This window comes from Grampus griseus, assembly GCF_964374135.1.
Source record: "Grampus griseus genome assembly, chromosome: 9".
NCBI lineage: Eukaryota > Metazoa > Chordata > Mammalia > Artiodactyla > Delphinidae > Grampus > Grampus griseus.
The window spans coordinates 21,754,706-21,996,818 of NC_139003.1; the positions used below are offsets into that span (position 1 = coordinate 21,754,706).

Here is a 242,113-nt window from a genome sequence, read left to right on the forward strand (position 1 = left end):
GAGTACAGGGAACTATTTGAGACATTTTTCTGTAAATGGGAGCAAAGAAGTGGAGTGGAAATTGGTAGGGGAAAATGGGGTCAAGAGAACTGATTGCTTTTTTTTTAGATGGAAAAACAAACAACCAACCCAGCCTGTTTATATGCTAATGAAAATGTTCCAAGAGGGAGTAAAAAGTTGCTAATACAAGACAGAGATGAGGGAGAACTTCAGGAGTGATATCCTTGAGGAGGCGAAGGCAATGGGATCTAGTGCACAAACGGAGGGATTGATTTTAGCTAGGAACATGAATATGTAATCTGTGAAGCAGTTGGATATTCAGATCTCTTCCCTAGTAAGGCCTGCTCCACATTATAGTGACCGTTTAATTACTTAATTACCAGCACAAAATCTATGATGGGACATTTGCTTCCCCGATGAATTTTCAGGTTGGACAGTAAAAAGGAAAGTGTCCACCTAGAGTTTTGAGGTGTTAAATTCTTAGTTTCAAATCATACATACCTTTTTCCTTAGATTGCTAATATCACATAATTTCTCATCTCAGAAAACAGTTTTTAAGGCTGAGTGGGACATTTTGATCTCCTTTATAACTGGAATGACTGAGACAGATGGGGTCTTCTAGTCCTTTTTGGTGACATGTGGGCCATTAGCTATATTAACATCTTTGCAACAGGCAATCTTGCCTTACTACCCTGAACACGTATTCCGTCGTACTCAGAGGACGACTATGATTGTGCTCAGAGTCTGGACTATCCTGATGTAGTTCCTAGGAACTATGGTATAGAGGTTGTTCTTGTACAATATGTACATCCAGAGGTTCAGAGACTGTTGTTTTTTTTTTTAAAAGACTCCACATTCTGCTAGAGTTCTTGGAGGCCCATCATCTAACAAGGAAGCCTCAAGGGAAAGTAACAGAGTCACTCCAGTCAGAGTAATGGAAACCTCAAGGCCAGAATGACAGTCCTCTCCTGTGTACTGACTTGGGTCCCTCCTGCTTCTTTGGCTTCCCACTCAAGGGAGCTCCGAGGTAGAAGACTGATGGGTGACTGACTGTGTATATAAACTGGAATAAGATGCAGGTCACTAGACAAGTTGACAAGGCACTGAATCTTCTTCTTGGAAAAAGACACCTTCAGGGGAAAATCTATTTGACAACAGACATTTGTTTTGTTTTGTTTTGTTTTTGCCGTACGCGGGCCTCTCACTGTTGTGGCCTCTCCCGTTGTGGAGCACAGGCTCCGGACGCTCAGGCTCAGCGGCCATGGCTCACGAGCCTAGCTGCTCCACGGCATGTGGGATCTTCCCGGACTGGGGCACGAACCCGTGTCCCCTGCATCGGCAGGCGGACTCTCAACCACTGCACCACCAGGGAAACCCGACAACAGACATTTAATGCTCAGAAGTCAGGTACTGACATTCTGGAGCTTGAATATGTACAAATACCTCTGAATGGGCTCTAGATAAGGACATCATTGATACAGTCCTGCAAGAAAATTCTTCGGGAGACGGGAACACCAAGGAAAAGGTCTTGCCACACCACAGAGTAGTACAAGTCAGGAGAATTAATGCAACCATAGTTAAGTATGCTGAGAGTGTGTCACTGAGCATCACAAGTGAAAGGAGGGCTGCTGGTTGGAGTGGACAGAGATCTAGAGGAAAGCATGGGCCATATCAATGGCAGCAAACAATTGTGGTAGATGTTATATCTGAGCCAAGCTAAAGACCCACACAACAATCTCTATGAGTCATCTGTAGCCAATCTTTTAAAGAGGCCATATGAGAGAATCAAAGAGATGTGTGGTAGGAAAATAACCTCTACTGAAGGCTATCAGGCACAGTTGATGAATTTTCCTTTAAAGCCACAAGGCACCAGATATTGCCATGTCATTTGGGGTCCCAGCAACAAACATCTGGCACATTCAGTTGGGTCAATAGAGGGAAGTTTAATAAAGGCACTGTCTTCAAAGGTGTGAGTAGAAGTGAAGCAAGTATCCTGCAACTAGTAACTTGAGGTACGACTCCTAGACTTGAAGGAGCAAGGGCAGGGGCTTAGCAGCAGGTTACCACACCTGAAGAAAGAGAAAGAGAGAGCTGTGTAGAGAGGGTTACCTGGCAGGTGCAATGTTCTTCAGTTAAGGGGTGAAGCCAGCTTGTACAAGCCTGCCAGGAGGGAACCAAGAAAAAATTACCGAGCTCTCACTCTTCTCCTTCCCATGGATCTGTTCTTACTTGCTCACCGTTGGCCAAACCCAGCTGGAAGCCAGACAACAAGACAGTATTTTGACTGGCTCAGATTTCTGAGGATAAAGAAGAGCAGAGAGAGGTAGAGAGTGGATATGGAGGGATATCAAAAGATATTCAGCAAAATATCAATAACTTTAAAGGGCTAGAGGAATGCCAGTAGTCCTTTTTTCTTTTTAACTTGTTTAGATGACAGAACAAAATATCTGTTCACTCAAAACAGGAGATCTAGACTACATATTATGGAACTCTATGTCTACGCTACATTCCTCAAGAAGAGCAGTAACTATCATGTGGTTAGCATAGCCAATAAGATCAACTTTGAAAAACATTACCTTTTACCAGTTTATGATTTTAATGCTCTTTTACCCTTATTACAGAGCAAGAGCAATACATTTCCATTGTAGAACATTTAGAAACACAGATAAACTGAAAAGAGAAAACAAAATTTACTGTAATCTCACATTTTAGCAGTACTAATATTATGGGATATGTTTCTTAAGTTTCTTAATCAGACCTTACATATGTATTTGTATACTTTTTAACTTTTTATTTTGACATAATTCTAGACAGAGAAGTTTTGTGTAGCAGTACGCAAAGTTGCCATATACCCTTCACAATGATCGTCCAAATGTTAACCTTTTACCACATTTGCTTTATTCATCTCTCTCTCGGTGTATGTGCACGTGTGCACATATATACATACACAACTATAATTTATACACACATAAACATATTTTTTCTGAATCATTTGATAGTAATCAAATTTAAAATCTAACAGAAGCAAGTTATGCCAATAACCTCTAAACCATCGATATCCCCAAGTGTACTGGGAAATCCTCAAAATTAAGAGAACAATAATGATAACAGAATGCTTATCAAGGAATTGATCAGATCAGATCAGAACAGAGTTATCCAGTAATTGAACACCCTCAGACATTTGTAGATACCCTGCCATCATATTGCAATCCTGAGACAGGCTGTGAAGGGTCCTGTGTGACAGATACCCAGCCATGTTCCTATTTATGGGGATGAGACTCTTTAAACTGGGTTAACCCAAGAGAAATATTAGAGGGCTCAGAGAGGGACCTCAGGAATTCACCTTTGAGCCAGATCATGGACAACCAGGTAACTGATACTCCATTCCAAAGATTTTGTTGCTGGCATCCCATCTCATTTAGAGTATATCATTGTGGAGAAGTCAGTTCCGGGTGTCCAACTGTAAATGCTTGCTATAGAAGATAGAGAAATTAGTCATTTCTGCCAGGACATAAGCTACTCCCCGACTGTGGAACCACTAGGGAAAGAAGAGGAATTACTTTCTGTTTCCTGTCAGGTCCTGATTTAAGGATAATATGTTGGAACTTTGTTAAATAATTTTTTTTCCAGCATAGCACATCACCTTGAGAATTGGCATAAAACAGAGCCAGATGCTAAAATGCCTTCCTGGATAGTTTTCTAGAGTTGGGCCTGTTCCCCTGAGGTGTACAGTTGAAGATATTAGATGGTCCAGCCTTCTAAAAGCCAAACAGCAAGAGGCTTAGCCACAGGGTCAAAGCACAGAACAGCAGAACAGCATTGAGTTGGATGTCAGTTGACAGGAGCCAAGAGAGTCCAACTCAGGCTTATCAAGGAGCAGCACTTGCCTATCTGATCCCAGACTTGGCCCTATTTTAGAAGAAAAATTGCATTATTTTCCTTATAAACTGACACAGGTTTCAGTTAATTTAGGAGACTGTCTCTTGACCAAAAAGAAAAAGACTATTTTAACATAGTAATTCCTTGCGGAGTGATTTTCCTGAGGATGCCTACCAGTGTCCTATGAAGGAGGTTGGCAATTGGTAGTACAGGTGAATGTCTTCTTAGCCAAAGGACCGCCAAGGGACCTGCCCTGTTCTTTGAGATCAGGAGGGAAAAATGGAGGAAAGATGGTATAGGAGGGCTAACAAGGAAAAGAGAAATCCAGGGCCACTCTCTCACCAAGTTCTCAGTTCCTGGAAGGAACTGCACGTGAATCCCTCAAATGCCTGTGGGCCCAAGAGTTAGCTGCAGAGGGTGGGTGAGATTGGGGGCTACAGTCTTCAGTGGGATTAAGATGCACACATATATAAAAAAAAAATGCACACATATAAAAAGAATGTGATGGGAGGACCCCAGTTGGAAGGTAGCCAAGGGGAGAGCTTGAGAACAAATCTTCTCTCAGTGGAGCCTGTTGAAACTACAACCTTGTCCACACTATGCCCATAGACAGTGAGCCAAAGAGAGACATAAACAATCTCTCTGTGGACAACCCAAAAGGTTCTACCCTTGCTATCCTTCCTCCCCACTCCATAGTCAGAGGGACATGCGCCAGGGAGAGAGGGGTGAGAGCCAGACTGCTCTGAATAAGGGGTTTAGGGGAGACCTTAAAATCACATAGAAGATTTAAGTTGTGAAATGAAGAACAAGGAGTCATAAGAACTGGAAATGACTGTTCTAATAGATGAATCGCCAGGAATTGATAGGAAAGGAAGTTTCAGAAGAGTAATTATGGCAGCCGCTAGGGGGAAAATTAATTTTATACCCAACAGTTGAGATTCTTCTCCAAGACATCAAATTTAACATCCAGACACTTATACCCTCCCTCTCCTAAGACGCCTAGATTCCACCATACTCCTCCTCCATTACTGCCCTCTTATTATAGCAGCAACATTATCAAGGATCAAATGTACACTAACCAACATCATAACCTCTCTTTTAATCTGTTTTCCCAGTGGCATGAGGAGCCCCAAATGGTCAAGAGGTAGCCTCAGCTTCTAATTCAATGGGACCATTGTGGGACTTTTAGTATTAGGAAATTTAAACAAGCGAAGCCCAAAGCAGTGGAGAAGGGAAATAAGAACTTTGTAAGTGATGTGAGAATCCCACTCCTCCAACATTTAGCCTGATCCATGTATTCTGGCTTTGGGAGAAACAGCCCCATATATAGTCCTGGTTCAGAACATATGCCCTGACAAGCATCCCTATCTTATAAGTGCTCTCAATCATATAAGGTCTCCCTGCTGACACCGAAAATGAATCTTCAAAAACCTTTCTACCCAGTGACTTCTGATGATGGTAAAACCAGGAGATCCCATGGTCATAATCAACCTTTTGCTCTATTACTTTTATGAAGTGTGAATTTCTTGGTCCAAAATAAAATTATACGAAATATTGTGTTAGTGAATCAACGCTAAGTCCAAAAATGATGCTAATGGGAGAGAAAGGGCAGGCATGGAAAACAAATTCATATCCAGAATAAGTGTTTATTTCAGTATGGGGAAAGAGAAGTCCCTTCCATGACTGAAGAGATTCAGTGTAACTCATTTACCACCACTCACCTGAGTGTGAAGGTTCAGAGGTCATTACTGCTCACAGGTTGATAACCTGAAAAGAAAGAAAAAAATCATGTTATTGAGCCTATGTATAAACTTGAAATCTGCCACTACTTCACTTTGCTTATGAGCCCATTAAACAAGCTCTCAGTGCTGGGAAAGAAACCAACTGATATCTACAGGAGAGGTCATTTTATCTACCTGATAATTCAGCCATCTCTGCAGCAGGAGCATTTTGTTGAGCAGCCACAGGGGACATGGATATTCTTACACTCTGGGTTCATGCTGAGCTGTTCATTCATTCATTCTCTATCACTCAGGGTCCCAGCAGAAACAAATGGTACATGCAAATTAAGGTATTTCAAAGAGGTAACAAGGGTTATTTACAAAGGCATACGCAGCATGTAGCACAAAGGACAGTAGAGTACCCTAGCACTGTTTCCACACCTAGACCCAAAAGCAGAGGGAAAAAAAAAAAAACCTAGAAAGATAAAGTCATATAGAAAGGGCTACCTGGAGGAAAGCTGTGACATTCATTTGTGACAACCCAGTGGGGAGAGAGTCAAGGGACTATATCATTTGACTTAAATGTCCTTCTTCCCTCACCACTCTTCCTAGGATTCCTATTTACCAAACCCAACCAGCAGCCAGAGGACAAAGGATGCAGACCAAACAGGTCAGCCTCCCAGGGCAGAGAATAAGAAATGGGCAGAGAGGTGGAAAAAAGTCAAGAGTGGATCTAGAAAGTCACACAGGAGATATCCAGCACACATTAATTCAAAAATTATTATGTGCCAAACACTACTCCAGATGTTGGGAACAGAACAGCCAAAAAACAGACAAAAACTCTTAACCTCAGGGAGCTCATAAAATATATAGTATATAAAATATGCACAAGTATCAATAATAATGAGAAAATAAAGCAGGAATGGGATATAGGAAATATTGGCTGGGGAGGATTATCACAATCTTAAATAAGATGACAGATAGGGTTTCAGTTGAAACCTGAAGGAGGTCAGGAATTCATATCTGTAGATATCTTGAAAAGCAGACTATACATAGGGAATAGCAAGTGGAAAGGCTCTTGTGAGTACACGTGGCATATCTGAGAAACAAAGAGAAGGCTAGTAGGTGAGTTGGATTGAGCAAGAGGGATATAGTATTAAGAGATAATAGCAGAGAGGTGAAGGAGTAGTGGAGGCAGGGTGGAGACCATACCATGTATGTAAGGCTTTGTAGGACATTGACAGAATCTTGGCTTTACTCTGAGTGAGATGGGAAACCATTGGAGGGTTTTAAACAGAGGAGCAGCATGGTCTGACATGTGCTTACATCATTATTCTGGCTGCTATGTTGAGATAGACTGATGTGGAGAGGGGGATCCAGGTTAAATAAAGGAGGCCAGTTAGGATAGGAGGATATTACAACAATTCAGTCACGGGACAATGATGGTTTAGGCCATGATGGTAGTAGGGACAGTGGATGGTAAAGGTGACAGGATTTGCTGAAGTACTGGATATGGATGTGAGAGAGAGCGAGGAAGCTGACTCCAGGGTTTTTTGGTTACTGGAAAAAAAGTAATTGCTATTTACTGAGATAGAGATTGCAAGAAGTTTGAGTTTGGTGTATTTTTCCCTGGGTGGATTTTAGGAGCTCAGTTTTGGACGTGTTGTTTGACATCCCAGTGGAAATGTGAAGATGGATATATGAGTATGGATTTTAGGAGAGAAGGGGAGATTTAAACATGCATGGATATTTGTGTGCCGTGTGTGTGGTGCCCTGGAAACCAAGGAGAGGTAATCAGCTATGACAAATGCAGCTGATAGTTTAAATAAGATTTGAACCTAAAATTACCATTGGAAGAAGCAATGCAGGTGACATTCATAAGAGCAGTTTTAGTAAAGTATGGGATGTAAGGTGGTTTGAAGTGGGATCAAGAAAAATGGGAAGACAGGGAGCTATACTCAATATCCTATGATAGGGCTTCCCTGGTGGCGCAGTGGTTAAGAATCCGCCTGCCAATGCAGAGGACATGGGTTCGAGCCCTGGTCTGGGAAGATCCCACATGCTGCGGAGCAACTAAACCCGTGTGCCACAACTACTGAGCCTGTGCTCTAGAGCCCACGTGCCACAACTACTGAAGCCCGCATGCCTAGAGCCCTTGCTCCACAGCAAGAGAAGCCACCTCAATGAGAAGCCCGTGTACCACAATGAAGAGTAGCCCCCGCTCACCGCAACTAGAGAAAGCCCGCGCACAGCAAAGAAGACCCAACACAGCCAAAAATAAAAATAAAATAAATTTATATTTTAAAAATCCTGTGATAAACCATAATGGAAAAGAATATAAAAAAAGAATGTCTGCATGTGTATAACAGAGTCACTTTGCTGTACAGCAGAGATTGGCACAGCATTGTAAATCAACTATACTTCAACAAAAAAAGTAAAAAAAAAAAAAAAAAGAAAAATGGGAGGAGAAATATTGGAGATAGTAAATATAGACAAACCTTTCAAGGAATTTTGCTGAAAGGGAAGGAGAGGAAAGTGGGGTCAATATAAAGTCTTCTGTCTCAGTAAAGACAGAAGAAATTAAAAGTCTCTTTTTCAAACCTCATTGTCACCAATTCTCCAATCTTGGTCAATTAAAATTTGTCTCAGGGACTTCCCTGGTGGTCCAGTGGTTAAGACTCCACACTCCCAGTGCAGGGGCATGAGTTTGATGCCTTATCAGGGAACTAAGATCCCGCATGCTGCACGGTGCGGCCAAAAAAAAAAAAAAAATCTCAGAAATTAAGGTATGAGTCTATATAAGAAAAGCTACCAACAAAATTTACAACATCAACCTTATACCACTAGTCACCAAAAACATTTGATTTTTGATAAACATCTATTTATGATGAAAAAACCCTTAAGAAAACTAGGAATAGAAATAGAAGGAAATACTTCACCTTGATAAAGTTTATACGTCAAAAACCAACAGCAAACATAATTAATGGAGAAACTTTAGATCCGGAGCAAGATTAAGATGCCCCCATCTCTGCTATTATTTATACTCAAGGTCCTGGCCAACTTTATAAGGAAAGAAAAAGATGTAACTAGCTGAAAAACTGTCATTATCTGCAGATGATAGAATCATTGATCTAGAAGAACCAACAGAATCAACAAACTGTTAGAACTAATTTCTCTAAATCAATAATAACCAACTAGAAAATGTAATAAAAATAAAACACTATTCACAGTAGCAACAAAAACTGTGAAGTAACTAGGACTAAATGTAATCCAGTATGCTTAAGACTTCTATGAGGTAAACTTTAAAACTCTAGTAAAGGATATAAAGAAAATCTAAGTAAACAGTTTTACCTTCTTAAACGGTACAACTCCGTAGAATAATAACTTATTTTGGAAAAAACTAATAAACAATATAAAGAAGATCTAAATAGATTAAATGTCATGCTTTTGGATGGTACAACTTTATATTATAACAATGTTTCTCTATATTCATCTATAATTTTAAGTAATCCAACTCAAAATTGCAGTTGGACATTCTGAAGACGATGATAAGTTGACTCTTAAATATGAATAAAAATCAACTTAAAAAATACGAGTATTGGGAATTCCCTGGCGGTCCAGTGGCTAGGACTCCGCGCTTCCACTGCAGGGGGCAAGGGTTAGATCCCTGGTTGGGGAAGTAAGATCCTGCATGCCGTGAGGTGCTGCCAGAACAAAAAAAACAAACAAGCAAAAAATATGAGTATAGAGGTAGAATTTTCCATACCTGATATTAACAGAATTTTGGCGCTTAATACCTGATGAATAAATTTTTGGCTCAAGAACAAAGAGACCAGTGGAATAGAATAAAGAATTTAGAAACAAAAATTTATCAGAATCAAATGTATACTAAAGAAGGCTCCAAAAATTCATTGAGAAATGAAGATTGCTTTCTTGCTTGATTGATCAATTGATTTGTAGATGATGTTGAGGAAACTGGCTCACTCTGTGGAGCAATATAAACTGAATTATTACCTAACATCATCACTATATTGAGAAATACAAACTGGATCCTTACCTAACATCAAATACAAAGGGGTATTCTAGATGGGTTAAAGACTTAAAGGTAGGGGTAGGGGGAAAGTCACAGAAGAAAAATTCAGAGAATATATTTATGTCCTAGGAGCAGGGACAGACTTTTTTTTTTTTTTTTTGCGGTACGCAGGTCTCTCACTGTTGTGGCCTCTCCTGTTGCAGAGCACAGGCTCTGGATGCGCAGGCTCAGCAGCCATGGCTCACGGGCCCAGCTGCTCTGCCGCATGTGGGATCTTCCCGGACAGGGACACGAACCCGTGTCCCCTGCATCGGCAGGTGGACTCTCAACCACTGCGCCACCAGGGAAGCCCTGGGACAGACTTTTAAACAAAATTTAGAAAACACAAACCATGAGGCAAAATGCTGATGAATTTGATTACATCAAAATTAAAGCTTTCCAAAACTCCAATGAGGTACCACTTCACACTCACTAGAATGGCTACAATGTAAAAAAAAGTGGAAAATAATGAGCAAAGAGGTGGAGAAATTGAAACCATTGTGCATTGCTAGTGGGATTGTAAAATGCTTCAGCCATTGTGGAAAATAGTTTAGCGGTTCTTCAAAAAGTTAAACATAGAATTACCATATGACCCTACAATTTCACTCTTAGCTATATATTCCAAAGAATTAAAAACAAGTGCTCAAACAAGTACATTGACATGCATATTCATAGCAGCCCTCTTCATAATAGCCAAAAGGTGGAAATAGCACTAATGTCCATCAATGGAAGAATGAATAAACAAAGTGTGGTCTACCCATAAAATGGAGTATTACTCAGCCGTTAAAAAAATGAAGTAGTAATATATGCTATAACATGGATGAACCTCCAAAACATACTAAACGAAAGAAGTCAGACACAAAACGACGTATTGCATTATATGACCTATCCAGAATAGAAACATTCATAGAGGTCAAACAGATTGGTGGTTGCCAGGGCTGTAGGGGACGCAGCATGGGGAGAAACTGCTTAATGCAGAAGGGTTTTACTTTGGGCTGATGTTTGGAACTAAATAGAAGTAGTAGTTGCATGACATTGTGAATGAACATGTCAGTGAATCGCTCACTTTAAAATGGTTAATAGGGACTTCCCTGTTGGTCCTGTGCGTAAGACTGCGTGCTCGCAATGCAGGGGATCTGGGTTTGATCCCTGGTCGGGGAACTAGATCCCGCGTGCATGCCACAACTGAGTCCACATGCCGCAACTAAAAGAGAAAAGATCCCACATGCTGCAACGAAGACCCCGCATAGCCAAAATAAATAAATAAATATTTTTTAAAGATAATTAAAAAACCAAAATGGTTAATAAAAGTCTTGGTGGAAGTATTAAAAAAAAAAGCTTTCTATCCAGAGAAAAAATTAATAGACAAATAATAGAATTAAAGAAGATTACTTGTACTCATAAAAACTGACAATGGATTGATATCTAGAATATACCAAAAAATTTTGCAAATGAACAAGAAAAAGAGCAATCACAATAAAACAATGGGCAGAAGAAACCAAAAGTTGATTAAGATATGAAGAAATGTTAACACTCATTAATAATCAGCGAAATGCAAATTAAAACAGCAATGAGATATTAATTTACACCTATTAGATAGGAAGAAAATTAGCAAGTTGAATGTGTACTAAGTATGTGTATAGGGGGATACATCTTAGATCATGTTCCACAGAAGCAGACGTTGAGATATGGACTTATTTGCCAGTGATGTAAACACTAAGGAAGTCTTCCCAGGATGAACTGGTAAGGGAGTGGGGAATACAGGACAGAAAAAAGAAACCAATGCAGCCAAAAATGAATAAATAAATAAATATTTTAAAAAAGAAAGAAAGAAATGGGACCTAATTAAAAGCTTTTGCACAGCAAAGGAAACCACCAACAAAATGAAGAGACAACTTATTAAATGGGAGAAAATATTTTAAAATGATATGACCACTAAGGAGTTAATATCCAAAATATATAAATAGTTCATATAATTCAATATCAACAAACAAACAAACATCCCAATCAAAAAATGGGCAGAAGATCTGAATAGACATTTTTCCAAAGAAGACATACAGATGGCTAACAGGCACAAGAAAAGATACTCAAAATCTTTAGGTTGTTTCCATGTCCTGGCTATTGTAAATAGTGCTGCAATGAACATTGGGGTACATGTGTTCTTTTGAATTGTGGTTTTCTCAGGGTATATGCCCAGTAGTGGGATTGCTGGGTCATATGGTAGTTCTATTTTCAGTTTTTTAAGGAACCTCCATACTGTTCACTCCACAATTGATATTGGCTCTATCAGTTTACATTCCCACCAACAGTACAAGAGGGTTCCCTTTTCTCCACACCCTCTCCAGCATTTAGGGTCTGTCATACAGAGTGAAGTAAGCCAGAAAGAGAGAAATATCGTATATTAACGCATATATGTGGAATCTAGAAAAATGGTACAGATAAATCTATTTGCAGGGCAGGAATAGAGACGTAGATGTAGAGAAGGGACATGTAGACACGGGGTGGGGGAAGGGGAGGGTGGGACGAATTGGGAGATTAGGATTGACATATATACACTACCGTGCATAAAATAGATAGCTAGTGAGAACATGCTATAAAGGACAGGAAGCTCAGCTCAGTGCTCTGTGATGACCTAGATGGGTGGGATGGGGGTGGGGTAGGAGGGAAGTCCAAGAGGGAGGATATAGGGGTATACATATAGCTGATTCACTTTGTTGTACAGCAGAAACTAACACAACATTGTAAAGCAATTATACTCCAATAAAAAAAAGAAAGGCTAGCATCAAAAATTCTACAAATAACAAATGTTGGAGAGGATGTGGAGAAAAGATAACCCTTGTACAACTGTTGGTGGGAATGTAAATTGGTGCAGCCACTATGGAGAACAGTATGGAGGTTCATCAAAAAACTAAAAATAGATTTGCCATATGATCCAGCAATTCCACTCCTGGGTATATATCCAGAAAAAAGGAAAACACTAATTCAAAAAGATACATGCACCCCAGTGTTCATAGCAGCACTATTTACAATAGCCAAGATATGGAAACAACCCAAGTGTCCATCAACAGACGAATGTATAAAGAAGTTGTGGCTTATATATACAATGAAATACTACTCAGCTATAAAAAAGAATGAAATTCTGCCATTTGCAGCAATGTAGATGGACCTAGAGGATATTATGCTTAGTGAAATAAGTTAGAGAGAGAAAGATAAATATTATATGATATCACTTATAAGTGGAATCTAAAAAATAATACAAATGAATGTATATGCAAAACAGAAACAGACTCATGGATATAGAAAACAAACTAGTGGTTACCAAATAGGAGAGGGGAGAGGGGAGGGGCAAATTAGGAGTATGGGATTAAGAAATACAAACTACTACATATAAAATTGATAAGCTACAATTATATATTGTATAGCACAGGGAATTATAGCCACTATCTTGTAACAACTTTTTTTTTTGGCCACGCCATGTGCAGTTTGCGGGATCTTAGTTCCCCAACCAGGGATTGAACATGGGCCCTCGGCAGTGAAAGCACCAAGTCCTAACTGCTGGACCACCAGAGAATTCCCAACTTTTAATGGAATATAATCTGTAAAAATACTGAATCACTAAGTAGTATGCCTGCAACTAATATAATATTGTAAATGAACTATACTTCAATTAAACAAATAAAATAAGCCATTATTAATAAATTATAGCACCTTAAAAATAATAAAACACATTTTTAAGTAGTATTGAATTTTGTGGAATGAATATAAATTTTTCTTAGATAAATAAGGATGGAAAATATTTTTATTGAATGATATAATTCTATAAAATTGGTATTTAAAAGCAAGGAAACATTCATAATATTAACAAGCAAGATATTCTGTGGGATATATCTGCATATTCTTCTAGTAATTACCCTTAAAATTTCAATGTGCAGTTTTTACAAATTTAAGAAATATACTCCTGAACAGATGGAGTTAAAAAGGAAGACTGTTTACTTCTGAACTCTTCCCTGCCACTTTCCCTGCTATCAAGCAGTATTTTGGTTACATCTTGTCTTTTTGGTAACTATTCATTTTGATAGAATTTAAAATTTAGAGAAAAGTTGTAAGAATGGTATCTACCCTTAACCCAGACTAAACAGTTGTGTACATTTTCCCCCCTTTGCTTTATCACAGGTTTTCAGAAATTTGAGTATAATGTTTCTCAGTCCCATTTTCTTTTTGTTTATTCTGCTTTGGGTTTGTTGAGCTTCCTGAATCGGTTGATTGATATTTTTCTTCAAATTTGGAAACTTTTCAGCCATTATTTCTTAAAATATCTTCCCTTCCCCACTTACCAGGGCCTCCAATTACACATAGGTTAGACCATTTGATATTGTCCTACAGGTCATGAGGCCTTGTTTATTTTTCTTATGTATTTCATGTGTTCTCTATATGCTTCAGTTTGGATAGTTTCTTTTGTTATGTTGTCAGATTTACTGAGATTTTCTTCCTTTGTATCTAGTATGCTATTAAGCCCTTTAATTAGATGTTGTATTTTTTTCCTATGGAACCTGTTAGACTCACGACATTCAGTGATAAAAAGCCATACAAGCATTTTTACTATGCCAAATATTCAAAAATTAGTGTTATTGAATGTTTTAATTGTGTGAATTGAAGTATCTGACCAAACAGTTTTTGAACAGGGTAATGTGTTTCTCTTCCATGTGTGAATATTTTCCCCTATATTAATTGAGGTTTTGATTGGGTTAGATTTTAATCTCATATAGTGTATGCCTATATGTTTTTTCTTTTTTTAAATTGAGTTATGAAACTTCCCAGGAGAACTTCCAGAAGTGCTCATGGACCAACATAGAATCTCCTACATCCCCTAAAGGTTATCTGTGGGCCAACTCTAGCACCCCGTCAACTGGTGCCTCTCCCCTAAAGTCAAAGTCTCAGGTAAAAGTTAAAGTCTGTACGTGTTGAGGAGCTGCCTAAGACTATGCAGTAAGAAAGAAGAAGGAAGACTGTTCTCTACTCTGATCTCCAGCATATTGGTAACCACTCAAAGATGTCTGGACATGTAAGGGGTAGAGGCCAGGCACTGGGGAAATTGATTGGATTCCTTGCAGATCCAATCACGTAAAGTGCAAATGTTGTTTTAGTCACTACTTAGAGGCTATTTTCACATCCCAAATTATGAATTTGAGCACCCGAAATGCATGTAATAATGTAATAACTATTAATTTGATCACCTTTCCAATAACTGTTTAGCTATATTGGCTTCCTCAAATCCAAATCAATATCTTTTCCCCTTAGCTTATATTTACACTGGCCCTAAAACTCAAAGTTTCTCTGTTATCTGCTTATGGATTCCTGAAGCATCCCTTCCCCAAAGTTTTTATTCCCAGGAATCATCAAAGTCCCCCAGCTGTTCTCATTAAGGACTTCCAATTTGTTACCATCGGAGGGCGACTTTCAATAATTTCCTGGGGGCTTCCCTGGTGGCGCAGTGGTTGGGAGTCCGCCTGCCGATGCAGGGGACGCGGGTTCGTGCCCCCGTCCGGGAGGATCCCACGTGCCACGGAGCGGCTGGGCCCGTGAGCCATGGCCGCTGGACCTGCGTGTCCGGAGCCTGTGCTCCACAGCGGGAGAGGCCACAACAGTGAGAAGCCCGTGTAACACACACACACACACACACACACACACACACACACACACACACACACACACACACACACACACAAATTCCTGGATCCAGGCTCCCTCTTGGGGTATAATTCTAAATTGTTCCCTAATATCATTCCTTTCCTCTTCCATTAAATCTCTGTAGGACACAGTCATTTTCCCAGACCTACTATCATCAAAAACATCTCCCCAACCTTCTCCTATCCTAGTCCCAAGTGTAAAAGCAGTTAGGTCCATATAAAATCAGAGAGATATTCTTCTTTTCTTTTTGTGTAAGACTAGTTTTGACATTTCAGATCTCGTGTCTTCCCCTGAGTGTCAATCTCTCTTCATTCATCTACTGATATGCCACTAGTTTGCCTTCTATCATTTCTAAAACTAACATTTTCAAGCCATAGTTCTCTCTTCATTTGAAACACCCAGTTGGTTGGCCCTGCCTGCTGATCAGGGCATTCCCACTGTTTCTGGACCAGCCTAACTCCATAAGTAAAGGCATACCAGATACAGGCTCCCTATAGTGAATTTTCAGCCTTTCCAATGGTATTGTTTCATTCTTCTTGTAAGAATAGACCTCTTCCTCTTCATCTAGTCATGGCTATACTGCTATGGTATTCACAAATGTGATTGGCTCAAAACTAATAGACATATCAGAGCCAAACTGAGAGCACAGAGCAGAGGTGGGTAGGGAGGGAAATGCCTCAAGGAGGCTGTTGATAAGCCACATAAAACCCTCGATTCTGGTTCCACGCTGATTTTTGCTCACACCTACTTCTTCTTTAAGAACAAGATAAAAAGGGAGAAGGTTTGGGATGGCTATTTAGTACCACCAACGATGCGTAGCAATAATAAATCAAGCCCCCAAACTCACATAGTCTACTTGGAATTTTTCAGCAGAGTTTTCAGTTACTCATTCAATCAACAAATATTTGCCGAGTGTCCACTGTGTATCAAATAGTACTCTTCCAAGCACTGGGGAGATAGTAGTGAAGACAGCATGCAAAATCCTTGCCACATTACAGTGTACATTCTTCTAAAGGAGATGGATAATAAATTTAAAAGTATATAAATTCAGGTAAATCGAAGGGCTTTGAAGAATAATAAAGCATAATACAGAGATACAATTTCATTGGGAGAGAGTACCTATTTGGAGTGGCTAAGGAAATCCTGTCTTATAAGGTGACACTTGCCCAGAAAAATGAATGGAGTGAGGGTGTAAGTCATTGGAAGTTCTTGGTGAAGAGTGTTCCAGAGACTAGAATTAACAAAAGCCCTGAAAGGGAATGACCTTAGTGTGTTCAAGGAATAGCAAGAAGTCCAAGATGGCAAGAGTTGCTGCCATGATGGAGAGCCTAGAAGGAGATGAAGTTAGGGAGAAGGATGATCTTGTATAATATAGTAAAGAGTTTGGGTTTTATTTTAAATGTGATAGGAAGTATTGAGAGGGTTTGAGCAGGAAAATTCTGTAATTTTTTAATTTTTACATTTGAAAAAGATCTATCTACAGAAATACATTTGCTTCTTTCCTTCCCCTTCTCCTGTGTGTTTAACACTGTCTCTGGGTTTAACCAAGTGTTCATGAGGACATAAGGGAAGCAGGCCCACCATGCAAACTCAGGGAAATGGAATACTTGGACCATAATTCATAGACTCTTTCTAAAAGCCTGAGAAAGATCACTTAGAATTCTTTCTCATCAAATGTCTTTGATTTCTTAAGGGAAATAGAGCTGATAAGACCTGCCAACAGGCATCTAATCTGTGCCTGACATATTGTTCACTTCCTAACATTACTTCCCCTTTTCCTCATCTCCTGCAAAGGAGATTCATCACAAAGAAAGCTGCAATTGTTTTTAGGCAGCCCATAGTGAAAGGAAGCTTTGGCTTGGACCAGGGTGGTTGAAAGGCAGTCAGATTTGGAACACATTTGGATAATGGAATCAATAGGTCTTGACGATGAATAGATTGGATGTGTAGTTGAGGGAATAAGAGGAATCAAGGATAACTCCAAAGCTTTCTGCCTGAACAATAGAATAAATGGCAGTGCCACCTCTTGAGATGGGAAAAACTGAGGGAGGAATGATGGGGAGGGAGAATCAAGAATTATTTTGAACTTGTCAAGTCTGAGATATCTGTTAGCATCCAAGAGCAGATGTAAACTGCAATTGCATCTCGTCCCCAACCAGAATGTAAGCTCCAAGAGGATAGGGATTTTTGTCTGTTTTGTTTACTACTGTATTCTTGGAGCCTAGATGAGGCGCTGGCACATAGCAGGGTTTTTTGTTTTGTTTTTTTAAATAAATTTATTTATTTATTTATTTTTGGCCGCGTTGGGTCTTCGTTGCTGCATGCGGGCTTTCTCTAGTTGCAGTGAGTGGGGGCTTCTCATTGCGGTGGCTTCTCTTTGTGAAGCACGGGCTCTAGGCGTGCAGGCTTCAGTAGTTGTGGCACGCGGACTCAGTAGTTGTGGCTCACGGGCTCTAGAGCGTAGGCTCAGTAGTTGTGGTGCACAGGCTTAGTTGCTCCACGGCATGTGGGATCTTCCTGGACCAGGGCTCGAACCCTTGTCCCCTGCATTGGCAGGTGGATTCTTAACAACTGCGCCACCAGGGAAGTCCCACAGCAGGTGTTTGATAAATATTTGGTATTTGCTGCATGAATGAACAAATAAATGAGTAAATGTGAGTCTGAAGCTTTCATAGTTTGAAGTCCTGGCCTGTAGCCATTGCTGAGCAGAATGATAAAAAGCAAATGGTGGCAACAAATACCATATATTAATACCTAAAATAGTGAGAGAAAGCCGTGTCTGAGGGGCCTCTTCCCTCTATCAGAAATCAAATTCAAATTTCTGGATTGGCCTGCCACATGGAGAAAAGGGAGACATGGAGAATAGAGGGCCAGAGCCTGAACAGAGGAATGAGTGAAACCATTTATGTGAACTTTTAATGTATAAGATCTCTCCAAATACAAAGGAAGCCCCAACAGTGATATGAATTTGCTTCTTGAGGGAAAACAAAGTGGAAAAGTGAGAAAGAAGAGGCTTCCTAAAGAGATCCTTCCACATTCCCAACCCCCCTCACCCTAAGTCTACAATATAAAATATTGAAGTTTTTAAAGTTTTTGTCAGTACTGAAATTCAATATATGGTTTGGTGTGAAAATGTAATGTACAGGAAGACATATAGTTTGGTATGATTATGTATTATCCTACATCACTGTTGCTGGCTATCACGCTACGAAAAGTCTGATGTTATTTGAAAGAACTGGAAGGATCAAGAAAATAAAAAAGAGGGTGGGGAGAAAGCTTGTTTGTTTCAGCCTACTGAGATGCCAATAAATCAGTGCTAATTGCCCAGAGTCTACCTTTTGTGGGTGAACTCAATCTTGACAATGAATTGTGACACTGTGTCTCCCATATCAGGGTAGCATTCTGTAATACTGACAAATATTCTTCTCTCTTGGAGAGAGGCATCTTTATTGATCACATCTATTTCCTGAACCATTCTGTCTTACAGTCGAGTCTTTGATGCTTGGACTTACAAGTTAAGAATCTGCAGCCTTGTTCTGTGGTGCCATTGAGCTAGATCAGGAGAAAGGCTCTAAAGACACAAGAGAATGAAATGTGTCAGTGGGACTGGGAAGGTGCCGTACATGGGAAAACACATCTTCTGCTCCTCCAAATAGCATCCCAATCACAACACTTAGAAACTTGCCATGGTGAGCGGCTTCAGTCCCAAGGTTTTTCCTGAGACCACCTTCTATCCCTTACTGTCCATCCTGTATATTTTTAAAAACCCATTTTCTTCCCTTTTGTTTCTCCTTTGGCCCCCACATCCCTTACACTCCTGTGATAAATTGAATGAAAGCTCTGTGTAGAGAGATAGCTTCCACTCTCTCTTGTGAGTAGATATCCCCATATTTTAAATAGACAGGTCTACAAACAAATCTCATGGCCTTGAATTTCCCAGGTTCCCAATCTCCTGATCTTCTTCATATGTCTCTATTTCTGATAGTCTTTCTTAGCTCCATATTTATTCCACAGTGGCTATTGCTGTGGCTACATTCTCCTCCTCATAAAATTCATTAACTCTGAAAGTCATTTTCCATTTATTCATTGCTGAATAATGCTAGTTCTGTTCAGATTTGGTATTGATCAACAGATGAGATGAATGAATGTTTAAACCCTGGTCCCACTCTGTCCACAGATGGAAGGCAGGTTGCTAGGCAAAGCTTTCTGCCCAGGCTCCAGTTTCTAGCAGGCTTTCATTTTTGCTTTGCCATGGAGATAATTTCCTGAAACCCCTATTTCCTTGTTCGCTGGTATCTGAAACAATGTAGAACATTCACACTACAGCCGCAGCATTCACTGCAGCCAGGATGTTGAGGTGTTTGACGTACCAAATATACCTCCTCCCCCTACAGGTTCCGAAGCAATTTTTTAAAAAATGCAAAAATCAGGGCTCCCCTGGTGGCGCAGTGGTTGAGAGTCCACCTGCCGATGAGGGGGACGCAGGTTCGTGCCCCGGTCCGGGAGGATCCCACATGCCGCGGAGTGGCTGGGCCCGTGGGCCATGGCCGCTGAGCCTGTGCATCCGGAGCCTGTGCTCTGCAGCGGGAGAGGCCGCAGCGGTGAGAGGCCCGCGTACCACAAAAAAAAAAAAAAAAAAAAAAAAAAGCAAAAAGCAAATAATTTCGAAGTATCTGTTTTTGCTAGAGGCTAGTTTGGAGTCTATGGCTGGGACCCGAATATAAATTTGGCTTCTTACTACATCCCCCTAGCCCCCAGGTAACTTACCACGTGTTGCTGGCAGGTTGTTTGGGAAAGCAAGAGCCAAAATTGGGATTACCTACCCTTGCTCAGTACTATATGCCATAGTTTTTCTTTTCAGAGAAGAAGGGAGGGTGCTACCATACCAATACTTTTAAATGGATAGAAGTTTCTGTTTTATAAGCAGTGAGAAATAGGAGGAGAGGAAGAAAATGGTTCCACAAAGAGTTCTTCCTGCCTCCTGCCCTCACCTAATACTCCCAAAATGCACTATGCCACCCCAAGCACCCCATCCTTACTACCCAGTGTTTACCTGGGCTGTGAGGTCTCCATCTAGACATAGAAAGTTGTGGAGATGAAGGGTTGAGGAGGAACAATTCTTAGGTCCCATCATAGATCAACACCTAAGGGGTAGTAGAAAGGGGTGACCAACCTGAGTTTTGGTGGATGCAGCTCCTGTGTTTGGAAAGAAGACAGTCAGGGGATAATGTATGATACATTCACATTATCTTCTCTCAGATGGTCTCTGTTCAAGCAAATCCTGGCTTTGCCATGAACTCAAGCCTAACAGGTTTTTTGGATCTGATTTATCTGCCTTATAACTGGTAGCATGGGCTTGCTTATTAAGCTTTGATACTTTTTGTGAGTTTTTAATCATTTTCTGTACCTTCAAAAGTTGCAGTTTAGATGCTTTAAGGTAGAGGCTCTCCTCTCTTTTCTCATCTCTTCCCGTGATTTCTGGGGCTCCTTTCTCCTGGTTCTCCAACCTCTGGCCACTCCTTTTTGGCATTCTTTACACCATCCACTTGTGATGTTCTTCTTTTAGCGTTTGCTTTATCTGAGCCTCTGTCCCGTGCCTTAGTGTCTTTTCAGCCCACCGTTTCTCCTGCTTAAGCTCATTGGCTCCAATACTTTCAGCTAGCATATATACTTGATGCTGATTCCCAAATGTGTAATTCTTTCCCAAAAGCATATTTTAAGCCATTTACTCAACACTGTCCCCACCTGCATCTCATACTCAGTGGACCAAAACCAAAATTCATCAACTGACTCCATCTTCTTTATGCTACATTTTAGTAAATTGCACCCACATTCACTCAGGTAACTGAGCTAGAAATGTGACTATAATATTCATGAGCCCATGGATCCAACCGGTTACCAAGTCTTATTAATCCCACCTTTCTAACATCTTTCAGATCTCCTTCTTTTATCCTTCTTCATTGCCACTACCTTATTTTAGACCTTATATCAGTTCAGGCTTTTTAGGTTGCAATCAACAGAAACAAACTGACTAAGCAAAAAAGGGGTATTTATTTGAAAAGACATTGGGAAAGCTCACAGAATTGGAGGGAAAACTGAATAACCATGCTTCAAGGAAGACTAGATCTGAGGCGTTTCTGGGGACCTTAGCAGGTGGAGCTCAAACTTGTCTGGGACACTGGGTAAGGTAACTCAGCTACAGTCATCTTTCATCTCTCTGTCTTTATCAAACTTTCAAATTCCTAGTAGAAAGAATCTGGTTGGCCATCTTTGAATAAGTCATCCAGGGCTAGGAAACAGGGGTGAGTGGCAAAAATTGCCATACACCCTTCTCAAACCTTCCTCAATACTAACTAGCTTTCTCAAATGCCTCTGCATCTTTCCAATCTATAGTTCACATGGCCACCATTTTTGTATTTTAAAAATATATACTGTTCAAAGTATCCCTACTTAACATCCCTCCATAGTGCTTTATTATTCATAGAATAACCTACAAGCTTCTTCTAGGGACTTCACTCTAGGATTTAGACCCTGGCTTCCTCTCTAGTCTCATCCCTTGCTACCATTTCATTAAATCTTTTTTTAAAAGTTAATTAATTTTGGCTGCGTTGAGTCTTCGTTGCTGCGCGGACTTTCTCTAGTTGCGGCGAGTGGGGGCTACTCTTGGTTGCGGTGCACGTGCTACTCATTGCGGTGGCTTCTCTTGTTGCGGAGCACAGGCTCTAGGCACGCGGGCTTCAGTAGCTGTGGCGCACGGGCTCAGTTTGTGGCTCACAGGCTCTAGGGCGCAGGCTCAGTAGTTGTGGCGCTCGGGCTTTGTTGCTCTACGACATGTGGGATCTTCCTGGGCTCGAAACCATGTCCCCTGCATTGGCAGGCGGATTCTTAACCACTGCGCCACTAGGGAAGTCCCTTCATTAAATCTTATGTTCCAGGCATACTGTGGTTACTGGCAATGCTCCTAAACAAGACATGCTTTATTCTATGTTCATGTTTTAGCTTGTGTTGCTCCCTCTTTCTCAAATGCCCATTTCCTCTTCTTTTCACCTGGTTGACTCATACTCACCTTTCCAGGCTCACTTTAGGGACTAGTTCCAAACCTCTCCCTGTCTCTCCTCATCCAGGTTAAGTGCTCTTCCTCTCTACTCCGCTAGCATCCTGAACTTCTCTCTAACATGCCCATTGCAACGTGTTGCATTCCACTCTTTCCTGATCTGTCTTCTAGGCTAAACTGTGAGCTCCTTGAGGTCGAAGAGTACATTTAATTTTTATTTAGTTCCCATTACCTACGACAGTGCCTAACATGTCATAGATGTTTGACAAATATATTGAAATAAACAAATATTGATTTTGAATGCCTAATGTATAAAGCACTGTGGGTGGAACAAACATAATATATATATAATTCATATTTCACTTTCAAGGAGCTTACTGCCTAGGGAGCAAACAACCTGCATATAAGAAAAGTATACGTAGAATAACAATTTACTATATAATTGCATGCACAAAAAAACAGTACCTGCATGCTAGAATTTGGGATTAGATTGATGTGGAAAGTCTTCTCTGAAGAAGAAAAGCCTAAGTAGTAACATAAGTAAAGAAGAAGACTCAAATGGTTTGAAGAGGTTGGGGAGAGAGTTTTAAGTTTGGAGAATAAGAGAAATAAATGTTCACTATGTCTGAGGAAAAGGATAAAAACATTGGCTAAGGCAGAAGTTGATTAAGATATGGTGAAAATATATCCTTACTGTATAGCACAGGGAACTGTATTCAATATCCTGTGATAAACCATAATGGAAAAGAATATGAAAAAAAATGTATATATATATATGTAAACTGAATCACTTTGCTGTACTGCAGAAATTAACACAGCATTGTGAATCAACTATACTTCAATAAATTTTTTTCAAAAAGATACAGTGAAAGGGTCAGTGTGTGTGTGTGTTGGGGAGTCATAGGTTAGAAAAACAAACTGGAGCAGATTATAGCAGATTTTGTTTAAAATCTTTGGACTTTTCATTCTCTGACTCCAACATAGAACACCTCAGCATTCTAGATTGCCTTTTCATCACAAATTCCCTGTGTCTCCACTAGAATATTTTCAAAATGGACAGTTTCCATGTCAAGGAATTTCCCCTTCTTCCCTGAACTAAGCTTTCCTAATGTCCTTCAAGGTATTGTACACTCCATCTTTCTATTCTTATTTTAGATGTAGTTTTTGTGTTTGTGTGATGTTTTTCCCCATACTGGTTTGCAGACAAAGAGCACAAGCCTTATATCCCCCCAATTTGTTGGCTCCTACTTATTTTAGTTTCAATATACATGTGAGCTGGATTCACAATTCCAGAAAAACTAAAGGTGAGAAAAGGGTGAAAAGCTTATTAGTCTATTTCCCTTGAAGGGAAGTTTCAGAGGTTAACTCAGTCTAGTGATAAACTCTAGATAGTCATATTTAGGGTTTGTGTCTAGACACTCAAACTAGACATAAAGCCTGAGCAATCACCTATCAAAACTATTAACATTAATATAGATCTTTCCTCCAAACCCATAGGCTTTTTAGGAGCTTGGGCTAATAGGCCTTAACAAAGCTCTCCTTAATTGTCAGGGCCCCCATTATTTGATCTCATCCTACCTCCCCACTTTTATGTCTTATCACTTCAAACAACAACAGCAAAAAAATAAAAACAAAATAACCTTCCAGTCAGGACTAATATCTGGAAAAGTATGATTATATTGAGAGGGGAGGTATACATTAAAGGATGGCTACTCTTCCAAATTTCTCCCACAACTGACACGTGAATTAATTTTATTTCAGCTCTTTATGTAGGTAAATCTCACCACTGTCATTGAATTAGAACGTTACCTTTAAATCATTTGGTTAACTCTATTTTTACAGATGAGGAAATTGAGGCCCCAAGAAATGAATTGACTTACCTAATATGTTAGCATGTATTTGTCATTATTGTTTCACATTTAACAATCACTTTCTCTTCCCTCCCCACATTTACCAACTAAACTTAAGTTCTTGAGGGCAAGGATCATCATGTCTTGTGCATTTTCTGCCTTCACAATGGCATCAATAAGTCTCCTCTTGTTTCTCACACAGGATCAAGAATGGGGCTGAGCACAAAGAATATGCTAAGAAAAGAATGTTTGGATTGAACTGAACCCCTGCAGAACGTGGACTATTTAGAGGCACTGAGTTTGGCCTCTGGGTGAATATTTGCCTTGGGTTGGCCCACTTAGCAGTGAACAGTAATGGGCCAAAAGAGACAGGCCAAGTGTGTAGTCTTTTTTGCCCAACCAAGTTATGAATACCTTCTTATACAGACTCATTTTGTAGTCCATATCACTTTGAAAAGTACTAGTCACAGAGTAGACACTCATTAAAAACGTTTTAATTGACTTACTGTCCTTGGATCAAAAATCAGATCTTGATCTGTGCTTCATACAGCAACTAGAGTAGCTTTACCAAAAGAAAAACGCCAGGCTGTCAAATATGGACACTGCTGGGCTGAAGAAGCATTTTTCATGCAGTTCTATGCCTTAACTTGGCCTTGAACAAGAGTATCTGGGATCCTGTGCTGCCTCTTAGATACCAAAGAATCATTTTGAAAAGTGCTACAATAAAGCCTATAATATAGTGTTAATTATTAGATAACTTAAGGTAATAGTACACATCAAAAGGGCACCAACTCTACGATGTTAAGTGGGGGTGAATTTATTTTGGTCTACCCACAATGTGTCACCCTCTCTCCTGGGGACTATTTTTAAGACCTCTGGCCTGAGTTAATGATGCAGCTGGTGGCCAGCAATAGATGGAAGTGAGCCATCCTTGGATGGGATTTGATCCTGGATTTGGGATTATTTATACCATGCTATAGCCCGTTGACCTATCAACTACATAGCTTGGCCATTTCTACTTTTCTTGTTTTGGTCTTTACTCTGCCACCCTCATTTTTAAAGGAGAGAGGTTTAGTTGAGGTAGTTCCAGGGTCCTACTTAATTTAAGCTAGTTTAACCTCCAAAGAGAAAGCAGGCTATTTATTTTAAGTAACCCAATCTTACTGATGAGCATCCTTCACTATGTTAGGGCAGTAAATGGGTTTAGTAAGAATTGGTCAAGGAATCCAAAATACTTTGTTACTAAATATTGCAACTTTTGCCCTTTTTCTCCAAAGGGAACTGGTATCTGGGGAAGAGGGAGATGGGAAAGTAAATGAAAGTTTAGATTATGAGAATATTTGCCACTGATGATTGTTTTTATTACCTTAATTCTAGGTAGGGAAACTTAGATGTGGTTGGGTACATGAGGGAACCAGTAATCCAAGCATGGTCATTAAGAATTGGAAATTTAGTTGGGAAGTTCCACTAACTGTATCCCTTCTCATGGAATCATTGGCTAATTATTGGCAAGGGCAGAGCTGTTTCCATGTGGAGAAGAGTATGCAGGTAGACATTCAAAACAGTAGGTGGTCTTTAAGGGTATTATGATTGTCCAGTTGCCCAAAAGAATTTGCCTAAGCAGTCTACTAGGCCAGTTCCTTGAGTGGTCTAAAATCCCTATTTTTTTTTTAAATTGAGGTATAGTTGATGTACAATATTATATAAGTTTCAGGTATACAACATGGTGATTCACAATTTTTAAATGTTATATTCCATTTAAAGTTATTATAGAATATTAGCTATATTCCCTGTGTTGTACAATATATCCTTGTAGCTTATTTATCTTATACATAGTACTTTGTACCTCTTAATCCCCTACTCCTATCTTGCCCCTCCCCCTTCCCACTCCCCACTGGTGACCACTATTTTTTGTTCACTATATCTGTGAGTCTGTTTCTTTTTTGTTATATTTCCTAGTTTGTTTTATTTTTTAGATTCCACATATAAGTGATATCATATAATATTTGTCTTTCTCTGCCTGACTTACTTCACTTAGCATAATACTCTCCAAGACCATACATGTGTCGCAAATGGCAAAATTTCATTCTTTTTATGGCTGAGTAGTATTCCATTGTACATATATACCACATATCTTCTTTATCCATTTGTCTGTTGATGGACCCTCAGGTTGCTTCCATATCTTGGCAATTGTAAATAATGCTGCTATGAATATTAGGGTACATGTATCTTTTTGAATTAGTATCTTCAGGGTTTTTTTTGGATATATACCTAGGAGTAGAATTGCTGGGTCTCATGGTAGTTCCATTTTTAGTTTTTTTTTTAGGAACCTCCATACTGTTTTCCATAGTGGCTGCACCAATTTACATCCCCACAGTGTATGAGGGCTCCCTTTTTTCCACATCCTCTGCAACAATTGTTATTTGTGTTCTTTTTGATAATAGCCATTCTGACAAGTGTGAGGTGATAGCTTATTGTGGTTTTAATTTGCATTTCTTAAAACCCCTATTTTAGAAGAAATCAACTTATTAGTTGTCACCATGTCTTCAAGAGGTCCCACTTGATTAACTCTTCACACTGAAGAGCCCAGCATGCAGGCTGAATAATGAGTCCTGTTCTTTACTACCCATACATACGCAATCAGTGATCACCCAAACTGGGCTCTTCTAAGTCATGTCCCCAAACTTCATTGAGAGAGGTTGAGAACATGTAGAAGACCAAGACTCTGAGTAAGAAAAAAATAATTTGATATTCTGCCTCTTTTTCAGGTTTCAGTATGGCAAATCAAAGACTTCAAGAACTAGCCCAGTTAAATTTGAGAAAGAAACAATTGTTGATAGTGATGAGGTAAGAAAGAGCATTAGCAATGTTCACTTATAATCTTTCTTTGGAATTGCTTAGACTACTTTATAAGCTGGGTCTCACAAACTTCCTGTTGAAAAGCAAAAAGGGGTCAAGATTTATATAGAAAGCAACGTTAATTTACCTAATTTTATGAAAGAGAAACAGAGACATAGAAAAGGGAAGAGACAGGGACATATCAGCAAAGAATCAAAACCCAGGGACCAGAAATCTATTTTAGGGGATGAGCGAGTGTTAAGCCCTGACTTAAACTTGATTTTGTGGTCACTTCTTGCAACAAAACTCCTTTGGATAGCTTGGTTGCTTCTCAAGGTTTATCATATTCAAGTGAATTTTCCAGGTCAACTTTTATTTCATCAGCCAGAGATAGTACAATTCAACATAAAACTAAAAACATACTCCAATTTGGACATTCTTATGGATTTAGTCAACTACTGGAGACTAACTTGGAAACAAGATGCAATACCTTAGAAAAATTTGGGAGTAAAAACATTTTTCCCAGAGACTTTCCCCAAAAAATTAATTAAAAAAAACAACTATAAAGGAAAAGTCTTCACATCTTCTCCCAAATAAATTTTCCCGAGACGTCTGTGATTCTAAATATATATGTCATATCTGTGAAGCCAGTTTTTCAAATGTATTTTTGTTTTGAACAAAGGGACTTCAGTTTTACAGAAGGTAACACAAATGAAATCATTGCAACTTTGGATTTGTCCCCTATTTCATCCCAGCATTCCTAAAAGAATGTATGGCATATCTCTGCTAATCCTCCCCACAGTCCTCCTCCAAGCCCTGGAAATTGCCAACTCCTGGCATTTTCCTCCCCTCATCACACAGTTCTGTCCCACTCTTACTATCTCCCTCTTCATTCACCTTCTTGCCGCATTCACCTGTTCAGTGTGAGTTCCCTTTCTTCTGAATCCCGGCTTACTATATCACCTCCTTGGGGGCATGGCAATCTTTAGAAATGCTCATCCACAGACAGGATTGTGCTCTTTATCTGATTCCTGATTAGGCCAAGCCCGAAGGAGATAACTCAGAGCTTTTATCTCCTTGTGTTCTTGTCCCTTTGATTTATCCTTAGATAACCTGGGGCTAAGCTAGAGGCCAGGCAACAGCCCCGGGGGTCAGCAGAAGGAGATGGAGGAGGTCCAGCAACTCTACCACCAGACATGGCACTCAAGCAATCCACCAATCACCAGCACCACCACCAGCAGAAAAACACAAAGTGGTAGACAGAAGGGTTACCAAAATTCAATTACTTTTTGCCACATTTCTGGAAGAATCGTATGTCACAGAAATATTCAAAAATGCAGACTGCACCATTGTTTCTCCCTTTTGTGTGCCGCCCCCAGCCCCGAAAGCAGTTATCCCCCAGGCTTCCTTTCACTGACAACCCTTAAGTTATTGCCCTTCTGTAACTTGTTTTTCTCCTTAAAGGTTGTTTTGTTTTTCACCTGATTTTGCATGTTTTGTTTTGTTTTTTACCTGATTTCCCTTCTATAGAGATGGAAAAGGCAGAAGAAAGAGGTGTGAGCTCTAGGGATGATTTGTCCCGGTCTAAACTTTGATGCTGCCCTTGTCTATTTCACCCCTTCACTTCCTAACAGCTCCTAACATTTCACAAAGCTGGTCCACATTTCCATGTACAAGCTACCCTGTCAGGGTGCCTTAGAACCTAGCTCTCCATGCTATGACTCTCATTCCAGAAACCCAGGGTGCAGAGCATGGAGTTCTTCTCACTTAATTTAAGTTAGAGACCAGATTTTAGCCAGACTAAGGTGAGGTAAGGAATGGAATATTGTTTAGAATAGGTACAACTTGAAATACTAATTTTGATTATTGTCTCTAGATTTTTGATGCAGTCGGGCAATCAAAATTTGTTCCAGAGAACCTTCACCATTACACAGTCCATCCAAATTTGGTAGGTGATAAAAGCATTCCCCCAAGATCTCCAACAGCAAGTTTCAGCTGAGGCCCACTGCAGAGTATCCCAAGTGCCTCCAAGTGTCACCAGCTTCTGTGACTGTGCATCCTCCTAGGACAGGGAAGCAGAGCTGTCTCAGGACACTGTTGGGAATGGTGGTGAGGGAGGAGGGCGGGACTGGGAAGAAGGTGGTTCCTGCAGCTGATTTTTTTTTTTTTAATTGAGAAAACATATTTCGAATCAGGAAGTGTTCTGTTCTCTCCCTCTCCCTTCCTCTCTCTCTAATCCTCCACCTTCCTCCTGCTGATGGAAAAGCAAGTTTAGTGGGCATGCCCCTTCCCCCACTACATCTTAAGTGACATGCTGTCTTTTGTGACTGCTTTTCCTTTTTTTAACTTTGTGCTTATTCTGCATATTAATGTGGTTGTGCCTGTGGAGAAACGTTGGTGGGTAGGAAGATGCAGATAAGGGCTGTGTTGGCCCCCTCAGGGCTCTCTGAACTAGGAGATTTGGTTCCTGGCAGTTTCCCTCCTCTGCCTCAGAGTGAGTTGTAGAGAAGGCTGTTTAGGTTGAACATAGAAACTTCTGCTTGTCCTGTTTTCTTGGGCACAATGTTGGGCACAACTTTTCCACAGGAATGAAGTCATCTCGCTCCTTTTAATGTGGAAACTTTTCCATCTCATTTCCCCAGCCCCTTGGTCTGTTTGCAGGGAAAAGCTCTGAGAGAAGAAAGGGACAGAGAGCTTCAGACATTTTCTATTAAACCCAGCCCCTGTCCGGCTTCTACCCCTACCCCACAGAGGCAAAAGATTAGCCAACTGATTTGTTAATCTGCTCTTGAACTAATCCCTTTGTCTCTCTGGAAATCTTTCTGTCTGCTCAGGCCCAGTACTATGAGCCTTTGAAGCCCACTGCACTGCATAAATTCCTGGCTCGAAACAGGAAAATTCAAAGCTTCGCATTGAAAGTAACAGAGTATGATCAGGATAAGACCTTACTGATTATGACCAACAACCCACTTCCCTGCTCAATCGACCATCAAGGAAAGGACACGACATCAAAATACTTTTCCAGTGAGTTACTGCTCAAGGTAATGGCACCTGGGGAAGTTTCCTGGCACCCTGAGTAAGGATCCTGAAGAATTAGGAGTTAGCTTGAAGAAGGGAGCTAACCTAACGTGGAAGATGGTACTCAGGACCCAACCTCTTCCTTCTTATTCTTTGCCATATGCTTCACCAAATAGAATCTGAGAGCCTGGGAAATACTCAGAATCAGAATTGTACAAACTTCGGTCATGAAACTTCATTACACAGAGAAAAGAGGGTCTTAATTCAAAATTGTTCCTCCTTGGTCAAAGATATTTAGTTTGTAATTAACAAAGGGTAAACTAGCCACTGGCTTTCTAGTTGAGTATAAAGTAGCAACAGATAAAACAGGAAATGACAAACAAGGAACAGAAACGAATATCAAATTGGGAAAGGGGTAAAGGGTTATGCTCTATACCCACTGCTCTTGGGTGTCAGAAGGGGAGAACAGAAAATTTACTATCACAACAGCCAGATGTTTGGGACTTTGTTATACACTAGAGAAGTTCAAATTCAATTCAATAAACAATTACTGGACATACACTAAGCTAAGAACTAAAATATGAAGATGATTACAAGACAGTTTCTATCTTGAAGGAGCTTGGAGTCTAACAGGAGAGACAGATCAATAAATGAGATATAAAAAGTAATTATTATATACCAGGATATATGAATAATAAAAGAATATACAAGATACACTAATATACAGTAGAGAACAGTATCTTTATTGGAGGAAAGGAAGTAATCAAGGAGGTTTTACAAAAGAGGTGACCCCTGTCCGAAAAAAAAAAAAAAAAAAAGGAGAATATTCCAATCAGTGGGAAGGGCAAAGGCTTAGAGACATGAGAAATTGAGGAGCATTTAGGGGGATGTAAGAGAGTAAATGGCAGGAGATAAAAGGTAAAATCAAATTTGCATTTTAGAAGACCTTTTTAGGAAGTTGAGAGAAAGGTGTATTAGTTGTGGAAGAGAAAAAAATCAGTAAGATTAGTTATATTGTTACTACAATTGTCAAAGTGAGAGATGCTGAAGAATTGAATAAATCAATAACAGAGGAAATGAAGAAAATCAATTAAGAGATATTTAAGCATATGATCTAAAAAAGATCTTGACAGCCTTAAGAGTGGGCCTAATATAACAAGAAGAAATTAAATAAATGAAAGTGTAAATTAAAAAAATCTAATTATTACAGAAATTTGATGCTGGGAGTGGAATGATCCAAGACAGACTGTTATAATAAAATGTGGTCAATATGGAATTAGTATTTCTTATCAGCTAGATGGATGGCAGTGAGAGATTCCTTTCCAAACGGATGATAAAATGCTAATATCCAGTGGTATATGCTGACAAAGGAGTTAATTAATTCATTGCCTATGGTTCCTTGGGTCTCAGAATTTGTGCCATTTGGACATAACCTCAGAGGTTGTCTCTCATGGTAGTGGATAACATACACTGAGAGGAACAAATGTCAAGCCAGGGCTGCCTTGCTCAAGGTAGAGAAGGAAATACAAGACTATCACGTAACCCTGGTGCAAGAAGAGCTTTCTTCCAACAGCTGGCACTTTGTGAGCCTTCCAGGTCACATGTGGGACCTGATCATACTCATGAGTAAATTGTGGTACCAGCCAAATTGTATTAATAGACAGTATTAAGGCTCTGATTGTCAAAGACTGGCAGCATGGTAATTTTATGGGGCTATCTGGAAGAAGTCCAAGAAGATGGAAATGCCCAATATCTAGAATGCCTCTTTAATATTCATGCTGCATCCCTTTCTCTTACTATACAAATGTGATAATCTTTTGTGAGCCTGAGATTATGCACAAAAGAAGCATTCTTTTGCTACACCCAGACATGTGTATAAGAAGAGTGTGGGTACCAGCAATCAAGTTGAAGAATGAACCAGACATGTTTATCACAGAGATTGTTATACTCACTGCCCCTTCTAAGTGACATGGCCCTACCACAGTTTGTGAAGAATAGGATGCCCCAAAAGGTCCTATTCTGAATAACTAGACTCAATTCTCTATGCCTACCTAGGACCAGAGAAGGCCACCTGATCCAGTGAAGCAAAATTCATAGGCTGATTAGTGACCTGTGGTGTCGATCGGTACCTCCAAATCTAACCAAACAAACAAAACCCAAAAACCAAACCAAAACCTAAACCAACTAACTGATGCCAAAATGTTGGCCTCTGTACCACCAGCACTGAATTAAATCTCGGAGACAGTTTTGGGTGAAGTGGAAAAGAATAGCTTTATTGCTTTGCCAGGCAAAGGGAGACACAGTGGGCTCCTGCCCTGAAAAACTATGTTCCAAACCTGGGAGGATTTGATGAGCAGTTTTACAGTAATGGTTCAAAGGTTACTGATAAGATTAGGGTGTGTGCAGGGCCTGCACTCCTTTAATCTCAGGTGGTCTTGAGGAGCTTCTCTGGTCCCTTTAATCTCGCCTCAGGTGGTTTCTTACCTGCTCCTCCCTTGATTAGCGACTGTTCGAACCTTTCCCTTTTGAACTCAAGGAAGGTCATGGAGGCTGGAGGCTGGAGTCTGTTCCCTATGAACAAGAAATGGGGGACAGAAAGGCTTCTGTGCCCAGGAGCCCCACAGGGTCCTGCTCGGTTTTGTAACTTATCAACAACCAAAATCCCTGAGCTAATCATATTCTTGCTCCCAGGCATCTGAATTGGGAAAGGAAAAGACTGAGGCTGTGGGAATAAAACGTGAAAGGGCATGTAGAGGAAGGCCATAAAAACGTCAAACCATGAGGAAGAAGGTAGGGGCAGCTTGAAGTAGAAATGAATAAGCAGAAGCTGTGGGTAGGTAAAAAGATATACAGGGTAAAGGTAAGGAATGAACACTAGAGACAGAAGGAAGCAGACAGGAAGAAAGTAGGAAACGTGTTAATGACATAATGCTAAATGATATGAGACAAGATAGACAAGCTCATGCAGTAGTGGTCCTAGATAGTGCTGCCTTGGATTCCAGATAAGTTTTTTATTTTTGTTTTTCTGCTCTAAGGTCTAGCTCTGCTAAGGTTTCTGCTCTTTTGTGGCCAGATTATTAGCTGTGTCTTAGGTCCTAGGCACACATGCTGCTACCGTAAAACCCCTATTAATTGAGGTAACTTAAATGAATTCCTGTTCCTCAAAACTGGAAGACTTTAAAGAGAATGAGTACAGAATTGAAAAGACTTGGTTCAGCAGCAAGCATTTCTAAAAAAGAGGTTTGAAAATTCTGAGCAAAAATGTTCAGTATGGGTCAATTAATTAGTTTGGTTATTCCTTCATTAATTGTCATTCTTTTATTCATTCGACAAATATTTATTGAGCACTTACTATGTACCAGGCAACGTTATGGGGTAGTAAGGATCTATCAGTGACTAAGTCAAAGTTTAATTCCAGTGAGGTAGAAGACCATAAGCAAGCCAACAATCGCACGGATAATGTATAATGTGTTAAGTGCCCCAAAAGCAGGATAAGGGAATGGAGGGTGATGGGTGTGAGTGGTGATTTTAGATAGTGTAGTTAGGGAAGGCTCTCAGAAGCAGCAATGACATTTGAATAGAGACTTTAATAGGATATGTCCTGCAGTTGCTACAGCTAGCATATTGTTTTCATTTCAGATTGCCACACATTATATAGATATAATTATAAACATAATGTGTAAATATAAGTTGTAACTTTCTCAAATGAGTGAAAATGAGAGAAATCAGGAGAACAGTGAACCCAAAGCCATGTCATATGAAAAAAAAAAGTTCAAAATATTGGCAATGTTGAGCCTGGAAGAGAGAGGGCGCTCAGGGGGAACGTGATAGATTTCTTCAAATTCTTTAAGGATTCTGTGGAAGAGACACTAGATTTATTCCGTTTGGACTGTAGGGTAGAAGTTACAGGGGATAGCAATCAGCTGATCAAAGATTAAGCAGGCTGGGTTTTTAGATATAGGAAGATGGACCACTTGACAGTGTTACTATGGAGGGAATAAGAGTGTCAGATGAATGGTTAGAATTGATGGTCTTTAAGATCCTTTCTGAAAGTCTTTGATTCTATGACTTTAATAATGATGAAATTATTACCTCACAAAACATCCCATTCTGTGGCCTTTTCACTGCAGACAGAGAATGGGATGTGAATGAGACAGCCATCTCCAAGAAAGGTGGGTAGAATCCCATGGATCTATTCCCCAATTTATTACCAAATGTTTGGTTTCCTAAGCAATTCACTAGTTGAATCCTTCACAAAACCTGGGAAATTTTTCTTCCATTTACTACAAACGGCTAGTGGGCAAGCTTAATTGATTACTTAGGAAACTGACCTAACTTTGGACAAATCGTCTGGCTGTGAAACCAACAGGTATTAGCCCACCCAGGGAACTGTTTTTTCTTTGGGTTTCTGCATCCCTACTTCCCTCTTCGGCAGGTTTTGCTGCATGATTTTAGGGGAATGGGAGCTTAGCCCAGGAGCTTAGGTCAGTAAGTCCAGGAGACTCAGCTAACTCCCTCACTTACTCTTCTTCCCTTTGCTGCAGGAAAGTCATCAGCACAAGCCCACTGAGAACTTCTTCCTACCTCTGATGTATCAGAAAAAAAAGTTAAGATCTGGGCTGAAACCAGTCTTCCCTGTGACACTGTTGGAGGACCCTAAATCCAAGAGAGAACAATGGTTTAGGTGAAGTCCTGGATCTTTCTTACCTTTTCCTTATTCGTGTCACTATCTCTTTTCAATATGATTTAACAAACACTTTTCGGTTGTACGGAATGTGGACAACTGTGTAATAATAGGACAACTTCCCTACATGATCCCCAACCACACTTCTACCTTAGCAACAGAGAAACAGTAATGCAAAACTAAAGTTTTTCACAAGAATGATTTTCAAGAGTGAAGACAAGTATTCAAAGGTCCATGCTTTGAGGAAGCAACAACAAAAAATTTCTCTCGGTGCCTGTTAAGGGTTGTGATATAGGAACAATTTGCTATGTATGAGATTTGATTTGAAACTGGTTATAGGAGCAGCTTATATCTTGTTTAGAGAGGAGAGAGGAGATTCTGGAGTTCCCTCATAGGTTTACAATGCTAGGTTCTAGAAGCATCCCTTCCACTGAACAATACTCCCGCTCTGTACCAATGAACACCCTCAAATCCTACTGTCCTTTCTTCTCCTCCAGAATCTGAGAATGCAGTGAGTGGTTCCATTAATCCCTCACCCTAGGATCTACTAAATGAACTTTCTTTGTTAAGGTTTTCCACGGACGAGGATTTCAAGAGTGAAGGGAAATATTCAAAGGTCTGTGCTTTGAGAAAACAGAAAAAAATGTACCCTCAGCTCAACTTTGCTCCAGTCTGTAAAAGAGATCTGAGGAGTGACGGTAAGGTCCTCTCTATCAAAACAATGGTTTATGGGATGGAGCTGTGGGCAGGAGGGACAAACTATGGGGACGAGAGATAAGGGCAAATCTCTCCTGGAGGTTCTGGAGACTAGTTTTCCTTTTAGCATGGAAGCCAAGAACTGATAGAGGCCCAAGTGATGCTAGGCTTTCCACCCTGCTTCAATCCTCACATTTCAAGAAAGCTCTAGCATAGTGTTTTCCAAACTACATCACCTACCACTTTACTAGTTTTGGTCAATGAGTTATTTGCCCTGTTATTTACTGAATGTTTTTCTTTCAAATTATTTTTTTGTCCTAATTAATACTATATCATTGCCATCATGGGTTTGATATACTAATCACATGGGTTTTTTTTCTCTTATACAATTCTCCCAAACATTTAATCAAATTCATAATAATTACATTTTAAAAATTAATTTATTTTGGCTGTGTAGGGTCTTCGTTGCTGAGTGTGGGCTTTCACTAGTTGCGGCGAGCGGGGGCTACTCTTCGTTGTGGTGTGAGGGCTCCTCCTTGCGGTGGCTTCTCTTGTCACGGAGCACGGGCTCTAGGCGCGCAGGCTTCAGTAGTTGTGGCACGAGGGCTCAGTAGTTGTGGCTTGCGGGCTCTAGAGCACAGGCTCAGTAGTTGTGGCGAACGGGCTTAGTTGCTCCGCGGCATGTGGGATCTTCCCAGACCAGGGATCGAACCCATGTCCCCTGCATTGGCAGGCGGATTCTCAACCATTGCGCCACCAGGGAAGTCCCATAATAATTAAAATTTTAAATGTTTATCTAAGTATCACCTAAAACTACCCAGTGGTACGCATATCACACTTCGAGGAAAACTGTTCTAGAAGGGCCAAAGGATAAGCTATGCGTCTCAGAGGTCCATGAGTCTCTTTGGGGTTGAGGCAGGACATGGCGTGGAAGAGGTTTGGGATAAGGTTGTAAGGAAGGGGTACAACAAAAACGCTCCTCACAAATTGTCATTCATTTAGCAACATTTATGGGGCACTTACTCGTGTTGGATATTTATCAAGCACCAATAATAATAGCACTTTCCATATGTAAGACATATGGATGGGCCAGGTCATGAAGGGCTTTGTATATTTGTATAAATAAGGGCTTAGGTTTTATCCAGCAGGCGGTTGGGACCCACTGAAAAATTTCAGAGCACTGAACACACATTTGTGTATTAGAAGTATAATCGATGGCTCCCCAGACTTCACCAGCCTATGGCTCCAAGATAAGGTTCATTTCTCCTACAGGACTGCTCTCCTCGAGCAGTTTCTGGAACTCCCTAAGGTATGCTTCCCTGTTCTACAAGGCCATCCTAGCGATTGCCAGCCATCCTCAGCTCAAACAGTCACAGTTCCAGAGGTATGAGGTCATATCGTACCATCCCTTACCTGGCTTCTTCAAGTGTCTCTGCTCCTTCTGTACCTATCTGCCACACCACCTGACATCCCTCCTGCCTCTCTTAACTCCCCATATACAGCTAAAACCAAGCTGTGATATTAAATAACACTTCATAGATGTGAAGAAAAATTAAAGGCTGGCAGAGAGTCATTTATCTTGCTTTAAAAGGGGACACTGTTAGGCTCAGCCTCAACCCCCCCTCAGTCCCTTCATACTTCCCAACAGGCCCCCAGCACATTATCCATTCTTGGGAGTCTCTTGGCTTACCAGCACTGTCTCTGCCTAGGCTCCTAATACCCTTGGCCCAAGGAAGGGGAAAAGGTAGCTCCTTCCCCTAAGCCTGTTTATTTTCAGCCCCCAGAATAAATCAGTAGGAACATCTATTTCCTTCAAGGGAAACTCCACATGGAAAGCAAGCTTTGAGCTTTATAAGCCAGATAAGGCAAACATAAAATAGTACATTTAGTCAGAGCTAAATCTTAAATGATACCATACGCAGGATATCAGCAGTTCAGCTTAAATCTATATTGGAAGGAAGAATTTCTCCAGTCTAGAATCTAATCTGGATTAGAATTTCTCTGATTTTTCAAGGGCATGATTCTGTTAAGGTATCCCAGTTTACATTTCTAAACAGAACACTTAACATCTCAGTCTGCAGCATTTATTAGAATTATGGTGACTTTACAGTTTCCCTCAAGAAAAATGAGTGGATATATACTTATGTATCTAAAGGGCCCATTATTGTGCTTTTCCTAAACAAAGACAATCCACTGTGAAGTTGAAACAGTGTCTCTACTTCAAGTAAAAGAGAACCTAGCAACTCCTCCTTCCATCAATAATTTTCCATGTTTACCAGGCATCCAAATAAAGAAAGATTACACAGAGAATTGCTTGCTTGGTAAAAGATTACCAGGCCATGAAGACTGGTTAGGAGACTGTCCAAGAAACAAACAGATAGGACCTGAATTAAGGTGACAGCAGTAGGAATAAGAAAACAAACTTTTTTTTTTTTTTTTGCGGTACGCGGGCCTCTCACTGTTGTGGCCTCTCCCGTTGCGGAGCACAGGCTCCGGACGCGCAGGCTCAGCGGCCATGGCTCACGGGTCCAGCCGCTTCGCGGCACGTGGGATCTTCCCGGACCGGGGCACGAACCCGTGTCCCCTGCATCGTTAGGCGGACTCTCAACCACTGCGCCACCAGGGAAGCCCAAGAAAACAAATTTAAGTGATATTTACAAGGCATAATACTTCAAAATGGGGGGGGGGGGAGGGATGGGAGCAAGAAGAGCCCACAACGGAGGCGTCCAAGAAGGGCATAAGTTGAAAGAGATTCTGGAAAAAGTGATGACAGTGAAGCCAAAGGTAGAAACAGTTTCTTAGTCACACTCTCGGACAGGAGAACTGAAAAGGCTAAGAGGAACATGAATATACAAGTGAAAGTTCCTTCACTTAGTTAAGCGTTATGTAAGCGTCAAAATGGCCACAGATGGAATCGTTCGAAAGGGGTGGGATTAAATAGGGAAGACCCTAAACTGGTGGGTGTTGATGAAGGGAAGAATTATAAAGAAGGTTGGAATGGTAGTCCGTGGTCCAAAACCTATCCTCTTGCTCAGAGTAAAGAGCAGCTTTCTCGGCCCTCCGAGCGGATCTCTTTTTACGTCTCACATTAAGTGTCCTAAACCCTCTGGAAATCCACATTCACGAAGGTGCCCTGTGCTTTGTTGCAGTCTCCAAGAAGTCAGGGAGCTCCCTGCCAACTTCCCAGATGATTTGGGAACCATTAACCCTTTCATCACTCCTGGAGGAGAAGCCCACCAGAACTGCGCCAGGAGAGAGCGCGTTCCGCAACGGAAGGGCCCAGCAGTGGATTATAAAAAACGCCAGTGTCATTAAATGAAAACAAGCCCTACATGCCCCTCGCCTCTCTCCAGAGACTTAGCGGCCTGGAGAAGTCGCCATTTAGGGCGTGCCAACCAAATAAAATCTCATTCTGCCCTCTCCGGGCGTGGGCTGCCGGGTCGCTTGCAGGGTGGGCCGTGGTGAGCCCCCTGCTGCGACCTGTCACCGTAGGGGCGGGGACGCGGCCCCGGGGAGCCCGCCCTTGGCCCCGCCTCCTCCCGGCTTGGGGAGGAAGAGAGGGCGTGGCCACGTCCCCTGGGGCTGAGAGCGGTCGGCGACGGCCGGGGAGGGCGGGCCTTCTCTCCGAGTGACGGGACCGCGGCCCAACCGGCGCCAGAGCACGGGGCCGACCTTCCTGCAGCTTCTTCCGCTTGCTGGCTGCGGCGCCTGGGACGGTGGCGGTGGGCTTGGGCGCTGGGAAGTCGTCCAAGATGATTAAAAAATTCGACAAGAAGGACGAGGAGTCTGGTACGCGCGGGGCGTCTGACGCCCACCCTCAGCCGCGGGGCCCCCTTCCCCTGCCCGCCGCCACCTGCTCTCGGGGACTGCGGACCTGGGGGCGTGGGCGCCGGTGTGCCGGCGGGCCGGAGTTGGAGCCCAGCCCCTCCTCCGACCCACTCCTCTCCAGCCGGGGGCCTGCCCCTAGCCCCTCCCCCGGGCGCCGGAGCCTCCCCTCAAGTCGCGCGCGAGCGCCCGGGCGCTCGCGCGCAGCCTCGGGCTGCTCGGCGGCCCCGCCCCCAGCCCCCTCCTCCGGCTCAGCTCCTCGGAGCCACCTGCTCCAGTTCGCCAGGGCTGGGCTGCCCACCAGAGTCCGGCCCATGGCAGGTGGCGGAGGTAGTGAGTGTGCGCTTGCGAGAGGCGGGGTGGGGTGGGGTGCTGGTAGTGCAAGGCCCACGGTGGGTCTGGGATTGACGGGACTGAGTGTGTTTGTGAACTTTGTGGTGTCTGTACCTTGCAGTCTCCCCGGGGACCTCTGCTTTGTCCACTTCCGTGCGGGCAAGCCTGCTCCGTGGTACCTAGCTCGTTTAATACTCAAGCATCCAAAAGTGAGTTGCATCTTGATAGCCGTCTTTGGTCCAGAGTAAATGAGGAAGATGCCAAGTCACCTCAAAAAACAAAAAGAAACAACCCCCCCCCCAAAACCCTCAGTGATTGATAGCTGCTCTAAGTGTGGTCGAGGGTTGGGTTAGTTAACCTCTGTGGCCCCTTCCAGCTTGACATGTATCTAATTCTCTGATAAACTCCTCACAGTAAGTGTTAGAAACACATAAAATAGTGCTTTCCTTTAGGGAAATCCAAAGGACCCTACCACAGTCTCATTAATTTTAGTTGTATGGACATGACAGATATTTCTAACATTCATGTAAAAAGAAGGCAGGGAAAGAATACACTCATTTCAGGCAGGGTTTCTGCAAAAGAGAAGTACAGGATCTTACAGGATAGCAGACAGAGCTAGTGTCAGAAGGATTTTAATCAGTTTGTATGCATATTAGTAATGATTATCACTGTGAAATCCAAGTGGTCACTTCACTTGGGTGAAATTTCCCAAGCATTCAGTACCCTTCTGTAGAAAGTAAGTTTGTGTAGGACAACTATTAAAGACATTTTTTTCCCCCCGTAACATAGGTAGTGGCTCCAATCCTTTTCGGCATCTGGAGAAGAGTGCTGTCTTACAGGAGGTATGGCTTGGAAGTATAGTGTGTTTTTTTCTTTTCTATTCCATTTTAGAATGGGGGACAAAGAGCTCCAGAATGCTCTGATACAAAATAAGAATTAAGGAATGCAACTGAGTTCAAAGAATATATACTTGAGGGAAAAAGAAGAGGGGTTACTTGTCATAGGAGAGTCTAGAGCTTATAGAAATGCAAAAATATGTAGACTCTGTCACATGTTGAGAATTTTAAATAAAACACCAAGGAGGTGTTTAGTGCAAGGTTATTGAAGGAAGTTATAGATATTAAGCCTATTGTATTCAAATGATGTAGATAAATATTGTGATTCTTACTTAATAGATAAAGCCCACAAGTTGAAGTAGCAGACCTAAGGGAGTGAATAGTATAGAATGGAAAACCTAGGCCACATCTAATAATTTATTATATAACATAATAAGTTGAAAACTGTAAGCAACATTATTTGGATACTGTGATTAAAATGTATAATAGTCTTTATTTAAGTTGATTTTCTGTAGTCTGTGATAGCAAAGATAGAAAATATATATAGCAATGTTTTTTGTTTCCACAGGCTCGTATATTCAATGAAACGCCCATCAATCCAAGAAGATGTTTGCATATTCTTACAAAGATTCTTTACTTATTGAACCAGGTAAATTATTTTGATTTTCCTCAGATTTGTGTCCTGGGATAGAAATACATAACATGCAGTGAAGTACTTTCTGGCAAGTGTAATTATTTATTTTTTAAAAATTCACTTAATTTTAAAATTTACGGTGTTTGATTAACATAATAATATGTAAAATTTCTTGAGGACGAGGAGTATGACAGACACTTCTTTTTTATTCATGAGGTACCAAATCAGCTAAGCACGTGGTAGGATCTCAACGTTGATTTGAATTTAACAAGTATTAGTTAATATTAAAACATGTTTTTTAGATATGTTCAGAAAATAAAAATATATTGCAAAATCTTACACAAATTCCAGATAGATATTTTATCCTTTTGGGGGGAGTATATTATATTACTATTTTAAAACTTTGATTTTAATATTCAAATTTTATACAGGCATACCTCATTTTATTATACTTTATTGCATTTTTTTTACAAATTGAAGGTTTGTGGCAACCCTGCATTGTTAGATGATGGTTAGCATTTTTTTTAGCAGTAAAGTATTTTTAAATTAAGGTATGTACATTGTTTTTTTTTCAACGTAATGCTGTTGCACAGTATAAACTACAGTATAGTGTAAACATAACTTTTATACGCACTGGGAAACCAAAATATTCCTGTGACGTGCTTTATTGCAGTATTCACTTTATTGCTGTGGTCTGGAACTGAACCCACAGTATCTGCAAGGTATGCCTGTATTTATTTTCCCTACTCCACCACTAGCAGTATGATTCTGCGCTTAATTGTTTTGTACCTTAATGTCTTTTTCTGTAAATGGGGATTATGCTAATACCTGTTTTATAAAGTTATAATGATTAAATGATACAATAAATGTGAAGTACTGAGAATAGTCCTGGACACATAGTAAACATTCAGGAATAGTTTTCATTCGGTCATATAGCATATATATTTATTACATACCTGCTGCGTTCTATGCACTGTTTTAGGCACTGGGGATGTAGCAGACAAAACCAACAAAAATATTTGCACTCATGAAACATAGATCCACTTGCACTTTTTTTTCTTTTTAAATTAATTAATTTATTTTTGTCTGCGTTGGGTCTTCGTTGCTGTGCACAGGCTTTCTCTAGTTGCAGCGAGCGAGGGCTGCTCTTCATTGTGGTGTGCGGGCTTCTCATTGTCGTGGCTTCTCTTGTTGAGGAACACAGGCTCCAGGCGCGCAGGCTTCAGTAGTTGTGGCGTGCTGACTCAGTAGTTGTGACGCGCGGGCTCTAGAGCGCAGGCTCAGAAGTTGTGGCGCACGGGCTTAGTTGCTCCGCGGCATGTAGGATCTTCCCAGACCAGGGATCGAACCTGTGTCCCCTCTATTGGCAGGCGGATTCTTAACAACTGCACCATCAGGGAAGTCTCCCACTTGCTCTTATCGTTATTTATTTAACTTTTTTGTCTTGTGTGTGGTTTTATTTTTTTGTTTGTTTCTTGTGTGTTTTTTTGGTTTTTTGGTTTTTTTTGCTTCAGACTAAAAAAATCTCATGATTTTTAGTCTAGGGCCTTAGAAAATGTGAGTCTGTTTCTTAGATACACACACACACACACACACACACACACACACACACACACACACACACACACACACACACACACACACACACACACACACACACACACACACACACACACACACACACACACACCCTACCTCAGGTGGTTTACATATGGTGCTTAGAAGACTGTGGCTTCCAATCTGAATTCCATGAGAATATTTTTACTTTACTAGACTTCATGACTGAAGACCTCATCCAGAGACATGAAGTTTTGTAGCTTGCAAATGGAGGCAGAGCAACAAGAACATGCTTTTAAATAAAATATATCTATTCACAAACATATATTCTCATGTGGTATTATATTAGAAACATTTAATGCAAAGTCAGTTTGATTTAACTTTTCATAGCATATATTGTGTCCAAGTTGGGGAACTCCAGTCTATAAGCAGAATTTTGAGTAGTTAAAGTTGGTTCAGAGTAGCATGTATTTTTACATTGACCAATACTGCTTTGATGGGCAACTCATGTTGAAACATATAATTATCTTGATAAGGAAGTTACCCACACAGTCTGATAAACACAGTCAACTAGGTGAACAGATTTGGGAACTTTAGCTTTATCTTTTGCCTAGTTCTTGGTAGTGCTTTATGGAAAAATACTTCTAAGTTTCTACTAGAGTTGACATATCCGTATATTCTCTGAGTTTCAAGTCAAAAAGTAGGGACTTAGGATTTACTGTACTAGTATGACTGACAAGTAGATGGGCGTCTGTATGTTCTCTAAATATGAAAGAAAGTAAGGGAAATGTCTTGATGATGAGCAAGCTGGGTACTCTGACTTAAGTAATTGTAAACTCTTATACTTTGTCTTTCATCCTAAACTTTCAGGGTTTTTCATCAAAATTTGTTTATTCTTACACCTATGACAAATAGATTGACTAGTTATATTTTTTATGAGAGCTGAAGCCCTGAAAAGTGATTGAGCCCAACATATTATATAGGATTGTTTTTACTGAAGAAGTTAACTATTGAAATGGTAATGTTTCAGGTGGTCTGTGGTCTGCAGTGTTTTGACTATTAATAAAATATTGGGTTGGCCAAAAAGTTTGTTTGGGTTTTTCTGTTACATCTTATAGAAAAACCCAAACGAACTTTTTGGCCAACCCAATAGGTTATCTAACACCTCGCTACTCAGAAATATGTGGTTCCCAGATCAGCAGCATTCGCATCACTGGGAGCCAATTAGAAATGGAAAATTTTAGGGTTCACACCAGAGCCACTGAATCAGAATCTGCATTTTGGGAAGATCCTCTGATGATTTATTAAGCACGTTGAAGTTCTGACCCAAAGCATGTTTTTAGGGGCTTGAGCCAGTGTCTTGAGATGTATTAGCAGCCCTATAAGCCTTACTTTTATATAACTAATCTGCTGCCCTTTTGGTTGGTCCCTTTTTACCATGTTTTCTGGGATTCCTAATAGATAGTTCTTTACAGTTTAATATTTATTATGCTTCTATGATATTGTCAGGCATTGGATTATAGAAATGTAGAAGGTATGATCTCTGCTCTTAGGCAGTGTAACAATAACATCCTGTTCTGATAAGGAAGTCAATTTACTATCATTTTCTATCTCCTTGTAAATCACAGTTCTTCAGGGAATTTAAAATAGTTCCTGCTAAAAAGTTAGATACCACTGTTCTAGAACTTTCATAAAAGCATGGTGTATGATAATGGATTGTTTTAAATAAGGAATGGATAAATGGCTATGTAGGTTTATAAATTAAAAGCCAGAAAAATAGCAAAGAGGCACAATGTTTACACAGAGAGTTTTTCCTGAGTTCTAAAAGATCTTTGCAGAAATAAATGGAAAGTCCTTAATTTTTGTTGAGTTTAAGAAATTGTTTTAATTTAAACTTAATTTAAATTACTTAGGGTGAACACTTTGGAACTACGGAAGCCACAGAAGCCTTCTTTGCAATGACTCGATTGTTTCAATCTAATGATGTAAGTCTTTTTTTTTTTAATTCTTTTAGGCTAAAAAAAGCTCCTTTTATCTGTTTTCCTTGGGGGAACTTAGAGTGCTCCAAATTAGGGAAAGTTGCTTGAAATGTTTAAAATTACTTAAAAATTTTCTCTTCATAAAATTTATAAATGTTCATTAAAGGACATATGAAAATGAACGAATGAAAGTATATAGTTCAAAGCTGTTCACTCACAGATCTACCGTGCAGTCATGAAGACCGCTAATATCCAGCTTCTGGCGTGACACTGCGGAGGTGGACTGGTATAGAAGTCAGAGGACATAGCTATCACATCTCTAAGTTCTTAGTCAAGTTTCTTGTGGGCCTGGGGTTGCTGTTGGCAGATGAGAAGACGAGCTGGATGCAGAGTGGGGAAGGGACATGGAGTAGGGAAGAAGAGTGAGGACAGACTAAAGCTGCCAGCACCTCTGCATCTGTCTCTCATTACCTTCGACCACCCTGACTTTCAAGCATAATGTGTGCTTCACTTCTGTCTTCCAAATGTGGCACATATTTCCTTTTTGCCCAGCTCTGACTCAGAACCATCAGAGAAGGGGATTGTGGGATCTGTATTTCCCAGCTTTCTGTTAACATAAATTGGCCAAATTGTGCAGTTCTTTTGGTATGTATTGCATATCATCACAGGCCACATTTTGTGCCTGACCCCGAGGATTTTATAGGATTTGAGTCTGGTTATGTGTCTAGATAGTGAGCAGTTTGGGGATTAGGTCCTCAGGAACATCGGTGTCCCATGTAAGGCAACTATCTCAGGGAAAGTCAGTGCACATTCTTCAGGCAAATGGAGCCTAATTTCCTCAGACAGGGTATGAAGGACTGCTTCTGCTTGCCCAGGAGGCTTGGAGGAATTTAGAGGTTCAAGGTACTTCACTTCATCAGAATCTGCCCATATGTCCCCATTCTGATTTTCAGGGCCCCTCTCCTTGCCAGTCATGGTCCTAACTTTAACATAAAATGGCTCACAGGGGGTAAATTGAATTTGCATTGTAATTCAGTCACCTGCAGGATATACTTTTCAGAAATCTCAGCCCTGTGTCCACATGGCATGAGGCTTTTTATTAAGGCATTATGGACGTTTTCTAGTCCCTGACATAGACCTTAAGCTGTGAATTCAAAACTCCGAGCTTAGCATTTTCTTTTACCTAGTTTGCCAGTGTACTTAGAAGGAACTAGCCCATTATACAACTCATTTTTACAAAAATGTTCTATGGCAGCAACTAGTTGATTACCCAAACCTTTGTCTTCTATAGTCCTTGATTATATTTGTCTGCAGGTGATGATTTAAGTATTTTGCCACAGCATGCCATGGATGACTAGTGTCCCCTTTACCACTGGAGACAGGGTCATTAATTCCTTTTATCAAGTCAGAAAAGCAATTTCAGATTCCTATCCTTAAGGCCCTATTTCCCTTTAATCACTTCCTGTACCAAAATTTGGGGTTCAATCAGGGAAGCAGAATTGCTGTGTTCATTATTGAATTATTTATTAGAGGAATTAAACTAGAAAACGAGGCATTTCAAGCTGCTGGAGAGTGGGGTCACGGAGAGGGACTATCATAAAAGTTGTGGAAGGCTGCTTCACGTGTCTTGTGGTAGGCCAGAGGCTGTCGCTGCTCACAGGGCTGGCAGTTGGGAAGAAGAGCTGGACATGGAGCAGGGAAGAGGATGCAGAGCAGGGAAGAAATAGCGTGAGGACAAACTCGAAGCTTCTAGCACAGAGGTTGTATTAAGAGAAGAAGACATGAAGTAGTTTTCTAGGAAATGGATTGGGGAAATGTAGGATTGTTGGACAGGACGCATGGCCCCTTCAAGTTAGTGGTCATGAATTAAAGTATTCCCAGGTAGCATGGTGAATGTTTTTCTCCAGCTACAGGCTTCAGGTTAAGGCATGGAACAGTTAAAGATGGGGTTTAATCAAGATTGGGATTTTGCCATGTTAGTAAGCAGAGGGAGGAAAAAGGAAATTGAGTGATTGAAATATTGACTGTGGAGTCTGTGCTTGGTTAGGAGGCAAGTAAGAACGGGGGCTGATTGGGACAGTAAAGAGTTGATGGAATCAATGGCTTGTAGGTCATGATGGAGCGAAAGAGTTGAGTCAGGAGTGGTGGTTGGAGAGTGAATGCTTGGAAATGAAATACAAAAGGGGTACTGTTACTGAGTAATGACCAGGATATTTTATTTTTTTTTGTAGTGACTGAGGTTTAGTAACCATGTACAGCATGATGTGATTTGTTTTGATGGTCCCTTAGGCAGAGTATGGAATTAAGGATATGATTTTTTGTGGGGAAGATGAGGGGGTTTTGCCAGTGGCATGTGGAACTCCTTCCTTTCCCAGCCTTCCTTTGCCAGAGGGTAATAATTATTTTGAGATTGGTATCCTCCTATGTTTATATATTATATCTGTTTGTATCCATAATATATACTTAGTATTTTTGTGTTTTAAAATATAATCTGAATGATGTCATCTTGATATTATTTTGCAATTTAAAAAATTAATGTTTTTGAGATCTGCCCACTTGCTACAAGTACTTTTACTTTATTCTGTTTTACTGCTGTATGGAATCCCAGTGTGTGAATATACAGTATTCTTATTTATTTATCCATTCTCCCATTGGTAGATCTATAAGTTGCTTCTACTTTTTTGCTATTATAAATGACATCACACATAATGTTTATGTACATGTCTTCTTGTGCACATAGAGAATTTTTCTGGGGTAGATACCTCTAAGTGGAATTTCTAGGTAATGCTATTTATACGATCTTGCCAAATTGATCTTAAAGGGTTGTACTAATTTACACTGATTTGCTTCCAAATCCTTACCTGCTCCAAATAATAATTTCTATTATCTGATCTAAATATTTGCCATTCACAAGAAGGTGATATGGCATCTCTTTGTGGTTTTAATTTGCATTGCCATATCACTGCCGAAATTGAAACTCTTTTCATATAGTTAATGGCCATTTTACTTTCCTCCTCTGTGAATTGTCTGTTTATATTCTTTGCTTATTTATATTCCATCTATTGATTTATAGGTTTAAAACTTTATTTTAGCCTTTAAAGAATCTGCTTTGTTTTTTTAATTTTAAAAATCAGCTTAAATATACAATAAAATTCACCAATTAAGTGTACAGTTGTGTTTTGACCAGTGTATAGAGTCATGGAACAATCACCACAGTCATGATATAGAAACTTTTCGTCACCCCAGAATGTTCCCCCATATTTCTTAGTTGTCTATCTCCTCCCTCAACCCCTAGCACCTCGCAATCACTGATTTACTTCCTGACAACATAGTTTTGCATTTTCTAGAATTTCATTTAGATTTAATCATATAGTATATAGTCATTTATGACTTTTATGTCTTGTTTCTTTCCCTTAGCTTTTGAGATTGATCCAAGTTTTTGTATGTATCAGTAGTTTGTTCATTTTTATTGCTGAGTAGTATTCCACTGTATGGAGGTAGTCTTTATTTATCCATTCACAAGTTAATGGATATTTGGGTTGTTTCCAGTTTACAGATATTATAAACAAAGCTGCTAAAAATATTCAAGTACAAGTCTTTGTGTGGACCTATGTTTTCATTTTCTTTGGTTAGTATCTAGAAGTGGCATTCTTGGGTTTGCATTTCCTGAATGATGAATGTATTAAGCATGTGTTAAGCAAACATAGGCTTATTTGCCATCCGTTTATCTTCTTTGGTGAAGTGTCTGTTGAAATCTTTTACCTTTTTTTTTAAAAAAAAATCAGGTTGTTTATCTTCTGCTTATTGAGTTGTAGGTGTTCTTTTTATTTTCTGAATACAAGACCATCATCAGATAGGTGTTTTGTAAATATTTTCTCCTTCCCAGATCCCAGTCTGTGGCTTGCCTTTTCATTCACTCACCACTGCATTCTTTTTCTTTCTTTTTTTTTTTAAGTATAATATACAAATAGTAAAATTCACGCTTTTTAGGGTATAGTTTTATGAGTTTTGACAAATGCATACAGTAGTATTATCATCACTGCAGTCAAGATTTAGAACATTTCCATCACTCCAAAAAGTTCCCTACTATATGATCTATTCCTCGCATCCTCAGGCCCAGGAAACCAGTAATCTCTTTTCTTTCCTTATAGTTTTGCCTTTCCAGAAGTCATAAGAATGATATCATACTATATGAAGCCTTTTGAGTCTTCTTTTCAGGCACTTAGCATAATTCATCTGATATTTGTCCATGTTATTTTTTGTGTCAGTTTACTCCTTTTTATTTCATTGTAGTAATTTGTTGTATGGATGTACCTCAGTTTATTTGTTCATTAGCTGAAGAGCATTTGGTTTGTTACCATTTTTTGGTGGTTATGAATAATGTTGCTATAAACATTCATGTATAAGTTTTTAAATGTAAGTTTTTATTTCTCTTGGGTAAATACCTAGGAGTGGAATTGCTGGGTCATATGATAGGTGTATATATGTTTAACTTTGTAAGAAACTGCCAACCCATTTTCCAAAGTGACAGTACCATTCCCCCCATTACTGTATGAAGCTTCTAGTAGCTCTGCATTCTAGCCAGCACTTGGTATTATATGTTTTTTGTTTGTTTATTTATTTTTTAATTTTAGTCATTCTAATACGTATGTAGTAGTATCTCTTTGTAGTTTTAATTTGCATTTTCCTAATGACTAATTATCTCAAAATCTTTTTATGTGCTTTTGTTGCCTTCTATATATCTTCCAAGATGAAGGATCTGTTCATATCTTTTGCCCAATTTTAATAATTTGTTGTATATTTCCTTATTATTGAGTTTTGAAGATCTTAATGTATTCTGGATAGAAGTTGTTTATCAGATGTTTCCCAAATATTTTCTCCTAGTCTGTGTCTTGTTTTTTCACTTTCTTAGTCTTTAACAGAGCAGAAGTTTTAAGTTTTGATGAAGTCCAGTTTATCATGGTTTTTTTTCCTGTTATGGATTGTGTTTTTGATGTGTATTATAGAAATCTTTGCCTAACCCAAGGTCATAGAGATTTTCTCCTATGCTTTTTCCCTAGGCATTTTGTAGTTTTTGTGTCTTAAATTGCTTTATGATCATTTTGAGTTAATTTTTGTACATGATATAAAGTGAGGGTTGAATTTCTTTTCATCTCCTTCCTCTTCCTCCACCACCCCCTCCTTTTCCTCCTCCTTTCTTTTCTCATCAAATTCTACTGGAATAATTGCATACCAATATGGAGGGAGGAGGAGGAGGAAGAAATAATGATGATTGCGTTACAATGGCACATTGGAACATTCTATTATTTTCATTGATATATATATCTATTCTTATTCCAGTATCACACTGTCTTGATTACTGTAGCTTTATAGTAAGTTTTAAATCAGGTCGTGCATGTTTTCCTATTTTATTATTATTTTTTTCCTTTTCAAAGTTGTTTTGGCTCTTCTAAGTTCTTTGCATTCCTCTATGCATTTTAGAATCAACCTGTTCATTTCTATTAAAAAGGCCTGCTGGAATGTTGATGGTGATTGCATTGACTCTAAAGATCAATATGTTCAACTACAAGAAAATTTAAAACAAAGAGATCAATTTGAGGAGAATTGACATTATAACATTATTGAGTTTTCTACTCCATAGACATGGTATATATTTCCCCTTATTCAGGTCTCTAATTTCTGTCAGCAGTATTGTAGCTTTCAGCATAAAAGTCTTATACATATTTTGTGAACTTTATCCCTGAAGCAGTTAACATTTTTTATACTATTGCATTTGTATTGTTTGTAGGTAGTCTATAGAGATTAAATTGATTTTTGTATATTGACCTGTTTCCTGTGATCTTGTTAAATTTATTTATTACTTCTAGGAGTATTTTGGGAGATTCCTTAGGATTTACTTTTTTCAGTCTGTATGCTTTTTTTTTTTTCCGGTACACGGGCCTCTCACTGTTGTGGCCTCTCCCGTTGCGGAGCACAGGCTCCGGACACGCAGGCTCAGCGACCATGGCTCACGGGCCCAGCCGCTCCGTGGCATGTGGGATCCTCCTGGACCAGGGCACCAACCCGTGTCCCCTGCAGCGGCAGGCGGACTCTCAACCACTGTGCCACCAGGGAAGCCCTGTATGCTTTTTATTTGTTTATCTTACCTTTTTGTCTTCTTGCACTATTGTATAGTGTGAATAGAAGTGATGGTAGAGGACATCCTTGCTTTGTTCCTGATCTTAGAGGAAAGGTATTTAATCTTTCACCATTAAATGTGATGCTGGCTCCAAGTTTTTCATAAGTGACCTTTATCAGGTTGAGGAATTTCCTTTCTGTTCCTAGTTTGCTGGGAGATTTTTTTTTTCCATAAATGGGTATTGAATTTGGTCAAATGTCTTTTCTATATCCATTGAATTATTGTGGTTTTCCTTTTTTAGTGTATTAATATGGTGAGATGCATTTATTTTCCTGGAAAATATAAAATCTTTGTTTTCTGTTTGTTAAAATTTGTTATGAATTTTGAGTCTGTGGTCATGAAATATATTTATGTATAGTTTTTTCTCGGGTTTTGTATTTGGGTAATGTTGGCTTCATAAAATGAATTGAGAAGTGGTTCTTCCTCTGCTCTCTGGAAGAGTTTTTCTAGAATCATTATTAATTTTTCCTAAAATGTTTGATGGAGTTCACTATTGAAACCATCTTCATTGTAGGAAGGTTTTTGATAATTAACTACTTTAAAAGGAAATAGATATGCTGCTATTCAGATTATTTGTCTTCTTTTTTTTTTTTTGCGGTACGCGGGCCTCTCACTGTTGTGGCCTCTCCCGTTGCGGAGCACAGGCTCCGGACGCAAGGCTCAGCGGCCATGGCTCACGGGCCTCGCCGCTCCACGGCATGTGGGATCTTCCCGGACCGGGGCACGAACCCGTGTCCCCTGCATCGGCAGGCGGACTCTCAACCACTGTGTCACCAGGGAAGCCCTATCTTGCTGTTTTAATTTGCCTTCCCCTGATGACATATAATGAGGAGCATCTTCTCATATACTTATTTGCCTTCTGTTTTTCTTCTTAAGTGAGGTATCTGTTAAGGTCTTTGGCCCATTTTAAAATTAGGTTGTTTTTCTTATTTTTGACTTTTAAGAGGTTTTTCTGTTTTTTGGGGGGTTTGGGGTGTATTTTGGATAACAGTCCTTTCTCAGTTATGTGTTCTGTAAATATTTTTCCCAGTCTGTGTTATCTTCTCATCCTCTTGACATTGTCTTTTGCAGAGCAGAAGTTTTTAATTGTAATAAAGGCTGACTTATCAATTATTTGTTTCATGGATGATGCCTTTGGCGTTGTATCTAAAAAGTCATCACCATACTCAACATCATCTAGGTTTTCTTCTAAGAGTTTTATAGTTTTGCATTTTACAGTTAGGTCTGTGGTCGATTTTGAGTTAATTTTTGTGAAGAGTGTAAGGTCTGCGTCTAGATTCATCTTTTTGGCATGCGGATATCCAGTTGTTCTGGCACCATTTGTTGAGGAGACTATCTTTACTCCTTTGTATTGCCTTTGCTCCTTTGTCAAAGATCAGTTTACTGTATGTATGTGGGTATATTTCTGGGTTGTCTTTTCTGTCCATTGATAAATTTGTCCATTCTTACGCCAATACCATTCTGTCTTGTTAGTGTTTACCGCTTTCTTTTTTTTTTTACTCTTCATTCCTTACTGTATTTCTGAGTTATTATCTAGAATAATTTCCCTGTGCCTGAAGAATATACCTTCTAGAATCCCATCTTTTGTAGACTTTAGATATTTTATCCTATGCAAGACCCTGGGCTTACACTTCTGTGGCTATGAGTTGTGTGTTTTTCCATTTTGGGCACCTGTGAATTTCCCTTCATTTTCCCTTGGCTGTGTATTAAAATTTTTTTGTTCCTGTTTTATTCAGCATTTCTGTGTATTTGTTTAGGCAGTATAGTTGTTAAAAACACATCTTTGTCAACACTACATTGTCACTCTTTAATTTTAGCCAATTTGGTGGGTGTGAGGTGGTATATGAAATGTGGTTTTAATTTGTATTTCCCCAGTGACTAACAGTGTTGAGCCTCCATTTTTTGTGCTTTAGCTAAATTTTTTTGGATCTCCAGTTTTATTCTGCTTCATGGTAGATTTTTGCTTGGGGGGGGAGTGTAAATTTTCTTCTGCTCTGAAGTTTTGATTGTCATTTTTTTTGCTTTCTTCTCATAGTAGCTTCATATGGATGTGATATGCCTCATTATCTGCCCCCATGCTGCCTTTCTCATTCTGGGGTGATTTTTTTCTGTGTTTAATCACCATGAGAATCCTCACTCTGTTCTGCCTGTTCCTTAATGGGCTCAGTAGTCTCCAACAGATCCTTTGTACAGCTTGGACTCTGGAGCTGGGTCTGATGTATTTGACCTTCACTACTTATAAGAAATATGAAGTTACTTGGTAGAGAATGAGGCTAGACAGGCTAGAGGAACCAAGGCTTTGAGCATTGAGTATGAGTGTTTATGAATAAAATCAGAGATCCAGGTGAGGAGAAAGGGTGGGCGAAAATTTGTTTAACACTTCTTTTGGATCCAGGTATCCATCTAGAAATCTTGATAATTGAAAATAGTAGTTGTACAACCACAAATACCTTAAGAAAAAATATGCTGAACTGAGGAAAACACAGAGTCTGCATGTCTCTCTGTATATATTTTTAAAGAATTTAAAAAATACATTTTCTAGGACAAGCCTTTAGCACTTTGAAAAACCTGTCTTTGGACTCACATTGTCACAGTCACAGTTTGGGTCCTTCTGTATAAAGATCCATGTAATTAACTGAATTTTTGAATTTTCATCTAGGTGTCTTCTACTGTTAGTGCATCAATTACTTGTGTTTAGGAAATACTAGAATTTTGAATATTTTCTCATCCAGGCCTTTTTTTTTTTTTTGCGGTACACGGGCCTCTCACTGTTGTGACCTCTCCTGTTGCGGAGCACAGGCTCCGGACGCGCAGGCTCGGCGGCCGTGGCTCACGGGCCTAGCAGCTCCGTGGCATGTGGGATCTTCCTGGACTGGAGCACGAACCCGTGTCCCCTGCATCGGCAGGCAGACTCTCAACCTCTGCGCCACCAGGGAAGCCCGAGAATCTTTTTAAGAATAGCTTTCTAAATATATTGACTTGGGGCCCTCACTTCAAACAGTTTAAAAAACCATTTCCTTATGAATAACCTTTTGCCTTTTATAAATAATTTTTCAGCAAACATTGAGAAGAATGTGCTACCTTACTATCAAAGAAATGGCTACCATCTCTGAGGATGTCATAATTGTGACAAGCAGGTATGTGAATAGTTAAAACCTACGATGTGATACTTACATATTTAGTGGAGTATTTGTTGTTCTCTTTCTGTTAATTTTACTTTTTGACTGTAAGAAAGCCAGTAGGAATTGAAAAGAACATAATGTCTTAAAGCATTCTTTTCTAAAATGTGGTTGTCATGTGAAAACCATCTCTGTTTAATAAAGCTGAGAAAGAAGTCACAAAGGATAGTACTAATAGATTTGATTACATTTTAAAATGTCATAAAAATATATAAACAAAACTAAAAAGTAAATGATACATTGAAATAAAATATTTATTAAAAAAATTTATTTTATATTAGAGTATAGTTGATTTATGAAAAAATATAACAAGTACATCAAAAGGCTAACATCTATAATATATAAAGAACTCTTATACTTCAAAAAACTCCAAGTGATACTTCATAAAATAATCAATATAAAGGATCTAAATATCTTTAAATAGTCATTCTCACTAGTAACCAAAAAATGTAATTAAAAATTCAACAATGAGTTACAATATTTTTTTGTTTTGTTTTTTGTGCTTTTTAAATTCAATTTATTTAAACTTAAAAAAAAACAAACCCCAAAACAGCTCCCCCATTTCTCCCACTCCCCCAGTCCCTGCCTCTGGGAAACCACTAGTCTGATCTCTGTATCTCTGTATCTATGAGCCTGGTTTTATGTACTTATTTATTTATTTAGATTCCACATATAAAAGAGATCATATGGTATTTGTCTCTCTCTGTCCGACTTATTTCACTTAGCATAATGCTCTCAAGGTCCGTACATGTTGTCACAAATGTCAAGATTTCATTCTTTTTTAATGGCCGAATAATATTCCAATGCATATATGTACCCCAATTTCTTTATCCATTCATCTGTTGATGGACACTTAGGTTGTTTCCATATCTTGGCTAATGTAAATAATGCTGCAGTGAACATGGGAGTGCATATATCTTTTTGAATTAATGTTTTCTTCAGATAAATACCCAGAAATGGAATTGCTGGATCACATGGTAGTTCTATTTTAATATTTTAAGGAACCTCCATACTGTTTTCCATAGTGGCTGTACCAATTTACATTCCCACCAACAGTGCAGAGGGTTCCCTTTTCTTCATGTCCTAAACAACACTTGCTGCTTCTATCTTTTTGATAGTAGCCATTCTAACAGGTGTGAGGTGATAGCTCATTGTGATTTTGATTTACATTTTCCTGATGATTAATGATGTAGAGCATCTTCTCATGTACTTGTTGGCCATCTGTATGTCTTCTTTGGAAAAATGTCTGTTCACATCTGCCCATTTTCAATCAGATTGTTTGTTTTTTTTGCTATTGAGTTTATGAGTTCTTTATAAATTTTGAAAAATTATAATATTTTGCCAGTCAAATTGGCAAAAAAGAAAAAAGGCAGTCAGTACTTGTAAGGGATATTGATATTCTTGTATACAGGAGGTAGAATAATAAATTGATTCAGTCTTTTTAGAAAGCAGCGTGGCAGCATTTGTTGAATGTTTGAAAGGGTTTATCCCTTTGATCCAGTAATTCCACATCTATGGAATTATCCACAGAAAACAATCAGAGATAGCACAGAAATATTTATATACAATGATGCTTATTGCAACACTGTTTACACTAGCAAAAAGGAAAAAACAACTTGAATGTCTGACATTGTTAAAAATGATCTAATTAATCATGTTTTAGTCATATTATGAAATATTTTAATTTTTTGAATATATTTTTGAGACATCTTTAATGATATGGAAAAGTCTTCAATAAAGTGCTAAATGAAAGTTGGATTCAAGTCTGTGTATTCCCTGTAGTCTCTTTTAAAAATATTCTAAGTATGCATATAAAAATATATGATTGGATATACACTGATATATTACCAGTAAGTTATCTCTGGGTGTTTGGAATTGTGGCTATTTATTTTCTTTAAACTTTTGATAATTTCCAAATGTCCTAGAATGAGTATGTATAATTCAGAGTCCTAAGATATATAACAAATGTTATTTAGAAAATAGTTACTAACAGTTATTAATATATAGTTGTAGTTAATAGTTACTAATTATAACTCATTCAAGTGAATCTGGTATTTGTACAAGAAAATAAGTTTTGGAGGAGGGTACTTACGTTTAACCAGCAGTTGTGTTGAATGTAGTTTCATAATATTAGTAAAGCTTTCAGCTGAAAATAACACAAAGCCAGAATTAAATAGTAACAAACAAAATAAGCACAGAGTAGCTGGTGTTGGTTCAGTAGTTCAATAGTGTCAGGGCTGGTGTCTCTTAAATTCTTTGGGACGTCCTCACATTATTGCAAAATAAGATGCCTGAATTACTGGCAGTGCACCATTCAAGGTGGGAGGGGTACTGAGAAGGGGGCCAGAGAGAGCCAGTGCTGTCTGCCCCTTTTATCAGGTATGCAAAAGCTTTTCCCAAGGCAATTTTTAGATTTTATTTGGCACAACTGTGTTATGACTAACCTTAGGAGGCCAGGAAAGTGAGTATATAGCTTTTATAGCCCAAGGGGCAGGCTTGGGAGAAGGGAGGGGATTAAAAATGGGTATCGGATTAGTCAGCTAACAGTGTGTGGCACAAATACAAAACAAAAAAATCTTCACTTAGATTGCTAGATTCACTAAATATTGGAAAAATTAAAAATAGATTAATCAACTGTTGATTGAGGGTGTTTCGTTCCTTTGTTTAGCTGTTAATACTTCCATCTGAGTCCTGTTAGGCCGCTTTGAATCATGGTTTGCTTCTCGTTCCTTTTAAGTAATTAGTAGATGTAGTAGGCAGAATAATGCCCCCTCCATCCCCAAGATATCCCTGTCCTAATTCCTAGAACCTGTGAATATGTTACATTACATGGCAAAGGGGAATTAAAGTTGCTAATCAGCAGATAAGGAGAGTATCCTGGATTATCCAGGTGGGCCCAATATAAGGATAAGGGTCCTTAAAAGTAGAAGAGGGAGGCAGAAGAAAAGCGTCAGTAAAGAGATGTGATGATGGAAGCCGGTTCAGAGGGATGCACTGTTGTTGCTGGATTTGGAGATGGTGGAAGGGAGCCATAAGCCAAGGAATATGGGTGATGTCTGGAAGCTGGAAAAGGCAAGGAAATGGATTTACTCCTACAGCCTCCAGAAAGGAATGCCATGCTGCTGACACCTTGATTTTAGCCCAGTGAGACCTGTGTTGGACCTCACCTTACAGAACTGTAAGGTAAATAAATGAATGTTGTCTTAAGCCTCTAAGTCTGTGGTAATTTGTTACAGCAGCAATAGAAAACTAACAGATTTTTGCAGTATTTAAGTGTATCAAATCAATACATTGTATACCGTACAGTTACACAATGTTATATGTCACTTATATCTCAAAACTAGAACAAAAACCTAATAGAGACTTTGGTACCTGGAAGTGGGGTGCTGCTGTAACAAATACCTAAATATGTGGAAGTGGCTTTGTAATTGGGCAGTGAGCAGGTGCTGGAGGAGTTTTGGGGAACATGATAGAAAAAGCCTACACTGCCTTGAACAAACTGGTAGAAATATGGGCGTTAATGACTCTGCTAGACTTGGAAGTGAGGAGCAGGATAGAGAAAACATTTATCATACAGCATTGTGAACAGACTGTTGATAGAAATATGGACATTAAAGGTGTTGCTGGTGAGGGCTGAGAAGAAAATGAGGAAGGTATTAGAAACTGGAGGGAAGGGGATCCTTGTTATATTGTGGCAGAAAGCTTAGTGGCATTGTATCCTGCAGTTAGGTGGAAAGCAGGGCTTGTAAGCAATGAATTTGGATATTTAACTGAGATTTGCAAGCAGAATGTTGAGGTGTGGCTTGGTTTCTTTTTGCCACTTGTAGTAAAATTTGAGAGTAGGGTAATAAATTGAGGAGAGACCTGTTAAACATGAACCAGGAGATCTTGATAAATACCAAATCGTTATGTTGTACACCTGAAACTAATATAATGTTGTATGTCAATTACATCTCAAAAACAAAACAAAAATAAACCAGGAGTTGTTGATTTTGGAAATTGTCAGCCTACCAAAATGGCAAAGGATGCTAAAATCAAGAGATGTGTGTTGGGAAAGCCTTCTCTAGAGAAAAAATCAGAGTTACTCTACAGCCTTTTCCTGAAACCTCAGAAAGATTTAAAGGTCAGCGTATTCACTCACACAAAACACTGAGAGATGAAGGGTGTGACTCATAGATTCCCTCAGCATCTAAGCAGAAGCCAAAAATAGAGATGGGATTATCTAGGCAAGATCTGTGGAGGAGCCTCTTGTGTAGTGGAGTCTCTGTACGTATATGGTAGTCCCACAAGGCTCGTGAGAATCTTATACCAGCAGAAACACTGCCAGCTTGGACTGAAAGGAACAGAGAGGTGAAGTGAAAGAAGGCTATCAGAGCCCCAAAATTCTACAGGCAGGAGACAGGCTGATAAGACTCCTCAGCTTTAAACACAAGCTGCCCTTTATAAAAAGGAAGGATGGCTCAGAGGGCGGAGGCCCATAATGTAGAGCTGAGAACCATAGTGAATTCTGCCACGACTTGAAACCGCTTCCAGTTTGCCTGGCTGGATTTCAGAATTGCTTGGGAACAGTAACTTTTTTATCCTTCCATTTTCTCTTTTTGAACAGGAACGTCTGTATGTGTTATCCTATGGCAGTCCCATCTTTGTTTTTCAGAGCAGGGAACTTGTTTTTTAGTTTCACATGTCCATGCATGGACAGGAATTTTGCCTCAGGATAAATTATACCCAATCTCACCCATCCCTGATTTAGATGATTTTTGATGATAAGATTGGGACTTTTGAGTTGGGTGAGATTTTGGAGTTTTTTTTTTTTTTTTTTGACTGTACCGCATGGCACGTGGGATCTTAGCTCCCCAACCAGGGATTGAACCTGTGCCCCCTGCATTGGAAGATGGAGTCTTAACCACTGGACTGCCAGGGAAGTCCTGAGATTTTGGACTTTGAGTTGATGCTATAATGTGTTGATTTGGGGGGGATCTTGGGATAGGGTGAATATTATCTTGCGTATGAGATGGATGCAGCCCTGCTGACACAATGATTTTAGCCCAGTGAGACCTAAGTTGGAATTCTAGCCCATAGAACTAACTGTAAGATAATAAATACATTTTTGTTGTTTTAAGCCACTAATTGTGGTCATTTGTTATAGCAGGAATAGAAAACTAATATATTAGATGACCATTCTACATACATAGACAATTGTGTTAGCTTGGTAAGAAATCATGGATATTGAGAAAACCTAAAGGCAGACACTTCACAAAAGAGTATATACAGATAGCCAATAAGCACATGGAAGTGTTCTCAATATTATTAGTCATCAAGGAAATGAAGATTGAAACCTCAGTGAGATACCTTTTCATACTCACCAAAATGGTTAAGATAGAAAAGCCTGACAGTACCCAAATCAACAAGCCTGCTCCAATACCAAGTATGGAACTTGGTGTATGGAACATTTGAAGCTTTCCTACATTGTAGGTGGGAATGTAGAATGAATGATACAACCACCACAGAAAAAGTTTGTCAGTTTCTTATAAAGTTAAATATATACCTACCCTGTGGCCAGTAATTCCACTGCTAAGTATTTACCCAAGAAAATGAAAATCTTTGGCCGCAAAAAAGACTGTATAAGAATTTCATAGCAGCTTTGTGGTAGCCCTAAACCAGAAACAACCCAAAAGTTCATCAACAGGAGAATGGTTAAACCAACTGTGTTATATTAATACAGTGGATCAATACTCAGCAATAAAAAGGAACAAATTGCTGTTTCAAGCAACAACACAGATACATTCCTAAAATAATATGCTGGAGCAAAAGAAAACACATGCTGGATGATTCTATTTATATAAATTCTAAGACCAGTCAAAACTCACTTGTGGTGACAGAAACCAGAAGTCTGGTAGGTTGGAGGAGACTGACTGGAAGTGGTCATGAGGGAACTTTCTGAGGTGATGGAAGTGTCCAGTATTTTATTTTGGGTAAAGTTATATGAGTGATCACAATTGCCATCTAACTGAACACTTAAGCTGGCATTTTTATTGTATATAAATTACAACTCAGTTAACAAAAAGAAAAACATGAAGAGATTTAGTTAGTGGCTTAAGGATGGTCAAGTATATTGACAATCTGGTTATACTGTTCTACCCCTGTCTGATGAGACTCACCAGTGAAAAGCTGCATCTGAAGATTGCTTAGAATTCTGGAAATGAGTCCTGAGGAATGACCCATCACTCACATGGGGAGTAGCATGGGGGAATGGGTTTCAGTATGTGATTAGTTACATCCCTAGTCTCAGAAAATCAAAAGAACGTTCATAGGCCATGGTTTAGGAAGAAATAAAGGGGCTGTAGAAACGGCTGTCTGGCAGGCAGTTTTGATATCAATTGTGGGAATAATGTGAGGATTTGGGCAGGGGGAGGATAATACTTAGCTTCCTGAGGGAACTAAGAAGCTAAGACCGTCCACAGACTTGGTAAGAAACATTCAAGCCTGAAACAACTTTTCTATTTGAATGGTGCTGCTGTCCCTGACGTTATGTCTGCCAGGACTTGGTGTAGGGCAAGAAAGGGAATGAGATACTATTCTAATCTGACTTAGCCACCACTGTAGTGAAACTTCTCTCTCAAAGATTTCCAGTAATCTCTTAATTGCAAAATCCCAAAGCTGATTTTTCAGTCTGTATTTTAATTGACCTCTCTCTTAGTTTTAATATGGTTAAAAACTCCCTGAAGTTCTACCGTCTTTGGCTTTCAGAACCATAGTCCTGAATTTCCTCCCATCTCTGATTATTCCATTTTATTCTTCCACAGAAGTGGCTGTTTTATTCTGCCTGTCACCCTAAATATCAGCATTCCCTGGGGTTCACATCAATGCTTTTGCCATTTCCCAAACTCATCATGCTATTTGATACTCTGTATCACTGTACATGTTTCTCCCTGTGCCTGCATTTACCCTATTTCCTTTTCCACAATGCTCAAACATCATTTTACGTATTGACTTTCCTGTTCTTGACAGGTTAGTCATTGTCTCTTCTGCTGTTCTTATAACACTTTGTTTTAACCTCTATTCTAGTGTTTAGTACATTGTGCTGTAATGATTTGTTTACATGTTTTTCTACCCTCTGTACTGTTAGTTCCTTGAGAGCAAAAATTATATCATATATGACTTTGTAACATTAATTCTTAGAAAAGTGCCTTGCATGTATTAGACACACATTAAAAGTTTGTTTCATGAATTAAGCACAGGATAATCCATTTTCTCACTTCAGTTAAGGGGGCTGAAATCATAAGGATTATTTGTCTTTCTCAAGACAGCACTCACACATATGAAGAAGTGGAGAAATATGGGTGTATTAGTTGGGTTTCTCCAGACAACAGAACTAATAGGATATATATAGGTATATAGAAAGAGATTTATTATGAAGGATTGGCTCACGCAGTTATGGAGGCTAAGCCTCATAATCTGCTCTGTGTAAACTGGAGACCCAGCAAAGCCGGTGGTATAGTTCCAGACCAGACCTGAAGGCCTGGGAACCAGGAGTCCTAATTTCCCAGGGCAGGAGAAGATGGATGTCCCAGACCAAGCAGAGAGCAAATACTCCCTTCCTCTGCCTTTTTATTCTATTCAGGCTCCTAACTGATTGCGTGATGCCCATTCCTATTGGTGAGGGTGATCTTCTTTATTCAGCTTACTGATTCAAATGCCAGTCTTCTGGAAGCGCACTCATAGACACATCCAGAAATAGTGTTTGACCAGTTATCTGGGCATCCCTTAACTCGGTGAAGTTGACACAGAAAATTAACCATCACTGTGGGTTTAATGGGAGTTGAGAAACCTTTCTGTGTCCTGCCTCTTTCCTGCCCAGTCGACAAGCAGACTGCCCTGATTTATTTGGATTCATACTTAATTCTCTTTTAAAATGAAATTGTGGAAAAATTTTGAGAGAAAATCATGAAAACGATGCCAAGTCATAAAACTCCTTTCTCCAAAGCCTAATGAAATGAACACCAGTGAGTAAAAGAGAAAATCAGGGGACTTTTGATTCTAGCCAAGATGGAGAAAGAGGCAGGCCGTGTCTCCCAATGGTCACAACAAAAACCTGTAGACAAAAGTACAGAAAGTGACTACCCGAGGCCTTTGAAAACTGAATAATAACAGTGAATTTGAGGAGAGAAAACAGTAATTAATGAATAACCAGTGTGGTAACAGTGAGTTTCATGTTTATTTTTCCTCTTTATACCCCACATTTGACCCAAGAGCAGGCTAATGGGAGAACTGTACAGTGGGAGGAGTCAACAAAGGCAGAAGCCCATCTCTCTAGCCTGAGCACAAGTTAAAGAAAAGACCCCTGCAAGCTGGAGAGCATGGGGGAGAATCCTTGTTTGTTTGTTATTGTTTTTTTGTTTACTTTCTGGTCCTGCCTTGAGGCCAGCCCTAGTTGTGGAACACTACTATGACGTGACAGCAGTATTTCAGACACCTGAAACCCTGAGATAAGACCTGTCTCTGAGAAAATGGGCCCCTGGCATGTGAAGAGTGGGGGGAAATCCACATTACAGTTGACCCTTGCAACAGGAGTTTTGAGCTGTGCAGGTCCACTTACACACGGATCCTGAGGAACCACGTATAGGGAGAGCTGAATATAAGTTATATTCAGATTTTCGACTGCGTGGAGGGTTGGCACCCCTAACCCCTGCATTGTTCATGGGTCAACTGTATTCTTTTTTTCCTTCCTTCTTTTATCTCTTTTTCTTGAGGGCTCGCTTCCAAAGAATTGTGCAGTAGCATAGGGAGCTAAAACTCTGAGAGAATCTCATATTTCTGGTGAGAAGAACTGGGAAAAGGAGTCCTCGAGAGCCAGAGAGTGTGGGAGAAATGACATGCACAGAAGGCCACACAGAACTTGCGATCTGAAACTGCCTGAGTGCTTGGTAAAACGAAAGTCAGCATTCCTCAGAGGCTTTTAACAGGACTCAGAGTCTCATGACATAGTATTCAGAATCTCCAGATACAATCCAAAATGAGTCAACCAGGAAAGTCTGACCAATTCTCAAGGGAAAAGATAATCAATAGATGCCAACCCGGTTATTATCTATATGTTGGGATTATTAAAGACTTGAAAGCAGCTAGTACGACCATGCTCCATAAAGGTGAACACTCTTGAAATGAATAGAAGAGTAGAAATTCTCAGCAGAGAACTATATATATAGAAAAGAACCAACTGAAAATTTTAGAAATTACAAAGTACAACATGCAAAATAAAAAATTCATTGGCTGGGCTCAATAGTAGGATAGAGATGTCAGAGGAAAGCGTCAGTGAACTTGAAAGTAATTCAGTAGAAATAATTCCAATTAAGAATAAAGAGAAAAAAGATGGAAAACAAAAATAAACAGCCCCACTGACCTATGGGACTGTATCAAAGGGTCTTACATTCATGTCATTGGAGTCCCTGAAGAAGAGGAGAGAGGGATTGGTGCAGAAAATTTTTGAAGAAATTATAGCTGAAAACTTCCAAATTTGGGGAAAGACATAACTTTACAGATTCAAGAAGCTCAGTGAAGCATATGCAAGATAAACTCAAAGGAATCCACACCCAGATCATAAGGAAACTGCTGAAAACCAAAGATAAAGTATAACCCTTGAAAGCAGTTTGAGAAAAATGACTCATTACATATAAGGAAACTTCAGTTTAAAATACTGTGGGAGGACTTCCCTGGTGGCACAGTGGATAAGACTCCACGCTCCCAATGCAGGGGGCCTGGGTTTGATCCCTGGTCGGGGAACTAGATCCCACACGCGTGCTGCAGCTTAGAGTTTGCATGCCACAAATAAGGAGCCTGTGTGCTGCAACTAAAGAGCTGGCTAGCTGCAACTAAGGAGCCCACCTGCTGCAACTAAGGAGCCCACGTACTGCAACTAAGGAGCCGGCGAGCCTCAACTGAAGGAGCCCTGGAGCCGCAACGAAGGAGCCCACATGCTGCAACTAAGGAGTCCACCTGCCACAACTAAGACCTGGTGCAACCAAATAAATAAATAAATATTTTGAAAAAATACTGTGGATTTCTCATCAGAAAACACATTTCGGAAGATGGTGGAACACTGTTGTTTTAAGTGCTGAAGCAAAAGGAAATGACAACCCAGTATTCTGTATCCACAAAAAATATCTTTCAGGAGTGAAAGTGAAGTTAAGACTCCTCAGATGAAGGTAAATCAAGAGTATTTGTCACCAACAGACCTACTCTGAAGGAAATATTAAATGAAGTGTTTTAGGCTGAAGGGAAATGATACTACATCTTTGTAGTACTGAAAGAAAACAAAAAGCACAATTGTTAGCCCAGAATTCTGTGTCCAGCAAAAATAGCTGTCAGAAACAGTTGGCATAAAAGCAATTTCAGACATGAAAAAGCTTAAAGATTTAATCTGTAGCCTTTTTTTTTTCTTCTAAGGTCTATGGACCTAAATATAAAACCTAAAGCTACAAAACCTCTAAAAGAAAACATATGGAAAAATCCTTGTGACCTTGAATTAAGCAAAGATTTTTGAGATACAACGTCAAAAGCTTGATCCATAAAGAAAACAAAAAGACAAAACACAGGGTGGAAGAAAATACTTAAAAATTATATATAATAAAGGACTAGTATCTAGGGCATATAAAGAGCTTTCAAAATTCAATAATGAGAAAACAATACAATAAAAAAACGTGTAAAATCTGTGAATAGACACCACTAAAGAAGACATATACATGGCAAATAAAGCAAATGAAAAGATGTTCAACCTTCTTAGTCATTAGGGAAATTCAGTTTAAAACCACAATGAGATACCACTATACATCTTTCAATTGACTAAAAATTAAATAGACTGACTTTAGCAAATATTACTAAGGATGAGGAGGAATTGGATCTCTGGTAGGAATGTAAAGTGGTGAAATCATGTTAGAAAACATTTTTGCAGTTTCTTAAAAAGTTAAACATGAACCTACCATAGGATCCAGTTCGTTCACTTCTAGATATTAACCCAGGTGAAATGAAGCAAAAGTTAAATGGATGCTTTTGGGGTATAGAGATTTGGAAAGAGCATTATGTCCAATGTTTCCATGAAAAGGGGGCTGAACAAATAGCAAGTTCAGCAATTTATCTGAATCCTTTAGAGTGCTGACACTGATATCTCAGAGTAACCAACTGGCTCAAAACCTAAAGAGAGACCAGAGCTTACAGCTTACCAGAGCTTGGACTGGGTTTGGTTTCTTGTTGCTCTTGTAACACGCAGTGCTCCCCAAGCTTGGCTTCAAATTCCTCTAGTGATACCCTATGTTTAGGTTGAGGGCTGGTGTGACAGAGTTGTTTTTTTTTTTTCAATGATTGCCCTCAGCTTTTGGTATTTTCTTCCCCCAGCCCCTCAGAGAGGGTTGTTCTCTTGCAGGTTACTTACTTATCCCTCAGTGCAGTGGGCTGGTAGGGATGGGAGGCTGTTCTTTGTTGTTCTAATTAAGGCTGTCTTAGGCAGGCACCCTGTTCCTGGATCTTAGGGTTGTGGCCTTCACTTCTGCGCACCCCCCCCCAAAAAAAAAAAAAAAAAAGAATAGCCAGGAAATAACTGAAAAAGGGAAAACCGTGAGGAAGGACTAGCTCTACCAGTCAGTGAAATACTAAGGCCTGTACAGTTACAACAGTGTGGTACTGACACGTGAATAGACAAAGAGACCAGTGGAGTAAAATTGTGTGATGACTGTGTAAAGTGTCAGCTCGGCCGTGCTGATGTACATTTTTCAGAATTCTCTGATACAAATGGAAAGTACAGAATTAGACCCAAGGACACATGCAAACTTAGTATATGACAAAGGTGGCATCTCTAATCACTGGGGTAAGCATGTACTTTTTTTTTTTTTTTGCGGTATGCGGGCCTCTCACCACTGCGGGCCCCTCCCGCCGTGGAGCACAGGCTCCGGACACACAGGCCCAGCAGCCACGGCCCACGGGCCCAGCTGCTCCGCGGCATGTGGGACCCTCCCGGACCAGGGCACGAACCCGCGTCCCCCGCATCAGCAGGCGGACTCCCAACCACTGTGCCGCCAGGGAAGCCCCAGCATGTACTTTTTAATACATGTTTCTGGGACAACTGAGTAGCCACTTAGAAAAAGATAAAATTAGATCTGTATTTCACATCATATACATGAGTAAACTCTAAAAAGATAAGGAGTATAAATTTTAAAAAATGAAACCATACAAGTACTAGAAGAAAACATGAGTATATTCTTCTTTAACCTTGGTGTAGGGAAAAGTTTCGTAATTATGACTAAAATCCAAAGGTAATAGAAAGGATTGATAAATTTGACTACATAATTTTTTTAAATTGCATGACCCAAACACCATAAAATATAGATAGAATAAACCAGGGGTTTGCAGTAGGGCCAAGTTGTGGTATAAACAATTATTCTTAATTTATTGTCATGGTATCCTATGTGACATTGCCATTCATTTTATGGCAAAAGCGGAGTGATAGTGGGCTCGTGACTGGGAGGGAGATGAGTAGTTTTATTATATTGTGCTTCACCTAGGAGCAGACAGCCTGATGCTATGATAAGATGGCCTATTGAATGCTCAGCTGAGGTAGTAGGTTGGAGGAAGGACTCTGTGAGGTTGGGGAATTCTCCTCCAAGATGCCATATATCCATTGAATCGATTGCCAGTGTATGGTACTGTCACCAAGAAATAAAATAGGCAGGTCCAGAAATCAAGAGGTGGAAGTAGGACTGGCTCCTCTAACCCTCACTCCCAGTGACTCACTTGTAGAATTTATGCTTCCCATTCTCACCCCGAATGTGGATTAGAGGTCCCGGTTCCCAGGGGACAATGTTTTCAAGGGGTGAAAAGGGGGAAGCATTTAACCCATTGACTCCTGGTTCCCGTGGGTTGTGGATTGTCTCCAGCGCAGAAACATCCCACACTTCTGGATTCTACATGTCTGAGTAACAGGTTGGCAACCTAAGGCATCCCACACTGCAGAGTCAGAGCAACCGTGCGGCAGGAAGTGAGCCAGTTTGCACACTTGAAATGATGACTCCTATTGGGTCACTTTGTGTTCTTCATGCTAGTAGACCAGCAGGTAATGAAAGGAGCTGCTTTACTTGTAGAGGTAACTGACCTTGATCCCTATCAGGATCTAGGGTTGTTTCTATATAAAGGTGACAGGACTGTATCTAGAATTCAAGGTATTCACTTGAGTGTATTTTTGTGCATTCACGCATGGGAAAATGTTGACTCGGGACTAGGGAACAACCAATGGTCCAACCAGGGTAAATCCAACAAAGGCTCAGATCCCTTGGGATCAAGGTTTGAGTCACCTACCAGACATATAACCAAGATGAGATGAAGTGCTGGCCAAGAGTGAGGGAAATAAAGAATGGGTGGTTATAGGAAGGAGATGATGAATATCAATTATGGCTTTGAAATGTGTTGTAGCAGTATGGGTTGTACCATGTTCTACTCATCTTCCAGTCTCTTGTAGAAATAGTGGATGGTTACCATCTTGAAGACTCAGTGATAGATTAGATTCAATGGAAGACATATTCAAATGTGAGGGGTGCAAATGATGGGCTGTATTGGGTGCCACTTTTGAGCAACCTCCCGTTTCCTCAGCCTCATCTTTGGTTCCAGCTGTGGCTGTGGTCAACATTGCCATGTAGGGTCCAGCTCACTAGCATCGATAGTGCCTCACTTCAAGCATGTCCTGTGCGTTTTGCTTCCTGCCCTGCAATTTCTTGCACACTCACTGAACTCACATGTGTGAGTTAACATGTGAATGTTAAGAGAATGGGGAGTTAACACTCCGGGGTGAAATCTCTACCAGGGGCTAAGAGCTAGTGGATAAATTCTTTCCTTTTCATCCCTTGAATGTGTGGTTTCTGAGATGTATTTCATTAAGGTCCTCAGAAGATTGGTCATTAAATAACCAGTTGTTTGTGGCAGTGACACACTAGAGAAAACTTCTTTGGGTTGACTTTCCCTCCTCCTTTGTTTACTTCCTTATCTTTTACTTCTCCCTCAGAACACACTCCCAAATAAACTATCTGTATGTAAGCCTTTGCTGTCAGGGCAGCCCAAGCTAAACAGAAGTACAGAGCAGGGGTTGGCAAACTATGGCCCATGGCCAAAACTGTTGCCTCATTTTGTAAATAAAGTTTTATTGGAACGTAGCCATGCCTTTTTGTTTATGCATTACTATGGCTACTTCCGTGCCATCAGCAAGCCAAGGAGAGAGGACTCAGGAACCAAACCTGCCAAGCCTCAGTTTTTCAGTCTAATTGGAAAAATGCAAATATTTGTGAAAAAGACTGGTTGATAAATTATTTATCCCCAAACAATGGAAATCTGTGCTACCATTAAAAATATATTTTAGATATACTATTTAGACATTTTAATATATATAAGTATCTAAAATTTTAAAACATCTGCCTATAAGGAAAGATTTTCAAGTTATATTACTAAGTAAGATTGAAGGTACCGGAAGAGTGGCGATCCATTGGCATGCATTTTAAAAAGTCTCTGTGGTTGCATATATTTTAAGAACTTTCTTAAGAAAACTTTAAGCAACTGTTCACAATGACTGTCTCCAGTTGAGTGGCACTACAGGCTAGGGTGGGTGAGGAGAGACTTAGACTTTATATTTTATACCTTTCTGAATACTTTGAAAATGGATTGTTATATGAGTGAAATACTCTACCTAATAATTGAAAAATGAACAAAATTGAAGGACTGTCAGTTATTCACAACTTTCTCCTCTTGGTGCCCTAATGGAGTGAGTTGGAGTTGGAGGCTGTTTTCGATTATGTGAGGGAAGTTGAGTGAGGGAGGAGGTGGATAGTCAGTTTGAGGGTAGTATAAATGCACAGAGGACAAGAGAAGGAAGGGTAAAAGAGTGAATAATCTAAAGGTTAAAAACCTTTTAAAATTATGGCCATGAAATTTTGTAGCTCAGCCCACACTCCTCTGCCTGTTTTTGCAGCTCCACAGAAAGGTCTGAAACCATTGACAATTATTTTAGAAAGCCATTCCTGTGAGAGCGAGACCTCATGAAGTAATCGTTTTAGTCAGTTTCTTTTAAAGAGTTATTTTTAAGTCTGATGAGTTTTTGGGATTTCGGGGGATTTCAGCCTGAGGCTCTCTATATAATCGTCTGCTTTTTATGCCAGTAATCAGTATCTAAAATTATTTTTATATTTAGTTTATGTGATTAATATCTCTTTCCCACTGGAATGTAAGCTCCATGAAGGCAAAGACTTTGTTTTGCTCACTGCCGTATTCTTTTTTTTTTTACATCTTTATTGGAGTATAATTGCTTTACAATGTTGTGTTAGTTTCTGCTGTGTAACAAAGTGAATCAGCTATATGTATACATGTATCCCCATATCTGCCTCCCTCCCACCCTCCCTATCCCACCCCTCTAGGTGGTCACAAAGCACCTAGCTGATTTCCCTGTGCTATGTGGCTCCTTCCCACTAGCTCTCTATTTTACGTTTGGTAGTGTATATATGTCCGTGCTACTCTCTCACTTCGTCGCAGCTTACCCTTCCCCCACCCCATGTCCTCAAGTCCATTCTCTATGTCTGCATCTTTATTCCTGTCCTGCCACTAAGTTCATCAGTACCAATTTTTAAATTTTTTTTTTAGATTCCATATATATGTGATACCATACCGTATTTGTTTTTCTGACTTGCTTCATTCTGTATGACAGACTCTAGGTCCATCCACCTCACTACAAGTAACTCAATTTTGTTTCTTTTCATGGCTGAGTAATATTCCATTGTATATATGTGCCACACCTTCTTTGTCCATTCATCTGTCTGTGGACCCTTAGGTTGCTTCCATGTCCTGGCTATTGTAAATAGTGCTGCAGTGAACATTGTGGTACATGTCTCTTTTTGAATTGTTGTTTTCTCAGGGCACATGCCCAGTAGTGGGATTGCTGGGTCATATGGTAGTTCTATTTTTAGTTTTTTAAGGAACCTTCATACTGTTCTCCATAGTGACTGTATCAGTTTACATTCCCACCAACTGCTGTATTCTTAAGATTTAAAATAGTCTTCTACCCAGTAGTTTTTATATTTATCCAAGGAAGACACTCAATAAATACTTGTTTAATCAGTAGTTGTATTAAGATAATTATGGGGACAAGTGGAATTAGCGAGGGGTGGACTCCACAAAAGAGAAAACTTTAATCTTATGGTAACCAATTTGATTTTTCTCAGTCTGACTAAGGACATGACTGGAAAGGAAGATGTGTACCGAGGCCCAGCCATCAGGGCTCTCTGCAGAATCACTGATGTAAGTTCTTTGTTTTACTGAGGTGTCAAAGGGGACCTATGTTTATCTGCAGGTGGCCATGTAAATTTAGTAGGATTCCCTGTCTGACTTTGTGAATCATCAGCAGAAGAGAAACATGACCACCAGAAAGGCTTTTGTGGCTCTAGGTTTTTTTTTCTTTTAGATTGTTTTTTCCTTTTGTTTATTTAGATTATTCTATTTCTCTCTATATTTACCCTCATGGACTTTTGTCATAGTCAGGGCACATTGCTTGCAGGAGACAAAAACCCATTCGAATTTAGCTTTAAAAAAAAAAAATCTTTCTTACAAAATACAAATCTCTCAGAATTTGAGGTAAAGCTTACAACCAGAACAAGAAATAGGGCAGCTCTAAGGAACTCAGCAGCAAGATTCTCAGATATTTACTATTATCATCCATCATTTACCAGGCTCAAGCCCTCTCATTTAAGTATTTAAGAGAAAAGATCTGATTAGCCATCAGCCAGCCAGTGGCTTGTTATCTACCTGGGTCCAAATCAGGTGTTTAACCTTGACTTAGTCTGTTGTATTGGGAGGGATGAGGTTATAGAGTATGTTAGGCTGTCCCTTTCTTGGAACTCTGAGAAGGAAAGGTTAAAATGAAGGACATGCTGGGCATTGCCAAGCAAATTGAATAATATTTCAGCTATATTCATGATCGGGTGTATTTTATGTATATGCTTGCAATCTTCTCAAATTTCAAAGGTTGAGCAGGGTTAAGTGGTAAATCTGGATCCTAGGAGGAATAATAGAAATGGTTTAGTATTTTTCAATGCTCAGTTACTTTATTGTGGTTGCTTTTGCTTTTAGCATTAAATTGATACCATAAGACTTGACCATTCCAGGGCTAGCTAAGACTCTTCATCTAAGTATCGATCTTGGTGTATTTATGCATCCTTACTTACCTGCCACCACCTTCCCAGTGCTAAGCTTTCTTCCAGATAAATTAAAAAGAACTTTATTTTCAGAGGATTTCCTATTGAGGACTCAGTATAGTAGCATATTGCACATTTAATTTCTTATGAATCTAAAATAATCAGAGATTACAGTTGATTTATAGGACTCTCTGGGATCCATATAAAATACGTGCCCTACACGTAGAGGTATCTTCAGGACTTTAAAAGCATCCCCATTTAGGAATTTCTTTTATAATATCCCTGATAGGTTCAGCCTCTACTTGTGTATTTCTTCCGAACTGGGATTCTTCACTTTGAGATAGTTTATTTCATTGTGGAACAGTTATTCCTCTTCCTTACAAATGTTCCTTCTTTTTTTCTTTTTTCTTTTTTTTTTTTTGCGGTACACGGGCCTCTCACTGTTGTGGCCTCTCCCGTTGTGGAGCACAGGCTCAGTGGCCATGGGTCATGGGCCCAGCCACTCCACAGCATGTGGGATCTTCCCGGAGGGCACGAACCCATGTCCCGTGCATCGGCAGATGGACTCTCCACCACTGCACCACCAGGGAAGCCCCCAAATGTTCCTTCTTGAAGCTGCCACTTGGTTGTCTGGGTTTTGCCCTCTGGGATCTGATTATTATATGATAAGCCTTTTAATGCATTCTAAATATTTGCACAGAGACAAATATGTGACTTGTTTTTGTAAATTATTTTGAAGTGGTAGTTTTGGATGAAAATGTTCTGCTTCAACTGCTTTTTCTTTATGAATGTTCTCAGGGAACAATGTTGCAGGCCATTGAAAGATACATGAAACAGGCCATTGTGGATAAAGTCTCCAGTGTATCCAGTTCAGCATTGGTATCTTCCTTAGTAAGTGAACAAGTAACTGGTTCTCATGCATGGTACAGTTTCTAGTTGCAAAAACAAAGTATCAGTATGATTCTCTCGCAAATGAAATATTTAAAAATATGTATACATTTCTGTTACTTTATACAATAATGCTTTACCTGAAAGAGGAACATTGAGCATTAAAATGGGCAGTTATAAAAACATGAAATTTTTATATGTTTGAAAGGTTTTGGTAATCAGAAAGCTATGTTGTATATATAATACAGATAGTGTGTTAGGGTGGGATGGGGATCAGGAAAGAAACTGAGCTAATCTCTTTCTTTAAATCTTCCTTTATGACCTGCCCTTCTACCTCTTGTCTCTTTGTCCTCTGCTTTTGTTGGTGCCCTGTGTCTGCAGTGTCCTTCAGTCCAAAGTCTACTGTCCCATTACTAAATTTCCTCCCAGGAAGTGCTGTTTGTTTTAGTAATATCTTTTCTTTCTCTTTTTTATCAAAACAAAATTTATTCATGACAGCCTATCACATTGTATTTGATTAAAATTGGTTACTAATGTGTGAATGGATTAGATCATCTGAATCACGAGAGTTGCTGGTTCTGGAATATAATTGGTCAAGTTTTACAGCAGGTACTTTACTTTTTTATGGTACTCTGTTTTTTCTTCCAGGTGAGTTTCCTGGAAGTAAAACCTATAATGTTAACATTATTTAAGTACCATCCTATTAATTATCCATTCCCTCCCCGTCCTTCCCCTCTCATTACTTCCCTTTATACACCTTTCCCAGCCCACAAACATATGCTCACCTTTGCAAAGGGGTCTTGGAGAAAGTGTTTCAGGTTTATTAGTTGTCTCAGAGACTTGAAATAGACTTATAAAAGCTATAACATTGTTTCTCTTTTTCTGGAAATGTCTGTTAGTAATTTTCCAAGAAAACTAACTCATGTTTCTAAACTTTTAGTGACTATGCATGATCTGTTCTCAATTTTTTCTGTATTTAGCACATGATGAAGATAAGCTATGATGTGGTTAAGCGCTGGGTCAATGAAGCCCAAGAAGCTGCTTCAAGTGATAATATTATGGTCCAGGTACTGTCATTGAATCACCTTAGCTTATGTCTCCAGATCATCTTTCTTTAGCCCTACATTTTAGGGGCAGTTTATTGATTCCCCAGATGAGTATTAGCTAAAGGCTAATATTAAGCAGCATAATATTAAGTATATATTAGTGCATATTCCCAAGTGAGTATCCCACTAATTATGATTACCACTGTAGGCCCTGCTATAGTGTTTAGTAGAAACTGTAGGAATGTTTGAGAAGATTCTTATATTCAGTGGTAGTTTGAGATGCTCATTCCAGAGGTCATAATTCATTTCAGTCCTTTGTTTGAAAAATAATTTGTGAAGATGGATGTTCAATTCTAAGCTTTTCAGGCCTTGATTATACTAGACATTAGAAAAACAGTAAAGAGTAATTATCACTTTGTGAAGCTTTAAAACTGTTTTGTTGGAAAGATCTCCTTTTGATATTCATTATGCTATTCTTAATTAAAAGGAACAAGATTAAATTCTTAACTGGCAATTTTATGTAAAGTACTCCATTTATATTTGAGAGGGTACTTATTTATCCTCTTTTAATGTTTACTTCTCATGTTAGCATATTCACTTATGAGGAAGTAGAGTAGTAATTTTTCCCTTGGGAAACATTCTCACCTTCCTAACTCTGATCATTGTGTTTTTACACAAAGTGCCATGATAATTACATGCCATAAGCCTACTTCAGGAGATTAATCCTTTAACCACTAACATAACCACAGATGATTTAAATCCACTAAGCAAGACCTGTAACACTGGTTAAAGCCTTGGACCTGAGAGCCTTTGTACTAACGATGGATGGGGCAACGCTGAACCTGCTAGAGCCATCTTCAGATTGTATGTCACCCCCTTAATACTTACCTAATCTGTATTAACAACTTCTGAGGGTAAATTAGAAACTCTTATCCTTTCAATCACGCCTGTGTTTGATTCAGTATGAAAAAGATATTCTATTTGTATACATTAAACTTGGGTATCTTTTAATTAAAAATGTATTTCCGTATGATTCTATATTTATGTAAGTTTTATCCTCTTCCTACTCAGCCTTCTCTCTATATCATATTCTTTTTCTTGTTCTTTAGTACCATGCGTTGGGAGTTTTGTATCACCTTAAAAAGAGTGATCGCCTTGCTGTTTCTAAGATGTTGAATAAATTTACTAAATCTGGTCTCAAATCACAGTTTGCCTACTGCATGTTGATCCGAATTGCCAGTCGCTTACTAAAAGAAAATGAAGAGGGGTAAGTGTTTTCAGCTAATCCTAAGTAATTTTCCATTTGCTGGTTAACATACCTCAGAGTTTATTTCCTTTATGAATATTTTTTCGGCAATGTCAACTTTACAGATGGATTTGTTGTTTTCCAAATTAAGAAAAAAAATATGGGATTCCAAGAATCACAACTTTTTTTTGTGGCCTCTCCCGTTGCGGAGCACAGGCTCCGGACGCACAGGCTCAGCGGCCATGGCTCACGGGCTCAGCCGCTCCGCAGCATGTGGGATCTTCCTGGACTGGGGCACGAACCCATGTCCCCTGCATCAGCAGGTGGACTCTCAACCACTGCGCCACCAGGGAAACCCAAGAATCACAAATTTTATTTTTACTTTAATGTATGCTGCAGCATATATACTTAACAGATTATGATTGCTAATAATACAATAAATAACAAACTGATATTGAACAAAAAATATTTATCATAGGTTATATAGTAACTAAATGTGAAAGCTGGAAGTGACATTAAGAATCATCTTGTTTATCCTTTTTATTTTTATAAAAGAGAATGTTGAAGTACTGCATTTAATAGTTTATTTAAAGCACGTGAGGGAAGCTAGTAGAAATACACATTCATAAAGTTCTTATACTGTTCATGAAGTAGTGTTATAGTATCTGATGGTAGACGGTGATAATATAAGGATGAATACTGTAACCTCTTGAGTAATCACTAAAAAAACTAGGAGATATAAATGTCAACAGAGAAGAAAAAATGGAATATTAAAAAAAATATTCAGGGCTTCCCTGGTGGCGCAGTGGTTAAGAATCCACCTGCCAATGCAGGGGACATGGGTTCGAGCCCTGGTCTGGGAAGATCCCACATGCTGCGGAGCAACTAAGTCCGTGCACCACAACTACTGAGCCTGCGCTCTAGATAGAGCCCGTGAGCCACAACTACTGAGCCCATATGCTGCAGCTACCGAAGCCCATATGCTTAGAGCCTGTGCTCTGCAACAAGAGAAGACACTGCAATGAGAAGCCCACGCACCGCAATGAAGAGTAGCCCCTGCTCGCTGCAACTAGAGAAAGCTCGCGTGCGGCAAAAAGACCCAACACAGCCAAAAAAAAAAAAAAAAATTTCAGCTGAGCTTCCTGCTTTCAGTAATGGTAGAGTAGCTTGGTTATATTAGCCCTCCTGCAAATAATGATTATATCATTAGTCCAAAATTGTGCGTCTGTGAAACAAAAGAACCCACACTATTTGAAAGTACTGGTGAGTGGTGAAAAGCAGGCAAAAACTGGAGGGAAATTACTGCGTGGAAGACAGAAACTATACTGGGTGAGATTTGTGTATATCTGGCTGGTCTCTGAGGGCACTCCACAATTTTGGGGTGTGGGATCGTAGAAAGCCATAGTATTTATGGACAGTGGGGAGAGAACACAGTTTGAAATTAGAAGAATGATGAAAATTTAGGGTGGAAATCCTGGGAAAGAGGGAGCCACAGATACAGTGAGCCTCAGAATCAATTTTAAACTCCGCAAAAAATCTTTGGCTGACTACTCAAGTGTGCTTATCCAGGGGAAGACTCCAGTAAACCTGTCAAAAAGCAGTAACTGTCAGCTGAAAGAACTGAATGGAGAGTTCACTTGCAACTCACCATGGAGAAGATAACGTTTGGAATTTGATCCCAGCTCAGTTAACTGCCTGCTACAGGAACATCTTAGATTCTAGAGTCTTTGCATTGTATCGTTCACAATGTCTATATACAGTAATAACTAAAAAAATAAAAATAAAATTGCTAGAAGTGCAAAGAATTTGGGAAATATAACCAGTAGTCACATTTTACTATAAGCAGCAAGAGGAAACCAGGTCATACCTTCACCACTTTCCTTGGAAATTCCCTCAAGTAAATATCCAAAAATTACAAATTCTGCTTTCCACATAACTGTAGGACACAGTTTCACTGAGCTCTGTGCCAGTACATAACAAGGATCCACCTTACTCCATTTTACAATAACAAGTTTCTGACTTCCTTCTGATCCTCCAAGACCAGCTTTCTACAAGCAGTCTGTGAGCCCTCACTGCCTCTCCTTCAAGACCAAATTTATAATAACAGTCCGTCAAGGCATTTTAGATTTTCTTCATTATGCTCACTAGAATTCTTCCAGCCTCTGCCTATTGTCTGGTTCCAAAAGCAGTTCCACAATTTTAGGTATTATAGTAGCACCTCACTTCCAGGTACCAAAATCTGTATTAGTGTTTTATTGCTGCCATGACAAATTACCACAAATGTAATCACAACATCCATGATCTCACAGTTCTTTAGGTTAGACATTGGTCTCATGGGGTAAAGTTAAGATGTTGGCAGTGTGCTTTTGCTTACTGGAAGCTTTGGGAAAAAATCCACTTGCAATCTCGTTAAGGTTGTTGGCCAAATTCATTTCTTTGTGGTTATAGATTGTAAGTCCCTATTTCCTTGCTGGCTGTCAGCCAGGGGTTGGTCTGTGCCATTTAAGGTAACATATTCACAGGTTCCACGGAGGAAAGCATGGACATCTTTGGGAAGCCATTTTGCCTGCTACAAGTACAATAACTGAAATGGATGATTTGCTGGATGAGCCTAACACCAAACTAGAGATGGCTGAGGAGAGTGAAAGTGTTAGTGCATTTGAAGATAGTGCTATAGAAAGTAACTAATTTGAAGAACAGAGAACAGATTAAGGAAAAATAAACAGAGCTTCAGAGAACTGTGGCATAATATCAGGTGGCCTACCGCTTGATATATGATTGGAATCCAGAGGGAGATGTGAGAGAATGGAGCAAAAAAGGTATATGAAGAAATAATGAACAAGTATTTCCCAGTATGCATTTATTCTAGAACTGTAAGGTTGACCTAACAGTCAAAAATCAACATAATATTTCTCATCTAAAGAATAAAGGAGGGCTTCCCTGGTGGTGCAGTGGTTGAGAGTCCGCCTGCCGATGCAGGGGACACGGGTTCGTGCCCCAGTCTGGGAAGATCCCACATGCCGCGGAGCGGCTGGGTCCGTGAGCCATGGCCGCTGAGCCTGCGCGTCCGGAGCCTGTGCTCCGCAACGGGAGAGGCCACAACAGTGAGAGGCCCGTGTACCGCAAAAAAAAAAAAAAAAGAATAAAGGAGATAAATCCTAACATCTTGATGCTAAAAAGCAATTGATAAAATTCAGTGGCAATTTGTAATTAAAAATATCTTTTCAAAGCAAATAATAGAAGGGAACATAATTATTCTGATAGGAGTACCAAAAAATCTACAATAAACTTTATACTTATTGGTGAACAGTTAAAGGCTTTCCCTTTAAGATTGTGAATGAGACAAGGATGCTTGCTAATCCTGTTTTTTAAGTAACATTTTAATGGAAGGCCCTACTTGGTGCAATAAGTTAAGAAAAAAATTAAAAATCTAAAGATTTGAAAGATGACATGAAAGTGTCTTTGCAGACAACATGACTGTGTATATAGAAAGTGCAAAATAATCTATATATTACCTATTAGAATTGATACATGAATTTACCAAAGTTACTGGATAGGCTAATATCCAGAATCAATTTTATTTCTACATACCAGCAACTGATCAATAAGATACAATTTTGAAAAGATGGTACCATTTTAATTAAAATCAAATCATTAGGAATAAATCTACCGAAAATTGTATACATCTCTACACAGAAAATTATCAAATGTTATTTAAAGTAAGACTTGAATAAATAGAGGGATATGTCATGTTTTTAGATTAGAATATTCAATACTGTAAAGATAGCACATCATCTTATTTTGATTCATGAATTCATTGAACCCTCAATCAGAATTTCAATTGGCTTCTTTTAAATACCAAACAGAAATGCATACGTTTGTGTGTCAAAAGACATACCAAGGACACCTTTAGTACTGTTTTTCATAATAGCCCTGAAATGGAAGCAGGCCAAAGGTCCATCACTGGTAGAATCAAAAAATAAATTGTGGTATATTCATATAGTAAACAGTATGCAACAGTGGAAATGAACATATTACCATTGTCAAATGTAACCACATGGATAAATCTCAAAGAAGTCACATACAAACAAATACATTCTGTATAGTTTTGTATAAATTAATTTCAGACTTAACTGGCACAACTAATCTGTAGTATTTTTTTGTTTGTTTTTGTTTTTGCGGTACGCGGGCCTCTCACTATTGTGGCCTCTCCCGTTGCGGAGCACAGGCTCCGGACGTGCAGGCTCAGCGGGCGTGGCTCACGGGCCCAGCCACTCCGCGGCATGTGGGATCTTCCCAGACCGGGGCACGAACCCGTGTCCCCTGCATCGACAGGCGGACTCTCAGCCACTGCGCCACCAGGGAAGCCTACCGTGATGAATATTGATGTTAGATGGAAGTAAAAGCATGTTAAGTTTTTGTGGTTTGTTTTTGTTTGGGAGGAAGATATTGTTAGTGATATTAAACTTTGTCAGAAATATATATGGGTTAGTAACTAAGAATATAAATGGAATATAAAGCTTTAATAATGTTGAAATAAAAATGGAGCAAAGAAAAGTTGATTGAAGATTGGTAAGGAAAAAATAATAAAGGCAAAGTATATAAATAGAAAAAAGAAAATAAATTGGATAGAATTAAGTGTAAACGTGTTAGTTATCTCTTACTGTGTGACAGATTAGCCCAAAACATAGCCGCTTATAGCAGACATTTATTATCTCACAGTTTCTGTGGTTAGGAATTTGGAAGTTCTTAGCCGTCTGGTTTTGGTTCAGGGTTCTTCATGAAGTTGCAATCAAGTTGTCAGAGCTGTAGTCATCTGAATCTGGAAGATTCCAATTTCATTCATGCAGTAGTTGATAGGCCTCAGTTTCTTCCTGGCTATTGACCAGGTGCTTCGTTTCTCACTTTGAGAGCCTTTCTCTAGGCTGCCTGGATGTCCTCACAGCCTGGCAGCTGGCTTCTCCAGAGTGAACTGAGGGAGAGAGCCTAAGGTGGAAGCTGCAGTGTTTTATAACCTCATCTTGAAAGTGACATGCCATCACCTCTGATGCTTTCTCTTGGTCACACAGACCAACCCTCGTATAATGTGGGAGGGGGCTACACAAGGATGTAGATATTCAAAAGTGGAGATTTGGGAGGACCATCTTGGAGGCTGGCTAGCAAACAGGATATTTCAATTATAATAATAAATGTAAATGGGTTTACTTACATTATTAAAGGATTACTTATTAAAAGAGTCTCAGATTGGGTAAACAAAATAACAGACCTACTATATAGCCTTTTACATAAGACACTTCCAAACAGAATGACGAGGAAACATTTCAAGTAAATATGTCAAGAATATATGCTAGATATATACTAACACAAAAAAATAGTTTAGCATTATTAGTCTAAGCCCCAATAGGAATCAAGGTTTAAAGCATTAAAAATGACAGTGGGATTTTGTATTTTGACAAAAGTAATGGTCTTAAAAATGGTATAACAGGAGTGATCTTACGTATACTTAATAGTGTTGTTTCAAAATATGTAAAGCAGAATGTTAAATACAAGAAATTAAGGTCTTGGGAGACTTTATTTATTTATTTTTGGATTTTGAATTTTATTTTTTTATACAGCAGGTTCTTATTAGTTATCCGTTTTATACATATTAGTGTATATATGTCAATCCCAATCTCAAGGTCTTGGGAGACTTTAAACACTTCTCTTAGATGGCCAATCAAGCATAAAAACTTCAGACTGTAGTTGACCTGTATATCACTGATAACAAAATTGACCTTGGATTTATAACCCTGTGTCCAAGAGAGAATACATAATATTAATTCTTTAAAATTTTTAAATTGAGAAACATAATGTACATATAGAAAAATGCATAAAAGTTGTAGTTGTATACATTATGTCCACTTTCTGTGAGACACTCTTATAATGATCATATACATTAGGTGGTAGTACATTTCTGGTATTTCAGAAATGTTTTATGTATCCTTCTTGGTCATAACTACCCCCAGTAGAAACCACTTTCTGACTTTTATGGTAGTTTTTTCTTTGCTTTTATTTAGATTTTTACCCCCCTGTGCATGTATCCCTAAACAGTAAAGTTTAGTTTTGCCTTGTTTTGAACATTCTGTCTATAGAATCATGCAGTATTTTGGGTCTTTTTTTTTTTTTTTCCCACTCAGTATTCTGGTGTAAGATTCACCCTTGCTTTTGGTGTAGCTCTAGTTCATTTTAATTATATTTTATATTTCCTTGATTGAATACTTCCTAGTTTATCTATATTCATTCTTCTATTAATGGGCATTTGGATTATTTTCTGTTTGGAGCACTTATTAATAATGAAATGGCTATAAACAGTATCCCTGTACCTCATACCACACTGCCTCATTACCATAGCTTTGTGTCTTTGTATGTAAGCATGCATTCCTATAGGGTACATATCTAGGAATAGAATTGCTAGATCATTGGGTATACATCTCTTTACTAGGTAACGTTAGACTTTTTTTCAAAGTGATTGTACCAATTTACACTCCAGCCAGCAGTGTGGGATTTCTTGAGGCTTGATATTGTCAAACTTTAAAAATTTTACTAATCTAAGGGGTATATTATATATTTTTTATTGAGCTATAACTCGCATATCATAAAATTCACCTTTGTAAAGTGTAAAATTCAGTGGTCCTTAGTATATTCACAAAGTTGTATAACCACTACTACTAACTCCAGAACATTTTTACCACCCTAAAAAGAAAACCCCAACCCATTAACGGTCCTACTCCCTATTCTACCCTCCCCTCAACCCCTGGAAAACATTAATCTGCTTCGTGTCTCTATGTATTTGCCTGTTCTGGACATTTCATATAAGTGGAATCATACAATATGTGGTCTTTAGTTTTTGGTTTCACTTACAATAATCTTTTCAGGGTTCATCTATATTGTAGAAGTATCAGTACCTCATTCTTTTTATGGGTGAATAATATTCCACTGGGTGGCTATACCATATTTTATTTATTCATTTGTCTGTTGATGGACATTTGGGTTGTTCCCACTCTTTGGCTATTATGAATAATAATTCATAGACTGCAATAGACTGCTGCTATTGGCAGTCATGCATAATTTTTTACGTGGACATGTTTTCAGTTCTCGTGGACATTTACCTGTGAGTAGAATCCCCAGGTCATAATGTAACTATGTTTAACTTTTCGAGGAGTGCCAAACTGTTTGACAAAGTGGTTGTAACCATTTTACATTCTTGCCAGCAGTGTGTGAAGTTCTGATTTCTCCACATCCTCACCAACACTCACTATTGTCTGTCTTTCTTTATTATACACACCATAGTAGGTGTGAAGAGGTATATCAATGGGGGATTTTTTCCCCCCACTGGAAAAGTTTTATTGAAAAAAAAATTATACAGGTAAGTTCTTGGTCTGACAGCAAGAAAAGTTTTAGTTCCCTAACAAGTTTCAGCATCTTTTCATATGCTTATTGGGCATTTGTATATCTTTTTAAAATCCTTTGCTCGTTTAAAAAAAATGGGATTATTTGTCTTTTATTGTTGTTTGAAATAGTTGTTAAATATATTTTGGATACTAGACCTTTATTAGGTATATAATTTTCAAGTATTTCCTCCCATTCTGTGGCCTTCCTTTTCACTTTCTTGATAGTGTCCTTTGAAGTACAGAAGTTTTAAATTTTGATGAAGTCTAATTTGTCTTTCTTTCTTTGATTGCTTGTGCCTTTGTTAGTATACCTAGGAAACCATTATCTAACCCAAGGTCACAAAGATTTACACCTATGCTTTCTTCTTCTAAGAGTTTTATTTTTTACATTTTGGTCTTTGGTCCATTTTGAGATATTTTTGTATATGGTGTGAAGCAGGGGTCCATTTTCATTCTTTTGCATGTGGATATGCAGTAGCAATATGAGTTTGCAGTTGTCTCAGCACCGTTTGTTGAGAGACTGGTCCTTTTCCCTTGAATTATCTTGGCATCATTGTCAAATCATTGTGGTTTTAATTTGTAATTTTCTAATTACTAATGAGTTTGAGAACCTTTTTCTATATTTATGAGCCATTTGGATGTTCTTTTATATTTAAATACCTATTGGAGTTTTGCCCTTTTTTTTGTTTGGGTTATCTGTTTTATCCTTATTGATTTCTAGTTCTTCTGTATTCTAGATGTGAGTCCTTTGTTGGTTGTATAAGTTGCAAATAGCTTTTCCCACTCAAGTTTGTCTGTTCCCTTTCTTGATATCTTAATGAACAGAACGTTCTTAAAGGTAATGTCATTCTTTTACTTTCAGAATAATATTTTTGGTGTCTTGATCAAGAAATGTTTTCTACCCCAAGTTTTCAAATGTATTTTCTGTACTATTTTCTACAAGTGTTATAGTTTTAACTTTCATGTTTTAGGTCTATAATCTACCTGGAATTGTTTTCTGGATATGGTATAAGGTAGCAGTCTTTTTTTCCCATATGGATATGCAGTAGTCCCAGTGCCATTTGTTGAAATACCTGTCTATACCCATTGCTATGCAATATCAGCTTTGCCATGAAACAGGCATCCTTATATGCATTGGTCTGTTTCTGGGCTCCTGTTCTCCACTACTCTATATTTCTCTCCCTGTACCAGCAAAACATTGTCTTATCATCACAGCTTTATAATAGTGTAGATATATGGTAGAACAAATCCTCCTCTCTTATTCATTTGCAGTAGTGTTTCTCAGTTCTTGTTTTGTATCCTTATTTCTCTTCTCTCTGTGTGTGTATATAATTTTATCATGGATTGTTTAGCTTTCCCCTCAGTTGAGTTTGCCTCTTCCTGGGACACTCCCACCAAGAACATTAATAAAAACCAAGAAATTCTAACCTGGGCAATCTTATCCCCCAGATTTTTCATTCATTGGGACTTTAGGGATATTTTTCCACAGGCAGCTAGTGAGACCAACCATCGCAATGACTGGCCATGCTGCCAAAATGAGTTTCCTTTGGTCATGCTGCCAAATGACCTCTCATTCTTTGATCCACTTCCAGAAAGCTACAGTAGAAACCTGGCTTGACGCCCACCTTGCTATAACAATTTTTATGCAAATAAGTACAAATATCCAAGCAAAACTCATACCTAACCTACTGGAGTAACATTCATTGGGCGAAACACATAGACTGGTGCAGTACTAGTTGCACTGGGCTCCACATTGCCTTTTCATCCTAGGACAGTGTACAGAGGTCTATCAGGACCATTTTTCTCACCCCGAGAAAGGGATTATGACCCTTGGGTTTTGAGATTTTTAAACTACTGTGTATAATTATATGCCAACAAATTGGATAACCTAGAACCTATTTTGATGGCTTAACATAAATTTTGAGGGAAGCAGCCCTTCCCTGGCATAATCAAGGGCTGGGATCCAAACCTTGCCAGATGTATGACATGGCATGCTAGTAGTAGAAATCTCCATGTCCACCTTTACTGTTGGGGAAGCACCAGCCCCTCCTTTGGCATGATAGGAAGGAGCTTGAGTCCCAAGCTTTGTGGGTGACCAGAATCGATTACACATTTAGCTGAGTCCAGTTGTTATGGAAGTTCATAGGAATCCAGCTTCTTTTCTGAGTGGCCAGAAGATCAGTTTTGGACAAAATGACCATACTCCGCACTTGTTAAACTCATTTATTAATTTTCAGAATTTCTCTGGCAATTATTTTTGATTTTGTATGTCCAGTATTATAGTTGGCCTTTAAAAAAATTACAGTTTTTGCTATGAACTTCCCTCTTAGTACTGCTTTTACTGCATCCCATAAGTTTTGGTATGCTGTGTTTTTGTTTGTACGAAGGTATTTTCTAATTTCTCTTTTGATTTCTTCTTTGACCCATTGGTTGTTCAAGAGTGTGTTGTTTAATTTTCGTATGTTTGTGAATTTTCCAGTTTTCCTTTTGTTAATTCTAATTTCATCCCATTGTGGTTGAAAAAGATACTTGGTATGATTTTAATCTTCTTGAATTTGTTAAGACTTGTTACCTAACGTGATCTATTCTGGAGAACATTCCCTGTGCACTTGAGAAGAATGTGTATTTTGCTGCTGTTGGGCAAAAAGTTCTGTATATGTCTGTTAGGTCAATGTAGTTCCAGCCCACTGCTTCCTTATTGATTTTCTGTTTGGATGTTTTATCCATTATTGAAAGTGGAGTATTGAAGTCTTCTACTATTATTGAATTGCTCTCTTTTCCCTTCAGATCTGTCAATGTTTGCTATATTTAGTTTTTTGAAAATTGTTTTGACTATTCTGGGTCCTTTATGTTTCCATATAATTTTAGGATCAGCTTTGAATTTCTACAACAAAAAGCCTGCTGGCATTTTGATAGGGATCACATTGAATAGAATAGATCTATTTTGGATAAATCAATTTGGGAGAATTTCCATCTTGACAATATCTAGTCTTCCAGTCCATGAACAGAAATTGTTTCTCCATTTATTTAGATTTCTCAGCAGGGTTTTGTAGTTTTCAGTGTAAAAGTCTTGCATTGCTTTTATTAAATTTATTTCTAAGTATTTTACTCTTTCTGATACTGCTGTGAATGGAATTGTTCTGTTAATTTTGTTTTGGATTAATTGTTGCCAATATATAGAAATCAGCAGTTGATTGTTGATTTTCACGTGTTGATCTTGTATCCTGTAACCTTGATATGGTCATTTATTTGTTCCATTTGTGTGTGTGTGTGTGTGTGTGTGTGTTATATTCCTTGGGATTTTCATGTATAGGATCATGTCATCTGAGAACAAATACAGTTTTACTTCTTCCTTTCCAAACTAGATGTCTTTAATTTCTTTTTTTCCTAATTGTACCATCTTGAACCTTCAGTACAATGTTGAATAGAAGTGGTGAAAGCAGATATCCTTGCCTTGTCCCTGATCTTAAGGGGAAAGCATTAAGCATGACGTTAACCATGGATTTTATGAAGATGCCCTTTATCAGTTTGAGGGGATTCCCTTCATTCTCTAGCCTTTTTGAGAGTATTTATCATAAATCGGTGTTAGATTTTGTTGACTGCTTTTTCTGTACCTGTTAAGATGATCATGTGGTTTCTGTCCTTTTTATTATTAATTTGGTATGTAACACAAAGTGATTTTCTTTTTTCTTTTTCCTTTTTTAAAATTGAGGTAGAATTGATTTACAATATTATATAAGTTTCAGGTGTACAACATAGTGATTCACAATTTTTAAAGATTATACTCCATTTCTAGTCATTATCAAATCTTGTGTGTATTACCTGTGCTGTACAATATATCCTTGTAGCTTATTTATTTTATGAATAATAGTTTGTGTCTCTTACTCTCCTACCCCTATATTGCCGCTCCTCCTTCTCTCTCCCTACTGGTAACCACTAGTTTGTTCTCTATATCTGTGAGTCTTTTTCTTTTTTGTTATATTCACTAGTTTTATTTTTTAGATTGCACATATAAATGATATCATACAGTATTTGTCTTTCTCTGTCTGACTTATTTCACTTAGCATAATATCCTCCAAGTTCATCCATGTTGTTGCAAACAGTAAAATTTCATTTATTTTTATGGCCGAGTGGTATTCCATTGTGTATATATATGACATATTCTTTACCCATTCATCTGTTGATGGACACTTAGGTTGCTTCTATATTTTGGCTGTTGTAAATAATGCTGCTGTGAACACTGGGGTGCATATATCTTTTTGAATTAACGTTTTCCTTTTCTTTGAATATATCCCCAGGAGTGGAATTGCTGGATCATATGGTAGTTCTGTTTTTAGTTTTCTGCGGAGTCTCCATATTGTTTTCCATAGTGGCTGCACCAATTTATATTCCCACCAACAGTGTAGGAGGGTTCCCTTTTCTCCACACCATTCTCCACAGCATTTGTTATTTGTGGACTGTTTAATGTCTGTTATGGCAAGTATGAGCTGATATCTCATTGTGGTTTTGATTTGCATTTCTCTGATAACTAGTGGTGTTGAGCATCTTTACATGTGCCTGTTGGCTATCTGTATGTCTTCTTTGGAATAATGACCATTCTGTACTTCTGCCCATTTTTAAATCAGGTTGTTTGTTTTTTTGTTTTTCTTAACATCTTTATTGGAGTATAATTGCTTTACAATGGTATGTTAGTTTCTGTTGTATAACAAAGTGAATCAGCTATACATATACATGTATCCCCATATCTCCTCCCTCTTGCGTCTCCCTCCCACCCTCCCTATCCCACCCCTCTAGGTGGACACAAAGCATGGAGCTGATCTCCCTGTGCTATGTGGCTGCTTCCCACTAGCTATGCCACTGTCTCACTTCTTCCCAGCTTACCCTTCGCACTCCCCGTGTCCTCAAGTTCATTCTCTACATCTGCATCTTTATTCCTGTCCTGCCCCTAGGTTCTTCAGAACCATTTTTTTTTTTTTTTTAGAATCCACATATATGTGTTAGCATACGGTATTTGTTTTTCTCTCTCTGACTTACTTCACTCTGTATGACAGACATTAGGTCCATCCACCTCACTACAAATAACTCAATTTCGTTTCTTTTTATGGCTGAGTAATATTCCATTGTATATATGTGCCACATCTTCTTTATCCATTCATCTGTCGATGGACACTTAAGTTGCTTCCATGTCCTGGCTATTGTAAATAGAGCTGCAATGAACATTGTGGTACATGACTCTTCTTGAATTACGGTTTTCTCAGGGTATATGCCCAGTAGTGGGATTGCTGGGTCATATGGTAGTTCTATTTTTAGTTTTTTAAGGAACCTCCATACTGTTCTCCATAGTGGCTGTATCAATTTACGTTCCCCTCAACAGTGCAAGAGGGTTCCCTTTTCTCCACACTCTATCCAGCATTTATTGTTTGTAGATTTTCTGATGATGGTCATTCTGATTGGTGTGAGGTGATAGCTCATTGTGGTTTTGATTTGCATTTCTCTAATGAGTAGTGATGTTGCGCATCCTTTCATGTGTTTGTTGTCAATCTGTATATCTTCTTTGTAGAAATGTCTATTTAGGTCTTCTGCCCATTTTTGGATTGGGTTGTTTTTTGATATTGAGCTGCATGAGCTGCTTGTATATTTTGGAGATTAATCCTTTGTCAGTTGCTTCGTTTGCAAATATTTTCTCCCATTCTGAGGGTTGTCTTGTTTATGTTTTCCTTTGCTGTGCAAAAGCTTTTAAGTTTCATTAGGTCCCATTTGTTTATTTTTGTTTTTATTTATCTTTTTCTAGGAGGTGGGTCAAACAGGATCTTGCTGTGATTTATGTCACAGAGTGTTCTGCCTGTGTTTTCCTCTAAGAGATTTATAGTGTCTGGCCTTATATTTAGGTCTTTAATCCATTTTGAGGTTTTTTTGTGTGTATGGTGTTAGGGAGTGTTCTAATTTCATTCTTTTACATTTAGCTGTCCTGTTTTCCTAGCACCACTTATTGAAGAGGTTGCCTTTTCTCCATTGTATATTCTTGCCTCCTTTATCAAAGATAAGGTGACCATATGTGCATGATTTATCTCTGGGCTTTCTCTCCTGTTCCATTGATCTATATTTCTGTGTTTGTGCCAGTACCATACTGTCTTGATTACTGTAGCTTTGTAGTATAGTCTGAAGTCCGGGAGCCTGATTCCTCCAGCTTCATTTTTCTTTCTCACGGTTGCTTCGGGTATTCGGGGTCTTTTGTGTTTCTATACAGATTGTGAAATTTTTGTTCTAGTTCTGTGAAAAATGCCGTCGGTAGTTTGCTAGGGATTGCGTTGAATCTGTAGATTGCTTTGGGTAGTATAGTCATTTTCACAATGTTGACTCTTCCAATCCAAGAATATGGTATATCTCTCCATCTGTTTGTATCATCTGTAATTTCTTTCATCAGTGTCTTATAGTTTTCTGCATACAGGTCTTTTGTCTCCAGGTAGATTTATTCCTAGGTATTTTATTCTTTTTGTTGCAATGGTAAATGGGAGTGTTTCCTTAATTTCTCTTTCAGATTTTTCATCATTAGCGTATAGGAATGCAAGAGATTTCTGTGCATTAATTTTGTATCTTGCAACTTTACCAAATTCATTGATTAGCTCTAGTAGTTTTCTGGTGGCATTTTTAGGATTCTCTATGTATAGTATCATGTCATCTTCAAACAGTGACAGTTCTACTTCTTTTCCAATTTGGATTCCTTTTATTTCCTTTTCTTCTCTGATTGCTGTGGCTAAAACTTCCAAAACTATGTTGAATAATAGTGATGACAGTGGTCAACCTTGTCTTGTTCCTGATCTTAGTAGAAATGCTTTCAGTTTTTCACCATATGGCCTTTATTATTTTGAGGTAAGTTCCCTCTCTGCCCAGTTTCTGGAGGGTTTTTATTATAAACCGGTGTTGAATTTTGTCAAAAGCTTTTTCTGTGTCTGTTGAGATGATCATGTGGTTTTTCTCCTTTAATTTGTTAATATGGTGTATCACATTGATTGATTTGCATATATTGAAGAATCCTTGCATTCCTGGCATAAACCCCACTTGATCATGGTACATGAGCCTTTTAATGTGCTGTTGGATTCTGTTTGCTAGTATTTTGTTGAGGATTTTTGCGTCTGTGTTCATTAGTGATACTGGCCTGTAGTTTTCTTTTTTGTGACATCTTTGTCTGGTTTTGGTATCAGGGTGATGGTGGCCTCGTAGAATGAGTTGGGGAGTGTTCCTCCTTCTGCTATATTTTGGAAGAGTTTGAGAAGGATAGGTGTTAGCTCTTCTCTAAATGTTTGATAGAATTCACCTGTGAAGCCATCTGGTCCTGGGCTTTTGTTTGTTGGAATAGATTTTTAATCACAGTTTCAATTTCAGTGCTTGTGACTGGTCTGTTTATATTTGCTGTTTCTTCCTGGTTCAGTCTCAGAAGGTTGTGATTTTCTAAGAATTTGTCCATTTTTTCTAGGTTGTCCATTTTATTGGCATATAGTTGCTTGTAGTAATCTCTCATGATCCTTTGTACTTCTGCAGTGTCAGTTGTTACTTCTCCTTTTTCATTTCTAATTCTGTTGATTTGAGTCTTCTCCCTTTTTTTCTTTGTGAGTCTGGCTAATGGTTTATCAATTTTGTTTAACTTCTCAAAGAACCAGCTTTTAGTTTTATTGATCTTTGCTATCGTTTCTTTCATTTCTTTTTCATTTATTTCTGATCTTATCTTTATGATTTCTTTCCTTCTGCTGACTTTGGGGTTTTTTTGTTCTCTTTTCTCTAATTGCTCTAGGTGTAAGGTTAGGTTCTTTATTTGAGGTGTTTCTTGAGGTAGGATTGTATTGCTATAAACTTGCCTCTTAGAACTGCTTTTTCTGAATCCCATAGGTTTTGGGTCATCGTGTTTTCATTGTCATTTGTTTCTAGGTATTTTTTGATTTCCTCTTTGATTTATTCAGTTATCTCTTGGTTATTTAGTAGTGTATTGTTTAGCCACCATGTGTTTGTATTATTTTACAGATTTTTTTTCCTGTAATTGATATCTAGTCTCATAGCGTTGTGGTCGGAAAAGATACTTGATACGGTTTCAGTTTTCATAAATTTACCAAGGCTTGATTTGTGACCCAAGATATGATCTATCCTGGAGAATGTTCCATGAGCACTTGAGAAGAACGTGTATTCTGTTGTTTCTGGATGGAATGTCCTATAAATATGAATTAAGTCTATCTTGTTTAATGTATCATTTTTTTTATTGTTTTTTGTTTTTTTGTGGTATGCAGGCCTCTCACTGTTGTGGCCTCTCCCGCTGCGGAGCACAGGCTCCGGGTGCGCAGGCCCAGCGGCCATGGCTCACAGGCCCAGCCACTCCGCGGCACGCGGGATCCTCCCGGACTGGGGCATGAACCTGCGTCCCCTGCATCGGCAGGCGGACTCCCAACCATTGCATCACCAGGGATGCCCTAATGTATCATTTAAAGCTTGTGTTTCCTTATTTATTTTCATTTTGGATGATCTGTCCCTTGGTGAATGTGGGGTGTTAAAGTCCCCTATTATTATCGTGTTACTGATTGATTTCCCCTTTTATGGCTGTTAGCATTTGCCTTATGTATTGAGGTGCTCTTATGTTGGGTTCATAAATATTTACAACTGTTATATCTCCTTCTTGGATTGATCCCTTGATCATTATGTAGTGTCCTTCTTTGTCTCTTGTAATACTCTTTATTTTAAAGTCTATTTTGTCTGATACAAGAATTGCTACTCCAGCTTTCTTTTGATTTCCATTTACATGGAATTTCTTTTTCCATTCCCGCACTTTCATTCTGTATGTGTCCTTAGGTCTGAAATGGGTTTCTTTTAGACAGCAAATATACGGGTCTTGTTTTTGGATCCATTCAGCCAGTCTATGTCTTTTGGTTGGAGCATTTAATCCATTTACCTTTAAGGTAATTATCGATATGTATGTTGCTATTACCATTTTCTTAATTGTTTTGGGTTTGTTATTGTAGGTCTTTTCCTTGTTTTGTGTTTCCTGCCTAGAGAAGTTCCTTTAGCATTTGTTGTAAAGCTTGTTTGGTGATGCTGAATTATCTTAGCTTTTGCTTGGCTGTAAAGGTTTTAATTTCTCCATTGAATCTGAATGAGATCCTTGCTGGATAGAGTAATCTTGGTTGTAGGTTTTTCCTTTTCATCACTTTAAGTATGTCCTACCACACCCTTCTGGCTTGCAGAGTTTCTGCTGAGAAATCAGCTGTTAACCTTATGGGGATTCCCTTGTATGTTATTTGTTGATTTTCTCTTTTAATATTTTTTCTTCGTATTTAATTTTTGATAGTTTGATTAATATGAGTCTTGGCGTGTTTCTCCTTGGATTTATTCTGTATAGGACTCTTTGTGCTTCTTGGACTTGATTGACTATTTCCTTTCCCATATTAGGGAAGTTTTCAACTATAATCTCTTCAAATATCTTCCCACTCTGTTTCTTTTTCTCTTCTTCTTCTGGGACCCCTATAATTTGAATGTTGGTGCGTTTAATGTTGTCCCAGAGGTCTCTGAGACTGTCCCCAATTCTTTTCGTTCTTGTTTCTTTATTTCTGCTCTGTGGTAGTAATTACCACTATTTTATATTCCAGGTCACTTATCCATTCTTCTGCCTCAGTTTTTCTGCTATTGATTCCTTCTAGAGAATCTTAAATTTCATTTATTGTGTTGTTCATCATTGTTTGTTTGCTCTTTAGTTCTTCCAGGTCCTTGTTAAACTTTTCTTGTATTTTCTCCATTCTATTTCCGAGAATTTGGATCATTTTGCTATCATTACTCTGAATTATTTTTCAGGTAGACTGCCTATTTCCTCTTCATTTGTTTGGTCTGGTGGGTTTTTACCTTTCTCCTTCATATGCTGTGTATTTGTCTGTCTTCTCATTTTGCTTAACTTACTGCGCTTGGAATCTCCTTTTCCCAGGCTGCAGATTCGTTGTTCCCATTGTTTTTGGTGCCTGCCCCCAGTGGGTAAGGTTGGTCCAGTGGGTTGTGTAGGCTTCCTGGTGGAGGAGACTGGTGCCTGTGTTCTGGTGGATGAGGCTGGATCTTGTCTTTCTGGTGGGCAGGTCCACGTCTGGTGGTGTGTTTTGGGGTGTCTGTGACCTTATTATGATTTTAGGCAGCCTCTCTGCTAATGGGTGGGGTTGTGTTCCTGTCTTGCTAGTTGTTTGGTATGGGGTGTCCAGACCTGTAGCTTGCTGGTCGTTGAGTGGAGCTGGGTCTTAGCGTTGAGATGGAGATCTCTGGGAGAGCTTTCGCTGTTTGATATTACATTGGGCTGGGAGGTCTCTGGTGGTCCAATGTCCTGAACTTGGCGCTCCCACATAAGAGGCTCAGGCCTGACACCCGGCCAGAGCACCAAGACCCTGTCAGCCACACAGCTCAGAAGAAAAGGGAGAAAGAAAAAGAAAGAAAGAAAAAATAAAATAAAGTTATTAAAATAAAAAATTATTAAAAATAAAAAAGTAATTAAAAAAAAGGAGAGCAACCAAACCAATAAACAAATCCACCAATGATAACAAGCAGTAAAAACTATGCTAAAAAAAAAAAGTGGACAGACAGAACCCTAGGACAAATGGTAAAAGCAAAGGTATACAGACAAAATCACAGAAAGAAGCATACACACATACACACTCACAAAGAGAGAAAAAGGAAAAAAATATATATATATATAAAAGGAAGAGAGTAACCAAATCAGTAAACAAATCTACGAATGATAATAAGCTCTAAATACTAAACTAAGATAAACATAAAATCAGAAACAAATTAGATGCCGAAAGCAAACCCCATTCTACAGTTGCTCCCAAAGTCCACCACCTCAATTTTGGGATAATTCGTTGTCTATTCAGGTTTTCCACAGATGCAGGGTACCGCAAGTTTATTGCTCCTGAGGCTTCTAGGAGAAATTTCCCCTTCTCTTCTTTGTTCACACAGCTCCTGGGGTTCAGCTTTGGATTTGGCCCTCCCTCTGCGTTTAGGTCGCCTGAGGGCTTCTGTTCCCTTTTGGGAAGTCTGAGGTCTTCTGCCAGTGTTCAGTAGGAGTTGTTACACATGTAGATGTATTTTTGATGTATTTGTGGGGAGGAGGGTGATCTCCACGTCTTACTCCTCTGCCATTTTGAAGGTCCTCATTTTCTGATGTTAAATCAATTTTGTTTGCATTCTTGGGAAAATGCTACTTGATTATGATATATAATTCTTTTTATGTATTGGTGGATTCAGGTTGCTGATAATTTGTTAAGGAGTTCATATGTCTATGTCAGGAGGGATATTGGTCTGCTGTTTTCTGAGAATTTGTCAGGCTTTGTTATCCAGGTAATAATGGCATCACATCATTAGCTGGGAGGTAGTGTACCCTCATTTATGTTATAAAAGAGTTTGTGAAGGATTGGTATGATTTCTTAAATATTTGGTAGAATTAACCAATGAAGCTGTTGTGACCTTTGCTTTTTTTGAGGGAAGTTTTTGGGTTTTTTTGCGGTACGCAGGCCTCTCACTGCTGTGGCCTCTCCAGTTGTGGAGCACAGGCTCCGGACGTGCAGGCTCAGTGGCCATGGCTCACGGGCCCAGCTGCTCCATGGCATGTGGGATCTTCCCGGACCGGGGCACGAACCCGTGTTCCCTGCATTGGCAGGCAGACTCTCAACCACTGCGCCACCAGGGAAGCCCTTGAGGGAAGATTTTAAGTAACTAACTCACAGGTCTGTTTAGATTCTATATTTCTTTGTAAGTCAGGTTTGGTAGTTTGGTATTTCTAGGGATTTTGCCATTTCATCTAAGTTATCTAATTTGTTGGCATATAGTTGTTTATAATATTCTCTTATAATCATTTAAATTCCTTTAGGATCAGTAGTGTTGTCCTTTACTTCATTCCTGAGTTTGGTAATTTGTATTCTTCGCTTTTTTTTTTTCCTTGTTTAGTCTAGCTAAAGGTTTGTCAATTTTGTTGAATTTTTCCAAAGAACTAGCTTTGTGTTTCGTTCATTTTTTTTATTGTTATTTTTCTGCATTCTAGTCCATCGATCTTTTCTCCGATCTTTATTTACTTTCTTCTTGCTGTGGACTTGGTTTACTCTTCTTTTTCTAATTTCTTTATTGTGGATACTTAGGTTACTGATTTGAGACCTTTCTTCTTTTCTGGTATAGGTGTTTAGAGCTATAAATTTCCCTCCAAGCATTGTTTTGGCTACATCTCATAAATTTTGATTTACTGTGTTTTTGTTGTCATTCTGTTTCAGATTTTTTCTTGTTTTCCATTTGATTTATTCTGGATACATGGGTTACTTAGAAATAAGTTGTTTAATTTCCAAATATTGGAGATTTCCTTTATTTTCTGTTGCTAATTTATAATTTACTTCAGTCGTGGCTGGGGAATATGCTTTGATGACTTCTATCCTTTTAAATGTATTGAGACTTATTTTATGACTGGCATTTAATCTGTGTTTGAGAACTGTTCATATGCACTTGAAAATAATGTATTTTATAGTCACTGGGTTGAATGTTCTAGGTTGAGTTGAGGAATTAAATTGTTCAGGTCCTCTATATCCTTGATGATTTTGTCTAGTTGTTCTATCAGCTATTGGGTAGGTATAGACATCTCCAGCTCTTATTGTTAAAAGATCTATTTCTCCTTTAGTGTTAAGTTTTTTTGTTTTGTTTTTGTTTTTGTTTTTGTTTTTTGCGGTACGCGGGCCTCTCACTGCTGCAGCCCCTCCTGTCACGGAGCACAGGCTCTGGACGCGCAGCCCAGTGGCCATGGGTCATGGGCCCAGCCGCCCCGTGGCACATGGGATCCTCCCGGACCAGGGCACGAACCTGCGCCCCCTGCACTGGAAGGCAGACTCCCAACCACTGCGCCACCAGGGAAGCCCTAGTGTTAAGTTTTGCTTCATATGTTTTGAGGCTCTGTTGTTAAGTGTGTATATGTTTATCACTGTTATATCATCCTGATGTATTGAGCAGCTTCTCATTATGTCTCTTTTTGTTTCTTGTAATATTTTGTCTTAAATTCTCTGTCTGATATTAATATAGCCACTCCTGATCTCTTACAATTAGTTTACATGGCATATCTTTTGCCATCATTTTACTTTCATCTCATTTGTATCTTTGAATCTAATGTGTATCTCTTGTAGACGGCACATAGTTTGATTTTGCTTTTTTATCCTGTCTGGCAATCTCTATCTTTTGGTTGGGGTGTTTAGACCTTTCACATTTAATATAATTATTGACATGGTTGTATTTACCTTCGCCATTTTGCTGTTTTTTCTATAGAAGTGTCTGTCTTTTTTGTTCCTCTCTTCCTCTTTGACTGCCTTCTTTTGTGTTAAATAAAATTTTCGTTGAATCATTTTAATTTCTCTGTCGATATTTTTACTGTTTAAAAAGTTGTTTCTCGGGCTTCCCTGGTGGTGCAGTGGTTGGCAGTTTGCCTGCCGATGCAGGGGACGTGGGTTCGTGCCCCGGTCTGGGAGGATCCCACATGCCACGGAGCGGCTAGGCCCGTGGGCCATGACCGCTGGGCCTGCACGTCCGGAGCCTGTGCTCTGCAACGGGAGAGACCACAGCAGTGAGAGGCCCGCGTACCGCAAAAAAAGAAAAAAAAAGTTGTTTCCCTGGGAATTAGAATATGCATTTTAATTTACCATGATCTACTTCAGATTAAGGCTAATTTAATTTTCGTAAAATATAGAATCTTTGCTCCAGTATAGTTCTGTTCTCTCCCTGCTCCTGTTTGCTATTATTGTCATGTATATTACATGTATGTGCATTATCCAATAATGCAGTGTTATAATTATTTTTATACAATTTTATGTCCTTTAATTAGTTAAGAGAAATGAAAAAAATTATTTGTAGAATAATTTATATTAACTCACATATTTACCATTTCTGGTGCACTTTATTTCTCATTGATTATTCATGTCACTGGAGTCAGTCTTTCAGTTTAACAGACTTCGTTTAGTATTTTTTATAAATCAGGTATGTTAGCAATACATTGTCTCAGTCACTGCTTATCTGGGAATGTTCTTTTATTAGCCTTCATTTTTGGAACATAGTTCTGCTGGATAGAGGATTTTTATCTTTTTATTTCAACACTTTGAATATGGCATTCTCTATTTCATTGTTTCAGGTGAAAAGCCACTAATTGTATTGTTGCTCCCCTGTACAATGTGATGAGTAGCTTTTATCTTGCTTCTGTCAAGATTTTCTCTTTGTCTTATGCTTTCAGCACTTTGATTATGGTGTGTCTATATGTGGATCTTTTTTTATTTTTCCAACTTGGGATTTGTTGAGCTTCTCAAGTGTGTAGATTAATATTTTTAACAAATTTTGGTAGTTTTTGGTCATTATTTCTCAGGATATTCCTTTTGTCCCTTTGTCTCTCTCCTTTCCTTCTGGGACTCCTATCATGAAAATGTTGGTACACTTAGTCATATTCCATAGGTCTCCAAGGCTCTGGTTTTTTTTTCCTTCATTCTTTATTTTCCTCAGCTAGATTATCTCAGTTTAACCTATCCTCAAGTTTTCTGGCTTTTTCTACTGTCAGTGCAAATCAGCTGTTGAATTGCAGATTTGAATTTTTTAAAAGTTGTTTCTGAACTCTCTCAGTTTTTTAAAAATTGAAGTACAGTTGATTTACACTACTGTGTTTCAGGTGTACAGCAAAGTGATTCATTCTTTTTTATGGCTGAGTAATCGTGTGTGTGTGTGTGTGTGTGTGTGTGTGTGTGTGTATTATATATATATGCATATTACCTCTTCTTTATCCATTCATCTGTTGATGGATACTTAGGTTGCTTCCATGTCTTGGCTGTTGTAAATAATGCTGCTATGAACATTGGGGTGCATGTATCTTTTCGAATTAGAGTTTTTGTCTTTTCTGGTTATATGCCCAAGAATAGGATTGCTGGATCATTTGGTAGCTCTATTTTTAGTTTTTTAAGGAACCTCCATACTGTTTTCCCTACTTACTGGTTGCACCAGTTTACATTCCCACCAACAGTGTAGGAGGGTTCCCTTTTCTCCACACCCTCTCCAGCATTTATTATTTATAGACTTTTTTTTTTTTGCGGTACACGGGCCTCTCACTGCTGTGGCCTCTCCAGTTGTGGAGCACAGGCTCCGGACACGCAGGCTCAGCGGCCATGGCTCACGGGCCCAGCTCCTCCGCGGCATGTGGGATCTTCCCGGTCCGGGGCACGAACCCGTGTCCCCTGCATCGGCAGGCGGACTCTGAACCACTGCACCACCAGGGAAGCCCTATTTATAGACTTTTTGATGATAGCCATTCTGAGTGGTGTAAAGCGATACCTCCTTGTGGTTTTGATTTGCATTTAATTAGTGATATTGACCATCTTTTCATATGCATGTTGGCCATCTGTATATCTTCTTTGGAAAAACGTCTATGTCATCTGCTCATTTTTTGATTGGGTTGTTTGTTTTTTTGATATGGAGTTTTATGAGCTGTTTGTATATTTTGGAAATTAACCCCTTGTCAGTCACATTGTTTGCAAATATTTGCTCACATTCTATAGGTTGTATTTTCATTTTGTTGATGGTTTCCTTTGCTATGCAGAAGCTTTTAAGTTTGACTAGGTCCCATTTGTTTATTTTTGGGTTTTTTTTCTTTTGCCTTGGGAGACTAGTCTAAGAAAATATTGCTACTATTTATGTCAGAGAATGTTTTGCCTGTCTTCTCTTCTAGGAGTTTTACAGTGTCACATCCTATATGTGTCTTTAAAGCATTTTGAGTTTATTTTTGTATATGATGTGAAGGAGTGTTCTAATTTCATTGATTTACAAATAGCTGTCCAGCTTTCCCAACACCATTTGCTGAAGGCACTGTGTTTTCTCCATCGTATATTCTTGCCTCCTTTGCTGAAGATTAATTGTATGGGTTTGCTTCTGGGCTCTCTATTCTGTTGCATTGATCTATATGTCTGCTTTTGTGCCAATACCACAGTATTTTGATTAGTGTAGCTTTGTAGTATTGTCTGAAGTCTGGGAGAGTTATACCTCCAGCTTTGTTCTTTTTCCTCAGAATTGCTTTGCCAATTCGGGGCCTTCTGTGATTCCATATAAATTTTAGGATTATTTGTTCTAGTTCTGTGAAAACTGTCATGGGTAATTTGATAGATATAGCATTAAATCTGTAGATTGCTTTCAGTAGTATAGCCATTTTAATAATATTAATTCTTCCAATCCAAGAGCATGGGATATCTTCTCATTTCTGTGAATCATCTTCAGTTTCCTTTATCAGTGTTTTAGAGTTATCAGCATATAGGTCTTTCACCTCCTTGGTTAGGTTTATTCCTGTGTGTTTGTGTGTGTTTGTGTGTGTTTAGTGCAATTTTAAACTTTTTTTTTTTTTACTTTCTGATATTTCATGGTTACTGTAAAGAAATGCAGCAGATTTCTGTATATTAATCTTGTACCCTGCTACCTTGCTGAATTCATTTATTAGTTCTAATAGTTTTTGTGTGGAGTCTTTAGGGTTTTCTGTATAGAGTATTGTGTCATCTGCATATAATGACAATTTTACCTCTTCCCTTCCAATTTGGATACCTTTTATTTCTTTTTCTTGTCTGGTTGCTGAGGCTAGGACTTCCAAAAATATGTTGAATAGCAGTGGTAAGAGTGGGCACCCTTGTCTTCTTCCAGAATTTAGTGGGAAGGCTTTCAGCTTTTCACTGTTGAGTATTGTGTTGGCTCTGGGTTTGTCATAAATGGTTTCTATTGAGATGTATTTCCCCTATACCCACTTCAGTGAGAGTTTTCATCGTGAATGGATGTTGAATTTTATCACATGCTTTTTCTACATCTGTTGAGATGATCATGTGGTTTTTGTCGTTTCTTTTGTTGATGTGGTATATCACGTTGATTGATTTGCATATGTTGAACCATCTTTGTGACCCTGGTAAGAATCCAACTTGATCATGGTGTATGATCCTTTATATGTGTTGTTGGAGTTGGCTTGCTTAAATTTTGTTGAGGACTTTTGCATCTCTATTTGTCAAAGATATTGGCCAGTAATTTTCTTTTTTTTGTAGTGTCTTTGTTTTTGGTATCAGGGTGTTGGTGGCTGCATAAACTGACTTTGGGAGTGTTTCCTCCTCTTAAATCTTTTGGAATAATTTGAGAAGGATAGGTATACGTTCCTCTTTGTATGTTTGGTCGAATTCCCCAGTTAAGCCATCTGGTCCTGGATTTTGTTTGTGGGGAGTTTTTTTAGTTTTTTAGTTTGTTTTTTATTACAGATTCTATTTCACTTCTAGTGATTGGTCTGTTCAAATTATGTTTCTTCTTGATTCAATTCTGGCTGTTTCTAAAACCTTTTCTGTTTCTTCTCGGTTGTTCAATTTGTTGGTTTATAACTGTTCATAGTATTTTCTTATGACTTTTTGTATTTCTGCAGTATTGGTTGTTATTTCTCATTTCTTATTTTGTTTATTTGGGTCTTCTCTCTTTTCTTCTTGTTAGCCTGGCTAGAGGTTTGTTGATTTTGTTTATCCTTTCAAAAAAACCAGCTCTTGGTTTTATCGAGCTTTTCTATTGTTGTTTTGATCTCTATTTTATTTATTTCCTCTCTGATCTTTATTATTTCCTTCCTTTTAATGACTTTGGTTTTTGTTTATTTTTCTTTTTTCTAATTCTTTTAGGTGGTAGGTTAGGTTATTTGCTTGAGATTTTACTTGTTGCTCAAGAAAGGCCTGTATCACTCTGAATTTCCCTCTTTGAACTATTTCTGCTGCATCGCATAGATTTTGTAAGGTTGTGTTTTCATTGTCGTTTGTCTCGAGGTATGTTCTGATTTCCTCTTTGATTTCATTGTTGACTCATTGGTTTTTTAGTAGGATGTTGTTCAGTCTCCGTGTGATTTTTTTTCCCCATTTTTCTTTCTGTGGTTGATTTCTAGTTTGATACTGTTGTGGTCAGAAAAGATGCTTGAAATAATTTCTGTCTTCTTAAATTCATTGAGGCTTGTTTTGTGTCCTCGTGTGTGGTCTATCCTAGAGAATGTTCCATGAGCACTTGAAAAGAATGTGTATTTTGTTTGTTTTTTGTTTTTGTTTTTTTTGGATGAAGTGTCCTGTAGATACCAATTAAGTACATCTGTTCTGTTGTGTCATTTAGGATCTCTCTTGCCTTATTGATTTTCTGTCTGAAAGATCGTCCATTGATGTCAGTGGGGTGTTAAAGTCTCCTACTATTATTGTATTCCTGTCAATTTCTCCCTTTATGTCTGTTAGTATTTATTTTGTATATTTAGGTGTTCCTACATTGGGTGCATATATATGTTAACAAGTGTAATGTCCTCTTCTTATATTAATCCCTTTATCATTATATAGTGTCCTTCTTTGTCTTTCTTTTTGGACTTTGTTTTAAAGTCTGTTTTGTCTGATATGAATATCGCTACCCCTGCTTTCTTATTGTTTCCATTTGCATGAAATATCTTTTTCCATCCCCTGACTTTCAATCTATGTGTGACTTTTGCCCTAAAGTGAGTCTCTTGTAGGCAGCATATTGTAGGTACTTGTTCTTTTATCTGAGCAGATTTGAAATTTTTATTCTAGTTATGCATTTTCCAAATCCAGAGTTTCTATTTGGTTCCTTAAAAAAAACAAACAACTCATTTTTTCCTCTTTATTGATACTCTCTCTTGGGTGAGGCATGATTGTCATGCCTTTAACTTTTTAATTCCCTTTAATTCTTTAGATATGGTTTCTTTTGCTTCTTTGAACATATTTATATTAGTTGACTTAAAGGCTTTGCCTAGTACATCCAACATCTGGGCTCCCTCAAGAATAATTTCTATTGACTGCATTTTTCCACTATATATGGGCCATACCTCACTATTTCTTTGTGTGTCATAGCTTTTTGTCAAAAACTGGATATTTAATATACTGTGGTAACTGACAATCTTATTTCCCCCTTTTCCATTCTCAGAGTTTGTTTTTGTTGCTGTTTGTTATTGTTTGTTTAGTGACTTTCCTGGACTAATTCTGCAGTCCTTATTCTTTGTCATGTGTGGCTACTGAAGTCTGCTTGGTTAGCTGAGTCTTCGGATGATTTGACAGATTTTCTTAAATGCTTTTGACCAACATGTCTCCCATCTTTTTTTCAGTGGGCATTTTGTGTGTTGGGGTATGCATAACTGTGCCTAGTCTTCCCTTCCTAATTGTGCAGAAACTCAGTCAAGCATGGGTGAGAGGCTAGAGCTCCGTAAGCTCTTACCTGGGTGTTTGCACAGCCTCCTAGATCCCCAGGAATATGTCAGAAATTAAAGCCCCTTATGGGCATCTCATTTCTTAAATTTTCTTTTTAAGTTTTTTTGGCCAGACTCTTGTTTGCGCCAACTAGAATTAGTACCTGTGGCAACTGCAGTGTTAAGCAATCGCTGCTGTTTTTTTGGGAGACAAACCTCCTGGGGATAGGGCTTTCCTCACTGAATGTTCTCAGAGTTAGATGAAATAAAAATTCGCTTCGGGGAATTCCCTGGTGGTCCAGTGGTTTGGACTCCACACTTCCACTGCAGAGTGCATGGACTTAACCCCTGGTTGGGGAACTGAGATCCCACATGCTGTGTAGTGCGGCCAAAACATTAGCTTCATGAATGGGGCTTTTTTAAGGAGCATCATTCAGGTCAAGTAGTGACAGTGCTCCAGGAACAGGGCTTTTGATGGTGCTCCAAATTCATCTGCCTCCTTCAGTGGCTACTAGGCTGCTGGCTTTCATAGCTAGTATGGTTCTGAGGCCCTGGTTTCCAAGGCTACCATGAAGCTGGGAAGAGGGTATGAAATAGAGCAAGTTACAATACCAGAAAGCTTACTGTTCTTATGAAGATTCAGCTGTTCCTCTTGAATAAATGTTCCTGGGATTGTTGCAATCCTTCAGCTAACTTCTAGAGTGCTGAAAAAGTTGATTTTGAAAATTTACACCAGTATTCTCATTGCTTTTATGGAGGAGTGTATTTTCAGAGGTCCTTCATTCATAATTCCAAAAGTGCTTCTCATTCTGTCTTTGCTTTTTTTTAAAAAAAAATTTATTTCATCACGCCAGGTCTTAATTGCGGCTCGTGGGCTTGTTAGTTGCAGCTTGTGGGCTTGTTAGTTGCGGCTCACTGGCTCCTAAGTTGCAGCACACAGGCTCCTTAGTTGTAGCATATGAACTCTCAGTTGCGGCATGCATGTGGGATCTAATTCCCTGACCAGGGATTGAACCCAGGCCCCCTGCATTGGGAGCATGGAATCTTAACCACTGTGCCACCAGGGAAGTCCCCCTGTCTGTGCTTTTAGCCACTATGCACATTGCCTCTGTTCTTTATGATATCTAATTATGGCCTGTGTATATTTATTGTCAGCCATGAAAGTCCAGTCTTCGATTTCATTGAGAGCTGCTTGCGAAATAAACATGAAATGGTTATTTATGAAGCTGCTTCAGCTATCATCCATCTTCCTAACTGTACTGCAAGGGAGTTGGCACCTGCTGTTTCAGGTTAGTTGTATATTTGATAACTGGCTTTTGTTTATTTTCTTATGTTTTTGTTTTAAGTTCCATAGGTCTACAGAATAGGTAATTGAACCTTAGCTCTGTATATGTAGTTTTTACATTTTGATACATAAATGGTTTATTTTAGCTGTTTTTTAGTTACAATTGTACCTCCATATCCTTGGGTTCCACATCCCACCAATTCAACCCAATCGATTCACAGTTGGTTGAATCCTCAGATGTGGAACCTGCAGATACCAAGGGCTGATTGTGCTACACCATTTTATAGAAGGGTCTTTAGCATCCCCAGATTTTGGCATCTGCTAGGGGTCCTGGAAGGTCTGGGGTCCAGTCCCCTGCAGATATGGAGGGGTGACTGTATTTCTTTTTCTGAAGTTATCATTTCCCCATATTAAAAAATTTAAGTTTTTACTTAGAAAACAAGTAACTTTAATGCCTTCAGTTCTCCATGTTTAAAAAACCCATTTGCTCTTACAACCATAAATATTCCTACTCTTTAAATTCAGATATTAATGGGTGTATTAACTTTTTTAGGAAAAAAAATAAACTTTGTTTCCTGTATTTAAAGTTTTTATAGCTCAACAAAAAGTACTTTTTCTATTTTTGATGATGTATTTTTCATGTGAATTTTTTTTTCTTTTTTTTTTGCGGTACGCGGGCCTCTCACTGTTGTGGCCTCTCCCATTGCGGAGCACAGGCTCCGGACACGCATGCTCAGCGGCCATGGCTCACGGGCCCAGCCGCTCCGCGGCATGTGGAATCCTCCCGGACCGGGGCACAAACCCGTGTCCCCTGCATCGGCAGGCAGACTCTCAACCACTGTGCCACCAGGGAAGCCCCATGTGAATTTTTGATGCTGTCATCTAATTGCCTTATGCGTATTTTGAATGTGATTCTTCATGTACTATATTTTCAGAAACATGCTATATGTTGAAATGAGCTATGTTCACAGTGACCTTTTTTCTTTCCTAGTTCTTCAGCTTTTCTGTAGTTCTCCTAAGCCAGCTTTGAGATATGCAGCTGTGAGGACCTTGAACAAGGTAGGTGTTCCTTTGCTAACTATTGACTTGTATCAGTGTTCAATTGAGAAACAGTAAATACGAAGCGTTTGGCTTTCTGTCCAAGGTTAGTAGATATGATTTATGGGCTTCACTTCTGTAGCACCTCACTTGTATTTGCAGCTTTAGATATGGCCCTTTATACTATTATTCATGTGCTCAGTAGCCACCTGTAGTTAGTGACTATCATATTAGACACTGCAGATACAGAATATTTCTATCATTACAGGAAGTTCTCTTGGACAATGTTGGTCTATAGCAACACTATCCAATAGAAATACTATGTGAGTCACATATGCAATTTTAAATTTTATTGTAACCACATTAAATTCTTTATGATGAGATTAATTTTAAACATATATTTTATTTACCCTAACATTTATTAAATTTATCAACATGATCAGTATAAAATTATTAGAGATATATTTTACCTTCTGTTTTTTCATACTAAGTCTTTGATATCTGGTGTATATTTTGTATTTACAGCATACCTCTGTTTGGAATAACCACATTTCAAAGGCTTAGTAGTCACATATGGTTATTGGCTACCATATTGGACAGCATAAATCTAGAGGATAGAGTGCAGAAACACAGAATGAATTAAATAACTATAAAAATTTTATTTATTTATGTTTTTAAATATTTATGTGGCTGTGCTGGGTCTCAGTTGCGGCAGGCAGGCTTCTTAGTTGTGGCTTACCAGCTCCTTAGTTGCGGCTCGCTGGCTTCCTAGTTGTGGCATGCGAACTCTTAGTTGTGGCATGCATGTGGGATCTAGTTCCCTGACCAGGGATCGAACCTAGACCCCCTGCATTGGGAGTGCGAAGTCCCAACCATTGTGCCACCAGGGAAGTCCCTAAAAATTTTAAATGCAAGTTTAATGTTGTAGAATAATGGTCTAGTGTAATATGTGGTCGACTAAATTAATTGTATTAACAACTGGAGGAGAGAAATTTAGAGCAGCCATGGAAGGAGGCTTTATAGAACAATATGAATTGTATTTTGAAGAGTTGATATCGGTCCACATTCCATCATCTATAATCTTGGGACCAGATGTATCTTAGAAATCAGTATTTTGAGAATTTTAGAGAGGTAATATGGTGCCATCTCTTATATTAATACTAACCCCTTTGGGCCTAGAGCAGTTAGACACATTAGACATGTTAATATTTCTGCTTTATACGTATGACTATCCTCACTACATGGAATAAATTAAGACTTAGTTTTACATTAGTTTGGGTCATTTTTTGCTGTTGAGTGAATTCTGATGGCAATACTTTGCTGAGTTCTCAAAATTTTAGCATTATGGGTAAAGGATTCTATACCAGTATTGGATTAGGCAGAGAGGCAAACATCATCAACAAAAGCAAAGAAGCAGGACAATGACAGACATGTTTTATCATGTGAGCAATCCAGTTTGGTTGCAGTTTGCTTGCTTAAATACAGAAGTGTTTTGTAAGTGGTGAGATATTACATTTAAGTGTCTTCGAGTAGTGTTTATCATTCTAGGTCCTACTCTCAGATATTCTAAAATCTAGTAGAATAGATAACCATGAACACATGTACTATAAGGACGAACAGGCCAACTGTAATAAAAGACAGACTATGATATTGTTATAAAGGTTATAGAAACCTAGGAAGATAAAGTGCTGTGCTATACTGTAACTAGCAGTTAATCACTTATCAAATGATATATCGTTTCTTATTTATTACAAACATTCATCTTGAAACAATTGCCTTTTAACGTATGTTGTCCAAAAAGCCATTTACCTTAATTAAAATTTCTGACCAGTCCCTCCCATCAAGCCTCTTAGATAGCCTCATCCACCAGAGGGCAGAGAGCAGAAGCAAGAAGAACTACAATCCTGCAGCCTGTGGAACAAAAACCACATTCACAGAAAGATACACAAGATGAAAAGGCAGAGGGCTATGTACCAGATGAAGGAACAAGATAAAACCCAAGAAAAACAACTAAATGAAGTGGAGATAGGCAACCTTCGAGAAAAAGAACTCAGAGTAATGATAGTGAAGATGATCCAGGACCTCGGAAAAACAATGGAGGCAAAGATTGAGAAGATGCAAGAAATGTTTAACAAAGACCTAGAAGAATTAAAGAACAAACAAACAGATGAACAATACAATAACTGAAATGAAAACTACATTAGAAGGAGTCGATAGCAGAATAACTGAGGCAGAAGAACAGATAAGTGACCTGGAAGACAGAATGGTGGAATTCACTGCTGCAAAACAGAATAAAGAAAAAAGAATGAAAGAAATGAAGACAGCCTAAGAGACCTCTGGGACAACATTAAACGCAACAACATTCGCATTATAGGGGTCCCAGAAGGAGAAGAGAGAAAGGACCAGAGAAAATATTTGAAGAGATAATAGTTGAAAACTTTCCTAACATGGGAAAGGAAATAGCCACCCAAGTCCAGAAAGCACAGAGAGTCCCATATAGGATAAACCCAAGGAGAAACACGCTGAGACACATAGTAATCAAATTGGCAAAAATTACAGACAAAGAAAAATTACTGAAAGCAGCAAGGGAAAAATGACAAATGACATACAAGGGAACTCCCATAAGGTTAACAGCTGATTTCTCAGCAGAAACTCTACAAGCCAGAAGGGAGTGGCATGATATACTTAAAGTGATGAAAGGGAAGAACCTACAACCAAGATTACACTAACCAGCAAGGATCTCATTCAGATTCGATGGAGAAACTAAAACGTTTGCAGATAAGCAAAAGCTGAGAGAATTCAGCACCACCAAACCAGCTCTACAACAAATGCTAAAGGAACTTCTCTAAGTGGGAAACAAAAGAGGAGAAAAGGACCTACAAAAACAAACCCAAAACAAGAAAATGGTCATAGGAACATACATGTCAATAATTACCATAAATGTGAATGGATTAAATGCTCCAACCAAAAGACACAGGCTTGCTGAATGGATACAGAAACAAGACCCATATATATGCTGTCTACAAGAGACCCACTTCAGACCTAGGGACACATACAAACTGAAAGTGAGGGGATGGAAAAAGATATTCCATGCAAATGTAAATCAAAAGAAAGCTGGAGTAGCAATACTCATATCAGATAAAAGACTTTAAGAATGTTACAAGAGACAAGGAAGGACACAACATAATGATCAAGGGATCAATCCAAGAAGAAGATATAACAATTATATATGCACCCAACATAGGAGCACCTCAATACATAAGGCAACTGCTAACAGCTATAAAAGAAGAAACCGACAGTAACACAATAATAGGGGGGGACTTTAACACCTCACTTACACCAATGGACAGATCATCCAAAATGAAAATAAATAAGGAAACAGAAGCTTTAAGTGACACAATAGACCAGATAGATTTAATCGATATTTATAGGACATTCCATCCAAAAACAGCAAGATTACACTTTCTTCTCAAGTGCACACAGAACATTCTCCAGGATAGATCACATCCTGGGTCACAAATCAAGCCTCAGTAAATTTAAGAATATTGAAATCATATCAAGCATCTTTTCTAACCACAGTGCTATGATACTAGAAATGAATTACAGGGACAAAAATGTAAAAAAGACAAACACACAGAGGCTAAACAATACGTTACTAAATAACCAAGAGTTCACTGAAGAAATCAGAGGAAATCAAAAAATACCTAGAGACAAATGACAATGAAAACACGATGATCCAAAACCTATGGGATGCAGCAAAAGCAGTTCTAAGAGGGAAGTTTATAGCTACACAAGCCTACCTCAAGAAACAAGAAAAATCTCAAAAAAGCAATCTCACCTTACACCTAAAGGAACTAGAGAAAGAAGAATAAACAAAACCCAAAGTTCGCAGAAGGAAAGAAATCATAAAGATCAGAGCAGAAATAAATGAAGTAGAAACAAAGAAAACAATAGCAAAGATCAGTAAAACTAAAAGCTGGTTCTTTGAGAAGATAAACAAAATAGATAAACCATTAGCCAGATTCATCAAGAAAAAGAGCGAGAGGACTCAAATCAATAAAATTAGAAATGAAAAAGGAGAAGTTACAACAGACACCACAGAAATACAAAGCATCCTAAGAGACTACTACAAGCAACTCTATGCCAATGTAATGGACAACCTGGAAGAAATGGACAAATTCTTAGAAAGATATAACCTTCCAAGACTGAACCAGGAAGAAACAGAAAATATGAAAAGACCAATCACAAGTAATGAAATTGAAACTGTGATTAAAAATCTTCCAACATGGCTTCCCTGGTGGCGCAGTGGTTGAGAATCCACCTGCCGATGTAGGGGACACAGGTTTGTGCCTCGGTCCAGGAAGATCCCACGTGCCGCGGAGCAGCTGGGCCGTGAGCCATGGCTGCTGAGCCTGCATGTCCAGAGCCTGTGCTCCGCAACGGGAAAGGCCACAACAATGAGAGGCCCACCTACTGCAAAAAAAAAAAAAAAAATCTTCCAAGAAACAAAACTCCTGGACCAGATGGCTTCACAGGTGAATTCTATCAAACATTTAGAGAAGAGCTAACACCCATCCTTCTCAAACTCTTCCAAAAAATTGCAAAGGAGGGAACACTCCCAAACTCATTCTGGGAGGCCACCATCACCCTGATACCAAAACCAGACAAAGATACTACAAAAAAAGAAAATTACAGACCAATATCACTGATGAACATAGATGCAAAAATCCTCAACAAAATACTAGCAAACAGAATCCAACAACACATTAAAAGGATCATACACCATGATCAAGTGGGATTTATCCCAGGGATTCAAGGATTCTTCAATATATGCAAATCAATCAATGTGATACACCATATTAACAAATTGAAGAATAAAAACCATATGATCATCTCAATAGATGCAGAAAAAGCTTTTGACAAAATTCAACACCCATTTATGATAAAAACTCTCCAGAAAGGGCATAGAGGGAACCTACCTCAATATAATAAAGGCCATATATGACAAACCCACAGCAAACATCATTCTCAATGGTGAAACACTGAAAGCATTTCCTCTAAGATCAGGAATAAGACAAGGATGTCCACTCTCACCACTATTATTCAACATAGCTTTGGAAGTCCTAGCCACGGCAATCAGAGAAGAAAAAGAAATAAAAGGAATACAAATTGGAAAAGAAGAAGTAAAACTGTCACTGTTTGCAGATGACATGATACTATACATAGAGAATCCTAAAAATGCCACCAGAAAACTACTAGAGCTAATCAATGAATTTGGTAAAGTTGCAAGATACAAAATTAATGCACAGAAATCTCTTGCATTCGTATTCACTAATGATGAAAAATCTGAAAGAGAAATTAAGGAAACACTCCCACTTACCATTGCAACATAAAGAATAAAATACCTAGGAATAAACCTACCTAGGGAGACAGAAGACCTGTATGCAGAAAACTATAAGACAGTGATGAAAGAAATTAAAGATGATACATACAGATGGTGAGATATACCATGTTCTTGGATTGGAAGAATCAATATTGTGAAAATGACTGTACTACCCAAAGCAATCTACAGATTCAATGCAATCCCTATCAAATTACCAATGGCATTTTTTACATAACTAGAACAAAGTAAACTTAAAATTTGTGGAGACACAAAAGACCCTGAATAGCCAAAGCAGTCTTGAGGGAAAACAACAGAGCTGGAGGAATCAGACTCCCTGACTTCAGACTATACTACGAAGCTACAGTAATCAAGACAATATGGTACTGGCACAAGAAAAGAAACATAGATCAATGGAACAAGATAGAAAGCCCAGAGATAAACCCACACACCTATGGTCAACTAACCTATGACAAAGGAGGCAAGGATATACAATGGAGAAAAGACAGTCTCTTCAATAAGTGCTGCTGGGGAAACTGGACAGCTACATGTAAAAGAATGAAATTAGAACACTCCCTAACACCATACACAAAAATAAACACAAAATGGATTCAAGGTCTTCCCTGGTGGTGCAGTGGTTGAGAGTCTGACTGCCTCTGCAGGGGACATGGGTTCATGCCCTGGTCCGGGAGGATCTCACATGCCACAGAGCGGCTGGACCCGTTAGCCATGGCTGCTGAGCCTGCACATCCAGGGCCTGTGCTCCGCAATGGGAGAGGCCACAACAGTGAGAGGCCCGTGTACCGCAAAAAAAAAAAAAAAAAAAAAAAAATGGATTAGAGACCTAAATGTAAGACCGGACACTATAAAACTCTTTAGAGGAAAACATAGGAAGAACACTCTTTGACATAAATCATAGCAAGATCTTTTTTGATCCACGTCCTAGAGTAATGGAAATAAGCACAAAAGTAATCAAATGGCACCTAATGAAACTAGAAAGCTTTTTGTACAGTAAAGGAAACCATAAACAAGACGAAAAGACAACCTCAGAATGGGAGAAAATATTCACAAACGAATCAATGGACAAAGGATTAATCTCCAAGATTTATAAACAGCTCATGCAGCTCAATATTAAAGAAACAAACAACCCAATCCAAAAATGGGCAGAAGGCCTAAATAGACCTTTCTCCAAAGGAGACATACACATGGCCAAGGAGCACATGAAAAGCTGCTCATCACTAATTATTAGAGAAATGCAAATCACCTCACACCAGTTCGAACGTGCATAATCAGAAAATATACAAACAGCAAATGCTGGAGAGGGTGTGGAGAAAAGGGAGCCCTCTTGCACTGTTGGTGGGAATGTAAATTGATACAGACACTATGGAGAACAGTATGGAGGTTCCTTAAAAAACTAAAACTAGAATTACCATATGATCTGGCAATCCCACTACTGGGCATATACCCAGAGAAAACCATAATTCAAAAAGACACATGCACCCCAATGTTTATGGCAGCACTGTTTATAATAGCCAGGCATGGAAGCAACCTAAATGCCCATCTACAGAGGAATGGATAAAGAAGATGTACATATACACAATGGAATATTACTCAGCCATAAAAAGGAACAAAATTGAGTCATTTGTTGAGACGTGGATGGATCTAGAGACTGTCTAGAGAGTGAAGTAAGTGAGAAAGAGAAAAACATCGTATATTAACGCATATATGTGGAACCTAGAAAAATGGTACAGATGATCTGGTTTGCAGGGTAGAAGTTGAGACACAGATGTAGAGAACAAACATGGAAACCAAGGGGGGAGAACTGCGGTGGGGTGGGGATGGTGGTGTGCTGAATTGGGCGATTCGGATTGACATGTATACACTGATGTGTATAAAATTGATGACTAATAAGAACCTGCAGTATAAAAAAACAAAGAAACAAATAGAAAAACAAGTAATACTAAACTTTCTTTGGGTTATTTGTATGGAAATATGTTAATATAAATGTTTCAAATATTACATGAAATTTCTAAAAATCTTATGTTCTGGTATAATGTTATAAGTCATAATTCTAGTTATTACTTTAAAATGTGTATCTCAGAAATAACTAAATTTCCTTGTCAATTGCATTATTATGAACTTTCATCAAATCTTTAACCGTGGTCATTTAAAAAAATTTATTTATTAATTTTAGCTGTGTTGTGTCTTCATTTCTGTGCGAGGGCTTTCTCTAGTTGTGGCAAGCGGGGGCCACTCTTCATTGCGGTACGTGGGCCTCTCACTATCGCGGCCTCTCTTGTTGTGGAGCACAGACTCCAGACGCGCAGGATCAGTAGTTGTGGCTCACGGGCCTAGTTGCTCCGCGGCATGTGGGGTCTTCCCAGACCAGGGCTCGAACCCGTGTCCCCTGCATTAGCAGGCAGATTCTCAACCAGTGCGCCACCAGGGAAGCCCCAACCGTGGTCATTTTTAAGTCTTTTGTCATTTACAGACAGTTCTGGGTGTACTCTGATGCTTTCACAAACATGTTCCTATAAAAGAGTTTCACCTTCAAGGAATTCATGGAGAAGACTCTGACAAGTACAGGTTTCTGGTAACTGACTATACTGCTGAACTGAATGAATAAGCATTTTCAGAACCCTAATGGAAAACTTATGAATTCATAAAAGTGCTAACAAGATCAAGGTAAAAAAATTAATTACATGGGGCTGAGTGAACTGAAGAGGATGATTATAATTTTTGTGACTTTCTGTTTGAATAATAATAAAAAAATCCCACAAGGATTCAGAGGCAAAAAATACACAAATCAATTTTCACTGCAAAGTAAAGGAGCTGTTACAGTGGAGGATTACTGGACTGAATGTCAATATTATGACATAGTATGAGTGTGTTTCATGTTTGGTAATTGCAATCATTGTTGCTTTTGTTGTGGTCATCCATTTACAATGCTTGGTGTCAGTTTATTTATCTCTTGTAAAAAGAAAATACAGTGTGTATGTGTGAGTTGTGAAAAAAAAAGGGAAACTTTTAAATTCCTGATTCTGGTTTTGCACAACTGTATAATTAACGGTGATGATCATATTATAAGGGGAGGCCCAAACAGAAGTTACAAATAGGGGAAATAAAATTCCATTTAAAAAAATTTTTCTATTTTCGTCTTCTTTTATTTTTTAAAGTTCTGGTCTTTATCAGTAGCAATTTGCTGAATTTTTTCCATGCCCTTTGGCCAGGTGGCAATGAAGCACCCCTCTGCTGTTACTGCCTGCAATCTGGACTTAGAAAACTTGATCACAGACTCAAACAGAAGCATTGCTACACTGGCCATTACTACACTCCTCAAAACAGGAAGTGAGAGCAGTGTGGACAGGCTCATGAAGCAGATATCATCCTTTGTGTCTGAAATCTCAGATGAGTTCAAGGTAAGAGTTTAAATATGAGCATGTTTTCTCCCAGTCTCTGGCTTACCTATTTCATTTCTTTTTTTTTTTAATTTCAATAAATTTTATTTGCTTTTTAAAAATATAAATCTTATTAAAAATAGAGATGTACATGACATATATATGAAGAATATAAATAAATCACTTAAAAAACAGCTACAAATTATCCACAATCTCAGTACCCCAGAACAACTTTATGATATTTGTTAAACATGATTCCAAATATAGCTCTGTATATGTGCAGTTGGGTAAATGAATAGCTAGATATATTCAGAAAAAAATTAAGAGAAATGTAATCATACTATGCATACTATTTTAAAATTAACAATATAAAAATATATTTTGAACTTTAAAAAGGAAAATAATTAAAACTGAAGTTAATTGTGAACTTCAAATAAGTATTTCTTTACACAAGACAATTTTTTCTTTTTTTATTTTAAACATTTTATCAAGAAGGCACATTTTTTTTAATACAGCAGGTTTTATTAGTCATCAGTTTTATACACACCAGTGTATACGTGTCAATCCCAATCACCCAATTTATCACACCACCCCCCCACCCCCCCACGGCTTTCCCCCTTTGGTGTCCATACGTTTGTTCTCTAATTTCTACCCTGCAAACTGGTTCATCTGTACCATTTTTCTAGGTTCCACATATATGCGTTAATAAACGATATTTGTTTTTCTCTTTCTGACTTACTTCACTCTGTATGACACTCTCTAGATCCATCCACGGCTCAACAAATGACCCAATTTCATTCCTTTTTATGGCTGAGTAATATTCCATTGTATATATGTACCACATCTTCTTTATCCGTTCCTCTGTAGATGGGCATTTAGGTTGATTCCATAACCTGGCTATTGTAAACAGTGCTGCAATGAACATTGGGGTGCATGTGTCTTTTTGAATTATGGTTTTCTCTGGGTATATGCCCAGTAGTGGGATTGCTGGATCATATGGTAATTCTAGTTTTAGTATTTTAAGGAACCTCCATACTGTTCTCCATAGTGGCCGTATCAATTTACATTCCCACCAACAGTGCAAGAGGGCTCCCTTTTCTCCACACCCTCTCCAGCATTTGTTCTTTGTAGATTTTCTGATAATGCGCATTCTAACTGGTGTGAGGTGATATCTCACTGTAGTTTTGATTTGCATTTCTCTAATAATTAGTGATGAACAGCTTTTCATGCGCTTCTTGGCCATCTGTATGTCTTTTTTGGAGAAAGGTCTATTTAGGTCTTCTGCCCATTTTGGATTGAGTGTTTGTTTTTTTAATATGAGCTGTTTATATATTTTGGAGATTAATCCTTTGTCCGTTGCTTCATTTGCAAATATTTTCTCCCATTCTCAGGGTTGTTTATTCATCTTGTTTATGGTTTCCTTTGCTGTGCAAAAGCTTTGAAGTTTCATTAGGTCCCATTTGTTTATTTTTGTTTTTATTTCCATTACTCTAGGAGGGAGATCCAAAAAGATCTTGCTGTGATTTAAGTCAAAGAGTGTTCTTCCTATGTTTTCCTCTAAGAGTTTTATAGTGTCCGGTCTTACATTTAGGTCTCGAATCCATTTTGAGTTTATTTTTGTGTATGGTGTTAGGGAGTGTTCTAATTTCATTCTTTTACATGTAGCTGTCCAGTTTCCCCAGCAGCACTTATTGAAGAGACTGTCTTTTCTCCATTGTATATCCTTGCCTCCTTTGTCATAGGTTAGTTGACCATAGGTGCATGGGTTTATCTCTGGGCTTTCTGTCTTGTTCCATTGATCTATGTTTCTTTTCTTGTGCCAGTACCATATTGTCTTGATTACTCTAGCTTTGTAGTATAGTCTGAAGTCAGGGAGTTCGATTCCTCCAGCTCCGTTTTTTCCCCTCAAGACTGCTTTGGCTATTCGGGGTCTTTTGTGTCTCCATACAAATTTTAAGATTACTTTGTTCTAGTTACGTAAAAAATGCCATTGGTAATTTGATAGGGATTGCATTGAATCTGTAGATTGGTTTAGGTAGTATAGTCATTTTCACAATATTGATTCTTCCAATCCAAGAACATGGTATGTCTCACCATCTGTATGTATCATCTTTAATTTCTTTCATCAGTGTCTTATAGTTTTCTGCATACAGGTCTTCTGTCTCCCTAGGTAGGTTTATTCCTAGGTATTTTATTCTTTATGTTGCAATGGTAAGTGGGAGTGTTTCCTTAATTTCTCTTTCAGATTTTTCATCATTAGTGTATACGAATGCAAGAGATTTCTGTGCATTAATTTTGTATCTTGCAACTTTACCAAATTCATTGATTAGCTCTAGTAGTTTTCTGGTGGCATTTTTAGGATTCTCTATGTATAGTATCATGTCATCTGCAAACAGTGACAGTTTTACTTCTTCTTTTCCAATTTGTATTCCTTTTATTTCTTTTTCTTCTCTGATTGCCGTGGCTAGGACTTCCAAAGCTATGTTGAATAATAGTGGTGAGAGTGGACATCCTTGTCTTATTCCTGATCTTAGAGGAAATGCTTTCAGTGTTTCACCATTGAGAATGATGTTTGCTGTGGGTTTGTCATATATGGCCTTTATTATATTGAGGTAGGTTCCCTCTATGCCCTTTCTGGAGAGTTTTTATCATAAATGGGTATTGAATTTTGTCAAAAGCTTTTTCTGCATCTATTGAGATGATCATATGGTTTTTATTCTTCAATTTGTTAATATGGTGTATCACATTGATTGATTTGCATATATTGAAGAATCCTTGAATCCCTGGGATAAATCCCACTTGATCATGGTGTATGATCCTTTTAATGTGTTGTTGGATTCTGTTTGCTAGTATTTTGTTGAGGATTTTTGCATCTATGTTCATCAGTGATATTGGTCTGTAATTTTCTTTTTTTGTAGTATCTTTTTTTGTAGTATCTTTGTCTGGTTTTGGTATCAGGGTGATGGTGGCCTCCCAGAATGAGTTTGGGAGTGTTCCCTCCTTTGCAATTTTTTGGAAGAGTTTGAGAAGGATGGGTGTTAGCTCTTCTCTAAATGTTTGATAGAATTCACCTGTGAAGCCATCTGGTCCAGGACTTTTGCTTGTTGGAAGATTTTTAATCACAGTTTCAATTTCATTACTTGGGATTGGTCTTTTTATATTTTCTGTTTCTTTCTGGTTCAGTCTTGGAAGGTTATATCTTTCTAAGAATTTGTCCATTTCTTCCAGGTTGTCCATTTCATTGGCATAGAGTTACTTGTAGTAGTCTCTTAGGATGCTTTGTATTTCTGTGGTGTCTGTTGTAACTTCTCCTTTTTCATTTCTAATTTTATTGATTTGAGTCCTCTCGCTCTTTTTCTTGATGAGTCTGGCTAATGGTTTATCTATTTTGTTTATCTTCTCAAAGAACCAGCTTTTAGTTTTATTGATCTTTGCTACTGTTTTCTTTGTTTCTACTTCATTTATTTCTGCTCTGATCTTTATGGTTTCTTTCCTTCTGCGAACTTTGGGTTTTGTTTATTCTTCTTTCTCTAGTTCCTTTAGGTGTAAGGTGAGATTGCTTTTTTGAGATTTTTCTTGTTTCTTGAGGTAGGCTTGTGTAGCTATAAACTTCCCTCTTAGAACTGCTTTTGCTGCATCCCATAGGTTTTGGATCATCGTGTTTTCATTGTCATTTGTCTCTAGGTATTTTTTGATTTCCTCTGATTTCTTCAGTGATCTCTTGGTTATTTAGTAACGTATCGTTTAGCCTCTGTGTGTTTGTGTTTTTTACATTTTTTCCCTATAATTCTAATATCATAGCGTTGTGGTCAGAAAAGATGCTTGGTATGATTTCAATATTCTTAAATTTACTGAGGCTTGATTTGTGACCCAGGATGTGATCTATCCTGGAGAATGTTCTGTGTGCACTTGAGAAGAAAGTGTAATCTGCTGTTTTTGGATGGAATGTCCTATAAATATCAATTAAATCTATCTGGTCTATTGTGTCACTTAAAGCTTCTGTTTCCTTATTTATTTTCATTTTGGATGATCTGTCCATTGGTGTAAGTGAGGTGTTAAAGTCCCCCCCTATTATTGTGTTACTGTCGATTTCCTCTTTTATAGCTGTTAGCAGTTGCCTTATGTATTGAGGTGCTCCTATGTTGGGTGCATATATAATTGTTATATCTTCTTCTTGGATTGATCCCTTGATCATTATGTTGTGTCCTTCCTTGTCTCTTGTAACATTCTTAAAGTCTTTTATCTGATATGAGTATTGCTACTCCAGCTTTCTTTTGATTTACATTTGCATGGAATATCTTTTTCCATTCCCTCACTTTCAATCTGTATGTGTCCCTAGGTCTGAAGTGGTCTCTTGTAGACAGCATATATATGGGTCTTGTTTCTGTATCCATTCAGCAAGCCTGTGTCTTTTGGTTGGAGCATTTAATCCATTCACATTTAAGGTAATTATTGATATGTATGTTCCTATGACCATTTTCTTGATTGTTTTGGGTTTGTTTTTGTAGGTCCTTTTCTCCTCTTTTGTTTCCCACTTAGAGAAGTTCCTTTAGCATTTGTTGTAGAGCTGGTTTGGTGGTGCTGAATTCTCTCAGCTTTTGCTTATCTGTAAACGTTTTAATTTCTCCATGGAATCTGAATGAGACCCTTGCAGGGTAGAGTAATCTTGGTTGTAGGTTCTTCCCTTTCATCACTTTAAGTATATCATGCCACTCCCTTCTGGCTTGTAGAGTTTCTGCTGAGAAATCAGCTGTTAACCTTATGGGAGTTCCCTTGTATGTTATTTGTCATTTTTCCCTTGCTGCTTTCAGTAATTTTTCTTTGTCTTTAATTTTTGCCAATTTGATTACTATGTGTCTCAGCATGTTTTTCTTTGGGTTTATCCTGCCTGGGATTCTCTGTGCTTCCTGGACTTGGGTGGCTATTTCCTTTCCCTTGTTAGGGAAGTTTTCAACTATTATCTCTTCAAATATTTTCTCTGGTCCTTTCTCTCTTCTCCTTCTGGGACCCCTATAATGCGAATGTTGTTGCGTTTAATGTTGTCCCAGAGGTCTCTTAGGCTGTCTTCATTTCTTTTCATTCTTTTTACTTTATTCTGTTTTGCAGCAGTGAATTCCACCATTCTGTCTTCCAGGTCACTTATCCGTTCTTCTGCCTCAGTTATTCTGTTATTGATTCCTTCTTGTGTAGTTTTCATTTCAGTTATTGTATTGTTCATCTCTGTTTGTTTGTTCTTTAATTTTTCTAGGTCTTTGTTAAACATTTCTTGCATCTTCTCCATCTTTGCCTCCATTGTTTTTCCGAGGACCTGGATCATCTTCACTATCATTACTCTGAGTTCTTTTTCTGGAAGGTTGCCTATCTCCACTTAATTTAGTTGTTTTTCTTGGGTTTTATCTTGTCCCTTCATCTGGTACATAGCGCTCTGCCTTTTCATCTTGTGTATCTTTCTGTGAATGTGGTTTTTGTTCCACAGGCTGCAGGATTGTAGTTCTTCTTGCTTCTCCTGTCTGCCCTGTGGTAGATGAGGCTGTCTAAGACCCAGGCTCCTTCTCCTGGGTCCCGATGCACACACTACTTTGTGTGTGCCCTCCAAGAGTGGAGTCTCTGTTTCCCCCAGTCCTGTCAAAGTCCTGCAGTCAAATCCCACTAGCTTTCAAAGTCTGATTCTCTGGGAATTCCTCGTCCCATTGCCAGACCCCCAGGTTGGGAAGCCTGACATGGGGCTCAGAACCTTCACTTCAGTTGGTGGACTTCTGTGGTTTAAGTGTTCTCCAGTCTGTGAGTCACCCACCCAGCAGTTATGGGATTTGATTTTACTGTGATTGCGCCCCTCCTACCATCTCATTGTGGCTTCTCCTTTGTCTTTGGATGTGGGTTATCTTGGTGAGTTCCAGTGTCTTCCTGTCAGTGATTGTCCAGCAGCTAGTTGTGATTCTGGTGTTCTCACAAGAGGCAGTAAGTGCATGTCCTTCTACTCCGCCATCTTGTTTCAGTTCCCTATTTCGTTTCTTTTTTTTTTTTTTTTCCTATTTCGTTTCTTAACAGTGTCTTTTGATGAGCAGAAGTTTTAAATTTTTATGAAGTCTAATTTATTAATTTTTTTCCTTCACAGTTATTGTTTCCTGTGTCCTAAAAATCTTTTGTCTATTTCCAAGTCTTAAAGATATTTTCCTATGTTTTATTGTAAATGTTTTACAGTTTTAGGTTTTACATTTTGGTCTGTGATCCAACTTGAATTAATATTTGTGTGTGATAAGTTCAGTTTTTTTCCATACTGATTTCCACTCATTCTAGCATAATTTGTTTAAAACACTTCTCTTTCCCCATTGGTGTGCCTTGGCATCTTTGTCTAAAAAGCAGATAACCATATAATTGTAGGTGTATTTCTGGGATCCATATCACATTCTATCGAACTATTTGTCAATTCTATGCCAGTACCTCACTGTATCGATTAATGTAGCTTTATGGTACCTCTTAAATGTGTGGTCTTCCAACTTTGTCCTTCTTTTTTTTAATATTCTAGTTCCTATTTCCATATACAATTTAGAACCAGCTTATAATTTCTGTAAAACAAAGCCTTCTAGGATTGTGATGGGGGTTGTGTTGAATCTATAATCAATTTGAGGAGAATTGATAGCTTAATATTATTTATTCTTCCAGTTTATGAATATAGTGTACCTCTCCCTTTATTTAGGTTTTCTTTGTTTTCCCTGAGCAGTGTTTTACAGCATTTATTCTAGAGGTCTTGCACGTCTTTTGTTAAATTTATGTATAAATATTTTATGCTTTTTAAATTCCATTTTATTAACATTTCTATTTCATTGTTTGCTACTAGTATATTAAAAATACTTTTCTGGGGCTTCCCTGGTGGTGCAGTGGTTGAGAGTCCACCTGCCCATGCAGGGGGACACAGGTTCATGCCCTGGTCCGGGAAGATCCCACATGCTGTAGAGCGGCTAGGCCCATGAGCCATGGCTGCTGAGCCTGCGCGTCCGGAGCCTGTGCGTCCGGAGCCTGTGCTCCGCAATGGGAGAGGCCACAACAGTGAGAGGCCCGCATACCGCAAAAAAAAAAAAAAATTCTTTTTTGTTTTTTAACTCTCCCATAATTCGGTATCCTTGCTGAGTCCCCTTATTGGTTCTAGTAGTTGTTATATGCATTCCTTAGGATTGTCCATATAAATAGTCATGTTATCTATGAATGGAGACATTTTTACTTCATTTCCAATCCAAATACCTTTCCTTTCTTTTTCTTGCCTTATTAAAATGACTGGGACTTCCAATACAGTGTTGAAGAGAACTGGTGAGGATGTGTCAGAGATAATCAAAATAGCAATAAATTTCAGTTAGAAGAATTAAAGTAAAAAGATATTATTCCTTCATTTTTATTTAATTCTCAGTCAAGAGGTATAGCTGACTCTACTCTTTTCTTGTATTTATCTACTTTTAAAAAACAAATGTAGCCTGTATATTCAAGTAGACATTTTGAATCTTTGGGAAACCTTGGGAGGTTATGAAGGTCATTTTGTAATATAGTTTATTGAATGAATCTCCTATGCTTGGATGTTTAGATAGTCTGCAGTATTTTGTGATTACAAATAATGCTGCAGTGGATAACTTTCTGCATGTGTTTTCTTGAAATTTTGGAGGTGTGTCCTCAGGGTAAATTCCTAGAAGTTCATATACTAGATTGAAAGGTAAATAAATATGTAGTTTTGTAGAGAATGTTAAATTCTACCAGGAGTGCGAAAGAGTGCCAGTTTCCCCATAGCCTTACCAATAGAGTACATATATTGTATTTTGAAGTTTTTCCAATCAGTTGGGTGAGAAAGGATGTCTCAGTGTAGTTTTAATTTGAATTTGTTTTATGATGAGGGAAGGTAAACATTTTTGCATATTTTTAAAGATCATTTAATATCTCTTTTTTAATATTGTCTGCTCACATCTTTTTCCCATTTTCTATAAGATTTTTGGTCTTTTGTTTCCTCAGTTAAAGTTTTTTGTATATTAGGGATATTTATTCTTCATCTGTGAAATGTGTTATGATATTTTCTCCCAGTTTGTCATTTGTCTTTTGACTTTCCTTATGATGTCTTTTGTCATGCACAAGTTTTTAATTTTTATGTAGTCAAATTTGTTGATCTTTTTTTTTTTAACATCTTTATTGGAGTATAATTGCTTTACAACGTTGTGTTAGTTTCTGCTTTATAACAAAGTGAATCAGCTATATATATACATATATCTCCATATCTCTTCCCTCTTGTGTCTCCCTCCCTATCCCACCCCTCTAGGTGGTCACAAAGCACCAAGTTGATCTCCCTGTGCTATGTGGCTGCTTCCCACTAGCTATCGGTTTTACATTTAGTAGTGTATATATGTCCATGCCACTCTCTCACTTTGTCCCAGCTTACCCTTCCCCCTCCCTGTGTCCTCAAGTCCATTCTCTAGTAGGTCTGCATCTTTTCCTGTCCTGCCCCTGCCCTGTCATGGTTCTTCATGACCACTTTTCTTTTTTAGATTCCATATATATGTGTTAGCATACAGTATTTATTTTTCTCTTTCTGACTTACTTCACTCTGTATGACAGACTCTAGGTCCATCCACCTCACTACAGATAACTCAATTTCATTTCTTTTTATGGCTGAGTAATATTCCATTGTATATATGTGCCACATCTTCTTTTGTTGATCTTTTCTTTTATTACATTGGGCCTTTGAGTAATAGTTAGAAAGCCTTTCCCTTCAGACTATAGAATCTGAATGGGTGTAAGAATTCACCCATGTTTTCTTCTAGTATATGTATATTTTCATGTTTTACATGTAAATCTCTGATCCATTGGATTTTATTATTGTATGTAAAATGAGAAGTGGATCTAATCTTATCCTTTTCCAGTGACTATCCAGTTGCACCCCCCAAATTTTATTTAAAGGTCTGTCTTTGTCCAGTATTTGAGATATTACCTTTATCATATACTAAAGTTCCATATGTACTTGGGTCTATTTGGGGGCTTTCTATTCTGTTCTTTTGTTCTCTTTACCTATTCATGCATCAGTACTACACACTATTTTAAATATAGAAGCTTTGTAAGGATGTTTGAATATCTGTGAGTCTCCTCTCATAGCCCTTTATTTTCATTGTTTCCCTAGCTGTTCTTACATGTTTATATTTCCTTATGAATTTTAGTATTAACTTGTCTAGCTTCATTTTAAAAAAATCTCGGGACTTCAGTCCAGTAACTTAACTACTGCAGTCCAGTAGTTAAGACTCTGTGCTTCTGCTGTAGTGGGCGTGGGTTTGATCCCTGGTCAGGGAACTAAGATCCCACATGCTGCATGGTGCGGCAAAAAAACACAAAATGAACAAACAAAAAAAACTCATTGGCATTTTTATTGGGATCACGTTAAATTTATAAGTTTTCTTAGGGGAGAACAAATATCTTAATGATGTTGAGATATCCTAATGAAGAAAAGGGATATTTCTTAATTTGTTCAAGTCTACTTTTGTGCCTTTCATGAATATTTTATAGTATTTTTTATATTAGATTTGAATGTTTTAAAAATTCTTTTATGTACTTTATTGTTGCTGTTATAAATCTTTTTTTACTCATTGTGTTTTCTAACTAGTTATTATTTGTGTATATGAATAGTATTATCTTTGCTTTTTAACTTTACAGCCTGCTACCTTGCTGAATTATTTTATTGAGTTAGTTTTATCATAAATTCTCTAGGGTTTCCATGATATACTGTTATATCATCTGTAAATAAAGATAGTTTTGTCTTTTAGTTTCTAATTCTTATTCCTCTAATTGTTTTCTCCTATCTAATTGCATTGGCTAATAGTGCTGGAATAATGGCAAATAACAGTTGAGACAATAGCATCCTTGTTTTGTTTCTGACCTTAAAGTAAATGACTCTTGGGGTTCCCTATTAAGTAATATGCTGGCAGTACGATTGAGGGAGGGGTGTGTGTGTGTGTGTGTGTGTGTGTGTGTGTGTGTAAAATGGAAGTGCCTGTCCATTCCTGTTTTATTTTTTTAAGAATTTTTATTAGGAATGACTGTTGGATTTTATCAAAGGTTTTTCAGCATCTATGGATATAGTCATGATTTTTCTCCTCAGACTCATTAATATTGATGAATGATATTCATTTTCTAATGTTGAATCATTCTTGCATTCTTAGTATAAATTCCATTTCATCATGGCGTATTCTTTTCTTACTGTAGTGTTGGAGTCTGTTAGCTAATGTATCACTTAGAATTTTTGCATCAATGTTCATAAATGATTTCCATCTGTAATTTTTCTTTTTGTATGTATACCATCTTTATTAGGTTTATATATCAATGCTTCATAAAAGATTGTGGATGTTTTCTTTCATTTTCTATGCTCTGAAACAACATATATAGATTTGGGACTATCTGGTTGGCAGACAGTTCTCCAGTCTTCCATAAATTTCTTGCATTTCTGCACACCCGGCAAATTAGGCACTAACTGCCCTTTGTTTCCTACTGTACCAGTTTTGTCCCCTTTGTGTAGTGCAAGATCTCTTCCAGTCTCAAAAGATACAGCATCTCCCTAAAAGTAGTAAATGGCCGGTTTCCATACAGCCCTAGAAGATACAGCTAGTCCTGCCTCTAGAGCAAAAAGCAAACATGCTTATTGCCTAGTATAATAAAGGTAATGTTTCCCTTCTGAATAGAGGACTGGCATGCTTACTGCCCACTGTAAAATATTCAAGTTCCATATCTCAAAATCTCCTGTAATGCAGCCTACTGTGGGCTCAAGTATTATCTGGCCCTTTTTGCATTGTCCTATGGTAACTGGGGCTTAGGAAACTGACCCCCAAATGCTGATATCCTGGCTACTGCTTCTGCTGTCATTAAATAACTGTCTTTCATCTCTGATCCAGGATTCTTGTGTATTCTTCTAGCATCCATGAAATTGTAGCAGTCTAACCTGTTAGCTTGCAAGTAGGGTAAAATTTCACACTCTTTTTACTTCTTGACACTGGTCTTTAAAGTTGCGGTAAAAATTTCCTAGAAACCATTTTGTGAAATAGTTCTTTGGTAACTTTCTCTATTTCTTCTATGGAAATGAGTCCTTAAGCTTTTTATCTTTACTGTTCACTTTAAAATTTGTATGTGAAAATTTTAAATGTAAAATTTTAAAATATGCTCAAAGCTCATTTGCTTGGAGCAAAGGGGTGGGGTCTTTTTTTTTTAATTAATTAATTTTATTTATTTATTTTTGGCTGCACTGGGTCTTCATTGCTTGCTCGCGGGCTTTCTCTAGTTGCAGCAAGCAGGGGCTACTCTTTGTTGTGATGTGCAGGCCTCTCATTGCAGTGGCCTCTCTTGTTGCGGAGCACGGGCTTTAGGCACGCGGGCTTCCGGAGTTGTGGCACGTGGGCTCAGTAGTTGTGGCTCGCGGGCTCCAGAGCGCAGGCTCAGCAGCTGTGGTGCACAGGCCCAGCTGCTCCGCGGCATGTGGGATCTTCCTGGACCAGGGCTCGAACCCACGTCCCCTGCATTGGCAGGTGGGCTCTCAATCACTGCGCCACCAGGGAAGCCCTGGGGTCTCTTGAATACACTTCATTTTTACATTGCTTTTTATTTTCCTCTGAGGTCTCTTTTGCTTATCTTTCATGAAGAACCATTATTGTTATTTTAGTTAACTATAGTGCTTTCTTAGCTTACAGTACATAAGTAGCTAAAGTTATAAAGATGAACGTCCTTTCTGTGTTTTCCTCTAGGTGGTAGTTGTACAGTCATTATAAAGGTGCATGTCCTTTTTGTTTGTTTTTCTACAGGTGGTGGTTGTACAGGCAATTAGTGCTCTCTGTCAGAAATACCCTCGAAAGCACAGCGTCATGATGACTTTCCTCTCCAACATGCTCCGAGATGACGTAGGTGCACTACTTTTTAATCATGTGAAGTTGCTCTCTTAAATTCTTATGCCGTAGTATTTAAAGCAGCTTTCTTTATCATCTCAGTATGCATCTCAAATAGTGTGCCTAATTCTGTTTTCTGTCTTATTACTAGACATGCTATATTGCTTTGGCTTTCCCACTTGGAGGAAAAAAACGCTTTTGTTTTTTTCATAAGGGAAGGGAAATGAAATCTGAATGTTATAGCATGAGCCTTGGAGTATAAGCATTTCTCCAAAAAGTGTCCTCAGAATGAATGGCAGTTTTCTCTTTTGCCAGGGAGGCTTTGAATATAAGCGAGCCATTGTGGACTGCATAATCAGCATTGTGGAAGAGAACCCTGACAGTAAAGAGGCAGGTCTAGCCCACCTTTGTGAATTCATCGAGGACTGTGAACACACTGTTCTGGCTACTAAGATTCTACATTTGTTGGGCAAAGAGGGCCCCAGAACGCCTGTCCCCTCCAAGTATATCCGCTTTATTTTTAATAGGGTGGTACTGGAGAATGAGGCTGTCAGAGCTGGTGAGTCATTGCAACACTAATAATGGTGTAACTGCTGATCTTGTGAAATGCTTATTAACTCAAGGGGGTGGTAATGAAATTGGAAAATGAAGTTGCAACGTCTATTTGATGGTGGAATCTTGGAGCACACTTAAGCCCCAGATGTACAGCTATTGCTTTGTATTCCAATTTCCATCCTGATTTCTGCCTGTATCAGAGACAAATAACCCTTGACTTTCGGTATGACGGAAGATTATGATGGCGTCATCCATTTTTTCCGAGTTATGGCCATAAGTATGAATGTCTGTGAAATTTGTGTGTCTTTCTGCCTCTGTAGTTGTTTTTTTTTTTTTTTTTGTGGTACGCGGGCCTCTCACTGCTGTGGCCTCTCCCGTTGCGGAGCACAGGCTCCAGACGCGCAGGCTCAGCGGCCATGGCTCACAGGCCCAGCCGCTCCGCGGCATGCGGGATCCTCCTGGACTGGGGCACGAACCCGTGTCCCCTGCATTGGCAGACGGACTCTCAACCACTGCGCCACCAGGGAAGCCCTCTGTAGTTTTTAAGTGACTTTTTAAACAGGTCTTAGGGTTTTTTTTACTTCCTCCTCCCCTTAGCATGTGAACTGGTACAAATCTCCCCTGTTAAAACTATAAGCCTTCCTTTGATCCATTGTCTCTCACTAGCTACTGACCATACTCCCCCTGTTATGTAACCTTGTAGGAGCTATTACTAGCTGCCCCTATGAACTTATTCTCCATTTTCTCTTCAACTCACTATAATCTTGCTCTCTCCCTTAAAAACCTTCTGAAGCTATTTTTTTTGGAAATTACTTATAAGCTAGTTGGAAAATCAAGTTAGACACTTTAATGTTCTTACCCTTGTTCACCTCAGTCAATTTGATGTACTGTTGCCTAAACACTTCATGAAACTCTCTTCCCTTGGTTTCCACAATAGCCTGCATCTTTCCATCACTCCTCAGTCTTATTTATAGAGCTTCTGTTCCATTCCTTAAAACGTTAGTTTTCCTTAGGGGTTTGTCTTCTCAGCATACACATTCATTCTGGTGATCATTTCCAGAGCTCTGCTGATACGCTGTGGCATTGCAGTCTCTTTCGTGAACTTGTACGTCTGGCTATCTAAGGCACTTTAAATTCAACTTGAAATTCAAACTATCCCAAACGGAAATCCTCACCTATATCATCCACTCAGTTGCAAGGCTAGAACCTTACTCCATTGTTTTATAACCCCCATCTATCCTTTGGCAAAGTTCTTTCCATTCTGTCTCCTCAAAATGCATTTCTTCATTGTCTTTTTTCGTAGATTTCCTGAGGGCTGCATTAGGCTCCCATCCATTTCAGTTGCCCAACTAGTCTGACTGCTTGTAGTTTCGCCCATATCCAGTATATTATTCTCCACACTCTGCTACCAAAGTGGTCGTTAGACATAAAATCTCACAAATTTAGAGTAGTACACTCTGCTACAAATACACAGATTCATCCTGTATTTAACACCCGTTAATAATAGCCTTGAGGTTGAACCATAACCGAATTTTGTTTTGTCTCTAGTCTCTCACTTTTCTCCTGCTCTCCAGCACAGGTCTAGTGCTTCAGCCTTGCTCAGCTGTGTCCAGTCCCAGGATCTTGCCACACTTTCTTGTCTGGCCTGAGGGCCTTGGTACTTTTTATTCTCTCTCCCTCGAATGCTCTTTTCCTGCCTTTTCCCTCTGGCTAACTGTATTTGTTCTTCAGACTTTAGCTCAAGTAATAAGTGTCAACTCCTTGTCTGTCTCCTCCTTCTCCAATTGTGACTTACATTCCTTTCTCTACTCACGTAGTACCCTGGTTATAGTCCTACCATGGACTTTCTGTGCTATGTTGTAACTACCTCTTTACTTACCTGTCTTTCCCACTGGAGGACAACTCCTTGATGTCTTCTGTCTTTCTGCTTCCAGCATCTAGCACAACTCCTGACAAAGGTTAAGTAAGCAGTAAACCTCTGCTGATACAGTGACTTTTAATAATAGAGTTTTGGGTTTTGGTTTTTGTTTTTTAATGTGTGGGGCTGGTTGTTTAAGATTAGAGCTTATAAGGAGCTGGACTGGAAGATAGCTCATATAAGGAATACATATGATCCTTTTTCCTCAATGCATGGTGGGTTTTCTTACTCAGAGCTCTCTTGGGCCTGCTGATTTCTATTTATGCTTAAATGGATCAAGGAAATAAGATCAAGAAACTCACAATAAAACAATAAGAGTTTATTCCAACTGAACATGGGGAAACTCCTCTAATTTTTTTTTTTTAATGATTACTGCTTGACTCTGAGAAGCCAATATTCATGTTGTTTTGTTTTATGCTCCATTACAGCTGCTGTGAGTGCTTTGGCTAAATTTGGGGCTCAGAATGAGAATCTTCTCCCAAGTATCCTAGTACTCTTACAAAGGTAATTAAAAGAATGTCTTTTTCTTTTCTTTTCTTTTTAAAATAAGAATGCCATGTGGCTGAATAGAGAATTCCTCATTGTACCATATCAAAATGCATTGCAGGACCTAAGAGTAGAGCTGATGGAGTCAGGGCAAATGGCATTTTTCTTATTCTTCTGGTAATTTTGCATGTGCTAAGTACATGTAAAATTTGACTTCTAATTTCTCTTGCATGATTTTGAGGAAGTGACTTAAATACATGTGCCTCAATTTGTATAACAGGGGCCAACTTCAAAGAGATTCACTATGTAGAGTTGAAAATACCAGCTTTTCATGGTCTCCTTGACTCTCTATTTGATGAGGAAAAGACTTGCTTTAGCAAACACTCTGTGATTACATCTTGTAATTGAAGCAGAAAAATTACAAGCCAAAGGCTGGCTGGTTTAAATCAAATAAATTGCCATTTGAGTGATATCAATGCCTGGATTCGGAATGCTTTTTAGTATCCTTGGAAAGTATAATATTACCATTTTTAAATTATATTCGAAGTCTAAGTCTTTACCAGGGTCATGTGGTTGCAGATCCAAGAATAGACTCCAAACTGCTATCTTATGTTATTGTGTCCTTCCTAATTATTTTAATGCCTACTTATGTAGTGCTTCTGATTCATAATGACACCATTTCTTTACCAATTGAGAACAGTACCCGGTATTTGTGGAGATTTTAGGATCCACCGTTGGCTGTTGTTGAGCTCTTTTATAAAGGCAGTATCAGATGGCCTGGATCGTGTCCTTTAGGTATAGTGGTAAAGCTATTGGAAATCATTATGGTGCTGTGACATGTATTTTCTGTATCCCTGGACAGGTGTATGATGGATACTGATGATGAGGTACGGGATAGAGCCACCTTCTATCTGAATGTGCTGCAGCAGAGGCAGATGGCGCTGAATGCTACATATATCTTCAATGGTCAGTGAGAGCCAAGAATGGAGACAAGTACACTTCTGTTCCACAAATGGTGTCTGAGAAGCATATCCATGATGATTTGCATATGAGCTGGCTTCACTAGGCAAAATGCTTGGTTTCTGTCTTTGAATGCACTTCCATTTCTAGGGAGACCTAAAGTATGTAAAAGCCCAAAGAATATTGCTTTTTCCTGGTCCTCCTTGAGCTCCCTCTTGGATGGGTTTACCTTTTTTCCCTTATGCTATCATCGTTTCCATGTGTCTCCGTTGCTTTGTTTTCTGGAAGATACTTCTATTTTGTTGAAAATTCCTATGCTCTGCTCCTATGCTTCCTTGGATGAAATTATAAGAGCCTTTATTTTTTATTATTTAGGTTATAAAATCTGTGGTTATAGTTTTCTTTAGAAAGCTTAGATAAATATTACAAATCTGGGCCTATCTGGGTCCTAGGATTGGCAAGAAGTAGTGCTGAGAGTTTTCTGTTTCATAGGTCTGGCAGTCTCTGTACCAGGGATGGAGAAAGCCTTACACCAGTATACACTGGAGCCTTCAGAAAAGCCCTTTGATATGAAATCTATTCCTCTTGCTATGGCTGCTGTCTTTGAACAGAAAGCAGGTAAGGGTAACACTGTTAGTTTTTCTATGTATAAGTAGTTTTACACCAATAAAATACACTGTTAGCATATTTTCTTTAATATTTCTTTTAATGGTCACTGCTTCTAATCTTACAGAACTAAGATGGATGATACTTCTTTTTTTTTTTTCGGTACGCGGGCCTCTCACTGTTGTGGACCCTTCCGTTGCGGAGCACAGGCTCCGGACGCGCAGGCCCAGCGGCCATGGCTCACGGGCCCAGCCACTCCGCGGCATGTGGGATCTTCCCGGACCGGGGCATGAACCCGTGTCCCCTGCATCGGTAGGCAGACTCTAAACCACTGCGCCACCAAGGAAGCCCCCTGGATGATTCTTTTTAAATTAGGGTTTTAAAATTTTTTCCCTTGTTTTCTCATGAAAGCAAGAATATGAATTGTGACTCAGATTGAAATTTTTTTTTTTTAATGCTAAGTGTTACAGCGTTTGAAGTTAGTTGTCACCGTGTGTTTCAGAGCAGTAATTGTGCTGTCACCTCTTATTTTTATTTTCCGATATTAGTTAACTTCTTAATTAATTTTTCTGTTGGAGGCTTAAAAAAATAAAGGAACAAAGTGTGTAGTGGTTAGAACCAAAAATGAAAGAGCTTACGCTTTCAACATTTTCAGGTTTTTTTGTTGGTACTATATAAGTAGTTTTTCCTGTTTGAATCACGAGATTTGTTTTATAAACTGTTCCTCCTTTTAAGAGTAATTAAAAAAACATTTCGGTTCATTAAAGCAAATTTTGTATTTTTAGGACTTACTTTATTATTTCATAAAATATGTTCACTAAATACATTTTGAGTGTTCCTCCAAAAAAGATGACAGAGAACCTCCCGGTGTGATTCAGCAATAGCACCTTATGTTTATCTGCTTAACGTTTCTGTCCTCATCTCCTGTCTGCATGTTTGGCTTGCTAGTAGGAGGGAAGCTCATTTGATTGCTCATACTTGTCTTTGTAGAAATCACACTGATGGCTACTAAGCCCGAGAAGTTGGCTCCTTCCAGGCAAGACATTTTCCAAGGTATGATGATTTGATGTGTAGAAGCAGTAGCCTAGCACCCGAGGCATTGTAAGTATAATGAAGGCCACTACTTTTGTTCAATTTGATTAATTCTCAGTACGGGAGCTCGTTGTATGGCCGAATATTGATTGTCCTAGCTTACAGTTGCGGGCGCTACCTGGAGTCTGTGGGACTTTGCAATTTCCAGTTGCCAGCTTACGGAGAATGCTTTTCTTACTCTGTATCAGGGAACTCAAATTCTATGAAATTAGGAATTAAGTTTGTCTGTCTGTTTGTTGCTTTTAGTAATTGAGTGTATAAACTCTTACTTAAAAGATTATTTCACTAAAGCTTGGGGACACATTAGTTGAGTGTTCAACTATTAGTAAGACTATGGAAACTTAAAACATTTTAGACACCCAGAGTAATGTCTTCCCTGTCTTCTTACTTTCCTCCTCCTTTTCTTTCCTTTTTTCTTGATAGAACAACTGGCTGTCATTCCTGAGTTTATGAATCTAGGACCCTTGTTCAAGTCTTCTGAGCCTGTTCAACTTACAGAAGCAGAGACAGAATATTTTGTTCGTTGTATCAAGCACATGTTTACCAATCATATTGTGTTCCAGGTGAGATAAGCGCCAGAACTGGCTCCAGTAAGGGGTTTAGTGTTAATCCCCTTTTAGTTTATTTATGATTCTAGTCCCTTTTATAGAGAAGCAAATTTAGCAGCATATCTGGTTTTCTTTCCTAACTCCATAGCCGTAGAGATGTGATGGGTAGCTTTTGATGATTTAAATTTAAAAAGACATAAAACTGAAATGTCTGAAGAAGTTGGACAGCATAAAGGATAACCTGTGGAAGAAATAGTCATCATTTAATATCAGGGTAAAATAAGTGTGTCATTCCAAGAACTTGGATTTCAGTTTGGTTCTCAGACAGCTATCAGACTTCTACCATCTTGTTTGGTAGAACTCAATCTCAGGAAGGAGGAAAACACTGGTTAATATAAACAAAAAAGACCTCAAGAATAAGGTTATCCTCGTTGCCTCAGGAGAAATCTTACGGGGAGACATGCGTGGTGTTTAGAAAGTATAGAGGGTTCCAGAACTCAGTCGTGGGTTATGGGTGGGAAGGAACAACTTGCTTGCAAACAGTTCTTCTCCTTCATAACTTTCCTATTTGCTGACTTTTCAGTTTGACTGTACCAATACTCTCAATGACCAGCTACTGGAGAAAGTGACAGTGCAGGTGGAACCATCAGATTCCTATGAAGTGCTGTGTTGTATCCCAGTCCCCAGCCTACCTTATAATCAACCAGGAATATGCTACACTCTTGTTCGTTTACCTGATGATGACTCTACAGCAGGTAATAACACACAGAATGGAAGAGATATGATTAAGAGTGCATTACCACTTGAGCTCTTAAATGTCTGGACAGATGTTTGGGGTTCAAGAATTTGTTTCTTTTCCGGAATTAAATGATGGTATATTTATAAAATGAGTTACTGCTTACAGAAATACTAATTTTATAACCAAGTTTCTGAGTAAAATATGCTGGACATTTAATTGTAAAACAGAAACTGGATGTATACAGTGGTAGCCCAAAAAGGAACTCAGACTTTCTGTTGGAACAGTGTCACCACTAGTGAGGGTTCATATGCCTGATGTCTCCTATGAAGGATCATGGCCTACTTCTCCCTGATGTTTCTTTCCAGGGCATCCTAAGGACTTTTTATTTAGTAGATCCATGGCATCATAAAATATATTGTTTTTAAGGGTCCTGTAACACGAGGCAAGTGTCTAAGAGTATGTCTCAGCCTAATGAGTGGCTTAGCCAACATCTGTGTATCCACATTTGAGAAGGGCTTGTAATCTGCTTGACCTGTATGCAGTCTTGGGGGGGGGGGAGGCCTGTGAAGAACAGCCAATTGCTAGTGCCAGTGGTATTTACAAATTGGGGGTTTGAGATCTTCTAACCTATGAATGTCAAGTATTTGTTGTACTTGATTTCTTTTTCCCATTTTCCCACCTGAGTTCTTTTCTTCCCATAGTCACTGCAGAGTTTTCACAACTGTTACCCAGTTTTCACTGAAATAAGCACACACATTGCACTTACATTTTGAACAATTTTTATTACCAGTACAGGAAAAAACAATTTTTACTACTAATACAGGAAAAAACAATTTTTACTACTAATACAGGAAAAATCAGATAGAAGTTAACAAATATTGGGAAAGTTACAGAGTTACAAGAAATCGTAAAAGCACTAGTAAATAGTTATCCCTGGTCATCATTCATTACATTTGGGGCTTAACCTGTCTTCCGTTAGCCCCTCTCCCAACTCCCTTTTTAGATGTTGGTTCTGGGAGCCCCTGCCCAATCTTACCTGTGTTGGATGATAGACCAGGCTACTCAACTCTAGCACGAGGTAGATTCAAGTTGGCACCATTGCTGGGTCTGAACCCCAGGTTGTTCCCTCTGGCCCTGGGTGGACCTGCAGTTGCGGCCACCCTGGATCCATAAGCTCCTGGGTAGGAAGGCACTTTCCTATCTGGCCTCCACTATTTCTCCTTCGAGCATTAGGCCATCCAACTTTAACCTTTAATTACCTCCTTTATCCCTTTATGAGGTTTCTCTTATTCCATTCCCTTTTAGCTTCACTTTCTTTCCTGGTCTGTTTCCCTCTGGTTAGATTTGACTTATGTCCACCAGCCAGTAATTAAGCTGGCTGTACTCTTATGTAAATAAAGCTAGTCTTATTTACCCTTATTCTAAACCACTATCTGGGCCCAGTCTTAATGTAGCCCTATGGCTTCTGCCATCATCCTGGGATACACCATACTTCTTCAGTTTTTTCCAGTAGGCACCTCTCCATATTTCAAAATTCTAACCCCATTTTACTTCCCACTAAGTTTCTGTTTTTTAAGGGATGCCATTACTTCGCTACTTAATTTTGGAAGCAAAATGCTGAACTCGTTGGTTAAAGAATCAAGCTCTCCCCAATTGAGAATACTAGCTCCTCCCATTTCCCCAGGTTCACTTGGATAACTGATAACTCAGGTGCCTCACACCCCAGGGAGTGGTTCTAACAGAATACAATAAATACAATTTTACAATATCAAAATACATAAAACAACAATATTGAAATTACATAAGTTACATATAGTATAGGAGAAAACAACAACAACAGAAAACACTTCTACTAAGACAGAAAGCATAGGGAGATTTTCTTACCCCTCCTTACTATGGAGTTAATTTCTTTTTAAAGCAGATCTTACAAATTAGCCCAGAGGTTTCAACCTTTGGTCTGCTGGCTATGGACTCTTTTGCTCGATGGTTGTTAGTATTTTGTCTATAAAAATTTGTCATTTGGAGAATTTTCCTTCTTTTCTGTTAAATTCAGAGGGTTTGCTGGTTGGTGTTAAAACTTAGTTATAAACTCTTGTGATTGCATCTTGGAGAAAAGAAATGGAATTCTTCCAATGGAAGTCTCAACACTTGGACTTTTAAAATTTTGTTAGTAGTCGATTTATGTTTTACCTATCATTTACCTGCTTAAAAAAAAACTCCTTTCTATTCTTTAGTCTTTGTTAGAAACTCTAAAATTTTTAATCCATGGCCAATCCAGAGTCTTTGCTGTGCAATGAATAGAAGTGAAATACCAGGGCATAGGTGGTAATAAGAGTCTTTTCCACATGCCTTCCTTTCAGCATTTTCCCATTGCAGATATTCTGGATTTTACCAATCACCTGAAGATCTATACAGTCAATCACCTCTGCTTGTCTCATCTCAGAAAATATATTTTCCGTATAGTCACAGAAAAAAATGGAAATTCTATAGATTGTGATTTCCTTCAACTTGAAAACTGTATAGAATAGAAAGTAATGTAGGTTTTGGAGATAGATAAATTCGATTTGAATTCTGACTCTGTTACACACTGAGTGTGTAATCATAGGCAAGTTATTTGATCTCTGTAAACCTTCTAGGATTGTTGTAAGGATAAAATGAAATTAAGTAACGTGATTAGCGTGGTGCCAGACACATAGTAAATACTTAATAGATAGAGGCTATTATTGTTTCAATTCTGAAACTATCCACTTTCTCCTTTTATCCTCTTTAACAATCAAGTCTTTCACAGTTCAAAAGATACCCACCCACCCATATCCTCAGAAAGTTATTCCATCACCTGTTCTTACCTTTTCTGTATCTTTAAACTTTCCCACTCCTCCTTACTTTATAAGTATACAAAAAATCTATGCCATCTGAAAAAATTTACTTTAACTCAACATCAAGATATTACCATAACTCCTTCCCTGAAATCTTGGGCAAATTGTGGAAGAGTAATCAACATCATAAGTCTCAATTTAGTCCTACTTATCTTCCATCCTCCAACAACTACTCTTTACTGAAAAATTTCTAGAAAAGCCTTCAAGGCAGAATGCTTTCTTAGTGTCCTTTCTCATCCAGCAACGTTCCTTCCTCTGAATGTTTATTACACCAGTAACAACATATATATGCAACATTCTACAAATTTTTCCCCACTTTGGACCTCTGTAATGACTCTACCTTTTTGCTTTATTACTTACTCAGAACCATTCTAATCCCTATATTGCTTTTATTATTGAACTCTTGGTCCTCATTGCATCATTATTTCTCATTTCAACAAATTTAGATAACTCATTTAAATAGCCTTCAATAGAAAATATCCATACTAAGATCAAGTTTAACAGGACATGTATATGAGTTTCTCTTTCTGTTTTTTTTTGTTTTGTTTTTTTTGTTTTTTTTTTTTTTGCGGTACGTGGGCCTCTCACTGTTGTGGCCTCTCCCATTGCGGAGCACAGGCTCTGGATGCGCAGGCTCAGCGGCCATGGCTCACGGGCCCAGCCGCTCCGCGACACGTGGGATCTTCCCAGACCGGGGCACGAACCCGTGTCCCCTGCATTGTTAGGCGGACTCTCAACCACTGCGCCACCAGGGAAGCCCTCTCTTTCTGTTTTTCATTAGGGATGCTGCCTCCCATTTAACAATTCATAACTCTTTCATATTATACATACATACTGCAGTTCTTGCAGTTCTACACTTCCTTAAACCTTTATCTTAATGAGCTACCACAGGATCCTGATGAACTCCAATCTCTTCACTGAATCTGTTGTCTCCATTCCATTATTTGCTATTCAGTATTAGCCATATTAACTCCTGACAATCTGAATTAAATCCACAGCTTCAGTTAAGTAAAATTTATCTGTTTTTTTTACTTTGACGCACCTCCAGCCACTCACTGGGATCCACATTAATGACCCTTGGTGAAACTCTGCATTCTTCCAAGCTAAGCACGTAATCTGAATTTCTACTCAAATGCTAATAAAAAAGCAGGATAGGTTGAACATTACTATTTAGCCACCATTTCCCCTACCTTTATCACTAGAATTTGCATCAGCCTAGCCGTAGAATCCATATTCCTCCAAATCTGACCCGTTAATGAGACTTGCCAAGATTCCAGTTTGAGACCTCATTCGCCTGTTCATTCGTCTTGCAACCAACCTCCCTTTCCTCAAACACACTGAAATTTCAACATTTCCTCTGTGCTGACTTTGAACCTGTCTTCCTATCCTATTTCATGTTCCCGTTTCACACCATCATCGATAGCTGTCATCTTTATTGCTGCCTTTCTTAAATGATAACATCTCTCCAGAATGCAATATAAACATGGCACATCCACTCACTTCCTGTTTCCCCATCTTGTAGCCTTAGAAAAACTGGTTCACAGTCTGGCCTTTAAATGGATTCAGTATGTGAAAATGTGTGAAATTACTCCTTGACCTACTCTTATTATTCAAAACAACCCCATTCTCTGGCATGTGTCTTCATCTTGGGATGTCAGGAGCACTAATGTTACGAGCACTGCTGCTGACGCTCTCCCTTCAGATTTTGTTTTATGAATTTATCTCTATGTGACCATTTATTCTCTTGAATCTACCCACTTCGACATAATTGTCTGATAGATTTTTCAGGCAGCCACCCACCAATTTCCCTGTGGTAATTTCTTTTTATATATTTCTCCCATTTCCCTTTATTCCATTAATTGTGATCAACAGGTCGCACTATGCATCCTAACCATTATAATGTTCCTTAATAATTCCAAGAATGATTTGTATGTATACTGTTGACTTAGTTCCAATTTTATTTTAACCACTTCTTTTCTCTTTTTCCTCTGCTCATTTTCACTGGAAAAACAATGAACGTATAAACACTATATCAGCATCTGTAGGAGGCATATTTTACCAGTGCTAAATACAATTCTTTCAAAATCCAGTTGATTGCACTATACCCCTTTGCTTTGTACTTGGCTGTGCTCTAGCCTCTCCCTCTATAAACATTCTACATTGTCTGTCTTCCCATAAAACAGTGCTTTCCCACAGATATAACAGATAGCACCTGTACTTTCTTTTATTCACTAGTGTACACCTGCTGTCTGGCCTCAATACCACCCCTCCTGCCCCTGAGATCTGCTGACGTCCCCAGACTGGGAGCTCTTGAAGCTGCCTTCCCCTTTTCTGTAGAGCCCCCTTTAACTTCCCTGAGCCCTTCACACATTCATGAGGTTCTTCCCCTCATCCATGCTGCCTGTCCCTTTCTTTTCCCATTGACTCCCCTGACCCATCTCAATACTGGCCTACCACCTTCATGGACACTCGAGAATCCAAGGATCTCTCTCTTTGCAGGCTGGGTGTGGACTGAACGTTGCTCAGCCCATCCTCTGCCTTTTCTCCCACTCTTGTCTTCAAGAGCCTCTCTGCTTTATCTTCAACATCCCGTCCTACTTCCCCTACCACCTGTCAGTCATGCCACAGATGCAGTGGTCTTTTCCTTGACATCTGCTCTCTTCTTGACCTGCCCTCATGCTCCCCAGTCTCCAGCTTCTTGGTCTGCAATGTGCTGTAGTGACTCCATATGCTGTCCCCATTCATCCCTGAGCACCGTGTCTTTTCAGGTCCCTCAGGCTTCTGTCTGACCTTCCATCGTTTCGTGTCGTCATGCCCTGCATTGACAGGCTCGTCTCCAACATTTTCCACAGACCACTACCTTTACCAGCTCATCCTCTTCTCACCTCGTCCACCTACCCCATGTTCCAACCTGGCCTTACCCACGCCGTCCTCTCCCTCCTGCATGGGCTTCCTCACGCCCTTGGCCCACTCATGGGTGCACAGCTCCTGGACCCTCGACATCCAACTCCATCCTTTTGGCTCTTTGCTATCACACTCTGTGCAGTGTGTTCCCTGATCCTCTCAACAAACCTCTGCTGCCCTGGTTGCTGGGTGCCATTGCCTCACCTTCCTCACTCTTCTTAGCCATTGGACCTCCTCTTCTCTACTACCTGTTTCAGAATGCTCACCTGATCTTGCCTACGTCCGGGCCCACCTTCATCATCTCTCCTTATTTCCTTCTCTACTGTATGTATAGCAAAGGAACTGTCCTACCTGAGCCATGTGACGTTCTTTAAAGAAGCTGCTGTCTGTGCACCTTCCAGCTGGATTCAGTTGTCTCCTCTGCTCTGTGCTCCCTTCTCCGTCCCCCATCCACTGCTCAACCCGGTTGAGTCATCTCTGCTTCAGGCACACTGTGTTGAATCCTCACGCTCCGCCCACCAACCCACGCTCCTGAGCCAGGCTGAGCTTGCCTCCCGGGCCGCACGACCCCACGACATCACTCCCTGTAACCTTTCAGGTTTCCATCCAGACCCCTTGTCACGTACTCTTCTGACACAGCTCTCAGGCAGGCTCCGGCCTCTGATTCCCCGACCTTTTTCTTTCACCGCAGCACTCACCTTCTTCCCACCCTCTTGCCCCCGCACCTGCCAGACCCACTCCCGACAACACCGCCCTCAGTCTGGACCTGCACAGAGCCCTGGGTCCTGCTGTCCGCCCTCCCTACCCGCTCGGGGCAGTCATCTCTCTTCCAGACGCTCTCCTGCACTGTCCTCTCCCCTCTCATCTGCCCCTTCCTTCTGCATGGACACCCCCCTCCGGTGCTCTCTGCTCACATGCAACCCAACTTCCTTTCAGTCACCACTTCCATCTCCCTCAGCCTTACTCCTCCAGAGTCCTAAGCTCAGGGACAGCATGCTTGCAATCCACTTCCAACTGATGGACCGTAATCCCCCCCCCCCTCCCCCAATCATTCCAGGTGCCTTGCTGGCTACATTCATTTACTCGCTGTCTCCCTGGCCCTGCCTGGGTCCTTTTCCTCCATGTCTGACACTCTTGACTCTGATGCCTCCGTCTGCCCGACTCGGGCTCATCTGCTCATGCTTCACGCCTCTTCCCAGCTGCCCACCCTGCCCCTTCCACCCAGTGATTCTCACCCGAGGATGCGTGACCCCCAAGGCAAGCCTGTCAGCATCGTCTTTCAGGAATGTTTTTGTGTTTCCTTTTTTGATTTTTTTGGTTTTGTTTTGAGCAGAGTACTGCTCTCCCTCAGATGTTCTGACAGGCCTCCCTTGGGGTCCATGCCCACAGCCCCCCTTGGGTGAAATCGACCCCCCCTCCCCGGGGAAGAATCACTGCTGTGGAAGCCCAGCGTGCCTCCCTGGGCTGCACTCCCTCCTTGCCCGCCTCTAGGCTCCCATCGGTTGCCATTGACCCTTGTTCCTCAAGGATCCTAGCCCTGCCCCCCTCTCTGACACTGGCCTGGCACTGTCCTCCTGGAACCACCACATTCCCTTCCATATTAACTCACTGACACCTGACGTGCCGTAAACCCCGTTCTGCATTAAGACACTATTCTTTTCACACACCCCTATATACCCCTCCTGCCCCCCATCCTTTATGACCCTCAGGCACTGGGACAATATCTTTGGTGCTTGTCCTTCTTGCCGCTTGCCATTGTCTATCACCCTAGGTTACCCCTCCTCATATCAGACCCACGACACCGTCCCCCTGGAGAGCCTTGCCCCTACTGTCCTCACCTCCCTCTGTGATTCCTGCCAGGCAGACCTTTCCCTCCCTTCCTGCAGCTACTCTCCTTTGTCCTCTCTGGGTGGCTTCCCTGGTCTTCCCAGTCCTCTCCTCACTCAGCCTGAAGTCATCACCCCAACACTGGACTTGAAATCAGTCCAGAAGCGCAGTTAAAGTAGATGATTTTTCTCGTGTCTGCAGTTGGATCTCCCTCCCCACCCCACCTCCACTCCCAGCAATCCCAACCCTGTCCTCCCATACAACCCTGTCAAACCCGACCTGCACCCCGACCCCAACGCCATCCCCATCCCCACTCATTCCCTGAGCTCCTCCCTCCCCGACCCCAACTCCCTCCCCGCCCCCAGCGGATCCGTAGTAAAGAGCCTGGCGGAAGAGTTGCACCCTTGCCACAACATTCGAGGCTGTAGCAGCAGCCACTGCTCCCCACCCCTTGCCTGCCACCCTCCACTCCTCCCTCCCCAAGCCTCTGCTCCCACTGGCTGGCCCTGTAACTCTGAGGTTCCTTCTGGTTGGCACCTCCGAGATCTGCCTGGATTCCTACCTGCCCACCTCCCTCTTCCCGCTGCTCCCCCGTTGGTGTCCAGCCTGTGTCCCTTCTGCTGCGCTCCATTCTCCATCCTCCCCTGGATGCCTCCCATCACCTGGTCTGTCTCTGGTAGGTGGCCCTCCTGTCGTGCCACATCAAGACCCCATTTGAACATTCCTTCCTGTGACCTCTCCTCACGTGATCCGTTCCTTCCCTTTCCTTCCCTGGCCCAGGGAAAGCGTCTGCCTCTTCTCTAGGGCCCATGATGTCATCTCAGTGCTCCCTGATGCCTGTCATCGAGTTGCATTGGGTCATCCCTTCTCCGTAGGGGGTGCTCCCTCCTGTGACCTGCTCTCACAGCTCACACTCTTTCCTTCCCCTGCCCTGCCACGTTCTCTCCTGAAATCATGGGCTGTCATTGGTCTGGTCCTTATACTGGCTTGGGCCACCGTTTCCCTTTAAGCTCCCTTTTCCTTAGTCGTGTTCTGTCTCACCTTCCTTCCTCTTCTCTCTTCCCTTTTAATCAAGCCATTGCCCACGGGACTTTACACCAGGCCCCCACTTCGCTATCTTCTCCTTCCCTCACCTCCACTGCTTTCATCTCTCCTCCTTCGGACCCTGGGGTACACCCCTGCCCATTGCCTTGCTCTCCCACTCCGTGATGACGTGGTCCAGATCTCTCCTTTGCCCTCTTTCCCTCTTGGCCATATTTTAAGACTCTCTTCTGGTTGTCCATCGCATTCTGCCTGCCCCCTCTGTTGTTCCCCAGATCCACTCTCCTGATCACGAGACCCCACCTCCAACTCTCCACCATTCTGCCCCTTGCTGTCTCTCCCTTTGCCTCTTTGCTGCCCCCATTCTCTTCTCTGACTACATATATGGTTTGAAGGTCCCTGGTTCCCTGTGTGGACTCTCTCTGCCACATCCTAGGACTCCACCCTTTATAGCTCCCTTGTAATAGCAGAAGCACTGTTGATACCACCTGAATTCCTGGCCACTTCTCTGCCAATTCTAAGCATATTTGCTACCAACACACTGGGCTCCATCCACTTGAGTCCATCCTGAAGTCCCTGAGGTTACCTGCCAGTCATTTCTGTGCAGGATGTATCTAATGTGCAATGCTGCCCTGTTTCCTCCATGTCACCACAGTCATTGTGGCCCCTGTCCCCAGTTGCTCCTAAGAGCCCTGGGTCTTCAAACACCCAGGCTTTGGCATCTCAGCTGGGACCTGCTCTGCTCCTACCACTGGGCCTCAGTACTGCAGAGGCCACTCCTCTTGAGCCGTGAGATCAGTGGATGTCCCCACATTCATGAGGTTCTCTCCCCTCTTCTGTGCCTGTCCCTTACTTGTGCCATCGACTCCCTGACCCAACCTGCTCCCTCCTTCTCATAGCTGCCCAAGATGCCTCTGTCTCTTGCTATCCAGAGTGGGTGGGGATTGGACGTTACTTGGCCCATACTCTGCCTTTTCTTCCGCTGAGAAACGCTCTACTTCATCTGCAGCATCCGTCCTATTTCCCCTGCCACCTGAGTCATGCGAGGTCTTCGCTGCCTGTTCCTCGATACCTGCTCCCTCTCTTCCGACACACGCTCATGTTCCTGACCGCCAACTCCTGGTCCACAAAGTGCTGTCCATGGCTTCTGAAAACAGCCATAAGGACCCTACATTTCGGGTCTGCCATTTTGGAAAAGGTGGTTGTTTCTGGGTCCTCTCTGATGTTTCTTTTTCTCACCATGCCCCGTCTCCAGCATTTTCAGTGGGCCTCTACCCCTACCAGCCCAGGCTCCTCTGGCCTTACCCACCTCTCCCTGCTCCTCGCTTGCCTTACCTGCGCTGTGCTCTTCCCCCTGCATGGGCTTCCTCTGACCCTGGGTCCAATTTTCAGGGCACGGTTCCTGGATTCTCCACACCCACTCTCTCCTGTGTGCTCTTTGCCATCCTCCCGGCACAGTGTGCTCCCTGATCCTTGCAGCAAGCCCCTCCTGCCCTGGCTGCTGGGTGCCATCACCCGACCTTCCTCCTTCTTCTGGCCCATTGGACCTCTTCTCCTCTGCCACACTCTCTCACCAGTTGGAGACTGCTCACCTGACCTCCTGGGCCCAGTTTCTAAGTCTCTGCTGCTTTGCAGTTACTGCATACACAGCAAAGGAACTGTCCTACCTGAGCCATGTGACGTTCTTTAAAGAAGCTGCTGTCTGTGCACCTTCCAGCTGGATTCAGTTGTCTCCTCTGCTCTGTGCTCCCTTCTCCGTCCCCCATCCACTGCTCAACCCGGTTGAGTCATCTCTGCTTCAGGCACACTGTGTTGAATCCTCACGCTCCGCCCACCAACCCACGCTCCTGAGCCAGGCTGAGCTTGCCTCCCGGGCCGCACGACCCCACGACATCACTCCCTGTAACCTTTCAGGTTTCCATCCAGACCCCTTGTCACGTACTCTTCTGACACAGCTCTCAGGCAGGCTCCGGCCTCTGATTCTCCGACCTTTTTCTTTCACCGCAGCACTCTCACCTTCTTCCCACCCTCTTGCCCCCGCACCTGCCAGACCCACTCCCTGCCAGACCCACTCCCGACACCACCGCCCTCAGTCTGGACCTGCACAGAGTCCTGGGTCCTGCTGTCCGCCCTCCCTACCCGCTCGGGGCAGTCATCTCTCTTCCAGACGCTCTCCTGCACTGTCCTCTCCCGTCTCTTTTCATGCCCGCAGCCCCACCCACCCCTTGTATCCCCTGCGCTTCATGACTCTCAGGCATGTGACAGTATCTTTGGTCTAATTCTCGTCTTTCTCAGTGCTTGTCATTTGTCCCTTTGAATAGTTTATCCCTCCTCATTTCAGATCTGTGACACCCCCGGCCCTTACGGTCATAATGTCCATCCGTCTTTCCTGCCAACCAGCTGTTTCCCTTCTGCCTTCCTGCAGCCGCTCTCCGTTGTCCTCTCTGGGCGGCTTCAGTGCTCTCACCCTCCCTCTTCTTAACGTGCTCATCACCCCCAGCACCGGACTTGTAATCAGTCCACAAGCTCAGTTAAAGTAGGTGACTTTCTCAGTGCCTGGAGCTTGATTCATGTGTCCCGACTCCAACCCCCGTCCCCCCATCCCCATTGATCCCAACCCTGCCCTCCCACCCAACCCAGTCAACCCCTACCTGCACCCCAATCCTGATCTCCGTCCCAAAGTCCATCCCCCAAGCTCTCACCCCATCCCTGCCAGATCCACAGTAAAGAGCCTGGCTGAAAAGTTCCACCCTTGCTGCAACCTTTGAGGCTGTAAGAGCAGTCCCTGCTCCCCGCCCCCTGCCTGCCACCCCTTTCCCACTCCTCCTTCCCCATGTCTCTGCTCCCACTGGCTGGCCCCAGTACTCTGCACTTCCTTCCAGTTAGAGCCTCTGACATCTACCTGGTTTCCTACCTGCCACCTCCCTCTTCTCATTGCTCCTCTTAGTGGTAACCAGCCTGCCTCCTTCCACCTCTCTCCTCTCTCCATCCTCCCCTGTGCACCTTCCATCACCTGGTCTGTCTCTGGCAGGTGACTCTCCCTTGGTGCTGTATTGAGGCCCCCATTTAGACATTCCTTCCCAAGACCTTTCCTCGTGGGACCCATTCCTTCCCTTTCCCTCTCTGGCCCAAGGAAAGCATCTCCCTCTTCTCTAGGGCCCGTGATGTCATCTTAGTGCTCCCTGATGCCTGTCATCGAGTTGCATTGGGTCACCCCTTCTCCGTAGGGGGTGCTCCCTCCTGTGACCGGCTCTCACAGCTCACGCTCTTTTCATCCCCTGCCCTGCCACATTCTCTCCTGAAATCATGGGCTGTCACTGGTCTGGTCCTTCCGCTGGCTTGGGCCACCGTTTCCCTTTAGGCTCCCTTTTCCTTAGTCTTGCTCTGTGTCACCTTCCTTCCTCTTCTCTCTTCCCTTTTAATCAAGCCGTTGCCCACGGGAGTTTACACCAGGCCCCTACTTCCCTGTCTTCTCCTTCCCTCACCTCCACTGCTTCCATCTCTCTTCCTTTGGACCGAGGATGCACCCCTGCCCATCGCCTTGCTCTCCCACTCCCCAATAACATGTCCAGACACCCCTCTTTCCCTCTAGGCCATGATCCCCTCACAGCACCCATGTGCAGATCTTAAGACCCTCCAATTGCCCCTCGTCCCATTCGGCCTTGCTCCCTCTGTTGTTTGGGTCCAGCCTCCCAAACAAGAGTCCCGCACCCTCCAACCATTTAGCATCCCACCCATTGCTCTCTCCCCTTATGGTCCTTTCCTGCCCACATTATCTTCTCAAACTAGACCTCTGATACCCCACTGGCTTCACAGGTCCCAGCTGTTCCCCTGATTACCTGCGCAGAGTCTTTCTGCCACTGGCTAACCTCCATTCTTCAGCACCTGATGAATAGCAGAAGAATGGATTTGGTGATTGATGACAAATGCTGTTACCACCTTAGTTCCCACCCATTCCTGTGCCATTTCTAAGCAGGCTTGCTACCTGCACACTGGATTCCACCTGGTCCTTTCCAGTGTCCCTGAGGATACCTGCTAGTAGTTTGTGTCCAGGGTCTATCTGATGGTACAGCACTGCCCTGTCCTCTGTGTCACCAGTCGTTGTGGCCCTTTCCCCCTTGCTCTGAGGGCCTTGGGTCTTCAAAGGCCCAGGCAATGGTGTCTCAGCTCTGCTTTGCTCCTACCATCTGGCATCAGTGCCGCACAAAACCTTCTTGCCTCCTGAGATCTCCCGAAGTTCCAGATTGGGAGCCCTTCAGGCTGCCCTGCTGTCCTCTGCAGTGCCCCCTTTACCTGTTCTGAGCCCCGAGCATGTCCATGATGTTCTTTCCCCTCTTCACTGCCACCTGTTCCTTTCTTTTCCCATCGACTTCCCTGACCCAACTTGCATCCCGCAGACACCTTTCATGACTGCCCGAGACTCCAATGTCTCTCTCTTTCCAAGCTGGCTGCCACTGGACTGGCGCGGCCCCTCATCCACCTTTTCTCCTGCTCTTGTCTCCAGGAGCCCCTCTGCTTCCTCTTCAACATCTCATCCTACTTCCTCTACCAGCCGCCAGTCATGTGACACATTTCCCAATCTTTCCCTTCTTCTTTGACCTGCCTTTATGTTCCCCCATTGCCAGCTTCTTGGTCCCCAGCATGCTGTACTGAACCCAGGCTGTCTGAATTCACACCAAAGCAGGCTACATTTTGGGCCTGCCATTTTGGAGAAAATCGTTGCTTCTAGGTGCTCTCTGACCTTTCATCATTTCACCATGCGCTACGCTGACAGGGCTGTCTCCAAATTTCCAAAGAGCCACTGCCTCTACCATCTCAGCCTCCTCGGGCCTCACCCACCTCTCCCTGCTCCTCGCCTGCCTCACCCTCGCGGTGCGCCTCCTCCAGCATGGGCTTCCTCATGCCCTCGACCCACTTTTGGGAGCACGGTTCCTAGATTCTCCACATCCACTGTCTCCTTCTAGCCCTTTGTCATCCATCTCTTGATGCAGTGTGTTCCCAGATCCTCTCAACAAGCCTCTCCTGCCCTGGCTGCCGGGCGCCATCGCCTGCAGTTTCTTACTCATCTGGCCCGTTGGATCCCCTCTTCTCTCTATACCCTCCCATCTGTCAGAGACTGCTCACCTGGCCTCCTGGTTTCAAGGTCTCTCCTGCTTTGCTTCTCTACTGCAACACAGTAAAAACCTGTCCTACCTGAGCATGTAACGTTCTTCCAGCTACCGCTGTGAACCTCCCAACTGGATTCAGGTGTTCCTCGGCTGAGTGCTCCCTTCTTGATCCTCACCTGCTGCTCAACCCAGTTCAACCCTCTTTGCCTCAGACACACAGTACTGAGTCCACAGACTCTGCCCACCAGCCCACACTCAGCCCTAGGGACCTACGCTGTACTTTCCTCCGGGACCTCGTAAAGCTTGCTGCCTGTAACCTTTCATGCTTCCATTCCAGACCCCTTGTTGCATGCTCTTCTGACAGCTCTCGGGGAGCCTCCCCCTCTGATCCTCCTCCCCTCTTCCTTCCACTCCAGTACTTCGACTTCTGCCTCCCTCCTGCCTGACATCATCCCGTTCGGTCTCGAACTGCACAGAGCCCTGAGTCCTGCTGTCTGCCCTCCCTCTCTCCTCCTCCCTCTCCAGCAGTCGTCTCTCTCCCAGATGCACTCCTCCGTGTTTTGTCCCATCCGTCTGCCCTTTCTTCACTGTGGACATCTCGCCCAGAGCTCTCTGCTCAGATTTGCACAACCCACCTTCCTTTTGGTCGCCATTCCCATCTCTCTCAGCCCTACTCCTCAGGTGTCCTCAGCTCAGGGACCACCACCTTGTTGCCCACCCTCTCTACGATGGATGGTGAATCCTAACCTGCCCCCTCTCATTCCAGGCCCTTTGTTGGCTACATCCATTTGCTCACTGTCTGCTTGGTCTGGGTCCTTTTCCCTTATTTCTGACACTCTTGACTCTGATGCCTCCGTCTGCCCGACTTGGGCTCATCTGCTCATGCTTCACCTCTCTGCCCAGCTGCCCACCCTGCCCCTTCCACCCAGTGATTCTCACCTGAGGATGCGTGACCCCCAGGCAAGCCTATCAGCCTCATTATCCCGGCGTGCTCTTGTGCTTTCCTTTGGGGATTTTCTTGATTTCTCTTTGTATTGAGCAGAGTGCTACTCACTGCTCAGATGTTTTCATGGAACTCTCTTGGGGCCATTGCCCACAGCTTCTCCTTGGGTGAAATCCACCCTCCTGTCCCCATGATGATCCCTGCTGGGGAAGCCCAATGTGACCTCCTGGGCTCCACTCTCCCTTGCCTTGCCCACCTCTAGCCTCCCATTGGTTGCTATTGACACTTCTTCAGAATCCCCAAATGGCCCCACTCTGACACTGGTCAGTACTCTCAGAACCACCACAATCCCTTCCGCAGTTACTTACTGACACCCGACAGGACACAAATCTCAGTCTGCACGTATTGTTCTTTTCACACACACATCCCACACGTCTTCTACCATCCTCAGTGACTCTCAGGCATTGGGACAATATCACTGGTCAAAATCTGGTCCTTCTTGACACCTGCCATTGTTTTTTTTCCCTACTTTACCCCTCCTCATAGCAGGCCCACGACATTGTCCCCCTGCAGAGCCTTGCCCCATGGTCCTTCTGTCCCTCTGTGATTCCTGCCAGGCAGACCTTTCCCTCCCTCCCTTCCTGCAGCTACTCTCCTTTGTCCTCTCTGGGTGGCTTCCCTGGTCTTCCCAGTCCTCTCCTCAGCCTGAAGTCATCACCCCAACACTGGACTTGAAATCAGTCCAGAAGCGCAATTAAAGTAGGTGATATTCTCAGTGCCTAGAGATTGGCTCATGTCCCTCCACCCACCCCATTAATCCCAGCCCTACCCTCCCATCCAACCCAGTCAAACCCAACCCACACCCCCACCCTAACCCTGCCCCCTCCCCCTCCCCACCTCCCACCCCCATCCCCTCACCCTTCCCACACACCCACTGACCCCATCCCCAGCTCCCCCCGCCCCCAGCGGATCCGTAGTAAAGAGCCTGGCGGAAGAGTTGCACCCTTGCCACAACATTCGAGGCTGTAGCAGCGGCCACTGCTCCCCACCCCCTGCCTGCCACCCTCCACTCCTCCCTCCCCAAGCCTCTGCTCCCACTGGCTGGCCCTGTAACTCTGAGGTTCCTTCTGGTTGGCACCTCCGAGATCTGCCTGGATTCCTACCTGCCCACCTCCCTCTTCCCGCTGCTCCCCCGTTGGTGTCCAGCCTGTGTCCCTTCTGCTGCACTCCATTCTCCATCCTCCCCTGGATGCCTCCCATCACCTGGTCTGTCTCTGGTAGGTGACCCTCCTGTCGTGCCACATCAAGACCCCACTTGGACATTCCTTCCTGTGACCTCTCCTCACGTGATCCGTTCCTTCCCTTTCCTTCCCTGGCCCAGAGAAAGCGTCTGCCTCTTCTCTAGGGCCCGTGATGTCATCTCAGTGCTCCCTGATGCCTGTCATCGAGTTGCATTGGGTCATCCCTTCTCCGTAGGGGGTGCTCCCTCGTGTGACCTGCTCTCACAGCTCACGCTTTTTCCATCCCCTGCCCTGCCACGTTCTCTCCAGTATCATCTGCTGTCTCTCGTCCGGTCCTTCCACAGGCCCAGGCCACTGTTTCCCTTTAGGCTGCCTTTGCCTTAGCCTTCCTCTGTCCACTCCTCGCCTCCCTTTTAGTTAAGCCGTTGCCCACAGTTCTTTACACCAAGCTGGCACTTCCTCCTCTTCTTCCTTCCCTGGCCTCTACTGCTTCCATTTCTTCTCCATCAGCCCCCGTGATGCACCCCTGTCAGATGTCCTTGACCTCACACTCCCCCTTGACAGAGTCCAGATCCCCTTTGCTCTCTTTCCTCTACTTTATCTTCAACTTCCCCTTCCATCTGCCAGTTCCTGGGTGGATTCAGTGGTCTTTTCCTTGACATCTGCTCCCTTCTGCCATGAAGCTCCACCTGTTGCCAGCTTCTTCCTCTTTCATGTGCGGCTATGAATCCTTCTGCTCTCCCCCTACTTTTTCTAGTCCACCGTTTTGGAGAAGGTTGACGCTTCTGTGAGCTTCTCCCTGACCTCTCACATCTCCCCATGCCCTGCACTGACAGAGTTGTCTCCAGCGTTTTCAATGGGCCAGTATCTCTACCAGCTCATTCTCCTCTGGCCTCCTCCCACCACTCCCGTTTTCCTTGCTGGCCTTACCTGCTCTTTCCTCTGCCGCCTGCATGCCCTTGGCCCATTCCTAGGGGCAGAAGTTCCTGGATTCTCCATGTCCACTGCCATCTACAGGTTCAATTCCATCCCACTCTTGGTGCAGTGCTTTCCTGACCTTTTCAACAAGCCGCTCCTGCCCTAACCCCAAGGCTCCACGGCCAGCCCTTTCTCACTCTTCCTGCCCTATGGACCATCTCTCTCTACCATATTCTCCCACCCTTAGGAGACTGCTCCCCTGACCTCCTGCCTCCCGGGCCCAGTTTCTAGGTCTCTGCCGCTTTGCAGTTACTGCATACATAGCAAAGGAACTGTCCTACCTGAGCCATGTGACATTTTTCAGCTACCATTGTGAACCTTCCAGCTGGATTTGGTTGTCTTCTCTGCTGAGTGCTCCCTTCTTGATCCACCACCTGCTGCTCAACCAAATTCAGTCATCTTTGTCTCAGAAGCAATGCACTGAATCTGCGCTCCATCCACCAACCCATACTCACGCCCTGTGGACGTAGTGTATGGTTTCCTCCTGGGCCCCCAAAATGTCGCTCCCTGTAACCTTTCATATTTCTATCCAGACTCCTTTGTTGCTTATTTTTCTGACACAGCTCTTGGGGAGCCTCTTCCTCTAATTCCCCTTTTTCCTTTCACAGTGGCACTTCTGCCCTTCTCTTAGCTTTGCACCTGCCGCCCCACATGCTACACCATGCTTCTCCATCTCGTCCTGCAGTGATGGGTGCTGCCTTCCGTCCCTCCTTGTCTGCTTCTCCTCCCTCCCTAGCAGTCATCTCTCTACCAGACGCTCTCCTGCACTGTCCTTTCCCGTCCCATCTACCCCTTCCTTCTGCATGGACACCCCCCTCCGGTGCTCTCTGCTCACATACAACCCAACTTCCTTTCAGTCACCACTTCCATCTCCCTCAGCCTTACTCCTCCAGAGTCCTAAGCTCAGGGACAGCATGCTTGCAATCCACTCCCAACTGATGGACCGTAATCCCCCTCCCCCCTCCCCCAATCATTCCAGGTGCCTTGCTGGCTACATTCATTTACTCGCTGTCTCCCTGGCCCTGCCTGGGTCCTTTTCCTCCATGTCTGACACTCTTGACTCTGATGCCTCCGTCTGCCCGACTCGGGCTCATCTGCTCATGCTTCACCCCTCTTCCCAGCTGCCCACCCTGCCCCTTCCACCCAGTGATTCTCACCCGAGGATGCGTGACCCCCAAGGCAAGCCTGTCAGCATCATCTTTCAGGAATGTTTTTGTGTTTCCTTTTTTGATTTTTTTGGTTTTGTTTTGAGCAGAGTACTGCTCTCCCTCAGATGTTCTGACAGGCCTCCCTTGGGGTCCATGCCCACAGCCCCCCTTGGGTGAAATCGACCCCCCCCCCCCGGGGAAGAATCACTGCTGTGGAAGCCCAGCGTGCCTCCCTGGGCTGCACTCCCTCCTTGCCCGCCTCTAGGCTCCCATCGGTTGCCATTGACCCTTGTTCCTCAAGGATCCTAGCCCTGCCCCCACTCTGACACTGGCCCGGCACTGTCCTCCTGGAACCACCACATTCCCTTCCATATTAACTCACTGACACCTGACGTGCCGTAAACCCCGTTCTGCATTAAGACACTATTCTTTTCACACACCCCTATATACCCCTCCTGCCCCCCATCCTTTATGACCCTCAGGCACTGGGACAATATCTTTGGTGCTTGTCCTTCTTGCCGCTTGCCATTGTCTATCACCCTAGGTTACCCCTCCTCATATCAGACCCACGACACCGTCCCCCTGGAGAGCCTTGCCCCTACTGTCCTCACCTCCCTCTGTGATTCCTGCCAGGCAGACCTTTCCCTCCCTTCCTGCAGCTACTCTCCTTTGTCCTCTCTGGGTGGCTTCCCTGGTCTTCCCAGTCCTCTCCTCACTCAGCCTGAAGTCATCACCCCAACACTGGACTTGAAATCAGTCCAGAAGCGCAGTTAAAGTAGATGATTTTTCTCGTGTCTGCAGTTGGATCTCCCTCCCCACCCCACCTCCACTCCCAGCAATCCCAACCCTGTCCTCCCATACAACCCTGTCAAACCCGACCTGCACCCCGACCCCAACGCCATCCCCATCCCCACTCATTCCCTGAGCTCCTCCCTTCCCACCCCCAGCTCCCTCCCCACCCCCAGCGGATCCGTAGTAAAGAGCCTGGCGGAAGAGTTGCACCCTTGCCACAACATTCGAGGCTGTAGCAGCAGCCACTGCTCCCCACCCCCTGCCTGCCACCCTCCACTCCTCCCTCCCCAAGCCTCTGCTCCCACTGGCTGTCCCTGTAACTCTGAGGTTCCTTCTGGTTGGCACCTCCGAGATCTGCCTGGATTCCTACCTGCCCACCTCCCTCTTCCCGCTGCTCCCCCGTTGGTGTCCAGCCTGTGTCCCTTCTGCTGCGCTCCATTCTCCATCCTCCCCTGGATGCCTCCCATCACCTGGTCTGTCTCTGGTAGGTGGCCCTCCTGTCGTGCCACATCAAGACCCCATTTGAACATTCCTTCCTGTGACCTCTCCTCACGTGATCCGTTCCTTCCCTTTCCTTCCCTGGCCCAGGGAAAGCGTCTGCCTCTTCTCTAGGGCCCGTGATGTCATCTCAGTGCTCCCTGATGCCTGTCGAGTTGCATTGGGTCATCCCTTCTCCGTAGGGGGTGCTCCCTTGTGTGACCGGCTCTCACAGCTCACGCTCTTTCCATCCCCTGTCCTGCCACGTTCTCTCCAGTATCATCTGCTGTCTCTCATCCAGTCCTTCCACTGGGTTTAGTACTGCCTTCCCTTTAGGCTGCCTTATACTCATCCTCACCTCATCTCACCTTCCTTCCTCTTCTCTGTTCCCTTTTAATAGAGCCACTGCCCACAGTTCTTTACACCAGGCCCGACTCCCCCGTCTTCTTCCATCACCTCCACTGCTTTTGTCTCTCCTCCCACAGGCCCCAGAATGCACCCCTGCCCATCACCTTGCTCTCCCACTCCCCGATGACATGGTCTGGATCCACTCTTTGCCCTCTTTCCCTCTAGGCTACGATCCCCTCGTGTACAGATTTTAAGATCCTCCTCTCTCTCTCCATCCCATTCTGCATTGCCCCCTCTGTTGTTTCCTGGATTAAGTCTCCCAAACAAGAGTCCCTTACCCCTCAAGCCTCTACCATCCCACCCACTGCTTGCTCCCCCTGTGCCCCTTTTCTGCACACACCGTCTTCTCAGACTAGACCTCGGACACCCCACTCCTTTTGAAGGTCCCCCTCCTTCCATGTGTGCAGTCTCTCCACCACATGCTAGGCCTGCACCACCCCCCTTTCCAGTGCCCCTGGAATAGCAAAAGCTCAGAATCGGTGATGGTTGGGAAATGTCAACACAGCCTTGGTTCTCCCTCACTCCCCTGCCATTTTAAGCATATTTGCTACCCGCACTCTGAACTCCAACCACTAAGTCCATCCGAAATCTCTGAGGTTACCTACTAGTGGTTTCTCTGTTGAGTCCTCCTTAATGTGCAACGATGCCCAGTTTCCTCAGTTTTACCACAGTTGTATCAGGGGATGGACTCCGTTTTGCTCACTAATACCTCGCTCTTTGGTTCCTCTTTTTGTTCTACATTCATTGCTCAATCCATTTCCGTATTTCTTCTTTTTACACATTTTGCTGAATTGCTTTGGTTTTCCATTTATTCCTTGGTAGGATCACTGCAATTTGTGTTGTTTTAGGTCCACTTTACTGAATTTATCTCAGGGGATGGACCCTGTTTGTTTGAAGGCCCCAGGTCTTCAAATGCCCAGGCTGTTAGGTCTCACCTCGCACTGCACCTGCCTTCTGGTCCCAATACCACACATCCTACCCCCCTTAACCCTGAGATCTGCCAAAGTCCCCAGATTAACAGCTCTTCATTCAGGCTGCCTTCCCCCTTCTACCCTGAGCCCCTCACATACTCATAAGGTTCTCTCTCTTCTCCTGTGGTGCTTGTCCCTGTTTCTCTTCCCTGCCACCCCCTGAGCAGCTCCACTACCACTGTCAGTCATGAGAAGGATTCAGTACTCTTTTCCTGGACTAGCCCTCATGCTCCCAGGATGGCCAGTCTCTTTGTCCCCAGTGTGCTAATACTAAGTCCATCTGCCGTCCAAATTCACCCCTAAACACCCTACCTTTTTGGGTCCACGACATTGAATGAAGAAGGTCATTGCTTCTGCGTGCTTCTCTGTGACCGTTCTTCTCACCATGCCCCGTCTCTAGCACTTTCAATGGGCCTCTACCCCTACCAGCCCAGGCTCCTCGGGCCTCACCCACCTCTCCCTGCTCCTCGCCTGCCTTACCTGCGCGGTGCTCTTCCTCCTGCATGGGCTTCCTCTCACCCTTGGCCCACCTTTGGGGGCAGATTCTCCACACCCACTCTCTCCTTCTAACTCTCTGCCATCCCTCTCGGCAGTGTGTTCCCTGATCCTCTCAACAAGCCTCTCCTGCCCTGGCTGCCGGGCGCCATCACCTGCAGTTCCTCACTCTTGTGGCCCGTCGGAGCCCGCGCCTCTACCACACTCTCAGTTGTTGGAGGCAGCTCACCTGACCTCCTAATCCTGGGCCCAGTTTCTAGGTCTCTGCTGCTTTGCTTCTCTATGGCACACACAGCAACACTTTCAGCTGCTGTCTGTGCACCTTCCAGCTGGATTCAGTTGTCTCCTCTGCTCTGTGCTCCCTTCTCCGTCCCCCATCCACTGCTCAACCCGGTTGAGTCGTCTCTGCTTCAGGCACACTGTGTTGAATCCTCACGCTCCACCCACCAACCCACGCTCCTGAGCCAGGCTGAGCTTGCCTCCCGGGCCGCACGACCCCACGACATCACTCCCTGTAACCTTTCAGGTTTCCATCCAGACCCCTTGTCACGTACTCTTCTGACACAGCTCTCAGGCAGGCTCCGGCCTCTGATTCCCCGACCTTTTTCTTTCACCGCAGCACTCACCTTCTTCCCACCCTCTTGCCCCCGCACCTGCCAGACCCACTCCCGACACCACCGCCCTCAGTCTGGACCTGCACAGAGCCCTGGGTCCTGCTGTCCGCCCTCCCTCCCCGCTCGGGGCAGTCATCTCTCTTCCAGACGCTCTCCTGCACTGTCCTTTCCCGTCCCATCTACCCCTTCCTTCTGCATGGACACCCCCCTCCGGTGCTCTCTGCTCACATACAACCCAACTTCCTTTCAGTCACCACTTCCATCTCCCTCAGCCTTACTCCTCCAGAGTCCTAAGCTCAGGGACAGCATGCTTGCAATCCACTCCCAACTGATGGACCGTAATCCCCTCCCCCCTCCCCCAATCATTCCAGGTGCCTTGCTGGCTACATTCATTTACTCGCTGTCTCCCTGGCCCTGCCTGGGTCCTTTTCCTCCATGTCTGACACTCTTGACTCTGATGCCTCCGTCTGCCCGACTCGGGCTCATCTGCTCATGCTTCACCCCTCTTCCCAGCTGCCCACCCTGCCCCTTCCACCCAGTGATTCTCACCCGAGGATGCGTGACCCCCAAGGTAAGCCTATCAGCATCATCTTTCAGGAATGTTTTTGTGTTTTCTTTTTTGATTTTTTTGGTTTTGTTTTTGTTTTGAGCAGAGTACTGCTCTCCCTCAGATGTTCTGACAGGCCTCCCTTGGGGTCCATGCCCACAGCCCCCCTTGGGTGAAATCGACCCCCCCCCCCCGGGGAAGAATCACTGCTGTGGAAGCCCAGCGTGCCTCCCTGGGCTGCGCTCTCCCCTTGCCCGCCTCTAGGCTCCCATCGATTGCCATTGACCCTTGTTCCTCAAGGATCCTAGCCCTGCCCCCACTTTGACACTGATCCAGCCATCCCTTCTTGGGACCGACACAATCCCTTCCATCTGACACGCCCCAAACTGCAGCCTACTTGACATAGTTATACTTTTCATTTTCTTAGGTCTGTCTTCCCTATTAGTCAAGTATCATTGTTGAATGTGACTTTAATTCTTTTTACTTAAACTTCCTAAACCATCCCACATTCATTCCATTGTTTAATTTTACTTGTTTTCAAAGTGCTTAGTGTTCACTGTGTTAGAATAGAACCCTGGAAATCTACTCATTGCAGCCCTCATTCTTTTCTATATTTAATATTTTGCAGGACATGCTCTAACCTTTTCCTCTCATCCCTCATTCCTCTACTCCACTCTCATTCCCATTTAACATTTTCTCCACTTTCATAAATACTCTGTATGTTTTAAGTTTATATACTATAACAAGTTTGGCAGGATTCTCTGTTCTACCACCTTATCTTACCCACTCTTTGCTATTATCCCCATCATGTGTTGGTTTTACTAGACTCTAGTTTTGTCATTGTCTTTCTGTAATCCATGCAGTTTTCCTCTCCTTTGTTCTTCCTCGATTTCCATTACTACTGAATAAGGTCATTTTCGTCTCATTTTTGTTTCTTCTCATGGAGTCCTTTAGTCGTATGTGTAACTCTAGTTTTGCGTATCTGTTTTGTTCCTCTTTCTCTCCTCTGCCATATTTTAACCCCCTAGTTAACCCGTCCCTGTTCCGTGATTCGTCCAGTACCATCTTACGAAGTTATAAATCCTTTCTAGATGTGCAGTTTTCAGTTCCATTCCATGACACCCTTTGCCCCCATCAGCTGAATTCTTCTTTATCCATATTGTCTTAACTTCGTTCTCCACTTGGCCTTTTTCTAATACTCCACTCTACTGCATGTAGTCGCCTTCTGACTTGTTTCCATCTGCCTTCACTTTCTTCGGTACTTTTCGCCTGTCTTTAATCCTGTGTCCATTTCTGCCCTCAATAAAGATCTCCTTATTGTGAAACTGTTTTACCCTATATTTTATCTAGTTACTCTGAAATGTTTTCTTATCCGTACAGTGCTCTTTTTACTTGGTTTCTATCACCTATATTCTTCCTTGTTCCATTAGATACAATTATAGTGCCAAACCTTGTTTTTCAGTATGTCATTCCTCACATGATCTTTCCCATCTAAAGTTAAATTTTGCTTTTCCACCCATTTTCTTCTTTTTTCCCTATTCTACCTTTTATTAACCATCCACATACTGAGTATGTACCATTCTCACACGCTCACTAATACCTCACTCTTTGGTTCCTCTTTTTGTTCTACATTCATTGCTCAATCCATTTCCGTATTTCTTCTTTTTACACATTTTGCTGAACTGCTTTGGTTTTCCATTTATTCCTTGGTAGGATCACTGCAATTTGTGTTGTTTTAGGTCCACTTTACTGAATTTATCTCTGACCTTTCTGCCGACTACACTTCTTTATACAAACGTACTTTCCCACATACTTTCCCACTCTTATGTCTCATTTTCAGTTATCACTTTATCTCCCCCTTTTCTTCCTTTAAGAAATGCCTCACCACACAGTTCTCTTCCTGGCTCAACTGCTTTATAAGTACAATAAGCAATTTTCATTATCCTTTCTTTAAAATATGCTGAATCGCAGTTTTTCTTAGTAAATGGTTATATTGCAATATCTTAAATTTGAAAAGGCCCATAACCATTTTCCTTTTTAAAAAAATCCAACGTATCTTCTCAACCATCACAAAAATGCTATTATAAAAAATTTTAAGTATTTCTTATAATATAAACCATTTTAAAGAACAACTACATAATTATTTAACATAAAATTCATTCACTAGTGTACATGTTTGTAGTATAAAATGATCCCATACTATGATATAAGACTGTAATTGCATTCTCCTTTTACAATGCATGGAATAATGAAAGGTTCTCAAGAGAAATAACAAATGCATATACATTTTCAAAATGCATTGTATAAATAAGAAACTCTTGGGAAACATTTACTTACCAATTGGCGAATTGCTGGAGTTGTTCCACACATATTATAGGGAAGATGATAGGAATAATGCACAACACATTTAAAAACCTTGAGCATAGGAAGTAAACCTATAGATAAAAGAACTATGTCTGCAGCAAACATATACTATCCCAAATAGACTGTACAAACTCAAAGTTTTTGCTAGCACAAGAATGCTAACTCACTGTACCAAGTTTCCCAAGCACATGGTGATATGTAGGTAAAAACTTTTCATGTTAACAAGTATTTTGGTAATGTGAGTAGACAGCTGGTGATACCTGCATTCCTCATTCTGGTCTCAGTAATATTTGCCATTTTGCGCCTTGCATATTACAAACCCAGCCTAATTCATACATCCCCCTTCTCTAACCAGCATCTTCTCTCCTTTCCTCTTTCCTCTTTTTTTTTATACGAGTCTTTGCAGTTACTTCTTTCACTTTCAGCCGGTCCTAACGTGACTCCTTAACTTCTCAGCAAACTAACATCACATTTACAGGCAGGTCTTCCATAACTCCTTTTGACTATTTGCCCTACCAGATCTTAAACATTCCCTTATCTTTCACCCACAGAGTCTATAATATATCAATAAATGCAGTATTATTCCCTTGAGATTGCCTTATCATGATCCACAACCACTCCTCAACCAATAGCATTCATTTGCTCTACATACTGAAAAGTATCCAATCCACACCTTCTAAAAGGTCAGTCAATGGTGATGTCTTTAAGGTTTCCACCAATGCCTTCTTGTCAAGGTTTATGTTAATCCATCTCTTTCTAACCTTTCTTAACAAGCAATCACTTCAGCCATAAATTTCCCACGAAGACTTCAAGAGCCAGCCTACCCAAGTCCTGTTCTTTTTCAGGGCCTGGATCCTCTTTCATTCTATATATGCAGTTCGGGGACCTGACGGTTCTGTTTCTTTCATTCACACCTGATCTGTCTTGTTGCCATTCCAGCTACTCAGAACTACTCTCTAATTCACACAATGCCCCTTTACTTACTTGCCATCCTCTCCTATTTTGTTTTTATTCTGTCATGACCTTTGGCCTTAGTATGGAGCAAAAGCCATTTCTTCCATCTGTATGACTATTCAAATAATGTCTTTCCATCTACAAGGAACTTGAACATTGCTCTTCTATCCATTTTCTCCTTTTCCCCTTTCTCCTTTTGCTGCAAACTCCCTACATTTCCTCCAACATTCCTTCTTCTTTCAGCTATATCATTCCAGTGAATCTAATCATCTTTTCTGGATATGTACACTTTTAATGTTCAGCACTCACAATTCAACCTTCATCCATCTTCCTTATTTCCTGCATTCTGTACTGAAATCTGTTTCCACCCTCCATTGAGTCTGGATTTTCCCAGGATTTCTGCTCTGGCCCATTTTAAGTCCAATCACATTTAATTGCTCTCTAACCTCTCATTCTATTGACTACACTGATTGCTTCAAATCTTTTCCAACAAAGCTTTCTGGGCAGCAACACATCATACTCCAGTTCTTACTTGGCAGCATTCTCACCTCTTTCCTTGGCTGGTTGATATCTGGCCTACCATACAATCCTTCACTGAACTTTTAATTCTGATCTCTCTGTGCTCCTCATCCTGGACCTGTTTAATGCCCTTCCTTGTTTAACATTTTGCTAAACTGCATGTTCTGCACCACAGCCTATATCCTAGACTCCCTCTCCTTACTTAGATTTCAGCCTCAATTTTTTTATCTCTCTTTTTAAAAATACATCTCAGCAGTTTCTCTCACAGCCAGTTCTAACATGATACTTTAATTTCTGAGCACTTTAACATCATACCTCAACAAGCTCTTCCTGAGTTCCTTTGATTATTTGCTCTGTCATATACATGAACATCTATAATATTTTTGGCTTCCATCTGTCATCATAGTGAGGGACACATTAGTCTTCTCTTGAGGTGCACTTCCACTCACTTCTTACCAAGTACACTTCATCCTCTCACCAGATAAACGACCCACCTGCACTCTCTAGTTGGTCAAACCAGCATCTTTCAGGTTGCTATCGATGACTTTTCATCAAGGTTCATTCTAACTTCCCCCTCTAACCATTCTTATCAACCAATCCCTTTAATTAAAATGTTCTGTTCCCCCAAAATTCATATACCTACTACCCCACTTCTTTATATCTTAACTTTATGCTATATTTGATCGAGATTTTTTTAAAGAAATAGAACAGTACACATATAATTGAGACTTCCTTTGTACCACTTTAGAATCATTTACCTCTTTCCCTTCCTTCTAAGAGAAAATCACTAAATACTTAAATGTTTATCCTCATATATATTTTATACTATTCATAAATATTCATATATCCATAAATAATATGTAATGCTGTCTTTGAGGGATATATATATATATACACATATATTCATTCTTAAAAAAATTTTTTTCCCATCAAGACTTTGAGTGCTAGTCTACTTTCTAACTCCTATTCATTTATAGGCAGGCCTTTACTTCTCTCTAGTTATATACCACTCATTGTCATCTTTAACTAACACCAAACATTTTTAACCAGTTAGACCCCTTCTGAGATCTGACAGATTTCTCCATTCCAAGTCTCTTCAATTCACATCTTATTTGCCTTTTTGCTACTCTGACTACTGAGAACCCTACTCTAATGCATGCAATGCTCCCATTATTTAGATTAAAACCCCCTCTTCTTTCTTATTCTGTTATGCTCTACCATATCTTAACTATCCATTTCAGCTACTATCCTATGTCATAGCAAAGGGTACAGTAGTTTTCTAGTGAGGTTTACCTCCCTAGCGATTCCCAACTACTCCTCAAGAAATACAGATAGTCTTCTCTATAGGCAAACCACTGGCCCATGCTCCCTAGCTGGTCATGTGGCCTCTCCCGTTGCGGAGCACAGGCTCCGGATGCACAGGCTCAGCGGCCATGGCTCATGGGCCCAGCCGCTCCGCGGCATGTGGGATCTTCCCAGACCGGGGCACGAACCCGTGTTCCCTTCATCAGCAGGCGGACTCTCAACCACTGCACCACCAGGGAAGCCCCTAACCAAGCTTTTAATTAAAAAATTTTACCCACAGCATTAAGAGCTAGTCTACTCTATAATTCCCATTTTTATCCAGGTCCTTGAAACTCTGTTAGATACACCACTCATTACCGTTGGGCCTTCCCATCCAATTTGAACATTTAAGGAAATCTCCATTCTGAGTCTCTTTATTACACACCTGATCTGTATTGCTGCTATTCCATTACTCTTAAGTCTTCTATAGTTCATACAATAGTCCTTTATTCAGTTAACAAACTTTCTTTTCCTTTTCATTCCATCACAATCTTGGTCTAAATATGGTACCGTAACTACCACCAGTCAATAGATACCATTCTTAAATCATCCCTTCACATCTGTGGGAAGCTTCACTTTGCTCTTCCATTGCTTTCCCCGATCCTTATTTTGCCCTAGAGAAACATGCTGCCTTGTCTTCTGTGTCCCTCCTTTCAGCTTCCACGTACATTCACATCATTCTTACAGATTCAGCTGTCCCTTTGGGCTAGATACTCCCCCCATGTTGGACACTCACTGCTCAAGCCCTGCTGTCTTCCCTTTGTGTCCTACACTCTTTACTGCATTTGTTTGTATTCTCGGTTTAGCATAAACTTCATAGGATTCCTGCCACTGGCCTGCCTTTTATGTCCATCCCACTTGGCCTGTTTCTGACCTTTCACTCTACTGACCACACCCATTGCTTCTAGTATTTTTCCAAAAAAGCATCCTGGACAGCAAAACTTTATACTCCAATTCTTACTTTGCTACATTTTAACCTCACTTTCTCTCATTCATACACAACTCTGACAAAATTCCAATTCCCGTTTCCTAATGTTCCCATTTAGACCTCTTCAGTGTCCTCCCATATTGATGTTTCTACACTGCATGTTCTGCACGCTAGCCCAATTCACACACACTTTATGCTTATTTAGTTTCCAATCTCCATCTTTTGCTCTTTCCTTCTTTGCTATTTTTTCATACAAGTCTCCTCAGGTGCTTCTCTCACTTACTGCAAATTCTAATATATTTCCTTAACTTCTGAGTATATCTTTAATGTCCCTCTTATGGGACATTCTTTCCAATTTCCCTTTGGAGGATTCCCCCATATATCTTAACCTTTCATAGTGATGAATGCATATTCTTTTTGAGGTTTCCTCCTCTCCTGATCCCCAACTCTGTGCCTCACTCAAAACCAATTTTCTACTCTTTTTTTTTTTGGCGGTACGCGGGCCTCTCACTGTTGTGGCCTCTTCCGTTGCGGAGCACAGGCTCTGGACGCGCAGTCCCAGCAGCCATGGCTCACGGGCCCAGCCACTCCACGGCATGTGGGATCCTCCCGGACCGGGGCACGAACCCATGTCCCCTGCATCGGCAGGTGGACTCCCAACCATTGCGCCACTAGGGAAGCCCCAATTTTCTACTCTTTAGATAAGCCTTTCCCTTAGATAGCTTCTAACCTGTCTTCTTCCTTTCCATCGTGTTCTTTGGCCCAGCTATGGTGCCTATGCCTCCAGGTGGTATCAGTGACAATTTCTATGTCAATATTAAGTGATACCTTCTCATCTGGCTGGCAGCAATTTTAACTTTGCTGTTTTACTCCTTTTTCTTTATTTTGCCTTATTAAAAATTGTACCTTGTATTCAGCATCCCTCTTTCATTCAGAGACTGTATGTACGATCATTCCCATAGATTCAGTAATCTCTTCTAGATAAACGGACACCTCATACTCAGCAGTCACTGTTCAGACTCTGGACTGGATTATATAGTTCCAGCCCATGCAGCCTCTCTCTTCCACAAAGCTTCCTGAACGGTTCCCCCTCATAACCTCAATTCTTATTTAGCCACATTCCCTCCTTCCTCTCTCTTTTTGAGTGGCTGCAATCTAGATAAACATAGAATCACTCTGTTAAAGTTCCTACTCTCCCGTGTGCCAGGCTTTCTCACTCTAGCACTCCCTAATGCCCTTACCCATTGGCCATGTTACTCTCCTGCAGGTTCCTCACCCGAGTCTAACTCACATAGCCCTTTTCCTTTCTTAGTCGCCATTCTCTCCTTGTCTACTGTCCTTTCTTACAAGTCTCCTCAGTTGCTTCTCTCATCTTCAGCTAATTAGATTTAGCTGCTAGCAAAGATTTTTTAATCGGGATTACTCTTAATCTGCCTTTGTCTAAAGCAGTGGCTCTCAAACTGCAGTTTGTTCAAATACAAACTGCTGAGCCCCACCCCAAATTTCTGATTCAGTAGGTCTAGTAGGGCGAAGAATTACATATTCCTAGGCAGAGCTGATAGAACACATCTTAAGAAGCACTGCTCTAAACTTTCCCCCAACCAAGCCCTTTAATTACAAATTTCCCACGAAGGCGTCAAGAGCAAGTCTACTCCTGTCACTCCTTTTCAGGCCTCTATTTCTCTCCCATTATATAGACTAGTCATTGCAGTCTGGCTTATACCCAACATACCACTCAGGCCCATTCTCACACTATAGGCTTCCCCATTCTGGGAATCGTTATGGTCCTGTGGTTTTTCTTATTACCACCCACCTACTCAGAATCGTTCTCTAGTCTATACAGTGCTCCTCTTAGCTTTACCCCCCACCCCTCCTTCTGTGTCTTTTGGCCCAAGTATGGGATCCTCTCCCTCCAGTCAATACCTGTCATTCTTCAAACGGCATTCTTTTAATCTGGGGGCACCTGTAATGTTGTTCTCCCATTCCTTTTCCCTTGCTACCTGTCTTGCCCTAAAGAAATATGCTGCCTTATCTTCAGCTTCTCTTCTTTTTTTAGCTACCATCTCTGTTTCATTCAAGTGGATTCAGTCTCCTCCCAAACAGCACTCCCTAGCCAGGTTCTCTCCCCAGGAGCTGTCTCTCCACTTTCAGAAAATCTTGACACGACAGAGTAAATTCTAAGGATAACTTTAATGTGGCATTTGCAAGATATTCATTTGTATCTCCCTTTGGTGGTCTGCCCTCCCACGTCTTAATTATACATATAGCATAATTTCATCTACCATCTGTACATGAAAATAACAAATGAAGTTTTACTTTTGAGTTGGGCACGATCGCTAGCCACTCAGCTCTCACTATTAGTCATCCATGCTATAGACCAGTGCTCAGAGATTTATCCTGGTGTCTTTAAGGTTGCTGGCCTGTCTTTATATCAGAGTTCATCTTAGTCCATCTCCTTCCAATCCTCCTAGCTAAAACTTCCCACCAAAACTTCCCATTACTTTTCGGGCCCTGTCCTCCCATCGTATATACTGCTTTTCAAAGTCTGGCGTTAAGACCCATCATTTAACCAGATAGACCCATTATAAGATCTTACAAGAGTTCTCATTCTGGAAAACTGTGTTCCTCATCTTATCTGCCCATGCCACTCCACCTGTTCTCAACTACTCTTCATATAGTTCTTCCCTTATGTAGTTTCCAGTCTCTCTCTTCTTTCTTATTTAATCATGATCTTTGGTACAAGTATGGTACCATATCCCTCCTGTCAGTACCTGCCAATCTTCAAATGACCCCATCTCTTCTGCAGCTCTTCCACTCTTTTCCTTGACTGACCCTAGAGAAACACCTATATTACCTACAGTCACTTGTTTTTTCAGCTACCATCTTTATATCATTTCTCATGGATTGAGAAGTCTCTTCTTTCATCTTGTTTTCTGCACACTGTTCTGAATACACTTGCATTCTCAGTTCAGTACAGACCTTCACAGGATTCTTGCCACTGGCCATGGCTTGGATCCATCCCATTTAGACTCTTTAATATGTCACTCCATTGGTCATACTTGTTGCTTCAAGTATCATTTGAGAAAAGATTCCCAGATTCTGTTAGTGAGGCACTCCCTCATTAACACCAGCTCTTATTAGCCACGTCCTCTCTCCTCTTTGGCTGTAATCTAGCTTAGCTCCCATCTCTCTACTTAATACGCAGCTCTGCCCTTTTCCAGTGTTCCTCCTTTTGGCCCTGTTTAATGCCCTTCCCTACTCACACCTTACATTCGGCACCCCAGCTTAAACCCTCCATCTTCTGTTTTTATGCTTCTAGCCTCCGTCTTCTCCCCTCTCTCCATGATATTTTCATACAAATCTCCCTAGGAAATGTCTGTCACTATTAGCCATGGTAGGGTAACTTCTAAGAGCAACCAGTTTTAATGGCGCACTGCAATAATCTACGATATCTTAGCTATCCATCACCCTTTCATTTACCATCTTGTCTACAGAAGGAATGGAGGCAAAGTACTTCTCTTGAGGTGTATTTCCCTCAGAATCTTCACCCATTCTCCAACAATAATCTATCTTCTGGCCAAACTACCTATTCACGCCCTCTATTAAGTCAAACCTACTCTCTCTAAAGTTGGCAGCAATGGGTTTTTATCCGCATTCATTGTAAGCAGCTTCCTTATAAACTTTCCTGTCACCCAAGTCCTTTAACAGTTTCCCTCCAAATCGGTGCTTCAGGAGCTAATCTACTCCTGCCTCCTACTCAGGTCCTTGCTCCTCGCACTTTCTGTGCACTTCTCGTTGCTATACGGTCTTTACATCCAAAATGTGTCCAGTTAGACCATTTTGAGCTCTGACAGGATTCCCCATTTGAGGTCTTTATTACACACCTGCTCGGCCTTCTATGCTCTCCACTATACAATATTTCCATTTCTCTGCCTCCAGTCTCTCTTTTCTTTCTTTATTCCAGCATGACTTTTGGCCCAGAAATGCTGACTTATCCTTCCAGTTGATGTCTGTCATTCCTTAGCGTCTCCTTTCTGTCTGAGGGCAACTTTAATCTTGCTTTTCTGTACCTTTCTTCCTTTTTCCCCATATTTGTCCTAGAGAAAAACCTTATCTTCAGCACCCCTTCTGCCACATGTGTAGCATTTTCCTGGTAGGCACGTTCTCCTCATTTTTGGCACTCACTGCTCAACTTGCTTTCTTTCATCGGCCTTGATTCCCTGCACACTCTACGCATCCCTTCCTTCTCAGTTTGGTCCAGACCTGTGGGGATTGCTGCAGGTAGCCTGTGTTTCAGGCCCATCCCTCCTACCCTCTTATCTTTCACCCCACTGACCACATCATTTTCTGTAACTATTATTCCAGCAAAGCTTTCTGGAATCTCCTCATAACCCCACTTATTTAGTCATAGTCTTCCCTCTAGTGGTTGAGGCCTGACAGCTCCCACCAAATCTCCCACTCTGCCATTTGCCACACTGCATGTTCTGCGCCCTGGCCTAATTCACACGGCTCGCTCCTTTCTTAGCTTCCAGCATCCATCTTTTCTCTAATTCTGTGTTTTGGTATTTCTTTTTCCTACAAGTTTCCTCAGTAGTTATCTCCCATTTTCAGTCAGTTCTCAGACAAGCCTGATTTCTGGGGACAGTCTTAGTGTAGACCTCCAGGGCATTCCTCTCTTATTCCCTTGGTTGTCTGCCGTGCTTCATTCATGAAGCTCTCATCTTTGTTACGGCAGTGGACTCAGTATTGTTCTCTTGCCATGGAAAGGCTCTCTCCCACCCCCTTCTCCTCACCCAGAGTTAGTCATCCTCTCTCACAACACTGAGCGACTGCTACCAGTAGCTTTTAATGGAGTTCACCTTAGATTCCGTGTAACCTCTTACTGTATTAACCAAACCATTTATTTGAAAATTTGCCACAAAAGTTTCAGAAACATTATCTCTATTAATATCATTCCTATTTGCTTCCTTAATCCATTTTTCCTTATCACTTACTTATATATAAAGTGTCTTCTGTCTTTACTTATACATAAAATTCAACCAGTTAGCCCAGTCTGTGATCTACCATTATTCCTGACTGTCCTTATTCCTCTTCCTCATCTGCCAGTAGCCTCCATGAACCAACCTGGGGTTCATATAATCTTCTATTACTCAACATCTATCCTGCCTCTCCATTTTTATTTGATCATGACCTTTGTTCATACCGTAATCCCATTCTCTCCTTTAATTTTTTCTTTTTTAAATACCTCAACTGACGCATTCTAGGTTTGTGTTAATTTCCACTTCTTTCTTTCTTCTTCTTCCCCCTTCCTCCTGCAGAAAATCCTACCTTAATTTAAACAAGATCCTTCTTTCACCAACCCCCTATTGCACTGAAATACATTCTGTAGTTTTGATAGGTACACTCTTTCCTATATGGGGCAATCCATTCCCATCATCTGTTTTCAGTATGCTAGAGTGAATTCATTTGCTCTCTGAATTCAGGCCTATTCATAGGATTCCTACCAGTGGCTTTAATTACCTCTAACATTTCAATCTCTTGACTGCCTCAGCTACTAGAGCCTGCTGGAAAATATCTAGTCTCCTTCCTTTGAAATATAAGGTATTTCAGATTTGTTCCTAAACACATTCTCTTCTCAGCACCTATGTATTAGCCTCTCTCTTACTGCTTCCAATTACACCACTGCCTTTCTAGCCTCATTCCTTTAGCTCGTGTACCTTCCTCTGCTTGCCAAAGCTCTTTTGCATCTTTTGAGATCCAATTAAACTGTACATCCTTTCAAATTTTTTATGATTTTCCAAGGCTGTTAATCCTGCACTCCCACATAGCACTCTATTAAAACTTATATTAAAGAACCTATGGTACTAAATTGTAATGTCACAGGTATATATAGGTAGATCTCTCACACACACTGTTATTCAACTCCTAGACAGTCAGCTGTGGGGAAAAAGGTCATGTCTTAGTCGTCTTTTTATCTAAGGATCTGGCATATTCATTTATACCTTTACATTATAAATGTATTTACATGTTCTACATTTTTGGATGGAGGGAGTTTAAAGTTAAGACTGAACAAATGAAAGTCTCACTACCCAACCTGTCATATATGGTCTTTACATCTGAGTCTATTCTTTCCTGTCCTTGCCTATTCCCCAAGTAACTTTCTAACTCCACAGTTTCATATATATATATATACACACACATATGAAATTTTTTAAACCTACAAGCCTTTTCCAGACCATGGACTAGACCCTTATGTGCCTTTTCTTCATCCATGGTTAATAAATCCTCTCCTTCAGACAGTTCAGAAAATCCTATCTTCTTCATGAAGACTTCATTTTCCTTCATTTCTTCCACTGATTATCTCAAAACATATAATTACCCACTTGCTTTCCCATTGTACAACACTGACTTCACCAATATTAGAACTTCATTACTGACCTACTCACTAAAGGTTGAAAGTTGACATAAAGCAAGTTCATTCTGGTGATCTCTGAACCCACTTTTGCTCCACAATCTACAGATATAATATCTGTAAAGGTATCGAGACTGTGATATACATAGTATTAATTTAATGATCTGTGTGTTTTACCATCCATATTTTATGCTTTGTTTGTCAGCTTCTAAAGTAGTGGTTCTTAACGTGTTGACAGGCATGACAAAAAGCCCCTTAAAAAGTGTCTCCCCTGCTGCTTTCCTGATCTGTAGTCAGATGACCCCCTGCTTTCCTTATCTGAACATAAAAACAGAGTTTTGCTCATGTTGTCTTTTCTGTACTATTCTAACTCGCAGCAGGGAACAGATTTTAAAGTCCAGCGTACCGGCTTCTTTTGAGAACTACGACCCTAGAAAACAGCCTACATACGTGTCACTTGCTAATTCAGAACACAGGGCCAAGGGCAGATGGTGCTTCCTAAGTTACTGATGGAAACCGTGTGCTTGCACTGCCCATTGACGCAGGCTCGCCTGCTCTCTCTCCTCCAGCTGCAGGTACCTTCAGCTGCACCATGAAATTCACTGTCCGGGACTGCGACCCTGACACGGGGGTTCCAGCTGAGGAGGGGTATGATGATGAGTACGTGGTGAGTCTCCCCTGCAGAGAGACTCACTCTGACCCCCTGCACCACTGAGTGACTTCTGTCTGGAGAGAACATTTTCATCTGACATGAACTTATGGGATTGTATTCTTCTCAAACACATTACAGCTGAGGAGGACCTGGGCTAATCCTCCTGTCGTGGGAGTGCATCATGCCAAAGAGAATTGGGATTTACCACTTCAGTACTGATTAAAGCAAAACTCACCCTTTTTAATGTTTTTATAATAGGGATAATTAAGAGATGAAAATAATTACATGATTTTCATTGAGATCAGTTTTATTTAAAGTATTGGGGGTAGGGGTTTTTTGTTGTTGTTCAGCAGCTTTTAGTTTGCTTATAATGTAGCCACATCATGGACTGAAAAGCCTTCACAGAATGCAGGGAGAAGTTTTAGCAATATCTACCTGTTCGTGAATGCAAAGTTCAGAAGGCCCTGTACGGCTTGAACTCTGCAGTTACGTGTGGCAATGTGACTGCTTTGTACCTACACCAGGGCTACAGACGTTGATCTGAATATGGCTCTTGCCAGATGACCTGTTTTCTTGCTTTCCTTTGCTAGGGCCCACCTTGTTAGACTTATCCAGACTACAGAACTTCAAACTAGCTTGGTAGTAGAGTTTTTCCTAGGCTCCTGCAAAGGCTATAACACAGGATGATAAAACCAAATGAACTAATCTCTTCTACCTTCGTACTGAACTGAGAGGACTCATTTTCTGACCCCTGTTTGTTAACCCACTAGCTAGAAGATCTTGAAGTGACTGTGTCTGACCACATTCAGAAGGTAATGAAGCCTAACTTTGCTGCTGCCTGGGAAGAGGTAGGCGACACCTTTGAGAAAGAGGAGACCTTTGCCCTCAGTTCTACCAAAACTCTTGAAGGTGAGAACAATTTTGCTATCAGTATATTGCCTGATAGCAGTCTAACACCTAATAGGCATATTTGTTACTGCAAAAGGACTCCCTATTCTTTAAAAACTCCGTAAACTATTTCACTTTAAAAGGCCAGAACGCTGTCTTCATCATCTAACAGAGTCAACCCATTTCTAGTCCAGTAGCCTCCCTCCACACACCACCACCAACCCTGTGCACCCCCAACTCCCAGCACCAACTAGTGCAGAGGCAGATCCCTACGCTGACCTTTTCTCATACGGTTGCATCAATCTTCTCAACACAGAAGCTGTCAACAACATCATCACATTTCTGGGCATGCAGCCATGTGAGAGGTCAGACAAAGTACCTGAGAACAAGAATTCCCATTCCCTCTATCTGGCAGGTAAGAAACTTTCACCAGATTTCTCCTGTATTTTGTTGCAAAATTTGATAGGAAGGGATGTGCATGGGCATCTCATGCCCTGCTACTGTCCCATTATCCCATTATATGAGTTACAACTTGAAGCCCCATCAAAATGAATAATTTGTTTTAGCTGTTTAATTTGCATGCTATTCTTAGATGCTATTTAAGATGTATATTTGGCCCAAGACACTTAAATCTCTTCTACAGATACCAGTGCCCCCCGCTTAAGTACTCCATATCAATATTATTGAATACCTTCTATGTACCTGGTATTATGGGAATATAAAAGATTATTTAGAATTTGTATGTAGGATCAATTCCCACCATAAGCACAAATCTCTAGAAAAGCTAAACTAAAATAATAGAAAGGAAATGCAGGCAGAGCACGATCAATTTCATTATTCAGAGCTTGTTTTGAGTTCTTAACATGGTTTTCCTCACTTTTTTCCTCTCAGGTGTATACAGAGGTGGCTATGATTTATTGGTGAGGTCCAGGCTGGCCTTAGCAGATGGGGTAACCATGCAGGTGACTGTCAGAAGCAAAGAGGGAACACCTGTAGATGTTATCTTGGCTTCTGTTGGATAAGTTTTTACTGGGTGAGATGAAGTTGATGTACCCTTCACTGTCAGTGGGCTTTCAGGCTATTGGCATGAATTTCCCAGAATCATACTTTCAAAAATGAATGACTTCAGAAAAGCAAATTAAATGTTTGGCCCTGAGCCAGCAGATCAAGCAGATGTCTGTCCTTGTGCATGTCTTTTTGTTGTTCCTTTTTCTTTTTATTACACTTGGTCAGCTTTGGTATGGTAGTACAGCTTTGGGTGATCTTGAAAATCAAATACTATCCTATGCCCCAGCTGCCTAACTTCATTAAATTCTTTAATTCACTGTGTATCTGAAAGCTCCTGGCAATGTTGGAAAGCTTTTATCCCAGAGGGGTGGTGGGGGAGCGGGAGCCAGAGTCCACTTTTGTCAAAATTCATTTTTATTAATAGAAAATAAACACTTATTCCAGTTGTTATACTTGAAGTTGCTAATAAAAAAAAAGAATTTAAAATCACCACTTAATAATCCTGTTTTAACTAAGACAATGAAACTGTGGCTTAAAAAAAAGTATTCAGCACCATTTGCTCATAGAACTTTCAGACTTTGTTCTTAAAGTTTCTAGAACTTTCCCGTCTGTAAAGTACAGGAATTGCTGAGCTACATGAGGAACCCTCTCTGGGACAACCAACGAGAAGTTAAGCAATCAGTATATATTCAGCCTGGTAACTTGGACTGTACAACGATCCCCTCCTCTCCACTCTGGCTCAGGAGGGACATGCTTCTAAGCACTGAGGTATGACGAGTCCGACTGTTATTAGCTGGAAAGACCAGTTCTAACAGCAAATAACAGTAACTCTCTGGCACAGAGACTACTGTCCTTAATGTTCTGTGATTTTAGGAAATTCTGTAAATAGCTTGGCTTTACTTCAATTTACTCAGAAATGAAACATGTTTAATAAGGTTAAACTACTCTGCTAGAGTAACTGTCTGCTGGTTTAGTGTCCTTATAAAATACATACATAATACGTGTAGGTAAATCATAGTCTTAAAGTATACTTAGAATACTGTGTTATTGAAACCAAAGTCTAACAAAATGACTACAGTTAGAAGCAGCTAATGAAACTAAATCCAAAGTTATGACAAGGGAGACTCATTCTCACTTGAAGCTGTGCCACTTAGAGAATTAAAGCCATTCAAGGCGAGGTGAAGGTGGCACCTTTAGATAATTCCAACCAGGGCCAGAAATTAGCATTTCTAAATATTTCAGAAAAGTCCATAGAAGTGTTTCAAAGACTTTTATGCAAAAGAATGTCTGTCTGTCTTTCTGCATCAGTGAGTAGTAGTGCCCATCAGAATTTCCTAATAACACAAAGGGCCCATCAGAATTTCCTAATAACACAAAGGCAAGTCCATACACTTGATCAGATGTCAAAGGAATGGGAGGTGGACTATTAGAAGGTCACCCTTAGAGCTTCTGCTGGCTTTTTACTATATGCTGTTCACCAGTGTGAGTCAGGTGGACTTTTGTGAGAGAATAGTGTTTGGTGGCCAGGACCTCTTTTGGGCGTTTCTTGCTAAGTGGAATACACAACAGATAAGGGAATAGGGGAGGTAATACAGGGAAGCTACTCTTTCCAGCTCAGAAGGAGTTGATGAAGCCCATATATGCATTCAAGAAGCCCATGGGATCCTCTAGCTGTGGATAGTGGCTAATGTGGTCATCCAGAATCGACACTGTGGACCGCGGCAGCGTTTTCCTAGTGGAAGAGAACAGCATGTAGGTGAACTTGAGGCTGGAGGGAGGGGGAGGGATGTAAGCCAGTGGGCAGCCCTAGTAAACGCCCCTGTGGACATACCACACTGGAAGGAAGCAACAAAGAGCTTATTCACCTTCTACTTTGGAATTATATCTATCTTAGGCAGGTAAACTTGCCAATTCCATTTATGATGTATACAGACTAGTTTTTAAATGCTCATATTCCAACAGACAACAACGTGAAAATATAACACATATACAACACATGTCAGAGCGGGATGACTTCCAGCTCCTTGGAGAAGTGGGCCATTCAGCAATTCACTGTCCAAGTAAAGATAACAAAAGACCTTGCTTAACCTGAGGAGATGAGAGAGGGTATTTTTGTTTAAAATTAAATGTAAGCTATTTACTACTGGGTTGTTTCTACTAGGCCATGTGAAGGTATGGAACATTTTTATGTGACATAATCAAGCTCTCGTATTCCGACACCTTCCAAATAAATACCTAGAGAGGAGAACAACCTGCGAAGGCACTTTCCCACAGTTCCTTCTCCCCATGCAGTCTCCTCAGCTGAGGCCAATGAGTTGGCTTTACAATCAGACTAAAGCAAACGCTTCTTAAAATATATCCACTTCCATTCCTTGGTTCACGTGATAGCTGTTTCTTACCTGTACATCTCGGAACGTGTAGTAACCATGATAGTGAAAACAGACTGTATAAACCAAGAGAATGTATAACTGAATTTCTTGAGCTTTACATTATGTGAGAGTAAGATTCCCCATTTCATCCTCTATTATGTGTTTCCTAGATGAACAGCCAGTGAGGTCAGAGACAGAGGCTAGATTGCCTCAACAGACAATCCTGTTCACCACTGTCAGGATGAGGTACTAAGAAAACAAAGACCCCTGAGGGAGACTCACCTGTACAGCTCCAAAAACTCTGGATAGGGATTCACTGGATCCAGTGGCCCATAGATAAAATGAACTAGGAAGGGGAAGAGGAATGAATTATTAATAGCTCTCACATCCATTTTTCTATTCCCACTGTAAAATTAACTACCCCTCAAAAACAAAATTTTTTTTCTTTAAATTTCTTTTATAATAGAAAACCTAGCTTCTTTCAATAAGTAGGTTACAAGGAACATATGGGAACAAGCCTAAAAATCAGTCCATTTGAGACCTTTTCTCCTGTAAACAATCATTCAGTCCCTTCATCTCTTCCGTGCCCTGGACCAAAAGGAATAAGCCCCACTTCCAACATTCCATTTCTATAAATCCAGAAGACTGTCATTCTTTAAGTCTCTCTCTTCAGTTACAGTTGACCCTTGACACTTGAAATCAACCAGTGATAGCCTGAGCACTAAATACTCTGTGTGAGATAGTGCACTGAATTTCTTTTTTAAATCCGTAAGAATGAAGAGAGAAATAAGCAGAGACCACCTATAGCCTCTTCATTAGTAATCTAAACAGCCTGCTGTCCCAGCAATTCAGCATTGAATGTGGCAGCTACTGACAATGCACAGCACAGAAACTGGTCTAACTCTCACTCCTGACAGAGACACCAACTCCCTTTGCAACAGGATCTCAATGTTTTATATACTTCTCTTCAACACATGTCACTGGCTGCCAGATTAAATAAAGGATGGCCAGTTACATCTGAACTTCAGATAATGACTTTTTTTTTTTTAGTATATCTCAAATACTGCATAGCCTATACTTATCCTAAATAGGTGTTTGTTTGTTGTTTATCTGAAATTCAAATTTAGCTAGTTATCTTGTATCTTTGCTAAGTCCGGCAGTTATTTAACCCGTAGTCCTTCAGTTATTTAACCCGTAGTCCCTCAGTTTCCCTATCAAGAGGTAATATAGAGGGACTTCTCTGGTGGCGCAGTGGTTAAGAATCCGCCTGCCAATGCAGGGGACACGGGTTGGAGCCCTGGTGCAGGAAGATCCCACATGCTGCAGAGCAACTAAGCCCGTGCGCCACAACTAGTGAGCCTGCGCTCTAGAGCCCGCAAGCCACAACTACTGAGCCCTTGTGCCACAACTACTGAAGCCTGCATGCCTAGAGCCCGTGCTCTGCAACGAGAAGCCCGTGTGCTGCAACTAAGACCCAACGCAGCCCAAGATAAACTTTATTTAAAAAAAGAAAAAAGAGGTAATATAGAAATACTCACTGGGAATAGATACAGAGGCAAGAGCTCCCACCCAGCGTCTTCTAAACTTCTTCCTTTGATTGATGTACTGCAAGAGACTATAGGACAGATAGGTCAGCAAGAGTAAAACAAGAAACTTTTTTTTGCTATGGGGATGCAAAGGCCTGACAGGAACCACAAGGAACACAACCTACTGAACACGATCAATACGTTTTCTTAATCCAGAAGCAACTTGGCATTCCTGGGAATGGCCCACTTAATTTACCCGTTTCCGTTACCCTCTAGAGTTAACCACCATGTAGCTATGGCAGTGATCACGCCTACTATCGATGTTAGAATTAATGGTTCTTTGTGTTTATTAAGCAGGGAATGAAATCTAGGAAGGCTGGAAGTTACTTTGGATTGCATGTGACTAAAGTCTGGGTCTAGAGTTCTGATTTTGGCTTCACCACTAACAAGCTCTGTGACTCAAAAGTTGTTGCTAACACACACATCTTTCCTCATCTTCAAGAGACTGAACTACATGATCTCTAAATTGGTATCTACTTCTAAAATTCTGTGTAGAAGTTCATGAGCACAAAGCTTCAACCTCTGCATTTCATCTGACCACAGATAAAATGGAGGCAGAGTCCTCATCCTACAGTGTAAGATGTCACAGCTGCATTTTAGAACTCAAATTCATGTATTCTAATTATTCTGCCTGCCAACTCCAGGACAATTATTTTTGTGAACTTCAAATATCACCTCTTAGAAATGGTATTTAGTTTCTTGAAAGCACAAGGGAATTTTACAAGAGGGCTTTGTTTTTCAGTTTTTTATATTAAAATGAATCTTCAAGGGTCCCATTCCTTAGGGAGCAATGGCTCCCTCGACCTCACAGTTCCCAGCAGAGCCACCAGTTAACACACTGGAAGCTACACTGACCCAGCTGGCAAAGAGACAGGGCCTTTTACCCCAAGTAGTTCTGGATACACTATCTCTAGGTCCCTCTGCGAAAGTGGCTACATTCTCATTTGAACCAAGGCATGGGGATTCTTTGTACAAGACAGAGAAACCTCCCTTCTCAGTCCCTGTTGCTACAGAAAAGATATGAAAAAGGAAACAATCTGTACTTTGAGAGAGGCATTAAGCACCTTTCAGAATTATGATTAGACATTTTGAAACATTTACTATTGACAAAAGGTCCAAAGACGATTTGCCAGTCAGTCAGTTACAGACTAAATTAGCATTAGAATTTGCAGCTGTTTATCCAAACTTATGGTGCCAAATGGCTTAGGCTCAGAGCTCACTCTATTCTCAATTTCTTTCTTCTTAGAAAGTACAGAGCATGACTTTTTGGTTTGCCTCACAGGTCATAACCACTCTCCTTGTGGTTATGAAAGCAAGGAACAGAACACACAATCCCACATCTTTCCCCACTTCCCAAAAGAAGTGTCTCTGGAAACCAAAGCAAAGGGTTATTTCTTACCTGTCAATAACCAAGTTCCCGTCATTGTTGCGTATCCCTGCCCACATGTCCCACAGTTCACTCTCAGAGGGTCGGGTGTATGGCCCAAAGACCGGGGTGAGACTGAACGAGTTCAAAAAAGCAGAAAGGTAAGTGTGAGAAGAACTCAGTACATCAAGTATGATTGGAACCTCAGGTCATGTATGTCTGACCCTTGACTGGTTTATGAATTCCTTCTACTACTTGCCTGGCAGCGGTCAACACCTTTACTTTAAAGGGTCAAACCCTAAGATTTGGCCCAGAACTTTAATGGCAGCAACTTTTCACTACATTGCTCCCATGCTGAAGTGAATCAGTGTTTGACAATGACTTACCCTCGAGAGAATACGAAGAAGTTCATCAGTCGCGTGAGGATGGGTGACAGCATGCCTCCATCTTTGAGAAGCTATAGGTGTGAAAGTAAAAATCGAAGAGTCCAAAGAAAGAAAACAACTATCCAGGATAAAAGGTTTTATACTAGGAACTAAAAAAGGACTTTAGCCAAATCTACTGGCTTTTAGTTTCTTGTTCTGCTTACCCACATTCTTCTCCCATAGAAAACAAATCTATTTCTAATTCTCTTTAAGATTACATTCTACGCTTCCCTAAATCCCGAAGACTTTTAACTGATATATTCAACTTTAGACTAGGATCCCAGTTTGTTCAAACATCATGCTAATGACACAACTCTTTAGATAGCTGTACTTCTCCAAATATTTGTTGCTCTCATTCTCAGAAATAAGCCTTTATTTATCTAGGGGTCACTTCTACTGCTTTATTTTTCCTTTATTAAGGAAAAAATTAACTTCATTAACATGAGTTCATGATGAAACAGATTTTAACTACAGCCCTTGAGAGCAGGTATGGCCGTTATAAAGATACCAGCATTATTTATATCAGTATAAACCTTAAAAACTAAAGATCTAGTCAGTGGAGTAACCAACCTTTTGGAGAAGGAGAGGACGGTGAGTCTCAGGAAATATACCTGTAGGAGAAGAGACTTAGGGTAGTTATTTACCAACAATCTTAGGCCAAACATAGGCCCATTATCGGAGACAATTCACCCTATTAGTTGAGGGCTTTTACTGCCAAAAACCAAACTACAAATAAAAACTTAGTACTGTCATTTATTATTTATCCAGGGAATTCTGTGTTTATCAGGTCAAACTCTATCCCACTGGGATCACTTTCCCCACTGTAGAGAGAAGGGAAAAATATGTCATGGTCATCCACACTGCTGATGACTAGACTCTGGCTCCCCTTAGCGTTTCCACCCATTCCTCAGAATACACAATGTTGTTAACTATTCAGGCTGCAAAGGAAACCAGAGATTTTTCAAAAGTGTAGATGCTTCAAAACACCTAGAGCTTTTCCGTTTCCATTTTTTTCCAGAGTCAACGGGAGAAAGCCATGAGCATTACTGATAAAGGGACAAACAGACTCCTCTCCCAATCTGCCCTTAAGGTATTCTCAGGTGTTCGGGGGGCACCTGGATATTCATGGATTTACAAGCCAGGCTCAATGGCAGGCAAAGAACAAGAAACATCTCCAAAAGGTCTAATCAAGGGCTCGCTAATTTCCAACTGAAACTTGGCACTACTGTGAATTGAGAGTTTATGACACAAACCACAGTAGTAGTAGAAGCACCTGTGGCTTCATCTCAAATGTCTGCAGAACCCACTGCAGTTGTTGCAGAGATTGCGAAATATCATCTGCACTCCCCACTACTTCTAATCACAGTTGTTACCAGACACACCACAAGATCTTGCTGGAAAATGCATTAAATACATTTTAAAAAGCACATCTTACTATAACACAGCTTTCTATTAACTTACGTCAGGATAATCAGTTTCCTTTGTAATCTTACTTTATTTTCTGTATTTAAAAATATTACTCTGAGAAAGCGTCAGTAAATCTCATCAGGCCACAAAGTGGTTCATGGCATGAAAGAGGTAAAGATCCACTACTTTGCTTGGGTCTGTTTGCAGTACCATCAGGCTACCATTTAGACGTCACTGCCGTATCTAAATGTGGCCCTCTAGGCTACACCTCACTTTCCACCCGCCTCCAAGGCAGTTACCTCCATTCGACAGACAGAGACTCTTGATGGTAAGCCGACCAGATCGATTCTGCTTGAACCTAGAGGTGGGGAGGGAAACACATAGCTTACTGAGCAGCTGAAGACAAACTCCCAAGAGGGAAAAGGGCCAGAAAGAACCCAGAACAATGTACTTCTCTCATCTTAAACGAGTGAAACCTGTGAATCGTACACAAGTCATGGCTTCACTGACCTATAGAGCAGCTCCTGAGCAACGATATCCCCATAGTCGTGAGACAACAGGTTGATCCTACGGTTCTGGAGCCCCAGATGCCGCAAAAGAGCTTCCACGATGCTGGCCTGCTCGAATATGGAATAGTGATGTGGTCTCTAGGGAAAGGAGAGCCCAGATACACAGGGTGAAGTCAAGGGTGCAGGTGTGTCTGCCAGCCTGACCCCTCCATCCTTGCCTACCCCCATCCCGCAACACTGCCCCATCTAGATGCTGCTTACCGGTTTGTCACTGAAGCCAAAGCCTAGGAAATCAAGGGCAATCACTCGATGAAACCTGAGGGTCAGACCTTCCCAAATCTACAAGAAGGAAAGGGATGGTTTGGTCTTTCTAATCCTGCCCCTCCTCTTCTCCAACCTACAGCAGCAAAGGAGTTTCATCCCTATCTCAGCTTAATAAACAGACTTCGATAAAGGGAAAATCTTATGAAACCACCACAGGCCCACAAATGATCCTCCTGGAAAGTGCTTTATTCCTTATAATTAATCTCCATTGAGGGAGGAACTCCAACATTTTTTAACTTGGCAATGATCGCTCCCAGATTGCCAAAGACTTTTTTACTCCCTTACAGTAAATGAGCAACAGTTTTACATTTAATCCTATTTTATTAAGCAACTCAAATATGCAAGTCTTCCAGTGCTGACAACAAAATCCTCGATTTTGGATTTTTAAAGGCATAGTAGGATCCAGAAGTCTGATTTCCTTACCTTGTACCAGTCATAGCTGGATGTTGGAAAGCCGTGTAAAAGCACAACTATCTCTGGACTTCCAACCACACCCACAGAGTCTGGGAAGAGAGAGAGCAGTTAGGCCGACGTCCTAAGAAAATAACCCTGAAGATATGAAAAAACGAAATAATCTGGTATAAAGGACAAGAAACCTTGACCAAATTAATGAAATTAAAATAACAGATTTTTTTAAAAATGCAAGCTTATTGCTTTACGTAAGAATAGCCATTTGATATGTTTTCTTTTATTCTGTATATTTAAAAATTGTAAATATAGCCAATATTTTATAATAACTTTAAATGGAGTATAATCTATTAAAATATTGAATCACTAATGTTTTACACCTGAACTAATATAATATTGTAGATCAACTATACTTCAATTTTTTATAAACGTAAATAGCTCACTTTATATGAAAATACTTGACGGCAGACTGCTTACTTTCACCTAGATTTTTAAGAAGTATTTCCTCATTTCTCCCTTTATTCTGTGTCATTAATATGTAAATTGCTTTTCCACAGTAAAAAGTAAAGCTTCACAGTTAAAAGTATACAGTCACAACTTAATAACTACAAGTTCTTTGTACCTGATTATTAATGGCCTCACAAAAATTCCCTTCCTCAACCCAGTGGGTGCCTCAGTTTATGCCATTTGTCCAACAATTTTATTTCCCGCAGAGGAGACTCAACTGAATATTAAAAGCATAATGCTCAACTATTGCAAAATTCTAGCAACTATAAGAAAAGGCTAATAAACATGAACATTTTTTAATGTATAAACATCTTTTAAATTAGCCAAATATTTAAACGGTAAGTAGTCTTGCTAATAAAAAATAGTATTAGATTAAAACTGATAGATTCATATACTGCCACTGGCATGAGAATTTGATAATAAGGTTTACAAAAATAATTTAGTTAGAAGCAATGAAAAATTGTATATACTTTAGCCTAGGAGTCTTATTCTTGAGAATCCATGCAAATAAATCATTTCATTTACACGAAGTACTATTTGAAAAAATAAGGAAAAAATTAACACATACATGGAGATTTCCCTTTAACATTATTTAAAACATTGGAAAACTAGAAACAACCTAAGTGAACAACATAAAGAAAATTATATACTTACTTTTAGTTGAATATAGCGAATGAGAGGAGGTCAGGAGCAATAATGAAAAACGGTTTATGACAAACATTTTTCGTTATTGCTCTTGACCCCCGCCCAAAAGCAGTCTTTTCCAATCTTGTTTCTCATTCCCTTTACCTATAAAATGAGGTGAACAGCACCTTTCCAAGTACTGTTGTAAAGATTAAACGAAATTATGAAGGTTGAAAACATAATTCAGTGCCTAGCATAAGGTAATTAATTGGTAAGTAGCAGTCATAATAATTATTAGCAAATTAACTTAGACAAAGGTATAAGACTTAAATCACATTTAGTTATACATATAACAAATAATCTTTATAGAAACAATAAAATGAAATCAGGGATGGGGGAACAGAACCAATGGCAGCTGTATCTATGGATGTTGTTTATATTATCTGACACTAGGGGCGCTCACAAAAGAAAGCCAGTACTATCTATCACTGCAAATCAGGCTACAAAGTAAATTATACTGGTCACATATACACTACCAAATGTAAAATAGATAGCTAGTGGGAAGCAGCTGCATAGCACAGGGAGATCAGCTCGGTGCTTTGTGACCACCTAGAGGGGTGGGATAGGGAGGGTGGGAGGGAGACGCAAGAGGGAGGAGATAATGGGGATATACGTATATGTATAGCTGATTCACTTTGTTATACAGCAGAAACTAACACACCACTGTAAAGCAATTATACTCCAATAAAGATGTTAAAAAAAAAGTCAATCAGAAAAAATAAATAAATTATACTAACAAGTCAGTCTATGGACATTGGAATCTCCATTCCACCACCCTCACCCTCCCAGCAATTTTCTTTGAGTTTCCCTGCTATCAAATTAATGAGGGGAATTAGTCCATTCCTTCAAATGGACACTACACAGAAAAAGAGGGTTTTCCCCTCCATCACTGAGGGGCAACAGAGACCAATGGATGCAAAATAAGTACCTCAGAGGGACCCACGGGACCTCTACGTGCAGAGTGTTTCAAGAGCCCTGTTCTTACCTTGGTAGAAGATACGCAGTCCCTTGTAGGTAAAAAATTTGCCTGATGACTTCCATGAGTGAAGAGCAGGGGAAAGCTGGGGGGGCGGGATGTGCAGATAGGCTGCAAGCAGGGGCACAGCCAACAGCCCCACCTGGACCCACCACTCCCTCATCCTGTAGGGAAATCAGAAACCCGGGGTAAGCAGTTGGGTGACATTGTACATGATTCTAACACAAGCCCCAAACTGGTAAAACAGGGTGGGGAATTTCTGTACCATGTGGGGACTACCCTGTCCTCCATGTCAACCGTGGCAGAAAATTTACCAAGAATGTAAGTGTACTCTGCCTGCTATGGCAATCACCATATTTGCTCATCATTCTAATTTTAAGGAAAAAAATATACTATTTTCATATGTAATCTTCCCCCTCAACTTCATCCCACTTTAACCCCACAGCCCCTCCCTTGTGCTCTTCCCAAGACCTGCTGTAGAGGTTTTATATAAAGTAAAAGGAAGATAAATCACTTAAGTAACTTCATTGTCTTTTATCAAGGCTTCCTGGGGGGAGGGAGGGTTCCCTTCATATTTACTCTAAAAGCTCTACCATCTACCCACCAGCCCCGCACCGGTAAAATGTTTTACATATATATATATATATATATGTATATATATTAAACTAATGTTTGTTTAAAAAAAAAAAAAGTAGGAACATCACATGTCCTAAAGCAGAGAGCTGCTCTTGATTTTCTAATATTTATCAACCCTCTGACTCCAGTGAAGCCCAGTTTGCTACTACTATCTGGATTTGTGCTGAGAAACTGCTCAGGGTAAAGAGTCTGTGAAAGTAAGAAGATAGGTGCCCTGTATATTCCAACGTAAGCAGCTTTATCATGACCCTGAATATCTAATCTCTTGAGAGGTCAGGGCAGCAGATTATATTTCTGCTTTTCTTAGCAGACTCTTGAGGAAGCTCCCCCATTTATTTAATTTCTTAGGATGCCCCTTCCTTCCCATCCTCCCAAAAAGAGGAGCAGAGCATCTGAGAACTGATTTTGTTTTGGGGAGGAAAGCACTGATTTGCACACCCAACTTTCCCATGCCCAGGACTTCGAAGGTCCAGATCAATTCATCCACAATGACAAGAAGTGCTAAACAGGAATTAGAAACAGTTCCCTCTGTTTCTAGCTTATGACTCCTGATGGCCACCAGGGAAAGAACCATCAGTAGAATGGAAATTCTCTTAAAAACAGCCAGAATGGAAATACCGTCTAAAACTAAAATAAGAATTGTCAAGAACACAGAACTATAAATAAGGGGAATTAATTGTGAAAGCCCTGGTGGAAATGTCTTTGTGCCTGTATCCTTCTACCATATTACCTGTAATCTGGCCACAATCTCTAACAAACTAATCCAACTCACAAGATATTTATTTATTTTAGAGTTTTTTTCAAAAAATAAGAGCCTGTAGTTTCACATCCACAGAGAATCTCAGCTCTTTTGACTATTTTTAAGGTGTCACCAGGGCGGTCTTTTTTTTCTTCCCCCCTCTGAAGTGCATATCCATAAAACAGACCCAGTGATTTGGTTCTACCTTCCAAGGTAGAAAGATTAAAGATTAAGAAATGATTAGAAAAAATGCCCGGAACATGACCATTATATCGCAATATCCACCCCCCACAGTAGTAGTAGGCTACATCCCATTATCTCCTGAAAAGGTGAGATGACAAAAAGTATCAGGTTTAGATGATCATTTCTAAGCGCTACCTGTCCTGGACTTAAGCTTATACATTTTCACCTGCGCATTTCATCACTCCTGATCCCCACACTTCTCATCTCATTCATTGACGGGTTCCAGCAGCCGAGTATCTGCAGTGACTCAGCAGAGAGCCGGGGAGGGCATACGAGAGTAGCTGAGCAGGAGAGGCTCCCCCGCCCCGCCGCCGACCACCATGCGGGGCGGTGAGGGAAAGGACTGACACTCTCCGCTCGGGACACCCTCACCCCGCACCTCTTCCTTCTCTTTTACGCTAAGAAAGCGAAGAGGCAACCCCTCAGAAAGCCGCTTTCTGTCTTAATTACTTCAGTAAAAATGCCCCCAACAACATTTTAGGATTTTTAGTACGTAAGCAATCAGGCAGTCAGTAGGCAAAATAGATTAAACATTTTTTGACCCAAATCTCCATTCTTTGATGAGCCAAGAATCAAGAGTACAAATTCAGCAAACCCCAGTAACAAACCTTCCAGAAATTAATGAACCTTTCCGAGCCTTTATTTCTTCATCTTGTAAATAGGAAAAATACACACATTTAATACCACCAAACCTGCCCACTTCACAGCATCGCGGTGAGACTATGAACTATTTTGTAAACCAATGCAAATAATTCATGTGTAATATTATGAGTTTGGTCACATCATTCTCACTTGGCTTCCTGTTACTGAAATCTCAAAAATACTTACGCCTCGGTGATAAGACACTGCCAGTTCTAGTCACACCTATGCGGTAACTCACGCCATGGCGACACCAGGGTCTTCAAATCCTAAATCACCGCAGTGCAATACCGGGGTCTCAAAATTCTAAATCGTGCCAGGGCGATGCAGGGGTCTAGAAACCCTAAATCGTGTCAGGGTGATATTCGGATGTTAAAATCCTAATTCACGCCAAGGCAAAATCCAGATCTAGAAACCCTAAACCGCGCCAAGGCGATGCTGGGATATAAAAACCCTAATCGCGCCAAGGCGTTACCGGAGTCTAAAAATCTTAAATCGCGTCAAAGTGAAACCGGGTCTAGACACACTAATTCACACCTAGGGGGTACTGGGATCTAAAAATCCTCAATCGCGCAAGGGTGACACCAGGATCTAAAAACCGTCAATCGCACCAAGGCGATGCCGGGGTCTAAAAATCCTCAATCATGCCAGGGTGATGCCGAGGTCTAAAAAAAATTGTAAACCATATCAGAGTAACACCAGGGTCTAAAAATCCTAAGTCACTCCAAGGCGCTACCAGGGTCTAGAAATTCTAAACCGCACGGGGTGACGCCAGGGTCTAGAAATTCTAAATTGCATCAGAGAGATACCAGGGTCTAGAAATCCTAAATCAGGGAGATCAGGCGTTCTGAACATTCTACTGTGTGCAGGCGAGACATCCTCTTCCAAGCAGGTAGAACGGGCTCAGAGGACGGGAATGCATGCCCCTCACCCTCCGGAGATTTTCCCTCTACTGCGGGAGTCGCGCTCTGGCAGCCCCAGCTCGGACGGACAAAGTCCCACCCGCTGGCCCGCACCCCATTTGGGGACGACGTCTGCAAGCCAGTCACACACGCTCCCCCCACCCCCTCTCCCACCACGCACCCACCTGCGGAGGCGATCTCGGCGCACCATGGTGGCGTCTTATCCCATGCCGCCTGCACACCGGCCCTGAGCAAAGGGCGCGCCGCAGCGCCCGCAGCGGTGCAGGGTCGGCCGGCAGCTGGGCGCAGCCCACAGCCCGCGAGGGCGGCGCGGCCGCGGCAAGCAGCGAGTGGCCACCGGGGCGTGCGCTGCGGCAATGCGCAAGGCGCGGTTGCCGCAGAGGAGGCGCCGCCCGCCGTGATGCGCCGGGATGTGCTGGTGGCCGCGGCAGCGCAGAGTGAGTGGGCACCGACTTTTAGAGCCCACCCGCGCCCCGCCCCTGGCCCGCCCACCGCGCTGCAGTGCCCCTCCCGCCGAAGCCACCCCCTTCCCCGCAGCCCCGCTGAGGGCGCAAGGATGGGGCGCCCCTCCTACAGCAGCTGCTTCGGAGGGCACCTTCAGGGGTATTGACCCCCACCAGCACCCCGCTGCTCCCTCACGGCCCCCTACCCTGAACCACAGGTTCTGTAGCAAAAATCCTCCTCTGGCGAGTTAACACTACAGGAAGACACGACAGACTTCCTGAGACTCCATCACCTCCCCCGAGACCACCCATAGGCCCCCAACCCCAGCCCCAGGGGTGGCCACTCGACCTCAGATGCAGTGGGACCAGGGCTTCCGCTGTGGCGCCGGCTCACATCCCGCTCGCGATCCGCGCTGAGGCGGGGGCTCTGAACCGCTCGAGTGCCCGGGCCAAAGCAGCGGTCCCTGAACGCCCAACACCTCCTAGGTCCCTAACTACAGGTACCCACCAAGGGCACAACCGAGTGGCTAGGGAACGACAAGCTCGGCTGGGCTACCGCAGAGCTAATCGGCTGATTCAAGGGACGACCGCTCGAGAGCAAAAAACGGGGCAAAACTTGGGGCAAGTCTGGGCTCTCTCGGTCAGCCACCGCCGCGGCGCTGGGCACGTTTCCTCTGCGGCAGCGCGACGTGGTCGGCGTGCCGGAGGCCCGCCGCAGCCCTCCCGCGGCACCCACTCCCGGCATTAGCCCGTCCTGTGCCGGAAAGAATGATCGGCCGAATTATGAGACTAAAGCTCCCTTTGTTTATGCATTTATTTAAGACTGAATCACAATGCGAGGGCCCCAGTGGTACAGAAAAGAGGGAAGGATTTTTTTCCTCATCCACAATCCTTTAAAAGACATCTATCACGCCTTTGAAGAGAAAAGTGTAGAGAATCAGTGTCTGTTCGTTTTCTGGCTGTAAATTGAATTCCTGACAAACGCGTGGGCTGCGAGCGAGCCAGGCGGCCCGAGCGGTGCCGGCTCCCTCCAGCAGGGGCGCTGCAGGCCTCTATTCCACTCGTGCCCGCCCAGGCCTCCCCGCCACTCAACTGCCCAGAGCGCGGGCGAGCATGATTCCGAACATCTGGGCGAAAGGCCGGGCCAGCCGAGCCCACCCGGTACCTCACAGTGTGCCAGGGAGCTGAGGGCCACCAGTCAGACATAGGAGAAACCGCCATCTATGAGCGTGTCACCAAAACGTGTGGCGCAGTCTAGGGTACACCTCTACTGGTGTCGATTCCGAGGTTCATGAAACCAATGCTTAATTTAGCACCTCCAGAGCGCTAAGAGCCAGGGGTGCAAAGACGAAGGAGGAATGGCCCCTGCCCCCAAAGCGAGCTGCTGTCCATCCGGTGAGGATGACACACAAGAACTGACGGTGCTTAAATTTTCCCTTTAATTTCCTATCAGCGTTTTGTGACAGGTCGGCCCCCTCCCCCTAACATGCAAGCCCCTCAAAGCCCGAGCCCAAGTATTATTCACCTTTTGTATCCCCAGAGCCTGCCACGGCGCTGGCCACAAAGCAGACTCCTAATAAATACTGCATGAATAAGTACAAGAATTTGAGGGCGCACAGGGGAGGAAGTAATTAAGGGGAGGGGGGAAAGGGTTGTCTTGAATGATGAATAGACATTTACCAGAGACAAAGAGCATTCCAACCAGAGGGGACGGCATTCGCAAAGCACCGGAGGCGCAGGACCGCACAGCCTTTGGGGAAAACTCCAAGTCCTTTGGGCCGTGGCGCTGGTAGACAAAAAATTAGGCTAGAAAGAGTATTTCAACCTAAGGAGTTTACAATTTGTCCCGAAGAAAATGAGGAGCCACCGATGGATTTAAACCCTCTGTGGCCTTAATTGGTTACTTAATGAAATTTAAATTACTCCCCTTAACAAGTGGAAGATTACCTATTTTAACGAACCACCACCTTTTAAGGACTGAAATAATTACTCAACAAAATTTAAATCGGTCCTTTCAACAGAATAAAGACTTTCCTATTTTAACTAAGACAACAATATATAACAAACTTGGCATTATAGTTTTTCGTATTTACTGTCAATGGAACCTATAAGTCCTACAAACAATTCCGCACTTTCATTCTCACCATACCAGAAGCACCAGCATCCGAGAAGAAGGCAATTTTGTATTTAATGGACTGCGTGCTCACAAAGGATCTTATTCTGAAAGCCATGGAACATGTCCACCCACATGGAACAAGTAGGTAGACAGGAGGGGAGACTGCTGGGGGGTGGGGGGCGGCAGAGGGGACCAAGGGAAGCACTTGAAGACAACGGGAATTCTAAGTCTGATGCTCAAGAAAAACCCTCCCGGACAGAGTGCTAGGAAAAACCTCCTTGGAAAAGGAGGGCTCAAGGTTGAGAAGGACTTCAAACCCGTAACTCGTTTAGGCGAAGGAAGCATTCCTGTTTGGAAGAACCTCCCAGCACAGAGGCAAGGAGTCTGGAAAACGCAGAGGATACTAACAGAGATCAGCTTGGCTAAAGCCGGGAGAGAATGCTAGAGAATGCCCCAGAAGCCGAACAGTTAATGAGTTTTTTAACCGTGCCTGACTTACAGAGAGAAGCTTCCTCCACCAGGGGAGAATCTGGCCCAAGGTATAAAACATTTGGAGTGCCTGAGAAAACATGTAGCCGTACATAAATCCAAAGCCTGCCTCTGGCTGGTTCTCAGTGCACCCTTTCATTTCTTGGATACAAACACCACACTTGACCGACATCACAGGCAGCAGCATTCCCTCAACCCGTAACTTATCATACATTCCTGTCACATTCCAATTCTCAGACAGTCCCACATAAAAAGACCTCAGATTTGTGCAAAGATGAGGGTAGAAAGCTCAGCATTTATTAGCTTGCTGATGTGCAACAGTGGTGAGATCAGCAGGGCTGGTACTGTGGGTTCAATAATCATTTTTTTTTGAACCCCAGTTTGAGACCCATAATATGACAACAAGGATATTTATGGAGACAACAGGACAGAACTGGGGCTGCCACTTGCAAGAGCCATAATTATCGATTCAAATAAGCTAAAGAAGTCCAAGATGGGGGAAACTTGACTGAACAGCAGCACATAAAGCGAGTCAGGATTTTAGTTGTCAGTGAGTCAATGTGATATGGCTCCAAAAAAAAACCACTGTAGACTGTAGACTGTAATTAGAGAAGCACCCAGAATGAGCTAATCCTGCTCTATTCTGCTAGTGAGAAAGTGTTTTATTTTGTTCTGCACAGCAGATATTAAGAGACACATAAACAGGAATTTGTTCAGAGAAGACCGACTAAAATGCATTGCAAATTATGTCACTGAAGGTGTAACAGCTGTCATATTTTAAGCTCCTACTATAGCATGGATCTTCACCCAATTTATCCCTAATTCTCATAATAACTCGCTAGATGAGTACTTTCATCCGTATATTTCAGAGAAAGATACAGCAGCTCAGAGCACTGTTAGTATGTGAAGGGACTGGGAACTGAGCGCAGATGCGTCTGGCTCCAAAGCTGGCGTTCTTTCCACTACCCCACACTGCCTCCCTGTTTAAAATAACCGGTCATGTTTAGTTGGAAGAAAAGAACCCTTGTGGAGTGAGTGGAAGAAGGGAAATGTGTTAGCAGTCCTCAAATATTTGTGGAAGCAGCATTAGACATTTTATTCTGTATGGCTCCAATGAGTGCAAATTGTAGAGAAACAGATGTCAATTCAACATAAAGAATTTTCCAACAGGGTTGTCTAGAGACTGGGTAGCTCAGCCATTTGGGGACGTGACAAGTTCGCTGTCTCTAGGGGTTGGGTAGCCCTGCGGCAAGTATGCAAGGTCTGGATAAATGCATGAATGACCTTTAAGGTCTTTTCCCATCTGACAGAAACTAAGGCTCAGAGAGGCACTGGAACTTGGCCAGGGTGACCCCTCCCTGAAAGGTCAGATCCACAACAAGATCTTTCCTGGGTGTCCCTGAACCCAGAGCTCTTTGTACAACATGCTATTTCATGCTGAGGGCAAGACAAATTGAAGAAATTATGCATACAATCACATCAACCTCCCTCTCAATCAAATGTAACCCATATATCCAAAAGGCGACTGGTGTCTTCCTTCCTCTTCAGGCTCGTTTTTGGGTAAAAATCTTTGGCTGAAAAAAGTTCAAAAGATAAGTGGGAGAGGAGAGAAGCAAGGGAGCTGAATAACCCATTAACCAGATAAGATAAACCTAAGAGACTGTTTCTAGAGATTACAGTATTACTGAGCACCCCTAAAGTATCTTTACACACCCTTTGCATTACTGGGCACATCCCATAATCCCAAGTCTGGTACTATTCTGCTGTTCCACACCTGGAATACATCTTATACACTCACACATAAATAGGTTGAAGGATTTGAAATAAAATCATATCTTGCATTTTTATAGCTCTTTACCCTTTCATGTATATTATCTCATCTGATGCTCATCACAGTCCTCTAAGGAAAACAGCTTTCTTTCGGACGGACAAGCAATTTCCTAGCTGCCTGGGGAAGAAAGGGCTACGGCACACAATTCATTTTTTTTTAAACTACATTCCACATTAAATTATCCCCCCAGCCTGGATGACTCAACCCAGAAGCAGGTGTTTTGCTTTTCCTCGATTGCTATCACCACCGCAAACCTTCAGCTGTCCTCCCCCACCGTGCCCTCCAGAGCCCCCACCCCCGCTACTACCGCAGCGCTTGGTCCCCAGCCGGTTTCTAAGCACTCGCTCTGCACAGCCCCGCACTCGCTGCTCCAACTCCCAGCGAAAATTACACTCCCTCCCCACCGGCGCCGGGTGGCCGCGTCCCCGTGCCCCCAACATTCGCCCAGGCCCGTGTGGCTGCGACCTTCCCAACCACCAATGAGGTCCCGAAGCGGGAAGGCACAGCCTCCCGGGAACTCGAGACCCGATTTCCTGGAGGGATGGTCAAGCCGACTGACTGAGTGACTAAACGCTTTGTGGGGAGTCAAGCCGCGGGCGAGGGTTAGGGGACTTCTGTGTTCTCGTCCGACCGCGAGGTTCTAGGAGACGATGACCGAGGACCTCGCCCGCGTGGCCCTCGAGTGGAGCGCACACCTCGTGCGGCCACCCACCAACCTCCGCGTAATCCGGCACGCCCCAGCCGGTCCTCACGGCCTCCCGGGCCACTATCACTCAAAGCTTGGCCCCAGGATTGGTGTAGTCCACGCACACTAGCCACATACCCCGAGTGTGCCCATGCCCAGTCATCCGCTGGGCTAGGAGGCCAAAGGTGGAGGGACACTCCTTCCCCGCCTGTTTCCTACCTGATTCAGGTAAGACCTGGGCTACAAGACTCCATGTTTGGGGACCCGGTTGCGCATGCGCTTCCCCCGGCCAGAGCTTCTCCGCCTGACCCCAGTCCCAGGGAAGACCCAGCCAAGCCACCGAATACCCGGTTCTGGGCTAGAGCGTCGCCACCTCCGCGCACCGGCCCATCGACCCCGAGCCCAACCTATGCTGCCGCCTTCTCCCTGCCGGGCGTCAGCGCCACCTATTGCGAAGGGTATGAAACGGCAGGCTGTGCGTTGAATAAGAGGCTGAATAAACGAATAAACTTTTATAGGGCCCAATCTGAGTACATTTACATGGTAAAACTGAAGGCCAAAGATAGTTATTAACTATGTCGAGATCTTTGGCGAGTCTTCCATATCTCAACCATTTCCCTAACTTCATAGTCACCCTAAAGACTCCCAAATCTATATCTCCAGCCCTTCCCTCTACTCCAAACTCTAGATCCATATATTTGACTGCCTTCTGTTCCTCTTCACATGAATGGCCTACACACGTCTTATACTCCACAAGGACTAAGTTAAATTCATTACCCTTCCTGCACTACAAACTAACCACCCCCCTTCCCCAGAACCTGTGCTACTTTCTTTATTCTCTGTTGTGGTTAATGGCATCACTAGCCACTCCAGTCTACTACACTCAATTACCAATACCTGTGGCGTAATGGAATGAAGCTAAAAAGCCAAGCAGCCTTGGGTACAAAGCCCAGCAAGTTCTCTCCTTCCCCCTGCTCTTCATCTTACTTCCCAAGTATCTTGGATTCATCTTGCTTCCCTCCATTCCCAACAGTTTCCCCTTGTTCAGGCCTCATTATCTCTCACTTGGACTACTGCCTCCTAATTGGTTTCCAGGTCTCCATGATCACACCTTTCTAATTCATCATTCACACACCTGCCCAAAGTGATTTTTCTAAAATGCAAATCAAATCGCATCTCTTTCTGTCTTCAAACTCTGTACTAACTCCTATTCCCAATGCTAAATTCAAGCTCTTTAACTGGTCATGCAAAACACTTCCAAATCTGGACCTTCCCTTCCTCTAGAATCTTCTCTCTTACCACCTGCTCCTCTCCCAAACTTCACAATCTGACTTAATGTTGCTAATTGTAGTTCCTCCCAAAACACTGTGTGGTTTCCATTCTCCATGCCTTTACACATCTTTCCCCTGCCAAATACATTCGTCCCCACTTAGGCTACCTAAAAACTTCATTACTCAAAATTCACCTTAGTTGTCACATGCTCTTGAAAGCCTTCCCTGAAGCCTTCCTACAGAAATATCACTCCCTCTGTGCTATCTCTGTCCCTTGTTGATCACTATGTGCCAGACACTGTGCTAAACTCCTTATGTACATTATATCATTTAATTCTGATGATAATGCTATAAAAGAACTATTATTATCCTAATTTTACGGATGAGAAAGCTGAGGCTTTGAAAGATGAAGGAGCTTGCCCAAGGATGCAGAGGTGGTAAGTTGTGGAGCCAGGATCTGAACGCAGATATGTCTACTCATGTTTATCTATTCATCAAAAAGGTTTGTAGAATTAAATGATATATGAAAAATCACAGATCATCTTTTAAAAGTATTACAGAGTTTATTTTTTAAAGGAAAAACACACAGCTGTTCTACTGTAGTAGACGGAAATAGAGTGTTCTACTTTAAACTAATGGTATCGAAGGCCAAATAAATAGCCTTGACGTCAAGCTAAATAAGGAAACAATCCTGCTATTATTCTGTATAATTTTTTCTTATGATATGAATGTTATGAATTTTTTTGCTAAGGGACTGATGTATTGTAAACCATTAATAAGTAGATTTTTTTAAAAAAAAAAATCTCCTTCTGGATAAGTGGGGGAAGAGAGATCTATTGATAAATGGAGTCACCATAGAATGTTCAAAAACTTGCCAAAGATGGGGATACCAAGATATCATGAGGGACGTATGGAGTCTAAACGAGTTAATATGTGTAAAGAGAAGCGTTTCTGGCACAGAGAAAGCACCATATCATTGCTATTGCTATTACTGTTGCTGTTGTTAAGAACTTCAGTAGCTCCCAATTCAGTGGTAAAGACAAACACATAAGCTGATGAGTGAATAATACAGCTATGAACAAAGGTCTGTTGGGAGTTCCCAGAGGAGGCGGGGGTGAGGATCTTCCAGGGAATAGGAAGAGGGGCAGGGAACAAGATGGCACCCAGAGGCCATATGACTGAGAAAGGAGTAAGTTGCTGGAACCAGAGCAACACCACCTAACTTCTGCAGAAACGTTTTATTTGTTGGCAGATCTTTTACTTCTGAAAGCTCTGTTTCTTAGAAACTCTAACGTTTAAAGTTTCCTTACTATTCCAAGCATTCTTTTGCTTCTGGCCCAGCAATGGGACCTTAGCCACTGGGCAAAAGAGCAAGACTTTTACCCAGATGACATGAAAGTATGGAGGAGGGGAGAATAAGTGACTGAAGCTTATGAAGGGGTGACCAAGTACTCAAGGGAAGTTCCGGCCCCACCCAGAAGTCCAGCTGGGATAATCAGGACTCCAGAAGGGGAAAACACATTCCCATCCCCCAGGCTCCAGCCCCTCCCTAGCAGAGGAGAAACAGATGGGCACAGACTTAGTGATGTGTGCCTTGATCAGGAGGGAAGGGCAGAGGCCATCATCCAACTTGGCAGGCACTGCCCAAGAAGGCCCACCTTTTTCCTCCAAACCCATGCCAGGTGTCTAGCACACTAACTCAGTGTTTCCCAAGCCAAACGACATGGAAGGCTGCTTAAAAGTCTACATTCTTTACCACAGGCCATTAACTTTACATGTAGGCAAAACATATTTATGTTCCTCCTGTTCTTCAATAAACAGAGTAAAGAAACTTTCTGTGGGTAGTTCACTCCAGACCAGTGAAATGAGGCCAGCTATTCTGATGGGAATAACTAATGAGACACATACAGAAACGAAGTTAAACGTTAAACAGAGGAACACTGTTGGTAGAATTGAATAGATACAACTTTTTTGGAGGACATTTTGGCAATAGCTATTAAAATTGATCCGGCAATTCCACTTTGCCAAATTTATTCTGTGTGTATACTCCCTGACATGTGTCCAAGGATGAACAATGCTGCATTATTTGGAAAAAGAATCTTTTTAACTGAAAACAAGCTAAATATCCATCTATAAGGTGCTGGTTATGAGGCTGCCTAACGTGTAAAGCTTTTCAATGTACACGAAAATGCAAGGTTCAAAAGAGTGTGTATATTATAATCCTACTTGTATAAAAATCTGTATGTATCATATAACTAAATATGTTGATATTTACAATATTAATATATTTACATATGTATTAGAAATCCCTGGAAACATCCAGATGTGGCAAAGTGGCAGCTTAGGGGCAAATCTGGTCTACAGGGAGATTCGTTTATTGCGCTTTTCTGTTTTAAATTTAAATGTGAATGCCCGTAGAAAGGGCCCTTTACTCTCTAGTCTCACACCCTTCAGTTCCCCCAGCTGTTACTTGGCCTGGTCCCTAAATGCGAGTGAGGAGAGCTGCAGGCACTTGTGGGGGTAGCTGGAGGCATGCTTTTAGTATTTACTTTCCACTTCTGATCTGTAAGCAAACATGACATTTATGACTTAAGGGAGGGTAGAGTGGGGACTGACGTCTTTCCATGTCGGAGAGAACAAGGACTAGAGGAAAATAAGGATCCTGAGAGATGAGACACTGATTTGGAAGTTACTGCTACAGGCGAGATAAGGAGCAAGCGGAGGCTGAGCCAGCCAGTAAGAGCAAGGATGAATTGTGAAGCCCAGATTTGAAACTTCTTTTAAAATCCCTTATCAGCCACTGCAGTTAAAGGAATGTACAGGCTTCTCTTTCTTCTTCTTTCTTTCCTGTCATGAGTAATCGCAGCCTGTGGTTTATCACATGGGCAGCTGGGCAGGACTCTGTTGTGCTCTGTGGGAACCCAGCTCTGCTCATAGCACTCCTGGAGAGTCTCATTCTCCTGTGCCTGTGAGTTAATTTCTTTCCCTTCACAGTGTTGGCACCAGCTGTACAGAAAGCAGGAGTCTTCAGCACCAAATATACAGCAGAAATCAAACTTGGATGTGCCTGTACAGAGTCTACCAGATAGCACTGTCCTGCCCTTTGTCTACCTGTAGGATCAGTGGCTTCCACAGTTAACTTCAAGACAATATTAGAAACCCTAATAGTCTGTAAATAAGCGTAAAGCTTTACCTTAAAATAAGAACAAGGAAAACTCCCAAATGAAACATTCCCTTGTTTTTGGCAGCAGTTAACAGACAGCAGCTGGTGTGAGAGTCCTGGATGCCATACTATGCTCTTTCATCTGCTGGAAATTCTTCAGTTGAATGAAATTATTCATTTGAAAGTTTTCATTGAATTTAGGCTGGTATTTCAGGGACTTTTTCTTCTGTAGTCTGAACAGTGGGGAATGCATCATGGTGCTAAATTGGGGAGATTGGGCCGTGAATATAGTCCAATCCATGAATTACTCTTTTTTGAGGGGCTGGTTCATTGAAGGAGAGAGAGGGAGAGAGAGGAATCAGAGATTTTATAACTATAGGAGGGATTACGTCCTATCTATGATTCACTCTACCCCCATTCCCATTATCTCTGTCCACAATATTATGCCTGTCATAGACATTCAGGTGCTTCAGCGCAAATCCACTAAGTTCACACAAGTATCCCAAATGACCATCAGCTGATGGATGGATACATAAAATGTGGTATATGCATACAATGGAATATCATTTGGCAACAAAAAGGGTTGAAGTTTAGATACATGATACACCATGGATGAACCTTGAAAACATTATGCTAAGTAAAAGAAGTCAGACACAAAAGACCACATATTATATGATTCCATTTCTACAAAATTCCAGAACAGGCAAATCTATAGAGACCAAAAGTAGATTAGTGGTTGCCTAGGGCTGGGGTAGGAGGGGGGAAGGAGAGTGAATGCTAATAGGTATAGGGATTTTGTGGGTGGAGGTGGTGCATCTAAAATTAATAGTGGGACTTCCCTGGTGGTGCAGTGGTTAAGAATCCACCTGCCAATGCAGGGGACACAGGTTCGAGCCCTGGTCTGGGAAGATCCTACATGCTGCGTGGAGCAACTAAGCCCATGCACCACAACTAATGAGCCTACACTCTAGAGCCTGCGAGCCACAACTACTGAGCCCACCTGCCACAACTACTGAAGCCTGTGCGCCTAGAGCCCGTGCTCCTCAACAAGAGAAGCCACCACAATGAGAAGTCCCCGAACTGCAACAAAGAGTAGCCGCACTCGCCACAACTAGAGAAAGCCAGTGCACAGCAACGAAGACCCAACACAGCCAAAAATAAATAAATATATATATTTTTAAAAAGTAATAGTGGTAATAGTTACACAATTCTGTGAGTATAATAAAAACCACTGTAAATTTTAAATAGGTGAATTATATGTTGCATAAAGTGTATCTCAATAAAGTCATTACTGAAAAGATAAAAGGAAGGAAAGATGTATACCAAGAAAACATTAGTTTAAAAAGCTGAAGTGACATATAATATTATAAAAAAGATTTTGGAACAAGGAATATTGCCATGGCTAAAGAAGGATTTCACAGTGAAAAAGGAATTAATTCATCAAAAAAAAAAATCCTATACGCGTATGCATATGGTAATAGAGCTTCAAAATAACTTAAGCAAAAACTGATGGAATTAGAGGAGAAATAGTCAAATCCACAATTATAACTAGGGGTTTTTATATTCCTCTCTCAAAAATTTTTAGAGGAAACCATAAATCAGAATATACAACACTTGAACAATACTATCAATCAACTACAACTAATTATCATTTAAAGAAAACGCCACACAACAAAAGTAGAACACCCAGTCTTTTCAACCGAACATGGACTATTCATCAAGGTAGGTCATACTCAAGATAGATCATATTCTGTATCATATTGGATAGGTCTCAATAAATGCAAAAGGACTGAATTCATTTGAACATATTCTCTAACCACAATGGAATTAAATTATAAATCAATACAGAAAAATATATGGAAATCCTCAAGTATTTAGAAATTAAACAGTAGACTTCTAAATAATCCATGGGTCCAATACAAATCACAAGTGAAATTATTAAAAATTTGAACTGAATGGAAATAAAAACACAATACATCAAAATTTGTGGGAGGGCTTCCCTGGTGGCGCCGTGGTTGAGAGTCTGCCTGCCGATGCAGGGGACACGGGTTCGTGACCTGGTCCAGGAAGATCCCACATGCCGTGGAGCATCTGGGCCCGTGAGTCATGGCCACTGAGCCTGCGCGCCCGGAGCCTGTGCCCCTCAACGGGAGAGGCCACAGCAGCGAGAGGCCCGTGTACCGCAACAACAAAAAAAAAAAAAAGTGTGGGATACAGCTGAAACTGTGCTAAGAAGGAAATTTATAGCAATGAATACAATCATCCCTTGGTACCTGTGGGGGGATTGGTTCCAAAACCACCACCCCCATACAAAAATCCAAGGATGCTCAAGTCCCTTTTATAAAATGGCTGTAGTACAGCTCGCCCTCCTTATCCCTGGGTTCCTCATCCTTGCATTCAACCAACTGCCCATCCCACAGATAAGGGGAGCTGACGGTATTTAACAAGAAGAACAGTCTCAGATCAAAAATCTAATCTTCGGGGCTTCCCTGGTGGCGCAGGGGCTGAGAGTCTGCCTGCTGATGCAGGGGACACGGGTTCATGCCCCAGTCCAGGAAGATCCCACGTGCCGCGGAGCGGCTGGGCCCGTGAGCCATGGCCGCTGAGCCTGCGCGTCCGGAGCCTCTGCTCCGCAACGGGAGAGGCCACAACAGTGAGAGGCCCGAGTACCGCAAAAAAAAAAAAAGAAAAGAAAAGAAAAATCTAATCTTCCACCTTAAGAAACTGTAAAAAGAAGAGCAAAGTAAACCCAAGTAAGTAGAAGGAAGGAAATAATAAAGAGCAGAATCGATGAAACTGAAAACAGAAAAACAGTAGAGAAAAATCAATGAAAATAAAAGCTAATTCTTTGAAAAGATCAATAAAATTAATAAAAGTCAGATGAATCAGGGAAAAGAAGACAAAACTTACCAGTGTCAGGAATAAAAGAGAAGAGAATAAAGATCCTCAGACATTAAAAGGATGAAAAGGCAATATTATGGACAACTTTATGCCAATAAATTCAACAACTTCAATGAAAGACAAATTCCTTAAAAAATACAAACTACCAAAGATCATTCAAGAAGAAAGAAATGAACACAATATCCCTATAGCTACCAAATAAATCGGACTCATGGTTAAAAACCTCCTCACAAAGAAAACTCCAGGCATAGGTGACTTCACTGGTGAATGCCACCAAACATTTCAGGAAGGAATAATCCCAATTTTACACAGTCTTCTAGAAATAAAAGAGGAGGGGACACTTCCCAAATCATTTTATAAGGCCAGCATTATTCTGTTCCCGAAACCAGACAAAGGCATTACAAGAAGAGAAAACTACAGACCAATATCCTCATGAACATAGATGCAGAAATCCTTAACAAATGTTTTGCAAATTAAATCTAGCAACATATAAATTGAATGACACATCATGACTAAATGGGGCTTATCCAAGGAATGTAAAATTGTTTCAGTATTCAAAAATCAATCAGTGTAATTCACCACATTAACAAACTAAAAAAGAAAAATCATCTCAATAGATGCAAAAAGCATTTGACAAAGTCAAATCCATTTTTAATGAAAATTCTTGGCAAATTAGGAATAACGAAACTTCCTCAACACAATTAAGGACATCTATGAAAAACCTACAGCTGACATTATTCCTAATGCCTTCCTTCCTAATATAGGGAACAATGCAAGGATTTCTACTTACCACATTTCTGTTCAGCATTGTCCTGGAGGCCCTAGACAGTGGAATAATGCAAGAAAAAGAAATAAAAGTCATACGTATTGAAAAAGAATAAGTAAAACAAAATCTATTTATATACAACATGATTGTATATGTTGAAAATCCTAAAGAATCTACAGAAAAGTTACCAGAACCACGAAGTGAGTTTAGTAAGATTATAGAATACAAGGTTAATATACAAAATCAACTGTGTGACTATTTACTAGCAATGAACAATTATAAAATGAATTTTTAAATACCATTTACAGTAACATCCAAAATTATGAACTACTTGGGGATAAATTAAATAAAACATTACAAGATTTGTACACTGAAAACATCACTGAGAAAAATTAAGGAAGATCTAAATAAGTGAAGTTATATCATGTTCATGGGTTAGAAGGCTCAATATTGTTAAAATAGCAATTCTCTCCAAACTGACCTACAGATTTGACACAATCACAAAAAAAAGCCAAGCAGACTTTTTTTTTTTTGCTGTATGTGGGCCTCTCACCGCTGCGGCCCCTCCTGCTGCGGAGCACAGGCTCAGGACGCACAGGCCCAGCGGCCATGGCTCACGGACCCAGCCACTCCGCAGCATGTGGGATCATCCTGGACCGGGGCACGAACCCGTGTCCCCTGAATCGGCAGGCGGACCCTCAACCACCGCGCCACCAGGGAAGCCCCAAGCAGACTTTTTTGTAGAAAGTAACAGCTGATTGTAAAGTTTATGTGGAAATGCAAAAAGCGTAGAATAGCCAAAATGGTTTTTAAAATAGAGAACAAAGTTAGAGGACTTACACTACCTTATTTCAAGACTTACTATAAAACTATAGTAATCAAGACAAGGTGATGTAATTGTAAAAACAGACATGTAGAGCAATGTAACAGAATAGAGAGTCCACAAATAGACCCACATATGCATGGTAATTTGATTTTCAACAAAGGTGCCAAGGCAATTCAGTAGTGAAAAGATAATATTTTCAGAAAATAATACCAGAACAAGTGGATATCCATAGGCAGCACACACATATATACATACACACAAATGGGGGGGTGAACCTGGAATCTTACCTCACTCCATTTACAAAATTGAATTCAAAATAAATTATAGCCTACATAAAAAATGTATTCAAAATGGATTACAGATCTAAACATTATGAGAACTATAACCATAATAGTTCTAGAAGAAAACATGAGAGGAAAGTCTTAGTGGGCTTTGGTTAGGCAAATATTTCTCAACTAGGACATAAAAATATAAAACCTAACAGGAAAAATGATAAATTGGACTTCATCAAAATTAAAACCTTTTGTTCTCAAAAGACATTGTGATAAAAATGAAAAGGAAAGTGACACACTGAAAGCATTCACAATACATATAACTTATAAAGGACTTGTATACAACATATATAAGAATCCTGCAACTCAGTAAGAAGACAAACAGCCCAATTTTTAAATGAGCAAAAGATGCCAACAGACACTTCACCAGAGAAGACATATGAATGGCAAATAAGCACATTAAAAAATGCTTAACATCATTCATCATTAGTGAAATGCAAACTAAAATCACAGTGTAATTCTACTTCAGACCCAGTAAAGTGACTAAAATTAAAAAGACTAACAATCCAAGTGTTGACAAGGATGTGGAACAATTGAAACTCTCATACATTGCTGATGAGAATATGAAATTATATAACCTCTTTGGAAAACAGGCTGTTTCTTATAAAGCATACTTACTATATGGACTCAATTACTCTGATACTGGGTATTACCCAAGAGAAATGAAAATGTATGCTCACATAAAGACTTGTTGAATGTTCAGAGCAATTTTATTTATAACAGTCAAATCTAGAAAAACCCTTCAACTTGTAAATGGATAAATTATACAATATCCACTCAATTGAATGATACTCGGCAATAAAAGGAAACAAATTATTGATACATGCAGCAATGTGGGTGTTTCTTAAAGCATTCTAAGTGAAAGAAGCCAGACAAAAAAGACTACAAACTATATGATTTCATTTACATAAAACCCCCAAACTTTTGGGGGTAGTGGAGACATTCTCTATATCATGATTATGAATGTGGTGAAATGGCTAATATATACAATATACGGTTAACTCTTGAACAACATGGGAGTTAGAGGCACTGATCCTCTACTCAGTTAAAAGTCCAAGCATAGGAGCTTCCCTGGTGGCGCAGTGGTTGAGAATCCTCCTGCCGATGCAGGGGACATGGGTTCATGCCCCGATCCGGGAAGATCCCACATGCTGCAGAGCGGCTGGGCCCGTGAGCCATGGCCGCTGAGCCTGTGCTCCGCAACGGGAGAGGCCACAACAGTGAGAGGCCCGCGTACCGCAAAAAAAAAAAAAAAGTCCAAGCATAATTTACAGCCAGCCCTCCACATCCTTGATTCAACCAACCCCAGATCATGTAGTACTGTAGTACAAATTTAGTGAAAAAAATTTGCATATAAGTGGACCCATGCAGTTCAAACCCATGTTTTTCAAGGGTCAACTGTATACTTAAACTTATTAAATTTTATTGTATGTGAATTATACTTCAGTAAAGCTGATTTTTAAGGTGATGTAAAAATATTTAGTATAAGTTTAGAAAAAGTCTGGAAGAATGTACATTAAATTCTTAACAATGGAGAAGAAATTACAAAAGACTTTCAACTTCTATTTCACTTTGTTATATACTCTATAATGTTTTATCTTTTCCCAAAGAGACTTCTATATTAGTCAAGATTCTTATGATTGCTAGTGACAGAAACATAAACTAATTTAAGAAAAGGCAAAATTTATTGGTTTATTGTGTCACTAGTTCATTTATTTATTGTGTCATCTGGGGATAGATTCAGACATAGCTGGATCTAGGTGCTCCACTGAAGTTTTTGAGAATGAAGCTTTCCTCATCTGTTGGTTCTTCCTTCCCCTGCATTGGCTTCATTCTCAGACTGTCTCTCTCACTGTGAGGATGACACAGCAGCCTAATAGCTTAGCAACCCCAGAGGAAAAGTCACACCGGGAAAAGTCCTGAGCCAACTCTTAAAGATGCAGCTGGGACACATTTCCTTCCCTGAGCCCTGGCACCCTGATGGCAAGGCATGGGTAACAGGACCATGCATGGAGCTGAGCAAGGGCAGGGTGGTCTCAGCCCCATACTGAAGAGTGGTTCCCAAAAGGAGAGAAAAAAAAAAAAAGAGGGTCTGATATCAGAATAAAGGCAGCTTAGCAGGCATAAACAGCAGATGACTACTACAATATACTGCTTTTAGAATTAAGGAAAAAGTTATTTTGCTTTTAATCTTTGTAATAACAGAGCCCAAGGAAATATCTTCTGGTGCTTTTCTAACAGAGCATAGCATAAAGCCCACTGTTATGAACTGAATGTGTGTGTCCCCCCAAAATTCATATGTTGAAACCCTAACCCCCCATATGATGATATTAGGAGGTAGAGTCTTTGAGAGGTAGCTAGGTTTAGATGAGGTTATGAGGGTGGAGCCTCCATGATGGAATTAATTTCCTTCTAAGAAGAGAAAGAGACTAGAACACTCTCTCTCCACCATGTGAGGATACAGTGAGGAGGTGGCCATCTATAAGCCAAGAAGCAGGCCCTCACAGGACGCTGAATCTGCCAGCACCTTGATCTTGAACTTCCCAGCCTCCAGAACTGTAAGAAATAAACCTTCATTGTGTAAGTCATCCGTTCTATGGTAATTGTTATAGCAGCCCAAGCTGACTACATGACCCACATATCAGCCTTCTCTGATGGATTAGGGAGGAGTTAAGGAAGATGCCATCCAAGGGGAACCCTTTCCTTGCCAAAACAGAGGGTAATTTGTAGAATGGAGTAGAGGTATGATAGGGCTTGGAGAAGATTTGTGTAATCCCTTGAGGGAAACGACATAGGTGGTTGACTAGAGATGAAAAAAAGGACTTCCAAGTAAAGCCAAGGGTGGCCATGTGACACACCATGTGGCCATTCTGGGATAGGGGGATGGCTGAAACGATCGTGGTGTTGCTTCCATGTGCTACCTGGAATCAAGCTGCCGGATAACGATACTGCACTTCTGAAGTGTCAGGCCACTTGTGCTTGATGGTAAATAATTTTAAATACTTTATATTAACACAAATAAGAATGAATTATGAAGTAGAATGCAAAAATTGCATGTGATTTTTAAGATAAAATACAAATTCCTTGCTTGCAATAACCCCTTCAGGCTGCCTCTCACTCTCTCCTTCATGTGAATTCAGGTTCCTCTGCCATTAGAAATTGTTTGGTGGAAAATTTTGAGAAGTATTTCTTTAAGGAATAAGGGCTGGGGATAAAGGATGTTCTTGGGGTTTTTACAGTGTCCAGACACTTTGCCAGAAGAAGAAACCAGGCAAGGATTCAGGAAGATTTGGGATTTTGAGGACAGGGCTAACATCTGGAGGGATTGGCAGAACCAATGCTAGTATATGCATAAGGGACTGAGGTTCAGGGCTGCTCACGTAAATCCTAAGAGCAGCTGCATTCCTGGGTAACATCTCATGTGGAAAGCATGGGATCCTGCCCTGGCTTAGGGTCTGGATTAGCATCTCTTTGAGGAGTAGGAATCTAGTGTTCTCGCAGAGGCACATCCATTTCTGGGGTCAGGGGAAGTTCATCTCTGAACAACAAGCTCTGGTGAGCAGCTTTTTGCCTCAGAATTGGTGGAGAAGAGAGATGGAGCCCAGAAGGTTTAGAGTTCACAGGTTTAATAAGATATGGGAGATCCACAAAGGGTCATAAAAATTAAAGGACATTTTAACACCACAAAAGTAAAAAGGACAAAATGGAAATGATAGCCCTTCTCCAGAAAAGGACCATTAGCTGGCACCTGGTCTTTTTTTTTTTTTTTTCATCACAAGGCAGAAGAAAAATTTTATCACAGATCACAGCATTCTGAGGAACTGAGAATACTGCAGTGAAGGACAGGATGGGTCCTTCCTTTTATGCACTCTGGGATGACTGAAAATTACCCCCAGGAGGACTTTATTTAAAAACAGAGGAATGAGCTAACACTACTGTAGTCATCATATTGCAATATTTAAATGTATCAAACCTACACTTTATACATCTTAAATTTAAACATTGCATAATGTTATATGTTAATTATATCTCAGAAAAAAAAAAAAGAAGAAGACAGGGAGAAAGACAAGCTCATGGCAATTAGCAGGACATCTACAACCTGACCACAGGATAGCAAAGGACACTCCTGCTTCTGTCTCTCCTGGGTGGGGACCCTCGAAATCTTAATAAGTCTTGGCCATTATGGTGAATTTTAGAGGGCAAGGAACAAGGGGAGGTGGAGCAGAATGAGAGAATTAAATTGGAAATATAGATTCTTGAACTGAGGTGGATGAAGAAATGAAATAATTATAAACCCAAAGGCCAAAAAAAGGAAAAAAACAATCAACCTGCACCTGGAGCATTAGGTTCTGGAAATCCAATTTGCACATAGAGAGTGGAGGGGCCTTCGCTGAGGGGGGTGTGCCAGGAGCTGAGGCCCCACTGGTGAGCAGAGGACCGTTGCCCTGGAGACAGTCTTAGCTTAGAAATGGCAAACAGGAAAATAACAGGGGCTTAAGGGAGAAAGAAGAAAAAAGGCACTGCCTGGGATGGTTGATATCTTAGAAACCAGACTATACTGCATGAAACAAATGTACTTAAAAGGATAAATACAGATTTAACTGCTTTGAATAATGAAGATAGGAAGAAGGAAGATATTTTAGTTGTTTCTGGGTTTGGATGGGTGATCAGACACTCAAGAGATTTAACAGAAGAAAAAAGAGAAATGTGTTAGAGCAGAAACTGAGATACACTTGACTATCTCCTAGCCTCTATTCCAGAATGTACTATTGAAATGTGCTTTCAGAGAGCTATTGATAGAGAAATAATAATAAAAATAAATCCAGGGAGCTTCCTTCTTGGTGCCCATGATAATAACTTGAGATGGCAGATTTAAGAGGGAGAAGTCCAGAGCTATTTAGCATAAAATTCAGAGGTAATAATTAGCTAGTTTCAAGGCAAGGCAATGATTGAGGGGAAATGGATTGGGCAACCATGGCCAGGAGATTTGGGGGTTAAGACTTGGTCAAAGTAGGTCTGGACACCCTCTTCAAAGTGGCTAAGGGTTTTGATACTGAAATAGGAACCCCGAGAGACTGGAGCTAGAAAAGGGACTTCCTGGAGCAGAAAAAGCCAGGAAGATCGGTCAAAGGGCTTGGAGTAAGGGACAACTGGGAGAACCAAGCCTGGGATGTGCACAGAGGACAGATGTGAAGCTAAAAACAATAGCCAATAACAAAGGAAAGAGGAATAGGGACAGGTGGATAATACATTGCCTTGGGCAATTGCTGAGAATGGACTACAGCAGTGGTTCTCAACGTGTAGTCCCCTGACCAGCACCATCAGCATCATCTGGAATTTGGTAAAACGCAAATGGTCCGTCCCCCTGAATCAGCAACCCTGGGGATAGGCTCAGCAGTCTGTGTTTCAGTAAGCCCTCGAAGTGAAAGCAATGCACTCTAAAGTTTGAGAACAACTCTACTGAAGCATCCCTGGCTTGCCTTTAATGGCTGCTTAGACCAACAAGCCAGGGAGCAGGGCTCCCTTAAACCTCTGGGTTGGCCTAGATGGGTGAATAAATGGTGAGACTCACTGAAGGGGAGCCACAAGAAGCCATGTCTGGGTTTGACACTGGTGTTGGACTGATAGGAGAAGTTTTAAGCAAAACTACACAGCTCATAGAAGAGAGGTAGACAGGGCTAGCCTAAGTAATAGGACTTTAGGAAGAATCAGAATTCACTGATAATTTCTCTTATCACGGAACTAGCTCTGGAAAATGACAGGTTTATAATAGAATTAGTGAACCCAATAACAGAAAACAAACAAAGGTGATCCTATGATCTGAATATTGAACAGGTATACAGGTTAGAAGGCCCCCAGGAAATGGAAGAAGTACATTTTCAGCTTGCGGAAATCAGGTAGTAAAGCAACAAGAAGCTTTAGACATCAGGAACCAAAAACATGCAGACATAACTGGATGGGGTCAGGGCACTAATGGAGAAGACTGTAAATGACTGTAATTTTCAGAGCTGTGAAGCCATAAATTGCTCTGGGAGGACTGCCTGCTATTAGTGTAGCACTCTCTGCTCTCAAGCAGCTGGAGGCTGTGAAATTGGTTAAAATGATTCTCAGAAAAAGAAGGAAAATTGAATATGAAGGAAAAGAGGTCTTCTGCCACCCTCTCAAAAGAGATGGGGCCCAAAGCCCTGGATGTAGGGGCCTGGACCATCTTCAGAGGTGAAACTGTCTTCAAGTGTCTGCAATCCAAGGAAGGAGTTTTAAGGCTAAAAACTCAAGGGCACTAGAAAGTAAACTGACTGCAATTCTTGCTACCATTAAACTTTTAGTTTTATAGAGAGGCAATGGAAGGACCTCAGCCTGTGGGGGCAGAGACTATATACAGGATGTATAGAGGGAACAAAAACCGTTGCTTTGGTAATGGTGTTAGCGTTGAAAATGACAGACAGTAAACTAGGGATATAACAGGGGCTTAAGGGAAAGAGTGAAAAGACCTAGTAGCGTCCCCAAGTTCTAACCCCATAAACTGCTGATGCCGCAATAGGAAATAAAAGCTAAGATACAGAGTCAAAATGAGGGAGGATCAAGGTACTAGGAAACCCAAGAATGAGAACTAGGCAAGTGGGTGAGCCAGAGATGGATGACTGCCAGAGACCAAGTCCACTTAAAAGCTTTCCTCAGGGCTTCCCTGGTGGCGCAGTGGTTGAGAGTCCGCCTGCCGATGCAGGGAACGTGGGTTCATGCCCCGGTCTGGGAAGCTCCCACATGCCGTGGAGCGGCTGGGCCCGTGAGCCATGACCGCTGAGCCTGCGGGTCCGGAGCCTGTGCTCCGCAACGGGAGAGACCATAGCAGTGAGAGGCCCGCGTACCGCAAAAAAAAAAAAAAAAAAAAAAAAAAAAAAGCTTTCCTCAGCCCTCTCTCTTTTCTGGGGGGTGAATTTTTAATAATTTTTTTGAGATATAACAGATATATAACAAATCACAAATATTTAAAATAATCTAGTTAGTGATTATGAACATTATCTGTCACCCCCAAATTTTCCTCCTGCTGTTTTGTGATGCATTTATTTTCCTTCCCTCACCTCCTATATACCCATCCCCAGGCAATCACTGATCCAGTTTCTGTCACTGTAGGTTAGTTAGACTTTTCTAGAATTTTATATAAATAAAATTGTGAGTATGTACTCTTTTTTGGATGACTTCTTTCACTCAACATAATGATTTTAAGATCTATCCATGTTTTTGTATTGTTACTTTGTTCCTTTTCAATGCTGAATAGTATCCCATAGTTATATGGAATCAACTATATAGCCATCAACTGTCTATTCATTTACTCATTTATCTAGTCATCTGTACATGGACATTTGAGTTGTTTCCATTTTGAGGTATTACAAATTAAGCTATTATGAACATTCACATACAAAGCTTTGTGTGGACATATTCCTCTTAAGTAAATTCAAATGATGTTTTATTTGATTGGGGTTTGATTTGCTAAACTTTTGTGAAAATTTTTGTGACTATATTCATGAAAGATACTGATATCCAGTTTTCTTTTCTTATAATGTCTTTGCCAGGTAACACTGGCCTAATAAGATGCATTAGGAAATGTCTTCCTCTTCCATTTTTGAAAAATTTTGTATAGAATTCGTATTTTTCTCCCTTAAATTGTTGGTAGAATTCCTCAATGAGGCTATTTGGCCTGGAGCGTTTTTGTTGGTCAGTTAGTTTGTTTTGCGGGGAAGGAAGATTTTTAAACCTACAAATTCTATTTCTTTAATAGATACAGGACTATTCAGGTTACCAATTTCTTCTTGAGAAAGATTTGGTAGTTTGAATCATTGTCAGATTTATTGGCATACATCTTTTCATAAATGTTGTTATCTTTTTAATGTCTGTTAGAGCTGTAGTGTTATCCCTTCATTTATTCATGATATTGGTAATTTTTGTTCTCTTTTCTTTCTGATCAGTATGGCTACAGATTTATTTACTTTAAAGATGTTCCCAAAGATCCAGCTTTTAACTATCCCAAAGAAGGGGCTCTTAAGCAAGTTTCCAGGACCTTGAACCATTAATTAATCCCTTATCACAAAAGATTCTAGATCCACGTTTAAAGGCACCCACTTATTGATGCAACTAGAGTAACTCAGGTTGTCAAGGAATTATGCTAGAACATAAATTCACCATTCATCTCAGTACAGAGGTCCCCAGCAGGATCAATAGCACTAGCCCTCCTGATACCAAGAAATTCAATTTTTCATTGAGAGTCAAAAATCTACAGGTGTTCTTAGACCAGTGCTTGAGTTCACTGCATACTGATTTTCTAGGCATGTTGTTGCTCTCTGATGTCCCCTACTCCCCAGTAAGAACCAAATATTAGCACAGCTAACCAAGAAAAAAGAGAGAAGATAAAAATTACCAATATTAGGAAGAAAAGAAGAGAGACCCCTCTGATATTAAAAAGATAATTAGGCAATTATCTTTTAAAAAGATAAAACAACTCTATGTCTCAAAATTCAAAAGGTTTGGTAAAGTGGACCAACTCCTTGAAAGACACACATTGCCAAAACTCACCACAGAAGGAATAGATAAGGATAATTCTGATAACCTTATATCTATTAAAGAAAATACATTTGTAGTTTAAAACTTGCCCCCGGGCTTCCCTGGTGGCACAGTGGTTGAGAGTCCGCCTGCCGATGCAGGGGACACGGGTTCATGCCCTGGTCCAGGAAGATCCCACATGCTGTGGAGCGGCTGGGCCCGTGAGCCATGGCTGCTGAGCCTGAGCGTCCAGAGCCTGTGCTCCCCAACGGGAGAGGCCACAACAGTGAGAGGCCCGCATACCGCAAAAAAACAAAACTAAACAAAAACTTGCCCCCAATTAAACCCTATAAAAGACAGTTTCAATGTGACTTCTACTAAATATTTAAAGAAGAAATAACACTATAACTATGCATACTATCTTACACAAAATAAAAAAGGAAGGAACATTTCCCAACTTATTTTATGAGACCAGCATTATCCTAAATACAAAAATCAGACAAAGACTGATTTCAAGAAAAGAAAACTATAAACTAATATCTCTCATGAATTAGATACAAAGTGTTAGCAAACTGAACCCACCAATAGAGAAAAAGGAAAATACATATGACTAAGTGGGGTTCATATTAGGAACACAAGACTGGACCAACACTTAAAAGTCATCACTATAATAGTAGCTATAATTATTAATACTATATTATATACTTGAAAGTAGATCTTAAATGATATCACCACACACACAAACAATTATGATTATGTGATGGGATAGAGATATTAACTAACCTTATTGTGGTAATCATTTTATAATATATACATGTATCTAATCATCACACTGTACACCTTAAATTTACATATGTTATATGTAAATAATATCTCAATACAGGTGGGAAGAAAATAAATCAATATAATTCACCATATTAATAGACTAAATGATAAAAATAATATGACCATATCAGTAGGTGCAGAAAAAGCTTTTGACAAAATTCAACATTGATTCACGATAAAAGTTCTCAGGAAACTAGAAATGGAAGGGAACTTCTTTAACCTAATAAATGGTACCTGCAAAAACTCATACAGGTAACATTATACTTAATGACAAGAGATTGAATGCTTTCTTTCATAAGATTTGGAACAAGGCAAAGATGTCCTCTTTACCTCTCCTGTTCAACATTGTACTTGAGTTCCTAGCTAGTGCAATAAGGTAAGAAAAAGAAATGTATACAGATTAGAGAGAAATAAACAAACTAGTCATAGGCAACATGATTATATATCCAGAAAATCCCACAGAATCTACAAAAAAAACCTCTAAACTAAAAATTGAGTTTAACAACATTGCAAGATACAAGCGTAGCATACAGAAGCCAGTTGTATTCCTATGTACAAACAATGAACAATTGGAACCTGAAATTAAAACAAAACAATACTATTGACAATAGCACCACCCTCAAAAAGGACTTAGGTATAAATCTAACAAAATACGTACAAGATCTGTATGTGGAAAACTAAAAAACATTTATGAAAGATATAAAGAAGATCTAAATAAATGGAAAGATGTACCATGCTTGTGAGCTGGAAGACTCAATATTGCTAAGATGTTAATTCCATCAAATATGGTCTACAGATACAGTGCAGTCCCAAACAAAATCCCAGTCAACTTTTTTGTAGATTTTTATAAGCTTATTCTAAAATTCACATGGAAAGGCAAAGAAATTAGAATAGCCAAACAATTTTGGGGGAAAAAAAATGTTACCTGATTTTAAGACTTACTATTACTATAATACTATAGTAATCATAATAGTAATTATAGATATAGATTAACTGGGATGTTGGGGGAATCCCAGGATGGAATGTAAACTGTGACAAATAAGTTTAACTGTATTACATATGTATGCCATAACCACATTTAAGGGTGTAGGGAGAAAAGGAGCTGACCTTAAGTAACTTTGGAAACTGCATTTCGACTAGAAGCTTTAAGGCTAAAGACAAAAGAAACTATGCATAAAAACTGAATTTTACCTGGTAAATTTGTTTCTCATTGGAGTACAGGTTCACAACTCTAAAATTGCTTTACATGTATATCGAAGATGAACAACTAAGTAAATGGATGGTGGATGGTGGGAATCAGGTTCCTCACTATGACAAGGGAAGTTACAGAGAAGAAAGGAAAGTTAAAATGAAACTTACAGTGCTGGTTTTGAAGGCAGAGGCAGCAATATGAGCTCATGTATGTATTATATATATGAACTCGTCTGTGCTTTTATATATATGTATGTATATATATACACATATACACACATGCAGAAACAATCATAGATATACTTGTATTTATTAGTTAGTATACATAAATATATTATGCAGCTCTGTCTGCTGAGAGGACCAAAAAGCATCCTAGTAGTAATGAATAAACCCAGTGCTGAGATTTTAGTTTCCATGTACCATTTTCGAAGTAAAATAAAACAAAACAGGCATCTTTGAGAAATGATTGAATTCTAAGATTGGGGTGAAGAAAATACAAGAAAGCAATATCTTGAAGTAACAGAAAGTAAGAAAATTCTCAAAAAAATAAAATGATGGGGGGCCTAACAAAGGGACATAGGAACCAACCTGAAAGTGTTCCCAACTGCCAAAATCTGAAACAATTTGAACAACAAAATAATAACAGTATTGGATTATAACCCAAGGCAAATATACATGAGTCCATACTGATATAAATAAAATATTGAATGAATGAAATAAAATGAAAGTGACAAGACACTTGCAAATACATTTATTAATTGCCTATGCCACTCCAGCAGGTGAAATTTAATTTCTTCCTTTCTTGACGTTCCAACTCATTTCAAAATAATGGAGTATGGAAAGGGAGAAATGTTAACTATATCATGAAGAAACTTGGCAAATACCACCTTAACCAAGTGATCAAGGCTAACACCACCAGTGATATCATGTGGACATCGTGTACCTCCTGATACGATGGGATGAGAAGGGCACTTCACTTCTGTGGTCTTCCTTCAAAAACCCACAACTTCAGTCTAACTATGAACAAAAACCTCCAAATATAGAACATTGAATAAAATACCTGACTAGTACCCTTCAAACTGTCAAGGTCATAAAACACAAGGAAAGACTGAGCAACTATCACAGACCCAAGGAATCTAAGGATACATGATTACTAAGTGCAGTGTGGCATCCTGGATAGGATGTTGGAACAGAAAGAGGATATTAACGGAAAAAGTCCTAAAATTTAGTTAATAAAGATATACCAATGTTGGTTTCTTAGTTTTGACAAATGTATGATGTTAAAAATAGAAGAAATGGTGAGGGACTTATGAGAATTCTCTGTTATCTTTGCAACTATTCTATAAATCTAAAGTTATTCCAAAATATAAAGGTTTTTTTTTCTAATGAAGGTGACATAACCCATTTCCAGACAAACACAAAGCTGAAATAATTTGTCTCCAACACTACTATACTACAAGAAATGTTAATGAAATTTCTCAATCTGAAGGAAAATAATACCTGAAGGAAAATGATTTCTTCTTGAAGGAGGAAACCTCAGATCTACACACACACACAGAGGAATCAGAAATGGCAAGTATGTGGGTTAAAAAAAATTAATTTTCTCACTTTTGTAATTCCTTTAAAGCATATTTGACTGTTTAAACTAAACTATTACCAATGTATTGTGGGATTTATATATGTAGAAGTGAAATATATGACAACAAGAGTGCAAATGACAGTAGGGGTATGTAGAAGTATATAGTTTCACACTTAATATTAAATATAATACTATTTGAAGGTGCAGTGTAACAAGTTAAAGACGGATATTATAAGACATAGGACAATCACAGAAAACAAAGAGGCATAACCAGTAATGCATTAGAGGAAATAAAATGAAACACTAAAAAATATGCAATTAGGGCAAAAGAAGGCAGAAAAAGAGAACAAAAATCAGATGAAAGAAATAGAAAAGTAGTAGCAAGATGGTAGACATAAGCCAGACAATATATGTAATTAAATTAAATGTAAATACTCAATTATAAGGCAGAGCTTGTCAGAGTGAATAACAGAGCAAGGCCTAACTATCTGATGACTACAAGAAATGACTTGATATACAAAGAAATAGTTAGACTAAAATAAAAAGATGGAGAAATATAACATACAAACACTAATCTTAAGAAATCTGGAGCATCTATATAAATATCAGAGAAAGTAGACTTTAGAATAAGGAATATTGCTAAGAGGTAAAGAAGGACCATACCGGTTTCCTGTTGCTGCATAACAAATTACCACAAGCCTGGCAGCTTAAAACAATACCCATGTATTAGTTCACATTTTGTACATTAGAAGCCAAGCATGGCATGGCTGGCTTCTCTAGTCAAGATATCACAAGGCTCAAATTGGCCAGGTTGAGTTTTCATCTGGAAGCTCTGGGGGAAAAAAAATCTGCTTTCAAGTTCACTCTTGTAGTTGGAAGAATTGAGTTCCTTGTGGTTGTATAACTAAGTTCCCCGTTTCTTTGCTGTCAGCCAGGGTCTCACTCAGCTCCTAGAGGATACCGTCATTCCTTGATATGTGGTACCCTCCATCTTCAAGCCAGTGAAGGGCACTGAATCCTTCTCATGCTGCAAATTTCAGACTCCTCTTCTGTGGCCAGCAGAAGAAAACTTTGTTTTTTGTGTTACTAGGTCAGTCTTACCCAGATAATCTCCCAGTCTCAGGTCAATAGTGCCAATAAAACCTAACCCACGGAGTAAAACCCATCACATCAACAGCCCTGGAGATTATTCAGGTTATATATACCAGAGGGGAAGGAAATTTTGTGGGTCATCTTAGACTTCTTCCTGTCATAAGGACATTTCATAATGATAAAATAATCAAGTCACCTGGACATAGTAAGACTAAATATGTTTGCATCTAACAACAGAGCTTTAAGATATATGAGAGAAAAACTAATGGAACTAAAAAAAATTATACAAATTCACAATTGTGGTTATGAATTCAGCCTTCCTTTCTCAATGATTAATAGAGCAAAAGGACAGAAAATTAGTTAAGATACAGAAGACTTGAACAACACTATTAACCAAGTTATTAGGTTAATGTCAATTAACCTAATTGACATTTGTAGAGCACTACTTCCAATGATTTTAGAAAAGCTATTCTTTTCAAGTTCATGTGGTATAGTCACCACAATAAACTATATGTTGGGCCATAGAATAAGTTTCACCAAATGTAAAAGGATGGAAATTATAGAGCGTATTCTCTGACTGCAAAGGCGTTAAATTAGAACTCAATAAAACCCCTATTATAGCAACTCCACCACAACATGGAGACTCTCCAACTTGATGTTTGGATGTCAGTATGACAGTGATCCTTTGGTATGGTCAAAGAAATAATTACTCACATAGTGTAGAAGTCCCAAGGTGAGTGGTGGGGAGGATTGCTCTCTCTGAGTGAAAATCCAGAACAGAGAGAAAGAATGGATAGTGAGTGTGCAATATTTCATAAAGGGAAATACCTGTCAGTGTAAAGTTTGAAAGAGGTTCCACCTGGCATGAAAAGAGGCAAAGAGGCAGCAAGAGGTCACCTGTGCTTGTGGGCCTTGGGCGTGAGTGAGCTTTATCAGGATGCTACAGGAGGCAACACAGGCAAGCAATAAGGCTGAAAGATGTCTAACATTAAATCAAATGTCAGTTGGAGTTTGTTTCTTTCATACGGTTATCATGACCCCAAAGAGAAGGAAATTAAACAACAAACGTAAATGATTCTTGGATTGAAGATGCAATCACAGGGAAAATGAGTAAATATTTTGAACTGAAGGATAACGAAAATACAACATATTACTCAGGCAGTGCTTATAGGAAAACTTTTACCTTATCAGAAAAAGAAAGATTTGAAATCAATGACCTAAGCTTCCACTTTAAGAAACTGGAACGAGAAGTGCAAAGCAAGCCCGTGACCATAAAAGAAAAGAAATAATAAAGATAAGAGCAGAAATTAACAAATGAGAAAAGAGATAGATAATGGAAAAATTAACAAAGTAAAAAGTGCTTCTTGGAAAGGATAAATAAAACTGAGAAGCCCTTAGCTAAACTGATCCAGGAATAAAGAACACAAATCACCAATATCAGGAATGAAAAGGTGTTATCACCACAGATCTAAAGATGTTAAAAGGATAATAATATTTTGAATAATTTTATGCCAATAAATTTGACAACCAAGATGAAATGAGGAAAAACCTTGAAAAATACTCTTTATAATAATAATTGATACCCCAAAAGGCAAGTATTCACAACACATATATCAGACAAAGGACTTGAATCCAGAATATATCTATAGATCTCTTACAACTTATTAGTAAGGAGACAAACTATCCAATTTAAAAATGGGCAAAGGATTTGAAGGGATTTTTACAAAATAAGATAATTAGTCAATAAGCACATGAAAAGATATACAAAAAGTTAGCCATCAGGGAAATGCAAACTAAAACTACAATAATTTACAACTACACACTCAGTAGAATGATTAAAAATTTTTAAAGTGACAATTCTAAGTGTTGGAGAAGTTGTGGAGAAACTGGAACTCATATATTGTGGGTGACAAGGTAGAATGGTATAACCATTTTGGAAAACAGTTTGGCAATTCCTTATGAAGTTAAACATACACTTACCATATGAACCAGCAATTCTACACCTGTTTACCGAAGAGAAGACTTATACATGAATATTGATAGCAGTTTTTTCATAATAAAGCCAGATATTTGCCCCAGACAAGGTGAATTCCTGTCTCATGCTCCTCTCCTCCAAAAATTTAAGAAGCTACTGAAATATGCTGCCTGCTCTCAAACCAGAGGCATCCAAAATCACCACAGCCAGATTTTGCATTTAACAGCCACCCTAAATCCCAGGAACCTGCTCTCACTAATCTCTAGGCAACAGGACTCAGCTTCTGTTCTTCCAAACCTGATTACTTACCTAAGTTCCTATAGCCAATGTGAATCTCTTTCCCTGCACTTTCAAAGAAGCTTCAGCAAAGCCCCAACACCAAGAAGACCATTACAGCAGGATTTCCTTCACCAGATAACTCAGCACCACAAATGCCAACTCAAGAGCCCATGTGGCTATTCTAACCAGTAGTAAATGGGAAGTGCCTGCAAGAGTCTGGAGATGGGCCCAAATTACCGTTAGTCAAAGCAGTTGGGAGGAGCATCTAATGATTGCTTTGTAGTAACTCAGGAGGAATCAGTTTGAATCAAGAACTCACCCAAGATGGCGATCCAAGAAATACTTGAGAAACTGTGGTGGAAACCTCTGTGAATTTGTTGGAGAGTCATGCTCAGGACTTTCAACTGTTCATCCCCAGGTCCATTCTTGGTACTAGACTGGCACCCCATGTGTTCTCTTCTTGCAGCAGTTCCTGAGTCATCCGCTGGCTTCCTCACCTCCTGCTGCTGTCAATAACTAGAGTGGTCATGAAGTTTATCATCCAAACTGGGACACCTGAGAATGTAAAGTGCATGTTATTAATTATTACAGTTTGATAACAGGTTTAAACTGGGACTATCCCAGGAAAACCAGGACATACAGTCACTCTAATGATGACTCCTCTGCCCCAAGGAGTTCTCTCTCAAAATTAACTGAAGAGTCACAGTCACCACACCATTCTCTTTGCTGCCCCCACAAAAATGCAAGTAGACTTTTCATTTTAAAGATTTTATTTCTAGTCATTAGAGGTAAATTGACAATGATAACTAATAAGAGAAAATTAAAAGAATATAAAGTACCTAATTTATGGTCCCTAAATAGCCAAATACACTGAGATGGCAACTAAAATTTCATGGACTTTAGTTTTAGATTTTATTTCCTTTTCTTTATGTAAATGACCGCCAATTATTGCAGACACATCACATGTGTATTGTGAAAAATAAGAAAATGTTGACAAACCAAAACTACAAAATAAAACACCTTCACCTAGAAATTACTACTACTGAGTGATGTTAGCAAAAATAGTGGGCTAAGAACCTCAAAATTCTCTCCTCCACAAAAATGATGAAAAACTAGCAAAAATAATCAGAATCAACTTTTTCAGAACTCTGGAAAATAAACAAAGGGTTACAGTAATCCAAAAAGTATTTATTAAAAAAAAAGCTGAATCTCAGTAAGAACTGAGATTTGTATGATAATTAGTATAATAATTTAATTTGCCATATTCCCATGCACTTCTTTCCAGCTCCATAGTTGTCTTGGAAACCAATAGCCCACAATTACAGTGAAAACCAGCAGCCTGGCAGTTATCAGAGGGGCAGAATGGAGTTGGAGCTCCTTCAAAGCTCATTCATAAAGAACTGTCATTATTTGACCTATCTGGTGGTTCCTGGGAGATCCCACTTGCAAGGTTGTCTTTATTTGACTGACTCGGGGTTCATCCAATGCAAAAAACCTTTTCCCCAAGACAGTTGTCAAAAACAATTAGAGGTAATTGTTTAACTTCACAGCTGCCTCACTCATTGGATAATGGTTGGGGCAAATAATAGACTAACTGAAAAACGTAAAAGGAAAATTTGACAATGAAACCACAGGGACTGTAAAAATATCTGCACATTCCTGGGAACCTAGAAGGCCACATGCATATATGGAGCTGTGCTCATGCTCAGGGCTGTACACATAATCAGCAAAGACCTTAAGAGCTCATTTTTACTTGAGACCTTGAGTCTCTGTGCAAGCAGGAAGTAAAGGCAAAGGAAGAATTTTCAACTGCCTAGCTGAGTATTGAAGGCATGTCCCAACATACACACTGAGCTCCTCTGCAAAGACTGGAAGACTTATTGGTTCCTAGAAATTTCTGCTCTATTATTAGCTGACCACTAAGCTAAGAAATCAGAGATTTCAATATACAGCAAAGAATACAGACTTTACAGAATTTGTTAAGAAAAGTCACTAAACAAGCAATAACAAACAGGAACAGCAATGACAAACCTTGGGGAAGGGAGAGAATCTGATTTACAGATTACATTCCAGATTGCCAATCTGAATTCCAGATTACCATATTATATTATTTAAAATGTCCAGTTTCAGTAAAAAATTTTGAGAAATGAAAATAAATATGAACATATGGTCAATACATAGGGGGGAAAAGCAATCAGTAGAAACTCCCTGAGAAAGCCCAGCTGTTGGACTGAAAGGACAAAGATTTAAATCAGCTATTATAAATGTTTAAAAAGAATGAACTGAAACCATGTCTAAAAAACTAATGGAAAGTATGAGAACAATATCTCATAAAATAAAAATATCAATAAAGAGGTAGACATTATATTTGACAAAAAGACCCAAATGAAAATTCTGTGGTTGAAAAGTACTATGACGGAAATGAAAAATTCACTAGAAGGGCTCTAGAACAGATTTGAGCAGGCAGATGAAAAAATTTTCAAACTTGAAAATAGTTCAGTTGAGCTTATCCAGTCTGAGGAATAGAAATAAAAAAGAATGAAGAAATATGAAAAGAATCTTAGAGACCTCTGGGACACCATCAGCAATTCAACAAAAGTTGGAAACTTCAATAACCCACTTTCAATAATGGGTAAAATAATAAGACAGATTAGTACGGAAACAGAAGACTTAACACTATAAACCAACTAGATCTAATAGACATTTATAGAACACTCCACTCAACAACAGTAGAATACACATCATTCTCAAATGCACATGGAACATTCTCCAGCATAGACCATATGTTAGAACATAAAACAAGTCTTACTAAATTTAAAAGGCTAGAAATCATACAAGGTATTTTCCCTGACCAAAAGAGACTAAAATTAGAAATCACTAATGGAAGGAAATTTGGGGAATTCACAAATACTTGGAAATTAAACAACACACCCCTAAGTAACCACCAGGTCAAGGAAGTATCACAAGGGAAATTAGAAAATACAGCTGACCCTTGAACAACACAAGGGCTAGGGGCACTGATCCTCCATGCAGTCAAAACTCCATGTGTAACTTTACAGTCAGCCCTCCATATCCTCAGTTCTGCATCCATATGTTCAACAAACTGCAGATTGTAGAGTACTGTACTACATATTTATTGGAAAAAATCCATATATAAGTGGACCTGTGCAGTTTAAACCTGTGTTGTTCAGAGTTAACTGCACTTTGATATAAATGAAAATGAAAGCACAACACACCAAAACTTTTGCAATGCAGTGAAAGCAGTGCTTAGATGCAAATGTATAGTTCTGAATTGTTATATTTAAAAAGAAGAAAGTTTTCATGTCAACAACCTAACCTCCCATATTAAGAAACTAGCAAAGGCGAGCAATCTAAACCCACAGCAAACAGAAAGATAGAAATAATAGAGATTAGACCTGAAATAAATGAAATAGAGAATAGAAAAACAATAGAGATAATAAATAAAACTAAAAATTGGTTCTTTGAAAAGATCAACAAAATTGAAAAAATATTAGCTAGATTGACCAAGTAAATAAAGATAGAACACTCAAATTACTAAAATCAAGAATGAAAGACTGACAATATAGTGACCTCATAGAAATAAAAATGATTATAAAAAATTCTATGAATAATTGTATGCCAACAAATTAGGTAAGCCTAGATAAGATGCACAAATTCCTAGAGAGATACAAACTATCAAAACTGACTCAAGAATAAATAGAAATTTTGAATAGACCTATAACAAGGAAAGAGATTGAATTAATAATCAAAAACTTCCTACAAAGAAAAGCCCAGAACCACATGGCTTCACCAGTGAATTCTACCCAATGCTTAAAGAGGAATTAACACCATTTCTTCACAAATTGTTGTAAAAAATACAAGAGGAAGGCACACTTCCCAACTCATTCTATGAGGCCATTATTACTCTAATACCAAAACCAGACAAAGATATTACCAAAAAAGAAGACTATTCAGACTATATTACAAAGCTACAGTAATCAAGACAGTATGGTACTGGCACAAAAACAGAAATATAGATCAATGAAACAGGATAGAAAGCCCAGAGATAAACCCACGCATATATTGTCGCCTTATCTTTGATAAAGGAGGAAATAATGTACAGTGGAGAAAAGACAGCCTCTTCAATAAGTGGTGCTGGGAAAACTGGACAGCTACATGTAAAAGTATGAGATTAGAACACTTCTTAACACCATACACAAAAATAAACTCAAAATGGATTAAAGAACTAAATGTAAGGTCAGACACTATCAAACTCTTAGAGGAAAACATAGGAAGAACACTCTATGACGTAAATCACAGCAAGGTCCTTTTTGACTTGCCTCTTAGAGAAATGAAAATAAAAACAAAAATAAACAAATGAGACCTAATGAAACTTAAAAGCTTTTGCACAGCAAAGGAAACCATAAACAAGAAGAAAAGACAACCCTCAGAAAGGGAGAAAATATTTACAAATGAAGCAACTGACAAAGGATTAATCTCCAAAATATACAAGCAGCTCAAGCAGCTCAATATCAAAAAAACAGCCCAATCCAAAAACGGGCAGAAGATCTAAATAGACATTTCTCTAAAGAAAATATACAGATTGCCAACAAACACATGAAAGGATGCTCATCATCACTAATCATTAGAGAAATGCAAATCAAAACTACAATGAGGTATCACCTCACACCAGTCAGAATGGCCATCACCAAAAATCTACAAACAGTAAATGCTGGAGAGGGTGTGGAGAAAAGGGAACCCTCCTGCACTGTTGGTGGGAATGTAAATTGATATAGCCACTATGGAGAATAGTATGGAGGTTCCTTAAAAAACTAAAAATAGAACTACCATATGACCCAGCAATCCCACTACTGGGCATATACCCTGAGAAAACCATAATTCAAAGAGAGTCATGTACCACAATGTTCACTGCAGCACTATTTACAATATCTAGGACATACAAGCAACCTAAATGTCCATCGACAGATGAATGGATAAAGAAGATGTGGCACATATATACAATGGAATATTACTCAGCCATAAAAAAGAAACAAAACTGAGTTATTTGTAGTGAGGTGGATGGACTTAGAGTCTGTCATACAGAGTGAAGTAAGTAAGTCAGAAAGAGAAAAACAAATACCGTATGCTAACACACATATATGGAATATTTAAAAAAATGGTTCTGATGAACCTAGGGGCAGGACAGGAAAAAAGACGTAGACCTAGAGAATGGACTTGAGGACACGGGGAGTGGGGAGGGTAAGCTGGGAATGAAGTGAGAGAGTAGCATTGACATATGTACACTACCAAATGTAAAATAGATAGCTAGTGGGAAGAAGCCACATAGCACAGGGAGATCAGCTCAGTGCTTTGTGACCACCTAGAGGGGTGGGATAGGGAGGGTGGGAGGGAGATGCAAGAGAGAGGGGATATGGGTATACATGTATATGTATAGCTGATTCACTTTGTTATACAGCAGAAACTAACACAATATGGTAAAGCAAGTATACTCCAATAAAGATGTTAAAAAATAAAGAAAAGGAAACTAAAGATCAATATCCCTTAAGAACTTAGACACAAAAGTTCTCAATAAATACCAGAACACTGAATTTTGTAAGATGTGAGAAAGCTTATACACTATGACAGAATGTAAGTTTGGTTCAACATATGAAAATAAATGTAATATGTTATATTAATAGAATGAAGCACAATACCATATGATCATCTCAATAGACGCCAAAACAAGCATTTGACAAATGTCAACACCCTTTCATGATTAAAAAAAAACCAAAAAGTATAAATAGAACTCCCTCAATCTGATAAAGGGCATGTACAAAAACCCCACAACAGATATCATACTTAATGGTGAAAGACTGAAAGCTTTTCTCCCTAAGATCAGGAACAAGACAAGTGTGTCTGCTCTTGACACTTCTAATCAACATGGTACTGGAGGTTCTAGCCAGGACAATGAAGCAAAAACAAAAACAAAACAAAACAAAACAAACTTTGTGCTTCAAAGCATGCCATTAAGAAAGTTAAAAAAACAACCTACAGAATGGAAGAAAACCTTACCCATCATATGTATGATAAGGGTCTGGTATCCAGGATATTTATCCAGTAAAAGAACTCTTACAGCTCATCAATAAAAATACAAATAACCTAATTTTTAAATTGCCAAAAGACCATGAATAGACATTTCTACAAAGAAGATACACAAATGGCCAATAAACACATGAAAATATGCTCAACATCATTGGCCATCAGGGAAATGAAAATCCAATGACATACCACTTCATACACAGTAATGTGGCTCTGATAAAAAAAATATGGACAATAACAGGTATTGGCAAGGATATGGAGAAATTGGAACCCTTACATACTGCTGGTGGGACTGTAAAATGGTACAGCCTCTTTAGAAAACAGTTTGGCATTTCCTCAAAAAGTTAAAGTTACCATATGACCAACAATTCTGCTCCTAGGGATATATCCAAAAGAACTGAAAACATATGTTTACACAAAAACTTGTATACAAATGTTCATATCAGCATTATTCATAATAACCAAAAGGTTAAAACAACCCAAGTGTCCATCAACTGATGAATGGATAAACACAATGTGGTATATCCATACAGTGGAATATTTTTTCATCCATAAAAAGGAATGAAGTACTAATACATGCTACAATATGGATGAGCTTTGAAAACATTATGCTAAGTGAATGAAGCCATACACAAAAGGCTACATATTGTATGATTCCGTGTATATGCAATATTTATAATAAGTAAATTCATAGAGACAGAAAGTAGATTATTGTTTGCCAGAGGTGAAGAAAGGGGGATATATGGAGAGATTACTAATGGGTATGGGGCTTCTTTTGGGGGTAATGAAAATGTTTTGGAACTATATAGTGATGATAGTGGCACAAGCTTGTGACTATAGTAATATCTTCTGAATTGTATACTCTAAAAGGATGAATTTTACGGTATACGAATTATATCTCAATAAAAAAGAGATATGCTACTGCTAATACCCACATTAGTATCTTTTCGAATCTTTCTCTATGCTTACATGTAATATGTACTGTTTTAACCAAAATGACATATTAGTAGATATACTCTTTGAAACCTTCTTTTTCAGTCACCTTGCACTTTCTGTAAGTTTCATTTCATCTACTACCCAATCCGTATTCCAATTTCCCATTTGTTTAAAAAATGTTCTTTACCATTGGTTTGCCCAAATCATTAACCAATCCAGGACCATATATTACATCTTGTTTGATGTCCCTTAAGTCTCTTTGAACATAGCACAGCTCCTTTTCCATGACACTGACTGTTTAAGAGGCCAGGGAAGTTGTCTTGCAGAATATCCTACTGTCAGGCTTTGTCTGGTTGCTTCCTCATGGTATTTTTCAACTTGTTCCTCCATCTCCTGTTTTTCACATAAAATAAAACTTGTATCTAAACTATTTATTCAAGTTAAATATATTTGGATAGAATGTGTCATAGGTTATATTGTATACTCTGTATGGAGTCACATCATAGGACACATAACATCTGGCTGACTGTCTATTAGGAACACTGAGACTGATCTCAGGATATAAGACTGATGACAGTCTGACCCCTTTGCCGTACAGTTTTTCCACCTTGCTGTCTGTGGTGTGTTGCTTTGGTGCTATACAAGTATCAGCTCCCCAAACCCATTCACCAAACAGTCTTTTAAAACTAACTGAAGTACCTTGCCTGAATCAATATTTTCATTAGAGTTTCCCAACTATTGCTTTCCTTATTGTATAATTCCTTCTACATTTATTTGCTGGCATTCTTCTGGTAGCACTTTCCCTCATCGGCTAGGGCTACTTGCTTACCTTGAAATACAGTTCCAACTGGAAAGGGAGGATAAATGCTTAATTCCTCCTATTTAATTACAAAATTTTAGGGTTTTTTTTTCCTTAAAGTAGTGTTCACCAACCCCACCTTCCTTTCCTCTACTTTCTATAGAGCTTTCCTTCTGCCTGAATATGTATTCAAGGCCTCTCTGCAGCCCAGCATTGACCCATTTGGCATTTCCTCTCAGCAGCCCCATTAACTTAGCCCATAACTTTTCCTAGAACTCAAAAAACCCCACAGAATACCCATAGGACTACCAAATTCATTAGTTGAGGCCCTAGACCTACAGAAATTGTCCAAGCATCCATTTCAACAAGACTAACTCAACCAGGTTGTCTCCTTTTCCATCTTCAATGCTAATTGTGCCTGAGTCCTTGACAGGGTAAGCCCTGGCCAGACTCATATCAACTCTAACTATGTTCTCTGAAAGTATTTTGCCTAATCTCTGGCCGTTGGAAACGATTACTAAGATAAATAAACACATTGGCAAGGAATCATGGTATGGGAAGATGAGAACTGTATCATCAGCAGAGGCCAGATTTTTGAAGAGGAGAGAAAGTTCTGACAATAGACCCTGAGCATCAATATGGACTGTTAAGTCCAAAAGCACTTTTCTTCTATGAGGAAGGTGTAAGTCTGAAGCAAGATGGGCTCAAGCCTGGAGGAGCTATGGCTGACTTGTGATACTTTGTCCTCAGCTCATGCTGAGTGAGGGTGCAAACAAAGGGGAACAGGACCTTGCTGGCAGTCTCAGCAAGAGCTGGGAGAATGAGCACCTCTGCAGCCCCCGGGGGCTATGAATTGACTGATCTATAAACCAGAACACCAATGCATTCATATACAAAGAGGATGCTCCTTGCCAAAGAGACCAGATGTTCATGCTGAGTGGTCATTGCATTCTCTCCTGTTGGAAAATCTATATGGAAAGCCAAATTATAATCAAGAGGTTGTTTGTGAGCATGAAATCAGAACAAAAGCAGGGAATTGGATGAGCTCTGTGGCATCAATAGGGATATAGGGTGGACTGCATATTTCTGTCAAATGGTCAAAAAACAACTCTTTCCCTTGACAGAGCTGGAGACATAATGACAAATGTTTGTTCCTTGGCTCTACTTTTCAGCACTCCCTACAGACCACCCCCCTTCTGCTCACATATTCTTTCTTCAGCTGTTAAGGCCATTGATTAGGTTACAGCTTTGCTCCACATTCCATCATGCCTTGATTAAATTTCCAGGCACTGCTACATCCTGTTTCTTAAGATGACATTTGCAGACATTTATTCACATTCATTGTGTGTGGATTTCACTAGTTTAACAATCAAAGGCTGATATTATTTACCAGTTTGGAGGACATTTTACCACTGTGCCCTATGTACTGATATACTAGACAGCAGAAAAAAAGGTTGAAAATGTTCAGTGTGATAAAGGGGGAGCCTTCCTATGATTTGGTCTCCCATGTGTCTTCATGAGAACTGTCACAGAATTTCATTCATTTGACAAATATTTATTGTGTGCCTACCATCTGCCAGTACCATCCCAGGCACTAGGACTATAAAGAATGAGATATGCTATCCCTGCACTCAAGGAGCTGATAAGGTAGTGAAGGAGGCAGGCAAAGAAATCACCCATCACAGCACAGCATGGTAGACACAGGGTTCCATGGAACCATTTTGAAAAAGCACCTCCTGAAGTCTGGGATGAGGGTAGGAGTTAGTCAGGGAAGGCTGCCAGAAAGAGGTGATTTCCATCTTTATCCCAAAGGGATAATGAAGAGTGAAAAAAGGATTTTCCAAACAGAAAGAATAGCAAGTACAAAGACTCATGGCATACTTGAAGCCATTCTGTATGGTAAGAGATTGGGCTGAAATGGTAAACAAAGAAAGAATTTCAAAGGTCTTGTGTGTCACTCTAAAAGAGTGGATATATGTATATGTATAACTGGTTCACTTTGCTGTACAGCAGAAACTAACACAGCTTTGTAAATCAACTACAGTCCAATAAAAATTAATTTAAAAATTTTTAAAAAATAAAATAAAGAATATAGACTTGAACATAAGACTATGGGAAATCACTGAAGGGTTCTAAAGTCTACTTTGTCTAAAATTAACATAGCCAGTCCAGGTGTTGTTTTGTTTTTATTGTGGCAAAATATATACAAAAGAAAGCTTACCATTTTAGACATTTTAAAGTATGTGTATACCATATTTTGTTTATCCATTCATCAGTTGATGGGCACTTGGGTTGTTTCTACCTTTTGACTAGTGTGAATAATGCCATTATGAACATTGGTATACAAGTATCTGTTTGGGTTCCTGTTTTCAGTCCTTTTGGGTAAATACCCAGGAGTGGAATTGCTGAGTCTTATGGTAATTCTATGTCTAAGTTTTTGAAGAACCATCGACTATTTTTGCATAGCAGCTGAACCATTTTACCTTCCCACTTGCAATGCACAAGCATTCCAATCCACATCCTCACCAACACCTGTTTTCCATTTTAAAAAAATAATAGCCATCCTGCTGGTTACGAAGTGGTACCTCATTGTAGTTTTGATTTGCTTTTCTCTAATAACTAATGACGTTGAACACCTTTTTATGTGCTTATTGGCTATTTGTATATCTTCTTTGCAGAAATGTCTATTCAAGTCTTTGCCCTTTTTTAATTGGGTTGTTTCTTTTGTTGTTGCTGTTGTTGAATTTTAGGAGTTCTTTATATACTCTGGATATTAATCCCTTATCAGAAGTATGATTTGCAAATATTTTCTTCCTTTCTCTTTATAGTAGTATCCTTCAAAACACAAATGTTTTAATTTTGATGAAGATCAATTATTTTTTCTTTTGTTTCCTGAGCCCTTGGTGTCATATTTAAGAAAGCACGGCCAAGTCCAATGTTATAAAGATTTCCCCCTATGTTTTCCTCTAAGAGTTTTACAGTTTTAGTTCTTACATTTAGGCTTTTGATCCATTTTGAGATAATTTTTGTATATGGTGTAAGGTTCAACTTCATTATTTTGTATGTGAATATCCAGTTTTCCCAGCATCATTTAAAATTTTTTTAATTTTATATTGGAATATAGTTGATTTAAAAAGTTGTGTTAGTTTTAGGTGTACAGCAAAGTGATTCAGTTATACATATACATATATCTATTCTTGTTCAGAGTCTTTTCCCATATAGCTTATTACAGAGTATTGAGTAGAGTTCCCTGTGCTATACAGTAGGTCCTTGTTGATTATCTATTTTATATATAGTCATGTGTATAAATTAATCCCAACCTCCTAATTTATCCGTCCCCCCGCAGCACAATTTGTTGAACAGACTTTCCTTTCCCTAGTCCAGCTTTCCTTTGATTAGTGTTTACTTGGTATAGTTTCTTCTATCCATTTACTTTTAGCCAACAAGTATTTTGAATTTAAAGTATATTTCCTGTAGGTAACACATAGTTGATTTTCTTTATTTAATATGAAAATCTTTGTCTTTTAATTGGGATGTTTATAGAAGGGGTTGGCTATAAATGTTCTCTGTAAAGGGCCAGATAGTAAGTATTTCAGGTTTGCAAGTCATCCAGTCTCTGTTGTAAATGCTTGACTCTGCCATTGTAATGAGAAAGGAGCCATAGGTAATGCATAAATTAATGGGTATGACTGTGGTCCAGTGAAACGTATTTTACAAAAACAGGCAGCAGGCTAAATTTGAGCTGAGGGCCATAGTTTACTGACTCCTGGTATAGACTGTTTATATTTGTTTTGACTATTGGTATGGTTGGATTTAAACCTAACATCTTACTATTCATATCCTATTTGTCCCATTTATTCTTTATTCTTTTTTTCTGGCTTCTTTGGAGTAGCAGTATTTTTATTCATCCATTTTATCTCCATTATTGTCTTGTTATTCATGACTTTTTAAGTGGTTGCTCTAAGATTTATAATATACATCCTAAGCTCATTATACTCTACCTTGAAATAACATACCAATTCATGTTTAGTTTAAGATCCTTGCAACAGTACACCTCAATTTCCTCTCCTAACCTTTGTGCTGTTACTGTCATATTTTTTTAAATAAATTTATTTATTTTATTTATTTATTTTTGGCTGCATTGGGTCTTTGTTGCTGTGTGCGGGCTTTCTCTAGTTGCGGAGAGCGGGGGCTACTCTTCATTGCATTGTGCGGGGTTCTCATTGCCGAGCAGGGGCTCTAGGCACGCAGGCTTCAGTAGTTGTGGGACTCGGGCTCAGTAGTTGTGGCTTGCGGGCTCTAGAGTGCAGGCTCAGTAGTTGTGGTGCACGGGCTTAGTTGCTCCATGGCATGTGGGATATTCCTGGACCAGGGCTCGAACCTGTGTCCTCTGCATTGGCAGGCAGGTTCTTAACCACTGCGCCACCAGGCAAGCCCTGTTGTTATATATTTTAATTCTACATGTTATAATTCCCATAATCCATTGTTACCATTTTTACTTAGTAAATTTTCTTTTAAATAGATATTATACAAAATAATAAGTTATTATAAATATAAAAAGGAAAATGTCTTTTATATTTACCCTCATTTTATCCATTACTCTTCATTTGTGTATGTCCAAATTTCCACTAGTACACTCTCTGCCAAAGAACTTCCTTTAACATTTTGTGTAATATAGGTTTATTAGCAATGAATTCATTCAATTTTTGTCTGAAAAAGTCCATATCATTTTCATTTTTAGCAGATATTTACATTGAGTATAGAATTCTAGGTTGACTTTCTCCTTTCTGCACTTAAAAAATGTCCTCTCACTGTCTTCTATTTGAATAGTTGTTGACAAGAAGTTTGCTGTATTCTTATCTTTCTTCTGTATGTTATTTCTCTTTTTTCTCTGGCTGCCTTTGAGATTTTCTTTCAAAAAAGGGAAATCTTTAGTTTTCAGCAAATTGACTATTAGCATATAGGCATACTTCAGAGAAATTGTGGGTTCGATCCAGACCACCACAATAAAGTGAATATTGCAATACTGCTAGTCACACGAATTTTTTGGTTTCCCAGTGCATATAAAAGTTATGCTTTGGAAGATGACGGAAGAGTAAGACACGGAGATCACCTTCCTCCCCACAGATACATCAGAAATACATCTACATGTGGAACAACTCCTACAGAACACCCACTGAATGCTGGCAGAAGACCTCAGACCTCCCAAAAGGCAAGAAACTCCCCACGTACCTGGGTAGGGCAAAAGAAAAAAGAAAAACAGAGACAAAAGAATAGGGACGGGACCTGCACCTCTGGGAGGGAGCTGTGAAGGAGGAAAGGTTGCCACACACTAGAAGCCCCTTCGCGGGCGGATATGGGGGGTGGCGGAGGGGGGAAGCTTCGGAGCCGCGGAGGAGAGCACAGCAACAGGGGTGCAGGGGGCAAAGCGGAGAGATTCCCGCACAGAGGATCAGGGCCGACCGGCACTCACCAGCCTGAGAGGCTTGTCTGCTCACCCGCCGGGTCAGGCGGCGGCTGGGAGCTGAGGCTCGGGCTTCGGTCTGATCACAGGGAGAGGACTGGGGTTGGCGATGTGAACACAGCCTGAAGGGGCTAGTGCGCCACAGCTAGCCGGGAGGGAATCCGGGAAGAGTCTGGACCTGCCGAAGAGACAAGAGACCTTTTCTTCCCTCTTTGTTTCCTGGTGCGCGAGAAGAGGGGATTAAGAGCGCCGCCTAAAGGAGCTCCAGAGACGGGCACGAGCCGCAGCTAAAAGCGCAGACCCCAGAGACGGGCATGAGATGCTAAGGCTGCTGCTGCCGCCACCACGAAGCCTGTGTGTGAGCACAGGTCACTATCCCCACCTCCCCTCCCGGGAGCCTGTGCAGCCCGCCACTGCCAGGGTCCCGCGATCCACAACTTCCCCGGGAGAACGCACGGCGTGCCTCAGGCTGGTGCAACGTCATACCGGCCTCTGCCGCTGCAGGCTCGACCTGCACTCCGTGCCCCACCCTCCCCGCCCTGGCCTGAGTGAGCCAGAGTCCCTGAATCAGCTGCTCCTTTAACCCCGTCCTGTCTGAGCGAAGAACAGACGCCCTCAGGCGACCTACACGCAGAGGCGGGGCCAAATCCAAAGCTGAACCCCGGGAGCCGTGGGAACAAAGAAGAGAAAGAGAAATCTCTCCCAGCAGCCTCAGGAGCAGCGGATTAAATCTCCACAATCAACTTGATGTACCCTGCATCGGTGAAATATGTGAATAGACAACGAATCATCCCAAACTGAGGAGGTGGACTTTGAGAGCAAGATATATTATTTTTTCCCCTTTTCCTCTTTTTGTGAGTGTGTATGTGTATGCTTTTGTGTGAGATTTTGTCTGTACAGCTTTGCTTCCACCATCTGTCATAGGGTTCTGTCCGTCCGTTTTTTGTTTGTTTTTTAATTAAAAATTTTTTTCTTAATAATTATTTTTATTTTAATAACTTTATCTTACTTTATTTTATTATATTTTATCCTCTTTCTTTCTTTCTTTCTTTCTACTTTTTCTCCCTTTTATTCTGAGCTGTGTGGATGAAAGGCTCTTGGTGCTGCAGCCAGGAGTCAGTGCTGTGCCTCTGAGATGGGAGAGACAACTTCAGGACACTGGTCCACAAGAGACCTCCCAGCTCCACGTAATATCAAACGGCGAAAATCTCCCAGAGATCTCCATCTCAACACCAACACCCAGCTTCACTCAACGACCAGCAAGCTACAGTGCTGGACATCCTATGCCAAACAACTAGCAAGACAGGAACACAACCCCACCCATTAGCAGAGAGGCTGCCTAAAATCATAATAAGGCCACAGACACCCCAAAACACACCACCAGATGTGGACCTGCCCACCAGAAAGAAAAGATCTAGCCTCATCCACCAGAACACAGGCACTAGTCACCTCCACCAGGAAGCCTACACAACCCACTGAACCAACTTTAGCCACTGGGGACAGACACCAAAAACAATGGTAACTACGAACCTGCAGCCTGCAAAAAGGAGACCCCAAACACAGTAAGATAAGCAAAATGAGAAGACAGAAAGACACACAGCAGATGAAGGAGCAAGATAAAAACCCACCAGACCTAACAAATGAAGAGGAAATAGGCAGTCTACCTGAAAAAGAATTCAGAATAATGATAGTAAAGATGATCCAAAATCTTGGAAATAGAATAGAGAAAATGCAAGAAACATTTAACAAGGACCTAGAAGAACTAAAGAGGAAACAAGCAATGATGAACAACACAATAAATGAAATTAAAAATACTCTAGAAGGGATCAATAGCAGAATAACTGAGGCAGAAGAACGGATAAGTGACCTGGAAGATAAAATAGTGGAAATAACTACTGCAGAGCAGAATAAAGAAAAAAGAATGAAAAGAACTGAGGACAGTCTCAGAGACCTCTGGGACAACATTAAATGCACCAACATTCAAATTATAGGGGTCCCAGAAGAAGAAGAGAAAAATAAAGGGACTGAGAAAATACTTGAAGAAATTATAGTTGAAAATGTCCCTAATATGGGAAAGGAAATAGTTAATCAAGTCCAGGAAGCACAGAGAGTCCCATACAGGATAAATCCAAGGAGAAACACGCCAAGACACATATTAATCAAACTATCAAAAATTAAATACAAAGAAAACATATTAAAAGCAGCAAGGGAAAAACAACAAATAACACACAATGGAATCCCCATAAGCTTAACAGCTGATCTTTCAGCAGAAACTCTGCAAGCCAGAAGGGACTGGCAGGACATATTTAAAGTGATGAAGGAGAAAAACCTACAACCAAGATTACTCTACCCAGCAAGGATCTCATTCAGATTTGATGGAGAAATTAAAATCTTTACAGACAAGGAAAAGCTGAGAGAGTTCAGCACCACCAAACCAGCTTTACAACAAATGCTAAAGGAACTTCTTTAGGCAAGAAACACAAGAGAAGGAAAAGACCTACAATAACAAACCCAAAACAATTAAGGAAATGGGAATAGGAACATACATATCGATAATTACCTTAAATGTAAATGGATTAAATGCTCCCACCAAAAGACACAGATTGGCTGAATGGATACAAAAACAAGACCCATATATATGCTGTCTACAAGAGACCCACTTCAGACCTAGGGGCACATACATACTGAAAGTGAGGGGATGGAAAAAGATATTCCATGCAAATGGAAATCAAAAGAAAGCTGGAGTAGCAATTCTCATATCAGACAAAATAGACTTTAAAATAGAGACTATTACAAGAGACAAAGAAGGACACTACATAATGATCAAGGGATCAATCCAAGAAGAAGATATAGCAATTGTAAATATTTATGCACCCAACATAGGAGCACCTCAATACATAAGGCAAATACTAACAGCCATAAAAGGGGAAATCGACAGTAACACATTCATATTAGGGGACTTTAACACCTCACTTTCACCAATGGACAGATCAACCAAAATGAAAATAAATAAGGAAACACAAGCTTTAAATGATACATTAAACAAGAAGGACTTAATTGATATTTATAGGACATTCCATCCAAAAACAACAGAATACACATTTTTCTCAGGTGCTCATGGAACATCCTCCAGGATAGATCATATCTTGGGTCACAAATCAAGCTTTGGTAAATTTAAGAAAATTGAAATTGTATCAAGTATCTTTTCCGACCACAACGCTATGAGACTAGATATGAATTACAGGAAAAGATCTGTAAAAAATACAAACACATGGAGGCTAAACAATATACTAATTAATAACGAAGTGATCACTGAAGAAATCAAAGAGGAAATCAAAAAATACCTAGAAACAAACGAAAATGGAGACACGATGACCCAAAACTTATGGGATGCAGCAAAAGCAGTTCTAAGAGGGAAGTTTATAGCAATACAATCCTACCTTAAGAAACAGGAAACATCACGAATAAACAAACTAACCTTGCACCTAAAGCAATTAGAGAAAGAACAAAAAAACCCCAAAGTTAGAAAAAGGAAACAAATCATAAAAATCAGATCAGAAATAAATGAAAAAGAAATGAAGGAGACGATAGCAAAGATCAATAAAACTAAAAGCTGGTTCTTTGAGAAGATAAACAAAATTGATAAACCATTAGCCAGACTCATCAAGAAAAAAAGGGAGAAGACTCAAATCAATAGGATTAGAAATGAAAAAGCAGAAGTAACAACTGACACTGCAGAAATACAAAAGATCATGAGAGATTACTACAAGCAACTCTATGCCAATAAAATGGACAACCTGGAAGAAATGGACAAATTCTTAGAAAGGCACAACCTACCAAGACTGAATCAGAAAGAAATAGAAAATATGAACAGACCAATCACAAGCACTGAAATTGAAACTGTGATTAAAAATCTTCCAACAAACAAAAGCCCAGGACCAAATGGCTTCACATGCAAATTCTATCAAACATTTAGAGAACAGCTAACACCTATCCTTCTCAAACTCTTCCAAAATATAGCAGAGAGAGGAACACTCCCAAACTCATTCTACGAGGCCACCATCATCTTGATACCAAAACCAGACAAGGATGTCACAAAGAAAGAAAACTACAGGCCAATATCACTGATGAACATAGATGCAAAAATCCTCAACAAAATACTAGCAAACAGAATCCAACAGCACATTAAACGGATCATACACCATGATCAAGTGGGGTTTATTCTAGGAATGCAAGGATTCTTCAATATACGCAAATCAATCAACATGATACACCATATTAACAAATTGAAGGAGAAAAACTATATGATCATCTCAGTAGATGCAGAGAAAGCTTTTGACAAAATTCAACACCCATTTATGATAAAAACCCTGCAGAAAGTAGGCATAGAGGGAACTTTCCTCAACATAATAAAGGCCATATATGACAAACCCACAGCCAACATCGCTCTCAATGGTGAAAAACTGAAAGCATTTCCACTAAGATCAGAAAGAAGACAAGGTTGCCCACTCTCACCACTCTTATTCAACATAGTTTTGGAAGTTTTAGCCACAGCAGTCAGAGAAGAAAAGGAAATAAAAGGAATCCAAATCAGAAAAGAAGTAAAGCTGTCACTGTTTGCAGATGACATTATACTATACATAGAAAATCCTAAAGATGCTACCAGAAAACTACTAGAGCTAATCAATGAATTTGGTAAAGTAGCAGGATACAAAATTAATGCACAGAAATCTCTGGCATTCCTATACACTAATGATGAAAAATCTGAAAGTGAAATCAAGAAAACACTCCCATTTACCACTGCAACAAAAAGAATAAAATATCTAGGAATAAACCTACCTAAGGAGACAAAAGACCTGTATGCAGAAAATTATAAGACACTGATGGAAGAAATTAAAGATGATACAAACAGATGGAGAGATATACCATGTTCTTGGATTGGAAGAATCAACATTGTGAATATGACTCTACTACCCAAAGCAATCTACAGATTCAATGCAATCCCTATCAAACTACCACTGGCAGTTTTCACAGAACTAGAGCAAAAAATTTCACAATTTGTATGGAAACACAAAAGACCCCTAATAGCCAAAGCAATCTTGAGAACGAAAAACGGAGCTGGAGGAATTAGGCTCCCTGACTTCAGACTATACTACAAAGCTACAGTAATCAAGACAGTATGGTACTGGCACAAAAACAGAAAGATAGATCAATGGAACAGGATAGAAAGCCCAGAGATAAACCCACACACATATGGCGACCTTATCTTTGATAAAGGAGGCAGGAATGTACAGTGGAGAAAGGATAGCCTCTTCAATAAGTGGTGCTGGGAAAACTGGACAGGTACATGTAAAAGTATGAGATTAGATCACTCCCTAACACCATACACAAAAATAAGCTCAAAATGGATTAAAGACCTAAATGTAAGACCAGAAACTATCAAACTCTTAGAGGAAAACACAGGGAGGACACTCTATGACATAAATCACAGCAAGATCCTTTTTGACCCAGCTCCTAGAGAAATGGAAATAAAAACAAAAATAAACAAATGGGACCTAATGAAACTTCAAAGCTTTTGCACAGCAAAGGAAACCATAAACAAGACCAAAAGACAACCCTCAGAATGGGAGAAAATATTTGCAAATGAAGCAACTGACAAAGGATTAATCTCCAAAATTTATAAGCAGCTCATGCAGCTTAATAACAAAAAAACATAAACCCAATCCAAAACTGGGCAGAAGACCTAAATAGACATTTCTCCAAAGAAGATATACAGACTGCCTACAAATACATTAAAGAATGCTCAACGTCACTAATCATTAGAGAAATGCAAATCAAAACTACAATGAGATATCATCTCACACCAGTCAGAATGGCCATCATCAAAAAATCTAGAAACAATAAATGCTGTAGAGGGTGTGGAGAAAAGGGAACCCTCTTGCACTCTTGGTGGGAATGTAAATTGATACAGCCACTGTGGAGAACTGTATGGAGGTTCCTTAAAAAACTACAAATAGAACTACCATATGACCAAGCAATCCCACTACTGGGCATATACCCTGAGAAAACCATAATTCAAAAAGAATCATGTACCAAAATGTTCATTGCAGCTCTATTTACAATAGCCCGGAGATGGAAACAACCTAAGTGTCCATCATCGGATGAATGGATAAAGAAGATGTGGCACATATATACAATGGAATATTACTCAGCCATAAAAAGAAACGAAATTGAGCTATTTGTAATGAGGTGGGTAGACCTAGAGTCTGTCATACAGAGTGAATTATGTCAGAAAGAGAGAGACAAATACCATATGCTAACATATATATATGGAATTTAAGGGAAAAAAATGTCATGAAGAACCTAGGCATAAAACAGGAATAAAGACACAGACCTACTAGAGAATGGACTTGAGGATATGGGGAGGGGGAAGGGTGAGCTGTGACAAAGCGAGAGAGAGGCATGGACATATATACACTACCAAACGTACGGTAGATAGCTAGTGGGAATCAGCCACATAGCACAGGGAGATCAGCTCGGTGCTTTGTGACCGCCTGGAGGGGTGGGATAGGGAGGATGGGAGGGAGGGAGACGCAAGAGGGAAGAGATATGGGAACATACGTATATATATAACTGATTCATCTTGTTGTAAAGCAGAAACTAACACACCATTGTAAAGCAATTATACTCCAATAAAGATGTTAAAAATAAAAAAAGAACACTTTGAGAAGATGAGTACCCTCCTAGCCAGATTTCAACAAAATGGTTGATGGGTGGGACTGAAACAGATGATGTGCCTCTGCTTGGATCTATTGCTCTTTGTTATTATTTTCCAGATATGATCACAATTAAAACCATGAACCAAAAAACTGATTTTGGAAAGTTTTCAAATTGTCATTTCATAAACTGCTAAACAAACATATCAGAAGATGAGGAGTCATATTGTATGATTCTATTTATATGAGATGTTTGGAATAGACAAATTAGAGAGACAAAAAGTAGACTAATGTTTGCCAGGGGATGGGGAAGGGAGGAATTGGGAGTGACTGCTAACAGGTGTGGGGTTACTTTCTGGGGTGATGGAAATATTCTGGAATTAGAGGTGATGGTTGCACAACATTGTGAATATACTAAAACCCACTGAATTGTACACTTTAAGATGGTGAATTTTATGTCATGTGAAGTTTATCTCAATAGAAAAATTACACAAAATAAAATATTTTAAATGGCCAAAAAAAAAAAACAACAACAGAAATATAGATCAATGGAACAGGATAGAAAGCCCAGAGATAAACCCACGCACATACAGTCCCCTTATCTTTGATAAAGGAGGCAGGAATGTACAGTGGAGAAAGGACAGCCTCTTCAATAAGTGGTGCTGGGAAAACTGGACAGGTACATGTAAAAGTATGAGATTAGAACACTCCTTAACACCATACACAAAAAATAAGTTTAAAATGGATTAAAGACCTAAATATAAGGCCAGAAACTTCAAACTCTTAGAGGAAAACATAGGCAGAACACTCTATGACATAAGTCACAGCAAGATCCTTTTTGACCCACCTCCTAGAGAAATGGAAATAAAAACAAAAATAAACAAATGAGACCTAATGAAACTTCAAAGCTTTTGCACAGCAAAGGAAACCGTAAACAAGACCAAAAGACAACCCTCAGAATGGGAGAGAATATTCGCAAATGAAGCAACTGACAAAGGATTAATCTCCAAAATTTACAAGCAGCTCATGCAGCTCAATAACAAAAAAACAAACAACCCAATCCAAAAATGGGCAGAAGACGTAAATAGACATTTCTCCAAAGAAGATATACAGATTGCCAACAAACACATGAAAGAATCCTCAACATCATTAATCATTAGAGAAATGCAAATCAAAACTACAATGAGATATCATCTCACACCGGTCAGAATGGCCATCATCAAAAAATCTACAAACAGTAAATGCTGGAGAGGGTGTGGAGAAAAGGGAACCCTCTTGCACTGCTGGTGGGAATGTGAATTGGTACAGCCACTATGGAGAACAGTATGGAGGTTCCTTAAAAAACTAAAAATAGAACTACCATAGGGCTTCCCTGGTGGCACAGTGGTTGAGAGTCCGCCTGCCGATGCAGGGGACGTGGGTTCGTGCCCTGGTCGGGGAAGATCCAACATGCTGCGGAGCGACTGGGCCCGTGAGCCATGGTTGCTGAGCCTACACGTCCGGAGCCTGTGCTCCGCAACTGGAGAGGCCACAACAGTGAGAGGCCTGTGTACCGCAAAAAAAAAAAAAAAAAAAAAAAAAAATACAACTACCATATGACCCAGCAATCCCACTACTGGGCATATACCCTGAGAAAACCATAATTCAAAAAGAGTCATGTACCAAAATGCTCATTGCAGCTCTATTTACAATAGCCAGGAGATGGAAGCAACCTAAGTGTCCATCGACAGATGAATGGATAAAGAAGATGTGGCACATATATACAATGGAATATTACTCAGCCATAAAAAGAAACGAAATTGAGTTATTTGTAGTGAGTTGGATGGACCTAGAGTCTGTCATACAGAGTGAAGTAATTCAGAAAGAGAAAGACAAATACCGTATGCTGACACATATATATGGAATCTAAGAAGAAAAAAAAAAGGTCATGAAGATCCTAGTGGTGAGACAGGAATAAAGACACAGACCTACTAGAGAATGGACTTGAGGATATGGGGAGGGGAAAGGGTAAGTTGTGATAAAGTGAGAGAGTGGCATGGACATATATACACTACCAAATGTAAAATAGATAGCTAGTGGGAAGCAGCCGCATAGCACAGGGAGATCAGCTCGGTGCTTTGTGACCACCTAGAGGGGAGGGATAGGGAGGGTGGGAGGGAGGGAGATGCAAGAGGGAAGAGATATGGGAACATATGTATATGTATAACTGGTTCACTTTGTTATAAAGCAGAAACTAACACACCATTGTAAAGCAATTATACTCCAATAAAGACGTTAAAAAAAAGTTATGCTTATACTATACTGTAGTCTATTAAGTGTGCAATAGCATCATGTCTTAAAAACAATATATGTACCTTAATTTAACAATACTGTATTGCTAAAAAATGTTAACCATCATCTGAGCCTTTCACAAGTTGTAGTAGTAACATCACTGTGATCACTGATCACAGATCACTATAACAAATATAATTTGTTTGAAACAAGTTTGAAACATTGTGAGAATTACCAAAATGTGACAGAGAAACATGAAGTGAGCAAATGGTATTGGAAAAATTGCACTGATAGACTTGCTTAATGTAGGGCTGCCACAAAATTTTAATTTATAAAACCTGCAGTATCTGCAAAGCACATACAAAATGACATATGACTGTATAGGTAGATTTGATTTTGATTTTGTTTTGGTTTGGCTATTTTTATGCTGCTTGAGATTCTCTGTGCCTCTTATATCTGCAGTTTGTTGTATTTCATTACTTTTGGAAAATTCTTGGCCATTATATCTTTAAGTATTTCTACTGCCCTATTCTCTATCTTCTCCTTGATATTGTCCTACCATTTCAGTTTTTTGTTTTGTTTTTGTTTTTTGGGCTTTTTTTTTTTTTTTTTTGGCTGTGCCACGCAGCTTGCAGGATCTTAGTTCCCTGACCAGAGATTGAACCCAGGCCCAGCAGTGAAAGCACTGAGTCCTAACCACTGGACCGCCAGGGAATTCCCTGTCCCACAGTTTAAAAATTTTCCTTTTTGTAACCTTCCTCCCCACTTTTTCCTCCTTGTGTTTCATTTTGGATAATTTCTAATGTACTATCTTCAAGTTATCTAGTCTGTTTATGATTCTATTACAAGAATTCTTTATCTTTGATATTGTATATTTTTATCTCTCACATTTACTTTTTATAGTTTCCATCTATCTGCAAAACTTTCCATATGTGCATACATGTTTTCTGCCTTTTTCCACTAGATCTTTTAATACATTTTTGACCAGAGACATATTACGGCCACAGGCGTTAGTTTCTGCAAAATCCTCCAGTCAATATGTGTTAATATATTAGTCATAGTTATTTAGAAGTTTCTGTCTGATAGACACTTACTGCTGAGATCTGGTTCGTTGATTGCTTTATCTCTTGATGATAAGCCTTCCCCTCTTTCTCTCTCTCACCATTTCCTTTTTGTATTGTCATAATTTGTTATTGAATGCTGGACATTATGTGTAGAAGCCAATAGAGACTTAGGTAAACAGTATTTATGCCTGGAAAGAATCATGCTTCTTCTGTTAAGCAACTATTGAGCGGGTTGAGTTGATCTAGTCAGTAGTTGGGCTGGTTTGAGTTTAGTTGTTGCCGTCATTACCCTGGGTGCACCAGCAAGCGCCATTACCTTGTGCTTAGTGTGGGATATGGGTTGCTGCAGGATTTTCTCTCACAGTCTTGTCTCGCCCTCAGCAATAGGCTGCTGTTTCTTGCTGCTTGTTGCTAGACTGTGGTGGAGGCAGGTGGTGGTTATTGATTCTCCTGGTATAATCTCAGTCTCAGATAAGGCCTGTGCATCTGGGCCTGGGGAGTGGGACCTTGTTAATGTTCCTACCCTCCTTCCCTTACTTCCCCCATGGTAGCCAAACTCTGCCTTGTATCTTTGGTGGGGCTTGGCAGAAGAGAGGTACCTGTTTCTCTCCCTCTGCTTTATATTGGTGTAGGTTCTTGGACCCAAGAGGGTCCCATGATTTCTCCCCCCCTTCCCCCACTCTGCCCCAGGAGCAAACATCTTTTGCTTCTACCCTTCTTCCTGAAGCAACAGATGTCCGCTGGGCTCCAGGGAGTGAGAAATGGTTTCCTGCCCTCCCCATATGTAGACAGATTTTGCTTCCACCCCTCCCCTGGTGACTCGGGGGGCAGGAGGGTCTACAGCCCCTCCCCTGGTGGCTTAAAGCTTTTTTGCTTTAATAAAGTAGGGCCAGATGATACGGTGGTGGTTTGTGCCTAACCCCAGCAGCAGCCAGTCACCTCTACAAACCTATACCACCAAGGGAGGCTCTCTCTGGTCTCCTGTCCTGCCCCCAATCTTTCTCTGGAGCACCCATTAGACACCCACAGAAAAGACCTTGCAAGTGAGCATAAACTCCCCTTGTGTCTGGGACTCTGTGCTAGTCAGGGTTCTCCAGAGAAACAGAACCAGTATAAATACATATAGATACAAATGTATATCTATATCTATCTGTCTATACATCTAAGAGAGAGAAAGATTTATTTTAAGGAATTGGCTGTCACAATTATGGAGGCTGGCAAGTCCAAAATCTGCAGGGTAAGCTGGCAGGCTAGAGCCCCAGAGAAGAGCTGATGTTATAACTCTGGTCTAAAGGCTGTCTGCTGGCAGAATTCCCCCTTCCTCGGGGGACCTCAGTCTTTTTCTCTTAAGATCTTCAACTGATTGGATAAGGCCCACCCACATGATGGAGAGCAATCTGGTTTATTCAAAACCTACTGATTTAAATGTTACTCTCATTAAAAAACAAAACAAAACAGAGACTTCCCTGGCAGTCCAGTGGTTAAGACTCCATACTTCCACTGCAGGGGGTGCAGGTTCGATCCCTGGTCTGGGAACTAAGATCCCATAAGCCGCACAATGCGGCCAAAAAAACAAAACAAAACAAAACCTTTTCAGAAACATCCAGAATAGTGTTTGACCAAATATCTGGATACCGTGCCTAGTGAAGTTGACACATAAAATTAACCAACACAGGCTCCCAGTTATTCTAAACTGATCTGCTAGCCGAAACTCAGCATTTAGGAATTAGTGAAAATTGTAGCTGATTTCTTCTTACCCACTTCTATGGCAGTCACCTTTTCTTCAGTGATCTGCTAAACATGAAACAGTTTGCACATCTCTTCTCTCTGCAGCAGAGCTTGTCATTTCTTGGAATTTGGTTATTTGGTTGCCTTGTGATCTCAACTCTCTGAAGGATTCAAGAAAACATGATTCTGTAGATTATTCATTTTTTCTTATTGTTAGGATGTGAGTGATGTCCTTTGCTGCTTTCTACATCCTAAGTGGAAGCAGAACTTCCACTAATGTTTGTTTTTACCATGGGTATGATCTTGATTATTTAAAAACTGTGAAGGACAGGAATTATATTTGCAGAGTGTAGTACAGGGGTTGCAAATTAGCGGCCTGTAGATTTCACATGAAAACCCAGGTTTCTAGATTATTTTGATAAATGTGACCATATGACACACTTGAACCACTTTTACTGGCCTTTTTACGGGGCACAAGCTCTCCAACTGACCATTGTGCGCAGAGTGACACAGGTACCTCCCAACACTGATTCCTCCTCTGTCCCCTTGGGGTGGACCATCTCGGGACCTACGCTGGCTCCTCAGAGTTCCTCAGAGCTACTTCTGTGGCAAAGCATTGTTCTATGCAAATCCCAAGCCAGAAGCAGAACACAGCATATGACAACCAAATGCCCTAGGCTCACAAGTGGTAAAGAAGCTTTTAGATCTCCCTGGGAGGAGACATTATACATCCTTTCTACCACAGGTAAGAGTCTTACGTGGCTCTCAGAAGTGGCTGCAGAACTGTACAGGTGGGAATGCCAATCCCATCAGGTATGCAACCAGCATGCCAATTTCTTTGTTTCACCAGCAAGCAGTGTAGCCTGTAATGGTCCCAAAGGTATCCTGGGAGGTAGGTATTACTCCCCTGGGAGGGGCTGCAAGTATGGTTGAGGTCTTTGGGCCCAGGCCAAGTACTTCAACCCTGTCCTAAGCTGGAGGAGGGCAAGGGTCAGCCCTCCATTCAGAGGCTAACGTGCTCCTTCCCTGGCACATTCCACCGCCAGGTAGAACAACATCAAATTGTTATCAGAGCTGCAGAGAATTATCACTGCATGGGGCCTGTTGATCTGTGGGTTCACTGCCTCAGGAGCAGTTCCATTTCTGGGGCCTCAGGGAAGAGACCCAGGAATGGATTGGCTTGGGCAGAATTATTTCCTTAAACATCTAGAAGTGCATGTCATTTAGGGAATCAAGGTAAATGAAGCCGAGGAAGAGAGCCAAGGCCCAAATCCCAGAAGCAATGTCATGAGACAGGTCTGAGGGGAGGGTGCTGGGCTCTGAGCAGGAAACCAGGCTGAGAGCTGAGGGTGAGGGGATGAAGAGCTAATTGGTGTGAGACTGAAGGAGAGGATGGATTCAGCATGAAGGGGGGAAGGCAGGGTCCAGAGGGTTTTAGCTCAGAGAGGGCCAGTCTGCTTAATACCCAAATACCCATCTAATTGCTGGGGAAGGGAGGCTGGGGGGAGGGGACTGACCAAGCACAGGGGCACCTAAGACACTAACTAGCCCTAAGCCAGCCACACTTACCTATCTGGGACTCCCACTGACTCTGTAGGAACTAAAAGATTTTTAGAACCCACACAGGGTTAAAAAGAAGACAGCCAACAAATGGAAGTTCACAAGAGCACTCCTAACTTCATGAAAAATAAGATTAATCAGTGAAAGTAGGAACTTTTAAAGAAAAGAATTAGAACTTCTTCTCTTACAAACAAAGCTTGAACCTCTTAGCAATCAGAACTCTGATTGCAAGGACCTTACTCAAGTGCTTGGAGAGCCTTTTACTGTCAAGAATGGGAGAGCTATAGCACTTCAGAGGGCAGAATTACACAGAATTCAGCTTGGCTCGAAATCGGCCCAGACAAAGACCAGAGACAATTTTCAGGCTGAAGTCAGAATCAGGTTTTTTGTTTCTTAGGGGGAGAATTTTTTTTTTAAGATATAAAATTAATTCATAGTCCCTGAAGCAAATTTGCAAAATGTACAAAGTGTAAAAAATAAAACAAATGTCTCCATTCCATAATCCAGAGACGGTTTACATTTTAAATATTTTTTTTGTCGATTTTTTTTTGTGCGTGTGGATACCTATGTTTATCTCCACACATATCAGGATTCTATTAAATAAACAATTCTTTCCAGCTCTTCCCTTTACTCCATCAGGAACAGTTAGTTCTCCATTACCTTAATTATTCCTTGAAACATATTTTTTAATGGTTCCATAAAATTACTCATTATGGATATGCCATCATTTATTTTAATCATTTTTAAACTAATGATCAATCAGTTTCAGTTTTTCATCATTTTAAATAAGATTCCAATAAATACCTGTGTGTGTAATCTTTGTGCATCTCCCTGATTATTTCCTCAGGAAGAATCCTCAGCATATTAAAATTTGAGGGTCCACTCTTGCATTACTTTTCACTTCTTTTCACACTAACAACGTATGCTTGTTTCATGAATCATTAGCCAACACTTAGCATTATCATTAAAAAAGAGAGGAAAACAAAAAACCTTTTTCTGTTCATTAGTTGAAAAATGGGATCTAGTTGTTTCATTTTGTGTTTCTTTCCTTATTAGTCAGACATTTCTTTATACGTTTATCACATGCTTTTCTTCTATGAATTATCATTTTGCACCATTTACGCACTTTTCATATTGGCGATAAGAACCTTGCTTTAATTTTGATGCAGCTTTGCTATAGCAGGACCCAAAAGGAATCCTGAAGAGAAACTCATGATGTTGAAAGCCTTTTGACTTATAGATTTAAGCTTTCCAAGGATTCCACTGAGGCAAAATATGAAGGAAATGGGAGGCTCTTCTAGTCTCTCAAGGTGTGGCCCTTGGATCCTATGCATCAGAATCAAGGGTGGCAGCTGGGGAAGATGCATTTAAATTACAGATTCCTAAATTCCCACCCCAGATACAAAGAGTCAGCATCTTTGACAACTGGACCCAAGAAGCCACATTTCTATAATATCTCTGATTACTTTATATGCAGCCCAAATTTGACAATCACAATGACTACTGAGGCAAAGAAACCTGATATTCCCATAGGCTCTGGAACAAAAGGGAGCCAACCATAGAGAGAAGTGAGTCCAAACGTTGATAAATGGAAGTTGAGCTTCCAGCTCGTTGGGCTGTTAGGTCTTGTACTTTCTGTTCTTTTGATTTCTTGACCTCCATTGTACTTTAACTTGATTAATGCATTATCACTCATCTATTCAGTCCCCGAGTCAGAAAAATTATAACCATCCTTGGCGTCTTCCTATTCCTTGCACTCCTATCTCTTCCCATATATATAACAAATGTTCATTTTACCTCCAAATGTCTTTAAATCTCTTTACCTGTTTCTCACCACCCCTTAGTTTTGTCCCTATTATCTCCCTCTCTGCTTTCCTTTCTCCTGTTTATTCTACCCATAATCTGTATCATCACCCCACCCCGACTCTGCACCAGGTGAGCATACATTCTAAGTTGTAATGTGTCTAGAAGCCCTGGTTGCTATGCAAAACCTTCTAAATATCCCCCCCACACCCCACCCCTTCTAATTTTCTGCAGTCTCTAAACTCTTCCTTATCCTAGTGGAGGGGAGAGGAACTGGGAATTTCAGAGAGTTGAAGGATTGGAGAACACAGGGAAGTTAAAACAAAAATCAGGAGGCGTGAACTTGCCAAGAGACAGCTGTGATCCTTGAGGTCAAGCGGCTCTGAGTGACAACACGATTCAAGATTTGACCTGAAGGGTGGGTTTCTGAGGAGTCTGAGAGGACAAGGGCATGTCAGGCCATGTTGTTGAATGGATCATCTGCACAGACCCTGAAGCAGCTCAGATGTATGCTATTATTCACAAGCAGAGAGCCAGCCACTATGAACAGCTCAGGGTAACCTTTCTCCATTCCTGGAAAAACAACTTAGAGCAAAGGGCAAAGGGTTACTGTATTGTTCCCCCCATGTAAAAGGAAATAATAATTTTGATGGATTTGGCGGGACATTTTGGAGCCAAGTCAAACTGTGTGTGTGATTGTTTTGTAAAGGTGCTAGGACTTAATTTTCAAATCTGGAATAAGAACAGGTGGTGGGTGATGGCAGGAGTCACAATGGTTTCCATGACAACGGGACTGGGTCTTAGTCATCCTCTCATCCTCCACAAAACCTACTGCAGCTTTTCTCATAAGGTGCTTATTAAATATTTGTTAAATGAATGATGAATCACAGAATGATGTGTGTGCTTTGCAATTAAGGCTGCCGTTCTGTTGCTAGCTAAAAGCTTTTAAAACAACAATAATTACTGTATTTCCACATGATATTTTGCATAATTTGCATATTAACTTAACCCGAAAATAATAAACTACAGATTCTCATCCCTGCTGAACAACCATGTCCCATATCTATCCCCTGTTGTGTAAGAGTATCCAGATGTTTGGCTAAAACGGCCTTAAAGGGGGATGGCCCTGCGCGGTATTTGTGCTTCCACATTAGCTAGAAACACTTGTTTTTTTCCACACTTTCGAGCCCCTCCCCCCTCGAGCTCTCCGCAGCCGCCCACGCGCA

The 242,113-nt window shown here is 40.5% G+C and overlaps 3 protein-coding genes across 6 annotated transcripts; 2 read left to right on the forward strand and 1 right to left on the reverse strand.

Moving 5' to 3' along the window:
* Window positions 1-25,155: 25,155 nt before the first annotated feature.
* TSGA13 (testis specific 13) lies at window positions 25,156-38,819 on the forward strand (the record flags this gene model as incomplete). Its single annotated transcript, XM_082661425.1, has 7 exons — window positions 25,156-25,184; window positions 27,033-27,111; window positions 28,979-29,050; window positions 29,937-30,143; window positions 34,665-34,804; window positions 35,375-35,502; window positions 38,650-38,819. 7 exons carry the CDS (start codon window positions 25,156-25,158, stop codon window positions 38,817-38,819), a joined length of 825 nt encoding a protein of 274 aa, XP_082517551.1.
* Window positions 38,820-39,174: 355 nt separating this feature from the next.
* COPG2 (COPI coat complex subunit gamma 2) lies at window positions 39,175-169,965 on the forward strand. 3 transcript variants are annotated; one of them, XM_082662549.1, is made up of 24 exons: window positions 39,175-39,289; window positions 40,448-40,500; window positions 41,063-41,143; window positions 44,599-44,670; window positions 53,900-53,979; window positions 70,260-70,335; window positions 72,027-72,119; window positions 73,097-73,183; window positions 74,272-74,429; window positions 102,231-102,364; window positions 103,352-103,419; window positions 112,009-112,197; window positions 123,984-124,079; window positions 124,380-124,623; window positions 126,966-127,041; window positions 127,886-127,989; window positions 128,476-128,601; window positions 129,580-129,642; window positions 130,105-130,244; window positions 130,813-130,984; window positions 166,429-166,526; window positions 167,282-167,420; window positions 167,716-167,814; window positions 168,291-169,964. In XM_082662549.1, the coding sequence occupies exons 1-24, from the start codon at window positions 39,253-39,255 to the stop codon at window positions 168,419-168,421; spliced, it is 2,616 nt and encodes an 871-aa protein (XP_082518675.1). In that variant the 5' UTR covers window positions 39,175-39,252; the 3' UTR covers window positions 168,422-169,964. The 3 variants fall into 3 exon arrangements, with proteins under 3 accessions (XP_082518675.1, XP_082518676.1, XP_082518677.1); XM_082662550.1 differs by lacking the exon at window positions 39,175-39,289 and adding an exon at window positions 39,546-39,655 and having other exon boundaries at window positions 168,291-169,965; XM_082662551.1 differs by lacking the exons at window positions 39,175-39,289; window positions 40,448-40,500 and adding an exon at window positions 41,802-41,850 and having other exon boundaries at window positions 41,090-41,143; window positions 168,291-169,962.
* A 47-nt stretch (window positions 169,966-170,012) lies between these two features.
* On the reverse strand, window positions 170,013-182,338 carry MEST (mesoderm specific transcript; the record flags this gene model as incomplete). Of its 2 annotated transcripts, none has more annotated exons than XM_082662554.1 (12): window positions 170,013-170,139; window positions 171,059-171,122; window positions 172,315-172,391; window positions 173,762-173,863; window positions 174,115-174,185; window positions 174,724-174,764; window positions 175,860-175,918; window positions 176,071-176,207; window positions 176,331-176,408; window positions 176,817-176,896; window positions 179,020-179,132; window positions 182,313-182,338. In XM_082662554.1, 12 exons carry the CDS (start codon window positions 182,336-182,338, stop codon window positions 170,022-170,024), a joined length of 966 nt encoding a protein of 321 aa, XP_082518680.1. In that variant the 3' UTR covers window positions 170,013-170,021. The 2 variants fall into 2 exon arrangements, with proteins under 2 accessions (XP_082518680.1, XP_082518679.1); XM_082662553.1 differs by having other exon boundaries at window positions 178,978-179,132.
* Window positions 182,339-242,113: the final 59,775 nt, after the last annotated feature.

Excerpts from the sequence above, each read along its gene's own strand:
- COPG2 (XM_082662549.1), top strand. The coding sequence starts at position 39,253 with ATGATTAAAAAATTCGACAAGAAGGACGAGGAGTCTG. Across the intron at positions 112,198-123,983 it reads AAATCTCAGATGAGTTCAAG|GTGGTGGTTGTACAGGCAAT; the intron begins GTAAGAGTTTAA and ends GTTTTTCTACAG. Across the intron at positions 124,624-126,965 it reads GAATGAGGCTGTCAGAGCTG|CTGCTGTGAGTGCTTTGGCT; the intron begins GTGAGTCATTGC and ends GCTCCATTACAG.